The sequence below is a fragment of the Bos javanicus genome, chromosome 21 (genome assembly GCF_032452875.1).
Source record: "Bos javanicus breed banteng chromosome 21, ARS-OSU_banteng_1.0, whole genome shotgun sequence".
Taxonomy (NCBI): Eukaryota; Metazoa; Chordata; class Mammalia; order Artiodactyla; family Bovidae; genus Bos; species Bos javanicus.
In genome coordinates, this window is record NC_083888.1 from 52,534,799 (window position 1) to 52,823,156 (window position 288,358).

Below are 288,358 nucleotides of genomic sequence, written 5' to 3' on the forward strand. Positions count from 1 at the left end.
TTAGATCTGGAAATAAAATTATATCGTAGTACAAATAGCTGCCTCCAGATTTGGAGAAGCAAACAGAATCCAACTTACTGGAACAGAAACTTACTAGAGGAAACCACAGCAGGAACCACTGCTGGGTAGAAAAAAATCTAATCTTTAATGAATGAATTGCCAGAAGTTCAGTTGCAAAAGCCTAAAACTCAAAAATGCCTAGAGAACCCAGTCATAAGAAGACCCCACACCCTTTTGAGTTTAAACAGCAGGGATTTGGCCAAGTTATAAAATGAATATCAGATTTTTTTTTCTTTTACTTCTATGAGGAGGAGGGGGATATGAAACATTCTGATTATGTCAGGGCACTCTATTCTTCATAAGGTCTGGACTCAGGAGAAACAGTTTATTCAGGATCCAAACTGATGGGATTTAATCAGAGTCTAATCAACCTGGGAAAAGAGAAAGAAGCCTCTGGAGGTCTTTAGCCTTCCAGATAAAGGAAAGAAATGCCCAACTTCAGTCCATTCTGACCATCCTGTCCCACCTAAATAAGTATGGACTGAAAAGCACTTGTGAAGTTCACAATAGAGAGGCACATTCTTATTAAAAGACCTCATCATAGAACTCTCTAGAACATGTCATCTCTTCCAACAGCTTACCACTACATTGTTCAAGGTGTATTCATAGCACCTTTTCCTAGTATATCATGTCCATTTATCAAGAAAAAAATACATGCTAAAAGAAAATAATAGTTTTGAGAGACAAAGCAAGTATCAGAACCACTGTCAGTCTGACAGAAATATTGGTATTATCAGACTAGGAATTTGAAACATCTGTACTAAGAACTATAATGGATAAAGTACACAGCACAAAAGAACATATGGGAAATCTAAATAGAGAGATGTAACTTCTAAGAGAATCAAAAAGAAACACCAGTGATCAAAAGCATTATAAAAGTAATGAAGAATACTTTTAATGGACTTATAAAAAGTTAGTTGGATAGGCTGAGAAAAATGTACTGAACTCAGGCTAGCTAAGTATAAACTGTCAAAAGTGAAAAACAAAGAAAAAGAAATCAATAGCACATCAAAATAGTAAGACAATTGTGAAATGTGTAACACGTATAATGAGAATACCAAAGGAGAAGAAATAGAGAAAATAACAGAAGAAATATGAGAAGGAATAATGATAGGGAATACTAACATTAATGTCAGAAATAAAGCCATATATTCAGGAAGCTCAAGAGCACTATCAGGATAAATACCAAAATATTACTACTACTTATTATTTTCAAACTGCTGAATATCAAAGATTTGAAAAAATCATGAACAAAGGCAGAGAGAAAAAAATTCTGGCACATAAAGGAACAAAGATAAGAATTATATCTGACTAATCTATGCATACATGAAGATAGTGAAGTGAAATATTGAAAATATTGAGAGACAAAATCCAACAACCAATAATCCTATACCATGTGAAACTGTCCTTCAAAAGGGAAGAAAAATAATTTTTTGTGACAGATATAAATAAAAAATGTGTTGCCAAGAGATCTACCCTGCAAGAAATGTTAAAAGGAGTTCTTTAGAGAGAATGAAAATTACATAGGCCAGAAATTCAGATCTAAAGACGGAAGAGCATTAGAAAATAAATAAGAAAAGGTCAAATATTTTGTTCTTAATCTAATGAATAGCAGTTTGAGCAAAATAGTAATTGCAGTAATGTATTTGATTATGTATGTTTTATAAATATATCTGAAAATTTATATAATATATTCCATTGTTGGTATCATAAAGTACCAACAAACTCCTTCTGAAAACAGTGTAGAGTTATATGAAAGTCAATTTGGATTAGTTCTAACTAAATATATTTCAAACTCTAGGGCAACCATTACAAAATGTAAAAAACAAGATATACAACGGATATACCAAGGATGGATAAAAAAGTGAAGCATATAAAAATGTTGAATTAAAATCACTAAAGGAAGAAAAGAGCTGAAGGAAAAATAAGAGCAAGGAAAATCAGTGATGAATAAAAAACAATAATATGTATGGTAGATATTTGCCCAACTATATTCGTAATTACATTAAACATCAATGTTCTAAATCCACCAGTTAAGAGACAGAGTTTGTTAGTGTGGGTTGAAAACAAAATCTGAGTATATGTTGTCTACAGGAAACTCAAGTTAAATGTAAAGACACGTATAAATTTAAAGTTATGGAGAAAGATATATTAACAAGAAACAAAAGAAAATAAGATTAGGTTACTTCATATTAGACTTCAAATTAAGGAGAGATTTTAGAGATAAAGAAAGGCATTATATTAATGATAAAATTCTCCAAGAAGATATAACAATCTTTAACATGCATGCCATTTGCAATGAAGTGTCAAAATGTATGAGGTAATGAGAGAAATAGATGAATCCACTATTAGAGTTGGAGGCTTTAACACCTTTCTGTCAGAAATGAACAAATTCAACAGGCAGAAAATCAATAAGGAAGGACATAATTGAACTTAACAACCATGTTGATCAAATGAATGTACTGACATCTATAGATTCCTTTATTCAACAAAAGCAAGATACATGTTCTTCTTAAGCTCACATGGAACATTCACCAAGAAAGATCAACTTGTTGATCATAAACACGTCTTAACAAATTTGAAACAGTAGGAATTACACAATATCTGTTCTCAGATCACAGTGGTAATCAGTAATAGCTGGAAAATCACCAAATACCTGGAGATTAAACAGCACAGTTCTGAAAGATACATGGGGTAAGGAAGAAATCTCAGAAATATTAAAATATTTTGAATGAAGGAAAGTGAAAACACAGCCTATCAAAAGGTGTGAGATTCAATGAAAGTGGTACTCACAGGGAAATTTCTAGTATTGCAAATGTAAATTAGAAAAGAAGATATTAATAGATCTAAAATGTCCTCTAAGCTACCATCTAAGAGATGAAGAAGTGCTTTTAAATCACTTCAGAAAAAAGCAGAAAAAAGGAAATAGCAAAAGAAAATAGAACCGAGATAAATGAAAGAAAACAAGAAATCAATAGGAAAAAAAAGCAATGAAATAAAAAAGCTATTTGAAAATATCAACAAATTAGTAAGTCTCTAGCCAGGCTAACTAGAACAAAAGATGACAAAAATTACTCATATCAGAAATCAAACAGGGAACATTACTGCTGATCCTATGGAGCTAAAATGATAATAAAGGAATACTGAGAACTCTGGACCTATAATTTTGGCAACCAAGATGATACAAACCAGTTTCTCAATAGCACAATCAGATAAACTTGCTTAAGAAGTGAAAAATCTGAATATACTGTATCTATTAAAATAATACCCCAATTATAGCATTCCAAAACAGCAAACACCAGCCCAAGATGATTTCACTGAGTACAGAAGTAGTAAAGAAATGGTGCCAATTGTCTACAGTCTCCTTAGGGAATAGAATCAGAGGGAATGTTTCCTAACTCATTCTATTAGGCCAGCATTAACCCTAACACCAAAACCAGGCAAAGACATTACAAGGAAAGAAACCACAGATCAATATCTTTCATGAACAGATGTAAAAATCCTCAACAAAATATTCTCAAATCAAATTCAAAATATATATGAGAATTATTCAACATGATCAATTCAGATTTATCCCACATTTGCAAGGCATTTTCAAAATTCAAAAACCAGTTAATGTAATGCATCATATCAACATGATAAATTAAAAAAAAAAAAAAACATGATCATATCAGTAGATTCTGAAAAACCACTTGTCAAAATTCAACATCTACCCATAATAAAAACTTTAAGCAAACTAGAGATGAAGAGGAAGTCCCCCAACTTGATGAAGCACATAGACAGTAAACCCACAGCTAATGTAATACTTCATGGTGAGAAACTTGAAGTTTGCCCACCACAATTAAGAACAGGGCAAATATGTCTCGTCTCACTACATTTTTTCCATCATACTGAAGTCTTAGCTAAGACAGGAAAAAGAAATAAAAAGGTATACACATTGGGAAGGAATAAATAAAATTGTTACTGTTAACAGATGGTAGTCTATATAGAAAAATCCAAAGTAACACACATATACACACACGAACTGCTTGGAACTAATAAGTAATTATAGTAAGGTTGAAGTATACAAGGTTGATATGCAGAAGTCAATGGCCTTTCCATATATTAGCAATGATCAAGGGAGATTGAAATTAAAAACACAAAACCATATACATGAACAAGTAAAAATGAAATAATTGGGTGAAAACCTTGTGTAAAATATATACATAATCTATAAGAAGAAAAACAAAAAACTCTGATAAAGCAAATCAATTTCTAAATAAATGGAGAGATACTTCATGTTCTAGGGATAGGAAGATTCCGTATTATAATATGTCAGTTATTTGCACTCTGATCTATAGATTCAATGCTATATCAATCAAAAAAATCTGTAGATCAGATTAAAATTATAAAATTTATATTGAGAAAGAAAAGATCCAAAATAGCTAACACAGATTAGGAAAAGGATAAAGTGAGACGATTGGCATTATCCAACTTCATGACTTCTTATAAAGCTACAGTACTCAAGACAGGGTGTTTTGTCAAAAGAATAGACAGATGCATGGAACAATAGAAGATAATAGGAAGTGCAGCATTATATCCACACAAATATAATCAACTGATATTTGACAAAGTTTCAGAGGGAATACAATGAAGAAAACATATCATTTTAAAAAACCTTTTAAATCATTTGGGAACAACTGAACATCAGTATGGAAAAATGAATCTAGATACAGCGTTCACAGCCTCCAAAAAATTAACTAGAAATGGATCAAGGACCTAAATGTAAAATGCAAAAATGTAACAATCCGAGAAGACAACATAGAAGAAAATCTAAATATTTGTGGTTGGGAATGACTTTTAGATAAGATATCAAAGGCACAGTCTATGAAAGAATGAATTGAAAACCTGGGCTTCATTAAAATTCAAAACTTCTGCTCTGTGAAATGCACTATAAAGAGAAGGAAAATACAAGCCATAAGCTGGAAGAAAATATTTACAAAAGATATATCTGAGAAAAGACAGCTATCCCAAATATACAAATATTCCTAAAACTTAACAACGATATATTAATGGGCAAAATACCTTAACAAATAATGCCCCAAAGATTTATAGTTAACTAATAAGTATATGGAGCTTGCCAGGTGACTCAGCAGTTAAGAATTTACCTGCCAGTGCAGGTGGTGGGTTTGATCCCTGGGTCAGGAAGGTCCCCTGGAGGAAGAAATGAAAACCCACTCCAGTATTCTTGCCTGGAAAATCCCAAGGACAAAGCACCTTTGCGAGCTAAAGTCCAAAGGGTCTCAAAGAGTCAGACATGACTGAGCAAACATAGAAAATAAGTATATGAAAAGATGCTTCACATCATGTGTCGTTCAGTTCAGTTCAGTCGCTCAGTTGTGTCTGACTCTTTGCAACCCCATGAACTGGAGCACGCCAGGCCTCCCTGTCCATCACCAACTCCCGGAGTTTACCCAAACTCATGTCTATTGAGTTGCTGATGCCATCTAACCATCTCATCCTCTGTCATCCCCTTCTTCTCCTGCCTTCAATCTTTCCCAACATCAGAGTCTTTTCAAATGAGTCAGCTCTTCGCATCAGGTGGCCAAAATATTGGAGTTTCAGCTTCAACATCAGTCCTTCCAATGAACACCCGGCATGTGTCATTAGTGTAATATAAATTAAAACAATGAGCTACCACTGTGATTCTATTAAAATGGCCAAAATCTGATACAAATACAATGCACAATACTTGTGAGGATAGGGAGCAACAGAAACTCTACTTCAACACTGAAGTTATGTAAAATGGTACAGCCACTTTAGAAGACAGTTTGGCAGATTCTTACAAAACTAAATATACTCTTATCATATGATCCAGCTATGCGTTCCTTGGTATTTTCCAAAGGGGTTGAAGGCTTAGGTCTAAACAAGAACCTGTTCATGGATATTAATAGCAACTTTATTCATAGTTACATAAGCTTAGACACAACTAAAATGCCTTTCAGTAGGAAAATAGATAAGTAAACTGTGGTGCATCCTTGCAATAGAATATTATTCATTGCTAAAAAAATGCTATCATTTTAGGAAGTCATAAGTATGGAAAAAACATGGAGAAAACTAAAATGCATATTTCTAAGAGGAAAAAAAAAGTCAACCGGAAAACGCTACATACTGTATTATTCCAGTTATATGACATTCTAGAAAGGGTAAAACCATGGAGATGATAAATAAGATTAGTGATTTCCAGGAATTAGGGTGAGTGAGGGATGAATAATTAGAGTGAGAAAAATTTTAGGGCAGTGAAACTGTTCTGTATGATACATGTCATTATAAAGTTCTTTTCAAATCCATAGAATGTGCAGTAATAAAAGGTAAGCATAATGTTATCTGTGGACTTTGCGTGATAATGAGGTGTCAGTGTAGGTTCATCAATAATAACAAAACTACCACTCTGGTGGGGGTCACTGATAGTGGGAAATTCTATACATGTGTGGGTCATGAGGTTTATGGGAAATCCCTGTCTGTAACTTCTACTCAATTTTGTTGTGAATCTAAAAACCCTCTTAAAAATAAAGTCTGTTGTTTGATAAATAAATATCTTGATTCATATCCAGTATAGCTCATTATAAAGCAAATAGTAAAATAGCACTAGCCCAAACCCAGTCAGTTCTACATCATAATGACTATTTTCTGTGAGACAGAAGTGTTTCATGTTTAAAATAACATGTTCCCTAGAATCAGAAAGACTTGGGATATAAAATTTGACCTCGTGACCAATGGCCTGTTTCCTTCCATATGTAAGGAAAATATCTATCCTAGGGATTATAAGAATATAGAGTGTCTGCCAGTTAGCAAACTCTGAAAAGCATTACTTTGCACTTACTTTGAATCAGCAGATAATTTGTCTTCTCTACTGGAAATATTAGCCAACAGATTGCAAATATATGAGCCTCTTCTTACTTACTCTAGTTAATATAATTAGAAATGTTATACATCTACAGCTATTAATTCCATAGCATTTAGAAAAGAAAGTATTTTTTGTGGTTTCCATATCTAAAAATTTTAACATGAATTTTAAAATTTTATCAAGTATGGAATTTTGTGGCCCAGGGGTTATTACTCTTACAGAGTTAAAAAAAAAAAAAAAACAGATAGCCATGATAACATATGAAGTCTAGTCCTCTTTATGGAATTATGTCTGAGTGTTTGTTGTTTTGAATTAATGTCTATAGATCCTCCCCTCTCTTCGTTTTACTGAAGTTCACTGTCAATTTGGGTTGCTATTTGTAATGAAACACAGCCTTTAGAGCTGAACTAAATATATAATTTAGGCTAGTCACATGGTCCCTTTGGGACTCATCAATATTAAATATTAAAATAAAGTGAGACTAGACTCTGAGTTACATCATGTGCTTGGAATTAGTTGTTCTATGTGTATTTACTGTTTCTTTGTTTGTCAACTTTGTTCCTAATTTACACCTTTAAAAACTTGATATCTGAGTTTAATCAATTATGAACATATTCTCACAGAATGAAAGGAAATGGAAAGCATCTAAATCAAAGATACGGTAGCAGCTGGCTTACTTGGAAGGTAACCCAGGAAGCAGAACTGAGGAAGTGGTGAAAAGTAAGAGAGAAAGGACAAAGGTAAAAAAAAAAAAAAAAGTTTGTTGAGCTCGTCATAACTATGAAAAAGGTAGGCTTATTCTTCCTGTGGACCATTGGTTAACTGTGTGGAATTCACCTTAGAACTGTACTATCAGAGAACAAGAAGCCTGGAGAATTTATCTACCACCCTATATACTCCATAGGTTAATGGTTCCTTCTGGACTTATCAGATCTCCCACACTTTCGGAGTGTACCAGTGTTGTACAAACTAGCTTTCCACAGCTTTGGAGAAAGTGGCAGGAGAGCATGGTATATACTTGGTGTGGAACTCCGAGGAAGATACAGGGAGCTATTGTAGCAGTGCTGCGTGACAGACACTGAGTGCTTTAGAGGCAATGACCATTTTACTTACTCATTCCAAGAGAAACATAAGGATATCATCTCTTTTATACAGATGAAGAAACTAAGGCACACATCAGCCAACAAAAACCCAAATCACATAGCTAGTGAAGGACTGAATCAGAATTTAACCTCTAGCAATCTGACTCTTGCATTTTCAGTGACAATACCAGTCTTAAAGATTTTTTAAAAATATATTTAATACTGTTGCTTATAAGCAGTTTTCCCCCAAATTAACACCACTGAAAACTTGTTGAATATCAGATAATCTGGTGGGTATAGCTTGTGAGTTCTCACAGTACTTGCAACTTCTGCTCCATATGTGATTCACAAAATTCTGTAGGTCCAATGAAGAAGAGCATAATTTATTTTAGGGGTTTTCCAATAAGAAACAACTTTGCCTATTAAAATTCAGTAACATAAAACTACTACCCCAAACTGTTTATTGAAGTTGTTTTCTTACTTCTATTCCTTCTCTATTTCATCCTGCTTAGTTAATTGTCTCTGGTTAGTCCTCTAGATGACTCTGTCCTCTTATTTATTTTGATAACTACTATGTGTTTTAATTCTTTTGGTGTTTACCATCTTGTTCCTATCAAACAAAAAAAGTGTATTTAATTATTTCACATTTTATAAACTCTTTCCCCTGCTTTATTGATATATAATTGAAGCATAATATATTAATTTAAGGCATACCACATAATGATTTCGTACATGTATATATTTAAAAATGATTATTGAAATAAATTTAGTTATCACAGTTATATTTGTCTATTAATAAATTATGAATCACACAAAATTAAATAGATTCTAACACAAAATTTAGTATGTGTACAACATAATCAAGTGAAAAATAGAATATTCTTACTGTAAACTTCCATGAGGTTGAATTTTCATGACTTAGTTAACAGTATTAACATCATTAGCATTGTTGTATCTCTTTATTTCAATAATTCTTATACAGTAATTTCACACAATCTTCAAGGAACATTATATTTCATTTCAAGTTTATCAAACATGTCATAAGACCAATATTTTATGTTTTCTATTCTTTTAATTTTTTTTTTGCCTATTTTGAAATCCTGCTCTAATTAAATGGTCATTTGGTCACGTAAATTGCTACGAGTTTTGGTTTATTCTTTTTTTTTAATTTTTTTATTATTATTTTTTTTTTTACTTTACAACATTGTATTGGTTTTGCCATATATCAACATGCATCCACCACGGGTGTCAGATTTTTTTTATAGATAAAGTGACTTATAAGAGTAAATTTTTAAAAATTGCCCTAAAAATTATAGTACAACTTCTATGTTGTTGGGCAGAAGGTCCTTAAGGAACTTTTTTCTCAACAGAGTTTGTGGGTGCTGCTCCTCAGTGTGCTGAATTCTGGCTACATGTGAGAGGCCTGAATATGATATGGTTTTCTTTACCCTATAAGTAAACTGTACTTTTTCTCTAGAAGATTGTAATATTTTCTATTTATTCTTGAAATTCATCGATTTTCACCAAAATAAAAATTTTAAATTTCAGCATGGTAAAGATAGATGAAAAATTATGGATATTTAAAGTATACATTTTTATGAATTTGCACATATTCATACCCTTGTGATACCATCACCACAATCAAGGTGGCAGATAATCATATCTGTCACCTCCAAAAATGTTCCTATATTCTTTTGGCTGTATATGTGTGTTTATTCTTGTTTATTTTATTGTGTTAAGGACATAACATGTGATCTAGCTCCTTTATATATTTTAAAATACATAGCACCATATTAATAACTATAGTTTCTGTGTGGCACAGCAAATTTCTAGAATTCAATTTGTAAGTGAAACCTTATGCCTATTGAGCAACAGTTTCCTATTTCCTACTCCTCTGCTCCTGGGAATCACCATTCTATTCTCTGCTTCTATAATTTTGGCTATTTTTAAAATTCATGTAAATGGAATCATGCAGTAGTTGTGTTACTGTGACTGCTTATATCACTTGGCATAATGTTCCTTAGGTTCATCCATGTCTCAGTGTTAGATTTCCTTCATTTTAAATGCTTAATAGTATTTCACTGTATGTGTAATATTTCACTGTATGTGTAATATTTCACTGTATGTGTAATATTGGCGGCTTTCCAAGTGGCTTGGTGGTAAAGAATATGTCTGCCAATTCAGGAAATGATGAAGACATGAGTTTGATCCCTGGGTCAGAAAGATCCCTTGGAGAAGGAAATGGCAACCATTTCAGAATTCTTGCCTGGAAAATCCCATGGACAAGGAGTCTGGTGGGCTAAGTCCAGGGGGTCACAAAGAGTTGGACATGACTGAGTGACTGGGCACATATGTATATACCACATCTTTTAATCCATTTATTTATTAAGACCTAGTTTATTTTCATATCTTGGTTATTGTGAATAATACTGAATGAACATAGGAGTTCAGATATCTCAGCAAGATCCTAATTTCATTTTTTTTTGGATACATGCAACTTAGATAGCATATTAAAAAGCAGAGATATTACTTTGCCAACAAAGGTCCGTCTAGTCAAGGCTATGGTTTTTCCAGTGGTCATGTATGGATGTGAGAGTTGGACTGTGACGAAAGCTGAGCACCGAAGAATTGATGGTTTTGAACTGTGTTGTTGGAGAAGACTCTTGAGAGTCCCTTGGACAGCAAGGAGATCCAACCAGTCTATCCTAAAGGAGACTAGTCCTAGGTGTTCATTGGAAGGACTAATGCTAAAGCTGAAACTCCAGTACTTTGGCCACCTCATGTGAAGAATTGACTTATTGGAAAAGACCCTGATGCTGGAAGGGATTGGGGCAGGAGGAGAAGGGGACGACAGAGGATGAGATAGCTGGATGGCATCACTGACTCAATGGACATGAGTTTGGGTGAACTCCAGGAGTTGGTGATGGACAGGGAAGCCTGGAGTGCTGTGGTTCATGGGGTCGCAAAGAGTCGGACACGACTGAGCGACTGAACTGAACTGAACACAAAAATATAATTTCTAGATCACGTGATAGTTCTATGTTTAATTTTTTGAGGAATATCCTACTGTATTCTATAGTGACAACACCATTCTGCATGCCCACCAACAGTGTATAATGGTTTCAGTTTTTCTCCATCCTTGCTTACACTTAAATACCTTTTTTTTTTTTTTGTAATAACCATCCTGACATGCATGAAAACATATTCATTGTGGTTTTGATTTGTGTTTCTCTGATAATTAGTTATTTTGACAATTTTTTTATACCTGGTAGTAATTTGATGTATTTTTTAGAGAAATGTCTATTCAAGTACTTTGCCCATTTTTAAATTGAGCACCTGGCTTTATTTGATATTTGCTTCTAGGAGATTCTTATATATTTGGGCATTAACCACTTACCAGATAGATGGTTTGCAAGTATTTTCTCCAATTCCAATCTTACCAGTTAATATCCAAAATATATAAATAACTCATCCAACATTAACAAAAAATACAGTTAAACCTGTGCAAAGGAAATGAATAGATATTTTTTTCCCAAAGAAGACTTGCAGATGATAGCATGAAAAGAAGCTCAACATCACTATTCATTATGGAAGTACACATCAAAATCAGAGTGAGATAGCACCTCACATTTTTATAATTGCTATTACAAAAATACAACAGATAATTAGTGCTAGCAAGGATGAGAATGAAAAAGGAACCCTTGTGTATTGTTGGAGGTAAAGTAAATCAGTACAGCCAGTACGGAGGTTCCTCAAAAAACTAAAAATGTCTGCACTACCATGTATATTGCACCATTATCCACAATAGCCAATATATGGGAACAACCTAAGTGTCTGTCAAATGAATGAATAGAAGAATGTAATACACACAGAAACATACACCCAAAGAAATATTATTCAGCCTCAGGCATGAGAAAGATGGAAATCTTCAATTTGCAGCAACATGAATGGATACTGATGGCATTAAGCTAAGTGGAGTAAGTCAGAGAAAGACAAATACTGTATGGCATCACTTAAATACAAAGTTTTAAAAAGCTCAAGCTGTAGAAACAAAGAATTGAATAGTAGTTACCAGAGACTGGGGAATGGGAGAAATGGGGAGACATTGTTCAAAGAGTATAGACTTCCACTTAGAATAAGCTTGAGTTCTTGGAATCTAATGTACAGCATCATGATTACAGCTAATAATACTTATTATATACTTGAAAGTTGATAACATTGGCTATTTTTCACGATAAAAAAATAAATGGTAATTGTGTGATATGAGAGAGGTGTTAGCCTAGGCCTGGTGGTAATCATTTTGCAGTATGTAAACGTGTCAGATCAGCATATTGTACACCTTGAACTCATGCAATGTTATATGCAATTATATCTCAATAAACCTAGAAATAATAATTTTGGAAAAATAATCAATAATAGTCAAGAGAGTTGTTTCTGGGTATTATCATGGAAATCTAGTGTCAAAAGTGGTTAGTTTATTGTTTTTTAATCTATATACATGTATTATTTTAAGATAATAGTAGCAACAAAACATGCTCAACATAAAACCTTTCAATAACTCTTATAAAGTAAAATATCATTTTAATTAAAATTTACTAAAATTTTATAAATAAGATTTTTTTAAAAAACTTAAAAAAACTGATGATTTAATTAAAAATTTCACTATGAAAAAAATTTTTTTTTAGTTTTGTGATATTTAGTTCTATTATTTGTTTTCATTTACTAATTTTGATTTATTTTTCCAGTTTTTTCCCCTTCACTCAGAAATGGCACATTTTTTTCACATTATGGGTGACAATGACTCTTTGACCCAAACTTAAGTGAAGCTCCCCTGTGCTTCCTTCTGTGCTAGGTTTACAGCTTGCCTTACTTCCTTGCTGGATTTACATTCCCAGTTATAGCAAGATTGCTGCTAAATCAGGTTAGTGAGAATCTCCCCATCCTTGATATTTTATAAGCCTATCTGCGTTTAGTAAGAATCCTATTAAGTTGGCTTGGCAAGCATTTCCTTACACTTAATGGCTCTTCTTAGTAAGTTCCCTTCCCCTGACAATGTCATTCTATTTTGGCAATGAATCCCCACTTGTCCTTACTGTGTTTAGAATTGCATTTGATCTTTCTATCCTAATGTGACAGTTTTAATATCTACCTTGATAGTCCTGGTTAAATATTCCTTACCCTTTTAACAAGTGCAAAAATATTTTATTTAACATCAGTTCAGTTCAGTCGCTCAGTCTGTCTGACTCTTTGTGACCCCATGAATCACAGCACACCAGGCCTCCCTGTCCATCACCAACTGCCAGAGTTCACACAAATTCATTGCATCAAGCCGGTGATGTCATCCAACCATCTCATCCTTTGTCATCCCCTTCTCCTCCTGGCCCCAATCCTTCCCATCAGGGTCTTTTCCAATGAGTCAACTCTTTGCATGAGGTGGCCAAAGTATTGGAGTTTCAGCTTCAGCATCATTCCTTACGATGAACACCCAGGACTGGTCTCCTTTAGGATGGACTGGTTGGATCTCCTTGCAGTCCAAGGGACTCCCAAGAGTCTTCTCCAACACCACAGTTCAAAAGCATCAATTCTTCAGTGCTCAGCTTTCTTCAGAGTCCAACTCTCACATCCATACATGACCACTGGAAAACCATAGCCTTGACTAGACAGACCTTTGTTGGCAAAGTAATGACTCTGCTTTTTAATATGCTATCTAGGTTGGCCACTATGAAAAGGCAAAATGATAGGATACTGAAAGAGGAACTCCCCAGGTCAGTAGGTGCCCAATATGCTACTGGAGATCAGTGGAGAAATAACTCCAGAAAGAATGAAGGGACAGAGCCAAAGCAAAAACAATACCAAGTTGTGTATGTGACTGGTGATATAAGCAAGGTCCAATGCTGTAAAGAGCAATATTGCATAGGAACCTGGAATGTCAGGTCCATGAATCAAGGCAAATTGGAAGTGGTCAAACAGGAGATGGCAAGAATGAACATTGACATTCTAGTAATCAGCAAATTAAAGTGGACTGAAATAGGTGAATTTAACTCAGATGACCTTTACATCTAATATTGTGGGCAGGAATCCCTTAGAAGAAATGGAGTAGCCATCATAGTCAACAAAAGAGTCCAAAATGCAGTACTTGGATGCAATCTCAAAAACGACAGAATGATCTCTGTTCATTTCCAAGGCAAACCATTCAATATCACGGTAATCCAAGCCTATGCCCCAACCAGTAATGCTGAAGAAACTGAAGTTAAACGGTTCTATGAAGACCTACAAGACCTTTTAGAACTAACACCCAAAAAAGATGTCCTTTTCATTATAGGGGACTGGAATGCAAAAGTAGGAAGTCAGGAAACACCTGGAGTAACAGGCAAATTGGGCCTTGGAGTACAGAATGAAGCAGGGCAAAGGCTAATAGAGTTTTGCCAAGAGAATGCACTGATCATAACAAACACACTCTTCCAACAACACAAAAGAAGACTCTACACATGGACATCACCAGATGGTCAACACCAAAATCAGATTGATTATACTCTTTGCAGCCAAAGATGGAAAAGCTCTACACAGTCAGCAAAAACAAGACTGGGAGCTGACTGTGGCTCAGATAATGAACTCCTTATTGCCAAATTCAGACTTAAATTGAAGAAAGTGGGGAAAACCACTAGACCATTCAGATATGGCCTAAATCAAATCCCTTATGATTATACAGTGGAAGTGAAAAATAGATTTAAGCGACTAGATCTGATAGACAGAATGCCTGATGAACTATGGACGGAGGTTCATGACATTGTACAGGAGACAGGGATCAAGACCATCCCCACGGAAAAGAAATGCAAAAAAGCAAAATGCCTTACAAATAGCTGTGAAAAGAAGAGAAGCAAAAAGCAAAGGAGAAAAGGAAAGATATAAGCATCTGAATGAAGAGTTCCAAAGAATAGCAAGAAGAGATAAGAAAGCCTTCCTCAGCAATCAATGCAAAAAAATAGAGGAAAACAATAGAATGGAAAAGACTAGAGATCTCTTCAAGAAAATTAGGGATACAAAGGGAACATCTCATGCAAAGATGGGCTTGATAAAGGACAGAAATGGTATGGACCTAACAGAAGCAGAAGATATTAAGAAGAGGTGGCAAGAATACACAGAAGAACTGTACAAAAAAGAGCTTCACAACCCAGATAATCATGATGGTGCGATCACTGACCAAGAGCCAGACATCCTAGAATGTGAAGTCAAGTGGGCCTTAGAAAGCATCACTACGAACAAAGCTAGTGGAGGTGATGGAATTCCAGTTGAGCTATTTCAAATCCTGAAAGATGATGCTGTGAAAGTGCTGCACTCAATATGCCAGCAAATTTGGAAGACTCAGCAGTGGCCACAGGACTGGAAAAGGTCAGTTTTCATTCCAATCCCAAAGAAAGGTAATGCCAAAGGATGCTCAAACTACCACACAATTGCACTCATCTCACATGCTAGTAAAGTAATGCTCAAAATTCTCCAAGCCAGGCTTCAGCTATACGTGAACCGTGAACTTACAGGTATTCAAGCTGGTTTTAGAAAAGGCAGAGGAACCAGAGATCAAATTGCCAACATCTGCTGGATCATGGACAAAGCAAGAGAGTTCCAGAAAAACATTTATTTCTGCTTTATTGACTATGCCAAAGCCTTTGACTGTGTGCATCACAATAAACGCTTACTCCTTGGAAGAAAAGTTATGACCAACCTAGATAGCATACTGAAAAGCAGAGACATTACTTTGCCAACAAAGGTCCATCTAGTCAAAGCTATGGTTTTTCCAGTGGTCATGTATGGATGTGAGAGTTGGACTGTGAAGAAAGCTGAGCACCAAAGAATTGATGCCTTTGATCTGTGGTGTTGGAGAAGACTCTTGAGAGTCCCTTGGTCTGCAAGGAGATCAAACCAATCCATCCTAAAGATTAGTCCTGGGTGTTCATTGGAAGGACTGATGTTGAAGCTGAAACTCCATTTCTTTGGCCACCTGATGTGAAGAGCTGGCTCATTGGAAAAGACCCTGATGCTGGGAGGGATTGAGGGCAGGAGGAGATGGGGATGACAGAGGATGAGATGGTTGGATAGCATCACCAACTCTGTGGACATGGGTTTGGATGAACTCCAGGAGTTGGTGATGGACAGGGAGGCCTGGCGTGCTGCGGTTCATGGGGTCGCAAAGAGTTGGACGTGACTGAGCATCTGAACTGAACTGAAGTGAACTGCATACATGCAGAATGATGCCCACATCATAAGCTTATATGTTTTTGAATTCTTACAAAGTTTAGACAACTGCACTGTTACTATTGAAAAAAAAATAGAACATTATCATCACTACAAAAGTCTCCCTTAATCACCGTAGTTGTTACACCTCTCCAAGATTACCACTATTCTCACCTCTGTCTCCAAAGGTTGTATGGCTTTTTAGTAAATAATGGCTATATTATATATTGCTTCTAACTTTAACTGCATGGAATCAGTACATTTTTTGCCTCTTGATTTGTGTTTTGTTAACATTTTGTTGTGAATATTCTTATCACAACATTGTTTTTGTATCCATATATTATTTGTTTTTACTTCTGTAAAATATTACTTTTTTATGAATATGCCACAATATATGTGTTCATTTTCCTGTTGATTACTTTCAATGTAAAGGACTACAGATTATATTGTTGTGAATGCACTTTTCCTTCTCTTTGGTCCAAATATACACTTATTTCTGTTGGTTGTATCTCCAGAAGGGAGTCGTTTGGTAATAAGGCATGCATATATCTAACTCTAGTAGATGTCATCAGGGCTTCCCTAGTAGCCCAGTTGGTAAAAAATCTGCCTATAATTCAGGAGACCCAATTTGATTCCTGGTTCAGGAAGATCCCCTGGAGACAGAAATGGCAACCTACTCCAGTATTCTTGCTGTAAGAATCCTATGGAGAGAGGAGCCTAGCAGGCAATAGACCATGGGGTAGTGAAGAGTTGGACACAATTAACCCACTAACACAAACAATGACTACATATTTTCATACTTCCTGTCAAATCTCAGTCAGTTAATTTTACCTGTAGATTTTATGCCAGTGAAAGTTAGTTACCTTATATTGTTGTTTAAAGAGTTCAGAACATGTATCCCTACATATGCCACACTGGCATATTGACTATTTTGAGTTAAAGGCACTTGAAAAACAGCAGATGCAAGAAGAAAGCTCTGACTTTCCTTTTTTTTTTTTTTTAATTTTAAATCAGGAGATGAAATTCCTAACTGAAGGGCAATACACCCTATACCAGAAGGTATGTAACATTCTTATCACTAAGTGGGAACTTGAGTTGGAGAGAATTCTGTACAAACAGATCTTGATAAAATGATTTTTACTTGCCTTTAGCTCATCAAATATTTAATTACTTTCCTCTTTTTATTCAACTACCTCTTTTTATTCAGCCTTGTGTAAAAGCATTTTGGTTTTGCAGTTTTTTAGATCATCATTCCTTATGGAGGCTCCCGTGTCACATAAAGCTTGCATTAAATAAATGTCTATGCTTTTTCTCCTGTAGATCTGTATTTTGTTGATTTAATTATCAAGCCCGGGGTGGAGTGGGTAACTAAGATGGTAGAGGTGAAATTTGCCTCCCTATACTGCTTTAATATGTGTTTTCGAGATCATTATGGAAGGTGAACCACATTTTCAGTTTTTATCAACCAATTGCATACTTTTTTTTTTTTTTTTTTTACCATTTGGATTGACTTCTTTTGCATTTATTTTGGATTAAATTAAATTGTTAAAAAATAAGAAAAAAAAAAAGGTATTCCAGTAAGATTCTAAATTTAAGTGAAATTTATCTTTATCTGGCAAGGCAAAACTTGCACAGTCCTTCTCCACACAGAAGTTTGAGAGGGCTATAGTGAAAAATGGCATATATCCCAAATGAGGCAATATTCTAAATGCAAGTCTCAGCTGACAAGGTGGACTGTTAATTCTTTGTGATTGACTGGACATGTTCAGTTTTCACATCACAGATTCTGGCAAATCTGGTTTCAAACAAATCTGATAAGAGTTTCTTAAGAGCCAGCAGGCCTAAGATTCCTTAGGGAGGTATGTATTGCTGAAGCTTAGTAGTTTTCATTATCAATATATTCTGGATATAAGAACTTGCTACTATATTGTTACTTATGTTCATGTTCTGAATTTCCTTTTCATCTTGGTAAAGATGTCTTTTTGCTTTAATTAACAGAATTTTCTAGCTTTAATGTAGCCTAAATTCACAGACTTTTTCTTAATGATTAGGACACTTATTAGGTTCTCTTTCTTTGGGGTACTGATTTTAAAAATTATTCTTTAACCCAAAGTCAAGAAACATTTGTGTTTTATTTACTCACAGATTAGATTGGGAGCCCACCTAGAGTTTAATTTTATGTTAGAGATTGAGGTAGGTTAGTGGTATACTTTGTCCTTTTGGACACTTACTGGACCCAGCAACTTTTACCGAAAAGAATAAAATCCCTCAGTGTTCTGCAGTGAAAAATTTGTCAAAGATTAATACCGTTTTATTTGTGAGTCATTTTCTAAACTTTTTTATCCTGTTTTCTCTTTATCATTATTTCAAAATCAACCTCTTTTTCAAGCTGTATCTTTGCAGTTCCTTAAGATATGACCATATAAATCCTGTTGTATTAGCAGACTTTGTATATAACTGTAAATGTGTTTAAAAAGTGTTAAAATCCTGAAACTAGCATAATTCTGTCCAAATTATATTTAACTATCATTTTACTTTTATTTTAGCTCTTATAGTAGAATTCTGGTATAATTTAACCTGCATCCCTATCCATTCTTCACAACAGTTATTAAAAAATATATATATGACCACTAACGGTCAACCAGCAGGTTTTCCCCTGATCTTTGTCTAGTTCATTAACTGTAAAACAAGAGTATCATCTCCTAGAAGAAGGAAAGCATTCTCTGATACAGCAATACAACCAAATTTTTTTAATGTATAAAGAGATTTTAAGGCATTTCTGTTAGAGCATTACCTTAAATCTTACCTTATTACCTTCAATCTTCCCAGTAAATCAGAGGACTTATAAAATTTTGAATAATTTGTCTAATTGTATTTTTGCCTTTTAGTTTCATTTTATTCTGTTTTGCATAAATTCCTCCTTCCTTAGAGTTTCTCCTAAACCCCTAATGACTTTAAGCTTTTCTACTTGGCAATTATATAGAAAAATTAAAGCATAAAAGCACGTGGCTTTCTGAAATCGGATACACCTATATATGTCTCAGTCCAACAGTTGGTAAATATGTAACATCAAGCAAATTGAAACTGCATTTATAAAATGGGGACAGAATACTATGGTTATATCTGAATTCTCAGAAACAACGATGCATATTTCTTACAGTGGGAACTCAACAAATGTTTTTTAAAGATTGAGTTATCATAGAATTGTCACTGAAGAGCTGTGAGATAGTTTTGTTAAATCCCTCTAGGAGCATTTAAGGTGTGACGGTTTTTCAGAGGAGACATTTAAAGAATAAAATTAAATCTGAGAGATGTACTCTCAAGCACAGCCTAAAATGAACTTTAATCATGAACTTATTCTGAACTTATTAAACTGAGGCATGGAAATTCTTATATTCAAAATGATTTATTTGTGCTAACTTCATTAACTTTTACACACATTTTTGCAATCTTCCTGTGAATAAACAGGTTAAGCATCATTTAACCCAAGACATGTGGAAAAGAAGTAAGGGGTTTGTGATCCTGGAAAGATCCGGAGCAGCAATTTTTATTTCTGCCTTATGGAAAGAAAACTCTCAGCATGTACACCCTTGGAATGGAAAGTTTATGCTACATAGGTTTAACTTCACTCCTGAACCATGAGTGCACACGGCTTTGTCTCTCCAGTCCTAGTAGAGCTGTAGGAACAATATTCAAACTCAGAATGTCAGGTTAATAGAGAAGATTTAACAGACATTTGCAAAAACTGTCCATCTTGCTCAAATTACATTATCTCTGTATTTTTAAGTTTACACATTTTTCATAATGTTCACACTTCTTCCCTGAAAATATAGGTCAAAGGAATAGTTTCCCTCTTTGTCTTATTTGCTTTCAGGAATCAGAGGAAGTGTAACAATCTAAGTATGTGTAGTGCAACTGTTTTATATATCACTTGGAGAGATCAGTTTAATTAAAAAAAAAACAACTCTCTGGGTCATCTTGACCAGCATAACATTATTTTTGATTCATGACACATAATGAGCCAAAATATACTTGCTGTAAGAATGCTAAACATTAAAATGACCTTGGCTCTTCTCTTACCAAGGAAACCATCTGTAGAGGAGATCTGCCATATGCAAACTGGTATAAGAAGCTTCAACACCTTATCTTTTCCCAAATGAAAATTTAGATAATCATAAATAAACCTTAAAGAAAAATATTTTATACTCTCAAAATTCCTTAAAAACTACTTGTATACTTATAATGACAACCCACTCCAGTGTTCTTGCCTTGAGAATCTCACGGACGGGGGAGCCTGATGGGCTGCCGTCTATGGGGTCGCACAGAGTCGGACACGACTGAAGCGACTTAGCAGCATACATACATATATATATATAAATTAGTATAAAGAGCTGTAAATATACCCAAGAAACAGAATAAATACAATTTATTCATATACTAGTCCAATTAACCTTAGGAGTATTTTCCAGGTGTGGAAGACTATAATCCTTAACTGTAACATATTACTTTGAGTTTAACAGGACCATGAAAATGTTGCTATCAAACCCTGGAATGGCTGGCTTATTTCCCCATATATTTCTTTGACTTTTATTGTGAGATTATTCTTATGGAAAATTAAGGCAAATGACTCAAAGGCAGTCAAATAGTCAAGTTTTTAGTTTCTACCTGAGTACTGTTGAGAGAAATGGTACATTTCGCAATGTAAGATCATAACTATAGTTATGAAAAGTTAGCTGCATCTTTTTTTTTTTTGTATTTAAGCAAAAGGAAAAACATACTTCCTAGTTTTAAGTAACACTTAAAAAATCATTTACACACTAATGTATACCTCTTTAAAAATATGTAAGATGTAAAAGACTTTTTAAAAAATCAAATATGTTTATCTAAAAATATAAGTGATTTTTTTTTTCCTCAGGAGGCAAGGAATTTGAAGTGATTTAAAGAAAGCATCAGATATCATCTGATTTTATATGATGATTCTACGCTGTGCTCTGGTGCTCAGTCATGTCCAACTCTTTGCCACCCCATGAACTGTAGGCCGCCATATTCTTCTGTCCATAGAATTTTCCAGGCAAGAATACTAGAGTGTGTTGCCATTTCCTACTCCAGGGGATCTTCCCAACCTAGGGATCAAACCTAGGTCTCTTGTGCCTCCTGCATTGGCAAGCAGGTTCTGTACCAAGGTGCCACAGAAATTTTATGCTGTAATAATTAAATATTGTGATTATTTTTGAGAGTAAATTTTCACCATAACTTTTAATAGAAGCCATATCAGTGGCTTTTATCTTTTTTTATATATATATTTTTTTATCAGTGGCTTTTAATAGAAGTCAGCCAGTGAGCTTTTTTGAATTTGCCTTTTATCATATTGAGAAATATCACTGAGAAATACTTTGTCTATTATTCTTAGTTTGGTGAAACTTATAGGGACTGACTGTTGGAATTTGTACAATGCTTTTCCTGTATCAATAGAGATGATCATATATTTTAATTTTTTTAGTCTGTTAGTATGGTGAGTTGCATTCATTGGTTTCAAAATGTTAAATCAACATTAAATTCTTGTAATAAGCCACACTTGATTATAACATTTTATAAATTTGTATTATTACTGGATTTAAAATTTTTAAAGAATCTTTGCATCTATACCCGTGAGTTTGTAGTTTTCTTTTCTTGAAATCTCTTTTCATTGGATTCCTTAACCCATTTACATTTAATGTATATATTAATATATTTTTTAAAAATATAACATATCAATAATTACTTTCTGTCTCTGTCATCAGTTTTCTCTTTATTAGTTCCCTCTTCTGGATTGAGTACTTTTTATCATTTCATTTCAAATATTTATTGGCTTCTTATCTACAGCTCAGGTTTATATTAGTCATCTTTAATTTATTACAATATATTTTCATGAGATACTGTAGAGTCTTACATGTGGTACAAGCACATTTTCTGCTACTGCCCATTTTACTGATATTACACACTAGCTTTCCTGGGTTCTTATTTCAGAACAATGGTAGACTAGTATTCATGCTTCAACTTTAGAGATAAAGTATACATGCAATTGGTAGAATTCCCCTCCCCAATTTCTTTGTGGGAAGAGTTTTAACTACAAATTCAGTTATTTTAATAAATATAAGAACACACGTGTTATTTTGGGTGAATTTTGGTACCTGTATCTTTCAAAAGATGTATGCGTTTTATCCATGTTGTTGAACTTTTTGACATTAATTACTATAATATTAACATATCATTTTAATATCTGTAGATATTCTAAATCTAGTGAAACTTTTTACTATGGCTTACTATATAGTCTCTCTTGAAAAAAGTTCATATGCACTAGAGAAGAATATATATACTATCACTCTACCTAATATATATTAGGTAGGGTGTTCTGGAAATATAAAATATATTAATTTTGTTGATAACATTGTTCGAATCTTCTATATCTTTATAGATTTCTCTCCACCTGTTCTATCAGTTATTGAGAGGAATTTAATTCCATGACCAAAATTGTGGATTTGTCTATTGATGTTTTTTCCTTTACATTTCTATCTGTTTTTGCTTCATGTATTTTGAAGCTCTGCTATTAGATTCATTAACATGATTCTTACGTCTTTTTAACAAATTGAAGCCCTTATCAATTTATAACCCTTCTTTCCCTACTTTGTACTTAAATCTAGTTTGTTTGCTATCAATCAACTAATTCAGCTTTCTTTGGGTTATATATCCTTTTTCATTCTTCAAATTTTAATGCCTTTGTACTTTTATACTAAAATGAGACTTCTGATAGACATCATAGAGTTGGAATTTCTTTTTTTTTATCTCTCTTGATAACCTCTGCCTTTTAATTAGGTTTAGGACATTTACACTTAATGTGATTATTTATACATTTAGAGGTTACTGGCTGAAGCTGCATCCTTCATCCTAGGATGAAGATATGAAGCCATATCTTCAGTGTGGGAAGAGAAAGCTAGAAGTAATGTGGGTCAAAGATACAGCCTAGCGGTCATATCTGCCCTGTATTTCTATGTGAATGTGGAATGTCTTTTTAAATTTTTATTTTTCTATGTACCTGTTACAACTGAATATAAATTATATGCATATCCTAACAATATAGCATTGCTCCTTGACTGGAGTTATGACAAATTTATTTGATATCTTCTTAGTGTTTTAGTCAAAATTAGGTTGGTGTGAGTCTGAGCTATGATGAATTATCAAGAATATAACACTGTAAAAATGGAAAGTAATAATCTGTATCCCTTTATTAAGTCAACTACTCTGAGTGATTTGGTTAATATATGCAATGACACTATTTATGCTACCTGAAGAATTGTAATGACCCTTTTTTTTGGTTTGGTTTTGTTTGTAGTATAGACATTCAATAAATATTGCCTATAAGGAGTGTATTGACATCAAAGTTTTTGTACTAAAGTTTTAAAATTAGAAATAAAAATTTCAAGTGTGTTCCTCTAAATAGTAATTTGCATGCATTTTGATATATTTTTCTGAGCTGCATCTTAACATTTTATGTAACACTGTCATTAGAATCAACACAATGGCTTCCATTTTAATTATAGAACAATAAAACATTTTCACTTCAGAGTTTACAGCAATATCCATAGTATGGTCATACCAGAATCAGTTCAGTTCAGTTCAGTTGCTCAGTTATGTCTGACTCTTTACGATCCCATGGACTGCAGCACGTCAGGCCTCCTTGTCCATTACCAACTCCTGGAGTTTACTCAAATTCATGTTCATTGAGTCGGTGATGCCAGAATAAGACATTTCTAATTTTGAATAAAATAAATCATTTTAAGACTTACTTTCTTTTTCCTTTTCCATTTTTCTTTGTTATTTTCTAATAGCAGGGTAACTCAAAATACTATTTACACATTCAAATATAGCTTTGAAATATTTAAGGAAGCATTCAATCAGTACTAACTAAAAATACCAAAATACATAGCAAATAAGTCTCATTATCTTTTCAAGGTAGAATACCCCCAAACTATATATATCACTATTTATAAATTTTCTGTTTCAAAATAATATCTGACATACTGAACAAATTTTGTATGACTATACAAATCCTTGATTATGATCTGTATTATATATTGAATTATTAGTAGTAACATTGGAGATTAAAAATATGATAAAATTCTATTTTATTTACAACATATAAGTTACCTATCTACCTGACTGTAAATTAATATAGAATTAAGTTTAAAATCTTATTTAAGATATCTGTCATGTGCTTTATGAAGTTAGCTTTTTGAACACATGTATATAAAGGAAATATTACTTAGGCATTTAGCGAATTGATAAAGACATGAAAAACTAAAATTTAAGTTAATTTCCATAGAATAGATTTTAAAAATTCAATTAATTTCAATAATGCTATTTCCCACTTTGATTTGAGAATATATATTAGGTGCAATTTCTAAAACTTAAAGGAAAATGTTAAACTTCAAACATGAGCTTTGAAAAACAGAATTGTGCCATCTGCATTTCTTGACACTATCATATGACCTTGATATTCTAGCCATCTAGAATATATTTTTATGGGATTAAATGCTTATGATAAAAAGGAGTAAAATACAATTTGCTTAGTTCACTTACACTTATGTTGAGATAGTTTAGGAATTATTCTTATTTTTTAACTCAACATGTATCCTTGATATGAAATCAAATACTCCTTATGCCTTCCTTGAGATTATTAAAATAGTTTATTTATTCTCCATTGTTTTCTTTTTTATGCTATACAGTACTTCTTTTTTACTTTAGATTTCCAACATCATTTCTTATAGATATAAACCAAATATGTTAAATATATCCCTCAGAGGTCTAAAGATATTTTTGCTTCTATTTCTTTGGGATGACTTCTGCTCATAGGTAGATAAATAATTGCTGACTTTATTATCTGAGTTCTGACAGCTCAAGTATAACTCCTTCTGAGAATATTTGCTTTAAAAGGAAACAGCATCTTCTTTTCTTAGAATATTCCTTATTGGTAAGATTCATCTTGTTGCTCTCTTGGTGACCTTTTATAGTTGGTCACATCTTTCAAGTTACCTCTTTTTTGTAGGTTTGCTTTTCTTAAAATATTTTCTATATTCTAAGATATAATTCATTACCTAACACCTCAACTGAAACTGAAATTATGTAACTAATATATTGGAAAATTTCAGTTTTTCTGTTTCCTTCCACCAACATATGCATGGTTAGTTTTTCTGTGGCTATAATTAACATAAAATTTCCATAGAAACATTCAAAGTTGTGTCCTATTTTTCACTTTGTAAAAACATGTTGTATTTTCTGTTTTTTTCTTCTCCTTATTCTTCTTTGTAGAACACTGCCTTGTCTGATCTTGTAGTTCTACATTTTTATAAGACACTTGAAATTTTCCAAATTACTTTGAAAACTGTATGTTTTTATTATTATTATTTTAAATGCATACATGGATAATTCACTTCTTTATGATATTAAATTTTAATATCAGCAAATGTGTTAAGCTATTCCAATTATATAAATCTTCTATACTACATATATATATTTTCAAAATAATATTATAAAATATTTCTTAAATTTGTCCCTAAGTGCTTTAGAATGTTTGTTTTCACTGAGTATTTTATTTTCTAATGGTGGGAAGTAACAGTAAAGCAATATCTATCATCTATTTTCTCCTTTATCATTGGGGAAAGTATAAGTTATTACACAAAGTAAATATAGTAACATGACTTAGTAGGGAGAAATATGATCAAAGTTAATGTCCTACCTTTTACTTGGCATTCTGTAGGCTAGAAAAGTAATGGAGACATGAGGCTTTTCTGCAGCTTCAACTTATAATTAATTCTCAGTATTTATTGGTGTCAAGAGGCAATTGAGGTCAGATGGGTCATACTCTTTGTTCCAGTGTCCTTTTCTCGAGTTCCATATTTTACACCTGTTATGAAACTGTCAGGAAGTACCGAACTACCTGTTCAGGGGTATCAAAAAACAGTCACAGTAGCCACAGTAATGTTAGCAAAATATGCATTTTCTCATTGGTTCCAATAGAGGCTTCAGATGTGAGAGCATATGTGCTAATTTAGAGGGAAATGCTAGAGACTTGGCCTAAAAACCACTCCTTGAACCCATTGAAAATTTCTGTAAGCACTGATTTTCCAAGTTGAATAAACAGAATTTTGCTAAAATACCGAGAGTAGGGACTTCCCTGGTGGTCCAGTAATTAAGAATCTACCTTCCAATGCAGGGGACAGAGTCCATCCCTGGTTGGGGAGCTAAGCTCCCACATGCTGCAGCACACCTGGCCTCATGCTCTGCAGCTACTGAACTAGTGCACAAACAAGATTAAAACAAAGAAGGATGGGAACCTCAATAGACATTTTTCCAAAGACATATAGCTAACCAACAGACACATGCTAAGATGCTCAACATAAATAATCATCAGGAAAATGCAGCTCAAAACCACAAAGAGGAACTTCCCTGGTGCTGAAGCAGTTAAGACTCTACACTCCCAGTGAGGGGCCTGGATTTGATCCCTGGTCAGTTGAAACTAAGAGTTCACAGGCCAGGCAACAATTAGAGATACTGAGTGCTACGACTAAAGATCCTTCATGCTTCAACTAAAGAACCCTGCATGCTGTAATGAGGATGAAAGATCCTGAATGCCGTAACTAAGACCCAGCATAGCCAAATAAGTAAATAAATATATTAAAAACACAAAACACAATGAAGATGTTCTGGTGGTCCAGTGGTTAAGAATCTGTCTACCAATGCAGGGGACAAGGGTTCAATTACTAGTCCAGTAATATCCCACATGCTGAGCAACAATTAAGCCCATGTACCATAACTACTGAGACCATGATCCACAGACTGCATGCCACAACTACTGACACCTTTTGCCACAACTACTCAGGCTTTTTAAAATACTGCTTAGGTTTGTCATTGCTTTTCTGCCAATGAGCAAGTGTCTTTTACTTTCATGGCTGTAATCATGGTCCACAGTGATTTTGGAGCCCATGAAAATAAAGTATGTCACTCTTTCCATTTTTTCCTCATCTGTTTGCCATGAAGAGATGGGACTGAATGCCAGCATCTTATTTTTTTGAATATTGAGTTTCAAGCCAGCTTTTTTACTCTCTTCTTTCACTTTCATCAAGAAGCTCTTTAGTTCCCCTTCGCTTCTGCCATTACAGTGGTATCATCTATATGTCTGAGGTTGCTGGTATTTCTCCCAGCAATCTTGATTCCAGTTTGTGATACATCTATCCTGGCACTTTGCATGATGTACTCTGCACATGACTTAAATAAGAGGGTGACAATATACCACCTTGGCCTACTCCTTTCCCAATTTTGAACCAGTCTGCTGCTCCATGTCTGGATCTAACCATTGCCTCTTGACCTGCATACAGGCTTCTCAGGAGGCAGGTAAAGTGGTCTTGTATTCCCATCTCTTTAAAAAATTTCCACAGTTTGTTGTGATCCACACAGTCAAGGCTTTAGCATAGCGAATGAAGCAGAAGTAGATATTTTTCTGGAATTCTCTTGCTTTTTGTATGATTCAGCAGATGTTGGCAATTTGATCTCTGGGTGCTCTCTCTGCCTTTTCTAAACATGGCTTATACATCTGGAAGTTCTTGGTTTGCATACTGTTGAAGGCTAATGAAGAATTTTGAGCATTACCTTGCTAGCATGTGAAATGGGCACAGTTGTGCAGTACTCTGGACATTCTTTGGCATTCCTCTTCTTTGAGGTTGGAATGATAACTGACTCTTCCCATTCCTGTGGCCACTGGAGTGTTTTCCAAATTTGCTGGCATACTGAGTGCATCACTTTAACAGCATCATCCTTTAGGATTTGAAATAGCTCAGCTGGAATTCCACTACCTTCACTAGTTTTGATTGCAGCAATGTTTCCTAAAGCCCATTTGACTCCACACTCCAGGATCTGACTCTAGGTGAGTGATCATACCATCATAGTTATCCAGGTCATTAAGACTTTTTCTGTACAGTTTTTCTGTTTATTCTTGCCACCTCTTCTTAATCTTTCTGCTTCTATTAGGTTCTTACTATTTCTGTCCTTTAGTGTGCCCATCTTTTCATGAAATGTTCCCTTGGTAACTCTAATTTTCTTGAAGTGATCTCTAGTCTTTCCCATTATATTTTTTTCCTCTATTTCTTTGCCTTGTTCACTGAAGAAGGCTTTCTTCTCTCTCTTTGCTGTTCTTTGGAACTCTGCATTTACATGTATGTATCTTTCCCTTTCTCCTTTGCCTTTTGCTTCTCTTCTTTTCTCAACTATTTGTAAGCTTCCTCAGACAACCATTTTGCCTTGCTGCTTTTCTTTTTCTTGGGTATGGTTTTGGTCACCACCTCCTGTATGATGTCACCAACCTCTGTCCATAGTTCTTCAGGCACTGTGTCTATCAGATCTAGTCCCTTAAATCTATTTCTCAGTTCCACTGTATAATCATAAGAGATTTTGTTTAGGTCATACTGGAATGGTCTACTGGTTTTCTCCACTTTCTTCAAGTCTGAATTTTGCAATAAGGAGCTCATGATCTGAGCCATAGTCAGCTCCAAGTCTTGTTTTTGCTCACTGTATAGAGCTTCTCCATCTTTGGCTGCGAAGAATATAATCAATCTGATTTCAGTACTGACCATCTGGTGATGTCCACATAAAGAGTCATCTGTTGTCTTGTTGGAAAAGGGTGTTTGCTACGACCAGTGCATTCTCTTGGCAAAACTCTGTTAGCCTTTGCCCTGCTTCATTTTATTCTTCAAAGCAAAACTTGCCTCTTACTCCAGGTATCTCTTGACTTCCTACTTTTCATTCCAGTCTTGTATGATGAAAAGGACACCACTTTTTTTTTTTAGTTAGTTCTAGAAGGTCTTGTAGGTCTTCATAGAAATATTCAATCTTAGCTTCTTCTGCATTACTGGTTGGAGTAGAGAGGTTATTAGGCTAAGTGAAATAAGTTAGGCAAAGAAAACCAAATAGTGCTTGATTTCACTTATAGGTAGAATCTAAAAACAAAACAAATTAGCAAACATTTAACAGCAAGAAAACAAATAGGCAGTTGCCAGAGGATATTGAGTATTGGGAATGAGTAATATTGGTGATGGAAATTAAGAGGGATAAACTTCTAGTTTAGAAGGAGAAGAGAAGGAGAAAAGGGAACAGAATGAAAGAAGAGGTGGGGGAGGAGGAGAAGAAGATGATGTAGAGGAGACGAAGGAGGAAAAGGAAGAGAACTTGCCATAGCAACAGTTATGGGAAAGTATAGCAAACAAAACATTTCATATTTACTCAGAAGTAAGAGTAGATTATGATCAAAACAGAGACCCCTAAAACAGATAAATGGTGATAAGATTATTTATTGCATTCTAAAATAATATTAAAAATCAGTATGTAAAGCTCTGCTATCCAAAGCAAAACATAAAAGCAAAAACTTTAAAAAAGTAAAAATAACTAGACTTACATATTGAAAATAAACTAGACAGCAACCTCATATAATAGGTGAAATAAAATTCCATCTGAAACAAAAGTCTAAATTTGGGGAAAAAATGATGTGTTTTCATTTTATGTAGGAAAATCAATCATTAAGCAAGATATCAAAAAACTCAAAATATAAAAATTAATTACAACAATATTAAAACAAATGTCATTATATATATATATATATATGTTTAAAACAAAAGGCACTGGGATAGGGAAAAAATCTAGCTTGTGCTTGAACCTTAGGGTTTCTGTTCCAGCAACTTAGTATCAGACCCCATTCTCAATTTGGCAGTGACTGCAACTGAGTAGAGAACAGTAGAGGCTGTAGGTAGGTACAGCAGGTAGGCAGGTAACGGTAGAGGCTGTTACCTACCAGCTTCACACCCAGCACTAATTCTAGCTGTTCTTTCTCCAGCTCACCACCTACCAGTGTGAGAGCTGCCAGCACACTATAGAGAAAGATGTGACTTACCTACATGTGAACTTCAGCTCTCCCAACAAAGGCACTGAGCTCATGCAATCTGTATAAGAATGCTTCCACATAACATCACCCTATTAAAAGATCAACAGGTAACAGTGTCACCTAAGTTCATAGAAGCAAAGAAAGCTAACCAAAGTGAAAAGGCAGAGAAACTTCTCTCAATGGACAGAGCAAAAGAAACCTTGAAAAACAAATACTAAAACAAATAAATAACCTATATGATAAAGAATTCAAGGGATTGGTAATAAAAATATTAACTGAATTAGGGAAAAGAAATGATGTACACATTGAAAATTTTAACAGTGAACTAGAAAATATTAAAAAAGAAGCAATCAGAAATATTCAATAACTACAATTAATTAAAAATGGGAATTAATAGTAGACTAAGTGATACAGACAAACATGTATGTGATCTGGAAGACATAATAATGAAAATCACCCAGTAAAAAAAAGCAAAGTGAAATGAAAAAAAATGAAACAATTTAAGAGATCTCTGAGAAAACATCAAAAAATACCAACATTCACAGTGTAGGGATTCAGAAGGCTAAGAGTTCAAAAAGGAGATTTAAAAAATGTATTGGAGGAAATTATGGCTGAAAACCTCCCTAACCTGACAAAAGAGGTAGTCAAGTAGATGAAGCATGTGTCTGCATGCTAAGTCACTTCTTTGTGATCCTATGGACTGTTACCTACCAGACTGCACTGTCCATGGAGTTCTCCAGTTAAGAATACTGGAGTGGGTTGCCATGCTCTCTTCTAGGGCATCTTCCCAACCCAGGGATTGGGCCCACGTCTCTTACATCTCTTGCACTGGCAGGTGAGTTCTTTACTGCTAGCACTGCCTGGGAAGCCCACTGAAAGCATAGAGGATTCCAAATAAAATGTACCCAAATAGGTTGACATGAAGACATATCATAATTAAAGAGAAAGGTGTGTATGTAAGGGAGTCCTTTTAAGGCTGTCAGCTTATTTCTCTGCAGAAACTTTGCAGGCTAGGAAGAAGTGGCATGGTATATTCAAAGAGCTAATAGGGTAAAAACCTGCAACCTAGAAAAATCTACCCAGTAAAATTGCCATGTAAAACAGAGCGAGAGACAAAGGATTCAAACAAGTGAAAACTAACAGAATTCTTCAATATCAAACCTACTCTAAAAGAAATATTGAATGGTTTCTCTAAGAGAAAAAGAAGTAAGATTCTATAGGAAAGGAAAAATCCCAGTAGGAAAGGCAAATGTATATTAAGAATATCAACCACTTAAATAAAACAGTACAAATACTAAAAGATGAAAAACATTGCAAAAACAACTATAACTACAATATGTTAAGTGTTATGCATGAAGATATAAAATACAACATCAAAAACACAAAGTGTAGGGGAAGGGGGTTAAAAAAGAAGATTATTTAAAATTCTTTTAAACCTAAACAATTACTAGTTTCAGACAAGTAAATATAGTTATAGGTCAACATATTTGAACTTCATGGTATAATGAATAAAAATAATAAATGAATAAAAAACCTACAATACACAAAAACTAAAAAGAAAGTAACACAAGTGTACCATTAAGGGAAATCATCAAACCATAAGGGAAGAAACAAAAGGAAGAAATGAACTGAGAAGAACTACCAAAACTCTCAGAAAACAAGTAATAAAATGACAAGTACACACATCAAAAATTACTTATTTTAAATGAAAAAAAAAAAGCTTGAATTGAAAGATGCTGCTGCTAAGTCACTTCAGTCGTGTCCAACTCTGTGCAACCCCATAGACGGCAGCCCACCAGGCTTCCCTGTCCCTGGGATTCTCCAGGCAAGAACACTGGAGTGGGTTGCCATTTCCTTTTCCAATGCATGAAAGTGAAAAAGTGAAGTCGCTCAGTCGTGTCCAACTCCTAGCGATCCCATGGACTGCAGCCCACCAGGCCCTTCCGTCCATGGGATTTTCCAGGCAAGAGTACTGGAGTGGGGTGCCATTGCCTTCTCCTGAATTGAAAGATATGGGGTAGCTAATTGGATCAAAACCAAGACCCTTCCTTTTGCTGCCTACAGAAGCCTTGCTACAGAGCTAAAGATACACACAGTCTGAAAATGAGGGAGGAATGGAAAAATGTATTTCATGCAAGTGGAAACAACAATAAAGCACAGGTAGCAATCTTATAATTAGAAAAAATAAGAAAAGAACAGATTTGTGTAGACTAAACAACATGCTACAAAAAAAGAAGTAAATGAAGAAATCAAGAAGGAAACCAAAAAAATACCTCAAGACTAATGAGGAAATACAGCTTTTCAAAATCTATGGGACATAGCAAAAACAACTTAAGAGAGTAATTTATAGCAATGTAGGCCTTCTTCAAGAAATGGGAAAAATCTCAAACAACTTCACATATGACTTAAAGAAATTAGGAATAGAAAAACAAAGCCCAAAATCATCAGAAAGATCAGGAAGAATTAAATATAATAGAGATTTTTTTTAAAAGCCAATGGAAAAGAGCAATGAAACAAAGAGCTGTTTTTTTTAAAATAATTAAAAAATGATAAATCTATAGCCAAGCTCACCAAGAACAAAAAGAGATAAGACACTAATAAACAAAATAAGAAATGAAAGAGGAGAGTTAACAAACAATACCAATGAGATATTTAAAAAATCAGGAGAAAAACTATTATCAATTATATGCCAACAAGTTGGACAACAAAAAAATGAGCAAATTTCTGGAAAAAAAATAATTTCTGCCACGACTGAATCCAGAAGAAACAATCTGAACAGACCAATAACTAGTAGTGAAACTGAATTTGTATTAGATAAACTCTCTGCAAACGAAAGTCCATGACCAGTGGGCTTCACAGGGCAATTTTACCAAATAAAGAAGAATTTCTTTACCATATAAAGAAGAACTAACACCTCTTCTTCTCAAACTATTCCAAAAAATGGAAAAGGATGGAACACTCCTAAATGCAGTCTATGAAGATATCATTACACTGCCCAGTACCAAAACCAGACAAAGATAGTACCAAAAAAAAAAAAAAATAATATTATAGTCCAATACTTTTGATGAATATAGATGCCAAAATCCTTGACAAAATATAAGTAAGCGAAACCAACAGTGTATAAAAAGCATCATATATCTTGATCATATTTTATTTATTCTTGGTATGTAAGGAGGTTTTGATATATGCAAATCAATATGAGAAGCCACATTAACAAAAGAAAGGATAAAAGTCACATGATCATCTCAATAGATGCAAAAAAAAGCATCTGACAAAATAAAACATCCTTTTACAATAACAACTCTCTTCAAAATGGGTATGGAGGGTACATATCTCAGAATAACAAAGACCATTTATGATAAACCCACAATTGGCATCATATTCAACATTGGAAAGCTAAAAGTCATTCTTCTAAATTCAAGACCAAGACACAAATGTCCACTCTCACCACTTCTGCTTAACACAGTATTGAAAATCCTAGCCATAGAAATCAGACAAGAGGAAGAAATGGATGACATCAAATTGGAATGGAATAACTCAATATTTTAAGAGGAAATAGTCTTAAATATTGAAAAACCTAAAGTCTACACCCTAAAACTATTAAAATAATAAATGAATTCAAGAAAATTTGCAGGATATAAGGTTAATATACAGAATTATTTTGCATTTCTCCACCCTAATAATGAATTTTCAGAAAGTAAAAAAAAAATTCATTTAAAAATCACATAAGAAAGAATAAAATACCATTACACTTACCAACAAGGTGAAAGACCTATATTCTGGAAAAATATAAAACATATAAAACACTGATATAGGAAATTGAAGACAATTCTGAGAAATAGAAAGCTATCCTATCCTATTGTGTTGACATAGTTAATATTAATAAAATTTCATACTGCAAAAAGTAATTTACAAATTTAATGCAATCCCTATAAAAATAGCCATGGCATTTTAACAAAGCAAGAACAGGCAATCCTAAAGTTTACATGGTACCACAAAAGACCTGGAATTTCCAAAGCAAACTTAAGAAATAAGCACAATGATGAAGGCATCACCTTCTCAAACTTCTGACTATATCACAAAGCTACAGTAATCAAAGCATCATGATACTGGCAGAAAAACAGATACATAGGTCAATGGAACAGAAAAGTGAGCCCAGAAATTAACTCATACACCTATGGTCAAGTAATATACACCAAAGGAGGCAAAAATATGCAATGGATAAGAGAAAGTTTTTAATAATTGGTGCTGGAAAAATTTGGCAACCACATGTAGAACAGAAAGATTAGAACATTTCCTCACACCATATACAGAAAAAAATAAAAAATAAAAATGGATTGAAGAACTAAACTTAAGGCCTGAAACCGTAAAATATCTAGAAGAGAATACAGACAGAATATCCTTTGAGATAAATCCTAGCAAAATATATTTACATCTATCCTTCAAAGCAAAATAAAGAAAGCAAAAAAGAAGAATCAGTTCAATTGCTCAGTCATTTCCAACTCTTTGTAATCCCATGGACTGCAGCATGCCAGGCTTCCCTGTCCATCATCAAATCCCACAGCTTGCTCAAACTCATGTGCATCGAGTCAGTGATGCCATGCAAAAATCTCATCCTCTGTTGGCCCCTTCTCCTCCTGCTTTCAATCTTTCGAAGCATCAAAGTCTTCTCAAAGGAATCTTTTCTTCCCATCAGGTGGCCAAAGTATTGGAGCTTCAGTATTAGTCCTTTTAATGAATATTCAAGACTGATTTCCATTAGGATTGAATGGGTTGATCTCCTTGCAGTCCAAGGGACTCTCAGGAGTCTTCTCCAACACCACAGTTGAAAAGCATCAATTCTTCAGTGCTCAGTTTTCTTTATAGTCCAACTCTCACATCCATTCATGACTACTGGAAAAATCAGACTTTCTGCTAGACAGATCTTTGTCGGGAAAAATATGCTGTCTAGGTTGGTCATAGCTTTTATTCCAAGGAGCAAGCCTCTTTTAATTTCGTGGCTGCAGTCACCATCTGCAGTGATTTTGGAGCCCAAGAAAATAAAGTCTGTCACTGTTTCCACCCATCTATTTGCCATGAAGTGATGTGGCTGGATGCCAGGATCTTTATTTTTTGAATGCCGAGTTTAAGCCAGCTTTTTCACTCTCCTCTTCCACGTTCATCAAGAGGCTCTTTAGTTCTTCTTCACTTTTACCGTAAGGGTGGTGTCATCTGTGTATCTGAGGTTATCGATATTCTCCCAGCAATCTTGATTCCAGCTTGTGCTTCATCCAGCCTGGCATTTCTCATGATTTACTCTGCATGTAAGTTAAATAAGTAGAGTGACAACATACAGCCTTGATGTACTCCTTTCCAATTTGGAACCAGTCTGTTATTCCATGTCTGGTTCAAACTGTTGCTTCCTGACCTGCATACAGATTTCTCTGGAAGCAGGTCAGTTGGCCTGGTATTCCTATCACTTGAAGAATTTTCCACAGTTTGTTGTGGTCCACACAGTCAAAGGCTTTGGAGTAGTTAATGAGGCAAAAGTAGATGTTTTTTTTCTGAAATTCTCTTGCTTTTTCGATGATCCAACAGATATTGGCAATTTGATCTCTGGTCCTTCTGCCTTTCCTAAAGCCAGCTTGAACATCTGAAAGTTCACAGTTCACATACTGTTGAAGCCTGGCTTGGTGAATTTTGACCATTGCTTTGCCAGCGTGTGAGATGAGTGCAATTGTGTGGTAGTTTGAACATTCTTTGGTATTGCCTTTCTTTGGAACTGGAATAAAAACTGATCTTTTCCAGTCCTGTGGTCACTGCTGGGTTTTTGAGAAAAGAATAATGTGGGACCTAATTAAACTCAAAGGTTTTCCACAATGAAAGAAATCATCAACAAAATGGAAAGACAATTTATAGAATGGGAGATAATATTTAAAATGATATGACCAACAAGGGGTTAATATCTAAATTATATAAATAATTCATAAAACTCAGTAACCTACCACACCCCTAGGAAAAAAAATAATTTAACAATGGGCAGGAGACCTGAATATACATTTTCCCAAAAAGGACAAACAGATAGACAATAGGCACAGGAAAAGATGCTCAATATCACTCATCATATGCAAATCAAAACCACAATAAAAGGTCACATCTGTCATAATTCCTATCTATCATCAAAGACAACAAAAATAGCAAATGTTAGTGAGTATGTGAATATAAAGAGAAGCCTCAAACAGTATTGGTAGGAATATAATTTGGTCCAGCCACTGTGGGAAACAGTATAAAGCTTCCTCAAAAAACTAGAAATAAAACTACCATATAACCCAGAATTTTCACTTCTGAATATATATCTGGAAAAAGTGGAAACACTAATAAGTAAAGATTGCACCAACCCCAATGTACATGGCAGCACTATTTATAATAGCCAAGATATGGAAATAACTTAGGCATTCATAGGTAGATGAGTGAGTAAAGAAGAATACATATACATATATATATATATATGTATATACACACACACACCTATCTATGTATATGTATACAGAATGTTGAATATATATAATCATATATGTGAATATCACTTAGCTAAAAAAAAGAATGAAATACTGCCATTTTCAGCATCGTGGATATAACTAAAGAATATGATGTTAATGAAATAAATAAGACAAAAAAGTTTTATATATTTCACTTATATATGGAATCTAAAAATTAATAACAAATGAATGTGTACAGCAAAACAGAAGTAGACTCATGCATGTGAAAAAACAAACTAGTAGTTACCAGCAGAAAGAGGGAAGGAGAGAGGGGCAAATTAGGTATATGGGGTTAAAAAATACAAACTACTATGTATACAATAAACAATAAGGATATACTATATTGCACAAGTGATTATAGCCATTATCTTGTAATAACTTTTAATGGATTATAAAATGTAAAAATGTTGACTCACTATGGTATACACATGAAACTAATATAATATCATAATCAATAATACCTCAGTATAAATAAATCAATAACAAAAGGCATGTTTGTCAAAGATATGTCCAATATACATATAACCTTTTTTTTGAGAATGTGTCACATTTCTTCAGTAAAGTCTAAGTGATCACACATTCCAAACTGAGTCTATATTATCTATGCTCAGAAGAGGTCCAGAAATTTGTTACAGTCCATGGACCATCATTTAACCAATATTATATGAGAAAGTATGCTTTCTTTGAAGATATTTTCCTGCAAAACCCAGTCCATATAGAACAGGAGCAGATTGGTGCCCCATGACTTCTTACCTGGAAATAGATCAATAAAGTATATAATAATTTTCTTCTAAATTTTGAGAAACACAATGGACTGTAAATCTGGGTAACACCTAAAGAGCCAGGTAAGTGGGAGTGAATACCCAGCTAAATTAATCTATAATAACAGAACACCCTGGAGTGTTAAGAGACTGCATACAAATGGATGGAGGGTCAGAATATATGCCAAAGAGCAGATAATGAACCAAAAAGTGATTCAAGAGACAAGCGTCCACCAGCAATCTACTGAAAAGGTACTGAAATTTCACAAAGATTATGACAATAAGCTTTGGGAAATCATGAGCAAGGTTGGATTCATAAGTAGTCAGCAAGAGTCAGACAATTTAAAGAATCTCAGCTATAGGAGGACATTATGGAAGACATTAAGCATACCAAAAGAGAGTCATTTTTAGATATCTTCAAAATACAAAACCACCAAGTACACTATACTGGTGGGACCAGAGAAAGTAACTTCCTATTTTGTATGTTTCTCTTTTCTCACTTAAGCATTAAAGGATCTAGAAGCAGCCTGTGCTATGCTTAGTCACTCAGTCGTGTCTGATTCTTTGTGACCCCATGGGCTGCAGCCCGCCAATTGAATAGTAAAAGTGCTAGTTAAAAAATAAAATAAAAATACAACAACAAAAATATGCATAGCCTGGACCAAGTTCAAGCTAGAGGAGAGACAGTCTTTAAATAACTTAGCATTTGTAATATTTGATAAGACTATACTTATTAGTAAATGGCCTAAGACTATTCAGAGGAGTAAAGTGACCAGCAAATGCATTATTCATATATTTATTTTATCATCATAAAATGCAAAAAGATGAAATGTGACTCATTTTAGATTTGATTTAAGGAGCTAGAAAAACATGACCCATGTCAGTGATTTGAATGAATAAATGTGGGTAGCTGATGATAGAGATTAATATGAATTCCATTATTGAATCACAAGGCAATGGCACCCCACTCCAGTACTCTTGCCTGGAAAATCCCATGGATGGAGGAGCCTGGTAGGCTGCAGTCCATGGGGTCACTAAGAGTCGGACACGACTGAGTGACTTCACTTTCACTTTTCTCTTTCCTGCATTGGAGAAGGAAATGGCAACCGACTCCAGTATTCTTGCCTGGAGAATCCCAGGGACGGGGAGCCTGTTGGGCTGCCGTCTATGGGGTCACGCAGAGTCGGACACGACTGAAGCGACTTAGCAGCAGCAATATAAACTTTTTTTTTTACATGTCAAGTAGTGAAATTCTTTGAGATTCTCTTTGCCTGATTTTGCAGTCAGGACTGATAAATTAGGTTGGTGTAATTTAAGATTGTTATGTAAGAACTCAAGTCAGTGATGCTGGACATTTTACTAAATTGGTTACTTTATGTGAACTACTAAATAACTATGTGTGTGTGTGTATATATATATATATATATATATATATATATATATATATAAATTCTTGGTGACAAGGCTTGTATATTTTCATAGTGATCGGGTATGTCTGATTTGAAATTGGGTGATTTTTATTTTGTCATTTTTACATACATATAGTCTGTCCCTCTCTCCCTCTCTCTCTCTCATTCTTTCATGTTTCTAAAATTTCTAAAATGAATGTATGTTTCTGCTTTTGGTAAATTTAAAGGTAATCATTGATTCCCCTTCAGGTAATGGCTGCTTATGCTGCTTGTAGTTAATCTGCTGAGAACAACCACAAAACCTGGGAAAAAAATAAAAATACCTCTCTGAAGTCATTGAGAAACTAGCAAGACAGTCAGTTTTTTAAGAATGAAATAAGGTTGTGAACCAAAAGCATAAAATCCAATAGTTGGATCTGCTTCTCTGCTTGAGGCAGTTATGAATTCTAAGGAAGTTTCAGTGTAAAGACTGAGAGGCAAACTAACTTACAAGAACTAGAGCAGGGGGAAAAAATGGAGTCCACAGGGCACCAAAAAGGAGGGTCCTGATAAATAGCCAGGCTCTTCTACTGCTGTACCCAAGACGCAAGCAAGGACAAGAAAGAACCAGACCTCACAAGAAAAGAAGCCTTCCTTTCACTCAGTTTTGCCTTTGGCAAAATTTTTTCTGGAGGACATAATATCAACAAGAGCCTTCATTATTTTCAACAAAATATGATACTCTGTCACTTTATAAAACTAAAGCAAATATAAAAATAATTAGTCATTAAAAATTAAATAATTGTCCACAAACAGTAAAATATAGAATATATTGAAACCACAAAAATCAAAATGCAGAAATTTCCAGATAGAAAATTTAAAATATTTTTAAATATGTTCAAGAAATTAAGTGAAAATGGGAAAAATGAAGAAGTAATACTTGTAGACTAAATATTAGTATTGTATCTGTGCTTATACTTAAAGAATCTGATTAATGACATGAAGAAACTGCTGAAGAAATAATCAGTTACTAGAATACAGTTGAAAAAATGTGCAAAGATGGTGAAATAATATGATGAAAAGTACCAAAAGGAATTCAAGAATAATGTAAGAAATGCAGTAAAAAAAAAAAATACAATATATGTTTAATTGAAGTGCCAGAAATAGGACAAAAACAAATGAAACCATATGTAAGTACAAAATATGCAAATGATTGCAAACTAAACAGAAAGTAGAATCTTTAAATTAGTCAAAAGAAAAGGCCAGATTTCTCTTGAAAGAGCGTCAATGAATTGGATGTTGACTTCTCAAAAAAGATATTGACAGAAAAATTTCAAATGACATTTCTAAAAAAAGAAAATAACTAACATTTCTTTATATAGGAAAACATCCATTTTACAAATGAAGTTGAAATTTTAAAAAATTAGTGAAAAAATTAATTTTAGCAGGTCATTATAAAGAAAAGTATAAAGGGATTATTTTAGGCAAAAAAAATTATTTCAGATATACAAAGACAGCTACATTAAAAAATTTATAATACTTTTTGAAGGAAAAAAAAAAAACTAATAGGACTGTTATGCCATATCCATACATTGAAAGGTACACAGTTATGAAAATGTCAGTATTCTTCAAGCAAATACATAGATTGAATTTCAATCAAAAGCCCAATATATTTTGTGTGTGTATGTACATTTAAACTGGATCCAAATTTACATGTAAATACATGTGTCCAATACCATCCAAGGTGTTACTGAAGAAGTTGCAGAACTTTCACTGAGCACTATTAACACTAACTACACAACCATGGTAAAACAGTGTGATGGTATTACTAATATACTAATGGTATAAGGCAAGTATAATTAGATGTACTAATGGTACACAATAAAGAGTGAAGAATCTGACCTACACACATGCACATACACAGACACACACACACATATATGCACATATACACACATATGTATGTGTGTGTATATTTACACACAAACATGTCTATTACAAAATGATTTAGACAAAATGACCCCAGGCCAATTAAATAGCTATAGGTTTGTAAAACCAAAAGAATCTTCACCCATTATTCTCATAATATACAAAGATAATTCCAGATGTATGGTACATCTTAAATAGGAGAATATCTTCATAATTAATTATAGACAGTGAAGCAGGTTGTTAAATTAAAGGTTGTTAAATAACTTAAACAAACATTTCCTCAAAAATTCTGTCTAAACTGCCAATATGCATACAGTGGGCTCATCTACATTAACAAACATAAATGCCATAGGTAGGTAGCAGGCAAGGATATGGAATAACGGCAATTATATATTGCTAGTGAAAGTACAACTGTATAATTATTTTTGTATATGTTATATAGTAAAACTATTGAAAATACATATACCCTATGATCTAGAACTTTAACTTACATGTGTATCAACAATAAAATTAATATAGATGTATACCTAAAATATTTATAAAAATACTCAGAGTGTCATTGTTTATAATAACCACAAACTATAAACACCCATTGTTAGTCTACAGAAGGATGAAAAATAAAACACTTGTGTAGCCTCAAACTGTAAAATTTTAATGTAATTAAAAAAAACAATCAGTGGTACATAAAATTTATGGATACATTTCACAGTAATTAGTGAAAGATATAAAAAACAGCATACATGCTGCTTAATTTTATTCATAAAAATTTCAAGAATAGAGGAAACTAATCTTCTATATTACAAACTAAACAACAGTTACCTGAGGAACAGCGTGGGGGTGGTGATTGGGAAGGAGCTTTAGATTCTTGTGGTAATGTTCTATTTTATGACATTGTTAGTCATTTTTTGGTATATTTATTCTCATAATTGATAATTCTGTTTACTGATTTTTGTGTTTTGTGAACTGTTATATATATATTTTCCTTTGATTTAAAAGTTTATAAATATTTTATACAGAGAATATATTATATATAGTCATATATATATATATAGATCCCCTGGAAAAAGTAATGGCTACCCACTCCAGTATTCTTGCCTGGAGGATTCCATGGACAGAGGATCCTGGTAGGTTATAGTCCATGGGTCACAAAGACATGACTGAGTGACTAACACTTTCATTTTTTTTTTCTTTTCAAAACAAATAATATATATGTATGAAAATTTGAATGAGTTATAATAGTACATGAAAGTTTAAAACACAATATTAAATGTATAGGATCTGTACTGTTTCAAAGGATTGGCAAGAAAAAACAAAGAGGGCATCTTAGTACATATAGGTAGACTATCAATATGCAAAAAATTTTCATTGTTGTTCAGTCACTAACTCATTTCTGACTCTTTGCAATCCCGTGGATTACAGAACACTAGACATCCCTATCCTTCACAATCTCCCAGAGTTTGCTCAAATTCATGTCCATTGAGTCAGTGATGCTATCTAACCATCTTATCCTCTGATGCCCTCTTCTCTTGACATCAATCTTTCCCAGCATCAGGGTCTTTTCCCTTGATTTGGTTCTTGGCATCAAGTAGCCAGAGTACTGTATCTTCAGCTTCACTATCAGTCCTCCAATGAATATCATGGACTAGTTGTCTAGCACTGTGACACACTCACGGCTAACTTAATCTTAATACCAATTCAGTTCAGTTCAGTTCAGTTCAGTTGCTCAGTCGTGTCTGACTCTTTGCAACCCCAAAGACTGCAGCATGCCAGGCCTGCCTGTCAATCACCAACTCCCAGAATTCACCCAGACTCGTCCATTGAGTCGGTGATGCCATCCAACCATCACATTCTGTCGTCCCCTTCTCCAGCATTCAGTCTTTCCCAGCATCAGGGTCTTTTCAAATGTGTCAGCTCTTCGCATCAGGTGGGCAAAGTATTGGAGTTTCAGCTTCAACATCAGTCCTTCCAATAAACACTCAGGATTGATCTTCTTTAGGATGGACTGGTTGGATCTCCCTGCAGTCCAAGGGACTCTCAAGAGTCTTCTCCAACACCACAGTTCAAAAGCATCAATTCTTCAGTGCTCAGCTTTCTTTATAGTCCAACTCTCACATCCATGCATGATTACTGGAAAATACATAGCCTTGACTAAATGGAACTTTGCTGGCAAAGTAATGTCTCTGCTTTTTAATATACTGTCTAGGTTGGTCATAACTTTCCTTCCAAGGATCACGCTTCTTTTAACTTCAGGGCTGCAGTCACCATCTGCAGTGATTTTGGAGCCCAACAAAATAAAGTCTGCCACTGTTTCCACTGTTTCCCCATCTATTTGCCATGAAGTGATGGGACCAGATGCCATGATCTTCGTTTTCTGAATGTTGAGCTTTAAGCCAACTTTTTCACTCTCCTCTTTCACTTTCATCAAGAGGCTCTTTAGTTCACCAATTCACTTACCCTAACAGATATTTGTACTTCCTGCCAATATTACTATAAAACAAGCATGCACATAGCTATTACTCAGGTAACAAGAATCCACACTAAAATATTAAAAAATGCAATCTGATTTTTAAATTGTGTAGTAGATGGTATTTCGCTTAAATTGAAGGTAATATTAGTTATGATCAAAGAAAATTGGTTGGGCTTCAAATAGCTTTTAATATCATTTCCTAATGAAAATTCTTCACAATTTATTTAAACCTTGGTTTCTTTTCTTATAAAAACATTCATGTTTGACTGCAGTTCATGTCTAAAGTTTATATCATTAAAAAAATGTTCCTATCCTGAGCTTAAGATCTCCTTTAATGTATTCTTTTATATATATATATATATATATATATATATACAGTATTTCACATCTGTTCATGGACACTTAGGATGGATATATACTCAGGTGTAGTTAATGTCATTGTCCCATTTTCTATGTCAATACCTCATTAGGTTTGCTAGAGTTAGCTGAATTTCTAAACATAGTGCTCATTCAATCAGGGAAAGCCCAAAAGAAAACCTCAATCAACAACTATTTCTCATCAGCCATTTGCTAGTTGAGCTGGAGTTAATATATGTATAAGTAAAAATATTTACTTATACATAGTTGAACATTTGAAATCAGTCAAAGAAAAAATATTACATTTTAAATATATTTTCATAAAAAATGCATGTATATGATAAAAGTTCAAACACCATGGAAAGATGAAAGATAAAGCTATAAGAAAGAATTCTCCTCTTCCCCAAAGCATCTACTAATTATGCTACCTTATTTAACTTACTGCTAGCAAAACCTGTAGTAGACAAAATAATGGACCCCAAAGATACCATGCCTTAATTGCAAAAACTTACGAATATGTTATATTAACATGAAACAGAGCAATTACAAACAGTGCTGCGATGAACATTGGGGTACACGTGTCTCTTTCAATTCTGGTTTCCTCGGTGTGTATGCCCAGCAGTGGGATTGCTGGGTCATAAGGCAGTTCTATTTCCAGTTTTTTAAGGAATCTCCACACTGTTCTCCATAGTGGCTGTACTAGTTTGCATTCCCACCAACAGTGTAAGAGGGTTCCCTTTTCTCCACACCCTCTCCAGCATTTATTGCTTGGAGACTTTTGGAATGCAGCCATTCTGACTGGCGTGAAATGGTACCTCATAGTGGTTTTGATTTGCATTTCTCTGATAATGAATGATGTTGAGCATCTTTTCATGTGTTTGTTAGCCATCTGTATGTCTTCTTTGGAGAAATGTCTACTTAGTTCTTTGGCCCATTTTTTGATTGGGTCATTTATTTTTCTGGAATTGAGCTGTAGGAGTTGCTTGTATATTTTTGAGATTAGTTGTTTGTCAGTTGCTTTATTTGCTATTATTTTCTCCCATTCTGAAGGCTGTCTTTTCATCTTGCTTATAGTTTCCTTTGTTGTGCAGAAGCTTTTAAGTTTAATTAGGTCCCATTTGTTTATTTTTGCTTTTATTTCCAATATTCTGGGAGGTGGGTCATGGAGGATCCTGCCGTGATGTATGTCAGAGAGTGTTTTGCCTATGTTCTCCTCTAGGAGTTTTATAGTTTCTGGTCTTATGTTTAGATCTTTAATCCATTCTGAGTTTATTTTTGTGTATGGTGTTAGAAAGTGTTCTAGTTTCATTCTTTTACAAGTGGTTGACCAGTTTTCCCAGCACCACTTGTTAAAGAGATTGTCTTTACTCCATTGTATATTCTTGCCTCCTTTGTCAAAGATAAGGTGTCCATAGGTGCGTGGATTTATCTCTGGGCTTTCTATTTTGTTCCATTGATCAATATTTCTGTCTTTGTGCCAGTACCATACTGTCTTGATGACTGTGGCTTTGTAGTAGAGCCTAAAGTCAGGCAGGTTGATTCATCAAGTTCCATTCTTCTTTCTCAAGATAGCTTTGGCTATTCAAGGTTTTTGTATTTCCATACAAATTGTGAAATTATTTGTTCTAGCTCTGTGAAGAATACCGTTGGTAGCTTGATAGGGATTGCATTGAATCTATAAATTGCTTTGGGTAGTATACTCATTTTCACTATATTGATTCTTCCAATCCATGAAGATGGTATATTTCTCCATCTATTAGTGTCCTTTTTGATTTCTTTCGCCAGTGTTTTATAGTTTTCTATATATAGGTCTTTAGTTTCTTTAGGTAGATATATTCCTAAGTATTTTATTCTTTCCGTTGCAATGGTGAATGGAATTGTTTCCTTAATTTCTCTTTCCATTTTCTCATTATTAGTGTACAGGAATGCAAGGGATTTCTGTGTGTTGATTTTATATCCTGCAACTTTACTATAGTCATTGATTAGTTCTAGTAATTTTCTGGTGGAGTCTTTAGGGTTTTCTATGTAGAGGATCATGTCATCTGCAAACAGTGAGAGTTTATAATAGCCAGGACATGGAAGCAACCTAAATGTCTATCAGCAGATGAATGGATAAGGACATGGAAGCAACCTAGATGTCCATCAGCAGATGAATGGATAAGAAAGCTGCGGTACATATACACAATGGAGTATTACTCAGCCATTAAAAAGAATACATTTGAATCAGTTCTAATGAGGTGGATGAAACTGGAGTTTATTATACAGAGTGAAGTAAGCCAGAAAGAAAAACACCAATACAGTATACTAATGCATATATATGGAATTTAGAAGGATGGTAACAATAACCCTTTATCAGATCAGATCAGTTGCTCAGTCATGTCTGTCTCTTTGTGACCCCATGAATCGCAGCACGCCAGGCCTCCCTGTCCATCACCAACTTCCAGAGTTCACTCAGACTCACGTCCATCGAGTCAGTGATGCCATCCAGCCATCTCATCCTCTGTTGTCCCCCTCTCCTCCTGCCCCCAATCCCTCCAAGCATCAGAGTCTTTTCCAATGAGTCAACTCTTCATATGAGATGGCCAAAGTACTGGAGTTTCAGCTTTAGCATCATTCCTTCCAAAGAAATCCCAGGGCTGATCTCCTTCAGAATGGACTGGTTGGATCTCCTTGCAGTCCAAGGGACTCTCAAGAGTCTACTCCAGCACCACAGTTCAAAAGCATCAATTCTTCGGCGCTCAGCCTTCTTCACAGTCCAACTCTCACATCCATACATGACCACAGGAAAAACCATAGCCTTGACTAGACAGACCTTTGTTGGCAAAGTAATATCTCTGCTTTTCAATATGCTATCTAGGTTGGTCATAACTTTCCTTCCAAGGAATAAGCGTCTTTTAATTTCATGGCTGAAGTCACCATCTGTAGTGCTTTTGGAGCTCAGAAAGATAAAGTCTGACACTCTTTCCATTGTTTCCCCATCTATTTCCCATGAAGTGGTGGGACCGGATGCCATGATTTTCGTTTTCTGAATGTTGAGCTTTAAGCCAACTTTTTCACTCTCCACTTTCACTTTCCTCAAGAGGCTTTTGAGTTCCTCTTCACTTTCTGCCATAAGGGTGGTGTCATCTGCATATCTGAGGTCATTGATATTTCTCCTGGCAATCTTGATTCCAGCTTGTGCTTCCTCCAGTCCAGCGTTTCTCATGATGTACTCTGCATAGAAGTTAAATAAGCAGGGTGACAATATACAGCCTTGATGTACTCCTTTTCCTATTTGGAACCAGTCTGTTGTTCCATGTCCAGTTCTAACTGTTGCTTCCTGACCTGCATACAGATTTCTCAAGAGGCAGATCACGTGGTCTGGTATTCCCATCTCTTTCAGAATTGAGACAGCAAAAGAGACACTGATGTATAGAACAGTCTTTTGGACTCTGTGGGAGAGGGAGAGGGTGGGATGATTTGGGAGAATGACATTGAAACATGTATAATATCATATATGAAACGAGTCACCAGTCCAGGTTCAATGCGCGACACTGGATGCTTGGGGCTGGTGCGCTGGGAAGACCCAGAGGGATGGTATAGGGAGGGAGAAGGGATTAGGGTTCAGGATGGTGAACACGTGTATACCTGTGGTGGATTCATGTTGATATATGGCAAAACCAATACAATATTGTAAAGTTAAAAAATAAAATAAAAAAAGAAGGAAAAAGAGAAAAAGTGCAATTACGTTGCAAATCTAATTAAGGGTGTTAATTTGCTGACCTTGAGATGGTGAAGTTATATTTTTTCACTTTTATTTAGTTAAGATTGACAAAGAGCTCTGTAAAAGCTTAAGGTGTAGTGGATGATGATACATCATGAAATGATTACCATGATAAGTTTTATGAACATTCATCATCTGATATAGGCTTCCCAGTTGTCAGTGGTTAAGAATCCGCCTGTCAAGCAGGAGACATGGGTTTTATCCCTGGAGAAGGTAATGGCAACCCACTCCAGTACTCTTTCCTGGGAAATTCCATGGACAGAAGAGCCTGGTGTGCTACAACTCATGGAGTCACAAAAGAGTTGGACATAACTTAGTGACTAAACACAGACATATTCCCTCTCTATCCACTTTGTGGAGAGTTATTTTATCATAAGTGTATGTTAAATTTTTGTCAAAAGCTCTTCCTTCATTATTGGAATAGCTCTATTTTTACTCTTCAAATTTTAAATATTCTGTGTCACATTTACTGATTTGTGAATATTGAACCATTCTTGCATCATTGGGATAAATCCTACATGATCATGGTATATGTTCCTTTTAATGAATTGCTGAATTCAGTTTCGCATTGCCTTTCTTTTGGGTTGGAATGAAAACTGACCTTTTCCAGTCCTGTGGCCACTGCTGAGTTTTCCAAATTTGCTGGCATATTGAGTGCAGCACTTTCACAGCAGCATCTTTCAGGATTTGAAATAGCTCAACTGAAATTCCATCACCTCCACTAGCTTTGTTTCTACTGATGCTTTCTAAGGCCCACTTGACTTCACATTCCAGGATGTCTGGTCTAGGTCAGTGATCACACCATCATGATGATCTGGGTCGTGAAGATCTTTTTGTACAGTTCTTCTGTGTATTCTTGCCATCTCTTCTTAATATCTTCTGCTTCTCTTAGGTCCATACCATTTCTGTCCTTTATCAAGCCCATCTTTGCATGAAATGTTCCCTTGGTATCTCTAATTTTCTTGAAGAGATCTCTAGTCTTTCCCATTCTATTGTTTTCCTCTATTTCTTTGCATTGATCTCTGAGGAAGGCTTTCTTATCTCTTCTTGCTATTCTTTGGAACTCTGCATTCAGATGCTTGTATCTTTCCTTTGCTCCTTTGCTTTTCACTTCTCTTCTTTTCACAGCTATTTGTAAGGCCTCCCCAAACAGCCATTTTGCTTTTTTGCATTTCTTTGCCATGGGGATGGTCTTGATCCCTGTCTCCTGTACAATGTCACCAACCTCCATCCATAGTTCATCAGGCACTCTATCTATCAGATCTAGGCCCTTAAATCTATTTTTCACTTCCACTGTATAATCATAAGGGATTTGATTTAGGTCATACCTGAATGGTCTAGTGGTTTTCCCTACTTTCTTCAATTTAAGTCTGAATTTGGCAATAAGGAATTCATGATCTGAGCCACAGTCAGCTCCTGGTCTTGTTTTTGCTGACTGTATAGAGCTTCTCCATCTTTGGCTGCAAAGAATATAATCAATCCGATTTTGGTGTTGACTATCTGGTGATGTCCCTGTATAGAGTCTTCTCTTGTGTTGTTGGAAGAGGGTGCTTGTTATGATCAGTGCATTTTCTTGGCAAAACTCTATTAGTCTTTGCCTTGCTTCATTCTGTACTCCAAGGCCAAATTTGCCTGTTACTCCAGGTGTTTCTTGACTTCCTACTTTTGCATTCCTGTCCCCTATAATGAAAGGGACATCTTTTTTGGGTGTTAGTTTTAAAAGGTCTTGTAGGTCTTCATAGAACCGTTCAACTTCAGCTTCTTCAGCATTACTGGTTGGGGCATAGACTTGGATTACTGTGATATTGAATGGTTTGCCTTGGAAATGAACAGAGATCATTCTGTGGTTTTTGAGATTTAGAAAAGGCAAAGGAACCAGATCATGGAAAAAGCAAGAGAGTTCCAGAAAAACATCTATTTCTGCTTTATTGGCTATGCCAAAGCCTTTGACTGTGTGGATCACAATAAACTGTGGGATTCTGAAAGAGATGGGAATACCAGACCACCTGACCTGCCTCTTGAGAAACATATTTGCAGGTCAGGAAGCAACAGTTAGAACTGGACATGGAACAACAGACTGGTTCCAAATAGGAAAAGAAGTATGTCAAGGCTGTATATTGTCACCCTGCTTATTTAACTTCTATGCAGAGTACATCATGAGAAACGCTGGGCTGGAAGAAACACAAGCTGGAATCAAGATTGCTGGGGGAAATATCAATAACCTCAGATACGCAGATGACACCACCCTTATGGCAGAAAGCGAAGAGGAACTAAAAGCCTCTTGATGAAAGTGAAAGTGGAGAGTGAAAAAGTTGGCTTAAAGCTCAACATTCAGAAAACGAAAATCATGGCATCTGGTCCCACCACTTCATGGGAAATGATGGGGAAACAGTGGAAACAGTGTCAGACTTTATTTTTCTGGGCTCCAAAATCACTGAAGATGGTGAATGCAGCCATGAAATTAAAAGACATTTACTCCTTGGAAGGAAAGTTATGACCAACCTAGATAGCATATTCAAAAGCAGAGACTACTTTGCCAATAAAGGTTTGTCTAGTCAAGGCTATGGTTTTTCCTGTGGTCATGTATGGATGTGAGAGTGGACTGTGAAGAAAGCTGAGAGCCAAAGAATTGATGCTTTTGAACTGTGGTGTTGGAGAAGAGTCTTGAGAGTCCCTTGGACTGCAAGGAGATCCAACCAGTCCATTCTGAAGGAGATCAGCCCTGGGATTTCTTTGGAAGGAATGATGCTAAAGCTGAAACTCCAGTACTTTGGCCACCTCATGCGAAGAGTTGACTCATTGGAAAAGACTCTGATGCTGGGAGGGATTGGGGGCAGGAGGAGAAGGGGACAACAGAGGATGAGATTGCTGGATGGCATCACTGACTTGATGGACTTGAGTCTGAGTGAACTCCGGGAGTTGGTGATGGACAGGGAGGCCTGGCGTCCTGCGATTCATGGGGTCTTAAAGAGTCGGACACGAATGAGAGACTGAACTGAACTGAATTCAGTTTGCTAATATTTTGCTGAGGATTTTTGCATTTATTTTCATCAGTGATATTAGCCTGTAATTTTCCATCTCTCTCTCAGTATTTTTTTCTGGTTTTGGTAACAGGTTGGTACTGGCCTTGTGTAACGGATCCAGAAGCATTTACTTCTGTTTAATTTTTTTGACTATTTTGATAAGGATAGGGATTAATTCTTTAAGTGTTTGGTAGAATTCATCTATGAAACCATCTGGTCTTGGACCTTTTTATTTATGGAGGGAGTTTTTTTTTTGCTGATTTAATTTCATTACTCATACTTGGTTTGTTTATATTTTGTATTTCTTCCTGATTTAATCTTGCTATAAAAGATCAACTTCAAAAACTATCAATACAAAGAGTTGTTTCTTTGAAAACATAAACAAAATTGGTAAATCTTTATCCGTATGCATCTGGACTAAAAGAATATCCAAATAAATATAAATTTCAGTACTTACAACTGAAACCACAGAAATACAAAAGTAGGATACCACTAAGAACAATTATATGCCAGTAAAAGGGACAACCAAGAGAAATGGATGCATTCTAAGATAGTGAAAATTCTTATTTGGGCTGTTTCAATATAATCACAGAATCCTTATAAGTGGAAGAGCAAGGGAGAAGCAGAGTGATGGCTGCATAATATTTAATGTACTGTTGCTGCCTTTGAATATCCAGGAAGGGTATAGCAGTGCTGATACATTTATTTTAGCCCAGTCAAACCCATCTGAAATTCTAACCTGCAGAAATATAAGGAAATAAATTTCTGCTGTTTAACCACATTTTGGAATAATTTTTGGTAATTTTACTTTGGCCACCTGATGCAAACAGCCTACTCATTGGAAAAGATCAAATACAAGAAGACAGTTGCCATTTTCAGAAGGATACTGTAAGAGGAGCGCTGGGTGATCATGAATCTGTAATACTAATATTCCAGCTATTTGTTGAACTTTCATTTTCAAAACACAACAAAATATTAAACAGCACAAAAAATACTTGATCCTGGAAATGCTATGTTGTCTACATTAGCTAGTTCATTTGGAGAGACTTTCCATAAATCATTAATCTCCTGATAAGAAATAGATTTATTAAAGAAAATCATCATACATTGTATTATAATCATTCTCATTTTATTATCCAGTTATAAGTGCTTATTAGAAATATGTTGAGTGGGCATAATCTCATAAAATCATTTGATGAAGCTCATTTGAGTTTGTATATTTTACTATTGATATATTTAACATCTAAACAGGTCTGTTTTCTAAACTTAATGACAAAGTAATCAAATTTTATAAATCTAATAAAATAAATTTTAAGAGGAAATAAGATTTTGACAATAAATTGTTGCAGAATTATTAAACTTACTGCTGCTGCTGCTGCTGCTAAGTTGCTTCAGTTGTGTCCAACTCTGTGTGACCCCATAGATGGCAGCCCACCAGGATCCCTCATCCCTGGGATTCTCCAGGCAAGAACACTGGAGTGGTCTGCCATTTCCTTCTCCAATGAAAGTTATTAAGCAGACATAAATTAGTCTGAAAACACTGATGTTTAATTATAGAACATACAGGAATTTAAGTAATAAAATGCATTTAAAATAGGATTTTATTAATATTTTAAAACTTATTTTCTAATTGGAAGGAAATTGCTTTACAATGTTGAACTGGTTTCTGCCACGCAACAATGTCAATCATCATAATTATATATATATCCCCTCCTTGACCTTCCCTCCCCTCCCCTGATCCCACTCCTCTAGGTAATCACAGATTGACAGGTTTGGCTCTCTGTATTACATATCAACTTCTCACCAAGTATCTCTTCTACAAATGATAGTGTAAATGCTATTTTCTCCATTATCCCAATCTCTCCTGATGCCACTGTGTCCACAAGTCCATTCTCCACATCTGTATCTCCATTCCTTCCCTGCAAGTAGGTTCATTGATATCATTTTTATAAAATAAGAATGCTTAATAATTTTGTTTATAATTATTTCTTCACATCATTCCTTTTAATGAACACCCAGGACTGATCTCCTTTAGGATGGACTGGTTGGATCTCCTTGCAGTCCAAGGGACTCTCAAGACTCTTCTCCAACACCACAGTTCAAAGGCATCAATTCTTCCGTGCTCAGCTTTCTTTATAGTCCAATTCTCACATCCATACGTGACTACTGGAAAAACCATAGCCTTGACTAGATGGACCTTTGCTGACAAAGTGAAGACTGAACTATGCTTTTTAATATACTGTCTAGGTTGGTCATAACTTTCCTTCCAAGGAGTAAGTGTCTTTTAATTTCATGGCTGCAGTCACCATCTGCAGTGATTTTGGAGCCCAGAAAAATAAAGTCTGACACTGTTTCCACTGTTTCCCCATCTATTTCCTATGAAGTGATGGGACCAGATGCCATGATCTTACTTTTCTGAATGTTGAGTTTTAAGCCAATTTTTTAACTCTCCTCTTTCACTTTCATCGAGAGGCTTTGTAGTTCCTCTTCACTTTCTGCCATAAGGGTGGTGTCATCTGCATATCTGAGGTTATTGATATTTCTCTGGGCGAGATCAGTCCTGGGTGTTCATCAGAAGGACTGATGTTGAAGCTGAAACTCCAATATTTTGGCCACTGATGCGAAGAGCTGACTCACTGGAAAAGACCCTGATGCTGGGAAAGATTGAGGGCAGGAGGAGAAGGGGATGGCAGAAGATGAGATGGTTGGATGGCATCTCCGACTCAATGGCCATGGGTTTGGGTGGATTCTGGGAGTTGGTGATAGACAGGGAGGCCTGGCATGCTGCAGTTCATGGGATCACAAAGAGTTGGACACGACTGAGCAACTGAACTGAAATGAACTGAATTATTTCTTTGATCAGGTCCAAATGAATTTTTAAGTAAATATTCTTTTAAAAAATATGTTTAATGTATGCTTATTTTATCACTGTCATGCTCTAAATCATTATTTACCAACATCTGAGACACGGGTAAAATAGTAGATATATTTATAGTTTTAAATTTTTGAAAATGATTTAGGGTCACTTGGTTATCTAATAGATTCAGTAATGTTGTTGCATATTTTCAGTCTTATACTGAGTAAAAGGTCTGTGGATAAGGGGGAAGACAGAATTTCTTGCCTTTGTTACTCACTATCTAGATTTCTTTAGTATTGTCATATGAAAATATTGAAACATTAGATGTTTATCTTTCATTATTTTAGAAATGCTTGGCAGAAATTCCCATAGTGACATTGACTTATTTAAAAGACAAAAGTGTTATATTAAAAATATTGTATATTGAAGATTTTTAGCTTGCTCAGTTTCTTACAGCACCTTAGAGAATGAAAGATGTGATAAAATAAGCTATATCAGCTCAGGAAAATTGGAAAAAATATGGAAATGAAGATCTAAAATGTCTTTTAATGACAAGGGAGAATAGGAGAGGAAGATAGCTGTATTTATGAATGAAGCAAATGTGAATCAAGGGAAAAGATGTTAATTGTGTTGATTAGGAAAGAGAGAATAAAGAGGAAAAAATAGAAAAAAATCATGGTAAGTTTTCATGTTTTAAACTTTTATAACTACATATTAATTTTACTGACATATTTTCTATAGGCTTCCTTGTCTGAAAGCAAAGAGAGAATACTTAGAAAATTAATCTTTTTTAAGCACTGTGGTATTTCCCAGTATTTAAAATAGACTCTAATTTTTGTTTAAAATGTCATAAATATACTTAAAATCATCAGGACACTTATACAAAATATTATTAATAGTGACTGTTTATCTCTTAATATCCTTTGACAGTAGAAATTTGAGTAATTTCAATTTCTTTGAATGTATACACACACACACACATATATATATTCTGCCAGATTCTGAGCACATTTAATTTTTTATTCATGTTTCAAAGCATAAAATCAAAATTTTAAGCAGGAATTTTTTTTTTTTTTTTTTTTTTTTACTCCCTGAGAAAATGAAATTTTTTGAAAGTCAGAAGGGGCAAGTTTTACTTTGAAGCTCTTGAATGTCTCTTTAAACAAGAGAAAATAGACTCATCAAGATAGGTACTATTTTGAGGCAACTGATATAATTATTTGCCTCAACTTCATAATTACGGGAAAAGGATCAGAAAAATTGAATAAAAATAGCTTTGTTGCTTCCAGAACAGACTCTCACTGAATGATGACATAGATTTTCAGCAGAAAGATGGTGGTGCTCATTTGTTTTCTGTAACTGTCAAAATCTAGTATGACCTTGATATCCTTTAGTCTAGGAACTAAATTTTCATATTTGCTACCACTGGCCTAGCAAAATAAAAATAAGAAATGAAGATACTATATATATATATATACATATATATATATATGCCATATGTATATGTGTGTGTGTATATATATATATAGAGAGAGAGAGGATATGGATAGTCGTCTTGGACTGCCGTAACAAAATATCATAGATCAGTAACTTAAACAACAGCAATGTATTTTCTCAGAGTTCCAAAGGCTGAAAATTGAGATCAGGGATGCTAGAATGGTAGGATGAGATCTGCCTCCCTGGCTTAGATATACTGTCATCTTGATATGTACTCAAATGAAAGTGTAAGAGAGCAAGTAAACGCTAGTGTCTCTCTTTATAAGTGCACCAACTCCATCATGAGGGCCCCATCCTCATGACCTCAACTAAGTCAATTACTTCCCAAGGCCCATTTCCCAAATAGCATCACTTGGGGATTAGGGCATCAATATAATGAATTTGGGAAAGACACAAATCCATTTTACATTACCACCAACAGTGTTTAAGTGTTCCAATTTCTCTACGTCCTCAACAATACTTGTGATCTTTTGTTTTTTGATAACCATCATAACAGATATGAGATGATATCTTACTGTAGTTTTTATTTGTATTTTCATGATTATGAATTATGTTGTATATCTTTTCATATTCACATTGTGATGCAGCAATCCCACTCTGGGTGTGTATCCAAAATAATTAAAATCAGGATTTTGAAGAGATAACTGCACTCCCAGTTTCATTGCTGTATTATCCACAGTAGCCAAGATATGGAAACAACTCAAGTGTTTTCAAGAGATGAACAAAGAAAATGTGTTAAATACATACAATAGAATGCTATTCAGCCTTTTAGAAAAAGGAAATATTTCCATTTGACACAACAAGGATGGAGGGCATCGTGTGAAATAAAATAAGTGAACACAGAAGGACAGATACTGAATGAATGTATTTACATGAGGCACCTAAAATAGTCAAACTCATAGAAGAAGAGAATACAGTAGTGGTTCCCATGGATTGAGGAATGGGAGAAATGGGGAGTAGTTGTTCAACAGGTATAACATTTCAGTTATGCTAGATGAATAAATTCTAGAAATCTGCTGTGCAATATACTGCCTTTAGTTAACAATATGGTATTGAGCATTTCAAAATTTGTTAAGAGGGTAGATCTCATGTTAAGTGTCTTTATGCACACCCACAAAATAGACATAAGGAAACTTTGGACAGTGTTGGATATGATCATTACCTTGATTGTGGTCATCACCACAATCAAGGTAATGGGTATTTGGTCATGTTCAAACTCATTAAATTGTACAAAATAAATGTGTGCAGTTCTTTGTATATCAATTACACCACAATAAAGCTGTTGAAAAAAAGCCAAGAAAAATCTTAAACTGTTGATGTATAATGTCTTGTGGATAGGAATAAAAAATGGTTTATGAGTGGATTGCATGATGTATAAAAATGCCATGCCTAGATCCATTCTCTTGGTACTTGGATTCTGCATTCTTCAGAAGGTCATTCTAGCATTCTGAAAGGCCAGATGCTCATGGCTATCCCAGGTGGCTGGAATACAGAGGAAAACCAGTAAAATCCATGCTAATCAGTCCATTCTTTTGCCTCTTACTGTAAATTCAGTTATTCTCATGAACGAGATTTCAATACTGTAGTGTTCCACCTCAAGCTGGTGACAACTTATCATGCAGAACCAACTGCAAAGCAGACTAAAATGTCACCTTCCATAGTTAACACGTAGCAAACTCCCTAAGAGACCATGGCAGTAAGTTGAGAGTGAGGGGCAGTGTACCAGAAATAGGTGCTCTGGGAGCATGATCCACTGGCTTGAGCAACTTTTTTGTACTTTTGGGACAAACTTGAAGCCATTTTTCACTATGACATTTTCACCTGATGGTACAGGAATGCAGCTCATGCATTTGTGACTTGGTGAATTAGATAATGCCCATTTATTTGCATATGTTCAGTTGTAAGACAGTAGTCTTTAGATTTTCCTAGTGCTCAAAGAGGATCTTCTCCAAACCCTAAGGGTCCACTCTCTAATTCTCTTTGAGGACTCACAATAGACTGAAGGCACTTCTTCATTTGCTACAGAAATTTTGAGTATTATTAGTTCTGCCAAGTCATATGTGACAAAGATGCATTCACTAAAATTGGGCCAGCTCTTAGAGTCTTTCTAAGGACTGGACCCCAAATTCAAAAGCTTGTAGCCTTCAAAAACTAATTTGCAAAATACAGCACATTTAATTTGTCATATACTTCTCAAGTTAAAAGATGACAAATGAGCCATGTGCCACTTGCCTAGTCCTAGGGAGCATAACAGACACCATCCTTGTCTTTTACTTTAGAGTAACTCTAATTTGACTCCGGCCAGGAAACACCAATAATTGTAACTGAGTTATGAAATTGAAATTTGATAGGTTTTATCTCCTTTTAGGGCTTCCCTGGTGGCTCAGAGGTAAAGAGTCCTCCTGAAATGCAGAAGCTGCAGGAAATGCAGGTTCAAACTCTGGGTCAGGAAAATCCCCTGGAGGAAAGCATGTCAACCCACTCCAGTATTCTGGCCTGGAGAATCCCATGGAGAAAGGAGCCTGGGAGGCTATAGTCCATAGGTTGCAAAAAGTCAGACAGAACTGAAGCAACTTAGCACACATACATCCCTCTCTAACAAGCATTTTTTTTTTTCTTGTCAAATGTTAGAGGATATAAACTGTGCCTATCCTGTCAATGTGTAGACATTAATGTGGTGGGCCAGCATAATGTCTTTTGAGATGCTGGGTTAATCTAGATTTCGTAAACTAAATTATGAGAGAGAATTATAAAAAGAAAAGAGACAATAGAGTGTTAGTGCTGTCATTACAAGTTGAAAGCCAATTGCTGCTCATGTTTTCTACTTATTGATAGAAAGCAAAATCTTTTGGCAGTTTGATAGCTGCATGATAGGTGCCGGGGGCAAAGTTAATTGCTCCTATAAAGAGACTACATCTGGAACAATTGGAGTCATCATCAGATTTTATGTGGTTATCTCCCATTCCTGCCATGTTTCATCTGCAAGAGCCAAACAGACATGCTAAATGGAGTTGTGCTAAGACTCTCTGAAAGTCCCTAAGGAATACAGCACTGTTTTTATTGTTCTCTCGACAGGGAGGAGTGGGAAGAAGATGAAAGAGTTAGTGCTCAGTCGTGTCCAGCTGTTTGTAAAACCATGGACTAGCCTGCCAGGCTCTTCTGTCCTTGGAATTCTCCAGGCAAGAATACTGGAATGGGTAGCCATTCCCTTCTCCAGAGGAGTTTCTCTGACCCAGAGATCAAACTCAGATCTCCTGCATTGCAGTCAGATTCTTTACCCTCTGAGCCACCAGAGAAGCCCAGGGAGGGGAAGGTTTCAGGGCAAATCTTTAGCTTCTCTGTACAGAATCTACTCTGAATAAGACTCAGAGCTTATTACATGACTATAATCCCCACCTCTGATAGAGCACAGTGGTATTACAGATCTGCAGAGGTTAACATTGTTTTGGAGCCAGTGAACAGTTACACATGTAAGTTATGCCAATAAATGCCTGGTGTCTCATACACATTTAGTGGGAGCTACCTGTAAGACTAGGTTTAGTCAAACAATTGGACAAGGTGCTTGAAGTACTACTCCTGTCGCTCAGACTGGCACATTACAATTAGAATCGTATGTAAGTATAGCCATATTGATTAAGTTGCCCTAATCTGACATTTTATTTCTTTTCTGTCACATTTAGAATGCAGCTCCAACTAAATTTATCAGATCTTTGCCAATAATAAATGTTGAAAGAATGTAATATGTGGCATATAGTATATTTATCTTGATCTTACTTCTGGTTATCCCCTGGGCTTCCCTGGTGGCTGAGACAATAAAGAATCTGCCTGCAATATAGACCTGGGTTTGATCCCTGGGTTGGGAAGATCCCCTGGAGAAGGGAATGGCTACCCACTCCAGTATTCGTTCCTGGAGAATTCCATGGACAGAGGAGCCTGGCAGGCTACAGTCCAGTCCATGGGATTGCAAAGGGTCAGACATGACTGAGTGACTAACATTGTCACTTCACTTTCTGGGACATAATGCTGTCAGAATCAGTTTATCTGGCTAGAGGCTATGAGGCAGTAAGAGTGGTTAGTGAGAAGAACTGGTGTGTCATTGCAAAGCAAAAAGCTCAGGTGAATGACTAAAGCTCTCCACCACAGCATGCACACCCATTAGCCAGAAGAAGAACAAGGGCTAGGGAGTCACACAACTCGTATCCAGATAACTTCACATAAAGGATGCCATTCCAGTTCTCCAATGCCACTATGTCCCAGTCAGTGTTCCAGCCTTCACATAAGAGAACAACAATTTATTTATAAATTCCATAAATGGATAAAACCGTGTATCTGATCTGTGTTTTTATTACCCTAACAATACTAAGTACAGAAAAAAATATCTTAAATTATGAATAGACAGCTCAGAGCTTGCAGGTGTCTTTCTTAAAGCTTTGTAGTGTCAGAGGCAACTAGCCCATCTCCCAGTTCTTATCATCCTCATCTTCACCGTAACACTCTATTGAACAGGGACTCTTCACTGAAGTCATGTCTCCCTTACTACTTTTTCTGTCACTGCTTTCCATAGCCTGTACAGCTGTCATCCTCCAGTTATAACCACCAGATCAACTCATATCCAAGTAGGCCAAATAAAACAAATCAAAACAAACAACAACAACAACAAAAATATTCTCATCCTTGAATATCTGTTTTTGCAACAACTGCTGTTATCAGCCAAGTCAAGTACAGGAAACAGAAACCATTTTTAAACAGGTGGTTTTAAACAGTTTCTGTCACAAATCATAAACACTGAAGGACAGGCTCTTAGATAACAATAAGGAATAACTCCCATTCTCTTACTATCTACCACTGAGAACTGGAGCCATGACATCAAGCATACACACCTGAAAAATGAAGGTCAAGGGATGAAAAACCAGTATCAAGAAGCTACCACTTAGTGATGCCGCAGGTATCTCTTAACACAGTGGAAGCTGATGAAGAGACCTAAGTGGTGGCTACAGGAAACCTTCATATGTGTACAACCCTGTTTTGCCATCACAAAAGATAAACATATTCAGGATATTGGCCTCCACTTCATTTTTATCTTCCAAATTTAAGCACATTTTTGTATTTTTCTTAAATCCAGACTCAAAGATACAAGAGATCACAAGAAATAAAGTTGTAGCTTTCCAACTTTTCGAAGAAGGAAGTGAGAAATAGAAATTGAGAAAGACAATCCACAGTATCTAGAACATCAAGAATAAAAACATCATAATAATAAAATCTTTAAAACTAAACTGTATTTAAACAGTAATTTAATATTGTAGTTTTAAATAATTGAATAAGCTTTCTAATTCTAATTTCTAATAATGACTTAGAGATTTAGTTTTGCTGCTGCTGCTGCTGCTGCTGCTAAGTCACTTCAGTCATGTCCAATTCTGTGTGACCCCATAGACGGCAGCCCACCAGGCTCCCCCGGCCCTGGGATTCTCCAGGCAAGAACACTGGAGTGGGTTGCCATTTCCTTCTCCAATGCATGAAAGGGAAAAGTGAAAGTGAAGCCACTCAGTCGTGTCCAACTCTTAGCGACCCCATAGTCTGCAGCCTACCAGGCTCCTCGGTCCATGGGATTTTCCAGGCAAGAACACTGGAGTGGATTGCCATTTCCTTCTCCAATGCATGAAAGTGAAAAGTGAAAGTGAACTTGCTCAATCGTGTCGGACTCTTAGCTTCCCCATGGACTGCAGCCCACCATCCAGGGGATTTTCCAGACAAGAGCACTGGAGTGGGTTGCATTGCCTTCACTGAATTTAGTTTAACATGTATTTATTTTGCAGTGGAGGACACTGTAGTACAATTAATAAAGTCAGAAGATTTTAGAATTAAATTTCACAGATAGGCTTCTATCATACAATTCTGTGTCTTTTCCTCTGCATCATCTCTTTACATTTTATTCTTCATGATTGTCTTTCAGCTCACAGAATTATACCTAGGTAGGTAGGCTATTTTCTGTGAAATATCAAAATGAAAAAAATATTAATTGCAATTAATTGAGCAAAATATGCTTTGATAATGGTAATAGGTTTTGATTCTTCATCACAAATGACACTTGTGTTAACAAGTTCAACTGTTAATTCATTGGTATGCTTTTGTTGCATCATCCAGTATGTATTATACTTCACCTTAGGAATGTTATTCTCTTTTGCTCTATTATTCATGTTTTTAATCAGAACACAGAATACTTACTGAAGAGTGTACAGATGTTAAAGTGAGATGGAATTGGGTTATACACCCACATCCACACCTCCCCTATGGTAGCATCTCAGTCAAGTGTTTCAAGTATTTTCTATTAAGTCCTGCTTCTGCATCTGCTAAAAACGATAGCAGAGCTGTTGTGAGCAGTATATGAGAGGGATAAGGCTTGCAATTTCCTCAGTGCATTGTCTGTCTTGATATGAACGCTTAATCTTGAAGCTGTTTATAATTAGTGACTGCTAATTGAAATACTGCTTTTCAAATTCCATAGTTTCATTTTCACTAATTGGGTATCCACTTATCTCCTTACAAGTCATCTGAGCAGAAAATATTTTAAGTTATTTGTGACTTTTAATATTTAGCAAAGATGTCTGGCCTATTAATACATAATATATACTATGAATGATGTGAGATAATGAGCAAGTATTATCAGAGAGGATTTCTCTGATCATAATATCTAAAGTAGACCTCTCCCTTCAAATCATAAAACTGTTCACTTAACTTCTAAGTGGTTATAAACATCTCAAAATATACTTTTCTTCATTTGTATTTCTCTTTCTATAAAATATAAATTTCCTGAGATAAAAGTCCGGGTCTGGTGTTTTATTGTATTATAACATAATACAATGTAATATGGTAGTTCATACTAGATATACCTGGTCACAGTATAGGATCTTATACCAGTCTTGATTTCCTGGGATGAATCCCAATTGGTCATGGTATAAAATCATCATTGTTGTTACTGTTGTAGTTGCTAAGTCTTGTCCAACTCTTTTTGCGATCGCATGTACTCTAGGCTGCCAGGTTTCTCTGTCCATAGGATTTCCCGAGCAGGAATACTTGAGTGGGTTGTCATATCCTTCTCCAGGGGATCTTCCCCACCCAAGAATCAAATGTACATCTCCCGCATTGGCAGGTGGATTCTTTACCACTGAGCCACCAGGGAAGCCCACAATAATTTTTATATGTTGCTAAATTTGGCTTTTCAAGAATTTGCATCTTGTGTCCATGATAGGTATCAGTCCTTAATTTTCTTAACATGGCTTTATCTAGTTTTGTTGTCAGGGTAATATTGGCCTCATAAAATCAGTTATAATGTGTTCCTCTTTTATTTTCTGGAAGATTTTGTGAAAAATAGGTGGCCTTCTATTTCTCTTCAATTCAGTTTTGGTATTTTACTTTTATCTGGAAGCTTTTGCTTGTCATCTAAATTGACTAGTTTATTGGCATGAAGTTTTTAATGTAATATTTCCTTTTTTAAAATATTTTCACAAGTTTTAGTGAGTTTCCTCCCATTTTTATCCTCAATTTTGTAAATCTGTATTTTATCTTTCATTTTCTTGATCATTTTAGGTAATGTTTGTCAATTTTGTTCATATTTTCAAATAAACAACTTTTGCTTTCACTGATCTCACTATTATATTTCTGTTATGTATTTTATTGATCACAAGGAGCTTAAAATGCTGACAACCTAAAAATGTGAATGTACTAAAAACATAATTTAACCACTACAATGTGCAAATATACCAATTCTTAATTTAAGAGCACATAAACTTAAATACTTTAATATAGGGAAAGAATAAAATAGTAAATCACTCTGTGTGTACCTGTATGAATGTGTATATTTTTATTTTATAATTTAGTGATTATACACTATAATTTTTATTTCATATTATATCATGAGATAAAGAGAGGTAAAAAATATTATACTCCTTTTGTGAAGGTAGGTATGTCTCCTATTAAGTTAGATTTTTTTACATGAAAAGCATTGTAGTATAGTTATTACAACTGTGCTCCTAAAACTTGTTATCTATGGGACTTTGTTCAATGTGATAGAATATTTGCAAAAATGACCAAGATAATGCCCTCTCCTTAAATGCACACTTCTTTAGGAAGATCCTCTAGAGAAGGAAATGGCAACCCACTCCAGTACTCTTGCCTAGAAAATACCGTGGACGGAGGAGCGTGGTAGGCTATAGTCCATGGGGTCGCAAAGAAGTGGACACGACTGAGTGACTTCACTTTCACTTTTATAATGTAGGTTTACCACATCTATAATGAGGTATAATCTATTTTCCCATTCCTTATTTCTGGATTTGTGTTTTGATTTGCTTTGAACAACAGAATATAGAATATGCTTTATTGCTCAAATTGCAGAGCCTAAGTTTTAGGAAGAATTGTGGCTCATATTCCCATAGTGTTGAACCATTCCTATGAGAGAATCCATCTAAAACAAACAAGCAAACAAACAAAAAACTAGGTCTAGCCCCCTAGGGGTGGCTGTCTTGCAGAGGAAAACAAAGGACTGGAGCTGATAGCCAGATCCAACTGACAATTATATATACACAATCATTTGAGACCATGCTGCCCAGTACAGCCACCAGGGGTTCGAAGCTGCAAGAGTGATCCCAGGTGAAACTGATCAAAGAACTACCTAGTTGAGCCCAGACTAAAGTACTGACCTTTCAGAATCATAGGCAAATAAACAGCTGTCCTTTTAAGTTTTGGGTGGTCTATTATGCAGCAACAGATAACTGAAAAGGGCAGATTTCTTAAATTCTCTGAGGGTTCCTTATCTGTAATATTGGAGATATAATAGTATCTACCTCATAACTTTGTCTTGGGTCAATAATTGCTTTTGTTGGTACCTGGCCCATAGCAAATGTTCTTTATGTTATTGTCAAATACATACATGTAGCACAAAACATGGGGAAAATGTAGGCTACTCATAGCAAAGACCAAATGCATCTGGAACAAGAGATAACTGGACACAGAAAATTAAAAGTTTCCATGGCCCAGTTTCCCATCTCTGCTTCTTGGCATCGTATTCTCTCAACATTTGCTTCCATATAGGTACAAATACGGTTGCCAGCACGATTTGCATGAACAGAAATCTTAGCTATATAAAAGAAGTGTTTCTTCAGTATGCTCTTCACCTGACATTTTAAGGTACTACAAAAAAGCACTTTAGAAACCATGGATGATTAAAATATCAAATACCAGCTTTCAAGAATGACTAACAGTATGTGTGTAATGCATTAATCTTACTACTTAAAATGCAACATTAAATGTTATATAATTAATATAGTGATATCACTATTACAAAGCTTTGTATTGAGTACAATCAAAGATAGTTTAGTTCAATGTATAATCATGAAATTCATAGTATTGGAATCAGAGAATTTAGAAGTTAATTATATAGATGTAAAATCACTGTATAATATTATAGAAAGAAAATGATAATGAAATAGTATATCTGGAATGTTGATTTAATAGAAAATATGGTTAAATTATTGAAATCTAAAGAATATCTGTCATCCATTGATATATTGGGAAAACATACACATATAAAAGGGGAAATTGCAGAGAAGACTTTATTTTTTTTTGTAACTACAAAATTTAGGTAAGCCAAGAACACAGTTTTAGTTCAAAGGTGTAGAACAAAGATTTGTGCATGACTATACAGGCATAGAAATAATTTCCTATTTTTAACATTGTCACTCTTTCTGCTATAACATTATATTGACAAAACTATGTAAGAAAAATCTTAAACAGTTCATAAATGAATATGCTCAAATGGCCTAAAAGCATATAAAAATATTCAACATCATTTGTTAGCAAGAAAGAAAAATTAAAACCACAATAGTATAACACTACACATACACTAGAATAGTAATTCAAAAAAACTGACAGTGCAACTGAGACTCATAAATTGCCAATGGATGCATAATCTATTTACAAAAATTATAGCTTGACATTTTCTTAAAACTATGACTTATGAATTTCACTTCTAGTTATTTATCTAAGAGAAATAAAAACAAGAATGCTAAATACCTTAACTAAGAATTGTCATAGTAGCTTTATTTTTAAGAGGGAAAGTCTGGAGATAACCAACACTAGGTATCCATCAACAGAAGAATGGATAAACTGTAGGATATTAGTAAAACTGAATACTACTCAGCAACAAAAAGGAACAAACTGTTGATATATGCAACAATAAAAATGCATCAAAAAAATCACTGAAAACTATTTTGGTGAGAAATAGAAGTGGAACACAAAAGAGAACAGACTATCCAGCTCCACTCTTATGAAGCTCTGCTGCTGCTGCTGCTGCTGCTAAGTCCCTTCAGTCGTGTCCAACTCTGTGTGATCCCATAGACGGAAGCCCACCAGGCTCCCCCATCCCTGGGATTCTCCAGGCAAGAACATTGGAGTGGATTGCCATTTCCTTCTCCAATGCATGAAAGAAAAAAGTGAAAGGGAAGTCAGTCCGTCGTGTCCAACTCTTAGGGACCCCATGGACTACAACCTACCAGGCTCCTCCATCCATGGGATTTTCCAGGCAACAGTACTGGGGTGGGGTGCCATTGCCTTCTCCATATTAAGCTCTAGAGCAGGCAATAAATCTATGATGGTATAAATAATATCTGGAAGCAGAAAGTATAGCAGATCGACTGGAAGGGACAGAAGGGAACAATCTTGAAAAAGTATACGTTTTTCAAGATTGTTTCAAAAAGTATATACAAGGCTATATGCATTTTTCACAACTTACTGATCTGTAGACTTTTCTGTGCATTTTATCATATTTATATCACATTAAAATAAATTATTGGAAAAAAACAAGACAGCATAAAAACCTAGGAAAATAAACAAATAGTATTCGTTTGAGATTAGATCTTGTCTTTAAACTGAAATTAATCCTTCGAGACTTCATTGGACATTTTCAAAGTGACAAAGCTAGCATGATTGTAAACATGAATAGTGATGCATTGCTTCCTCATTGTATTAGGTGATGTGACTCTTGGGTGGGAAGATAAGAGAGTAGACATTTTCCATGTGTCCGTTTCTATTTCTACAAATAAATCAACTCAGATGCCATTTCATTAGAATTATGCTTTTCTAGTCTCAGAATGTTCAGGCAATTAACTCTTGAAAGTATCTATAAATAATGATTTATCTGAACCCTAACAATGACCAAATTATCTAAACAAAGTGTGAGGTGATTTTTCTGTTTAAAAGTTTGTTTGTAATGTTGTAAGATTATATACTCATCAGTTTTCTTACTTAATATGTCTCTCACTTGGTGTATTGGGTAAATCATTTATAGTACCTTTCTTGTAATTTGTCTTATCACTATGCTTCATTGATTTTCAACTTTATATTATAGTTATATTAACCCATTAAGTGTTAAACTTCTAAATATCTCCTAGCACTGATCAATTGGTATAGATAGTGAAAGTGTTAGTCACTCGGTCGTGTCCATCTCTTTAGTGACCACATGGATTGTAGCTTGCCAGGCACCTCTGTCCATAGGATTTTCCAGGCAAGAATGCTTGAGTGGGTGTCCATTCCCTTCTCCAGGGGATCTTTCCAACCCAGGGATTGAACCCAGGTCTCCTGCATCGCAGGTGGATTCTTTACTGTCTGAGTCACCAGGGGTAAAAATAGTGAGATATTCAGTAATTATTAAATTTATTAAACATAATTGGCTGGTTTGTAAACATATAAGTGTGTGACAATCTGATAACTGAGAGATGTGATTAGCATATTTTACATAGATTGTTTGAAACATTGAGATAAGTTAGTTGTGCTTTGCTTATGATGCTTGGGAGCCAATAACAGACTGCATTATATGGCAGATAAACTTACAGATGAGGTGAAAGTGTGCTGTATTTTAAGCAGTCCATTAAATCCACTACTAGACCACAAACTGAAATAGCATCAGTGAGCAATACCGTGAAGTAAAATGATCTGAAATCCATGATAGCAAATGTAACAGAGTCTTGTCATTAATAAAATCATAACCACGGTGTGGGGAGATAAACACAGAGCAGCCGAGGTAAACTCCAGAAAATTTGTTCTTGTAGGTGTCTGATCTACCATTTCACAAAGAACATGATTGAAAGTGATCATATTTAAAGTTCTAAGACAGTCTATAAGATATTATTTTTGTCTTTTAAAACATACAGTTATATAAGTTTTCTTTGTCATTGTTATTTTTACTTTACATAGAGTGCTTGTAGGGAGTGCCATCGATACACAGTAGGGGAAAAAAAACTCTTACTTTTGTCTGCTTGCTCAAGCTATGCTTATGGGCAGTTGCAGTTTATTTAATATATGTTTCCAGTATGTACCTAGAATTTTGATGAAGGATGAATTAAATACAAAACGAAAGCCAGAAAACCCAAATGCCAAATTATATTTATATACACTCAAGCACCGGAGAAGGCAATGGCACCCCACTCCAGTACTTTTGCCTGGAAAATCCCATGGATGGAGGAACCTGGTAGGCTGCGGTCCATGGGGTCGCTAAGCGTCGGACACGACTGAGCAACTTCACTTTCACTTTTCACTTTCATGCATTGGAGAAGGCAATGGCAACCCACTCCAGTGTTCTTGCCTGGAGAATCCCAGGGACGGGGAAGCCTGGTGGGCTGCCGTCTATGGGGTCGCACAGAGTTGGACATGACTGAAGTGACTTAGCAGCAGCAGCAGCAACACTCAAACACACATACACACACATGTCCTAACACAAGTGCACATCTATATGCATAACTGCAGACATGTAATCAGTTTGTCTGCTGAGGAGGAACTTAGTTTTCCTCTGCATGAAAAATATATTCACTTACTTAATGATTACTGAGGAGCAGTGGAGAAAATTAATTATAAAGTGCCAAGATGTCTTCCTAGAGGGCAATAACAAAGACTTTATAACCTTTTTCCTGAAATGTGTATTTCTTTAAACATGTGAGTATGAGCCATCCTGCTCAGTAATGAGTACCCTGATAGAAAAATCATGGACTGTAGCTCATCAGGCTCCTCTGTCCCTGATGATTCTTGTGGCAAGAATACTGGAGTGGGTTATCATACGCTCCTCCACGGGATCTTCCTGACCTAGGGATCGAACTTGGGTCTCCTTCATTAGTAGGCAGGTTACTTACCACTAGTGCCACCTGGGAAGCCCGATTTAAAAAAAAAATCACAAAATAAAAATTAACGAAATCCATGGACTTGATCCTGCAGAAACAGACTAGCAGTTGTGAATATGAATCAAGATGTACAATATGGTCAACATTGGCATCCAGCATGGTTCAAGCTGCCTGTGGGAGTTTAAACCTAATTAGAACTAGGTTGAAATATCAGGCCAAAGTTTATATGAAACATTCTCACCTATTCATACCACTCTATGACAGGTAAGGTGAAGTTTTTTTCCTCTCTGTTATACTTTGACAAAGAGGTGGTGATCATTTACAGTAGCTGCTTGTGACCAGGAGAATAGACTGCTTCAGCCCCATTGTCTGGATGAGAAAAAGTGTGAAAGGTGGGAGGTAGCAATGAACACCCATGGAGCATTTCTTGAGACCTCTGCTTAGCCGTCTCCAAGTCAGGTGACACAGCAGAACTGGTGGCTGTGAAATACTCCAGGCTCAAAACTTAGAACAATCTTGACTGATTTGTTGAATAGGAGTCAGAATTAAGTTATCTCCTTGAATTGTCACAGGAAGCAGAAAGCCAGGCAGGAGGGAGAAGAGGATAAGTGAGGCTGAAAACCATCTGCAAACATACTTTGGAGCTCAAACTGAAGGAGTAGAATACAGTCACTACTGATAAAGTTAATAATAAGTTCCAACAGTGTATATTCAATTCAAGAAATCTATCTTCTCCAAAAGATAGCTAGGAAGACTCTACTTTTTTTCCATAGTTCAAAAAATCTGTTTATTACAGAGCCTTGTAAACTTGGAAACACTTGTCAACAATAACCTAATAAAGGGAAGCTGCCTTCCTGGGACAAAGTAACCACTGGAGTAAAGACTGGTAATAATAGTTACCACTAAGTGCAGTTGAAATTCACAGGCATTTTTGTCCTCCATAACCAAGAATAATGAAGAAGGAGTTAAAAAATGATTTTAAAGTTAACCTCAAAGTCACTGGAAACGAATAAGCTGTTACACTTAATTAGGCAAAAATCCCTGCCATAAAATGCCTATCTTCTTTTAGGTACATGATATGTGTGCTAATTAATAATCAAAGTACAGCCTGAAGGAAGTTTGGTACAGTAATTTGTTCAAGTAAAAGTAGAATTTGAAATGTGCTGTCAGTTCTAATTGAGTTGTTGCAAAATACCCAGGATGAAGATTTTTTGAAAATAGCAGTTCAAATTTAAAAGAAATCTTTTAACAAGAAAGTAAAACTGACTTGAGAATTACTTGATAAAATATATACTAGAACTTTGTTTTTCTAGCATGTTGTAATCAATGGGAAATTATTATTTTTCAGGAAAATCATCATGAATGAATGACAGAAAATAGACTCGTATAGGCTGAAGAGCCACAGCAGCAGGAATCTGGAGTACTTTTGGCACGAAGCATTGTCTGAGATGCTGTCAATGGTTACATTTGTATAGATGGTTCAGCTGAATAAATGTTACTTTGTGCTCAGGATTGTCCTGAGTGATGTAATGAGGAATTTCAGAAAAGAATATATGTTATCCATTCAAGAAAATTATATTCTTCATAAGAAAAAGCATCTTCACATATAAACTATTTGCTAATAATGAAAAAACACAGTATGTGTCCATACTGATGGTTAGAATGCTTAGAGTAAGTTAGAGCTTTTGGTGGTCTCACAGTCAATTAGGGAATACATTAATGAGGCCTGAAAAGATGGAAATTATTCAAATACCAGAAGAATGGGGTATATATGAATCAGTGGATGAAAACATCGACTGTAAAGAATAAAATGATGATATGGCAGAAACCAACACAATATTGTAATTATCCTTCAATTAAAAATAAATTAAGAAGAAAAAAAGAAGAAAATGAGTAAAGTATATGATATAGCTCTCTTCACTTGATGAGCCCTTTTAATTCGGGAAAATGAGAAATAATTTTGAAAGGATAGTTTGAAATTCTTTAAAACCCAGCCTCATCAACTTCTAATGGGGGAGCTTCTGAAAAAGTGATGTGCATAAAAAGCAATAATTTTATTTCCAACCTTCCTTGACATTACTGTAATAAAGCTAAATATTAAATAAACATAGTCTCCAATATGGACATTAATGAACCTCATCTCCTAGCATTCATACTGCTCTATAATTCTCTCCCAAATCAAATAGGGCCAACTGTGTAATTGGAGAAGGAAATGGCAACCCACTCCAGTGTTTTTGCCTGGAGAATCCCAGAGATGGCGGAGCCTGGTGGGCTGCCATCTATGGGGTTGCACAGAGTCGGACAGGACTGAAGCGACTTAGCAGCAGCAGCAGGAGCAGCAACCTGTGTAATCAACAGAATATTGCAAGAGTCATCGTATGTGATTCTGAGACCAGGTAATCAAAGCCCTTATGCCACCTTGTGCTTTAAGGAATCATTCACTATAAGGATATTATGAAGACACTCAACAGCCCTTTGCAGAGGTTCATATGACGTGGAACTCTTACCATGTTCTACTAAGGAATTGAGAATTCTTTTTCATAGCTATATCTGAAAACTATCTTGAAAGTAGGTTCTCTAGCTTTGTGAAGCCCTCAGTTGACTGCAGTCCCAGCTGACATCTAGATTGTCATCACCTAAGGTGATAGAATCACCCAGCTAAGTTAACCCCCAAATACTTGACCCTCAGAAATGGTGAGATAATAAATGTTGTTTAAGATGCTTAATTTGGGGATAGTTTGTTATGCAGCAATAGGTAACAAATGAAAAAAAAGTCATCTGAAATTTCAGTGGCAAACGAATGCAAGAAGGAAACAAGGAAGTGCCAACCCTCTATATCTAGTCTACGAAATATTCTAAATACTTTCCAATAGTTGTTGAATTTTATTCTCATTACAATTTTTAGTCTAAGAGCTAATGAATTTAGGCAATTACACACATTTCCCTTGTGTAGATTCAGTAAAGAGATTAAACAAAGAGCTATTAAGAAAAGTTATCTAATGTCAAAATCAGAGACACCAGAGATCCAATACAAATATAGTCAGCACATTCCCAGAGCACCTGAGCCACTCCTTTATGCTATCTTGGCTATCTTGGCTAAGTTAAGCTGACTTGATGCTTTAAACAACTCTAATATTCCAATAGCTTAATTGTCACATTTGAAGAAATATGAAATGAATATTCCTTATTCTGAGACAGAATAATGTGCTTCTTGAGCAGGTGATAAAATTCTGAGGGGATGAAAATATGCTTAACTCAGAAACTATTTTACTTATTAAAATTTCTCTTCACTGACATTTATTGTAATTTCCTCAGAATAACTGCATTGCTGACAAGTTTTAAATAGCATGGAATCTGCTATTAGAGGTTTTGAAATTCTGAATAGAAAATTAAAACATTGCAAGTTTTACAGAGAGTTTTCATGTTTTACTTCAAAGTCTTATTCATTTAATCAACCTGATTCTTACTTGTGAAGGAGGAGAGCTGCTTTCAATTCTACATTAATTTTTATTATGTGCTTTCACACAGAAAGATGATAAAAGAAGTAAAATAAGCTCCTTCCAAATATGGAGAGAAAGGCCATTCTTCTTGGCTTTCTGAGAAAAACACAAATTTCCCCAGGAAAGATTATGAGTTCTATCAGCCACACTTTTCCTACTTCACAGCTTCTCACATTCCATATCAAAATAGGCTTAGTTATTATTTTTAAGTGGGTTCAGTTATATTCATTTATTTCATATCTTTCCTATAAGAGAAACTAGAGTCATCTAATATTTTAGAATCCACAGTATGCTTTCAAGTGTAAGAATTAAAATTAGTGGCTAGAAATTATTCCTATTCCATCCTTGCTCACCAGCATTTTTCCCCAAGAACTTCTAAGTTAAGTGCTTGGTTGCATAAAACTATATAAATTTAATGTTCAGTGCTCAAGTAGAAATTAACAGGTTTAGAGCTTATAAGCAGTTAGAGTCATGAGAAAGAAATGATCTCTATACATTTATTTATTTATTTACTTTTTGGTGTGTGTGTAGGATCTTTGTTCCCCAACCAAGAATCAAACCCATACCCCATATATTGAAAGCAGAGTCTTAACCATGGACAGCCAGGGAAGTCTCTGTGATGTTTAAATGAAATGTCCTTATGAGTCAATGAATTAGTATATACATATTCCATTTAGAATTTGGTATATACTTCAGTTTTTAACTTTTATCTTTGTATATGCGGGTAAATGCACATAAAATAAGGCAGACTTTGCAATACAAGTGTCTGAATAGCTTTAATGGAGAATTTAGGAATATAAACAAAATTAAAGTAAGTGTATTCAGATTTTCTCTGAATACGTTGAGTTATATATGTATCCATGGACTAGGCTAAGAGAAAAAAGGTAGATCTCATATTCATGTACTAAAGAATAATAGAAAAATTGTTATTGAATCAAGTAATTTCCCTGCTGACATATAATAAGCAGAGAAGACCTTTGAAAAGAACATGTAAAATATACTGGAAAACAACAAAAGTTAATCAGATGAAAACATTATGTAAATCAAATCACTATTATAAATCTTAAAGTACTACAAACTCTTTGCATTGTTGATCAGTATATCTTTATTTTTAGTAAAGCATTCATGTAATTATAGTATAATATAATTCTATCCTTACAGCAATTAGAAAATGTGTTTAAGTTTCTTTTTTTTTTTTTCGGTGTTTATTTTATTTTTTTTTAATTTTATTTTATTTTTAAACTTTACATAATTGTATTAGTTTTGCCAAATATCAAAATGAATCCACCACAGGTATACATGTGTTCCCCATCCTGAACCCTCCTCCCTCCCCATACCATCCCTCTGGGTCATCCCAGTGCACTAGCCCCAAGCATCCAGTATCGTGCATCGAACCTGGATTGGCATCTCGTTTCATACATGATATTTTACATGTTTCAAAGCCTTTCTCCCAAATCTTCCCACCCTCTCCCTCTCCCACAGAGTCCATATGCACAATGGAGTATTACTCAGCCATTAAAAAAAATACATTTGAACCAGTTCTGATGAGGTGGATGAAACTGGAGCCTATTATACAGAGGGAAGTAAGCCAGAAGGAAAAACACCACTACAGTATACTAACACATATATATGGAATTTAGAAAGATGGTAACAATAACCCTGTGTACGAGACAGCAAAAGAGACAGTGATATATAGAACAGTCTTACGGACTCTGTTTAAGTTTCTTATAGTTGGTTTTGTGTATTGTATATATGTGTTTGTATTCTTCAATAAGAAATCAAGAAACTGGCATCAATAGAAATGAAATATAGGCTTATCTGAGCTCTCTAAAATGAACACAAGTATCAACTCTCTGGCTACAGTTTCACAGAGAGATGAAATGCATGAGGGAGCAATTAAATCATATATTTCAAAGACAAAGGCTAGTGAATTGCTTTATTGTTACATGTATAAGAAAGATAGGATAAAATGCTGTATCTCTTATTTAAATTGATCAGTATACAGAATATGTAGAAAATAATATTTTTATATTTTAATGCTTTCATGTAGAGGAAGAGAGTACTAAAGTTTCTACAGTGGAAACAAAATCAGTCATTAGTGAAAGGAAGTCTGATTCCACATAGTTAATTTTTATCACAAGGGGAGACAGAGAGGATACAGAATGCTGTCATTAAAAAAATGACAATACTGTAGTAGGTTCCAGACTCAAAGATGTCTTCAATATTCTGAACCATCATTCAATTACATGATACACTAGCAATATTATAAAGTAACATAATTATTCTTGTGTTTATTTTGTCTCAGACCAAATTTTATTTGAGAAAAAGAAAATTGATAACTAGAATTTGGGCTGAGAGTTCAGGATAATTGCTATTTATTACAATGCAGTTGACATAAAGTGGCAAATTATTAGACATTTTGTATCTACTTTACTTTTAGAAATTAAAAAGGTTACCACCTACAATGCTGTTAAAATTTCTGTATTTGCCATCTACTCATTATAAAGTAAATACATGTTTTAAGGTTATTTCAGTTCTAAAGAGGTGAAAGACAAGCTGCTGATGAATTAGATAAGGTACAATTTCTTTTCATAAGCAATTTTTACTTAGAAATACTCTTTAATTTCTAGCTCATTTTTGCAGAAAGGAAATAAGGCAAAGAAAAACAATAAAAATTGTAACTCACAGATTCACAATATGTTTATATTTTGGTTAGAAGAATGAAGCACATTCTATGATGATACAAATGATCTTATTATTATAATTCAATAATGGCAAGTTTATTTGAAGTAAATTATTTTTAGGTTATGTTGTTTCATGAAAAACTCAAGAATACTCACTGCTTCATCAAACCTAATTTGAGAGTTACATCTGGAAAAGAATTATGTAAATGATATAAGGAAGGCACAGATTGTTCAGTGATAAAGAATCCACATACCAATGCAGGAGATGCAGGTTCGATCCCTGGGTTGGGAACATCACCTGGAGAAGGAAATGGCAACCCACTCCAGTATTCTTCCCTGGAGAATTCCATGGACAGAGGAGCCTAGAGGGCTCTGTCTGCATTGCAGACAGGCTCTTTATTGCTGAACCACCAAGGTAACCCCAATACAAGTCACAAAAGTGCTAGACACAACTTAGCAAATAAACAACAACAAAATATAGGGATACTCCCTATCTTGCAATTGGGAGAGAGCCCTCTATCTACTGCAGAAAATCTCTGGTAATTAGGAACAAATTTTGACACAACTCCAGTGTCCAGAATTTAGGCTCATTGTTTACATTGAACCAAAGTCCGCCTCTACCTAACTCCCAAATTTAGACTGAAGTATTATTTCTAAAAAAATATTGAATCAACTATCTCCTTTGTATACCATTTAATAGTTGAGTGTACTCATCTTCATTTAATACACCTGACTCATGAATTATTTTTCAATGACCTGATTTCTGAACTACCTAGCTTTGTTTCATGTTTAACTTTATTTTAATTTATAAATGTTTTTAAAATGAGACATTTAAAAATGTTTATTTCATCTAAAATTTGCAATGTATTACTACATGCTTTATAGGCAGACTTTATACCTAGTATTGTAATCCAAAATTGTCTTGAATTTGGTTTTTCACATGATCCTTTGGTAGTTATTAATATATTTATTAAGCCATTCAATAATTCAGACCAGCAAATTTGCTACCATTAACTGCTACCATAACAGCATTAAAGTGTTGCTATAATGTGATATACTACTTGAAGTTATTATTAAATTGTAACAACATTTTCTGTATGTAAGAATTTCTTTTATTGTCAGTTTGTAAGGATACATATTAAGAAATATAGATCTAAATCTAATGATGTCATCTAAGTAGCTGAATAAGATTCTTCGTCAACAACAACAAAAAAAAACTTGGCATAAATTCACAAAAGCTTCCTGGAGCTTCATGAATTCAGGAAGAGTTGTGAAACCTCAGTGCAGAGTCCAAAACTGCAGAGGGCCATTTTGAGAAGTCAGGTTCACAAACTTGTGTCTGGCTTGCCCACCTATATTCTTGGCTACAGAAACAGAAACACATCCATATCCTTTGGGACTGCTGCAGCCTCATTTGGCTTTGGGTCTGAACCAGTACTACATAACAAAGATCCTGAAGGAGTCATGCCAACCATGTGTTGGGTGACAGAATTGGCCCTGGGTATGGATACTGATGGAGAAGGCAGTGGCACCCCACCCCAGTACTCTTGCCTGGAAAATCCCATGGATGGAGGAGCCTGGTGGGCTGCAGTCTATGGCGTCGCGAAGAGTCAGACACAACTAAGCAACTTCACTTTCACTTTTCACTTTCATGCACTGGAGAAGGAAATGGCAACCCACTCCAATGTTCTTGCCTGGAGAATCCCAGGGACAGAGGAGCCTGGTAGGCTGCCGTCTATGAGGTCGCACGGAGTCGGACACGACTGAAGCAACTTAGCAGCAGCAGCAGCATGGATACTGATGTGGCACATCAGCTGCCTCTAGACCCCTCAGCTGCACTCCAGGAGGCACTGAATTTAGAAGACTTACCCATGCAATAGAATATATACTCACCTGGAGCCCGGAAATAAGCCTGACAACAGCTTACCCCACTGCAAACTCAGCGACAGTCTTGTAACTAGCATCAACTCACCAAGACTGCAATTCTACATGTAATCTCACCACTCTGGGGGAACTGAGAGGAGAAGGCTCTTATCTGCTAAATTCACTGGGTAAGGACTAGAAGAGATGTTTGCTACTTCAAAGGCACAGACACCATTAGGCTACACAGATCATGAAAAATCAGGTAAATATGATGCCATGAAGGGAAATTAATGAAGTTCGAGTAACTTACCGCTAAAGAAATTATAATTGGCCTGGAAAATTTCAAAATAATCATCTTAAAGAAACTGAATGAAATGCAAGAAAATGGAGATAGACAACTAAACAGGAAACAACGCATGGACAAAATGAGGAATTTCATTAAAAAATAAAATAAACCATTAAAGGTCAAACAAACATTCTGGAGCTAAGGAATTCAATGGCAGAACTGAAAAATTCAATAGATAACTTCAACAACAGACTTGATCATATAAAAAAAAAAAAAAAGACCAACTTGAAGCCAGATCATTTGAAGTTAGCCATTTGTGTGTTGCTCAGTCATGTCTGACTCTATACGACCCCATATAGCCTAGGCTATAGCCCGCCAAGCTCCTCTGTTCATAGAATTCTCCAGGCATGAATCCTGGAGTGGGATGCCATTCTCTTAGCTATTTAGGGGTACAACAAATCAAAAAAAGAAAGAAAGAAATGAAGAAAGCCTACATGAATCATGGAACACCATCAAGAGAATGGCTAAATGTAATTTGATACTTCTGTCGCATTCTGCATTCCATCCTGAAATCCCTAAACTTCTGAATGATTTTTTTTTAATTATGTATTTTAGGCTTGTATCTTTGTGCTATCTAGTTGTATGGGGTCTAGTCAAGGCTATGGTTTTTCTAGTAGTCATATATGGATGTGAAAGTTGGACTGTAAAGAAAGCTGAGCGCTGAAGAATTGATGCTTTTGAACTCTTGTGTTGGAGAAGACTCTTGAGAGCCCCTTGGACTGCAAAGAGATCCAACCAGTCCATTCTAAAGGAGATCAGTCCTGGGTGTTCTTTGGAAGGAATGATGCTGAAGCTGAAACTCCAGTACTTTGGCCACCTCATGCAAAGAGTTGACTCATTGGAAAAGACTCTGATGCTGGGAGGGATTGGGGGCAGGAGGAGAAGGGGACGACAGAGGATGAGATGGCTGAATGGCATCATTGACTCGATGGACGTGAGTCTCAGTGAACTCTGGAAGTTGGTGATGGACAGGGAGGCCTGGCATGCTGGGATTCATGGGGTCGCAAAGAGTCAGACACAATTGAGCAACTGAACTGAACTGAACTGAATGCTTTGTATTTACCACTACACGGCCATACAAAACAGTTCTGCTGTTCTAAAACCCCTCTGTGCTTCTTCTACTTAATTCCCCTTCAATACCACTCCCACTCAAACCCTTTGCAAATATTAATCTTTTTATCATTGCTATAGATTTTTTTTTTTTTACAGAATGCTATATAATTGAAGCATACAGTATATAGCTTTGTAAGACTGGCTTCATTACCCTACTAATATATATATTTAAGATTCATGGATTTCTTTTGTGACTTCCTAGATTTTTTTTTAATCATTGCTAAATTTTCTACTGAATGGATGTACCATAGTTCATATATACACTCACCTATTGAAGAGCTGATTCCAGCTTTGGTGACTGTGAATAAAGCTACTGAATGCCTTTTCATACATGTTTTATATGGTTAAAAGTTTTATAGTTAATTGTGTAGATATTTAGAAGTGTGATTGCAGATCCTATGGTAAGATGATTAAATATTCTGAGTATTGCTGTAGTAATTTGTACAAGCTTAGAATCTTAAAATGTCAACAACTTATTTATCTCACAGTACTGTAGGCTAGAAGTCTAAAGTCAAGATGTCAGCAGAACTGAGTTCCTTCTGGAGTCTCTGAGAATCTTTTCAGTTCCATTCTCATTTTTGGTGGCGGCTGGTGCATCTTGACATGCTTGTGAATACATCACTCCAATCTCTGCTTCTGCCTACATGTAACTTTTCCCTTTAGGTATCTCTGTGTCTTTTCATTTTGTGTCTCTCATAAGGGCACTAAAAACCAGATGTAATTGTTGTTATTTAGTTGCTAGGTTGAGTCCAACTCTTTGCGACCCCATGGACTGCAGCACTCCAGCCTCCCCTGTCATTCACTGTCTCCTGGAGTTTTCTCAAACTGGTGTCCATCTAGTCAGTGATGCTGTCCAACCATCTCATCCTCTGCTGCCTCCTTCTCCTTTCGCCTTCAGTCTTTCCCAGCATCAGGGTCTTTTCCAATGAGTCAACTCTTTGTATCAGATGGCCAAAATATTGGAGCTTCAACTTCAGGATCAGTACTTCCAATGGATATTCAGGGTTGATTTCCTTTAGGATTGACTGGTTTGATCTCTGTGCAGTGCAAGGGACTCTCAAGGGTCTTCCCCAACACTACAATTTGAAAGCACCAATTCTTTAGTGCTCAGCTTTCTTTATGGTCCAATTCTCATATCCTTACATGAACACTGGAAAAAAAATGTAGTTTTGACTATATGGACCTTTGTTGGCAAAATGAAATCTTTACTTTTAAATACACTGTCTAGGTTTATCATAGCTTTCCTTCTAAGGAGCAAGTGTGTTTTTTAATTTCATGGCTGCAAGTCACCATCCACAGTGATTTTGGAGCCTAAGAAGATTAAATCTGTCACTGTTTCCACTTTTTCCCCTTCTGTTTGCCATGAAGTGATGGGACCAAATGCCATGATGTCAGTGTTTTGAATGTTGTTTTAATTCATTTGTTTTACTCTCCTCTTTCACCCTCATCAAGAGACTGCTTAGTTAGTACGGACATGTATGCTAAGTCACTTCAGTTGTGTCTGACTCTTTGCAACCCTATGGACCATAGCCTGCCAGGCTTCTCTGTTCATGGGGATCGTCCAGACAAGAATACTGGAGTGTGTTACCATGCCCTCCTCCAGGGGATCTTCTGGACCCAGGAATAGAACCCACATCTCTTATATCTCCTGCACTGGCAGGCAGGCTCTTTAGCACTAGCCTTACCTAGGAAGCCCTCTTTGGTTAGGGCCCACACTAGATCGAGAATGATGTCATCTTGAGATCCATAATTTAATACCTATGCAAAGAACTAATTTCCAAACAAGGTCATATTATCAGGTACAAGGGGATAGTACTTAGAGATATTTTTCTCATATCAATGCACCATATGTTATAGAAGGTATTCTAAAATATTTTAATTATCCACCCCATATGCAAAATACATTCACCCCAACCAAACATCCCCAAAATTCTCAAAATATTATGACATCAACTCTAAGTCCAAAATCTTATATTAATCCTAAATCTCATGTGTTAAATTGTCTTATATACAAGTGAGAATTTGAGTATAATGCATCCTGGGGCAAAAATCCTTTTCATCTGTGGAGCTGAGAAGCTAATAAAATGGTTACCTGTGACTTGGTAATTCTTCATACTCCAAAAGGAAGAAAGTGGATATATTATTCCTCTGGGGGAGACATAAAACAAAGATAAAAGCAAAATAGTTGAGGGAAAGGACAAGGAGTAAAGAGGGAGTTTAAAAATGTAATAACAAAAACAGGACAGTCAACCAGATGAAACTGGGACAAGACTGAGTTTATTTAGCAAATAATTCATCTTACTATAAAATAAAACTAAAAACAATCTAGTCATAAGCCAGAGTCAATCAAATTAAATATACCCGACTGTGTTCCCTACAATAATAAGATATTTAGAATTATGTGACTCAGATGCTGAAAGAATCTGCCTGCAATGCAGGAGACCAGGGTTCGATCCCTGAGTCAGAAAGATCCACTGGAGAAGGAAATGGCAATCCACTCCAGTATTATTGCCCGGAGAATTCCACAGACAGAGGAGCCTGGTGGGCTACAGTCCACAGGGTTGGGTTGCAAAGAGTGAGACACTATTGAACAACTAACTTTCACATATAGATGAAAATTTAACTTCACCGTATGTAGGAGCACAGGCAGATTGGAGGCGTGCAACTTTTAATTGAAGCTTGTATATTACCTTCAACGTCTACGGACTTAAAGATTTCAGTTTTAATTAACAAATGCCATGGAATATTTTTATGCCAAATCCACCCACAAAGAAATGTTGAACAGGTGTCTGAATGCTCACACCATGTTGTGTCTTTTCAGGTGAACATCTTTTTCTTCATGATTAGAGAATTAAACAGTCTCATTAATGAGGATTAAAGAGTAGGATTGAAGTAGAGGTTGGCTGGTTAAAATGGAGGAAAATTTCAGAAAAAAATTAGGGCTGTCATTTGGTTTTTGTACGTTGGAAGAGTGGGGGAAAAAACACAGGTGTCCATTTAATAACATTCTACCCATCAATTAAGAAGAGTTGTCTTCCATAATTAGTAGACTACAAGCATGCATATGCAATATTCAAACAAATTATCCTAAAACTGTGAGCTAAATTGTGTGATCTTAAGAATATTATAAAAAAGAAGCACTTGTTTTCTGTATTCCTTTTTATCTTGGAATCCTTTTTTCCATTTATCATTGCTTTCCCCCTTAACAATCTGTATCAGAATAGTTAGAAAATAAGCATCCTTTTCTTTAACAAAAGATGAAGAATCACTGACAATACAGTTAATCAATATTTTGTTTTTTTAAAATAACTTTACCAAGGAAATGTACTTTAATTTGACATAATATAACATATATATGATATCTTGGCATTGCTAATATTTCTAATACATAGGTACCTGAAAATATACATTTAAGAATGTAAAATCAGGAACAGATACATGGAAATATATAGTTTTTGCATGTTATTGTTTAAAACTTTCTCAAAGTACATAAAATTAAAGTCTGAAGTTGATGTGGTCTTCCAAGACTCCTTGCTCCCACTGCAAGGGGCCCAAGTTCAATTCCTGATCAGGGAACTAGATCCCACATGCTACAACTAAAACCCAGCATAGACAAATAAGTATTTTTGGGCTTCCCAGGCAGCTCAGCTGGTAAAGAATCCACGTGCAATGCAGGAAACACTGGTTCAATTCCTGGTTTAGGAAGTTCCCCTGGAGAAAGGATAGGCTACCCACTCCAGTATTCTTGGGCTTCCCTTGTGGCTCAGACAGTAAAGAATTGCCTGCAATACGGAAGACCTGGGTTCAATCCCTGGGTTGGGAAGATCCCCTGGAGGAGGGCATGGCAACCCACTCCAGTATTCTTGCCTGGAGAATCCCCATGGACAGAGAAGCCTGGAGGGCTATAGTCCTTGGGTTTGCAGAGTTAGACACAACTGAGAAAACATTCCTCCCCATGATTTTCTCTTAAGAGTAAACAAAATATCCTGGTTTTAAAAACTCGAAACAAATCAGTAACAAAACAAAGAAACTGGTACTAATATTTCCGCATATGTTTTTTACAAATAAAACATTGACATAGCCAGATTAAAACTTCCTTGATTTATTGAGTAAAAAGAAAAGCAAATCATTGTGCTATATTTAGATAGTCTGATGATTTATTTTCCCTAATAAGTTCCTTTGACTCTATTATTTCTCCTCTTCCTGCTCGTCGTACACGGAGAAAAGAGTGGTTTTCCATAACTTTGTGACAGCAGAGGGGAGAGGCATCCACATACTGATGTTTTGTCCACTGGTTCCTTATAGTAGCCACTGTGGAGAGGCTACTTTGAGCTGTTCCCTGGATAGGAAAAGATAAGACTGGTCCTTTCCTGGATGAGAGACTAATTGCTGCTGAAGCCCTTAACTGTTTCAACTTGTGATCTGGTCATTCTTTTGTCTTGTTTAAGGCCTAGTTGGCCTCCATATACACCTCTGAATCATTTTAGGTCTCCTTTACCTCAAGCCCCTAAACCTATTTCACATTCTTCCCACAGGTCCTGGCCCAGGATTTCTATGCCACATCCTCTGCTGTGCTATCAACTCAGAAACTGCTGGACTTGGTGGTGGCAATTTAAGGACGTTTAGATCTGACCGAGAAGGAAATGGCAACCCACTCCAGTGTTCTTGTCTGGAGAATCCCAGGGATGGGGGAGCCTGGTGGGCTACCGTCTATGGGGTCGCACAGAGTCAGACACATCTGAAGTGACTTAGCAGCAGCAGCAGCAGCAGATCTGACCGACAGGCTTTCAATTAGGCCGACCTCTGTAAACACCAAGGAAATGTAAGAAATCCTGTGTGATGATGCACTTCATGCAAGATTAGTGGAGTTTGGGACTATTAAGTAATCCCTGCCTCTGCTTATTCATTCTAGACCACCCTGTGTCAGTGCCAGGCCTCTTCACTTGAAAGGTTTCCTCCCAGAGTCCCAAAAGGAAAGCAGGGTGGCACTTCTCTCCACCAAACATCAAATATAGTAAACTATCAACATAACTAACATTTCCTCAAATTCATCAGCATAGGGAGTGTTCAATATTAATCGGTGCCTTCCTCTCCTACCTCACACTCTTATTTTCTTGTTTGTATTCCTTCTACCACTCACTGGTCAGCAAAATTCTTAATATATCATGAATTTCTGAATTTCTTCCTACACTATGAAATTGTTTGTAATCTGGTTGTCCAAGTCTCACTCTTGGTTTGTTAAAAATGCAAAAGGATAAATTTACTTTTCTCTTTTAAAAAAATTACCTGGCTTTCCAGACTATTATATTGCTATAAAATTAAGAATCCAGATTTTATTTCTTTCTTTATCTATTCCTGCAAAAAGAGTTCTAATTTCTAACCATCTCTCCCCTGCCCCTTGTAAGATCACATTCCATTATCTAGATAGATAGTAACTTTTGGCCAAGTAGAATATTACGAACAAAAAAGCAGCAAAAAGACAAAAATACATTCAGATATTTCATATGTCTTATCTCTTTTAGACATATGTCCACACAGATAGAATGTACTTGCCAAGGGGATTACTAATGTTAAGAAAGATGATACAGATCCCAGCCAGCCTTCCAGGAAATAAGAATGGAATGGAAGGAGATTCCTATCACACATGCCAAACAGCTAGCTTGCCATCCAGTGAGTTTCAGGGGGAAAAAAAAAAAAGTAGTTTCTCCTTTATTTCTGTCATTTATTTTTTAGATCCAATACATAAAACAGAAATAAAACAAAAGAAATTAAGGATCTAAACCCCACTCTGTTGCTAATATTCTAAGGCCATTTGTTTTTCATATGATGAGAGTTATCATTACCTTTTCTGAGCCTCCTCAACCATTATATTTTCAATGTCTTTCCAAGTATTTATTCATACTGTATACATTACTCTGTGCACACTGAAATTTTCCAAATGTTTTACAAAATCTTTAACCACAAACAAAATAAATAATTCAACCCAGCTTTGTATAGGTATGTGACAAATAATTCAACCCAGACTTGTATAAGTATGTGACACAAAACAACTATATTTTTACTTATTATTTCATAGTGAGTTTATATGGCATAAATTGAATTATTTTTCTAACACTAGTTAACTATTTGACTTTGAATCACGAAAGGTAAACTCTTAGGTCCTCAGTTTATTTATATTATTATAACAATAATTATACTGCTATTTCTTTTATGTGGTTAAAAATTCTATGAACAATGCATGCAGAGAACATTTTACTGTAACTGAAGAAGTCTGTTGAATGTAACTGAATTTGATTTTTTTTTTTTTCACTGTTAGTAACTGTCCCTCACAGAGAATATAATATAGGACACTCGATTCAAATTTAATTTTGTTATCTTAGACTTATCATTCCTTCCTATCTTTATGTTTTGGGATACAGATTTAACACAGATAAGCTAGGATAATCTTTCATATACTTTCACTGGCAAATATTATCATCACTTATACATGCAAATAATGACTTGGCCAAGTATGAACTGAGGAAAGAATTCTATGTCTAGAAACCTCTCTACAATTTGACAATAAATAATTATTTCTGGTGACACTACTGATTGGCTTTCTTGACCATATTTAATCTATTTTTTTTGTTTAGATATTATCACTTTAAAGGAATAAAAAAGTGAGCAATATAAAAAAGAAGATACAAAGAAAACATTTTTAATCTTGTGACTATGCAAAAGCTTAAGGAGGAAATGTTATTAATCTCTAATAATTCCACATAAACTATTTTCAGTTCAGTTCAGTTCAGTCACTCAGTTGTGTCTGACTCTTTGCGACCCCATGAATCGCAGCATGCCACGCCTCCCTGTCCATCACCAATTCCCGGAGTTCACTCAAACTCATGTCCATCGAGTCAGTGATGCCATCCAGCCATCTCATCCTCTATCATCCCCTTCTCCTCCTGCCCCCAATCCCTCCCAGCATCAGAGTCTTTTTCCAATGAGTCTACTCTTCGCATGAGGTGGCCAAAATATTGGAGTTTCAGCTTAAGCATCAGTCCTTCCAATGAACATGCAGGACTGATCTCCTTTAGAATGGACTGGTTGGATCTCCTTGCAGTCCAAGGGTCTCTCAAGAGTCTTCTCCAACACCACAGTTCAAAAGCATCAATTCTTCGATGTTTAGATTTCTTCACAGTCCAACTCTCACATCCATACATGGCCACTGGAAAAACCATAGCCTTGAATAGATGGGCCTTTGTTGGCAAAGTAACATCTTTGCTTTTTAATATGCTATCTAGGTTGATCTTAATTTTCCTTCCAAGGACTAAGCGTCTTTTAATTTCATGGCTGCAATCACCATCTGCAGTGATTTTGGAGCCCCCAAAAATAAAGTCTGACACTATTTCCACTGTTTCCCCATCTATTTCCCATGAAGTGATGGGACCAGATGCCATGATCTTGGTTTTTTGAATGTTGAGCTTTAAGCCAACTTTTTCACTCTCTACTTTCACATTCATCAAGAGGCTTTTTAGTTCCTCTTCACTTTCTGCCATAAGGGTGGTGTCATCTGCATATCTGAGGTTATTGATATGTCTCCTGGCAATCTTGATTTCAGCTTGTGCTTCTTCCAGCCCAGTGTTTCTCATGATGTACTCTGCATATAAGTTAAATAAGTAGGGTGACAATATACAGCCTTGAAGTACTCCTTTTCGTATTTGGAACCAGTCTGTTGTTCCATGTCCAGTTCTAACTGTTGCTTCCTGACCTGCATATAGGTTTCTCAAGAGGCAGGTCAGGTGGTCTGGTATTCCCATCTCTTTCAGAATTTTCCACAGTTTATTGTGATCTGGGGACTGCAATTGCTCAATAATTTGTGAGGAATAAGATACTAAAATTTTTAAACTATAGAGGGTATACACAGAGGCTACTGGTTTTGACTCCAACATGTAAAGACCTAGATGTCATCACGTTCATCCTAACAATTAGAAAAAGTTGGAAACACTTAAAATCAATGACTTAGATCCATTCAAGAACTGAGATTATAAATCACTACCCAAACTCTAGAGATATAGGTGAATGCAGAGAATCAGAGCTGAAATATGTTTAGCAAAATTAATACAAAAGTGTAATATACTACAAACAAGTAAGATATATCCCATTAATGCAATTTATTCAACATTTAAAGTGTAATATATGTGGCCCAGGATATTAACAAGCTAAAGAATGAAACTCATATGAACATATTATTAGAGGTAGGAAAAATATTTGACTAAATGCAATCCTTATTCTGATAAACATTCTCTGCAAAATAGGAATTGCAATTAGTTTCCTTAATTTGATAAAGGGCACCTATCAAAATTTATTTTTACAGTTTGACAAAATTGAGAATTTTTCCTAAATTCAGAAAAAAGTGCAGGGATGTTTTCTCTCATCACTACTAATCAACATCACCATGGAAGTCCTAGGATCTATACAAATTAGAAAAAGAGAAGTAATTGTTCTGGTCTATTTTGTTTTGCAAATGACATGAGTACCTATGTATAAAACCCCCAATGAATCTACCCTCACAAATACTTTCTAGTATTCTAATAAGTCAGTATAGCAAGTCACAGCATACAAAACCAATATACAAAAATAATCACTAAACAATTGGATTTTAAAAAATACTATATAAAATTTCCTATTACATTCTGAGGTATAAATATTTTAAAAGTACATATACAACATATATTCAGAAATCTATAAAATGTATATTAAAATAATAATGAGTTCTAAACAAATTGAGAACTATCTCATGTTCATGCATTGGAGGACTCTCTATTATAAGAAGTTGACCTTCTAGAATTTGATTATAGATCTAATCCTATATCAACTGAAATCCTAGTGACCTACTGTATAGACCTCTATAAAGTGTTCTAAAACATGGGGATTCTCCAGGTAAGAATACTGGAGTAGATTGCTATGCCCTTCTCCAGGAGATTTTCCCAACCCAGGTCTCCTGCATTGCAGGCAGATTCTTTACCAACTGAGCCATCAGGGAAGTCTGTTTAAAATATACAAAAGGACAAAAGACCTAGAATAACTTAATATAATATTGAAAAATAACAAAGTTGAAGGACTCACAATATCAGATTTTAGATTTACTGTAAAGTTACAGTACACAGGTTGCATTAGCAAAATAATAGACACCTAGATCAATGGAGGGCTCATCAGGTGGCATTAGTAATAAAGAACCCACCTGCCAATGCAGGAGACATGAGATGCAGGTTAGATCCCTGGGTCGGGAAGATCCCCTGGAGAAGGAAATGGCAACCCACTCCAGTATTCTTGCCTGAAGAATCCCATGGACAGAGGAGCTTGGTGGGCTACAGTGGCTGTGAAGAGTCAGACACAGCTGAAGTGACAGCAGGCACACATGCCCAGATCGGTGGAACAGAATAGAAAGCAAAGAAATAAGACTGTAATGATACAGAAATTACTCTCTGTATTTGTCAAAATTAGTCCATACTTACGGAGAAGGCAGTGGCACCCCACTCCAGTACTCTTGCCTAGAAAATCCCATGGATGGAGGAGCCTGGTAGGCTGCAGTCCATGGGGTCGCTAGAGTAGGACATGACTGAGGGACTTCACTTTCACTTTTCACTTTCATACATTGGAGAAGGAAATGGCAACCCACTCCAGTGTTCTTGCCTGGAGAATCCCAGGAATGGCAGAGCCTGGTGGTCTGCCGTCTATGGGGTCACACGGAGTCGGACGTGACTGAAGCGACTTAGCAGCAGCAGTCCATACTTATATAAATGATTGATGGAATATTTTGTGCAAAGTAATTCGAAATTCATGTAGTTATTTCACCTTCATGATGGTGATTATTAACTTCCCAGTCTTGTGAAGTTGTGCAGAATGACTTCCTTCCAAAGAGTAGAGTGTGGAAAAAGGGAAAAAGTAACTTTACTGTGTTGAAACTTAACCAGTATTAATCAGTCGGGTGACCAAGGCTAACATCAACAATGATTGCATGTTGATAATAGGTACTCTTGATATATAGTGATGAAGTTGATGCTTTCTTTACCTCTGTGATATCCATCTCAAGAACTCCAGTATAACCATGAAAAAACAGGAAAAATGTGAGAGAGACACTCTACAAAATACCTGGTCAGTATTTCTCAGGATTTCTAGGATCACCAAAAACAAAGAAAATATGAGAAACTGTTACAGCCAATAGGAGCCCATGGAGCCAAAACAACGAAAGGTAACATGGTATCCCGGATGGGATCCTAGAACAGACAAAAAGAACATCAGGCAGAAAACAAAGGAAATCTACTTAAAATACTGGACTTCAGTTAACAATAATATATTTGTATTGGTTCACCTACTGTGTCAAATATATGTACTACAATAAAATAAAATGCTAATAGGAGAAACTGGGTTATGGGTACATGGGAACTTTCTGTCTTTTATAAAAGTTTATAAAACTGAATTATTCTAAAATAAAATACTTACTTACCAATTAAATAACAAAACAAAACCAAAAAATACAAGCAAATACTCCACACTTTAGCTTCTCCTTTCAGGCAGAGATACCAGACACATATGGCTCTCTCTCCTGAAACATTATTGAGACTAAAATGTAAAAACAGGTTAGAATCGACCTATAACAACAAATGTCTTCAAATCGTAAGTTAGATGGAGCACATTTAGTGGCTGAAACACATAAAAAGTTACTGTTTAATATAAGCTCTGAGGATATGCAAGAGAAATTGTAGTGCAGTCCTCACACTGATACCCTAATGTGGTCTTGGCTCTGATTCATCAAGTACAAAATTCTTCAAGCGTGAAAGTTAGGGATGAAAACAGAACTCAACTCCAATCCCTTTCTTCCATTTATTCATTATGCAGAATTGAGGCAAAAGCCTGGCAACTCATTTTTCTTTAATGCAGCTGATTAACGAATCTGGAGAAAACTAGGGATCTAGTGTAGATTTTGTTTCCTAGAGAAAAGCCTTCTTCATTCTGGCACATAGAAAGTTCATTTCCTCACAGAAGTCTCTCACCTAAAGCACCATAAATTGAAGTCTAGGAATCAATATACCACATTCTATCATACATTGAGCTCTTGATCAAATTCTGACCTATGGTAGTGATTAATGACTGTTATAAATCCCCGTCTTAATCGTCCGGCTTTCAAGGGGAAAATGAAAGCAGTGCAATCTGTGGCCTCTTGTGGTTGGATGTGGCCCCTGTCACTAGTTCTAGACAATCAGCACCACTTCCAGATTGGAGCATTTAACTGTTGACAGAGGAGTCATTAGAGTTGATTTTCTGCCATAATGATCAATAAAAATCCAAATAGTAAGTGCTGTGGCAGCTCAAGTTCCAAAGTGAGGACAATTTAAAACACAGTATAGACACAAACCCCTGATGGAAATTCAACACGAGCAAGGAATAACCCTTTGTATCAAGCCACTAACTGCTTGTCACTACAGCATAATTTAACTTACTTCTCTTGATGCACCACCTATGGAAAAATACATCAAGAAACGATCCTACTATCAGACTGCCAGGAAACCCAGCCAATTATCTATTTCTTCTCTCTTAAATATAAATATCAGTGGTAATAATTATTCATACACATTAAAAAATATCATAAGGAAGATAATTTCAGAAATAAAGAACATAGATGAATTAATAAGCATTGTAATAAATGAACAAAAAAACAATATAAATAAAAGCCCTAACAAATATGCTAAAAATAATCTGAGAGGAATGGCATTCTAAAAAAATATATATGCTATATGGAGTATAAAGGATATAAAGCCTTTTGAGATTAAAACCACAATCAAAAAATATTAGAAAATAACCACTAACAAAATATATTTGAAACCTGTTCAAATAATTGTACAGCTTTTATAGCAAACACAGCAAAGAAATTATAAATATGGAAAGGTTAAGAGACATAGAGGCTCAGTCTACATTTGATCATTATAATGATATAGAGACATCCCAAGAGTCTACTTTTTACATTAAAATTGCATTTCGAATCTGAGTGTTTCACTCTCTTCAACTTTAATAATTCACATGGTGCCCAATCCTGCTTTTTGTCATAGGAAGTTTTTTTTTTCTAGTTTTCTTTTCTTACTTGTCTTTCCCTTCCTCCCTTCCTCCTTTCCTCCCATGCTTCCCTCCCCTCCTCTCCCACTTTTCCTTGCCCATTATGATAATATGGAGAAATCTCAGACAGTGTCTACTTTTATATTAAAATTGCATTTCATATCTGTTTCACTCTCTTCAACTTTAATAATTAATGTGTTGCCCAGCATTATTTTTTGTCAAGGGAGTTTCTCCTATTCTTTTCCTTCCTTCCTTTCATCTTTTCTTCCCTCCTTTCCTTCTTTCCTCCTTCCTCTCTCCTCCCCTTTTCCTTTCCTCTTTCTGTGTCTTTCTTCTTTCATAGTACCTAATCCACTGGGTTTTGAAAACATGTTCTTTATGTTACAAAGCATGGGCAAACACGACCTCCATGGAATCAAACACAAAAACCTCTAAATATTTTTTTCTTTCTTTAACTAGTTTGGAAATAATGCCAAATTAAAACAAAATAGTAACAGGTAAATGTAAAGGAAGAAAATTCAAGACAAATATCTTATTCCCTTTAAATTATCAAATTGCAATGAAATAAAACTTGACTAGTCGTATATATCAAATATAGTTGAGGTGGAAAATTCAAAACAAAGGCTATTTTATAGGCAGGAATATATGTACCTAGGCAGTGAGCCCCAAACAATAACATCTTTATTACCTTTATCTAAATTTAATCCTTGATGTTTAAATTTGTAGTTAAAATTTTAAAATGTATTTTCCACATGTGAATTATCTCAGAATAGTATGCTTTATATAAATTCCATTTCTAGAGATCAGGAAAAGGGTGACATAGTTGTAACAACAGTAGCTATAATATAGATGCTGTAATGTATGCATTATAATATTGAAAGACATATTTACCTGCCATTTGTAGCCATGCTATCTTTCCATCCTCCTGTCTCTTTAATACTAGTCTTGGCAGGTACTAGATGGCTCATTGAGATTTCCTGTGCTTTATGACCCAAGTTGACAACTGTGACTTCTTCTTTGTGGCGTTCTGATGGTTATGTCATACAAGAATCACCTTATATCATTTGAGAAGCTGCTGACACAGAGCTCTGGTTTGATGGATGACCTGAGCTGCTGCTATTCCCGTCAGAGGTAAGCAGCAAGTTTTACAGGAAATTATTGGAAGAAGATACAGTGAGGGGGAGAAAGAGAAAGTAATGCACATTGCACAAAAACTGACAAAATGATTTGCTTACAGTTCCAAGCTGGTATAGCTGAGAACGGCAGGGAGGGTAAAAATGTCTCATCAATATTTAAAGAGTTGATCATATAACTGACTTGACAGGCCATTTGTAAGGGCAAATTATAGAGCAGAACTGTAAGCTGTGGAGGCCACTGTGCCCTCACTTGCACTTTTCATATTTCAGGTTTACATAAAACATAAAAGAAATACTATCATGCAATTGTTTTATGTTTTTACACCAGAGATTCTCAAACTGTGTTCCCCAGAAGCAGCATCAGTGTGAGAACTTGTTAGCAAGTGCCACGACTAAGACCCCACTCCAGTCTTACTGAATCAGAAACTCTAGGGTGGGTTTAGCAATACATGTTTTAGCAATCCCCCAGGTGCTTCCAATGCAAGTTCAAATTTAAGACCACTGCCTTCTCAAATCAATATTTGCTGTCTTGATTCCCAAACGTAATATCCTATGCACGTATCTTTGATTTTCTCGAAAGATTTATATAAATAATTTATAACAAGAGAAAATAACACTGGCAAGATTAATTAAACTCTATTGCATACAAACACAAAAAAATATACACGTGATATGCAATGCTGCTAATAACTTTTAGCAATATAGTAATTACTTTAAAAACATGGTTACACATCCAAGCTACAGATTGGAAAATACACACCACGTTTAGAGTAGAGTAACTAACTCTCCATTATCAACATGATAATCCCATTCCTCCCTGTAAAATGGCTTACATGTTTATCCAAGCTTGCAGTTTAGCATTCATGGTAATAGAAAGTTCACTACATTGGAAGGCAGCTCGGGGGTTAGCCAATGTACCTGTGTGTGTGTGTGGGCGGGGGGATGTAGCTACATTAAAAAATGTAAACAGAGTTTTAAAAAACATCTGAGAGCCATGGAAGGAATGCAAAGCAAATTAAAACAAACAAACAAACAAACAAAACCTAGAGAAGCAGAACCATTCTTAGGTGAGCAAAAAGTCACCAGAAAGATTTTCCCCTTAGTATATCTGCTGATTCTGGGTGGAGAATTCTGGGCCTTTGATAGAAAAAGAAAGATCAATTGAGTTTTCAGTGGTTCTTTTGAAAAACCTGGAAAATTCAAGTGCCTGAAATGTATTGTCAGTTGTTTTTTTTTTTTTTTTCCTTCACAGAATAATGCTAAATCCTGAGCAAGAAACATTATGGGGAACAAGGCTAAAAGCTTCTACAAAGCCACGGAAATGTTTCCGCAGTCCTTCAGGGTCCAGTGAAGTCGTGGAGAGGAGCAAAACAGGAAGGTAGCTTTCCTCAAAAATATTGGCTCTCCAGTATTACAGAGTTTTCTTCAGGAAAACAGAAAGCAAGCTAGGCACATCAGGCAGAAAGAGTTCGTACCATAAATGATAGGCCTAAAAAAAACTGTTGAAAGAGCTGGAGGAATAAAAGAGGCACACCTGCTAGTATTCAGGCATTCAGAAGGCACGAATTGCTAAAGTCTGCAAGGAAGCGAGGCGCTGCGAGTCCGGGCGGTGGATTTGGCCACCCCGCCCCCGCCGCCCCCTCCAGGAGTGCCCGGGGCCCTCCAGGCGCGCGCACGAGGGGCGCCCAGGCGGCGTGGGAACGCATCCAGGGATCCATCTGTTCTTGTGTTGGAAAGGCCTGAGGACTTCGCTTATGCAGCTTTTGAAGAATTTTTTTTTCCCCCCCGCCCGTTCGGTGATACCAGAAGGGCCATAACCTGGTTCAAACTTCTAAAGGGAAGCAGTGGTATCCAGAAGATTACGACAGTGAAGCACCACATCCGGAAGGGCGTCCCACTAGGCCCGCGCCTGGGTGGGGGTGAACGAAGCCTTGGCCCAGATGGACCGGAACCCTGGCCACTACCACTGTGTTCTCAGAGGAGAGGGGAATGACAGCCTGGAGGAGACCCTCAGAACACACATGAACGGTGCCTTCCCGGACAGCGTGAGGTTCCAGAAGGGCGCGGGCCCCTTCTTGCAGAGGACCCTGTATCACGCGCTGCTAACCGGCCTGCACCACAGCCACGGGGTTGGTTGTTGCAAAGGAGTGAACTTCATAGCAGGATATCTGATTCTGTGGCTATTGGATGTCCCAGTGGACAGAATACTTCCAGAGTACTGCGGCCCCTCGATACTGAGCCCAGGCCAGGCCAGGAGGTCCTTCTGGAGCTGGCGAAGACCAAGCTGCTGGCGGTGGTGGCCAGGAAGGGACAGGCACAGTGTGCTGTGTACTCCGGTTGTGTTGCACAGGTTTGTCTGCCTATTTGTAAACCTCCAGCCCACGTTGCTTCACATCTGGGATAGTCTGTTCAAGCAGGGCTCCAAGGTCACCTTCCAGGAGGCCCTAACCCTCAACAAGCAACATCAGGCATTGATCTTGAAAGTTAACAGTGTCCCCGACATCTCAAGGAGATCACCAGAGGGAGCTTCGTGACGCAGTGCCACACCTTCATGCAGACAGTATTCTCGGAGTCTGGGAGCCTGTCCAGGGCCACCATGACGGGGCACTGCTAACCCGGCTGCTGACACAGGGCTGACTCAGCTGTCTGGGCAAGGGAACTTCCACACGCCTTCTGCTGCCAAGGCCAACACAGCTACACTCCAGCCAGGAGCAAAGCAACTTAATTATCATTCTGTAAAGTTATGACCAACCTAGATAGCACATTAAAAAGCAGAGACATTACTTTGCCAACAAAGGTCCGTCTAGTCAAGGCTATGGTTTTTCCAGTGGTGAGAGTTGGACTATGAAGAAAGCTGAGTGCTAAAGAATTGATGCTTTTGAACTGTGGTGTTGGAGAAGACTCTTGAGAGTCCCTTGGACTGCAAGGAGATCCAACCAGTCTATCCTAAAGATCAGTCCTGGGTGTTCATTGGAAGGACTGATGCTGAGGCTGAAACTCCAATACTTTGGCCACCTCATGCGAAGATTTGACTCATTGGAAAAGACTCTGATGCTGGGAGGGATTGGGGGCAGGAGGAGAAGGGGATGACAGAGGATGAGATGGCTGGATGGCATCACCGACTCGATGGACATGAGTTTGACTGAACTCTGGGAGTTGGTGATGGACAGGGAGGCCTGGCATGCTGCTATTCATGGGGTCGCAAGGAGTGGGACACAACTGAGTGACTGAACTGAACTGAACATACCTCTTTTCTTCATTGTGAGCTGCAAGTCACCTTTCTAGATTTTTTTTTAATCTGAAACATTAATAATATATAAAATTTGAGATGTAAGGAAAAAAACGTGTAATTCACGGGAAGTTGAAACCCTCCATAGTCGAAAGCCCATTTGCCTGGCTACCACTGCTGGAGCTATACTGACCTCTTCTTTACCCCCTACATTCTACATGTGCTTCTTGCTGGTAAGTCCTAAAATGCATATATACCTTTTACACAAAATGGTGGAGATAGAGGACAGGGAAAGATGGGTTAATGAACACAAATATGTATATAATGAATATTTCCTACTGTCCTCATTTCTGTAATTGTTCATAAGGTATTTATACCTCCTGCTATTTATAACTTATTGTATCCATTCCATATCTGCTTTCTCCTCAACCATATGTCTGGATGTGTTTCTAACTTGGTATATATGTAATATTTAAACCTTTTTTGTAGTATTTAAATATAATTTCTTTAATTCAGGACAGTTATGGTCTACAACTCTTTTTTCTATGGTGAATTTCAAAATAAATGTTTATAAAATATATAAATATAAATATGAATTTATGTTTCACCCTATCTCAATAAAAGATAGGATAAAAGATCGTTCTACAGTAAGTAGTATTCTTAAAACTCACAAAATTTCAATGTTAGTGTCGATGAAACTTCACACCTAAGTATTAACTTCACAATTAAATATATTGGTCACAGTTCAGTGGCTTTGTTGTGTCCGACTCTTTGCAACCCTATGAGTCGCAGCACACCAGGCCTCCTTGTCCATCACCAACTCCCGGAGTTCACTCAGACTCAAGTCCATAGAGTCAGTGATGCCATCCAGCCATCTCATCCTCTGTTGTCCCCTTCTCCTCCTGCCCCCAATCCCTCCCAGCATCAGGGTCTTTTCCAATGAGTCAACTTTTCACATGAGGTGGCCAAAGTACTGGAGTTTCAGCTTTAGTATCATTCCTTCCAAAGAAATCCCAGGGCTGATCTCCAGAATGGACTGGTTGGATCTCCTTACAGTCCAAGGGACTCTCAAGAGTCTTCTCCAACACCACAGTTCAAAAGCATCAATTCTTTGGCGCTCAGCCTTCTTCACAGTCCAACTCTCACATCCATACATGACCACAGGAAAAACCATAGCCTTTTCTAGACGAACCTTTGTTGGCAAAGTAATGTCTCTGCTTTTGAATATGCTGTCTAGGTTGGTCACAACTTTCCTTTCAAGGAGTAAGTGTCTTTTAATTTCATGGTTGCAGTCACCATCTTCAGTGATTTTGGAGCCCCCCAAAATAAAGTCTGACACTGTTTTCCACTGTTTCCCCATCCATTTCCCATAAAGTGATGGTACAGGATGCCATGATCTTCGTTTTCTGAATGTTGAGCTTTAAGCCAACTTTTTCACTCTCCTCTTTCACTTTCATCAAGAGGCTTTTGAGTTCCTCTTTACTTTCTGCCATAAGGGTGGTGTCATCTGCATATCTGAGGTTATTGATATTTCTCCCAGCAGTCTTGATTCCATCTTGTGCTTCTTCCAGCCCAGTGTTTCTCATGATGTACTCTGCATATAAGTTAAATAATCAGGGTGACAATATACAGCCTTGACATAGTCCTTTTCCTATTTGGAACCAGTCTGTTGTTCCACGTCCGGTTCTAACTGTTGCTTCCTGACCTGCATACAGATTTCTCAAGAGGCAGGTCAGTTGAATAAAATAATGGTAGGAAACTAAGAAAAGTTAAACTTCAAGTCAAGTATGATAGCATGAGTGCTGTATTTCTATTTAACTGTTAATTGACATTGTTACACACTTAAAAATGCTTAGTATTAAAAATGCACTCTGACTATGGGATAGTTTTTACAATTAAACATCTTAGTGCAGTGGATGCAAAGTTATGTTCTTAATGACTATGAAGAGAATATCTCTGTAAAATAAAGTGTGTCTTTATTGAAACTCTTTTCTTTCTATTTTTTTTTCTTTCAAAATACTGTTGTTTGAGGGAAAAAAAAAAGATTTCTGTCGTGGATCAAAGCTCTGTTCTCAGTGGAATCTCATCAACTCTGCTTGCTAAAGAAGAGGTAAGGAGGCTATGGTGGGCAGTAGGTAGAAATAAAAAGGAGACTAATGCTCAACAGTTTAACAGTTTCGACTATGTTGCATGTAAGATGATTGATTGCTGATGAATCTCCACAGTCTTCTAAATTTCATCCTAATCATAGTATGCCTTTCCGTATTGTATTTCTTTGGAAAGACAATGTTGAGACTAAATTTTCCGTCAAGTTTGCATCAGGTTTTAACAAAGGCTGTGCACTGTTTATCTGAGTCACAACTCTCTTTAGATAAGTTAAAAATTAAAACTTTTCAAAATAGTAAGTAAAAATATACATAAAGAAATAACTTTTTGATGTCTAAGAGGTAGAAAGAGAAGATACAGCGTTAGCACAGGTATAAAATGATCAATCTAATGGTAAGACATCAGTGTTTTCATCAGATTCAAAGCATGTTACGTATCTTTGATGTTAGAAAATCACCTGAGTGTTGTGGAAATTTACTTGCTCTGGAAATCAAAAGTTTTGGGTTCAAACCCTAAACATATACTAGCTCTGTGACCTTGAACAAGCTGAACATACTTCTGAATTTCTTCACAAAATTGTAATAATTGTACAAGTCATGTATTCCTCTCATGCTTGTTTGGCAAACAAATGGTAAAACCATATCAGACATTATTTGGCAAAACTACAAAGCACCTTTTGATGTGGGATTCTTCGAGAAAGTGATGTTGTGCAGCATATGTGAGATACAGGAGATTGTACACAAACAGTACACATCAGAATCAAATGTCTTGGATTTTACCCCCATTAGCTCGTGCTTTTCTATACAATGAAAAGTGACTGTCACTGAAAAGTAGTGAAAAAAATCATTGAATTTGATAAAGATGGTTCCGGAATTGACATCTTTTTCTTTTGTTTAACAGTAATTTTCTAGCTTAGTCCCTGTTTTCTTATTTGTGAAGTGTGGAGGGGGCAGCATTAAAATTTGTGTTGAATAGCGTTAACATGTATAGAATACTAGTAGAGCTTCTAATCCATTGGATGAACTCAATAGATTTTGTTATTTTTACTTTTCTAGTTAATAAACTTTGTAAAGGTCATAGTAAGGAAATTGATAATGAAAATAAGATGGTAAAATGATATTTAGTGTTAAAATTAAGCACACTGTAAATGCTGATATACTGAAACAGGTGGTGTAGTGGTAAGGAATCCACCTGCCAATGCAGAAGGAGCGAGAGATGCAGGTATGATTCCTGGGTTGGGAAGGTTCCCTGAATAAGGAATGGCAACCCACTCTGGTATTCTTGTCTGGAAAATTTCATGGGCAGAGGAGCCTGGCGGCTACAGACCATGAGGTCATAAAGAGTTGGATACCACTGAGTGACTGAACAGACAAATGCAATTTATTTGACAAAGATCTGTTTTGCTATGTACGTATTTTGATCTATTTCTTAAAGACGCATTAGCAGAAACCTTAGTGGCCATAACCATTGCATGTTGCATCCATACTAATAGTAATAAAATTATTTCTCGTTCAACAGAACTTATCATTATTATTCAACAGAACTTATATTTTTAACAAAAACAACCGTATTTCTCTTTCTAATTCAGGTTGGTATTTCCCTAAGGTAGTCTGGTTTGGAGAACTGTACTTTCTGAAAGATCAATCAGCATCTTCTCTGTGAAACTGTAGAACATACACTCTCCAACTGTCTAGGTTTAAAAAGCCTTAACCAGTTCTCAGTTGATTCCTTGGCTGTACTAATAACCTCAGGATCCAGCAACATCCTGGGCACTCTGCCACACCGTCTGTTCTCTATCAACAAATGTTGCCAATCAGTTTGATCAAGGTGTCACAAAGGTCAATGTCTTGCAGTTTTTGCTAAAAAAGAAATGCCAAAAAGAATATTCTCACTTTCCTCTTATTATCTTTTATGACTTGCTTTTTAAAATGTGTTCCTATTAAATACTGAACAGAAACAAAATATATATATATATATATAAACTATACAATAGATGCAGAGTGTTTAACATAGAACTAGCTAAATAGTAAATGCTGAAAAAGTTAACTATTATTAGAAATAATATGCACCTAAAAATGTATTTTCAGACTTAAAAGAATTTTTAGAAATTTAAGAATTTTATAAATATAAAGAGATACAGATATATTTGAACTTCCTCTATCCCATTTAATCTCGTTTATTCTCCAAGGAAACTTGGAAAATTCAGGCAATCCTGAAGTCAGTATGATTTATGCATATGCAGACTTTTATATTGATACTAGTTTATATGCTAGTTTATTCTTTATATCTGTACATACTTTATTAAACCTAAACCAAAACAATCATAGTTCATAAAAAAAGAATAATCTGAAGCATAGATTCAGAATTTGATCATAGTACCCATTACAAATGGTGGCATGAATTTATGATCTTTTGAGAAGAGTCTGCATTATTTTTGCCAAGATTTGGCATTGCCAGCCTTTTTACTTTTTATCAGGCTATTGGAAATAAAATGGTGAATTTTAATGTGTTTTAAGAATTATTTACAATGTCAAGCATCCTTTTTGAGGTTTATGGTCCACATGTGATTTCTTTCCTGAAAAATAATTCTTCATGACTTTTGATAATTATTTTTTTGGCTTGTTTGTGCTTTCACCAGTTGAAATGGTGGAGATGCTTATATGTTTTGCATATAAATATAATTTATTTTCTTACCAATATCCACTAATGGCTTGCCAATTATTCTTATTTTGGTGCTATGAAAGTAATATGATACTTTTCATATTAATACTCTCAAAATTGTCAACTCTTTAATTCCTTTTGATACAGATTTGTTAACAATATTTTCCAACTTAAAGATAAATAAGTAAAATTTTCTACAAGTTTTTCTAACTAAAATGTGATTTTCCATGGTTTAGCATTTAAAATATATTTTTTTTTCATAGAATGAAGAGTAAATGCATTTTCCATAGATATAAAATTTGCCTCAGCACCGTTTACCAATAGTTTATGTTGTTGTTCAGTTGCTAAGTCATGTCTGACTCTTTGTGACCCCATGGATTGCAGCACACCAGGCTTCCCTGTTCTTCACTATCTCTCAGAGTTTGCTCAAACTCATGTACATTGAGACAGTGACGCTATCTAACCATCTCATCCTCTGTTGCCCCCTTCTTCTCCTGCCATCTATCTTTCCCAGAATCAGGGTCCTTTTCAATGAGTCGGCTCTTCACAACAGGTGGCCAAAGTATTGGAGCTTCAGCTTCACTATAAGTCCTTCCAGTGAATATTAGGGTTGATTTTCTTTAGGATTGACTGAAATGATCTGCTTGCAGTCCAAAGGACTCTCAAGAGTTCTCTCCAGCATCACAATTCAAAAGCATCAATTCTTTGGTGCTCAGCCTTCTTTATGGTCCAGCTACCACATCCATACATGACTACTGGAAAAACCAGAGCTTTGACTATAAGGACTTTTGGTGGCAAAATGGTCTCCACTTTTTAATATGCTGTCTAGGTTTGTCATAGCTTTCCTTCCAAGCAGCAAGCATTTTTCAATTTCACGGCTGCAGCTACCATTTGCAGCGATTTTGGAACCCAAGAAAATAAAGTCTGTAGCTGTTTCAACTTTTTCCTCTTCTATTTGCATCGAAGTGATGTGACCAGATGCCATGATCTTACTTTTTTGAATACTGAGTTTTAAGCCCACTTTTCATCTGTTTCCTTAAGAAGCTCTGTAGTTCCTCTTCACTTTCTGCCATTAGAGTGGTATCATCTGCATATCCAAGGTTGTTGATATTTCTCCTGACTATCTTGATTCCAGCTTGTTATTTATCTAGCCCAGTATTTCATATCCAGCCTTGTATATAAGTTAAATAAGCAGAATAACAATATACAGCCTTGTTGTACTCCTTTCCCAATTTTGAACCAATCCATTGTTCCATGTCCGGTTCTAATTCTTGCTTCTTGATCTTCATATAGGTTACTCAAGCGACAGGCAAGGTGGTCTGGTATTCCCATCTCTTTAAGAAATTTCTGCAGTTTGTTGTGATTCACATAGTCAAAGGCTTCAGAGTAGTCAATGAAGCAGAAGTTGATGTTTTTCTGAAATTCCCTTGCTTTTTCTATGATGAAGCAGGTGTTTCAGTTGGTCTCTGGTTCCTCTGCCTTTTCTAAGTCCAGCTTGTACATCTGGAAGTTCTTGGTTCAACTACTGCTGAAGCCTAGCTTGAAGGATTTTGAGTATTACCTTGCTAGCATGTGAAATTAACTCAGTTGTATGGTAGTTTGAACATTCTTTGGCATTGCCCTTTTGGGGGATTAATATGAAAACTGACCTTTTCCAGTCCTGTTAAGTTCAGTTCAGTCTTTCAGTCGTGTCCAACTCTTTGCGACCCCATGAATCGCAGCACGCCAGGCCTCCTTGTCCATCACCAATTCCCGGAGTTCACTGAGACTCACGTCCATCGAGTCAGTGATGCCATCCAGCCATCTCATCCTCTGTTGTCCCCTTCTCCTCCTGCCCTTAATCCCTCCCAGCATCAGAGTCTTTTCCAATGAGTCAACTCTTCGCATGAGGTGGCCAAAGTACTGGAGTTTCAGCTTTAGCATCATTCCTTCCAAAGAAATACCAGGGCTAATCTCCTTCAGAATGGACTGGTTGGATCTCCTTGCAGTCCAAGGGACTCTCAAGAGTCTTCTCCAACACCACAGTTCCAAAGAATCAATTCTTCGGTGCTCAGCTTTCTTCACAGTGCAACTCTCACATCCATACATGACCACTGGAAAAACCATAACCTTGACTAGCCAGACCTTTGTTGGCAAAGTATGTCTCTGCTTTTGAATATGCTATCTAGGTTGGTCATAGCTTTTCTTCCAAGGAGTAAGCGTCTTTTAATTTCATGGCTGCAGTCACCATCTGCAGTGATTTTGGAGCCCAGAAAAATAAAGTCTGACACTGTTTCCACTGTTTCCCCATCTATTTCCCATGAAGTGATGGGACCAGATGCCATGATCTTCGTTTTCTGAATGTTGAGTTTTAAGCCAACTTTTTCACTCTCCTCTTTCACCTTCATCAAGAGGCTTTTTAGTTCTTCTCTTTCTGCCATAAGGGTGGTGTCATCTGCGTATCTGAGGTTATTGATACTTTTCCAGTCCTGTGGCCACTGCTAAATTTTCCAAATTTTCTGACATGTTAAGTGCCATGCTTTAACAGCACCCCAAAGTCTGATGAAGAGTTTTAAGTAGTTAATAGACTTTGCTAGGATGGATACTAAAGACAGAAAAAAATAGATATTCAATTGCATATATTTTCAAATTAACTTTAAAATGTTTGAGTAAATATTAAATTGTCTCAGTTTCAGCCCCTCTGATTTATAAATTTAGCAAACAGAAATAGAAGAGGCTCAGATAAATTTGAAATTCATGTAGGCAATGAATACTTTTCTACTCTAAGCATGTCTTAAATATTGCATGGAACATACACTTAAAAAAATCTTTTTATCTTAAATTGAATTTACAACAAGTTCTGTATTTTACCTAGCAACACTATTCTTACTGAAACAAAAATATAAAATTAGTATTTTGATGATCCTAATTGAAAAAAGAAAGTTAACATGCAAATTAATTGTGGGAAATTCTCAGATGAACATTTTAAAGTAAATTTGAATAGTTAAATTTTCAAATGTATTTTTTGGGAATTTGCATCATTTACTACTTGATTTTGCACTGGTCTTTTGAGATACTCCATATGTGAAGTTTAGCAAAATTTCATTATTTTTAATGGCTGAGTAGTTTCCATTACAAATGGAGAAAATTTCCTCTTCTGGGGCTCTAAAATCACTGTAGATGGTGACTGCAGCCATGAAATCAGAAGGTGTTTGCTTCTTGGCAGGAAAGCTATGACAAACTTAAGACAGTGTGCTGAAAAGCAGAGACATTACTCTGCTGACAGTGGTCCATATTGTCAAGGCTGTGGCCTTCCCAGTGGTCATATGTGGTTCTGAGAGCTGGACCATAAAGAAGGCAGAGCACCAAAGAATTGATGCCTTCGAACTCTTGTGCTGGATAAGACTCCTGAGAGTCCCTTGGACAGCAAGGAGATCAAACCGTTTAATTTAAGGGAAATCAACCCTGAATACTTGTTGGAAGGACTGATGCTGAAGTTGAAACTCCTGCATTTTGGTCATCTGACGCGAACAGCTGATTCATTGGAAAAGTCTCTGATGCTGGGAAAGATTGAGGGCAGAAGGAAAAGAGGGCAACAGAGGATGAGATGTCTAGATGGCATCACTGATGCAATGGACATGAACTTGGGCAAACTTCAGGAGGTGGTGAAGGAGAGAGAGGCCTGGTGTACTGCAGTCCATGCGGTTGCAAAGAGTCAGACATGACTGGGCGATTGATGGGTGATTGAACAACTATGGAGTATGTATACCACATCTTTATCTATCCATATGTAGATGGACACCTAGGTTGCTTCTATGTCTTGGCTATAGTAAATAGTGCCACTTCAGTGTTCAACATTGAAGTCCATGTGTCTTTTTGATTAGCGTTTTCATCTATTCTGGATATTTAACCAGGGGTGGGATTGATGGATCATATGATAACCCTGTTTTTAATTTCCAAGGAACCTCCAATATGTTCTCCAGAATTGCTGCACCACTCTATAATCCCACTAACAATGTAGGAGGTTCCCTTTTTTTCTATATCCTCTCTAACATTTATTATTTGTAGACCTTTTGATGATGATCATTCTAACTGGTGTGAAGTGCTACTTCATTGTAGGTTTGATTTACATTTCTTAATAATTAGCAATGTTGAACATCTTTTCATGTGCCTGTTGACAATCCACATGTCTTCTTTAAAGAAATGACTATTTATGTCTTCTGCCCATTTTTTGTTTTTAATTAGGTTTTTTTTTTTTTTTTTTTGTAATTGAGTTATATGAGCTGTTTGCAGTATTTTGGAAATTAAGCCACACTCAGTCACATCATTTGCAAGTATTTTCTCCCAGTACATAAGTTGTCTTTATTGTTGTTTATGGTTTCCCTTGCTGTGTGACAGCCTTATTTTTGTGTTTATTTATTTTGCCTTGGGAGTCTGACATAAGACAACATTGTTACAATTTATATCGGAAATATTTAAGTCTTTAAACCATTTTGAGTTTATTTTTCTGTTGGGTTTTGTAAGGGTGTATGAGGGCATGTTTGAATTTCACTGAGTTACTAATACATGCAGCTGTCCAACTTTTCTACCACCACTGCTGAAGAGACTGTGTTTTCTCCATTGTATATTCTTGTCTGCTCTGTTGAAGATTAGTTGGCCACAGGTGTGTGGATTTGTTTCTGGGCTTGCTATTCCGTCCCATTGATCCATGTCTGTCTTTGTGCCAATAGCATACTGTTTTGATTACTGTAGCTCTGTATTGTCTGAATTCTGGGAGAGCCATACCTCTAGCTTTGTTCTTTTCCCTCAAGATTGTTTTGGCAATTCTGCTTTTTTGTGGTTCCATATAAACTTTATGATTATTTGTTCTAGTTCTTAGTTTTATTTTTTGGTAATGGCTTTGTTTGGTTTTGGTATCAGAGTGATGGTGGCTTTATAGAATGACTTTGAGAGTGTTTTCTTTCATGTTTTGGAAAAGTTTGAGAAGGTTCCATATAATTTCTCCTTTGTATGTTTGGTAGGATTCCCCAGTGAAGCCTGAATTTTGTCTTCAGGGAGTTTTGAATAGATCCTTTTATCATTACAAATGATAATAAATCAAATCATTTTGTCATTATAATAAATGACATAATATATACATATAGTAGATAATATATAATATATATTAAATGAATAAAAATAAATAAATGAAATAAAAATTCTTTTATCACTATAAATGATTATAAATGGCTCAGATGGTGGTAAAGAATCTGCCTGCAATGCAGGAGACCCAAGCTTGATCCCTGGGGTCAGGAAGGTCACTGGAGAAGGAAATGGCAACCCACTCCAGAATTCTTGCCTGGAGAATTCCACGGACAGAGGAGCCTGGCGGGCTAGAGTCCATGGGGTCTCAAAGAGTTGGACACGACTGAGCAACTAACACTTTTATAATTATACAGTGTCCATGTTTGTTTTTTTTATGTCTTTGTTTTATAGTCTATTTTGTCTGATATGAATGGTGCCTCCCCCCTTTTCTTGGCATTTCCATTTGCATGAAATATCCTTTTCCATCCCTTTACTTTCAATCTATGTGTGTCCGTCACCCTAAAGTGGGTCTTTGTAGGTATCATGTTGAAGGGTGTTGTTTTATTATCCAGTCGGCAACTTTGTATCTTTTGATGAGCACATTTAGTCTATTGATATTTAAGGTAATGATTGATACCTGTGTATTTATTGCTATTTTAAACCTAATTTCCCAGTTCATTTTGTATTTCTTCTTTATTCCTCTTGTTTTCTTTTTCCTTTTTTGGCTTGATGGTTTTCTATTATACTTGAGTTCTCTTCTTTTGGGTTTTTGTGAATCTATTTGTATGTTTTTTGATTTGTGATTACCCCGGTGTTCAATTATGTTAGCACATTACTTTATCTTCTTACTTTAGACTGGTATTCAAAAAATCATTTTCTTACCCCCCCATTTTATGATCTGATGTCCTATTTTATATTTTCATTTCATTTATAATTACTTTCACAATTTTTTAATTTTTTATTTTAATTCTTTGTACTAGCTTATTTTTTGCTTCATGGATCACAACTTTGTCATGATGCAGGGGCTTATGTAACTCAATGAAGCTATGATCTATACTGTGCAGGGCCACCCAAGATGGATGGGTCATACTGAAGAGTTCTGGCAAAACATGGTCCACTGGAGTAGGAAATGGCAACATACTCCAGTATGCTTTCCTAGAGAGCACCATGGACAGTGTGAGAGGGCAAAAAGATATGACACATGAAGATGAGCCCCCCAGAATGGAAGGTGCCCTATATACTACTGGGAAAAGCAGAGGGCAATTACAAATAGCACTAGAAAGAATAAAGTGGCTGGGCCAAAGTGAAAATGATGCTCAACTGTGAATGTGTCTGGTGGTGAAAGTAAAGTCTGATGCTATAAAGAACAGTACGGCAATGGAACATGGAATATGAGGTCCATGAATTAAGTTAAATTGGACATGGTTGAGCAGGAAATGGCAAGAGTGAACATTGACATCTCAGGAATCATTGAACTAAAATGGATGTAAATGGGAGAATTTAATTCAGATGACCATTATACCTACTACTGTGGGGAAGAATCCCTTAGAAGAAATGGAGTAGCCCTTATAGTCAATAAAAGAGCCCAAATGTAGTATTTGGGTGCGATCTCAAAAACAACAGAATGATTTGGGTTCATTTCCAAGGCAAATCATTCAGTGTCACAGTAATCCAAGACTATGCCCCAAATACTGATGCTGAAGAAGCTGAAATTTGATGGGTTTTATGAAGATATACAACACCTTCTAGAATTAATACTGAGAAAAGGTCCTTTTCATTACAGGACATTGGAAAACAAAAATAGGAAGTTAAGAGATACCTACAATAAAGGGAATTTTGGCCTTGAAGTTCAAATTGAAGCAGAGCAAAGGCTAACAGAATTTTTCATGAGAACATGCTGATCATAGCATATACCCTTTTGTGATAATCCAAAAATAACAGCTCTAAAAATGGACATCAACAGATGGTCCAACACCAAAATCAGATTGATGGTGTTCTTTTCAGACAAAAACAGAGAAGCTTTATACAGTCAGAAAAAAAAAAAGACCTGGAACTGACTGTGGCTCAGATCATGAGCTCCTTATCGGAACATTCAAGCTTAAATTGAAGAGAGTAGGGAAAACCATTAGGCCATATGGGTATGATCTAAATCAAATCCCTTATGATTATTCAGTGGAGGTAATGGATAGATTCAAGAGATTAAATCTGGTAGAGAGCCTGAAGAACTATGGATATAGGTTCTTAACATTGTACAGGAGGCAGTGACCAAAACCACCACAATGGTGTCACTCACTTAGAGCCAGACATACTGAGGTGTGAAGTCAAGTGGGTCTTAGGAAGCATTACTGTGAACAAAACTAGTGGAGCTGATGGAATTCCAGCTGAGCTATTTTAAATCCTAAAAGATGGTGCTATTTAAGTGCTGCACTCAATATGTCAGCAAATTTGGAAAACTTAGCTGTGGCCACAGGACTGAAAAGGTCAATTTCACTCCAATCCCCAAAAGGGCAATGCCAAATAATATTCCAACCACTGTAGAATTGTACTCATTTCACATGCTAACAAGATTATGCTCAAAAGTCTTCAAACTTGGCTTTGGCAGTATGTGAACTGAGAACATGCAGACACACAAGCTGGGGTTAGAAAAGGCAGTGGAACCAGAGATTAAATTGTCAAAATTGGTTGGATCATGGAGAAAGCAAGGAAGTCCCAGAAAAGCATCTGCTTCATTGACTACTCTAAAGCCTTTGACTGTATAGATCACAACAAAAAAAAAAAAAAAGAGAAGAAAAGGCTGTGGAAAATTATTAAAGAGACAGGAAGACACGAATATCAGACTACCTTAATTGCCTCCTGAGAAACCTGTATATGGGTCAAGAAATGACAGTTAGACTGGACATGGAAGAGTGGACTTATCAAAATCAGGAAAGGAGTACTACAAGGACATGTTTAGTCACCCTGTTTATTTAACTTATATGCAGAGTGCTTCATGAGAAATACCAGGATAGATGAATCACAAGCGGGAATCAAAATTGTTGGGAGAAATATCAGCAACCTCAGATATGGAGATGATATTACTTTTATGGCAGAAAGCAAAGAGGAACTAAAGAGCCTTTTGATAAGGTGAAAGAGAAAAGTGAAAAAGTTGACATGAAACTCAGCATTGAAAAAACTAATATCATGGCATCCAATCCAATCACTTCATGACAAATAGAAGGGGAAAAAGTGGAAACAACAACAGACTTTATTTTCTTTGGCTACAAAATCCCTATGGATGGTCACTGCAACCATGAAATTAAAAGCTACTTTCTCCTTGAAAGAAAAGTGATGGCAAACCTAGACAGCACTTTAAAAAGCAGAGACATCTTATTGTCAACAAAGGTCCTTGGAGTCAGGGCTGTGATTTTCCCATAGCCTTGGGAAGGGCTCCCATAGTCAAGGCTATGATTTTCCATTTTTTCCATATGAGAGTTGGACCATAAAGAAGACTAAGCACCAACGAATTTCCGCTTTCAAATTGTGCTGGTGGAGAAGACTCGTGAGAGTCCATTGGACAGCAAGGAATCAAACCAGTCCATCCTAAAGGAGATCAACTCTGAATATTCGTTGGAAGGACTGATGCTGAAGCTGAAGCTCCAAGACTTGGCTACAAATTTTAAACGCAAAGAGCCAACTCACCAGAAAAGACCCGAATGCTGGGAAGGATTGAAGCAAAAGGAGAAGAGGGCAGCAAAGAATTAGATCATTAGATAGCATTACCAACTCAATGGACATGAATTTGAACAAACTTCAGGTGATAGCAGAGGACAGAAGAATCTGGCATGCTAAGTCCACAGTCTCAGAGCTCTGCATGACTTAGAACTGAACAGCAATACTGGCTTATTTAAGTGATCTACAATATTTTTATATGTTTGTTTCTTCCATTGTGATTTTTCCTTTCTTCTAGGTCCTTGTGTTATTGGGAAAGAATGTTTGCTTTGACCAGAGCAGTGTGTTCTCTTGGAAAAACTCTTTTAGCTTTTGCCCTGCTTCATTTTGTTCTCCAAGGCCAAACCTGCCTGTTACTACAGGTATCTCTTGCCTTCCTACTTTTGTACTCCAGTCCCCTGTGATAAAAAAAAAAAAAAAGACATCTTTTTTTTTGGTGAAGAGGAACTAAAGAGCCTCTTGATAAAGGTGAAAGGGGAGAGAAGAAAAAAAAAAAAAAAAACTGGCTTAAAACTCAACATTCAAAAAACTAAGATCGAAGTATCCAATCCCATAACTTGATGGCAAATAGATGGGGAAAAAATGGAAACAGTGATAGACTTAATTTTCTTGGGCTCCAAAATCACTGTGGACTGTGATTGCAGTCATGAAATTAAAAGATGTTTCGATACTTATGACTGATTCATGTTAATCAACATGAATCAACACAGTACTGTTATGCAATTATCCTTCAATTAAAAATGAATAAATTAAAAAAAAATTTCTCCTTGGAAAAAAGCTATGACAAACCTAGATAGTATCTTAAAAAGCAGAGACATCACTTTGCTGACAAAGTTTCATCTACTCAGTGTTATGGTTTTTTCAGTAATTTTATATGGGTATAAGAGTTGGATAATGAAGAAGGCTGAGCACCTAAGAATTAATACTTTTTAACTGTGGTGCTGGAGAAGGCTCTTGAGAGTCTCTTAGACAGCAAGGAGATCAAACCAGTTAATCCTCAAGGAATCAACCCTGAATATTCATTGGGAGGACAGCTACTGCTAAAGCTCCAATACTTTGACCATCTGATGAGGAGAGCTGACTCACTGGAAAAGACCCTGATGCTCGAAAAAGATTGATGGCAAGAAGAGAAAGAAGGGAGTGACAGAGGATGAGATGGTTGGATGGCATCACCAATTCAATGGACATGAGTTTGAGCAAACTCCTGGAGATAGTGAAGGACAGGGAAGCCTAGTGTGCTGTAGTCCATAGGGTTGTAAAGCATCAGACCAGATCAGATCAGTTGCTCAGTCGTGTCCGATTCTTTGTGACCCCATGAATCGCAGCACGCCAGGCCTCCCTGTCTATCACCAACTCCCGGAGTTCACTGAGACTCACGTCCATCGAGTCAGTGATGCCATCCAGCCATCTCATCCTCTGTCGTCCCCTTCTCCTCCTGCCCCCAATCCCTCCCAGCATCAGAGTCTTTTCCAATGAGTCAACTCTTCGCATGAGGTGGCCAAAGTACTGGAGTTTCAGCTTTAGCATCATTCCTTCCAAAGAAATCCCAGGGCTGGTCTCCTTTAGAATGGACTGGTTGGATCTCCTTGCAGTCCAAGGGCCTCTCAAGAGTCTTCTCCAACACCACAGTTCAAAAGCATCAATTCTTCGGCGCTCAGCCTTCTTCACAGTCCAACTCTCACATCCATACATGACTACTGGAAAAACAATAGCCTTGACTAGACGGACCTTTGTTGGCAAAGTAATGTCTCTGCTTTTCAATATGCTATCTAGGTTGGTCATAACTTTCCTTCCGAGGAGTAAGTGTCTTTTAATTTCATGGCTGCAGTCACCATCTGTAGTGATTTTGGAGCCCAGAAAATAAAGTCTGACACTGTTTCCACTGTTTCCCCATCTATTTTCCATGAAGTGGTGGGACCGGATGCAATGATCTTCATTTTCTGAATGTTGAGCTGTAAGCCAACTTTTTCACTCTCCATTTTCACTTTCATCAAGAGGCTTTTGAGTTCCTCTTCACTTTCTGCCATAAGGGTGATGTCATCTGCATATCTGAGGTTATTGATATTTCTCCCTGCCATCTTGATTCCAGCTTGTGTTTCTTCCAGTCCAGCGTTTCTCATGATGTACTCTGCATATAAGTTAAATAAACAGGGTGACAATATATAGCCTTGATGAGTCTGTTGTTCCATGTCCAGTTCTAACCGTTGCTTCCTGACCTTGAGAGAGTCATTTCCTAGGCAGGTTGATAGGAAATCTAGGGGTCCCCAAGGAGAGAGGGGTCTGGAATTCTCAAGGAGGAAGAAAGGACAAACTTTTCACAGTCTTTGTAGACCAGGACCTGGGGACTGGAGTGGATGAAAATGAGAGGGTAACAGGCAGGAAGGCCAGGGGTCTCCAAATGGAGGAAATAGCCTGCAAGTGTCAGACATTTTTATCTCTCTTAAGCGGCAGGAGGAAACAAACTAGCAATATTTTTTCCTTCTCTATACAAATTTAAAGGGAGGTTTCTCTTAAAATATTGTGTTGCCATAATGACACCTGGTTTCGCCTGAAGTTAGCTATTCTTGAGCCTAGAGATAACCAATGCCTTTTTCTTATGGAAATGTCCGTCTTAAGCTATGCTAATGTACTATGCTTTTACCCCAAACTCTGTCTCCAAGTCGGTTCTGCCTCTTGGCCCAGAACCTACTTGACAAACCAGTATGTTATACTCAGATATTGTTCCCCTAATCTATGTAAATGAAACTATTTGTATGGTGGTCTGCCCTTCTTCAAGATTCAAGTTAATCATTTTATGGCCCAGGATAAGCCATTTGGTGCCAAGATTATCCCAAAATGCATCTTATGGGTGAGGGGCCTGGTGCCATTCTGAATTTTAAGACATTCCTTTCTTTCATTAACAGACTGCTAGTGACTATATAACATCCAGCTGAAGACTAGCAGGGGGGTACTCTTTCTGCCCCCTTCTGATGCCTATGTCAGAAGCTTTCTCTATCTCCTTTATACTTTAATAAAACTTTATTACACAAAAGCTCTGAGCGATCAAGCCTCGTCTCCGGCCCCGGATTGAATTCTTCTCCTCCGGGGCCAAGAATCCCGGTGTATTCGCGTGATTCAACAACAACCTTTCAGCCTGTATGCAAATTTCTCAAGAGGCATCAGACATAACTTAGTGACTGTACAACAACTTTGATCCTTGCTTCTTTTCTGTTTAAAAATACTTTTTAATATACTTCTTTAGAATAGTTTAATATTGCTATATTATTTTAGTTTTTGCTTGTCTAATAAATTTTTTCTCTCTCCTTATCATATGATAATCTTACTAGCTAGACTATCCTACTTGCAGGTTTTTCCCTTTTAGGATTTTGAATATATCTTTTGAATTCTTCCTGAATTGCAGTGTTCTGCACAGAAATCAGCCGATAGCCTTTTGATGTTTCTTTGTAATTAACTGTTGTTTTCTCTGCTGTGTTTTAGAATTTTTTCTTTCACTTTTGCCGTTTTAATTATAATATATGTTGGTGTAGGTCTGTTTGGGTTCATTTGTTTGGCACCCTCATTTTTTCCTGTGCCTGGATATCTGTTTCTCTCTTTAGGTTTCAGAAGTTTTCAGCCATGATTTCTTTAAATACCTTTTTGATCCCCCTTACTCTTTCTTCTGAGATCTTTATGCATAGATCAGCATGCTTATTATCTCATAGGTCTCACATGTTGTTTTCACATGTCTGCTAAACTCCATAGTATCAATTCCATAAATAGTTTTCGAATGAAAGTTACTGGCGTATCAGATCATATTTGGATTTAAATACTAGCTAGGTATTGACTTTGAGCAAGATAGACACACAGACACACTTTTACACACTTAATGGATTGATGTCTACATTACAAGGATGTTATGACTAAATGGAGATAAAATGTCTAGCATCGTGTGAGTACAATTAATATTTTTCATGTGTTTAAGTAAAATTTAAAATAAAAACTGAAGAATAATCTTAGCTGTTTTCTCAAATGCCTTTTGACTTGTGCATGATGTAAAAAGTTCTGGTTAGCCTGATTCAAGACTACATGTCTTTATATTTTGTAGAGTGCTTTGACTTAGTAAACATTTTTCAAATAGCAAATATAAAACATATTTTATACATTAACTTGTACTTAGCTTTATGCATTATAATGACTGATTTATTAATTTGAATTTTCTTCAAGTACTATGTTACCTCTTGTGTAATTTGGAAATATGTTGATATAGAATTCGTCTCATAAAGTAAGGCAAATACAATTATAATGCCAATATAGTGATAAAATAAAGGATATACCATCATTTCCAATAGATTTTTAAAGGAAAGTAGATTTGCTTACATAATATAGGTTGATGGCTATCTTCAGAGTATGAAACTCTCCATGGTATTGAACTATCCCATTTCCTTTCTGGCACTTGCTATAAATGTGCATGACAACTGCTTTCATGAAGGTGAACAATGGAATAACATTTTAATCCTCACTCTGAAAGAAGGATTGGTCACAGAGAAAAGTGACTTCAATTATTTTCTAAAAAATAAAAGGTGAAGGAAACTGTACTGCTTATAGAATGGTCATTTCTTCACAGTGACATTTCATTCAACATACATCATTCTAACAAAATAAAATAAAATTAATTGATAAGGTCTTATGTTCCATTTATCCTTAGAGTCCTCTCAATTCCAAAAGGGAGAATTTTACTATTGATTTTTTTTTTTGGTAGAAGCATTATCCCGTATGCTCCAGCACTTAGTCATTATAGATGGCAACAGGATATTAAGAATGACAACAAGATGCCATATTTTCAGTGTATTTTTCTACTTTGAATGATTTCATGAATTTTACCAGTATAGGAGAAGGAAATGGCAACCCACTCCAGGTGTTCTTGCCTGGAGAATCCCAAGGACGGGGGAGCCTGGTGGGCTGCCGTCTATGGGGTCGCACAGAGTCGGACACAACTGAAGTGACTTAGCAGCAGCAGTAGCAGTACAGTACAGGGGGAAAGAAAAATGATAAATTCAAAAATAGCAAAAGTGTTTCTAAACCTAAAATGTATTATCTCTTTTGATTCTCTCAAACCACGTGAAGTAGGAAACACAAACAGCAATAAATGAGAACATCACATTACAGAGAAAGTGACATTCACATAACATCATTACCTTTATTTAGAACTGTTTTATTCTTTTTCCTGTTGTACCACATGATTATTTTTTCTTCCTCTTCCCTTCTATCTGAGGTTAAGCTAATATTAAAATGGAGTATTTATAGATGATCACATCTCTAAAAGGCTTTCACTTTTTTCATAATGGTTTTTACTTTCAGGTAAAATTGATGTTAGATGTTGTAAAGTAATAGAAAATGTATTCGTTGGTCTCTGCACCTGATTCCTGTAACGGAGCTCTTTAAACTTGTAATTTCCTAAGTGAAGCACTAGGAGCATGTTTTGTTCTAATATTTGATTTTTGATCCCAAGTTACTTACACTGAGCTTCTATATCTTTTGGAATTTCCTGGATGATAGCTGTGTCTTTTGTTTTCATGAGGGCGGGTTCCTGGATGCGGGCTGGTCACCAGAAAGGGCAAATCCTGTTTGCGTGCGTTCTCAGTCATGTTCGACTCTTTGCAGCCCCATGGGCTGTAGCTCGCCAGGCTCCTCTGTCCATTGGATTCTCTAAGAATGCTGGAGTGGGTTGCCATGCCCTCCTCCAGGGCATCTTACAGACCCAGGGATCGAACCTGTGTCTCCTGCATCTCCTGCATTGCAGGCAGATTCTTTACCGTTGAGCCACCAGCGAAGCCTAAACTGTGATTAGAGTCAGAATTTTCAGCTCCACCCCCAGTTCTCTAGAGAGGGGAGAGAAACTAGCAAAAGGTTAATGATAAATCATGCCTATGTGATGAAGCCTCTATAAAAATCCCCAAATTATAGGATTTGGAGAGCTTCCAGATTGGTGAGAAGGCAATGGCACCCCACTCCAGTACACTTGCCTGGAAAATCCCATGGATGGAGGAGCCTGGTGGGCTGCAGTCCATGGGGTCGCTAGGAGTCGGACATGACTGAGCGACTTCACTTTCACTTTTCACTTTCATGCATTGGAGAAGAAATGGCAACCCACTCCAGTATTCTTGCCTGGAGAATCCCAGGGACGGGGGAGCCTGATGTGCTGCCGTCTATGGGGTCTCACAGAGTCGGACACGACTGAAGTGACAGCATAGCATAGCAGATTGGTGAACACATTCACCGACCAGGAGGGTGATGCACTTCAAATCCATGGGAATAGAAACTCCTATACTCTTACCCTCCCGGGCCTCCCCCTGTGTATCTCTTCATCTGTTCTTCTGTATCATTTATCATATCCATTTTTACTATACAAAGCTATATAATAAATTTAAACATAAGTCTTTCCGTGAATCTGTGAGCTGTTCTAGCAAATAATCAAATTCAAGTGGGAGAAAATCATGGGAACTTCAGGTTTGTACCCAAACTGGATAGAAGTTGTGGGTAATCTAGGGACCTACTACTTGTGGCTGGCATCTGAAATGGGGAGCCGTCTCATAGGACTGAACCCTCAGCTTGTGGGATCTGATGTTATCTCCAGGTAGATAATGTCAGAATTCAGTTAAATTGTAGGACACCAGCCAGTGTCACAGATAATTGCTTGTTGGTGTGGGGAAAACAATCTCACACAATTGGTGTCAGAGGTGTTGTGAGTGTGGTAGTAGTGTGAGAGTAAAAGAGATACACACAGGATAAGCTGGGTTTTCTTATAGACGTAGTTGATTAAAGAACACAATAGTTGTATGCAATGAGCAATATTGACTGAAAAATCAAAATCTATATTAAAGTTGAAAAAAAGGTGTCTACCCCCTGTGTGTCTCTAAACTTAAATGTCTTAAAAAAATCTTTCCTAGCGCTACTCAAAGTATGCTCTTCAATTTTTAGGGACCCATATTCATTTATTTTCATTTATTTTATGTCAGTTTAGATGATATTCACAAAATTGTAGAAATAAACTGCTCCTTGCTTTTAGCGTATTTCTAAAGAATAAATTACACACTTTATATCTCTCAACCAAAACTGTAATCTCTTTGATATCGTAATTGGTTGCAATTACGATTTGTATTCACTAGAGCACATGCCTCAAATCAATACATAATTGTTGATAAGAGGAAAATGCAAATAATAAAAAAATGGATGATATATAGATATAAAGATAGAATGAAAGGAAAATAATTGTTAATACCAGTTTTTAAGTCAGAAATTTCATGAGAAGAAAGCATATAGGATTCTCCTTGAAGTGAGGTATTAATAATTTCAGTGAAAAACGAGCTGGTCAAAAATCTCTGTGGTTCCTATAATAGAAGTCACTGTTAAGAGATAAGACTCAGGGCATGGAGCAGAGTTTATTCATTGTTTTATCTCTGGTATTTATCATAATATAGTCATATAAAATGTGTTCCTTTTCTGATTATTTAATAGAAAAATACCACTATTACAATTATAAATTTTCTTAATCCCACAATATTAAAGAAAATTTCATCTAGCTTTAACATTACCATAAAATTAAATAGTGTATGTGTAAATATCTTGAGATATATAGAAAATTAAAAAAAAAAATTGAGATATGCCAAATGGGCTTCCCTTGTGGCTCATCTGGTAAAGGTTCTGCGTGCAATGTGGGAGACCTGGGTTCAATCTCTGGGTTGGGAAGATCCCATGGAGAAGGGAAAGGCTACCCACTCCACTATTCTGGCTCGGAGAATTCGATGGACTCTCTGGCCATGGGGTCGCAAAGAGTTGGACACAACTGAGCAACTTTCACAAGTGTTATTTAAGTTGGTGCAAAGGTAATTGCGGTTTTGCATTCTACTCTTGAATTTTGCTATTTGATGTTGGTGTATGCATTCATGTATAAGGTATATACATTGTTAAATAAATGTGGTTATGTTATACATCATTTTAGTATGCATTTCTTGCTTTATGTTTTTTGCTAATGACTTATTACTTGCTGTTTATTTATATTTATTTTAGACTAAATATATTTATTTGTTAGACATTTATTTTAGATGTTAGACAAAAAGCAAACTGAAGCACTTTTCTTATTCGAGTTTAAAATGGGTTTTAAAGCAGCAGACACAACTTGCAACATCAATAACTCATTTGGTCCTGGAATAGCTAATGAATATATAGTGCAGTGGTGGTTCAAGAAGTTTTGCAAAGGAGACCACAGCCTTGAAGATGAGGAGCTCAGTGACCATTCATTGGAAGTTGACAACAACCAACTGAGATGATAGTCAAAGCTGATTCTCTTACAACTACACAAGAAGTTGCCAAAGAAGTCAATGTCCAGCATTCTGGTCTTTTGGCATTTGAAGCAAATTGTAAAGGTGAAAAAGCTCATAAGTGGGTGCCTCGTGAGCTGACTGCAAATCAGAAAACTTATTGCTTTGAAGTATCATCTTCCTCTTATTCTGCACAACAATGAACCATTTCTCAATCAGATTGTGATGAATGATGAAAAATAGATTTTATACAACAACTGGCAGTGACTGTCTCAGTGGCTGGGCGAAGAAGAAGCTTCAAAGTCCTTCCCAAAGCCAAACTTGCACCAAGAAAAGGTTATGGTCACTGTTTGGTGGTCTGCTGCCCATCTGATCCACTACAGCTGTCTGAATCCCGTAAAAACCATTATATTTGAGAAGTATACTCAGCAAGTCCGTGAGATGCACTGAAAACTGCAACGCCTGCAGGTTGGCATTGGTCAACAGAATGGGCCCAATTCTTTTCCATGGACAATGCCCGACCACACATCCCACAACCAGTGCTTCAGAAGTTAACCGAATTTGGCTATGAAGATTTGCCTTATCTGCCATATTCACCTGACCTCTTGGCCAACTGACTACCACATTTTCAAGCATCTCTAGAATTTTTTGCTGGGAAAAATGGTTCTAAAACCAGCAGGAGGCAGAAAATGCTTTTCAAGAGTTCATGGAGTCCTGAAGCATGGATGTTTACGCTATAGGAATAAACCAAATTTATATGAATTTAGATTTAATTTTCAAGTGGGTAAGAATAGAGACTGTGTACTGAAACATTTCATTATATTATTTTTCTTTCCTCAAACAATGATAGAACTCTAATGGGATACGATGTTCTGTTAATCTAAAATTAATATGATCTAAAATTAATATAAGCTGAAACATTTATTTTATAGGAAATGCACTCATTAAAATAGTGCATTACTTTCCAGCTGTCAGAGACCCTGGTTTGAGTCCTATATGTTTGCAATGATATGGAAGTTATAGAATACTATGGAAATTAGCAGGGCAGAATCCCATGGGTATAATAGATTATGTAGAGAAAATAATTTAAAAGGTTGGTTTTTAAGAATGATGACATTTAGAATCCTTGAGAATCCATACCCTGAATTTTATGTATCAACATTTATTAAAATGTAAAGTAATTTGAAAAGCTTACATTCATAAGTGAAATTGTACTGACAAATAAGTCATGACTTTCATTAGTAAAGAGATCACTTTATCTCTGATGGAAAGTTATGATGAAAGAACATTGAATAAATTCTTCACATTAATGGTCATGTTATTTTCATTGGAATCTTACCACTATCTTATATCATTCTTCAAACCATGTCCAGTCCTCATTGTTACACTTTCCAATTAACTTTATTCTCAATTTGACTGTTGTAGACACCATTTTTAAAACTGCAGAAAGCAAGCACCTGTTTCAAAGAAAGAACTCAAATGACTTATTAAATCTAGCAGATGACCAGACTCAGTATTTTCACATGCCAGTAACACCTTTAGAGGTATTCCAGGTTGAATAAAGTAGAAGAGAACAAGTTGAATAAAGCAGAATATTGTTTACACTGCTGGAAAACTGTGTCTTTGTATTCTGAATATAATCAGGAATATCAGTTCTGATGCTTGAGAATTCAACCCTATTTCAAAAGCACCACAATTAATTAAAAATTAAAGTAATAATATCATGTATATGGAAAAAGCAAACCTCGATGACTCCTAAGCAGTTATCTACCTTGCATATTCGAAATTACTCTTTACAAAGCTGCCTTTTACAGTGCTTTTTCCATTTGAATTATTTGACAAGATAATCCATATTCATGCTGAAAACTGTGTGAAAAGTACAGAAAAAAATGAACAAGTAATTAATTTAGAGGAACTAACTTTCATCAAATAATTGATATATAAATTTGTGATTATTGCTTGATAATTTTTTGTCCATTCCTAGTGTGTTTAGATATGTACTATACAGAATAAATTACAACTTTTGTAACTTTTATAACTTGTAAAATACTCTCTTTATATTAAAATGTGATTGTAGGACTTCCAATTTTAGCTCCAACCTGTATAATACTTGGAAGTTATCATGCCATCATTATAGAAAAATAACTGAGCAATGTGAAAAGCTGTGACTTTTGTTAGACTCATCAGAGATTGGAAGTCAGTGGAAAAATTATAATCAATACTTTGGGGAGGCAGGCAAATATAGTTATTAGCAGTCTTTATCAATTTACCTGGAACAGAAGCCTCTGAAGTCAAACTGGGAGGAGCACATACAGTCATTTCAACAAACCTACTGAGACTGAGCGTGAACTAGCTTGAGAAAGAGAAACTCCTGGGGCCATATAGTCCAAGTTTTTGTAGATGTTAACCTCCAGGAATCCTACCAGTTTCTCATGTAGATGATCCAATAAAAATGTCCTCATGTTTTGGGCAGAGGGAAAGGAAAATAAAATATTCTTGGTGTATTCTCCACAACAAAGATGACCACTACAGGGGAAACTATATTACTAGAGAGTTTTAACAGGGGAAGAAGCAATTATTTATGTAGCTTCAGCCACATCCCCCCATACCTCTCAGCCTTCCTTTCCTATTTTATGTAAGAATAATGGGAAAAAAGCTGAAAGATACTTGTGAAAGTCACAGTCTGGGGACCCAGGCCCACCAAAAGACAGAAGTGATCAGAAGATTGGAGAACAGTTTCCCTCTGCACACCCTACCATCATTCATTTCAACAGGGCTGGAGTATAACAGAGAATCACAACTGAAAGATCTGCAAGACACAATCTTTATTTAAGAAGGAATTCTTAGAAAAATTCAAACATAACAACAGATGATAGGACAGGAACACTAGACAAAACCGAAGTCTCTGACATCTATAGCTTCAGCAAATATTGAGCAGAGTAACTACCAAAAATATCTGTCATTTGGCATATCTATTCAAACTGTAGATCAAAGAAAATATCAAAAGAATCCTGAGTTGAAAAGACATCTCATCTAGGAGGAACAAGAATGAGATTTATATCTGATTCTTTATCACAAAACATACAAACAGAAAGGTGAATAAAATATGTAAAGCATTGAAAGAAAAAAAAATAATAAAAGGAAACCTAGAATTCCCTATCCAGTGAAATTATATTTTAGAAGTTAAGGGGAAATAAAAATGTTTTCAGGCAGAAAAACCTAAGGAGATTGTTGCCAGCAGGCCTGGCTTGCAAGAAATATTAAAAGTTTTTCAGGATAAATTAAAATTATGTGGATCAAAAATTTAGATCTACATAAAGAGTGTCAGAGATGAAAGTAAGAGATAATATTTAATTTTTCTTATTCTTAATCAATCTAATAGATACCTGTTTATCTAAAATAATAATATCAATATTTGAGTGTTTTTAACATGAATAAAACTAGATTAAATGACAGCAATGTTTTAATGGGAGGGAGGATGGAATTATAAGTTCTCTTTGAAAAACTACTTACCCTGTCACTAAAGCTGTATATTGTTATTTTAAAGTGGACTTAGGTTATTTATTAGTGTATATTACAAACTCCAGGATAACCAGTAATTTAAAATAGGTAAAATAATTAATATACTAATGGGCTAGAGAAAATTGACTAATATAAAATGCTCATTTGAAACCTCAAAAGTTAGAAAAAAAATGGGGAATATTAAGAAACAAAAATCAAACAACAAGTATAACAAATAGAAAAGAGTTACAAAGTTCATGGATTGGAAGAATCAATATAGTGAAAATGAGTATACTACCCAAAGCAATTTATAGATTCAATGCAATCCCTATCAAGCTACCAACAGTATTCTTCACAGAGCTAGAACAAATAATTTCACAATTTGTATGGAAATACAAAAAACCTCGAATAGCCAAAGCGATCTTGAGAAAGAAGAATGGAACTGGAGGAATCAACCTACCTGACTTCAGGCTCTACTACAAAGCCACAGTTATCAACACAGTATGGTACTGACACAAAGACAGAAATATAGATCAATGAAACAAAATAGAAAGCCCAGAGATAAATCCACGCACATATGGACACCTTATCTTTGACAAAGGAGGCAAGAATATACAATGGATTAAAGACAACCTCTTTAACAAGTGATGCTGGGAAATCTGGTCAACCACTTGTAAAAGAATGAAACTAGAACACTTTCTAACACCATACACAAAAATAAACTCAAAATGGATTAAAGATCTCAATGTAAGACCAGAAACTATAAAACTCCTAGAGGAGAACATAGGCAAAACACTCTCTGACATACATCACAGCAGGATCCTCTATGACCCACCTCCTAGAATATTGGAAATAAAAGCAAAAATAAACAAATGGGACCTAATTAACCTTAAAAGCTTCTGGACATCAAAGGAAACTATTAGCAAGGTGAAAAGACAGCCTTCAGAATGGGAGAAAATAATAGCAAATGAAACAACGGCCAAACAACTAATCTCAAAAATATACAAGCAACTCCTACAGCTCAACTCCAGAAAAATAAACGACCCAATCAAAAAATGGGCCAAAGAACTAAATAGACATTTCTCCAAGGAAGACATACAGATGGCTAACAAACACATGAAAAGATGCTCAACATCACTCATTATCAGAGAAATGCAAATCAAAACCACTATGAGGTACCATTTCACGCCAGTCAGAATGGCTGCGATCCAAAAGTCCGCAAATAATAAATGCTGGAGAGGGTGTGGAGAAAAGGGAACCCTCTTACACTGTTGGTGGGAATGCAAACTAGTACAGCCACTATGGAGAACAGTGTGGAGATTCCTTAAAAAACTGGAAATAGAACTGCCTTACGATCCAGCAATCCCACTGCTGGGCATACACACTGAGGAAACCAGAAGGGAAAGAGACACGTGTACCCCAATGTTCATCGCAGCACTGTTTATAATAGCCAGGACATGGAAGCAACCTAGATGTCCATCAGTAGATGAATGGATAAGAAAGCAGTGGTACATATACACAATGGAGTATTACTCAGCCATTAAAAAGAATACATTTGAATCAGTTCTAATGAGGTGGATGAAACTGGAGCCTATTATACAGAGTGAAGTAAGCCAGAAGGAAAAACACCAATACAGTATACTAACGCATATATATGGAATTTAGAAAGATGGTAACAATAACCCTGTGTACGAGACAGCAAAAGAGACACTGATGTATAGAACAGTCTTATGGACTCTGTGGGAGAGGGAGAGGGTGGGATGATTTGGGAGAATGGCATTGAAACATGTAAAATATCATGTATGAAACGAGATGCCAGTCCAGGTTCGATGCACGATACTGGATGCTTGGGGCTAGTGCACTGGGACGACCCAGAGGGAGGGTATGGGGAGGGAGGAGGGAGGAGGGTTCAGGATGGGGAACACATGTATACCTGTGGCGGATTCATTTTGATATTTGGCAAAACTAATACAATTATGTAAAGTTTAAAAGTAAAATAAAAAAAAATAAAATAGAAACCTAAAAAAAAAATAAAACAGAAAGAGTTACAAACATGGTAAATATTGGTTAGACTATATAATTAATTGCTTTAAATGTAAATGGTGCAAATATAACAAACAAAAACCAGAGACTGTTAGAGTAGTTAACAACCCAACTATATACTTTCTGCAAGAAACCCTCTTTAAATATAAGGGCACAGATAGTAAAGACATGAAGAAAAATATAATATGCTGCTGCTGCTGCTAAGTCACTTCAGTCGTGTCCGACTCTGTGCAACCCCAGAGACGGCAGCCCACCAGGCTCCCCCATCCCTGGGATTCTCCAGGCAAGAACACTGGAGTGGGTTGCCATTTCCTTATCCAATGCATGAAAGTGAAAAGTGAAAGGGAAGTCGCTCAGTCATGTCCAACTCTTAGCGACCCCATGGACTGCAGCCTACCAGGCTCCTCCGTCCATGGGAGTTTCGAGACAAGAGTACTGGAGTGGGGTGCCATTGCCTTCTCCATATAATATGCTAATACTGACCAAAAGAAAGTTTAAGTGGCTATATTAATTATAGAGAAAGCAGACTTCAAGGAAAATCATCTAGGATAAAGTGTTGCACTCCATAATGATAAAGGAATCAATTCTCCTGGAAGACATAACAATTTACGGCATGTGTGCACCTAAAAACAGAGCATCTAAATATGTAAGACAAACAGTGATAGTACTACATAAAGAAATAGATAAATACATCATAGTAGCTGGAACTTTAATACCATCTTTAACCAATCAATAGAGCCATCAAATTCAAAATTATCAAGGCTATAACTTAACTGAAGAGAACTGGATCTAATTGATATGTATAGACTACTTCATCCCACAGCACTAGGATACACATTATTCTCAAGCTCACATGGAATATTCACTAAGATGGATCACATTATGGACCAATAAAATACACCTAAGCAAATTTTAGTGAATAGAAATTACATAAATTATGTTCTCAGACTACAGTGGAATAGCAAATAAAATTGAATTCAATTATAGAATGTTGTTTTCAATAACATAAAATATCAAAATATTTGGAGAGTGAAAAACACACTTCCAAATAACATCAGGATCAAAGAAGGAATCTCAAAAGAGTTTAAAAAATATTTTAAAGAAAATGAAAATATAGAATTTCTGAAATTCTGTGAAGTCATTTCCTAGAGGGAATTTATAACATTGAATGTGTGTATTATAAAAGAAGACAGATCTAAAATCAATAATCTACTCTCCTATCTTAGCCAGTTAGAAGAAGAAAAATAAGGGAAATGTAAGCCTAAAACAAACAGAATAAAAGAATCAGAAATAAAGAGCAGAAATATATAATCAGAAATTAGAGCAGAAATAAATGAAACTGGAAATGAAAAACTAGAAATCAATGAAGCACAAAGCTAGTTCTTTTGATAAGATCAGTAACATTTATTTTAAAAATCAAGTCAGGATAACCAAGAGAAAATGTGAAAAGATAAAAAAATACTAATCTCAATATGGGAGTGACCATCACTAATAACCCCATAACATTTAAAAGTAACAGTAAAGGAATATTATGAACAACTATGCTCACAAATTTACCAAAGTAGTTTGAGAGGTAAAATTGTAACACCTTTAAAAGAATTGTGACTTTGAGCTAGGCACATTTTCTTAGGACAGCAAGAATACTGTATATATTTAGAGAGTAATGTTAGGAATATCAAAAGTCTTTGAATGCTCTACCAGATACACCATTAAGAAAGTGAAACAAAAACAAAAAACAAAAACCCATAAGCTGAAAGAAAATATTTGCAAACCATGCATCTGAAAAGGGACTTAATATTTACTAAGAACTCTTATAATCCATTAAAACTAGCAAAAAGAGAATTGCATTTAGTCACATAAGATGCATACTAGACCTTATAAAATGAATAAATTGTCCTTATTATAAGAAAAGATGTTCAACATCAGTTATTAGGTATACAACATAAAAGACCGACAATTCATCATTCTGGCAAAGATGTGGAGGAACTGAAATGTTCAGACATTGATGATGGGAATGTAAAATCATACATCTACTTTAGAAGAGTTTGACAGTTCCTTAGAAATTATGCATATACACATCAACAACAACTGGAATCACCAATGATTGTTCAGTAGCTTCTGAGTTTTAGAAATAAGAATATTCTTCATTTTCTCTCACTAGAATGTGTTGAATATCTAATGATTTGCTGAGCTAAATACCTCTGAAAACTATTCTTAGGGAGCAGTCATTAAACAGTTAATTAAACGTTATTCTTAATACCTAGCCAAACTAAACTCTATGTATAAATGTACAATTGTACTAAGTATTTGACAACATACTAGTGAAATCACCAGTCATTTTCAAACATTATGCAAATATTCCAATGTGTAATTCTTACAGTAAAGTAATAGAATGTGGCAATATCAGGACCAGAAGATTCCAAATCATCTGATTTATTTACATAAGTAAAGGACAAATAGTTGAACAACTCCATATTTCTGAAGGGAAAATCATTTTACACGATGTCAAACTTTGATCACATTACACAATGTCACATTACACATCACACAATATTTACACAATGTCAAACTAAGAACACATGAGTGTTGAGCAAAATACTCAAACACTACAGTGTTGGAGCGAAAAAGTGAATCAGGTAAATTCCTGCATGTCTCTGGAGAGAGGATAAGCAACACAGATGTCTCCTTTCAAGAGGTGTATTGGGGTGAGAAGGTCACAGTGATCAAGCCCCATCAGGTGATTGACCATTAAATTCAATAGCCTCTGCAGTTTTCTTATCGACTTCTCAAATCTCCATTAAGGAAATGTCTCAAGGGAGAGAGACATAGAAACCATAGAGAAAGTGGCTGTAAATAAAACCAGCTCCAGAATAAGCATCTGGTTACCAAAGAATTTGAAAATAAAAACAGCTACAAAATATAACCAGATTAGTATTGTTTAAAACATTACAAATGCAATTTTAAATGGATCAGTTCTGTTAGGAAAACAAATAATCACTTCATGTTGGAAATCATAATTAACATATAAAGTTTGGAACAGTCAAATTGTATCTTAAAATCCAGTCCTTTGTTTAGGGTGTAAAGTGCATGGTGTTCTTAGAAATATGGACCCCTCTAATGAAGTGTTATAAAGGTAAAAGAAACATTCCTGATCAATTTTGCTTATTCATATGATCCTTCCCTGTGGAAAATGAGACTGAAATAATCAGAATTTCTGGATAAATCCATCTCTGTCTCTGTGTTTCTCTGTCTCTAATATTTATATTAGAAAGACATAAATTTAATACCAATGAAAAGGTATGTATGTATGAATGAGGAAATATTTTCAGTCAAAATTTGACTCCAAATTCATAATTTTCAGTAGCATAAAAATAACCTAGTGATGAGAAAATAAATGTAGATTGCCGGCTTTTTCTTTTTGCAACATCTTCTATGTCTAAATTTTATTTGGAAACGCATAAGCACACCATTCATGGTGTGGATGTTACCTTGTTCACATTTTCAGTGTCATGGAACACTTGTAAGTTTAGCAGCATTTTAAAGTTCCACAAAGCCAAATAACTACTGACTCTAAGGCATGTACATTGTTAAGATTGTAGAACACTAAAAAAGAGCTCTCAAATGAGACAAAAAAATGTTTATTGGTTTTGATCATTTCATAATGTGAGTTGTATAATCTAAAAACTAAACATCGTCACATTTAATATGGCATTATTATAATTAAACCGTATAAATTAGATATTTATGAGTTATTTATCTGTGGCTTCTAAAGGAAGCAGTTACTTAATAAATCCGATAGACTTCTTTAAGCTTCTTTTAAAGCTGTACTAAAATCTGACAAGTAGTTGTGCAGCTGTCTCAAATTTCTGTAGCTTCATTGTGTTTTGAGAGATGTATGGTGCATAGTTTTAACTTTTCCACTGATTATTCTACAGATTTGCTTATATGATGAGTTTTCACCCATAATTATACTCCACATATATATAGTAATTTAATTATAAATATTTTGTTATCATATTTTGGGATCCTGATTTCCTCCTTGAGGAAATAGTTGTAAATAAATATTCCTATAATGAAATAAATTTCTTGATAATCACTTTAAATAATAAAACGGATACAATTTAATATATTAGTGTGAATAAAACAATTGTAATTATTTTTAAAAAGTCAGTGACTCTTATATACATGCTGCTGTTGCTGCTAAGTCACTTCAGTTCTGTCCGATTCTGTGCGACCGCATAGATGGCAGCCCACCAGGCTCCCCCATCCCTGGGATTCTCCAGGCAAGAACACTGGAGTGGGTTGCCACTTCCTTCTCCAATGCAGGAAAGTGAAAAGTGAAAGGGAAGTCGCTCAGTCGTGTCCGACTCTTAGCGACCCCATGCACTGCAGCCCACCAGGCTTCTCCATCCACGGAATTTTCCAGGCAAGAGTACTGGAGTGGGGTGCCATTGCCTTCTCCTTATATCCATAATTTTGAGCAAAACCTGCCAGATTAAATATGTGCTATGTAGCTTCAGTCATGTCTGACTCTTTGTGACCCTATGAACTATAACCCACTAAGCTCCTCTGTCCATGTGATTTCCCAGATAAGAATACTGGAGTGGGTTGCCATTTCCTACTCCAAGGATCTTCCTAAACCAAAGATCTAACTTGAGTCTCTTACATCTCCTGCATTGGCAGGTAGGTTTTTACCACTAGTGCCACCTGGGAAGCCAGATTAAATAATACATCACATATAATTTCATCTCTAGAGTAAAATATCTGTACTATTAGATGTTATAGTTGTATTTGTCTTGTGGTTTTGTGAAGTTTGCTGAGGACAGACTTCTGAGTCCCGATGTCTTGCAAGCCCCAGGAACCTCCTGTGTTTACTGCAGTTGTGGCAGCATCGCCCATCCCAGCAGAGTGAGGGTCCAGGTGGGCAGCACTTTGGCTCTTCTCAGCCCCAAGTTTTAACTTCAAGTGTTTTTTGAAGCTGTCTTCTCCCATGGAGCTAACCATACCTGTCCTGGGCAGAGGTCAACATTACCCCCTTAGTTCCTCTAAGACCTCTCTATCTGCTGCTAACACATTTACTATTGGCTTTCTTACCAGTTGCTTACTACCATTCTCATCTTTTTTTTTTTTTTTCCATGAAGTTTAGTTACAAAGTTTCAAAGGGTTTGCCTGAAGTGTCAGAATTCAGAAAGTGTTATATTTATGATGAACACATTTATCGACACTTATATTGAAGAATTGATGCTTTTGAACTGTGGTGTTGGAGAAGACTCTTGAGTGTCTCTTGGACTGCAAGGAGATCCAACCAGTCCATTCTGAAGATCAGCCCTGGGATTTCTTTGGAAGGAATGATGCTAAAGCTGAAACTCCAGTACTTTGGCCACCTCATGCAAATAGTTGGCTCATTGGAAAAGACTCTGATTCTGGGAGGGATTGGGGGCAGGAGGAGAAGGGGACGACAGAGGATGAGATGGCTGGATGGCATCACTGACTCAATGGACATGAGTCTGAGTGAACTCCGGGAGTTGGCGATGGACAGGGAGGCCTGGCGTGCTGTGATTCATGGGGTCGCAAAGAGTCGGACACGACTGAGCGACTGATCTGATCTGATCTTGATTAAATTTTAAAAAATTCAAGTAACCAGGAATAAGTTTACTAAATTACTTAAAGGCCTCAACACCCAAGGTAGACATACTGAAAACAGCTAATTTGTCTGCTACATGCCTACAATAGTAGTAATTGACCAGAAATAGTACCCTCTTATATCTTACTAAGCACAGATGCCTACCACATCCTAGTAGAAGAGTAATATGTGAAATGGCATAGAGTTTGGGAAGGAAGTATGATATTTAGGGTTACAAGTTTGATACCATATATGGAAAAGCAAAGGAGAGGAAGAGAGGGTATCAAGAAGAGAGGGAAGGAGGCAAGATTTTCTAAGTACACACCATTAAAGAACTTCACGATATGCCATTCTAAGAGGTAGAAATCATCTATAGGCAGTAGAGACCTATATAAGATTTCTGCTAGAGAAACAAATTGAGCTTATTTTTAATTTTGAAAGAGGATTTATGGAGTAAAGAATGGAAGGCAGTTCTTCCCAAAAGAACACTGTGTGCTAGAAGACAGCTGATCACTATCTGTGCTTATTTCACTTAATTTCTTTCTTCAGGACATGATTATATAATATAATTTTCTAGGTAGATTCCCTATAATGTCCTTAAACCTATGTGAGCTTACTAGAGTCTGTAAATAATTACTTAACCATCCCTATATACCTAAATATAAATTAAAATGCTGATGCATCCTAGGAAATTTATTTCATCTGTGAAGTATATCCAAAGGACTCTGCCATCATTTGAAAACTGTCTCCTTATGCATCTGTATTATACCATCTTTATACGTGATCCCAAGGTTAACTCTTCTTTTATAAAATCCTACATTTTGCTGAACCAATCCCCTTTATTCCTTAGATAAACTGAGATAAAAGGTCCACATAATTTTCTACGAAAACATAGTAGTTGGCTCTGCCGTGCCTCAGCAAAGATATACTAGAACTGTCCAACCCTGAAAACATTTGTAAATCAGCAGCTATAGAAACACACAGCTGCAAAAAGTTTTGAAAGAAAAGTTGTGACATTTTACCTGGCCCTGTATACTTCAATATGTCTAAAAGTTCTCTTATTAGATGTGGTAAGAAGCGGTGGCAAGAATACACAGAGGAACTGTACAAAAAAGATCTTCACGACCCAGATTATCATGATGGTGTGATCACTGACCTAGAGCCAGACATCCTGGAATGTGAAGTCAGGTGGGCCTTAGAAAGCATCACTATGAACAAAGCTAGTGGAGGTGATAGAATTCCAGTTGAGCTCTTTCAAATGCTGAAAGATGATGCTGTGAAAGTGCTGCACTCAATATGCCAGCAAATTTGGAAAACTCAGCAGTGGCCACAGGACTGGAAAAGGTCAGTTTTCATTCCAGTCCCAAAGAAAGGCAATGCCAAAGATTTCTCAAACTACCGCACAATTGCACTCATCTCACATGCTAGTAAAGTAATGCTCAAAGTTCTCCAAGCCAGGCTTGAGCAAAACGTGAACCATGAACTTCCAGGTGTTCAAGCTGGTTTTAGAAAAGGCAGAGGAAACAGAAATCAAATTGCCAACATCCGCTTGATCATGGAAAAAGCAAGAGAGTTCCAGAAAAACATCTATTTCTACTTTATTGACTATGCCAAAGCCTTTGACTGTGTGGATCACAATAAACTGTGGAAAATTCTGAAAGATATGGGCATACCAGACCACCTGACCTGCTTTTTGAGAAATCTGTATGCAGGTCAGGAAGCAACAGTTAGAACTGGACATGGAACAACAAACTGGTTCCAAATAGGAAAAAGAGAGCGTCTAGGCTGTATATTGTCACCCTGTTTATTTAACTTATATGCAGAGTACATCATGAGAAACGCTGGGCTGGAAGAAACACAAGCTGGGATCAAGATTGCTGGGAGAAATATCAATAACCTCAGATATGCAGATGACACCACCCTTATGGCAGAAAGTGAAGAGGAACTCAAAAGCCTCTTGAGGAAAGTGAAAGTGGAGAGTGAAAAAGTTGGCTTACAGCTCAACATTCAGAAAACAAAGATCATGGCATCCGGTCCCACCACTTCATGGGAAATAGATGGAGAAACAGTGGAAACAGTGTCAGACTTTATTTTTTTGGGCTCCAAAATCACTGCAGATGGTGACAGCAGCCATGAAATTAAAAGACGCTTACTCCTTGGAAGGAAAGTTATGACCAACCTAGACAGCATATTCAAAAGCAGAGACATTACTTTGCCAACAAAGGTCCGTCTAGTCAAGGCTATGGTTTTTCCTGTGGTCATGTATGGATGTGAGAGTTGGACTGTGAAGAAAGCTGAGTGCCGAAGAATTGATGCTTTTGAACTGTGGTGTTGGAGAAGACTCTTGAGAGTCCCTTGGACTGCAAGGAGATCCAACCAGTCCATTCTGAAGGAGATCAGCCCTGGTATTTCTTTGGAAGGAATGATGCTAAAGCTGAAACTCCAATACTTTGGCCACCTCATGCGAAGAGTTGATTGATTGGAAAAGACTCTGATGCTGGGAGGGATTGGGGGCAGGAAGAGAAGGGGACATCGGAGGATGAGATGGCTGGATGGCATCACTGACTCGATGCACGTGAGTCTGAGTGAACTCCGGGAGTTGGTGATGGACAGGGAGGCCTGGTGTGCTGCGATTCATGGGGTCTCGAAGAGTTGGACACGACTGACCAACTGAACTGAATTGAACTGAACCTTAAAAAATGGAAATAGCTTAATATAACCTTGCATATCATTATTAGCAATGTTATTTTAGAAGAAAAGTATGTATGTGTGTCACGTGTGTGTGCATACATATACGTGTATATATATATATGTGTGTGTGTGTGTGTGTGTGTGTGTGTGTGTGTGTATATATATATATATACTCTGTCCCTCAGTTGTGTCCAGCTGTAGCCCACCAGGCTTCTCTGTCCATGGGGATTCTCCAGTCAAGAATACTGGAGTTGGTTGACATTTCCTACTCCAATGATCTTCCCAACTCAGGATTTGAACCCATGTCTCTTGCGTCTCCTGCATTGGCATACAGATTTTTAACACTGTTCCATTTGGGAAGTACACTCTCTCTCTCTCTCTTTCTCTCTCTCTCTCTTTAAATATATAAATATATATATATATATATATTTAAATTCTGCCCAGTTGGCAAAACTATTTTGATGATGGAAGCATAGTTATAGGAATCTTGGTAAAGGCCAGTAAATGATTTATTTTTTATTTGGTGTGAAATGTAATTTATTATGTTAATTTTCCTTAGCTATTCAGTAAAACAGATCTAATTTCAATGCATGCATTGCTCAGCTAAAGGTCCATGTGCTGTCCTTAAACAGTTGCTGTTAATAAGCTTTTGAAATTTATACTTTAAAGGTAATATTATATAATACCTGGAGTTTCTGCGTGATAATAGCTAATCATAACAACTGTGACAGAATGTGGATAGCCCTGTTAAGTTCTTTTTCTTAATGTGGTAAAATATACATAATGTAAAATTTACCATGTAACTACTTTTAAGTGTGCATTTCAGTGGTATTAAGTACCTTCATATTGTTGTGCAATCATCACCACTGTCTCTAAAAATTATTTTATTATCCCAAACTGAAAATCTGTACCCATTAAATAATAATCCCCCATTCCTCCCTTCCTCTAACCCCTGGTAACCATCACTCTACATTCTAACTCTATGAATTTGATTATTTTGGCATTCCCTGATAACTCAGTTGGTAAAGAATCTTTCCTCCAGTGCAGGAGATCTGGGTTCGATTCCTGGGTCAGGAAGATCCCCTGGAGAAGGAAATTTGATTATTTAAGGTACCATGAAAAGTGAAAGTAAAAGTCACTGTCGTGTCTGACTCTTTGCGACCCCAGTGGACTATACAGTCCATGAAATTCTCCAGGCCAGAACACTGGAGTAGCTTTTCCCTTTTCCGAGGGATCTTCTCAACCTAGGGATGGAACCCAGGTCTCCCACATTGCAGGCAGATTCTTTACCAGCTGAGCCACAAGGGAAGCCCTTAGGTTCCATATATAGGTGTAATCGTACAATATTTGTCCTTTTATGACTAACTTTTATTTCATTTAGCATAATTTCTTCAATATCATTCATATTGTAGAATGGAGCAGAATTTTATTCATTTTTAAATGTTATTGCATTGTATGTATGCACCACATTTTGTTCATCCATCTGTCTATTGATAGACACATGGATTGGTCCCATCTTTTGGCTTTGGTGAACAGTGCTGCTGTGAAAACTGGTTAAGCCTCTGCTTTCAGTTCTTTGGAGCACATAACAAGAAGTGGAATGGCTGAATTCGACAGTAATTCTTATTATTTTCAGACGCAACGTACTGTTTTCTACAGTGGCTATGCTACTGTTCATTCTCAGCAGCGGTGCACATGGATTCTGGTTTCTCCACATTCTTGCCAACACTTGTTATTTTTGTTATTGTTTTATAATGGCCATCTAATGAGTATGTAGTGGTATCTAATTTTGGCTGATTAAGTTTTTAATAGATTTACTTTTCCAAAACAAAAGCAATAGTAAAGGATTAAATGTTTCCACAAAAGGCCCTTTTACAACCACAATTGTTCAAAAGAGTAGTTTCCATGAGATACTACTCTGACCTGTCATGGCCCTGTCACCACTTCCTATAATCTCAATATAATACTGTTTTTTGGGAGTCTAAGGATAACTATGAAAGGAAACTTTCCTTTCATATTTAAATAAAATTTGTTAATTTTGACTTTGTTAATATTTATTTGAGAGAGTGTTTTATCATCAGTATTTCCCTGTGCTGTGCTGTGCTTAGCTGCTCAGTCATGTTGGATGCTTTGTGATCCCATGGACTGTAGTTCACCAGGTTCCCCTGTCCATGGGGATTCTCTAGGCAAGAATACTGGAGTGGGTTGCCATTCCCTTCTCCAGGAGATCTTTCAAACCCAGGGATCAAATCCAGGTGTCCCACATTGCAGGCGGATTCTTTACTGTCTAACCCACCAGGGAAGCCCATGAATACTGAAGTGGGTAGCCTATCCCTTCTCCTCAAGGATATTCGTGACCCAGGAATCAAACGGAGGTCTCCTGCATTGCAGGCAAGTTCTTTACCAGCTGAGCTACCAGGGAAGCCCCAGTATTTCCCTGCATAAAGATATTTATGACAGATGCCATAGTTACCATCTTAAGTTATTATCTCTTTTTAATATAGTTTTTCCTGATGTGTAAGCACATGTAATTGGAATAGGAAAGTCAGAGATTGCAGTGAATGATGTACAGTGAGATGTCTAAGTAGTGAAAACAACCATCTATGGCCCAGAGAGAGCAAAAATGTTTTTTGGATGGCCTCTAGGAGTATCTTTCATACTGAATATGATATACTATGTAGCATAAGACATCTGTTTTATAATAATAATATGTGATAGTGAGTCACATATGACATCTACTACATATCAAAATATACAGAGAATAAAATATTCTGTCACAGTGAGTAGATGTATCATTTATCTATACTTGTTTTGATAAAGAATGCTAAAAAATACATTTGAGAGATTGGTTTAAGATGGCAGAGTAGAAGAACATGTGCTCGTCTCCTCCTGTGAGAACACCACAATTGAAACTAGCTGTTGAATAGCCATCAACAGGAGAACACTGGAACCCACCATAAAAAGATATCCCATGTGCAAAGACAAAGGAGAAGCAGCAATGAGACAGTTAGAGGGAGCAATGACAATAAAATCAAACCCCATACCCGCTGGGTGGGAGACCCACAAACCGGAGAACAATAATACCAAAATAGTTCTCCCACTGCTGTGAAGGTTCAGTGTCCCAGCTCAGGCTTTCCAGCCTGGGGATCCAGCAAAGAGACCAGGAATCCCCAGGGAATCTGATTTCGAAGGCCAGCAGGATTTGATTATAGGACCTCCAGAGGACTGGGGGAAATAGAGACTCCACTCCTGGAGGGCACAAACAAAATGCTACATGCACCAGGACCCAGGGGAAAGGAACAGTGACACCACAGGAGACTGAACCAGACCTACCTGCTAGTACTGGAGGGTCTCCTGTGGAGGTGTGGGTCAGCAGTGGCTCCCTGCGGAGATGGGAATCACTGGCAGCAGAATTCCTGGGACATGCCTCTTGGCGTAAGCCCTCTTGAAGGTCACCATTAGCTCTACCATAGGAAGAGGAGTATGTCAAGGCTGTATATTGTCACCCTGCTTATTTAACCTATATGCAGAGTACATCGGAGAAGGCGATGGCATCCCACTCTAGTACTCTTGCCTGGAAAACCCCTTGGATAGAGGAGCCTGGTAGGCTGCAGTCCATGGGGTTGCTAAGAGTCGGACATGACTGAGTGACTTCAATTTCACTTTTCACTTTCATGAATTGGAGAAGGAAATGGCAACCCATTCCAGTGTTCTTGCCTGGAGAATCCCAGGGACGGGGGAGCCTGGTGGGCTGCCGTCTGTGGGGTCACACAGAGTCGGACACGACTGAAGCGACTTAGCAGCAGCAGCAGCAGAGTACATCATGAGAAACGCTGGGCTGGAAGAAGCACAAGCTGGAATAAAGATTGCTGGGAGAAATATCAATCACCTCAGATATGCAGATGACACAACCCTTATGGCAGAAAGTGAAGAGGAACTAAAAAGCCTCTTGATGAAAGTGAAAGAGGAGAGTGAAAAAGTTGGCTTAAAGCTCAACATTCAGAAAATTAAGATCAGGGCATCTGGTCCCATCACTTCATGGGAAATAGACGGGGAAACAGTGGAAACAGAGTCAGACTTTATTTTTGGGGGCTCCAAAATCACTGCAGATGGTGAGTGCAGCCATGAAATTAAAAGACGCTTACTCCTTGGAAGGAAAGTTATGACCAACCTAGATAGCATATTGAAAGGCAGAGGTATTACTTTGCCAACAAAAGTCCGTCTAGTCAAGGCTATGGTTTTTCCTGTGGTCATGTATGGATGTGAGAGTTGGACTGTGAAGAAAGTTGAGGGCTGAAGAATTGATGCTTTTGAACTGTGGTGTTGGAGAAGACTCTTGAGAGTCCCTTGGACTGCAAGGAGATCCAACCAGTCCATCCTAAAGGAGATCAGTCCTGGGTGTTCACTGGAAGGACTGATGCTAAAGCTGAAACTCCAGTACTTTGGCCACCTCATGGGAAAGTTGACCCATTGGAAAAAACTCTGATGCTGGGAGGGATTGGGCACAGGAGGAGACTGGGACAACAGAGGATGAGATGGCTGGATGGCATCACCGACTTGATGGAGATGAGTCTGGGTGAACTCTGGGAATTGGTGATGGGCACGGAGGCCTGGCGTGCTGCAATTCATGGGGTCGCAAAGAGTCGGACACAACTGGGCAACTGAACTGAACTGAACTGAACTGAGAGCCTGTAGAGTCAAGGGGTGGGTTGCTTCAGGCCAAACAGAGATGAATGATACACTGGAGGAATAAATAACAAAATACTGAGGCAGAAGAACAGATAAGTGACATGGAAGACAGAATGGTGGGATCACTGCCTCAAAAGAGAATATAGAGAAGAAAAAAAAAATGAAGACGGCAGAAGAGGCATCTGGTACAACGTAAAATACACCAACATTCTCATTGTAGGGGTCCTAGAAGGAGCAGAGAGAGAGAAGGACCTGAAAAAATATTTGAAGAGATAATAGCTGGGAACTTACAGCAATGCAGGAGACTCAAGAGACGTGGGTTCGATCCCTGGGTCAGGAAGATCCCCTGGTATAGTAAATGGTACTACATTCTGGTATTCTTGCCTAGAAAATTCTGTGGACAGAGGATCCTGGTGGGCAATAGTCCATGGGTTGCAAAGAGTCAGACACGACTGAGCACAGCACAGCAATGCAACACTCTGTAACTTGGGAAAGGAAGTAGTCAACCAAGTCCAGGAAGCACAGAGTTTCAAGCAGGATAGAAACAAGGAAGAACACACTGAGACACATAGTAATCAAACTGCAAAAATTAAACACACAGGTACAGTATTAAAAGCAACAAGGGGAAAATAACAAAGAACATACAAGGGAACTCCCATAAAGTTATCAACTGATTTCTCAGCAGAAACTCTGTAAGCCAAAAGGGAATAGCTCCTTCCCTTTAAAGTGATGAAAGGGAAGAACCTACAACCAAGAATACTCTATCCAGCAAGACTTTGCTTCAGATTTGATGGAGAAATCAAAAGCTTTCCAGACAAGCAAAGGTTAAGAGAATTCAGCACCATCAAACCAGCTTTATGACAAATGCTAAAGGAACTTCTCTAGGAAGGAAATACAAGAAAAGGAAAAGATGGACAGAAAATAATCCCCAAACAAGAAAATGGTAAGAGGATCATACATAATGGTGTGTGTGTGTGTGTGTGTGTGTGTGTGTGTAGTCACTCAGTGATGTCTGACTCTTTGTGACCCCATGGACTGTAGCCCACTAGGCTCCTCTGTCCATGGGATTTTCCAGACAAGAATACTGGAGTGGGTTGCCATTTCCTATTCCAAGGGATCTTCCTGACCCAGAAATTAAACCCGCATCTCCTGCATTGGCAGGAAAATATTTTACCACCGTGCTACCTGAAAAGCCCCAGTAGACAGTATGTATAATATATATATATTATATATATAATATATATATAATATAATATATTATATATATATATTAGAAAAGTTATGAATTTTTGCCTAGCTAAAAATTTATGACATTTTGGTTCTACTTGTTTGACTAAGTATGAATAGAATGCTAGATTTCTAAATTATTTCACAAAAACTTTGATACAGTTCCATTTACTCTGGCATTGAGGATCACTGCTAAAAGTCTAGAAAGTTTATTTTCTTAGTGATTAAAAAAATTGAATGACACTTGAAATATTTAATCTGAATGAGAATATAAAGAAATACTATGTTGTAAAAAAAATTACAAAAACAAAGTAATGACTGTCTTCTCTGTTTGTCAGTATTCCCCTTATTTGAAATAGATTACATCAGTCCTAAGCTGGAAAATAAGTAAATTTTAGTGACTTCTACAAAATATCAGTACCTTTCTTAGGAGAGTGCATCCTGATTAAAAGGTTGTGCTTTTCTGCTTCACAAAACAAACAAAAGATTTGCTTAATGGAAAGTATATTTGATAATATTGTTTAGGTAAAGAAAATACAATTGGGTAAAATTTGCAGCACAAAAATATAGTGCTATTTTAAGTGTATGTTTTAGATGTGGCAGTGCCTTAAGTGCATGTCTACATACATGTGAGATAATAAATTGTTTTTCTACAAAAATTAAATTTGATATCATTAGCAAGCTATTAATAGTATCCTTTGAAAACATAAGCACATAAAGAATACAGTGTTAAAGTATATATAAAAGTAAGCATAATTTTTATAACAGATATTACACTTTTCAGTAAAAGAGTTTAGGCCTGAACATCAAAAACAGTACCACAGGAACATCAGTAGACACAGGTACTCATGTGTACAGGTACAGATTCAAAAATAATAAATATGGAATACATATTTTTATTGATTTTTACTTATTTTAGTAACCTTTAATATTCACCTTTCAATTTTTAGATTTTATTTTTTTAATTTATTTACTTTTTTAATTGAAGGATTATTGCTTTGCATAATTTTGTTGTTTTCTGTCAAACCTCACATGGTGATTTTTATTTTAATAGTAAATTTGATTTATCATTAAATTAAAAAATAAAACCAGAGGGAAAATTCTTTTTGCAGAAATTGTTTAATTTTTTCTGAAGCTTGTACAACAATCTGAAGAGTAATAAATAGCTCAGTACTCTTCTCTTCAAAATTGATTAAAATTTAATCAGCCCATTTTGACTACTGCTGCTGCTGCAGCCCATTTTGACTACTGCTGCTGCTGCTAAGTCGCCTCAGTAGTATCCGACTCTGTGAAACCCCCTAGATGGCAGCCCACCAGGCTCCCCCGTCCCTGGGATTCTCCAGGCGAGAAAACTGCAGTGCACTGCCATTTCCTACAGGAGAACATAAATGTATACAATGAATTATAATTATAATGAAGTGTTTATATAATGATATCTATACAAAGATATAGATATATACTCTCACAGCCAAGTATTCTAACTAGACATGTCAAAACATTGAGTTTTTTCCTCAATAAACAAATATTTTGAATTTCAGTTTAATATTTTACAGGATAAGCTATCAAGCTTAGTGTATAACTTGTTTCTTATTGATGATATTTACATGCTATTCTTCTAACCACAAATATAATCGTATATTATATATATATAATTTATAGAAGTATTGGGCTACAGATATTTTTGACTCTATACAGATTTTCTCAGTAGGACAAATAACATATGATCTTAATGGAAATTATTCAGACAATACCACCTCATAAATCAAGGTAGGAAGAACCAGCAAATACCATTGTTATATGTTATCCAGGACTTCAGTTGTCAGCCACTTGGAAATAATATGGGGCAAATTTAACTTCTTGCCTGAAATAATGAAATATCTTGACAAAATGTTTGAAACAACAATTTTTAAGATATTGAACACAGGCAATGAAGAACAGTGATTTCTAAGAGACAAGACACAAGCAAGGTGAATCTTATAATTGCCTAAGCTTACTGCTTTGATTTTCCAGCTGGCAGTAGTGGAGGATGGCAGAGAAAATCAATATCCTGAGTTAAAGAAGTGGCTTGAGATTCCAGGATATGAGGGTAGCTGAAATTGTGGGATAATATATCAGAGAGGAAAGACCTTTACAGAGAGAGAACTCTGAAGATCTGCAGAGGGTCCCCCTCAAATATTCAGTAGGGTATTGATTGGCACAAGGAATCAAGACAACTTGTTAATGTTGGGGAAAACAATCTGAAAGGATTAAAAGTATCTGGCACTCATACTGCTGCTAAGTCACTTCAGTCATGTCCGACTGTGTGTGAGCCCACCAGGCTCCCCCATCCCTGGGATTCTCCAGGCAAGAACACTGGAGTGGGTTGCCATTTCCTTCTCAAATGCATGAAAGTGAGAAGTGAAAGTGAAGTCACTCAGTCGTGCCTAACTCTCAGCGACCCCATGGACTGCATCATACCAGGCTCCTCTGTTCATGGGATTTTCCAGGCAAGAGTTCTGGACTAGGTTGCCTTTTCTGGGTACTCACACAGAGCTGAGAATAACACCTGTTCCCAAAGGATTGAACTGAAAAATTTAGTAAATTACTGAGCACTTGGTAGAGTACTTAGAAGAGTCTTGCCTTAGTTGTAAAGAATAGTAAGCTCTAAACTAAACACTGATTTTGTCCTGTATAGCAAATCTTAAAAGCAAGGCTTGAAAGGATCTACCTCTAAGTACGTTAAATGTGTCCCAAAACAAACTCAGAATATTTATAGAATTATAAAAATATCCAGCATGTAACTAGGGTAATGTTTAAAAACAAACAAACAAAAAAAACTTTGTTTGCAATGCAATATAAAATTACCAGACTACCAAAGAAATACGAAAGTATAACCCATAATAATTAGAAAAAGCAATAAAAACAGTCCAAGAATTAACACAGATGTAATAATTAGCAAAGTATTTAAAATATTTTGTGTATTATATTTCATATCCTCAAAAAGGTAAGTAGAGACATAGAACATAAAATATGAACCAAAGTGAGCTTGTGCAGATAAAAACTGTGATGCATGTGATGAGAAGTACACCAGGTGATATTAGTGGCATTCAGTTCAGTTCAGTTCAGTCTCTCAGTTGTGTCCAACTCTTTGTGACCCCATGAACCACAGCACGCCAGGCCTCCCTGTCGATCACCAACTCCCGGAGTCCACCCAACCCATGTCCATTGAGTCAATGATGCAATCCAAGCATCTGATCCTCTATCATCCCCTTCTCCTCCTGCCCTCAATCTGTCCTAGCATCCAGGTCTTTTCCAGTGAGTCAGCTCTTCATATCAGGTGGCCAAAGTATTGAAGTTTCAGCTTCAACATAAGTCCTTCCAAAGAACACCCAGGACTGATCTCCTTTAGAATGGACTGGTTGGATCTCCTTGCAGTCCAAGGGACTCTCAAGAGTCTTCTCCAACACCACAGTTCAAAAGCATCAATTCGTCAGAGCTCAGTTTTCTTCACAGTCCAGCTCTCACATCCATACATGACCACAGGAAAAACCATAGCCTTGACTAGACGGACCTTTGTTGGCAAAGTAATGTCTCTGCTTTTCAATATGCTGTCTAGGTTGGTCATAACTTTCCTTCCAAGGAGTAAGCGTCTTTTAATTTCATGGCTGCAGTCACCATCTGCAGTGATTTTGGAGCCCCCAAAAATAAAGTCTGACACTGTTTCCCCATCTATTTGCCATGAAGTGATGGGACTGGATGCCGTGATCTTTGTTTTCTGAATGTTGAGCTTTAAGCTGACTTTTTCACTCTCCATTTTCACTTTCATCAAGAGGCTCTTCAGTTTTTCTTCACTTTCTACCATAAGGGTGGTGTCATTTGCATATCTGAGGTTATTGATAATTCTCCTGGCAATCTTAATTCCAGATTGTGCTTCCTCCAGCCCAGCGTTTCTCATGATATACCCTGCATAGAAGTTAAATAAGTAGGGTGAAAATATACAGCCTTGAAGTACTCCTTTTCCTATTTGGAACCAGTCTGTTGTTCCATGTCCAGTTCTAACTGTTGTTTCCTGACCTGCGTATAGGTTTCTCAAGAGGCAGGTCAGGTGGTCTGGTATTCCCATCTTTTTCAGAATTTTCCACAGTTTATTGTGATCCACACAGTCAAAGGCTTTGGCGTAGTCAATAAAGCAGAAATAGATGTTTTTCTGGAACTCTCTTGCTGAATCGATGATCCAGTGGATGTTGGCCATTTGATCTCTGGTTCCTCTGCCTTTTCTAAAACCAGCTTGAACATCTGGAAGTTCATGGTTCGCGTATCACTGAAGCCTGGCTTGGATAATTTTAAGCATTATTTTACTAGCGTGTGAGATGAGTGCAATTGTGTGATAGTTTGAGCATTCTTTGGCATTGCCTTTCTTTGGGATTGGAATGAAAACTGACCTTTTCCAGTGCTGTGGCCACTACTGAGTTTTCCAAATTAGTGGCATTAAGGAACAGCAATAAGAACTATCCAAAATGAAACTAAAAGGAAAAAAAATACTAAAAAGATTAATAGAACTTCAGTTGACTGCTGGAAAACTTGAAGCAGCCTAATATATGTGTAATAGCAAACCCCAAAGAAGACAGAGTGGAGAAACTGAAAATATTATTTGAATTATTATGACTAAAGGCTTTCTAAACTTGGTATAAATTGTATACCAACAGATCCAATAGTTCCAAATAGTAAGATACAAAAAAAAAAAAAAAGACAACTTCTAATAATACACATCTGAGATTTTTCTTCTCCGTTGTTTAGACATAGTTTAGACTGGCAGTTGTTTGCCTCCCCACCCCAGGGCCATTAGAATATGTTATACCACTGACTTCTTGCACGTATGTAGCTGATCTGAAATACACTGTCAGTGTAAACCTTTTTTTTTTTTGGAAGTACTTTGCAATTTATTTTTTATCTTCTAATATTTTAAGATTTATTTCTGAGGGAGGAGCCAAGATGGCGGAGGAGTAGGACAGGGAGAACACTTTCTCCCCCACAAATTCATCAAAAGAGCATTTAAACGTCGAGTAAATTCCACAAAACAACTTCTGAATGCTGGCAGAGGACATCAGGCACCCAGAAAAGCAATCCAACTCTTCGAAAGGAGGTAGGAAAAAATATAAAAGACAAAAAAAGAGACAAAAGAGGGAGGGACGCAGTTCCGTCCCGGGAAGGGAGTCTTAAAAAGAGAGAAGTTTCCAAACACCAGGAAACCTTCTCACTGCCGAATCTGTGCCGAGCTTTGGAAGCACAGAGGGCAACATAACAGGAAGAAAAAATAAATAAACAATTAAAACTCGAAGATTGCAAGTCCTACGGTAACTCCCCCAGCGGAGAAGCAGCGTAGACGCCTGCACACGCCATTAGCAAGCGGGGGCTGGGCAGGGAGGCGCAGCGCGGGCTGCATCGCTTAGAGTAAGAATCTGGCCTGAATACCCTGAGCACTATCTGAGCGAAATAATCTGGGCTAGCAAACCAGACTGTGGGATATCTACCACGCGAAAAGCCAGCCCCAACTTAAGACACCGCCAGGCCCGTGCACGGAACAAAGAATTGAACAGAGATAGCCGGCTGCAGACCTTCCCCCTCCGGTGACAGGCAGCCAGAGCCGGAAGGGGGCAATCGCAGCCCCAGAGAGACATTATCTATAAAACTGTAAGCAGGCTTCTTTGCTAACTAAAACTTCTTGGGGGTCTGGACGGTTAACATCTGCCTGAGAAGGTGCGCCGGTTTTACGCCCAGATAACCGAGTGGCGGGGAGGCGATAAGTCGCAGCATTGGCGCTCGCCAAACACCTCATCACTTGAGCTGCTCGGACCTGGGAAGAGCACAAAACTCAGGCCCAACTGAGTCTGCGCCTCTGAGGACTCCCGAGTGCCTGAACCTGAGCGGCTTGGACCTGGGAGGTACATGCAACCCAGGGCCAGCCTCGGATTGTTCCCGGCGGAACAACCTAGAGCCCGAGCAGTGTGGGCAGGGAAGCTACACGCGCTGTAAGCGGGGGCAGACCCAGTGTGGCTGAGGCACTGCGAGCGCACGACAGTGTTATTTGTTTGCAGCATCCCTCCCTCCCTCCCCACAGCGCGACTGAACAAAGAGAAGAAACACAGCTCCACCCATCAGAACACCGACTCGCTAACCAGGAAACCTTGACAAGCCACCTGTACAAACCCACACACAGCGAGGAAAAGCCACAATAAAGAGAACTCCACAAACTGCCAGAATACAGAAAGGACACCCCAAACTCAGCAATTTAAACAAGATGAAGAGACAGAGGAATAGCCAGCAGATAAAGGAACAGGATAAATGCCCACCAAACCAAACAAAAGAGGAAGAGATAGGGAATCTACCTGATAAAGAATTCCGAATAATGATAGTGAAATTGATCCAAAATCTTGAAATTAAAGTGGAATCACAGATAAATAGCTTGGAGACAAGGATTGAGAAGATGCAAGAAAGGTTTAACAAGGACCTAGAAGAAATAAAAAAGAGTCAATATATAATGAATAATGCAATAAATGAAATTAAAAACACTCTGGAGTCAACAAATAGTAGAATAACAGAGGCAGAAGATAGGATTAGTGAATTAGAAGATAGAATGGTAGAAATAAATGAATCAGAGAGAATAAAAGAAAAACGAATTAAAAGAAATGAGGACAATCTCAGAGACCTCCAGGACAATATTAAACGCTACAACATTCGAATCATAGGGGTTCCAGAAGAAGAAGACAAAAAGAAAGACCATGAGAAAATACTTGAGGAGATAATAGTTGAAAACTTCCCTAAAATGGGGAAGGAAATAATCACCCAAGTCCAAGAAACCCAGAGAATCCCAAACAGGATAAACCCAAGGCGAAACACCCCAAGACACATATTAATCAAATTAACAAAGATCAAACACAAAGAACAAATATTAAAAGCAGCAAGGGAAAAACAACAAATAACACACAAGGGAAATCCCATAAGGATAACAGCTGATCTTTCAATGAAACTCTTCAAGCCAGGAGGGAATGGCAAGACATACTTAAAGTGATGAAAGAAAATAACCTACAGCCCAGATTATTGTACCCAGCAAGGATTTCATTCAAGTATGAAGGAGAAATCAAAAGCTTCTCAGACAAGCAAAAGCTGAGAGAATTCTGCACCACCAAACCAGCTCTCCAACAAATACTAAAGGATATTCTCTAGACAGGAAACACAAAAATGGTGTATAAATTCGAACCCCAAACAATAAAGTAAATGGCAACAGGATCATACTTATCAGTAATTACCTTAAACGTAAATGGGTTGAATGCCCCAACCAAAAGACAAAGACTGGCTGAATGGATACAAAAACAAGACCCCTACATATGTTGTCTACAGGAGACCCACCTCAAAACAGGGGACACATACAGACTGAAAGTGAAGGGCTGGAAAAAGATTTTCCATGCAAATAGGGACCAAAAGAAAGCAGGAGTAGCAATACTCATATCAGATAAAATAGACTTTAAAACAAAGGCTGTGAAAAGAGACAAAGAAGGTCACTACATAATGATCAAAGGATCAATCCAAGAAGAAGATATAACAATTATAAATATATATGCACCCAACACGGGAGCACCGCAGTATGTAAGACAAATGCTAACAAGTATGAAAGGAGAAATTAACAATAACACAATAATAGTGGGAGACTTTAATACCCCACTCACACCTATGGATAGATCAACTAAACAGAAAATTAACAAGGAAACACAAACTTTAAACGATACAATAGACCAGTTAGACCTAATTGATATCTATAGGATATTTCATCCCAAAACAATGAATTTCACCTTTTTCTCAAGCGCACATGGAACCTTCTCCAGGATAGATCACATCCTGGGCCATAAAGCTAGCCTTGGTAAATTCAGAAAAATAGAAATCCTTCCAAGCATCTTTTCTGACCACAATGCAGTAAGATTAGATCTCAATTACAGGAGAAAAACTATTAAAAATTCCAACATATGGAGGCTGAACAACACGCTGCTGAATAACCAACAAATCACAGAAGAAATCAAAAAAGAAATCAAAATTTGCATAGAAACGAATGAAAATGAAAACACAACAACCCAAAACCTGTGGGACACAGTAAAAGCAGTCCTAAGGGGAAAGTTCATAGCAATACAGGCACACCTCAAGAAACAAGAAAAAAGTCAAATAAATAACCTAACTCTACACCTAAAGCAACTAGAAAAGGAAGAAATGAAGAACCCCAGGGTTAGTAGAAGGAAAGAAATCTTAAAAATTAGAGCAGAAATAAATGCAAAAGAAACAAAAGAGACCATAGCAAAAATCAACAAAGCCAAAAGCTGGTTCTTTGAAAGGATAAATAAAATTGACAAACCATTAGCCAGACTCATCAAGAAACAAAGGAAGAAAAATCAAATCAATAAAATTAGAAACGAAAATGGAGAGATCACAACAGACAACACAGAAATACAAAGGATCATAAGAGACTATTATCAACAATTATATGCCAATAAAATGGACAACGAGGAAGAAATGGACAAATTCTTAGAAAAGTACAACTTTCCAAAACTCGACCAGGAAGAAATAGAAAACCTTAACAGACCCATCACAAGCACGGAAATTGAAACTGTAATCAAAAACCTTCCAGCAAACAAAAGCCCAGGTCCAGACGGCTTCACAGCTGAATTCTACCAAAAATTTAGAGAAGAGCTAACACCTATCCTGCTCAAACTCTTCCAGAAAATTGCAGAGGAAGGTAAACTTCCAAACTCATTCTATGAGGCCACCATCACCCTAATACCAAAACCTGACAAAGATGCCACAAAAAAAGAAAACTACAGGCCAATATCACTGATGAACATAGATGCAAAAATCCTAAACAAAATTCTAGCAATCAGAATCCAACAACACATTAAAAAGATCATACACCATGACCAAGTGGGCTTTATCCCAGGGATGCAAGGATTCTTCAATATCCACAAATCAATCAATGTAATACACCACATTAACAAATTGAAAAATAAAAACCATATGATTATCTCAATAGATGCAGAGAAAGCCTTTGACAAAATTCAACACCCATTTATGATAAAAACTCTCCAGAAAGCAGGAATAGAAGGAACATACCTCAACATAATAAAAGCTATATATGACAAACCCACAGCAAACATTATCCTCAATGGTGAAAAATTGAAAGCATTTCCTCTAAAGTCAGGAACAAGACAAGGGTGCCCACTTTCACCATTACTATTCAACATAGTTTTGGAAGTTTTGGTCTCAGCAATCAGAGCAGAAAAAGAAATAAAAGGAATCCAAATTGGAAAAGAAGAAGTAAAACTCTCACTATTTGCAGATGACATGATGCTCTACATAGAAAACCCTAAAGACTCCACCAGAAAATTACTAGAACTAATCAACGATTATAGTAAAGTTGCAGGATATAAAATCAACACACAGAAATCCCTTGCATTCCTATACACTAATAATGAGAAAACAGAAAGAGAAATTAAGGAAACAATTCCATTCACCATTGCAACGAAAAGAATAAAATACTTAGGAATATATCTACCTAAAGAAACTAAAGACCTATATATAGAAAACTATAAAACACTGGTGAAAGAAATCAAAGAGGACACTAATAGATGGAGAAATATACCGTGTTCATGGATTGGAAGAATCAATATAGTGAAAATGAGTATACTACCCAAAGCAATTTATAGATTCAATGCAATCCCTATCAAGCTACCAACAGTATTCTTCACAGAGCTAGAACAAATAATTTCACAATTTGTATGGAAATACAAAAAACCTCGAATAGCCAAAGCGATCTTGAGAAAGAAAAATGGAACTGGAGGAATCAACCTACCTGACTTCAGGCTCTACTACAAAGCCACAGTTATCAAGACAGTATGGTACTGGCACAAAGACAGAAATATAGATCAATGGAACAAAATAGAAAGCCCAGAGATAAATCCATGCACATATGGACAGCTTATCTTTGACAAAGGAGGCAAGAATATACAGTGGATTAAAGACAATCTCTTTAACAAGTGGTGCTGGGAAATCTGGTCAACCACTTGTAAAAGAATGAAACTAGAACACTTTCTAACACCATATACAAAAATAAACTCAAAATGGATTAAAGATCTCAATGTAAGACCAGAAACTATAAAACTCCTAGAGGAGAACATAGGCAAAACACTCTCTGACATACATCACAGCAGGATCCTCTATGACCCACCTCCTAGAATATTGGAAATAAAAGCAAAAATAAACAAATGGGACCTAATTAACCTTAAAAGCTTCTGCACATCAAAGGAAACTATTAGCAAGGTGAAAAGACAGCCTTCAGAATGGGAGAAAATAATAGCAAATGAAGCAACCGACAAACAACTAATCTCAAAAATATACAAGCAACTCCTACAGCTCAACTCCAGAAAAATAAATGACCCAATCAAAAAATGGGCCAAAGATCTAAATAGACATTTCTCCAAAGAAGACATACAGATGGCTAACAAACACATGAAAAGATGCTCAACATCACTCCTTATCAGAGAAATGCAAATCAAAACCACTATGAGGTACCATTTCACGCCAGTCAGAATGGCTGCGATCCAAAAGTCTACAAATAATAAATGCTGGAGAGGGTGTGGAGAAAAGGGAACCCTCTTACACTGTTGGTGGGAATGCAAACTAGTACAGCCACTATGGAGAACAGTGTGGAGATTCCTTAAAAAACTGGAAATAGAACTGCCTTATGATCCAGCAATCCCACTGCTTGGCATACACAGTGAGGAAACCAGAAGGGAAAGAGACACGTGTACCCCAATGTTCATCGCAGCACTGTTTATAATAGCCAGGACATGGAAGCAACCTAGATGTCCATCAGCAGATGAATGGATAAGAAAGCGGTGGTACATATACACAATGGAGTATTACTCAGCCATTAAAAAGAATACATTTGAATCAGTTCTAATGAGGTGGATGAAACTGGAGCCTATTATACAGAGTGAAGTAAGCCAGAAGGAAAAACATAAATACAGTATACTAACGCATATATATGGAATTTAGAAAGATGGTAACGATAACCCTGTATACGAGACAGCAAAAGAGACACTGATGTATAGAACAGTCTTATGGACTCTGTGGGAGAGGGAGAGGGTGGGAAGATTTGAGAGAATGGCATTGAAACATGTGAAATGTCATGTATGAAACGAGATGCCAGTCCAGGTTCAGTGCACGATGCTGGATGCTTGGGGCTGGTGCGCTGGGACGGCCCAGGGGGATGGTATGGGGAGGGGGAGGGAGGAGGGTTCAGGATGGGGAGCACGTGTATACCTGAAATTTTTTTAATTTTAAAAATTAAAAAAGAAAATAAATATTAAAAAAAAGAAAAAAAATTTATTTCTCTAACATATTTTTTCAAAATACTATATTGACATGTGAGTATTATATATGAAGACTATTTTCATTTCTAGAAAATTTTATGCCATTATATCTTTTGAAAATAATTTCCATAAATTCTCTCTGTAGTTTAAATTCCCCTTAAAGGTTAAACTTCTTTATTATGCTTTAACTTGGCAAGTATTGATTGCTGTGAAATTTGGTGTAAAAATTTAATAAGTAAAAATCTCAACATCAAATAAGTGGCTTTCCTGATGGGTCAGATGGTAAAGAATCTGCCTGTAATATGGGAGACCCAGGTTCGATCCCTGGGTTGGGAAAATCCACTGGAGAAGAGAATGGCTAACCACTCCAATATTCTTGCCTGGAGAATCCCCATGGACAGAAGAGCCTGGTGGGCTACAGTCCATGGGGTCACAAAGAGTCAGACATGACTGAGAGACTGACACTTTCAGTTAAGAAGAGTCAGGAGGCCAGAAGAAGGGGCTCTCATGTTCTGCAAAGAATGGCCAACAGGAATAAGAAAGACTCCTCTTCTTTTCTGGAAAAGACTCAATGCAGTGAAGTTATTGAGTCCTGATTATAGCCCTCCCAAATTCTTTTTCTCCTCTATAAGAATGTTCTTCTTCCCTTGAAGTATGGGGACTTGCACATAACTAACCATTGTTACAGACCCTGATTGCAGTTATCTGCTGATCCCAAATAAATCTGCCAATGAAAAAAATTAATTAAAAGTGTACCTAAAAAAGAAGTGGAACATTTTTTTTTTTCATGCCAACTTGAGGATTATAGCATAGTCTTTTAGAAAGCTCTGAGGATTGTTCCTTCTGTTTGAGGTCAAAGCACAGTTATATAAGTTTTCAAGACAAAGAGTTATATGTTCAATGATGTATTATTGACAATTTACACAATCTATACCTATACATACAAAGCAAGTAGTGGATTACGGGTCATCCTGGTCCCTTACAAGATTAAGAAAGAAGACTATCTCCTAAGGGCTGTGACCCTTTATGAGATTAAGGAGGAATGTTGTCTCCTAAGTAGTTCTGATTACTGCAGATGCACAATGCATACTAAAGGGGAGGGTAGGAAAGAAAATTTTGTGTTTAAATTTTATGTTTAAATTTTTTTGTCTTACCATAAAATATGATTTTTATTTATTTTTAAATATTCTTTTTCATATCACTTTCTATTGTTATTTACTACGGGATATTGAATATAGTCCCCTTGCTGTACAATAGGACCTTCTGGTTTGTCCATTCTATATATAATAGCTTGCATCTGGTAACCCCAGACTCACAGTCCAAACTGAATTTTATTTTGTGGAACCCATCCATGTTGAAATAATATCTGACAGTCTATTTGTTTAAGGTAACAATAGTGTCCAAATAGTCTTTTGAAGTTAGATGAATAGATGATTCAAAAATAATATAGAGAATGAGAATTAAGCCAAGCACAGAATGGGTCAAGAGCAACAACATTAATTACTGGGAAGAAGAAGGGTATGATATTGTGTTTTATAATAAGAAATGTGTATTTGGCCTTCATCCCTGTTTCTGGTAAAAACACCACAACCCTTTGGTTCTCCTAGGTGATGAGAGCTTAAAGATCTCCTTTGTTGTTTAGAAGGCAACTTTGGAAAGTGCCTGGTAACCTAATGATGTGGGCTATTTGCCACAGGAGACAACATCTTGTGATCAAATGGTTGAAACTTCAGTCCCACCTTCCAACCTTTGGCGAGGAAAGGAGGAGAAGAGTTTGAGTTCAATCACCAGTACTCAGTGATTTAATCAGTAAATCATGCCTGTGAAATGCTTTCACAAATATCCAAAAGATAGGGTTTGGAGAGCTTTCAGGTTAGTAAACATATAGGGAGAGGTATAAGGAGAGGGACATGCCTGAAGAGATCATGACAGTTTTATGCCTTTTCCCTGTACTTTTCCCAATGCATCTCTTCCATCTGATTGTTCCTTTTCTTATAACTGCCAATCTAGGAAGTAAAATGTTCCTTTGTGTCGTGTGATCTGCTATAGCAAATGTATGGAACCTTAGGAGGAGATCATGGGAACTTCTGGTCTGTATCCAGTCAGGTAGCACATTGACAGTGACAATATGGGCTTGTGATTGGCATCTGAACTGCAGGGAGTGGGCAGTCTTTTAGGATTGGGACCTTAGTCTGTCAGATGTGATGATCATCTGACATTCAGATCAGATCAGATCAGATCAGTCGCTCAGTCATGTCCGACTCTTTGTGACCCCATGAATCGAAGCACGCTAGGCCTCCCTGTCCATCACCAACTCCTGGAGTTCACTCAGACTCATGTCCATTGAGTCAGTGATGCCATCCAGCCATCTCATCCTCTGTCATCCCCTTCTCCTCCTGCCCTCAATCCCTCCCAGCATCAGAGTCTTTTCCAATGAATCAACTCTTCGCATGAGGTGGCCAAAGTACTGGAGTTTCAGCTTTAGCATCATTCCTTCCAAAGAAATCCCAGGGCTGATCTCCCTCAGAATGGACTGGTTGGATCTCCTTGCAGTCCAAGGGACTCTCAAGAGTCTTCTCCAACACCACAGTCCAAAAGCATCAATTCTTCGGCGCTCAGCCTTCTTCACAGTCCAACTCTCACATCCATCATGAGAAACACTGGACTGGAAGAAACACAAACTGGAATCAAGATTGCTGGGAGAAATATCAATAACCTCAGATATGCAGATGACACCACCCTTATGGCAGAAAGTGAAGAGGAACTAAAAAGCCTCTTGATGAAAGTGAAAGTGGAGAGTGAAAAAGTTGGCTTAAAGCTCAACATTCAGAAAATGAAGATCATGGCATCCAGTCCCACCACTTCATGGGAAATAGATGGAGAAACGGTGGAAACAGTGTCAGACTTTATTTTTCTGGGCTCCAAAATCACTGCAGATGGTGACTGCAGCCATGAAATTAAAAGACGCTTACTCCTTGGAAGGAAAGTTATGACCAACCTAGATAGAATATTCAAAAGCAGAGACATTACTTTGCCAACAAAGGTTCGTCTAGTCAAGGCTATGGTTTTTCTGTGGTCATATATCTTTAGATAGATAATGTCAAAATTGATTTGAATTATGGGATAAGCAGCTTGTGTCCAAGAACTGCTTGGTGGTGTAGAGCCACTACGTTGTAATTAGTGATCAGAATCATTAAAGAAGAACCATAAAAAGGACAGAAAAGGAATGAAAGGTACTCCTGATGCTAAAAATTAACATGGTTTGAGAGAAGAAAATTGTGCTTAAAAGTCAAATTCAAATACAGTAAGTAGGAAGTGAATACAGGATTCAGAATAATTGTTAATCTTGACAAGAGCAGATTTTGTGAAATGACATTTTTGCAAACATATAGCAATGCATTAAGGAGGCAGTGAGATTAAAATAAATAATGCAGATAAATAATGTGGACAACAACTCAAGCATTATACTATGTCTGATCAAAATTAAGAGAGAGATTACTATGGTATAAAGTTGAGAGAGATTTTTATCATTATCATTGGAATATAAAATTGACTTGAATATATGCAAATACTACTAGAAGAAACCCCATAAAGATGAAGAGCTCGAAGTCCCAGGAGAGACATACAATAATGAATTAATTATGTGGTTGTTCAGTCATTAAGTCATGTCCAACTCTTTATGACCCCATTGACTGCAGCACACCAGGCTTCCCTGTGCTTCATCATCACCCAGAGTTTGCTCAATCACATGTCCATTGACTCAGTGATGCAATCCAACTGTCTCATCTTCTGTCTCCTCTTTCTCTTCCTGCCTTCAATCTTTCCCAGCATCACGGTCTTTTCCAATGGGCATAGCCTGCCAGACTCCTCTGTCCATGGAATTCTCCAGGCAAGAATACTGGAGTGAGTAGCCATTCCCTTCTCCAGGGATCTTCCCAACGAAGAGGTTAAAGCGTCTGCCTGCAATGTGGAAGACCTGGGTTTGATCCCTGGGTCGGGAAGATCCCCTGGAGAAGGAAATGGCAACCCACTCCAGTATTCTTGCCTGGAGAATCCCATGGATGGAGGAGCTTGGTGGGATACAGTCCATGGGTTGCAAAGAGTTGGACACTACTGAGCGACTTCACATCACTTTCTCCAGGGATCTTCCCAACTTAGGGATCCAGACCAAGTCTCTTCCATTGCAGGTGGTTTCTTTAATGGGCTTCACTGGTGGCTCAGATGATAAAGTGTCTTCCTGCAATTCTGGAGACCAGGGTTCGATCCTTGGGACAGGAAAAGCCTGTGGAGAAGGAAATGGCAACCCACTCCAGTACTCTTGCCTGGAAAATTCCATGGACGGAGGAGCCTGGTAGGCTACAGTCCATGGGGTCGCAAAGAGTCAGACACGACTGAGCAACTTAATTTCTTTAATGTCAGGTCACTAGGGAGCTCCAGTTATGTTGTATTGAAATTGATATGATGAGCTCCTGCACAAGAGAAGACTCTACACATGGACATCACCAGATGGTCAACACCGAAATCAGATTGATTATATTCTTTGCAGCCAAAGATGGAGAAGCTCTATACAGTCAGCAAAAACAAGACCAGGAGCTGACTGTGGCTCAGATCATAAACTCCTTATTGCCAAATTCAGACTTAAATTGAAGGAAGTAGGGAAAACCACTAAACCATACAGGTATGACCTAAATCAAATCCCTTATGATTATACAGTGGAAGTGAGAAATAGATTTAAGGGCCTAGATCTGATAGATAGAGTGCCTGATGAACTATGGAATGAGGTTCGTGACATTGTACAGGAGACAGGGATCAAGACCATCCCCGTGGAAAAAAAATGCAAAAAAGCTAAATGGCTGTCTGGGGAGGCCTTACAAATAGCTGTGAAAAGAAGAGAGGCAAAAAGCAAAGGAGCAAAGGAAAGATATAAGCATCTGAATGCAGAGTTCCAAAGAACAGCAAGAAGAGATAAGAAAGCCTTCTTCAGCGATCAATGCTAAGAAACAGAGGAAAACAACAGAATGGGAAAGACTAGAGATCTCTTCAAGAAAACTAGAGATAAGAAGGGAATATTTCATGCAAAGATGGGCTCAATAAAGGACAGAAATTGTATGGACCTAACAGAAGCGAAGATATTAAGAAGAGGTGGCAAGAATACACAGAAAAACTGTACAGAAAAGATCTTCACAACCCAGATAATCACGATGGTGTGATCACTGGCCTAGAGCCAGACATCCTGGAATGTGAAGTCAAATGGGCCTTAGAAAGCATCACTACGAACAAAGCTAGTGGAGGTGCTGGATTTCCAGTTGAGCTATTCCAAATCCTGAAAGATGATGCTGTGAAAGTACTGCACTCAATATGCCAGCAAATTTGGAAAACTCAGCAGTGGCCAGAGGACTGGAAAAGGTCAGTTTTCATTCCAATCCCAAAGAAAGGCAGTGCCAAAAAATGCTCAAACTACCACACAATTGCACTCATCTCACACGCTAGTAAAGTAATGCTCAAAATTCTCCAAACCAGGCTTCAGCAATATGTGAACCGTGAACTTCCTGATGTTCAAGCTGGTTTTAGAAAAGGCAGAGGAACCATAGATCAAATTGCCAACATCTGTTGGATCATGGAAAAAGCAAGAGAGTTCCAGAAAAGCATCTATTTCTGCTTTATTGAATATGCCAAAGCCTTTGACTGTGTGAATCACAATAAACTGAAAAATTCTTCAAGAGATGGGAATACCAGACCACCTGATCTGCCTCTTGAGAAATCTGTATGCAGGTCAGGAAGCAACAGTTAGAACTCGACGTGGAACAACAGACTGGTTCCAAATAAGAAAAGGAGTACGTCAAGGCTGTATATTGTCACCCTGCTTATTTAACTTATATGCAGAGTACATCATGAGAAACGCTGGACTGGAAGAAACACAAGCTGGAATCAAGATTGCTGGGAGAAATATCAGTCTCCTCAGATATGCAGATTACACTACCCTTATGAGAAAGTGAAGAAGAACTCAAAAGCCTCTTGATGAAAGTGAAAGTGGAGAGTGAAAAAGTTGGCTTAAAGCTCAGTTTCAGTTACTGAACTGAACTGAAGATGAAAGAAGATAGGATGTTTATTAAAGATTAACCACAGGATAGACTCTGTGGAAAGAAGATGAATTTTCCAGAAGGAGACATCAGCTGTGATACAGAACCAATAATAGTTTCAAGGAACTTTACTAGAAATCCTATAGGTATAATAGCCTTTAACAATTTTCATAAATTAGGCTAAGGTGGCCAGGTCATCTTCAGTTCAGTTCAGTCACTCAGTTGTGTCCAACTCTTTGCGACCCCATGAATCGCAGCACGCCAGGCCTCTCTGTCCATCACCAACTCCTGGAGTTCACCCAGACTCACGTCCATCGAGTCAGTGATGCCATCCAGCCATCTCATCCTCTGTCATCCCCTTCTCCTCTTGCCCCCAACCCCTCCCAGCATCAGAGTCTTTTCCAATGAGTCAACTATTTGCATGAGGTGGCCAAATTACTGGAGTTTCAGCCTCAGCATCATTCCTTCCAAAGAAGTCCCAGGGCTGATCTCCTTCAGAATGGACTGGTTGGATCTCCTTGCAGTCCAAGGGACTCTCAAGAGTCTTCTCCAACACCACAGTTCAAAAGCATCAATTCTTCGGCGCTCAGCCTTCTTCACAGTCCTACTCTCACATCCATACATGATCACAGGAAAAACCATAGCCTTGACTAGATGAACTTTTGTTGGCAAAGTAATGTCTCTGCTTTTCAATATGCTATCTAGGTTGGTCATAACTTTCCTTCCAAGGAGTAAGCGTCTTTTAATTTCATGGCTGAAATCACCATCTGCAGTGGTTTTTGAGCCCCCCAAAATAAAGTCTGACACGGTTTCCACTGTTTCCCCATCTATTTCCCATGAAGTGGTGGGACCGGATGTCATGATCTTCGTTTTCTGAATGTTGAGCTTTAAGCCAACTTTTTCACTCTCCACTTTCACTTTCATCAAGAGGCTTTTTAGTTCCATAAATCAGTTATTAGGTGTGAGTTGGCCTAGAAATTGGTATAATTTGGGGTTAGGAGGATGTGACTACCTGAGGCAGTCACCATAGATAGGAACAGCTGAAGGCTTCCTGCCAGCAATAATTCCAGTAGCTGGGTCTTAGGAAAGTAAGAATGGATGGGATCCTAAGTACAGAAAAAATAACTACTTTGTACAGCTTAAAAGAAGACTTTTCCAGCACCAGTGAAACCAGCTGAATGGGTGACTTAAAAAGAAACAACTAGTTTTGGTTTACATGGAAAGCAAACTGGAGTCACATCTCCAATGGCTAGCCAAATAATTAGGAAATAATAATTTAGGAAGAGATGATAATCCAAGTCCAAAGCGGTAGTGAGGGGTCTGGCATCTAATGAAGACTGGAAGTAAAAAAACAGAAAAAGAGTAAGGTAATCAAGCAATGAGAGGGTTCAGTATAGATTAGCAACCCTAGAAAGACTATGGAAAGCATCAAAGAAACTTGTCTAGTAAACATAAAATGGTGAAAGAGTAACTACATTCATCTCAGTTCAGTTCAGGCATTCAGTCGTGTCTGACTCTTTGCAACCCCATGGACTGCAGCACTCCAGGCTTCCCTGTCCATCACCAACTCCTGGAGCTTGCTCAGACTCATGTCCATGGAGTCATTGATGCCATCCAACCATTCATCCTCTCCTGTTCCCTTTTCCTCCAGCCTTCAATCTTTCCCAACATCAGGGTCTTTTCAGATGAGTCATTTCTTCACATCAGGTGGCCAAAGTATTGAAGTTTCAGCTTCAGCATCAGTCCTTCCAATCAGTGTTCAGGACTGATATCCTTTAGGATTGGCTGGTTTGATCTCCTTGCAATCCAAGGGACTCTCAAGGGTCTTCTTCAACACCACAGTTCAAAAGCATCAATCCTTTGGCACTCAGCTTTCTTTCTTTTTTTTTTTTTTCATAAAAATATATACTTACAGGCTTTATTGGTTTTCATTAAAAATTATTTATTTTAATTGGAAGCTAATTACTTTACAATATTGTGGTATTGTTTTGCCATACATTGACATGAATCAGCCATGGGTGTACATGTGTTCCCCATCCTAAACCCTCCTCCTGCTTCTCTCCACATCCCATCCCTCAGGGTCATCCCAGTGCTTTATTTATAGTCCAGCTCTCACATGCATACGTGACTACTGGAAAAACCATAGCTTTGACTAGATGGACCTTTGTTAGCAAAGTAATGTCTCTGCTTTTTAATATGCTGTCTACGTTGGTCATAGCTTTTCTTCCAAGGAGCAAGCGTCTGTTAATTTCATGGCTGCAGTCACCTATCTGCAGTGATTTTCAAGCCCCCCAAAATAAAGTCTCTCACTGTTTGCCTTGTTTCCCCATCTATTTGCCTTGAAGTAATGGGACCAGATGTCATGATCTTCATTGTTTTGAGTGTTGAGTTTTAAGCCAACTTTTTCACTCTCCTCTTTCACGTTCATCAAGAGGCTCTCTAGTTCTTCACTTTCAGCCATAAGGGTGCTGCCATCTGCATATCTGAGATTATTGATATTTCTTCCTACAATCTTGATTCCAGCTTGTGCTTTACCCAGCCCAGCATTTCACATGATGTGCTCTCCATATAAGTTAAATAAGCAGAGTGACAATATACAGCCTTGACGTACTCCTTTCCCAATTTGGAAGCAGTCTGCTGTTTCATATCTGTTTCTAACTGTTACTTCTCGACCTGCATACAGGTTTTTTAGGAGGCAAGTCAGGTGGTCTGGTATTCCATCTGTTGAGTACTTTTCCATAGTTTAGTGTGATCCACACAGTCAAAGGCTTTGGCGTATTCAATAAAGCAGAGGTAGATGTTTTTCTGGAACTCTCTTGCTTTTTCAGTGATCCACTGGATGTTGGTATTTTGATCTCTGGTTCCTCTGCCTTTTCTAAATCCAGCTTGAACATCTGGAGTGTTACATTCATCTAGAGTGCCTTAAATAATAGGGAATATGCTAAGTATTTTATGAGAAATCACATAGCATAGTGGTTAAAAGTAAATGCACTAGGGCTAGAGAGCTAAGGTTCAGTTCAGTTCAGTTCAGTCACTCAGTCATGTCCGACTCAGCGAACCCATGAATCGCAGCATGCCAGGCCTCTTTGTCCATCACCAACACCCAGAGTTCACCCAAACTCACGTCCATCAAGTTGGTAATGCCATCCAGGCATCTCATCCTCTGTCGTCCCCTTCTCCTCCTGCCCCAAATCCCTCCCAGCATCAGAGTCTTTTCCAATGAGTCAACTCTTCACATGAGGTGGCCAAAGTACTGGAGTTTTAGCTTTAGCATCATTCCTTCCAAAGAACACCCAGGACTGAGCTCCTTTTGAATGGACTGGTTGGATCTCCTTGCAGTCCAAGGGACTCTCAAGAGTCTTCTCCAACACCACAGTTCAAAAGCATCAATTCTTTGGCGCTCAGCCTTCTTCACAGTCCAACTCTCACATCCATACATGACTACTGGAAAAACCATAGCCTTGACTAGATGAACCTTTGTTGGCAAAGTAATGTCTCTGCTTTTGAATATGCTATCTAGGTTGGTCATAACTTCCCTTCCAAGGAATAAGCGTCTTTTAATTTCATGGCTGCAGTCACCATCTGCAGTGATTCTGGAGCCCAGAAAAATAAAGTCTGACACTGTTTCCAGTGTTTCCCCATCTATTTCCCATGAAGTGATGGGACCAGATGCCATGATCTTCGTTTTCTGAATGTTGAGCTTTAAGTCAACTTTTTCACTCTCCTCTTTCACTTTCATCAAGAGGCTTTTTACTTCCTCTTCACTTTCTGCCATAAGGGTGGTATCATCTGCATATCTGAGGTTATTGATATTTCTCCTGGCAATCTTGATTCCAGCTTGTGCTTCTTCCAGCCCAGCATTTTTCATAATGTACTCTGCATATAAGTTAAATAAGCAGGGTGACAGTATGAACTTGACGAACTCCTTTTCCTATTTGGAACCATTCTGTTGTTCCATGTCCAGTTCTAACTGTTGCTTCCTGACCTGAATACAGATTTCTCAAGAGGCAGGTCAGGTGGTCTGGTATTCCCATCTCTTTCAGAATTTTCTACAGTTCATTGGGATCCACACAGTCAAAGGCTTTGTCATAGTCAATAAAGCAGAAATAGATATTTTTCTGGAACTCTCTTGCCTTTTCGATGATCCAGTGAAAGTTGGCAATTTGATCTATGGTTCCTCTGTCTTTTCTAAAACCAGCTTGAACATCTGGAATTTCACAGTTCATGTATTGCTGAAGTTAACAATCCCATATTGCCACATATAGCCTTGGGACCTCCAATGAGTTTCTTAGCTTTTCTGTGTATCAGTTCTCTCTTCTGTGAAATGGAGTTGAAAATAATATTAAATGTATTTGGATCACTGCAGGATTTTGTGCAAGTTCATTTGTGGACATCGTCAGTGAATGATTAATACCAGTCATCACAGTAATCAAAAATACTTGAGGCAAAGCAGAAACCTCAAAACTCAGTTGTGGAATGAGGCACAGGAACCAATGAAAACAAATGGTCACTTACCGACAGTAAGATGGTAGACAGAATTGGGATTTGAATGAGAGAAAGTTTAATCATGAATCATTGAGTTTAACATAAAGTTTCTTATATTTAACCTCTAACTGGCAAGATGAGCTCCTGAAAATGAAGTAGGTTCTAAATGCATATGTGGATTTTGGTTGACTCTAATTGCAGCAAGCCAGAAATCTAGTTCACAGCAGATTGTAAAGCACATAAGGGGTAAGACTGATATTCATCAAGCAGTTGATATATGCCATTCATATTAAAAGCGCTCTGTGCTGTGTGTGCTCAGTTGCTCGTCGTGTCCAACTCTTTGCAAACCAATGGACTGTAGCCCACCAGGCTACGGTGTCCATGGGACTCTCCAGGCAAGAGTATTGGAGCAGATTACCATTTCCTCCTCCAGGAGATCCTCCCAACCCTGGGATGGAAGCCATGTTTCTTGTGTCTCCTGCATTGGCAGGTGGAGTGTTATCACTGTGCCACCTAAAAGCACTCTATGTACAGTATTTTGCTTAATTCTCAGAAACAGTGTGTGAATTAGTTATACACACACACACACACACACATATATATATATAAAGTGTGTGTGTAGATAATATAATTAAGACAAGGAAATTATGAATGATGAGAACTGGTGATAATTACTCTTGTTGAAATTAGTCATGGTGTGAACTGGCCAATAAAAGCCTGCATATGGTGATAGTTTAGTTGCTCAGTCTTGTCCGACTCTTTGCAACCCAATGAACCGCAGCATGCCAGGCCTCCCTACCCATCACCAACTCCCGGGGTCCACCCAAACCCATGTCCATTTAGTTGGTGATGCCATCCAACCATCTCATCCTCTATCACCCCCTTCTCCTTCTACCCTCAATCTTTTCCAGCATCAGAGTCTTTTCAAATGAGTCAGCTTAATATATTGATAATAGTTCAGTTTATTAAATTTGCATTCAGATAGAGGTTTATCTCATTTCAAAGCTTATACTGTCACACACTGTATTGATTGCATATGTGCTAATATCACTTCAGGTAGTGATAACTGGATAACTGGATAGCTCTGATAACTGACCCAGAGGGATGGTATGGGGAGGGAGGAGGGAGGAGGGTTCAGGATGGGGAACACATGTATACCTGTGGCGGATTCATTTTGATATTTGGCAAAACTAATACAATTTTGTAAAGTTTAAAAATAAAATAAAATTGTAGTTGGAAAAAATAAATAAATAAAAAGAAGAAATAAAAGAGAAGATAAACAGGGATAAACAGAAACATGATTTTATTGAGTCTTCAAAAATATTAATAATTAAGTTACATATATGTTGGGGGAATGTGTAATGTCCTCAGTTCTCTCTGACCACAGCAAAGATTTGAAACGGTGAGCCAGTGTTACAGCTCAGGGTTTGTTTGACAAGCAAAGGAAAGTATATCCTCGAGGTGTGAGGGTGGACCCACCCAAAAGAAGAGACCCCAGTCCATCTTGGCTTCCTCTTTTTTGTACATTTTGTCTCCTCCCCCGATTGAGCCTGCCCTGTGCAAATTGGGCTAGCCAGGAGGGCTGTTTGTCTCACCTGAGGTTCTCACTTGGGTCCTTGGATTTCCTTTTGTTCCATTTTCAGGGACTTTTTCCCTTCTTTGTCTTTTAGCCATCGCCATTTTGGACTCATTTTTCCTATTCTAACTACCTAACACATATATAAAGTCATATATAGACATATTAGTCCTAGTTAAAGAAACAGAAATAAGGTTTGAGTATTTTCTGGTTTATTTTTCTCCATGTCTATTAATTATTTTTTTTTTCCTTTTTAAAAGGTACTTTATTGAGCTATGACTGACATACAAAACTGCTTGATAAGTATGCATTTGTGAAACCATTACAGCACTATGTCATAAATCTATTCATCTCTTCAAAAAGTTTTCTTCCATTCTCTTTATTATTCTTATTAAAAATAATTAACAAACTATATAGTGTTTATATGCATTACCAGTTTCTTTGATCTTACCTCACATGGAAAGAATTGGTCAGAAATTTCCATCCTACATCTACACACTGAGGACCTTGGCTCCTTCAGAATTCCTCTTAAATCATGTCTAGGATTTAGACATGTAGAGGGTGTTTTACAGGTGTTTGAATATGTTTCCCCTGAGTGTGTCTTGGCAATTGCTATTGTGGCAACTTTTCCTACTGTGTGTGTTTGTAATTCTATGTCAGCAAGGCCAGTGTCACTTTTTCACTGAGTACCTCAGTGTAGCCAGACTCTGCTCTGCTTAACAAGTCCACTTGCTCTCCTCCACTCTTTCCTCTGTTCTGCATGATCACTCTCCCACTCTGCTGTGTAGCTGACTGTCCCTTAAAGAGCAGTGTGAGGGGTTGAGATTAATAGCACTTTACCTTTTCCTTTGGTTTTATTACAGGATTCCCAAAGTAGGGCAATTTATGCCCCAGTCTTCATGAATACTTATAGCACTCTCTCATAATAGGACCCTCCTGGACACCCAGGGTCCTGACCCTTTGAAACAACTGGTGTGACAAACAATAGGATCTATGACAAATTCTTACTTCCAGTAATAAGTAAAGTTTCACATTGGGTTAAGCCTATTGTGCCTGGATTCTTCCCTCAGAATGATGTATATACTCAGTTTTTATACAAAAGGATCAAAGTCTCAGTCTCCCAGATACAGCAAGAAACGTGTCTGAATCTCAAAGTTTGATGTGTGTGTGTGTGTGTGTGTGTGTGTATAGTATAGTCAGTTGTCTTGTGATATGCTCAGTGTGAATAAAGAGATGTCTTTATGTAGTAAAATTATAGAGATTTTACACTACTATAAGAATTTATCAGTCAAAAACCATTTAAATTCCCCCTGGATTCAGAATAAAGATTACAATTAGCAGCACATTTTGGGTAATGACATCTATAATGCAACAGCCACAGACAGCCTGCCAGAATGTGAGTAGCTTGATTGGAGCCATTCATTGCCTGGCTCCTTCTATACCCTGCAGAGCAATTTGCCTCCTTAAATAACCATCCCCTACTGCTAAAAGCAACAATGTGCTATGCAAAGTAAATCAATATATAAATCATTTGCTTATATCAACAAATCTTTAATTTCCCTCATCAAAAGAAATTTCTAATAAATTTTAATTGAGATCTTCTTACTAAAAGCAAACCTGATCTACCTTAATATCAGAATATTTCTCAAAAAGGATTTCATAAATTATATATATATATATACACTAGCATCATAAAGCAAGAGTGCTAATTGAATTTTTATAAAAGCAGTGTTTTAAACCATTTTAGTAGAAGACAGAACTTCAATCAGGATCTAATTCATAAGGATTTTCTGTGAAAGTCAGTGAATAATTTATTTCCCCAGCCTACTCATGGAAACTTCAAATTGTTATTGTAGATTGTAAAGTATTGGGACTTGCCTGCCTTTTTTTGCATTCATGCCTGAATTCAAATGCTTAAATTGAGAACTTGGCTGTGAATTTATCATGCATTCAAGCATGAAGGCTTCAGATGAAATTTAAAATTTTGTAGTTCTTTTGCCACTTAATTTTTCATATCATAAAATCAACTGACATAATCATTCTTAAGTGCAAAGTAACATGATAGAAATGCACATTGGTCTGCACTGAGATGGTCTTAATAATTTATTAGCATTAAATGCAAATACAGTATTATAAATAAATTAATAGTTATTTGGCAAGTGGATTTCAAAGAATTTAATTGTGTAAAATTAATGTGTACCTTAGGTTATTCAATGATATCTAATGAATAACATCTCTTTTACACAAGAGTCTGTAAAATTTCTTAAAAATACAAAGGAGTGGTAGAAGGAGATAACATAGTCAACATTTTTCATACTAAATCTTAGGTGAAGTAGTAATTCTAAATCAAACTAGTAAGAAGCTGATTTACCCACCCAGTTACAGGCAGCTCTAATTAAGGCAGGCCTCCCAGTACTGAATGAGAAATTGCAAAGATGAAGAAACAGCTCTATTGATTAAGTTCAGTGATTTATTTTCCAGACTTAACAAGTGGAATGTCACTTTACTGTGGAATGGACAAAAAGCTAAAATATGTCATAATTTGTTCTTAGAGAAAGTACTTCATCTTGGTACAAGGATATAAAAAGCACAATCCCTGTTTTCTTTAATTGAAGTATAGTTGATTTACAGTGTTTCAGGTGTACAGAAACGTGACTCAGACTTTTTTTGACTCTGAAAGTATATTCTTTTCCATTATAGGTATTGCAAGATATTGACTATAGTTCCCTGTGCTATACAGTTGGACCTTGTTATGTATTTTATATGCAGGAGTGTGTAGCTGTTAATACTAATTTTTTCCCCTACTTTTCCCTTTTGGTAACCATAAGGTTGTTTTCTATGCCTTTAAGTCTATTTCTGTTTTATAAATAAGTTATTTTTTTCCTCTTTCTTAAAGATTCCACGTATAAGTGATATCATATGATATTTGTCTTTTGCTTGTTGTTTCACTTAATATGATAATCTCTGGGTCTATCTATGTTGCTGCAAATGACATTACTTCATTCTTTTTCATGTCTGAGTAATATTCCTATACATAATATATATACTTATATATACTGTATATATATATGAATACATATGTATCATATATATCTATATCTATATATATATATATATATATAGAGAGAGAGAGAGAGCACTTTCCTGGTGACTCAGTAGAAAATCTGCCTGTGATGCAAGAGACTTGGGTTCAGATCTCTGGGTCAGGAAGAACCCCTGGAGAAGGAAATGGCTACCGCTCTAATATTCTTGCCTGGAGAATTCCACGTACAGAGGAGCCTGGCAGGCTATAGTCCATGGGGGTCACAAAGAGTCAGACACGACTGAGCAACTAACACTTTCACTCATACATACAACCTTCTTTATCCATCCTTAAGTTGATAGATATTTAGGTTGCTTCCATGTCTTGACTATTATAAATTGTGCTGCTGTGAACATAAGGGTGCAAGCAATTCCACTAAAGATTTGGTCCCTAAGTCATATTTTTCTCTTTAACAAGAATTTCAAGTTCCACCATAGTGAAGTTTCTCTCTTTGCTACTTCACAATTTCACTATAGATAGTATTACTGAAATTCCTAGAAAAATAGGTCAAATAAACGTTTTTCAAAATCTCTTTATAACCTGCCTAAAATCATGAATTTATTTAAAATGCACAAGTTTAAACATGGCTACTCATTAGAAACATATCTGGAGCTTTGGAGGAAAAAATAGCAATATATCTGGGCATTTGTATTTTTCAAAAATTTCAAGATAACATTTAAAAACTATTGGTATATGATGATTTTTTACTTTTATCTAGTTTGTTTCACTTTTTCTATTTCATATTCAGTGCTCCCATTTCATTTAGTTTATGTTTTCCAATTTCTCTGTCTCTCATGTTCTTTCTCAAGTCTTTACCAAACATAGTGGAAAAGCTTTTGTATAAATACACACACACACATGTAGTATGTATAATACATATATTTTAGAAAACTTATGAAATTTTGCCTAGCCAAATAATTTATGACATTTTGGTTCTACTTGTTTGATTTGGTATGAGTAGAATGTTAGATTTTTAACTTATATTCACTCAAAAATTTTATAGAGTTACATGTATTTAGCATCTCTTATAACTGCTAAAAGTCTAGGAAGCTTATCATCTGAGTGATTAAAAAAAAAATTGAATGAGGCTTTCAACTTCTAATCCAATACAGTATTATTAACTACAGTACAGATTTTGTTCAAATCTCATGAAATGTTATGCTAGTGTCCTTTATTTATTTCCATACCTTATTCAAGACTCCACTGCAATTGTACTAAATTGCATTGAGCAGCTTCAGCTGCATGAAATAACCTGGTAAATTCTTTTTTCAGTTTTATTCTACTACAGATATTTTCTAATTTTCCTTGTTATGGCTTCTTAGATATACCCCTCATTTAAAAGTGGACATTTAATTTCCAAATACATGGGATTTTTTAAAGTATCTTTGATATTAATTTCTCATTTACACACTTTCTTCTCTGCCATCATCCTTTCCAGTCTTCTAACTTTATTGAGACTTTCAATGGCTAAATCAAAGATATCTCTTGGTACATGTCACATAGCACTTGAAAATATGTGGGTTATTTTCAAATATCTTTTGATATCAATCTCTAACATAATTCCATAGTCATAAGAGAACAGACTATGATTTCTATACCTTTAGACATGAAATTTCTATACCTGGTCTCATGTCTCTGGATATGTCCTGCTGTTTTCTAGTTTATAGTCTATGGAAACTTGAATAGAATTTGTATCCTCCTATTGTGTGAAAATTATATAAAGCTTATGCTGAATTGGTTCATAATGCTCTTCAGGTCTACTATATTCTACTTCTCTGTACATTTGTTCTATTAATTTCTGAGGGTTTGATTTTGAAACTCCAACTAAAAATCTTGATTTATCTGCTTAAAACAATTATAATATATAGTGGAACTATATGTAACTTTGTTTTGTTTTTTTCCAAGTCTCCTGTAAATGTGTTATCATATTTTCATAATTTAACAAATAAAATAAAGATAAAAAATAAAATTCACAACTTTAATACTTATCATCTCATTAAGAGTCAACATTTTTTTCAGGCTTGAATACTCTGGCAGTTTATAGATAGACACTAAACTTGCTACAATAATGACAGTATTAGCACCTGACTCACAGAATGATTTTTGAGGTATAAAGTACCTAAACAATGTCAGGTACATAATAAGTGCTCTTTAAATATTTTCTATAATTGTTGCAACAATTATAATAATAATAGTTAATGATATTTAATTTGATAACTAGTGTTTTATTTAAAGTCATTTTCTCTCAGAGTCTTTTTAAAAAATTAATTTATTTACTTTTGGCTGTGCTGAGTTTTAGTTGCTGCGTGGACTTTTCTCTAGTTGCAATGAGCGGAGGCTGTTATCTAATTCAGTGCGTAGGCTTCTTATTGCAGCAGCGTCTCATTGTGGCTCATGGGCTGTAGAATTTGAGGGCTTCAGTGGATCTTCCTGGATCAGGGATTGAACACATGTCTCCTGTGTTGGCAGGTGGATTCTTGGCCACTGAGCCACCAGGGAAGCCCTCATAGCTATTATTTTTGAAATAGGGAATACAGACAATTACAGTATGGTGGTTTAGTCGCTAAGTCATGTCCGACTCTTGTAACCACATGGACTATAGCCTGCCAGGCTCCTCTGTCCATGGGATTCTCCAGGTGAGAACACTGGAGTGGGTTGCCATGTCCTTCTCCAGAGGATCCTCCTGACCCAGGAATCGAACCTAGGTCTCCTGCATTGCAGGCAGATTCCTCACTGACTGGGCTATGAGGGAAGCCCCCATTTATAGTATGACATAGCATTAAAAAGCTTAAATGAAAAAAAAATGTATTCTATGATTTCTCAATTATTCATCCAAAAATAGTGAGTTATTCAGGATGCATTTATATTTTGCTTAAGAAAATATTCTTGCAAGTGAATTCACTTGCTCTTTCCATTATGAAACTCGGCATGTTTGATAAACCCTTTTAATGATTTTCTTCTTCAAGCGTTCATAAACATTATATAGTGCAGGGCAATAAAATGTATCTAATAATTACCTGTTGATTAAGTGAAGGTTTTACTGAAAGTAATACTAAAATGTTTTCTTTGAGTGAATAAAGCCCAGTACATCATCTGAAACAGGACACAATCATGTTCATGATCCTATGGGCTTCCCTGGTGGCTCAAACGATAAAGAATCTGCAGAAATAGTAAAGAAATGCAGGAGACCTGGGTTCGATCCCTGGGTGGGAAGATCCCCTGGAGAACGAAATGGCAACCCACTCCAGTATTCTTGCCTGAAGAATTCCATGGACAGAGGAGCCTGGCCATCTACAATCCATTGGTTGCGACAAGTTGGACACAGCTGAGCAACTAACAACATTCACTTATACAGTCTTTGAAATAAGTACCAAGGTTAGAAATGCAGATATTATTAAGAGTATGGCCAGGCAGAGAAGGCCTGCATCTTTGATTGAAACTCCATTCAAAGACTGCAGTGTGCTGGCTGTGTGCCAGTTCTGGGGTGGAGAGGGCATCTTTAGTCCAAGAGGCCTGCCAGGTAGAGCCTTTCTAGTTTCCCATGGTCAGGACTGAAAAATCATACATAGGTTTTTGGTCAGGAACTCAAGTCTTCACCAACAGTGCTATATTTGAATTTCTACACCCTTCATAACTAATGATGCTGATTGCTTCTTTATTAAATTCTTGATAAATGTGTAACTTTCTTTTTGAAGTTTTTATTGTTTTGCTGATTTACTTGCTCATTATTGATTTATGGACAGTCTTCATGTATTCCTTCATGGGACTTCCCTGACAGCTCAGCTGGTAAAGAATCCTCCTGTAATGCAGGGGACCCTGGTTCGATTCCTGGTTTGGGAAGATCCGCTGGAGAAGTGAAAAAGCTACCCACTCCGGTATGGCAGAAAGTGAAGAGGAACTAAAAAACCTCTTGATGAAAGTGAAAGTGGAGAGTGAAAACGTTGGCTTAAAGTTCAACATTCAGAAAACGAAGATCATGGCATCTGGTCCCATTACTTCACAGGAAATAGAGGGAGAAGCAGTGGAAACAGTGTCAGACTTTATTTTTTGGGGCTCCAAAATCACTACAGATGGTGACTGCAGCCATGAAATTAAAAGACACTTACTCATTGGAAGAAAAGTTATGACCAACCTAGATAGCATATTCAAAAGCAGAGACATTACTTTGCCAACAAAGGTCCATCTAGTCAAGGCTGTGGTTTTTCCTGTGGTCATGTATGGATGTGAGAGTTGGACTGTGAAGGAAGCTGAGCGATGAAGAATTGATGCTTTTGAAGTGTGGTGTTGGAGAAGACTCTTGAGAGTCCCTTGAACTGCAAGGAGATCCAGCCAGTCCATTCTGAAGGAGATCAGCCCTGGGATTTCTTTGGAAGGAATGATGCTAAAGCTGAAACTCCAGTACTTTGGCCACCTCATGTGGAGAGTTGACTCATTGGAAAAGACTCTGATGCTGGGAGGGATTGGGGGGCAGGAGGAGAAGGGGATGACATAGGATGAGATGGCTGGATGGCATCACTGACTCAATGGACGTGAGTCTGAGTGAATTCCGGGAGTTGGTGATGGGCAGGGAGGCCTGGTGTGCTACAATTCATGGGGTTGCAAAGAGTCGGACAAGACTGAACTGAACTGAACTGAACCATTATTCTGGCCTGGAGAACTCCATGGACTACAGTCAATGGGGTTGCAAAGAGTCGGACAGGACTGAGCAACTTTTTAGTTTCCCCTGTGGTTCTGATAGTAAAGAATCTGCCTGCAGTGCAGTGGGCCCGGGTTCTATCCCTAGGTCGGAAAGATTCCCTGGAGAAGGAAATGGCAACCTATTCCAGTATTCTTGCCTGGAAAATTCCATGGACAGAGAAGCCTGGCAGGTAATTCATGGGGTGGCAGAGCATCAGACACAACTGAGTGACTCTCATTCATTCATGTTTTCTGAAAACAAGTGTTTTGCCAAACATTTATGTATAACCCTTATTTTCCTCCACTCTGTGACTTCCTATTAATTTTCATACCTATGTCTGTTGATTAATTTTTTTTTAATTAAAGATCTTTATTTTCAATGCTTACTGGGTCCTCTCTAGGAAATCTTTACTATGCCAAGATTGTAAAGATATTATACCATATAGTCTTATAGAAGATGTGTAGTTTTAGCTTTCAGACTGGGGTCACATATCAATCTCAGTGTTTGTGTGGTATGAAATAGCGGTTCATTTTCTTCACATATCAATAGCTCAGTGCCCTGGAACAATTTGCCAAAGACTACATTTTGCCGTTAATTGGCTTTGGTACATTTTAAAAATTCATTAGCCATATAAATGTATGTCTGTTTCTGGACACTTAATTTGGTTCAGTTGATCTAGTTACCTGTCTCTGTGTCAATACCACAATATGTCTTGATTATGGAAAAAGTAGTATGATTTTTCAAAATGTTTAAATTATGTCTTCACAATTATTTTGGCTATTTTAGACCTGAGTTTCTACATTAATTTTAGATCATTTTATCAATTTTAAAAAACATTTTCTTTCAGAAATTTGTTAGAATGTGTTAATTATAATAGTAATTTCTGGGATAATTGATATAACAATATTGCATCTTTGAATCCATAAACATTGTGTGTGTTAGTAGCTGAGTCATGTCTGACTGAGAGCCCATAGACTGTAAACCACCAGTCTCCTCTATCCATGGCATTCTCCAGGCAAGAATATGCCGTGGATTGTCATTCCCTTCTCCAGGGATCTTCCCAAGGCAGGAATATAACCCAGGTCTCCTGCATTGCAGGCAGATTCTATACCAGTTGAGCCACCAGGGAAGCATTGTATAAACATTATATAAATCTCAATTTAAGTCTTCTCTGACTTCTATCACCAGTCCTTTAGGTATTATTTTAGAGATCTTATATATATTTTGTTACATTAATCCATGTATGTTTTATATTCTTTAGTGCTTTTGTAAAATATATATTTATTTTAGTTTTATTTTCTGTTTGTTGATAGTATACAGAACACAATTAAACTTTAAATAGTGATATTATAACAAGTGAACTTATCAAATTAATTCTAATAGTTTTGTATACTTTTAAGCTTTTAGATGTATAACATTATCTTTGCAATGAATAAAGCTGATTTATCCCTTCGTTAGTAAAATGTATACATTTTATTTCATTTTTGTCATTGTTGAACTTACTAGGATCTCAAGTATAATGTAGAATAAATAAGGTTGAAAGTACAAATCCTTGCCTTATTTTTAGCCTTATGGGTAAAGCATTCATGTTTTCATCAAAAAGAGCATAAAGCATGTTGTTAAATATAGAGTTTATATAAATCATGGAAAAAGCAAGAGAGTTCCAGAAAAACATCTATTTCTGCTTTATTGACTATGCCAAAGCCTTTGACTCTGTGGATCACAATAAACTGTGGAAAATTCTGAAAGAGATGGGCATACCAGACCACCTGACCTGCCTCTTGAGAAACCTATATGCAGGTCAGGAAGCAACAGTTAGAACTGGACATGGAACAACAGAGTGGTTCCAAATAGGAAAAGGAGTACATCAAGGCTGTATATTGTCACTAATAAAAGAAAAACCACTGAATCTAATAGAAGGAATAAATAGCTACCTAAAAGTAAAATACGTGGCCCTGGTAGAAAAGTAGCACCACGACATAATCTACCTTCCATTCAAAATGTCTCAAGGTAAAAATAACTGGCATTTTAAAACATCAACATAAGACTTTTGAGTCTATAATGAAAACTGCTTGAGCAGTTCCTGTGACTTTTCCCTCTATAGAGATTATGTAAACTACCACCTCAATCAATCTTGTGTTTTTGATCGTATCATTTTCATTTATTCCTTGCCTCATTCTAAATACATGATTTATTACACAATAGTCCTAACACAAATGATTTCGACCAAGAGAGCAAGAAAGCGACGGTAAACTGAGTAAGGCCTGTACGTGTTGTGTGTGCTCTGAGGTTCTGCACTTTTGACAGAAGAACTCCACAGCCATATAGCAGCTAAGAGTCATGCAATTCAGTGAATTCACAAGATAAAACGTAAACCAAATTTTTTTTTAGAAAAGCATTGTGAAACCTAGTAACGTAGAGAAAATAATAATGTAAGATGGGCAGATATTGTAAATGTTCTTACATTACAAAAATCATAGCAGTATGTTATGGAATTTCTGTCAAATGCTCTCATCACACCAAAACAGAGCCAAGTTGAAACATTCTCTCTATACTGCCCAGTGTGACAACATTCAGCTATATGATTCTGATTTTATAAAAATTAAGCATGCTTGGACATCTTCTTATGCCTTTAAAGTGTTCCTCGTACAGTCTCTCTTGGTTTGTGGTTTAGTCGCTAAGTCATGTCCGACTCTTGTGACCCCATAGACTGTAGTCTGCCAGGCTCCTCAGTCCGTGGGATTCTCCAGGCAAGAATACTGGAGCCGGTTGCCATTTCCTTCTCCAGAGGATCTTCCCGACCCAGGGATCAGACCCAGGTCTCCCACATTGCAGGCAGATTCTTTTCCAGCTGAGCTATGAGGGAAGCCCTAACATTCTCTATTAACAATTCAATAAAATTTAAAAATGTGCATGTGCACATTGTTCTCAAACAATGTTGTTTTTGAGTTGCCAAGTCATCTTCTCTTTGTGACCCCATGAACTGCAGCATGCCAGGCTTCCTTGTCCCTTACCATCTCCCAGAGTTTGCCCAAGTTCATGTCCATTGAATCGGTGATGCCATCCAACCATCTCATCCTCTGTCTCTTTCTTCTCCTTCTGCGTTCAATCTTTCCCAGCATCAGTGTCTTTTCCAATGAGTCAGTTGTCTGCATCAGGTGGGTAAATATTGGAGTTTCGGCATCAGTCATTTCAATGAGTATTCAGGTTTGATTTACTTTACGATTGACTGATTTGATATCTTTACTGTTCAAGGGACTCTCAAGTCTTCTCTAGCACCACAGTTCAAAAGCATCAATTCTTCTGTGCTCTGCCTTCTTCATGGTCCAGCTCACACATTGATACAGGACTACCAGAAAGGCCATAGCCTTGACTATACGGACCTTTGTTGGCAAAGTGATGTCTTTGCTTTTTAACAAAAAAAAGATTTGTTTGCTTGTCTAGATTTGTCAGCTTTCCTGCCAAGAGGCAGTCGTCTTCTAATTTTATGGCTGCAAGCTCCATCCTCAGTGATTTTAGAGCCCAGAAGAGGAAAGCTGTCACTGCTTCCACCTTTTCCCCATTTATTTGCCATGAAGTGATAGGACCAGATGCCATGATCTTAGTTTTTTTTTTTTTCAATGTTGAGTTTTAAGCCGGCTTTCTCAAACTCTGGCTTCTTTTTATTAAAGGTGTTTTCCCTTCTCTCCATAAAATTCAGAATGATTTATGCTTCTTGATAAACACAAATCATTATTTACACAACTGCAATACTTTTTCCCCCTCTGAGGAATTAACATAGGGACAATAGTTATTTATCCTGTCTGTGACAAAATCCAACACAGTTGCATGTGATTTGAAAAAAAAAAAAAATGGCATTGAACTTTGAACTGGTTTGATTGTAGGAAAATTGATGCCAAAATTTGTTCTAGAAAAATATGTAATTGAAAAAAAATACTCAATGGAAATATGTCAGATGTGTAGGTAAGCAGGGATGAATAATGGAACTACTGAATCTATATTATTAGTATGTAGTCTGTAAATTGATAATTAGTGTGATTGATGAGAAAACCACTAAAAAAATTCTTCCTAGAAAATATTTTCCAGGATATCTTTTTTCTTTGGTGTGTGAATTAATAATGTATTCTTTTTTTATGCAGACTTTGACAATTCAACTGTCCGTTTCTCTGTCTTGAAGGACTCTGACTGACAACTATCTATTATAGTAACCTTGATCACTTGATTCAGCAATGCTGAACTTGCAAAATATAAACAAACTCTAAATCTCCTTTCAAATTTGCATCCATATCATTGCCTTCTAAATTCAGTTTGTCTAATATGTATTTATACTACACTGCATACTGACATTTCAAACTCTTTATCGGGTAAAGGCTGAAACTAAAACTCAGAAGTTCTTTTGTTTTATGCATAAAGTAACAACATTAGTGGAAACAATAGAGTGATTACTAGAGACAGTATTAACTAAAAACTGTTTGGTTTGAAATATTGGATAGAGTGCATAGCAGGCACAAAACCCCCTAACTTCTATTTTAATATTGATGTTTATACTGCATATGGAGAGTGTGTATGGAATATTTTCAGAAGTACCTTTAAAAGATGACAGAGCAAATTTGTATTTTGGTAGCACATATTTCACCATTTCCTTTGTTAAAAGACAAGTCATTTTCAAGGTCACACTTCAGCAACAACCAAGTTAAAATTAATTTTTTTTTCCAGCTTAATTGCCATTAAGCAGCTGTATAATTATTTCTTACAAGAGAGAACAATACATCCTGAAATGAATTTCTCCTACAAAGATTCAAACTGTATGATTATTAATGTTTATAAATTCATATATGTTTATATAATTTTATAATACTTATATGCATTTTTATAATAATGTTTACATTTGCATCATGCAACCAATTTTAAACTAAAGCATCATCATGCATATGCCATATGTTTCTATGCTTCCACATTTCACCTGATAGAAGGACCAGGCTTCCATGAATTTGCACACCTCCATGTGCAAGTGACGTGATGATTTAGCCAAATTCTACTTAGAGTTCCTATCAGAGAGCAGCGAGGTGAGACAGCAGAAACAGAAACATAAAAAAGGAATTAGGGCTGAGTCACTGTGAATGACATATGACGTGGTCAGTGGAGGGCCTGGAGAATCACTGGCACTGCCTCCCTGCCCTGTCAGGCTTCAGTCCCTAAAGCCTAGCCACCGCTAACTGTGGGCAGAGGTGAGAAAGCAAAAGTCTTTTGTGGGAATTCAAGCTGTGCATGAACATGGTGTAGTGTACTACTGTCCTCACAAGAACCTGATGGTGTGCTTCCAGGGCCAGCATGGCACTGATATCAGAGGAAGTACAGGGAACCCCTATAAGAACTCAAAATATTCAAGAAGCATCAGCTCAGCGAGAAGACTTTCTCTTGGTGAAAATACTGGACACATGGGGATGCTGAGAATCAGCTAACTCTAATCTCTCTTCATCATGATGGAGAGTTTTTCCTTGTTGAAGAAAAGATGGTATACTTTCTGTATGGCATAACAGAAGTGGAGATCCCTAAATATCCAGAAACAGAGGAAACTGCTTGATAAACTGGGATTTGGTTAGAGGCAGGTGGAACTAAGCTCACAAATCTTCAGAAATCAACTTTCAGGGACTTCCATTAAAAAAAAAAAAAAAGCCTTGAGAAATGGTTGAAGCTACAAATCAAGTCAGTCATTTCAGTTTCTCAGTTGTGTCTGACTCTGTGACCCCATGGACCACAGCACTCCAGACTTCCCTGTCCATTACCAACTCGCAGAGCTTGCTCAAGCTCACATCCATTGAATCAGTGATGGCATCCAACAATCTCATCCTCTGTCCTCCCCTTCTCCTCCTGCCCTCAATCTTTCCCAGCATCAGGGTTTATTCCAATGAGTCAGTTCTTCTCATTAGGTGCCAAAGTATTGGAGCTTCAACTTTAGCATCAGCCTTCCAATGGATATTCAGGACTGATTTCCTTTAGGATGGACTGGTTTGATGTCCTTGCAGTCCAAGGGACTCTCAAGAGTCTTCTCCAACACCACAGTTCAAACGCATCAATTCTTCAGCACTCAGCTTTCTTTATAGTCCAACTCTCACATCTATATACAACTACTGGAAAAACCAAAGCTTTGACTTGATGGACCTTTGCTGGCACAGTAATGCCTTTGCTTTTTAATATGCTGTCTAGGTTGGTCATAGCTTTTCTTACAAGGAGTAAGCATCTTTTAATTTTATGGCTGAAGTCACTATCTGCAGTGATTCTAGAGCCAAAGAAAATAAAGTAGAACAAGAAAATCAAGTAGAGCATGTAAGGATCAATTTGCAGCAGACAGGTGCAACTGTGTGGCCATTGATAGGAAGTATAGCAAATTATTTGTTTCATTGTAATGTTTCTGTATAATCCCATCAAAAAGCACTGGCAGTCTTAGGAAGGGCTCTCCCTGAAATGTGAGCCAGTCAAGATAGGTGGGGGGAAAGATCAGCTTTGAAGACTCCTTTGAGAATATAAAGGGGGTTGTAGTTGAAGCCTGTACTATTGCTTCTCCTAAGGAAGCAGATAGAGAAGGGCATTTTTAAGTTGATGCTGGGGCCTCCAAGCTAAAGAAACAGAGCTGTTTTAGACTGCCCTGCTTCTCACCTGGGTAACCCCCATGCTGTAAGCTGTTGATTTAAAACCCTAATTATGGAAATTGCCTTAAATTTTGATGACTTTTAATCTGTATGGATAATGGATAGAAGCAAGTGTGCAAGGCTAAGACAAAAAAACTTCGAGATTTATGGAGAACAGGTCAAAAGTTGCCACCACAAAATTTTGTTAACTTTAAATGTTTAATTAAGTTCCTTGCAAAGCTTGCTTATACCAACAGCAGTAACAAAATGCACTGTAATCATTTCTGTAGTTAGCTTGTTATGGACCAAAATGAAGGAATGCTCTCAGAAATGGCTGTGGCTGCAGCCACTCACGTGGTTACGGTGATTGAACCAATCATGCAGGATGCCAGCTGGCTCTTCCCTATGAGGGTGAGATGCAGTGTATCAGAGCATTGTGCTCTTCTGCACATGAATTCCATCACTCATCCCACACTGGACATGACTAACTCAGGGGCCCTGGACAAGTGGCCTGCCAGTACGGTGATGATGGAGGGAGACTTGGCTAAGAAGGGGAACTTAAATGTAAAGTTTATGGTTTGCTAGGATAGCAGTCTAAAGAAAGCATATAACTACTGCTTTCCAGCTGCCTCTCCCATCAGCAGACCACATCACCTTGGTTTCAGTGGGCCAAGCACCCTCCCACGACTCTACTTCTGAAAGCAGTGAAGTGAATAGGACTACCTCTACTCTATGGACACATTGGAGCAGGAGCTGAGCCCAGATACAGCAGTCCTCTGAAACCTGAGGACTTATTCCCATAGCCATTTCCTCACCAGGGAGGAACTGGAGTCAGATAACTGTTAGGCAAAACCAAGCTGAGGCCAAGTCCCATCAGCTTTGGCGCAGCTCACAACCCCTCTGATCTTAGCACTCATACTTTGCTCTGAGCTGTTAAAAATCTTAAATCTTACTTCAGTATCCCTAAATCCAGGAAGGCTACCTTCTGGGTGTCATGGTGACCAGAGTTGTCCAAGAATATCTCAGCATCCACTTAGTCTCTCACCAGATGCTCCTTGCACTCAGAGTATAGGTCAGGATCCAGGCTGGCCCTCCACTGCCTTCCGGCGCTCTGGGCTCTGGAGGTATTCCCATGGCCTTCCCTGTACAACCTCACACACACCCACTGACACAGCTCCAACCTAGGTCAGTCAAGTTGGATGACCAGAACCCTTCCAACCCCATGGCATTGCCCAGTGAATACGGACTTGAACAGTCATCTCACGTCTCTCCAGAGACTAGCATCCTTGGTAATCCACCCAAAGAGGGCAATCTGGACTGTTAGCTTCTTAGATTCAAGCTGTGAGTTCATCTTGAGTCTGTGCAATTACACAGCAGAATTTTACTGAGGCCAACACAGCTACTAAAGCTATGATACTGACCCAGTGTTCCCTCAACCCCTTATTCTCCTGATGCCATCCTTCTGAGGAAGGTAACCTCACTAACAAAGCACTAACAGTTCCTAAAATAGTAATGGATATACAATCTGCCTTTAGTAATAACTGAACTTAATAATGTTTTATGACAATAATTCTAGGTTTTCAAAACCACTTGGCAGCATATTTCCTGAAATGCACTCATATTCAGGAAGCAAAAATTGCTCAGCTGCATTTTGTTACATATGGATGATACAGAAAGTATAGCCTTATGAAAAAAGCTACCTTCTGGCCCTTGACCTCTGCTTTCCTGGTGAGTGAATAGGGCAGGAAAACATTTATCTTCACAAACAAGTGAAAAGATTTCAGTAGAGGCAAGAAGGAGATCTTACTATGCAAGACTTCACCTTTTGCCCAGCTGAAGAAAAAAGAGTGGAGGCTGACACTTAATGCTGAATGGCTTGTGTCTTGAAAGTTGAATTTCTTTAAATGGGAAAGAAATGATGACAAAAGCAAAACAAAACAAAAATACCTAGCCTGGACAGAGTATTGTTATTTAGTCACAGCTGTTAATGCAAGTAGCATCAAGGCAATTTGAAATGAGGAAGAAGCAATGTATTAATGATTTATTTAATAACATGCATTTATTGCAAATTATCTACTTCCTGCTACTTGGACTTTTATTCTTATATATTAGGAATGAGTGCTTCTCCTTCATTCTTGCTGCAAGTATTAAATATGGTCCACTTCTCCCCTAACCTTCTCAATCCAAAACCTTTCATGTTAACTTGGGTGGTCCTTAGTTGGAAGTGAGGAAAACAACCAGGAAGCCAAAAGTCTTTGACTGTTATGGGTCGGTGTCTGTAGAAGTAGTGGTTTGTCTTCCTGGGCTAGTTTTTTTGGAGGTTGTGGGTGAGAGTTCTAATTGTCACGTAGGCCCTGGCTATTGTTCATATGTACATTGTCTCTCGGTCCTTCTTCTGATCATATGGTCCTTGCAAGAAGTTGACCAATTGAGGAAAAGGCTAGACCCACATCCTCACTGCTGTAGGATTGTTTCCATGCAATTGTATGAAAAACTATTCTTGGCATTTTGTTGTACCGCCCTGGTAATCATCTGACAAAAGAGCAGCTGTATAGAAGCATTTAAGATCCTGGATATATTGTAGTGAAACAGCATGTTTTTTACTAAAATGAGCATGAAGTAACAATAATTAATAATTCCCTTAAGATGCTTGGAACCAGGAACGCAGCCATCCCAAACAAGGCCAACAGATAAGCCTCATAGACCACAAGGAGGAAATTTAAGACATTCAAGTAGCTTCTTCCTTAAGGCAATAATACCTACCCTATTTTACTTTGCTTGTTCCACTCATCCAAATACAGCAAGAAGTGTCAGCAGTGGTACAGACATCATTATAATTTGCCAACACAGAATTGAGAGCCATGCAGCTTGTACACGTCACCAGTCATGCTAATGAGTTCAGACTAGCCAATATTCCATCTAGGGCAGAGGTGATGTCTTTCATAACTTCTGTCAGAGTTACTAATTTGTTTCCTTTACTCTTTTCTATGTGTGTTATTAGTACCAATGGGAACATTGCCCTGATTGTTCATGTTAAAAAATGAATCACTAATTTCTATGAATAAACAAAAGTGGAGTTGTGGTGGATATTGTGCCTGGGTAAGAATTTCCAACTTAGCTGTTATAGAATTAAGGTCTCTATGCATATTTGGCAAAACTAATACAATTATGTAAAGTTTAAAAATAAAATAAAATTAGAGAGAAAAAAAAAATATCTAAAAAAAAAAAACAAACGTCTTCCTATACTATTATTCCTTTCTATATTATTCCTAAATTTCATGAGTTATGTGTCTAAGGCAAACAAGACCTGGAACCCTGGCTACAGATAATTTAGTACCTGCTGGAAGCACTCAGAGATGCTGAGAAACAAAGGCATTGTCCACAATACAGAGTCAGACTCGAAGCCTTTCATTAGCTTGGTTACATGTTTGGATCTCTGTTAATCTCTTCCAAGTGACAAGTACCTAGCCTATTGCCCCAAGAAGATTGTTAAATTCAAATGTTAAATTACCTAACATCTGATTAATAGATTTGTAATGTTTTTTTCTTTTTTGGGGAGGGAGTGGTGCTGGCAAAGTCACAGGTTGATTTGTGTATGGTCATTTGTTTTTATACTTGCAAGTAAAGACACTATCTACCTGTAACTCCCTAAAGTATCATTTTATGAGAGCAGAGTTGGCCAGAAATATTTATCAAAGGGGTCTGGTGATACATGGTATATTCAATAATAAGTAAAATTAGAAGCAGTAACTACATTTGGGATAATCTAAAAATTATCTTAGAATGTGTATTTTTAATGCATTAAAAAAAATGTGTACTATAGCACACTCTAAAAAATGTGCCATAGTATACATTTTTATCCCTATGACCCAATTAGAATTTTGTTATATATGTTTTGATCTAAAAAAATATAAAGAGCAAATAAAGGAGAAAAAGGGTTGTTATAGGTTTACAGCAATGAGGAATCTATAGAAAATAAGAATGATTCTAAGTGAGAAAGTAAGAAACAAAACAGGATTTAGGTGTCAAACTAACCTAGGTTTGACACCTTGAGTGGAAGCAGTCCACTATCTGACATCATCTGCTTGTTCTGAAGGTCTTGGTCAGCTTTGTACTTAGGAAGATGAGCTGTGTCTTTAGGGTATCCGTGAACCCTCATTTTGAGGTCCCCTATTGGAATACCTATCCAATTGCATGCAATTCTACATTGCTTCTTTACTTGTGAAATATAAACCTAAGCATTGACTTCTTGAAACTTGCTTTTTTAATTGTTAATAGAACCTGATAAAATCGTTTACAAGGTTAAAAGTAGTTGTTGTTGTTTTTTTCCCCTCCAGTCCCCCGCCCCCTACCCCCTGGTATATGAAACTCCTTGTTCAAAATTATGAAGAAGGAAGGCAATCTTAACTTGCTTGTGATAGAACAGGGTATAGTACATAAGTTCCTTGCAAAATTTTGCCATGGCTGCATATAACAAATCATATACTAGTATAAAAGAGAAAAATCTCTAAATACATAGACATTTCAGTTGCCAATTCATAAAGAGTAAATCAACATGTCTGTGAATGAAAGGACTGTATGGCCATTAGGGCTAACTGAAGTACTTTTAGACCAAAGAAATTAAAAGGTTTTCAAAATTATATTAACTGTAATTTAAGGGTGCTACTGGGTTTTTCAACCTTTCCAGAGGATTGTGACTGGCGAGCACAGTGTGGTTTTCAAGCAGTGGATAACATCTTACAGAGTTCTTTTGTAAAGGTTTCCAAGTATGTGCCTTGGGCACATTATATAAATGTTGAAATGCCCCAGGTCGGAGCATAAAATCAAGCAGCACTTTAGTGACTGTTAGAGTAGTGACTTTTTATCAAAATAATTCTTCAGTCTATTCTGAAAATAGTCATATAGCAACTAAAACATACTCAAATCCCATCATGAAGGAACATTGGATCAAAGCCATGCAGGTTGCTCAAATACTCTTTAAGGATTTGCTTCCTGACCTGGTCCCACCTTAACAGGTTTTCCAGGTTTAAGTGGTTGACCAGTGATTAATGACACAAAAATAACCTCAGGTGTATTTTTAAAGCTTCCCATCAATGTTGATCTGAGTTTGTAGCCAGTTTGTCTCTACAGTGATAAAAATCATCATAGAGAAATATTGATTAATATCTATTACCACTCATCTGTTGCCATCAATGGGCTGACTAGGGAGCACCAGAGATTGTTCAGTGAAGGGTTCAATAGGAGAATGAGAAACTCTAAGAGGCATCAGTCTTATGGGAGGGAGTGGGAGGAGGTGCTCTTAGTGGGAGCCCAAACTTGTGTGAATTTTCTTTCTGAGAATTTCAGCTGATTATCATAGTGAGATTTGAGAAAGATCCCCTCACAGCACTGGAGGAGGAAGGCAAAATGAAATTATTGTGAAAGGTGTCATTGTTGGTGTTTAATCACTAAGTCATATCCAACTCTTCTGCGACCCCATGGACTATATCCTACCAGGCTCCTCTGTTCATGGAATTTTCCAGGCAAGAATACTGGAGTGAGTTCCCATTTCTTTTTCTCAGGGATCTTCCCAACCGAGGAATTGAACCAGCACTTCCTGCTTGGCAGGTGGTTTCTTTACTATTGAGCCACCTGGGAATGAGCAGCATTTCAACAATGAGAGTGGCCTATACTTCAAGGGAAAGAACCTCAACAGAGTGCAAATCTGGAAGTGTATTCTACATAGAGGAAGAGCATTTGTCCTTGCTCTGTCATATCCTGCCTTCCTGGAGGGGAAAAAAAACAGAACAACAAGATTCTCACTGAGGACAGTACTTTGAAGAAATAGATTGGGGATTCTGCAGTTAGACAAGGGAGTAGAGAGTGAGGAGAAGGAACAGAAACACTTGTGAAAGCCACACTCCTGCAATGCCATTGAAAGATGAATAGTAAATCCGAAGTTTGTAGAATACTCCTAATACCTTACTACCTCCTCCAACAGGGATCCAGTTTAATTACAGTGGGTTACAGGTTGGAAGAGTTACATGACATAGACACTTTTCAAGAGTAGTCTGTAGAAAGACTCAAAGCCAAAAAAAGAAAACAAAGCCAAACACACAGAGGAATAAGTTGAAACTTCTTGTACCTAAAGCTAAAATAAGCATTAGACATATTAACCATTGAAATAACATCTCCCAAGTACTAGCCAAATTAGCATAAATTCTTATGAAAGATGTATGTTCTTCATTTTATTACCTGATACAACTTGTCTAGCTGTCAACAAAAATTTTAAAAGCATGCCAAAAGTCAGGAAAGCCATAGTCTGAGAAGGTAAAACAAATATCTAAACAATATTCATATATGAAATAGATATTGGGATTGTGAGAAAAGAAATTAAGACTAGTTATGACTAAGATGGCAAGGGATCTAATGGAGAGAGAAAACAGCATGTAAGCAAAGGTGGGTAATGTAGACAGATAAAAAGCTATGAAAGATTCAAAAGGCAATTCACAATGACATTTTTAAAAAGGTCAATGCTAGAAATCAAATAAACATTAATAGAAATGAAGAATGACTTTAATGGATTCATTGATAGATTCAACATGGCCAGAAAGAATTAGTGAAGAATAAGAGAGACCAGTAGAAATTCTATAGACTGAAATACAAAGATAAAAAAAAAAAGATTCTAAAAACAGTAACAAAAGAAAAAGAAACATCCAAGGACTGCTTAACAATATCATAATATGTAACACACACATAAGTGGATTACAAAAACTATAGAGAATGGAACAGAAGAAATATTTAAAGAAATAATGGGCAAGAGCCTTCCAAACTTGACAACAGACAACAAACCATCTATAAAAGAAAATCAGAGACTATCAAAAGGATAAATATCTCCCCTAACCCAAAACCCATACCTTGGCACATTATTTTTAAACACAGAAAACCAAATGCAAAAAGATAATCTTACAGGAAGCCAGAGGAGGATGTGTGACACCTTGCTTAGAGAGGAACAAGGATGAGAATTATAGTGAAATTTCTGCTGAACTATGCAAGCAATGAGGGGAGTTAAATATTTAATGTGATAAAAGTAAAAGCCAAAACAAACTAGAATTTCATTTCCAGGAAATTATCCTTCAGAAGTGAAAGAGAAACAGGCTCCCTCATATGAATAAAAACAGTCATGTCCTGCATACTGGCCTTGCAAAATATTAATATGTTAAAAGAAGTTTTTTCGGGGAGAGGAAACTTCCATTGATCTGACATAGGATCTAAATAAAGGAAGAGCATGAGAGAAGGAATATTAATACTTTATCTAAGTAATGGTAGTGCACATGTACTGGGTGAATATGGGGTACCGATAAGGGAAATGAATGAAGCAGTGCCTAAAGGTCATTGCACTGCATGCATAGCAGTACAATAGTAGCATGGATAGCCATATAGTATTATTCAATGGTGAGCTTAGATTGTTTTAAAATATACATTTTAAACCCTAGAGAAACCACTAAACATTTTTTAAAATATATAAATAATATATATGTTAAGGGAGAAGAGAAAGGGAATTATATAAAATACTCAGTTAAAACTAGAAAAGGCAGAAAAAGGGGAAGAGGGAGAAACAACAAAAAATACAATGAATAGAAAACAGATATAAATATGGTAGAAATTAATCCAACTGTACTAATAGTCTCTTCAAATAGAAATGTTCTAAACACACCAACCAAATAACGGTGCCAAAATGAATAAATAAGATAAGACACAGCTATATGTCATAAACTAAAAAAAACACAACAAAACACTTTAAAGACATAGATGAGTTAAAAACAAAAGGGCAAAGAATGATGTACTATAATAATGCTAATAAAAATACTAAATTACCTTCCTATTTATATGCATTTAATGTTTACCTTAAGGTTTATCATTTATATTTTTCTCTTATTGCACATTTGGAAATTATAATTACTTCTTAGCAAATTTATGTAACTTTCATTATTATTGAACATTTGTCTTGAGATATTTTACATTTTATTAAAAACTTGGAAACTTTGAGTAAAAATAATCAATATTACTTTTAGTATTTGAGCTAGACTTTCAGAAAAGTTCCTACCCTAATTATTTCCATTTTCACTGAATATTGCCTCAGATGATGTTTTAAAGAACATTCAATTATTTTAATGCACAAGGTCATTATTCAAGGAGATTCTTTTTTAACAGTGGGTGAAATTTGGAAAACTCAGCAATGGCCATAGGACTGGAAAAGGTCAATTTTTATTCCAATCCCAAAATAGGGCAATGCCAAAGGATGTTCAAACTACCACACTGTTTTGCTCATTTCACGTACTAGCAAGGTTATGCTCAAAATTCTTCAAGCTAGGTTTCAGCAGTATGTGAACTGAAAACTTCCATATGTACAAGTTGGATTTAGAAAAAGCACAGGAACCAGAGATCAAATTGCCAACATTTGTTGCATCATAGAGAAAGCAAGGGGATTCCAGAAAAACATCTGCTTCTGCTTCATTGACTACGCTAAAGCCTTTGACTCTGTGGATCACAACAAACTGTGGAAAATTCTCAAAGTGACGGCAGTACCAGACTAACTAACCAGTCTCCTAAGAAACCTGTATGAGGTTCAAAAAACAACAGTTAGAACCTCACTCAGAACAACTGACTGGTTCCAAGCTGGGAAAGAAGTATGACAAAGCTATACATTGTCACCCTGTTTATTTAATTTCTATGCAGAGTACATCATGCAAAAGGCTGAGCTAGATGAATCACAAGCGGAAATCAAGATTGCGAAGAGAAATATCAACAACCTCAGATATGCAGATGATACCAGTCTAATGGCAGAAAGTGAAAATGAACTAAATAGCCTCTTGATGAGGGTGAAAGAGGAGAATGAAAAAAACCTGGCTTGAAACAGCATTCAAAAAACTAAGATAGCAACATCTGGTCCCATCACTCCATGGCAAATAGAAGGAGAAAAAGTGGAAGCAGTGACACATTTTGTTTTCTTGGGCTCCAAAATCACTGCAGATGGTGGCTGTAGCCATGAAATTAAAAGACAGTTGCTGCTTGGAAGAAAACCTGTGACAAACCTAGGCAATGTATAAAAACAGACATTGTATTAAAAAGAGACATCACTTTGCAGACAAAGATCCCTATAGTCAAAGCTATGATTTTTCCAGTAATCATGTATACTTGTGAGAGTTGAACCTAAAGAAGGCTGATCACCAAAGAATTGATACTTTCAATTTATTGCACTAGAGAAGACTCTTGAGAATCCCTTGAACTGAAGGGAGATCAAACCAGTCAATCATAAAGGAAATCAACCCTGAATATTCATTGGAAGGACTGATGCTGAAGCTGAAACTCCAGCACTTTGGCCCCCTGATGCAAAGAGCTGACTTAATGGAAAAGACTCTGATGTTGGGAATGATTGGAGGCAAAAGGAAAAGGGGGCAGCAGAGGATCAGATGGCTAAAAAATATCACCAACTCAATGGGCATGAGTTTGAGAAAACTCAGATGGTGGAGCCAAAGGAGCCTGGTGTGCTGCAGTCCATGAGGTTTCAGAGTCAGACAGGACAGGACTTAGCAACTCAAAAACAAAAACAACAAATGATATTACAAGAATAATGATAAGGCAAAGAAACCTGTTTTTTTATAAATGTAACTCAAAAAATTGTCTGTACAATTTATTGAACACTTGCATTTATATTCAATGTTGATATATATTTTAATTAATTTATACAAATGAAAAATTATATGCCTGGGAAAGTATGATGTTCTTTTATTCAAAGAGTGAATTAAAATACACATCAGAGAAATAGTGTCTTTCAATTTTTGAAATTTGGTCCACCAAGGAGATTTTTAAGAAAATGTGAAGTACAGCAAAGTAAATTTATCAAAATGATAAGATTTCTCTATTATTCAGTTTTTACATCTTTATTTTATATATTTGTGTGCAATCGATAACAATTATATTATTAGGTTATATTGTGTGAGAACTAACCAGGCTTTGTATGAAATGCTGACTATAGATTTTTTTTCATTTAAAAATTGAAGCCATAATTAATATACAGTAAAATTCACACAAGTGCTCAGTTCTGTGAATCTTTATAAATGTATACAGACTTATTGCTATCACTAAATTCAGGACATTAGAAGCATATCATTTAAAAAAATTCTCATGTCTTTTTGTAGCCAATCTCTGCACTTTACTCCTGACTCTGGCAACCATTGACCTGTTAGCTATTCCTAAAGTTTTCCTTTGAAGTAATGTCATCTAAATGAAATCATAGAATTTTATGTAATTTTTTGTCTATAATTTTTTCACTTGGACTTTTTCACTACATCCATATTGTCACATGTAGCCGTAGTTTATTCCTTATGGTGGAAGAATAGTTAGGAGTCCATTGTTGAGATCTGAATGTCTCATAGTTTGTTTGCTCACTTCACATTTGAGGGACATGAGCGTTGATTTCAGTTTTTAGTAATTATTAATAAAGCCTCTATACACATTCACATACAGCTTTGTGTCAATGTTGGTTTTCATATTACTTTGTCAGACTTCTCGACGTGTGATTACTAGATCATGTGACAAGTATATATTTAATATTGTCAGTAACTGTCCAACTATTACTGATGGGATTTACAAATTTTTATTACTCCAAGGAAATGAGAGTTCCTTGGGGTGCTCTGATTGCTCTCCATCATCTGCCAATGCTTAGTATCTTGGTTCCAAATAGGAAAAGGAGTACGTCAAGGCTGTATATTGTCACCCTGCTTATTTAACTTATATGCAGAGTACATCATGAGAAATGCTGGACTGGAAGAAACACAAGCTGGAGTCAAGATTGCCGGGAGAAATATCAATAACCTCAGATATGCAGATGACACCACCCTTATGGTAGAAAGTGAAGAGGAACTACAAAGCCTCTTGATGATAGTGAAAGAGGAGAGTGAAAAAGTTGGCTTAAAGCTCAACATTCAGAAAACAAAGATCATGGCATCTGGTCCCATCACTTCATAGGAAATAGATGGGGAAACAGTGGAAACAGTGTCAGACTTTATTTTTTGGGCTCCAAAATCACTGCAGATGTTGATTGCAGCCATGAAATTAAAAGACGCTTACTCCTTGGAAGGAAAGTTATGACCAACCTAGATAGCATATTGAAAAGCAGAGACATTGCTTTGCCAACAAAGGTCCGTCTAGTCATGCTATGGTTTTTCCAGTAGTCATGTATGGATGTGAGAGTTGGACTGTGAAAAAAGCTGAGCACTAAAGAATTTATGCTTTTGAACTGTGGTGTTGGAGAAGACTCTTGAGAGTCCCTTGGACTCCAAGGAGATCCAACCAGTCCATTCTGAAGGAGATCAGCCCTGGGATTTCTTTGGAAGGAATGATGCTAAAGCTGAAACTCCAGTACTCTGGCCACCTCATGTGAAGAGTTGACTCATTGGAAAAGACTCTGATGCGGGGAGGGATTGGGGGCAGGAGGAGAAGGGGACGACAGGGGATTAGATGGTTGGATGGCATCACTGACTTGATGGATGTGAGTCTGAGTGAACTCTGGGAGTTGGTGATGGACAGGGAGGCCTGGCATGCTGCGATTCATAGGGTTGCAAAGAGTCAGACACAACTGAGCGACTGAACTGAATTGAAGTGAATGAATAATGATGCCAAGCATCTTTTAATATGATTATTTACCATATATATTTATTCTCTAGAAAAATATAAGATCAACTTTTAATTGGGTTAGTTGTTTATTGTTTTTTTTCTGACTTTTTTTAAAATTTTATTTTATTTTTAAATTTTACATAATTGTATTAGTTTTGCCAAATATCAAAATGAATCCACCACAGGTATACATGTGTTCCCCATCCTGAACCCTCCTCCCTCCTCCCTCCCCATACCATCCCTCTGGGTCATCCCAGTGCACTAGCCCCAAGCATCCAGTATCGTGCATCGAACCTGGACTGGCAACTCGTTTCTTACATGATATTTTACATGTTTCAATGTCATTCTCCCAAATCTTCCCACCCTCTCCCTCTCCCACAGAGTCCATAAGACTGTTCTATACATCAGTGTCTCTTTGCTGTCTCGTACACAGGGTTATTGTTACCATCTTTCTAAATACCATATATATGCGTTAGTATACTGTATTTATGTTTTTCCTTCTGGCTTACTTCACTCTGTTGAGTTTCGAGTATTCCTTATCTAATTTGTGTACAAGTTCTTTGGGCTTCACTGACATCTCAGTCGTAAAGAATCTGCCTGGCAATGCAGGAAATGTGGCCTTGATCCCTGGGTCGGAAAGATCTCCTGCAGGAGGAAATGGCAATCCACTCCAGTATTCTTGCCTGGAGAATCTCATGGACAGAGGATTCCGGTGGGCTACAGTCCACAGGGTTGCAAACTCAGACACGACTGAGTGGCTTTTAGCAAGGCAAGGCATGTTCATGTGGATGTTTCTCAGGAATGTATCATGGCCAATTTGTTGTACAAAGAGTGAACAAATATTTTCACAAATATTTTTATGGCTTTATAAGTAAATATCACTGATGTTTTAATGAAATGTAATCTTGCATTTTTTGAAAGTATATTTAAATGAAAATAATAAATGTCATTATCAACATAAGTATTATATAAATAGTTAAATTCAGGAAGAATATTCTAACTGAAAACACATCCTCTATCAATTATATCAAATTTTAAACATGAGAAATGTAGTGATGTCCATAATATAAATAACTAGACATGGATATCCAATTTTTAAAAACGTTAAAATAGACATAAATAATAGACCAGATTGCATATCTGAAAGTTAATTTCTGTTTGACTGTAATCTTGAAAAATTCACCAGGATGGTTAAACCTATACACAGCACATGTATTTAACGCTTTAAATGTTCTATACAGTTGGATATTATTGCTAAAAGCATTCATTATATATTTAAACAATATTCACTTTTTTCTCATCTGAATTTATTAAAATATAGGAACATATTAGAAATAATTTATCTTGACAAAGTCCCCCAAAATCATTTAAGTAAATTTTTGTTTGTTTTTATTTTTTAGCTACATATGAAGTATCTCCCATTTACCTTCTATGAGAAAAGTTATTGCCAAGTAAATATTATATCAGTGATATTATATAGGGAAAGTGAAAAAAATTAATATCTGTTGTGGATTATTAAAAGTTGTTTAACATTTTTCTTTGACAATTTTTGTATTACATTTTTCTTGCTGGTTTGCTCAAATTGTTACTCTGAGTAAAATGAATATTAATTTGTATATGAATAGCAAATACCTTTATGAAATTATATTTACTCAAGTCAACTAATTATAAATGTCTCTTCTCTTTCAAAATATTTCAGTGTAACTCTCTAACACACTTGCATATCCATTATCATGATAACGATAGACTCATATAACACCTCAGCTATCAAAGTTTCTCCAGAGTGCACCAGCAGTTTTATAAATGTCAGCTCCTGAGTATTATATGTGAAACTGCAGCAACGCAGTAAAGCATCAAACTGGCCTTTTTGCAATTACTGGAGTATTACATTTTAAAGGTCAGATGTACATGACTATTTTACCTGAGCCACCTTGTTGGAAGGAGAGGAGCTGAGTCACTCACGACCTGCTCCAATTTTCCTTTATGGTTCAAAACTTGAACTTGGAAACTTGGAAAGAAGCTTGCAGTTATGACATGGAAAATCCAGACATCAAAAATATAAATTGTTTATCGCAAGACTGTAGCTTGTACACGTGAATGCTTGATACTAAAAATTGGCAAGGATATAAGCAGATTATGTCCAAAGTACGTTTAAAGTGTAAATGGGACATCACTTTTAGACTTCGGTACATTTGTCCTAAGTAATTTGTGAAAAACATTGGCATATGTAATTGTTTTACATCTTAGTCTATGTTTGTATATATACTACATACAATTTGACTTATACTTTTTATTCTTGCTTAGTATAGAATTCTGTTTGATCAATTAAAACTTCATTAGGTCTATATACTTGTCCCACATCTCCTTCAAAAAATTATTGAAGGGGCATTTTGAGATTTACTTAACTCTGAAAACATTGATTCTTTCAGGTCTTCATAAATAAGTGGCACATAAATCCATTTGACATCATTTGTATGAACAGTATCCTGGCTCAGCATTATAGTTAAATGCAGTTCCATATGATTTTTTCAAAATCCTGGAAAAACAACAATAGTATTTTGTGTAAATATTTTGCACTTTACATCATCTACAGTAGACTACATTACTGTAACCCCCAGCAACAGACCCAGAATAGGGAAACAAATAGGGCCATACCCACACATATTTATATAGAACATAGATAGGCCAATTTTTCTGGAATTTATTAGGAAATCCACATCATATGATGCATTTATATATTTTTCTTCAAATACTCTATTCATTAAAGCAAAAGAAATCTAAATTCAAACTAAAAATACTATCTTTTGAGAGATCTTAACAAAATGAGGTAGCTAATGAAGACCAAGGCACCCACTCAAATGCATTAAAATACAATATTTGTGGATTAAATACTCTATCCCTTTCAATGAGATATTGATGTGTTCAATTTGCATTTTAGCATTATCTCTAAATTACCATTATCTCTAAAGTGATGGGACAGGATGCCATGCTCTTAGTTTTTCGAATGTTGAATTTTAATTCAGCTTTTTCACTCTCCTCTCTTACCTTCATCAAGAGGCTCTTTAGTTCCTCTTCACTTTCTGCCATAAGGATGGTGTCATCTAAATATTTGAGGTTATTGATATTTCTCCTGACAATTTGGATTCCAGTTTGTGCTTCATTCAGCCTGGCATTTTGTATGATGTGCTCTGCATATAAGTTAAATAAGCAGGGTGACAATATACAGCCATGATGTATTCCTATCCCAATTTGGAACCAGTCTGTTGTTCCACATCTGGTTCTAACTGTTGCTTCTTGACCTGCGTACTGGTTTCTCAGGAGCAAGGTAAGGTGGTCTGATATTCCTATATTTTTACAAATTTTCTACAGTTTGTTGTGATCCATACAGTCCAATGTTTTAGCATAGTCAATGAAGCAGTAGTAGATGATTTTCTAGAATTCTCTTGTTTTCTCTATGATCCAGTGGATTTTGGCAATTTGATCTCTGGTTCTTATGCCTTTTCTAAATCCAGCTTGAACATATGGAAGTTCTCAGTTCTTGTACTGTTGAAGTCTAGCTTGGAGAATTTTGAGCGTTTGTTTGGTAGCATGTGAAATGAATGCAATTGTGCAGAAGTTTGAACATTCTTTGACACTGCCGTTCTTTGGGATTAGAATGAAAACTGACCTTTTCCAGTCCTGTGGCCACTGCTGCATTTTCCAAATGATAAAACAGTTTTTGAAAAACAAGAAATATGGGAAAATCCTCTTAAATTTGGAACTATATCAAAGCACTCCCTTATGTTAAAAAAAAAGGAAAGAAAATGAACAAAAGTTTCAGACTAACTTTAAAAAAAGCAATACAGAGGAAGCAATGTGAATAGTTCTACAATACAACTATCATGGACTCTTTAAAATGTCCGTGTCAAATATCTAATATCAAAATTCTAGTGGAACTTTTTTAAGATTAAAAGGAGAATGTAAATAATACAATAACAGCTCAATCAAAAATTTAGTTTAGAAAAGAATCATTAACCAAGTACCAAACAAGAAATCTGTATGCAGGTCAGGAAGCAACAGTTAGAACTGGACATGGAACAACAGACTGGTTCCAAATAGGAAAAGGAGTACGTCAAAGCTGTATATTATTAACCTGCTTATTTAACTTATATGCAGAGTACATCATGAGAAACGCTGGACTGGAAGAAACACAAGCTGGAATCAAGATTGCTGGGAGAAATATCAATCACCTCAGATATGCAGATGACACCACCCTTATGGCAGAAAGTGAAGAGGAACTCAAAAGTTTCTTGATGAAAGTGAAAGTGGAGAGTGAGAAAGTTGGCTTAAAGCTCAACGTTCAGAAAACAAAGATCATGGCATCCAGTCCCATCACTTCATGGGAAATAGATGGGGAAACAGTGGAAACAGTGTCAGACTTATTTTTGGGGGGCTCCAAAATCACTGCAGATGGTGACTGCAGCCATGAAATTAAAAGACGCTTACTCCTTGGAAGGAAAGTTATGACCAACCTAGATAGCATATTGAAAAGCAGAGACATTACTTTGCCAACAAAGGTCCGTCTAGTCAAGGCTATGGTTTTTCCTGTGGTCATGTATGGATGTGAGAGTTGGACTGTGAAGAAGGCTGAGTGCCGAAGAATTGATGCTTTTGAACTGTGGTGTTGGAGAAAAGTCTTGAGAGTCCCTTGGACTGCAAGGAGATCCAACCAGTCCATTCTGAAGGAGATCAGCCCTGGGATTTCTTTGGAGGGAATGATGCTGAAGCTTAAACTCCAGTACTCTGGCCACCTCATGCGAAGGGTTGACTCATTGGAAAAGACTCTGATGCTGGGAGGGATTGGGGGTAGGAGGAAAAGGGGACGACAGAGGATGAGATGGCTGGATGGCATCACTGACTCGATGGATGTGAGTCTGAGTGAACTCCGGGAGTTGGTGATGGACAGGGAGGCCTGGTGTGCTGTGATTCATGGGGTCGCGAAGAGTTGGACACGACTAAGCGACTAAACTGAACTGAACTGAACTGAAACAAGAAAAGTCTCATCCAAATGATCTGGGCTAATTAGCCTGTCAGCTTTTCTCATGTTTCAAAACCTAAAATAGAAAGTGAAAATATGAAGTGAGCTGTCATGTCTTAGCAAAAAAAATGGATAGCAAATAATTCATACAATGATTGTATATAGTACAAACATATGTCATTCTATATAAAACAATGCCATTTATACCTGAGGTAAACGTAAGTGTTTTTATGTGATTTATTAAAAGGGTTATGCTTTCAGGATGTGTGTTTGTTTAGTCACTAAGTCGTGTCTGATTCTTTGCAACCCCACAGACTCTAGCCTGCTAGGCTTTTCTGTCCATGAGATTTCCCAGGCAAGAATACTAGAGTGGGTTGCCATTTCCGTCTTCAGGGGATCTTCCAGACTCAGGGATAGAACCCAGGTCTCCTGCATTGCAGGCAGATTCTTTATCACTGAGTCACCAGAGAAACCCGTGCTTTCAGGATAAAATCACTCAAAACTTTTATAACCAGAGGCAAAAATTAACAATCAATATAATATTAAATACTTGGAAAGACCTGTTAAATGCATATGGGAATTGCTATAGGACTTAAGGAAGCACAGACAGTAGCAAAATAATGTCTTATTCTGAACTTGGTTTATTTATTTAAGGAATATTTGGGCTGAAAATATCAGAAAACTCAATTAACAATGGCTTTTAACTCAGTATTATTCATTTGCCTTATAAAACAAGATTAAGATAGATACTTCCAATTAACTTTGTTTCAACTAATTAAAGACTTAGACCCCTTGAATAGTTCTGTCTACTATATAGTCAATTATTAATCTTTCACACATGTTTTTATAAAATATGAATATGGATTTAGGTTTCTGTAAATATGACTATAATGATTTTTTCAGTTCCTTAATATTTTACTATTTATCTGCCCTTGCATTAATTTCTAGAAATAAAATTTATACCCAATTCTGTTTTTAATTATATATTATTTTATCAAAAATTCTCTAATTTGAGATTTTGGTTTGGCAGCTTGCCTATAGTTTTTCTTGTAAGAAGTATAGCAGCTGAATTTTATACTTTAGTTATTATATGTTTTACTACACTGAGATTCTCTGTCTTAATGATAAATTTTGGGGTTTGTCTCTACTGCTTTCTTTTTCACTCATTTCCCTAAAAAATCATAAATAATAGCCTATATTGTATTTTTTATTCTATCAATATTTTTCTGCGTTTTTTTCTTCATTTTCTTTACTCCTTTAAATTGATTTCCTTTGTTCCATTTCATTTACCTTTTCCATGGTTATCTTTGAGAATTTTTAATTTGCATTTTTAATATGACAAAGTCTCGGGTCAATAAAAGTTGATATTTTCCTGGTAAATAATACAATTACACTTAGCTCAATCAAAAGTTTAGTTGCTATTACAGAGATTTGAAAATAAGAATTTTTAAACCATAGCAACCTAGACATATGTGATCCTGTCTGAATGGTTAAATGATGTTCTACCATGCACATTCATCAATATATTGGGTTTTCAGAACATGCATTAGTGCCAGCAGTAGCAAGAGTTTTACTAGTGTACATCCTTCTCTCTGAAACACAACTATTCTGACAACTGGGATTGTTACTTATAACACCAACAAGTACACACACATAAACACACATAAATAAGATGAATAGATGTGGCACTAAAGTAATGATAACTGACGTTTAAATGGGGGCCTCCCCTTTTGGAAATACTCATATAAACTTACCTCAAACCACTACTTCTCTTTCTTTGTTCATTTTCCACTTACCTCTTTCTGTACATACTCTCTTGATTTCACTTCACACACCTGAACTCAAAGCTTCATTACTTCATATTAATTGTCTCTCTCTCTCTTTCTCTCTCACACACACACACACACACACACACTCTCTCTCTCTCTACTCACACCTAAATATTTAATGAATAACCACCCTGGAGACTTGGAAGTGTCAGGCGAGTGTATTCTCCTCAGTTCTGTCTCCTCACAACAAAAATTTGAAGCGACTGGACGTTAGATCCTCAGCGTGTCATAGCTCTCGGACAGACCGTGTTACAGCTCTCAGGTCTCAAACACACCATGTTTTAGCTCTTAGAGAGATCAGTGGTACAGATCGTATTACAGCTCAATTTTATTTAGAAAATGGCAGGAAAATACATTCTTGAGGCATGAGGGCATGCCAACCCAAAGACATGAAGAGAAGAAAGGGAGAACACACGAGAGTGTGGGGGTGGGTGAGAGAGACCCCTGGCCCTTTGGCTTCTCTTTTTATAAGTTTTTTCCTCCCCCTGGGCCTGCCCTATGTAAATTGGGCTAGCCAGGAGTGTTGTTTGTTCTACCTGAGGTCCTCACTCCAGTCTTCGGACCTTACTTTGTTCTATTTTCATGGGCTTTTCCCTTTCTTGTCTTTTAGCCACCGCCAGTCTAGACTCCTTTTCCCTGTTCTAACTACCTAACAGAAGTATACTTAGTCCTAAAATGTTTCCATTGGATTATATTTGGAAAAGTAAAAACCAGATCATTGAACTAATTTCATATTATCATAATCATTTAATAATTTCTTTCTGCTTCAATTTGTTGGTCAATCTCAGTACAAGGAATTAAAATGTCTTATTTTGTATAACATGAAAGTTTAATTCTTGAATGTCTTCTAAACATGCTTGACTAATTTTATCACTCTGTACAGATGTAGACATGTTTTGAGATAGAAGAATTGTTTTAAGAAGAATAATAAAATATTTTAGTTTTCATATGGAGTTCTCATTATCTCAAACTCCATTTTTAAAACCTATTTCCAAGGAAAATAAACATCTTGTGATCAAGTGGTATTATAAATTTGTAAAGCTTAAATTCTATCTGAAACTAGAAATTAACCCCCAAGAATCTCCATAATAACTTATTATTATACAGAGATTGTTAAGATTGTCATAACATCTATATATGTATTTATAATAATCTAGAAAATTAGGTGGCTTGGGTAGTTCTTGACTTATACAAAATAAAAATACACTTCTTAATTTTTGTTCAATATATATTTAATCTGAGTTCAATTTGCTTATGTGAGTGGAGAAGTCTGCTCCAAGATATTCAATGTGGGAATTATTGAAGAAAAAAGTATCCTTTAGTCTTGATTATAGCGTTCTGCTTCAAGATAAAGGGAAAAAATAATCTTGGTTTTCCTCCAAATTTCTACTCCAAATTTATAACCTGTCATTCATAAAATAACATAGCATAGCATGATACTTCAATATTTCATTCAAAAGTTAATATATTCCTAATTATTATGAATGACTGATAATCTATTAGAAGTGTCAGTGTTATATTGAATTTTATATTTAAGAGTTATGAGGTAATTCATAGAAGTCAATATATCTTTTATTTTTCAACTGTATGTAACTGTTTTTAAAGCTCATGAATTAGTCTGGCTAATCAGTTATTCCTAAGAAAACAATTATTATATACATTAAAATATCTAGTTTTTCACACTAAAACACTACAGTCTTTATACATTAATGAAAACCTACTTGAATATGTATTATTTTTGGATGATCGTATTAGTAATGTGAGTATCATAAAACTTAACTACAAATTAAGGTCACTAAATGAAGTGATTTGTTTCTAAACTTTCACAATTTAATTGTAAGACTTTTTCAGAGTCACACAACAGAGAATGGTTGTGGTAATAATGACAAAGTAACTGGTAAACTTTGGAACAAATTGTATGTATCAAAGAACGGATTAGATCATTGGATGTTTTTTGTAAAATGTCTGCAGAACATTCAGTGCCTATTTATTGAGCAAACTAATAAACAGATGTTTACTTTGGCATTATAGTTTTGAGAGGTGATTAACTATTAGTTCTAATAACTCAGGATTACTTTAAAGTAAATCCAGCTAGTAAAAGCATTAGTCTATAATGAGGCCTATTAAATGCTTCCAAGCAATAACATTTAAAAATTTGCTCCAACATTAGTGAAGAACACAAGATATATATGGTGTCCACAGACTTCATCATTTAAACTGTGCTAATCTATTTTTCATTAAATGAAAATCTGATTAATCTAAAATGTTTTCATGCCCCGCCATCAACCAACAGGATAAAATCTGAATGCATTAAAATGACTTATGAAGCTCTTCATGTTCTAATTCTATCTCGTGCCCAAGCTCAACTCCTGTCATTTTCATAACAGCGTCTCCATGCCAGTCACAGTGAACAATTCTCCACATGCATAATGCCCATGAGATTGGCATATTCTCTCCCTTCTACTTAGATTGTTCTTCCAACACTTATTTTCATAGGTTAAAGAATATTTGCTGCAAAATGTTTATATTTCAGCTCAATCCCTACTCTTTCTATGCATCTTCCCGATACCATAAGAATTACTTGAGTTACCCTCCTGCAGCGTGAACATTTTATGGTAATAATGCTGGTAAAATACATTGCTGAGATCTAAAAATAAGAATTTATTGTGGTAAGAATTTTATATACATTGCTGCAATTAATTACAAAAATTCCACTTACATGATGATATTTGAATTTAGGAAGAATAAAGAGATCAAATTTATAACACTAGAATGTGATATAATCAATATTTGAATCACATATTTCTGAAGCAAATCTCTGTGAAAAACCACCACCTCCTGTACTGTATATGTCACACTGTGTACTCTTAATGTAAATATTTACATATTTATATATTTCTCACATTGTTTCTTACATTTAAGATAGAACTTGTTCATAGTTGTTTTCACAGATTCTAGCAAATAGGGTATACTTATAGATAAGACATGTGTGATACATCTTTGTGTCATTATTTCAATCTAAGAAAAGCATATATTAAGTATTCATGTATTATTATGCTATATTTTTGCATAAAATATATCACTAAAATTATTACTTCAAAAGACAATATATGAACCACTATAAAAATATAACGGGCCTCCAGGATGATGGCAGTTTAACTGCATTTTTCACGTTGCTTGCTGGAAGTTGTCTAAAAAGCAATTCAGTTCAGTTCAATCACTCAGTAGTGTCCGACTCTTTACGACTTGCATGGACTGCAGCACACCAGGCCTCCCTGTGCATCACCAACTCCCAGAGTTTACTTAAACTCATGCCCATTGATTTGGTGATGACAGCCAACCATCTCATCCTCTGTGGTCCCCTTCTACTCCTGCCTTCAATCTTTCCCAACATCAGAGTCTGTTCAAATGAGTCAGTTCTTCATATCAGGTGGCCAAAGTATTTGAGCTTCAGCTTCAGCATCAGTCCGTCCAATGAATATTCACAACTGATTTCTTTAGGATGAATTGGTTGGATGTCCTTGCAGTCCAAGGAACTCTCAAAAGTCTTCTCCAACACCACAGTTCAAAAGCATCAATTTTTCGTTGCTCAGCTTTCCTTATGGTCCATCTCTCACATTGATACATGACTACTGGAAAACCATAGCTTTGACTAGATGGATGTTTGTTGACAAAGTAATGTCTCTGCTTTTTAATATGCTGTCTAGATTGGTCATAATTTTCTTCCAAGGAGCAAGTGTATTTTAATTTCATGGCTGCAGTCACCAACTGCAGTGATTTTGAAGCCCCCCAAAATAAAGTCTGTCACTGCTTCCACTGTTTCCCAATCTATTTGCCATGAAGTGATGGGATTGGATGCCATGATCTTAGTTTCCAGAATGTTGAGTTTTAAGCCAACTTTTTCACTCTCTTCTTTCACTTTCATCAGTGGCTCTTCAGTTCTGCTTCACTTTCTGTCATAAGGGTGGTGGCATCTGCATATCTGAGGTTATTGATATTTATTCTGGCAATCTTGATTCCAGCTTGTGCTTCCTCCAGCCCAGCATTTCTCATGATGTACTCTGCATATAAGTTAAATAAGCAAGGTGACAGCCTTGACGTACTCCTTTCCCAATTTGGAACCAGTCTGTTTTTCCATGTCCAGTTCTAACGGTTGCTTCTTGACCTCTATACAGATTTCTCAGGATGCAGGTCATGTGGTCTGGTATTCCCATCTCTTTCAGAATTTTCCACAGTTTGTTGTGATCCACACAGTTGAAGGCTTTGGCATAGTCAATAAATCAGAAGCAGATGTCTTTCTTGAACTCTCTTGCTTTTTCGATGATCCAACAGATGTTGGCAATTTGATCTCTGGTTCCACTACTTTTTGTAAAACCAGCTTGAACATCTGGAAGTTCAAGGTTCATGTACTGTTGAAGCCTGGCTTGGAGAATTTTGAGCATTACTTTGCTAGCATGTGAGATGAGTACAATTGTGTGGTAGTTTGAACATTCTTTGGCATTGCCTTTCTTTGGAATTGGAGGGAAAACTGACCTTTTCCAGTCCTGTGGCCACTACTGAGTTTTCCAAATGTGCTGACATATTGAGTGCAGCACTTTCACAGTATCATCTTTCAGGATTTGAAATAGCTCCACTGGAATTCCATCACCTTCACTAGCTTTGTTCGTAGTGATCTGTCCTAAGGCCCACTTGACTTAACATTCAGGATGTCTAGCTCTAAGTGAGAGGTCACACCATCATGGATATCTGGGTCGTGAAAATCTTTTTTGGATAGTTCCTCTGTGTATTCTTGCCACCTCTTCTTCTTAATATCTTCTGATTCTATAATTTCTGTATGATTTCTCTCCTGTATTGTGCACATCTTGGTATGAAGTGTTCCCTTGGTATCTCTAATTTTCTTGAAGAGATCTCTAGTCTTTCCTATTCTACTGTTTTCCTCTATTTGCTTGCATTGATCACTGAGGAAGGCTATCTTATCTCTCCTTGCTATTCTTTGGAACTCTGCATTCAAATGGGTATATCTTTCCTTTTCTCCTTTGCTTTTCGCTTCTCTTCTTTTCATAGCTATTTATAAGGCCTCCTCAGACAGCTGTTTTGCTTTTTTTGCATTTCTTTTTTCTTGGAGATGGTCTTGATCCCTGTCTTCTGTACAGTGTCACAAACCTCTGTCCATAGTTCTTCAGGCACTCTGTCTGTCAGCTCTAATCTCTTGAATTTATTTCTCACTTCCACTATATAATCATAAGGGATTTGATTTAGGTCATACCTGAATGGTCTAGTGGTTTTCCCTACTTTCTTCAATTTAAGTCTGAATTTGCCAATAAGGAGTTCATGATCTGAGCCACAGTCAGCTCCTGGTCTTGTTTTTGCTGACTGTATAGAGCTCCATCTTTGGCTGCAAAGAATGTAATCAATCTGATTTTGGTATTGACCATCTGGTGATGTCCATGTGTAGAGTCTTCTCTTGTGCTATCTGAAGAGGGTGTTTGCTGAGACCAGTTCATTCTCTTAGCAAAACTCTATTAGCCTTTGCCCTGCTTCATTCTGTACTCCAAGGTCAAATTTACCTGTTACTCCAGGTGTTTCTTGACTTCCTACTTTTTCATTCCAGTCCCCTATAATGAAAAGGACATCTTTTTTGGGTGTTAGTACTAGAACATCTTGTAGGTCTTCATGGAACCATTCAACTTCAGCTTCTTCATCATTACTGGTTGTGGCATAGAGTTGGATTACTGTGACATTGAACGGTTTGCCTTGGAAGCGCACAGAGAGCATTCTGTCTTAAGTGTGATCTTAAGACACCAAAATATATTAATGCTTGCAAATACAGCTCAAATTAAAGCAGTGATAGAGGAAGAAGTTGAGAAAATCACACATAAGAGAGCTCATTGATGAAAAAAGCTGAACAGTAGTAGAATTAAGCATTTTCCAACAGTAATGCAAAGTTTTGTCTGACTATTGTTTACAAACCTATATTAGACAAACTGTCCACCAAGAACAAAGCTGGATAAAATATAGAAAATTTGATTTTTTTGGAATCATTTGAGAATTACCAAGGAAATTAAAACTTGCTTGACCAAAGGAACTCAAGAGAAATAAAATACATTGCTGAACCTCACACTGTGCTAAGCTTTTCTCCTGCAGGTGTTTTCTGATTCAAAAGTTGCTGCCTAGAGCTGAGAAGGTGAACACAAAGTAGTGTACTAAATGGCTGGATGCTTTTGAACTGTGGTTTTGGAGAAGACTCTTGAGAGTCCATTGGACTGCAAGGAGATCCAACCAGTCCATCCTAAAAGAAATCAGTCCTGAATAGTCATTGGAAGGACTGATGCTGAAGCTGAAACTCCAATACTCTGGCCACCTGATGTGAAGAACTGACTTATTTGAAAAGACCCTGATGCTGGGAAAGATTGAAGACAGGAGGAGAAGGGGATACAGAGGACACGATTGTTAGATGGCATCACTAACTCAGTGGATGTGAGTTTGAGCAATCTTAGGGAGATGGTGAAGGATAGAGAAGCCCTGTGTGTTGCAGTCCATGGGGTCACATAGAATCAGACATGACTGAGAAACTGAACTAAACTGAAATGGCTTGAAGCTGAATAAAGATTTTGGTATTCTCTTGGAGCTAGAGAGACAAAAATTAGAAATGAGAGATCTCAAGACAAGTAGGACTTGTGAGGCCACTGCATTGGGAAGAAAGACGCATAGAGAGGTGATCTTGAAGTGTCATTTTTCGCCTTGAGATATCTGATTGTTTGTAAGCAGCTGATAAAATGTTGAGAAACCAAACAGAACTTTTGACTATCTCCTAATAGTGGAGTGGCAGACTTTGGATTTTGTTGTTCAGTCATTGGGTCATGTCCAACTATTTGTGACCCCATGAACTGCAACACATCAGGCTTCCCTGACCTTCACCATCTCCCAGGGTTTGCTCAATCTCATATCCATTGAATCAGTGATGCCATCCAATGATCTCGTCCTGTGTTGTCCCCTTCTCCTCCTGACTTCAGTTCTTCCCAGCATCAGAGTCTTTTCCAGTGAGTTGGTTCTTCACATCAGGTGGCCAAAGTATCAGACCTTCAGCTTCAGCATCAGCTCCTCCAATGAATATCAGGATTGATTTCCTTTGGGATTGATTGGTTTGATCTCCTTGCAGTCCAAGGGACTCTCAAGAGTTTTCTCCAACACCACAGTTCAAAAGCATCAATTCTTCAGCTCTCATCTTTATTTATGGTCTAACTCTCACATCTGTATATGCTTTGGATTTTAAGTTATGCCAAAGTGTGTGTTAGTGACTGGTAAAACCCAAATTTTTGGTTGGGAATGTTCAAGTACTATATCACAGGACTACTAGTTAATTGTTACTGGAATAGATTTCATAAAGAGTGAAATTTAGCTCCAGGATAATTCCATGGACATAGGAGGTTTGAGGGCTACAGTCCATGAAGTCGCAAAGAGTCAGACACGACTGAAGCAACTGAGCATGCATACATGCATCTTCAAAGGAACAACAGTAAAAATGAAGAAAACAAACAAACAAACAAAAATGATTGAATCCAAATGGGAAAGGCATGTAGTATTTATGGGACTGAAAGAAATTAGTGAGGCAAATAAATGAAATAGTTTTATTAATCCAAAGGAACACAAGAAAGAAGTTTTTATTAAGGAATACAAATCAGATAGTTCAAATAGAAAAATAAAAAGAAGGTAGACACAAAATGAACTGTGAGTAATTACACTAAATGTAAATAGGATGAATATACACATAAAATAATAAGATTGATAAACTGGATTAGGAAAAAAATGCATGCTTGCAAAACACATGACAATTATTTTTACACCCAAGAGCGTAGTTTCCAAAGATATAGAGCAAGTTGCAAAAAGAAGAGTAAAAAGGGAAAATTATAAAACAGTGATGGTAATTTTTAGCAAATTTCCCTCCCAGGTGATAAAAAAAAATAGAAAGTGAATCAGTAAGAATAAAAATCTTGTTAGCCTAATTGTGTAAATGTTTACCCTTATTGAACCAACCTTGCATATACTACTACACTGGGATATAACCTGGAAACTTCTTTGAATATTTCTAGATTGAGTTACTTTTGTTTAACATGTTTTTGAGAGTTGATTGGTGAATCCATCTACACTGAAGATTTCTTAAAAACAGATACCCAAATATCTAGATTTTAATTTTTTTGCCTTTCTGATATCTTTAGTATTTGTAGTGACATATTCCTTTTTAAATTATAAATACTATCAATTATGTTTTCTATTTTTCCTGATAATTATTATAGGTATTTACAATTAATCTTTTGTCTTTATAGATTTTTACCTTCTTGCATCTAAATTCTATTTCAGTTTTTCTGCCTTTTTCTTTTTAAATTATTTTACTTTCTTTAGTAAAATAAAGTACTTTCTTTACTTATTTTTTCTGTTCTTTTACTAGCATAATTAGAAGAAAGAATAAATTATTGATTTTAGTTTTTCAGCTTTTCTGCTCTTCTAACCTAGAATGTGTTTACATGTTTTCATCTAGATATTGTTTCAGTGTTCCCATAGGTTTTTATATGTAATTTATATACTTTTTTTCAGTTAATAACATTTTTTGATTTATGCTCTAATGCCCTCTTTGATTGGAGAAGGAAATGGCAACCCATTTCAGTATTCTTGCCTGGAGAATCCCAGGGAGAGCGGAGCCTGGTGGGCTGCCGTCTATGGGGTTGCACAGAGTCAGATATGCCTAAAGCGACTTAGCAGCAGCAGCAGCAGCAGCCCTCTTTGAACAATGGATTTTTTAGACTGCATTGTTTCTGTATAGTTAGAAATTTTCTCTTTTTTTTTTTTAAGCTGTGTTTCTAGAATAATTTAATTTTGGTCAGAGAATATTCTCTGAATAATTTTAAAGCTATTAACTCTATACAGATTTATATATGTGTGCATGTATATTATATATACATATATAATATACATGTAATTTATATACTTTATATATGTATATATATCTTAATTGTAAGAAAAATTGCTGACTTACCCATTTACCAGACTTGGCCTTTTGCCTTCTCCATTAATCTGTCATAAGGAGGAACCTTTGTAACTATATGCATGACCTGAGGGAGATGCTCTAAGCAATAGTTGTGGATGAAATCGGGATCTGGGCCTCTGAATCATATAGCTTAATTGTGACCATGGTGATGGGCATAAAGCTGCACATGGCTCAACAATGTGAACTTCCCTTTACCAAGGCTGACCTTGATAATGTTACTGTTAAGTGTGTATTCTGTCAAAGCAGAGATAAACACTGAACCTGGCACCATTAATCTGGAAGTCCAGCTCCTCCACTCGGCCCTCATCAAGCCTATTTCATCATAGAGGGGTTAAAATTCCTTTTCGTGTGGAATGACCCATGTTTTTTATATGAATTTGTCTTCTCTGCCTGATTGCTTTTGCCAACACTCAATCATTATGGTATCTGCCATACCAATACTGATAAAGTGCTCATTTCACAACAAAAGGATAGAACAATTAACCTCTGGTCTAAGTAAATATGGCTTCCTAAAGATTCTGATGTGTTGTCAGCTGAGAGAAAACCCCCTTAAAGACAGGGATTTGTCTTACAGGATAGAATTGATGCTTTAAATCAGAGACCACTATATAACCATATCTCACCCATAACCAGAATGCATAGGTCCAGGAATCAAGGAGTAGAAATGGCTCCTCTTACTATTAAACTCAATTAGTCACAGAATTTTTGCTTCCTATTCTGGCAAAGTTGAACTCTGATGACTCGGATTTCCTTTTTTTTTTTTTTTAATTAAATTTGATTTTATTTATAATTGAAGGATAATTGCTTTATAGTATTGTGTTAGTAGCTAGAAGCTGGTAGCTCAGTCGTGTCTGACTCTTTGCGAACCCATGGACTGTAGCCTATCAGGGTACTCCATCCATGGGATTTTCCAGGCAAGAGGGTTGGAGTGGATTGCCATTTCCTTCTCCAGGGGATCTACCCTGCCCAGGAATCGAACCCGGGTCTCCCACATTGCAGGCAGATGTTTTACCGTCTGAGCCACCAGGGAAGCCCTAGTATTGTGTTGGTTTCTGCCAAATATCAACATGAATCAGCCATAGGTATGACTATGTCCCCTCCCTCTTGAACAGCCCTCACATGTCCATCCACCCCACCCCTCTAGGTTGTTACAGAACCCAAGTTTGAGTTCCCTGAGTCATAAGCAAATTCCTATTGGCTATCTATTTCACATGTGGTCCTGTATGTTTCCGTATTACTCTGTACATGCCAGGCTCTCCTTCCACCCCACCTGCCAGTGCCCATAAGTCTGTTCTCTGTATCTGTGCTTCCATTGCTATCCTGCAAGTAGGTTTACCAGTACCACCTTTCATATATATGCGTTAGTATACAATATTTGTTTTTCTCTTTCTGACTTACTTCACTCTGTATAATAGGCTCTAGGTTCATCCACCTCATTAGAACTGACTCAAATGTGTTCCTTTTTATGACTAATGTTCCTTGTATATATGTATCACACTTCTATATCTATTTACCTGTTGGTAGACATCTACGTTGCTTCCATATCCTAGCTATTGTAAATAATGCTGTAGTGAACATTGGGGTACCTGTGTCTTTTTCAATTTTGGTGTTCTCAGGGTATATATATGCCTAGGAGTGGGATTTCTGGGTTATATGAAGGTTTTATTTCTAGTTTTTTAAGGAATCTGCATTCTGACTTCCATAGTAGCTGTATCAATTACATTCCTACCAACAGTGCAAGAGGGTTCCCTTTTCTCCACACCTTCTCCAGCATTTATTGTTTGTAGACTTTTTGATGATCACCATTCTGACTGGTGTGAGGTGATATCTCATTGTAATTTGGATTTGCTTTCTCAAATAATGAGCAATGTTGAACATCTTTTCATATGTTTATTAGCCATCTATATGTCTTCTTTGGAGAAATGTTTGTTTAGGTATTTTGCCTACTTTTTGATTCAGTTGTTTGTTTTCCTAGTATTGATTTATATGAACTGCTTGTATATTTTGGAAATTAATCCTTTGTCATTTGTTTCATTTGCTATTATTGTCTCCCATTCTGAGGGTTGTTTTTTCACCCTGTTTATAGTTTTTTTATTTTTGGTGTGCAAAAGCTTTTAAGTTTAATCAGGTCCCACTTGTTTATTTTTGTTTTTATTTCCATTACTTTAGGAGGTGGGTCACAGAGGATCTTACTGTGATTTGTCATACAGTGTTCTTTCTATGTTTTCCTCTAAGAGTTTTATATTTTCTGGCCTTACATTTACATCTTTCATCCATTTTGAGTTTTTCTTTGTGTATGGTGTAAGGAAGTGTTCTAATTTCATTCTTTTACACATTGGCTTGGTCTTTTTAATCTCCAAAGTAGTGATATTACTTTAACAAGGGTCCATAGCATTAGTTCCATTGAATTGGAATTTGAGGCTGTCACCTCTTGTTTTTTCCTGTCTCATGCCAACTAAACCAACAAGCAGAAATAGGGGTTGTTCTATAGGCTCAAGTGATTGATCCTAGCTATCTAGGGAAATTGGGTTACTTCTATACAGTGAAAGCATTGAGGACTATTTCTGGAACTCAAAGAATTCTATGAGGCAACTTTTAGTACTTTCATAGCCTAGAATTAATGGAAAACCACAGGTTGTTTGTTTTTTTTCTTTTTAAGGAACAACTGAGGACTCAGTGATTTTGGATCACTCTATCATGTGAAAGAACTGACCATCCGAGGTTCTGACTGAGAGTTGAGAAATATCAAAGGAAGAGGAAGCCATAGATATCAATCACAGCCTATGACTACAAAAATAAAAACCATAGTAGTTTAGCATACTTTCTCTTTGCTTATGTTTATGGTTATTATGCTAACCATTTTATTCTTCTCTTTTCTTCTTCCCTTTTTAAATATAGAAGTTATTGGAGATTCAGTCTTTCCGTTAACACAGTATTCAGTGGGATTGCAATGAATTTGATGCATGATTTGTACCAATAGAACAGTGAGTGTTTGGATTATGAATTTTCTTATTTCATAATTTGATTTGGGAGAAATAGTGAGAACTCCTTCACTTATTAAAAGGATAAGTGTTTCTTATTTTGGAAATATAAACTATTTTATTCTTGTTTAGAAGTTCAAAATTAGAAAGGTACACACAGAAGCTGAGTTACCTAAATAGGTATACAATGTCATTTATCAATTTATTGATTCTCAATTCCAGATATACCTTTCATTGCTTTCTCTGAATATGTACACTCTGTGTGTATGTGTTAGTTGGTCAGTTGTGTCGAATATATGTGCTACCATGTATAAAATAGCTAGTGGGAATCTGGTATATAGCAAGGGAGCGCAGCTTGGTGCTCTGTGGTGATCTAGATGGGTGGGATGGGAGAATAAGGGAGGTCCAAGAGGGAAGGGATATATGTGTACATATAAATGATTCACTTTGTTGTACAACAGAAACTAACAAAATATTGTACAGCAAACTATATCTCATTTAAAAAACACTTCTACTTTATTGGCTGGCATGATGTTAAATTTTATTTTAATAGGCACTTGATATGGCAGGATCCATTTGGTGTTAGTAGGTTTTGGACTGGTGAGTTAAATGGGGTTATGATGGTACTACCATACCTGCATTCCTTAAAGTGGTCACTGTTTTCTGTCATATACCTGGTATATGACATTTTATTTGACTTACTGTCTTGATAAGAATGAAGCTCAAAATCAGGAACTTCTATCTGACTTTCTCCACTGCAATAGTTTTTCTCTCACATGCCGAGGACAAATTTTTACCAACTAACGAAACATGCATTCTAATTTCACAGTTTCAAAAGAGGAAAATGACCACTGTGTGAATCTATGAACTGTGCTAAGACTCCAGTTATCTCAGGCTAATATCATATACCCTCACTCTGTTGGGGGGAGGAACATGATGATACTTCAGATCCCTCGAAATTAATGTCAACTTGAATCCTGTCTCCAATAATTCTCAGAATGACAGGACATTTCCATTTTTCTGGATATAATTACCAAATAAATGGCCTTAAAGAATTGACAGTATCATAACCATATAGAAAGACTTCAGTCAAAGGTTTATAGGTCCATAAACGGGGGAAACTACAGAAACTAATTATGAGGTGATAACTTTAATAGTGTGATTGTCTTCAATTGACTGAGCATCCATTCTTGATTTCTTTATATTTTGTAAATTAAGTAATAACTCTGTAGACTTCCAATCTATTATTTTCCTAAATTCACCATTTCTATTAACCATGTCCTTAATTTTCTGATAATCAGTCTCCTCTGGCTGCCACTTTGAACTTGAAACCCATTATAATAATTGCTCCTTTATACCTCCTGATGATTGAGTCTCATGTTTTGACCTCCATTATTTCAGGATCCTATTAACTCTATTGCTAAAAGAGAGCCCAGTTGTGTAGTAATCATATTAATAGCACATCTGATCATCACTCCTGTCCTACACAGGGCAGTTGCCCCTGAGATTCTCCTGGTGACCCTTCACTAGCATAGTCTTTATCTCTTTGATAAATAAAGTCTCTTGTGTCCTTCTTTGGAAATTTTCCAGTGGTTTCCAGCTTTAATTATGTATTTATACCAATACAACCGATCAAAAATCTTTCATCTCTTTCTCCAATTCTCTGCTTTTATAGTTCTGGGATTTCTCTATCTTTTAATGTGGGCTGCCTTTCTTGCTCCAGTTCTTCATTGCCCACTTCCTTCTTTCTCTTCTTCATTTAGTGTGGACCATTACAGGCCTCTCCAGAGAAACAGAACCAATAGCTGTTTATTTATTTTAAGGAATCGTCTCACACTAGTATGGAGGTTGAGGAGTTTCAAAATCTCTGTAGTCAATAAGCTGGAGACCCAGGAGAGCTGATTTTATGCTTCTGGTTTTGAGTCCAAAGGCAAAAGAGCTGACCGTGTAAGTTCCAGCTTGAATCCAAAGGGAGGAGATTGTCCCAGCTTGAAGACAGTAAGACAGTGAGAGAGAATGACTTCTTCCTTCCTCAGCCTTTTTGTTCTATTCAGGCCTTCAGTGAATGAGGCTCACATACATTGGTCAGGAACAATTTACTTTGCTCAGTCCACTGATTTAAATGTTAATCTCATCCAGGAACATCCTCACAGAGATATCCAGAATAATGTATTACCAAATAAAGGACACCTTTTAGCCCAGCCACGGTGACACATAAAATGAACCATCTGGGAATGCTGTTAAGGTATTAAACTATATTCACAGCAGAGTATATCTATATTGGTAAATATCTCTGATCCAAAGTTTATATTTCATCACCTTTGAGTTAATACCTTAGCACTATTCATATACCCTTGGATCCTGCCTTAAAATGTTGACTTGTCCTGCAGATATTTCAAAAGTTATAACTCATTTCTTCCGTTAGCAAGCAGAAATCTTCCATAATTGTGTTAAGTTATGACTTGAAAGTTTGAGAGGAATGTAGATTTGATTCTTAGAATAGTGCATATTGGTTCACAAGGATGAAGTTCTGACTTACCTTAAAGCATGGAGGATTTGGCTGTAAAAAGAAGGGAGAGATATTTGTGCTGACTAAAGGAGAGCTGGAGTTTCAAAGTTACTATCGCCTTTGACCCATATGTCTGTATTTGGTGTCTCAGGATCCCAGTTTTTTCAATCCAGGCCAACCTTTGCTCTAGGGAATTTATCCGATTGAGATTATAAATTATATGGTTCTCAAATGCCATAATAATTAGGTCTTGGGCCAGGTTCCTAGCTTCTTCTATCCTCTAACTTTTGGAGAGAAGAGGGCTTTTAAAATGTGCTTCTCAGGAAAACCATTAACTTTTACACTTCTTAAATTTGTGAGTAGTCACCCACAGCCTTTCATTGGCTTTCTCCAATGCATTGTTACAATCAGCATCAGTTGCCTAATTCAGAAGTACTTATATTTAGTTTCCAACTATCACAGAAATGCTGATAGTTTTCTGATGCATTTCATTCATCAGTGTATAACCTTAGTCCACCTCCAGTGAAAGTTTTAACAGCTGTACCACTATAATTTTCCTCTCACTATAATACCAGTTATGTAGTCCTTACTGAAAACTGACCAACAAATGATCCTTTTCCGAAATCTAAAATAGGTTGGTAATTGGTTAGAATTCCTGGGAAAGAGGCTTTGAGATAAATTAACCATACAGTACATTGGGAAACACTCTTAAAGACAACACAAGGCACTGAAAGAAACAGGATTCATTAGAGGTAGAAAATTAAGCCTGAAGAACTATGGACAGAGGTTTGTGACATTGTATGGGAGGCAGTGATCAAGTCCATACTAAAGAAGAAGAATTGCAAAAAGGCAAAATGGTTGTCTGAGGAGGCTATACAAATATCTGAGAAAAGAAGAAAAGCTAAAGGCAAAGGAGAAAAGGCAAGATATACCCATTTGAGTGCAGAATTCCAAAGAATAGCAAGGAGAGATAAGAAAGCCTTCTTCAGTAATCAATGCAAACAAATAGAGGAAAACAATAGAATGGAAAAGCCTAGATATCTCTTCAAGAAAATTAGAGATACCAAGAGAACATTTCATTCAAAGACAGGCACAATGAGTAGTCATTCATTGTGGTAGGTCCACAACGGTATGGACCTAACAGAAGCAGAAGATATTAAGAAGAGGTGGCAAGAATACACAGAAGAACTATACAAAAAAGATCTTCTTGGCCCAGATAACCATGATGGTGTGATCACTCACCTAGAGCCAGACATCCTGGAATGTGAAGTCAAGTGAGCCTTAGGAAGCATTGCTACAAACAAAGCTAATGGAGGTGGTGGAATTCCAGTTGAGCTATTTCAAATCCTAAAAGATGATGCTGTGAAAGAGCTGCACTCAATATGTCAGCAAAACTGGAAAGCTCAGCAGTGGTCACAGGACTAGAAAATGTCAGTTTTCATTCCAATCTCAAGAAAGGCAATGCCAAAGAATGTTCAAACACACAATTGCACTCATCTCACATGCTACTAATGTAATGCTCAAAATTCTCCAAGCCAGGCTTCAACAGTATGTGAACCCTGAACTTCCAGATGTTCAAGCTGGTTTTAGAAAAGGGAGAGGAACCAGAGATCAAATTGCCAACATCCGTTGGATCATAGAAAAAGCAAGAGAATTCCAGAAAAACACATCAGTTCAGTTCAACCGCTCAGTCGTGTCCGACTCTTTGCGACCCCATGAATCGAACACGCCAGGCCTCCCTGTCCATCACCAACTCCTGGAGTTCACTGAGACTCACGTCCATCTAGTAAGTGATGCCATCCAGCCATCTCATCCTCTGTCGTCCCCTTCTCCTCCTGCCCCCAATCCCTCCCAGCATCAGAGTCTTTTCCAATGAGTCAACTCTTCGCATGAGGTGGCCAAAGTACTGGAGTTTCAGCTTTAGCATGATTCCTTCCAAAGAAATCCCAGGGCTGATCTCCTTCAGAATGGACTGGTTGGATCTCCTTGCAGTCCAAGGGACTCTCAAGAGTCTTCTCCAACACCACAGTTCAAAAGCATCAATTCTTCGGCATATATAGTCTGCTTTATTGGTTATGCCAAAGGCTTTGACTGCGTGCTTGTGCTTATGTGTTAGTCACTCAGTTGTGTCTGACTCTTTGCAACCCCACAGACTATAGGTTGCCAGGCTCCTCTGTCCATGGGATTCTCCAGGGAAGAATACTTTAGTGGGTTGCCATTTCCTTCTACAGGGGATCTTCCCGACCAAGGGATTGAACCTGGGTCTGCTGCATTGTAGGCAGATGCTTTACCATCTGAGCTACTAGGGAAGCCCCTTTGATTGTGTAGACCACGACAAACTGGAAAATTCTTCAAGAGATAGGAATACCAGGCCACCTTATCTGCCTTCTGAGAAATCTGTATGTTGATCAAGAAGCAGCAGTTAGAACTGGATGGAACAAGAGATGGGTTCCAAATTGGGAAAGGAGTATGTTAGGGCTATGTATTGTCACGCTGCTTATGTAATTTATATGCAGAATACATCATGTGAAAAGCCAGTCTGGATGAAGAACAAGCTGGAATCAAGATGTTGCTGGGAGAAATATCAATAACCTCAGATATGCAGATGACATCACCCTTATGGCAGAAAATGAAGAGGAACTAAAGAGCCTCTTGATGAAAGTGAAAAAGCTGGCTTAAAACTCAACATTCAAAAAACAAAGATCATGGCATCTGGTCCCATCACTTCCTCACAAATAGATGGGGAAACAATGAAAACAGTAACAGACTATTTTCTTAGGCTCCAAAATCACTACAGATGGTGACTGCAGGCATGAAATTAAAAGATGCTTGCTCCTTGGAAGAAAAACTATAAACAATTTATACAGCATATTAAAAAGCAGAGACATTACTTTGCCAACATAGGTCCATCTAGTCAAAGCTATGGTTTTTCCAGTTGTCATGTATGGATGTGAGAGTTGGAATATAAAGAAAGCTGAATGAGCGCCAAAGAATTAATGCTTTTGAACTGTGGTGTTGGAGAAGACTTTTGAGAGTCCCTTGTACTGCAAGATCAAACCAGTCAATACTAAAGGAAATCAGTCCTGAGTATTCTTTGGAAGGACTGATGCTGAAACTCCAATACTTTGGCCACCTGATGTGAAGAATTGACTCATTGGAAAAGACCCTGACGCTGGGAAAGACTGAAGGCAGGAGGAGAAGGGGCTGACAGAGGATGAGATAGTTGGATGGCATCACCGACTTAATGGACATGAGATTGAGCATGTGCCAGGAGTTGGTGAAGGACAGGGAAGCCTGGTGTGCTGCAGTCCCTGGAGTCGCAAACAGTCAGACATGACTGAGCGACTGAATTTAACTGAGAAACTGAACTTGGGAGTTATTGCAGCATAGGCCTTATTCAGTTTCATGGAGAGCTCTGGAGCTGAAATATTCCCAGAGTTGTACCTGACTTGAGATAATGCTGTTAGTGTTTGTATACTCCATAATATCCATTTGATATAGGCTTCCCCTGGAGAAAGTATACTTCATTAAAAAGAATATTAAAATTGAACATGAGAGGTGGTCAACTTTATTAGTCATAGGGTAAATGCAATTAAACTTACAACATACCAGTACACCCCAGAATAATGTCTGAAATTAAAAAGGCTGACACACCAAGTGTTGTCAAGGATGTGAAGCAATTAAGAAATCTTCACACTGCGGTCGTGAAAGTAAATTTGTATAAATTCTTTGAAATATTATTTGGCAATATCTACCCAGTTGAATGAATGTGTACTGAATGACTTAGTGGTTCTAGTCTAAGATATATACCTAATAGTACTTTTCTCAACTATTTCAGTTCAGTTCAGTCACTCAGTTGTGTCCAACTCTTTGCGACCCCATGAATCGCAGCACGCCAGGCCTCCCTGTCCATCACCAACTCCCAGAGTTCACTCAAACTCACGTCCATCGAGTCGGTGATGCCATCCAGCCATCTCATTCTCTGTCATCCCCTTCTCCTGCCCCCAATCCCTCCCAGCATCAGAGTCTTTTCCATTGAGTCAACTCTTTGCATGAGGTGGCCAAAGTACTGGATTTTCAGCTTTAGCATCATTCCTTCCAACTATTTAATGAAAGACAAATAATAGAATGTTCCCAGCTATACTACTTATAATGTATAAGTAGTACTTCAAAGTACCCTAAAACAATTTATCATTTGAATAGATAAGTAGCTGCTTTTATATTGATAGAAATTAATAAGCCACTTAAATGAGAATCAATAATCTACAAATGTGCACAACAATATAGATGATTCTCACAAACATTATGTTGAGAAAAATAAGTCAAACATAAATATGTGCATAATGTATAATTCCATTTACATGAAGTGGTAATAAATCTTTGTTGTTAGAATGCAGAAAAAAAAATATGAGTACCTTTTAATGATGTGAAAAGATATATAACCTCAATAGTAAGAGTACAGATGAGTCAAAATGACACCATATTTCATATACAAACTTACTTAAAATCCCAAAGTTTAATAATGCCTTGCCTTACATAGGAAACCTATTGCTGAAGAGACACAAATCAGTACCAACCTTCGCGAGGGAGATATACCCATAGTGTACAAAAGTGTTTTGAGTGTTAGCACGTGTGTCACCAATAGAGCTCCTTAAATGCAGATTCCTGTTTCTCACCTCTGGTGATGTGGATTCAATAGACCTGGGAGGGAGAGTAATAATTATCTTTTCTGACAACATTCCAGATACTGTTAATGTTGTCTCTTTGCAAGTTACACTTTAAATAATACTGTCTCAGACTCAATTCCACTTATAAAATTTATCCTATAGATATGCCCTTGTGAATGATGTTTGCATCAGGGAAAAATTACTGATGTTGGAAAAAAATCATACTGTGTCTAATGTTCATTGTTTAAATTGGAAATAAATTCATAAGCACAAAGTTTGAAAAATTAAAAATTTGAAAGTCTGTTGAAAAATACCCTCATACTGATCTCTACAAATACTCAGCCCCTAACCCCGCCAGCTCCGCACACAAACCTCAGCAAAGCAAGTAGTTACTGTTAGCTCTTCCATCATGTTTACACATGCACACACCTACACTCACACACACACATATGTGTGAGTGTTAAGTTGCCTCAGTTGTGTCCGACTCTTTGCAAGCCCATGGACCATAGCCCACCAGGCTCCTCTGTTCATGGATTTCTCTAGGCATGACTATTGGAGTAGGTTGTCATGCCCTTCTCTAGGGTATCTTCCCACATATCTTATGTCTCCTGCATTAGCAGGCAGGTTCTTTACCACTAGTGCCATCTGAAAAGCCCATGTATAATATATGTATGTGTGTGTGTGTGTGTGTGTATGTATGAAAGCAAATATAAGTATGTCTTACTCTAACCCCTTTTATTAAATAAATTTATGGATACCATAGAGAGTAGTTACTTGGCTTATTTTAAACCTCATACCTTTGTATTTTCTATTCAAAAATTAAACCTATAGATAGGAGTGATTATTACCACTTTTCTAATTTCCTGTCACTTCAAAATGTACCCCCATTTGTTAGAGTCAGCTTACATGCTATTTTACTCAGATGTCAGATATTATTTGTTGCTATTTAATGTGGTGAGGGACAGGGAAGCCACGGGGTTGCAAAGAGTCAAACACAACTTGGTGACTGAACAGCAACAACTACTGGAAAATAAATTTTTGAAGCTTATAGTGTAGATTTGGTTTCTAGTAAGATTCTTCTTTGGGCTTACCAGGTGGAGCTAGTAGTAAAGGACCTACCTGCCAATGAAGCATTCATGAGAGATGCAGGTTCGATCCCTGGGTCAGGAAGATCGCCTGGAGGAAGGCACTCCAGTACTCTTACCTGGAGAATCCCATTGACAGAGGAGCCTGGTGGACTACAGTCTCTAGGAAAAGAGTTGGACACAACTGAAGTGACTTAGCACACACAGGATTCTTTTTCATTCTAATCAATGAGATCTATTCACAAAAGATTTAGAAAATGGAAAAAAGTCATTATTCTCCCAGGCAACTAAGGCAAGGACGTGTGTTTCAGCAAATGGCCTTTGAGAGATTGTATCCAGAATACTAAGGGTTCTACCAAGACCACTGTGGAATTACATGCAACTGAAGCAAGTGGAAACCTTCTTGCAAACATTGTTCTGCCATTCCCTGAAAAATTCCTGACTTAAGCTTCTCCCGTGTTTTAAAAGTTATTAAGTTCTCATGTCCCTATTTTAACCCACTAATTCTAAGTAGTAAGTAATCTGCTTACTCTTAAGTGACCTCTGTTTCTTGACTGAGCCCTGAACAATATCTGTAGATACCCAGATCCCTTCTGCATTTCTTTTATAATAATAGAAAGAAGTTTAAATTTCCACTTCAGTGTTCTCCATCATTTGTCTCCCTGTGTTATATCATTCCTCTAATACAGCATAGTGTGTGTGTGTGTGGAAAGGGAGTTAAATGTAGAATGAAATTTTGCATTGTCAAAAGTCATGCAAGAGTAACTTACAAAAGGTAAAAGAGGGTTTTTGTAATTCCCTGTGATTTCATTACTCTTGCAGGATAAAAGGGAGAGCATTTTTACATTAGGTATTGTCAAGCTTTGGATTTGTCACTTATTCAAATCAGACAATAAGAATAATTAATGGATTTCATGAAAGAATAGAACTTTTTAAGAAAGATAATTTTTTTAACCAGACACTGTCTCCATTCTAATAAAATAGACAATAACTTCATCACATGTGATAGCAGTAAGCTTTTCTAGGAAATTGAGATAAACATAGTAAGCTTCCCTGGTGGCTCAGATGGTAAAGCGTCTTTCTGCAATGTGGGAGAACCAGGTTCAATCCCTGGGTCGGGAAGATTCCCTGGAAAAGTAAATGGCAACCCACTGCAGTACTCTTGCCTGGAAAATTCCATGGATTGAGGAGCCTGGTAGGCTACAGTCCATGGGGTCGCAAAGAGTTGGACATGACTGAGTGACTTCACTTTCACTTTAATAGTGCCTGGAAAATGATAAATTATTAACCTGAAGTAAAAAGGCTATTAATTATATCATTTATGATTTATGGTACACCTGAGCTTATCTAGATAAGTAAGATAAGCTTGGATTAAATTGGCATTGGATGCTTATTTCTAAAAATATTATAAACATTTTTATGTCCTGTAGTCTTGTACAGGCCACTGGGAACATGATTCATGCTAATGAAGTAATATTCCTAGTCAGACAAAGTTTCAACCAACACAAATCAGATAAGTATATATAGCCATTAAAATAAATAGTAATAAATGGGAATTTTTCAAATTTATATTCACCTAATAGGTTTAAATCCTAAGCTTTCATCGGAGTTCAAATTATATGAGTCCTTTATAATGTCAGAGCCAAGAGGCCCTTTAGTTCCTCTACGTTTTCTAGTATAAAGGTGGTGTTATCTGCACATCTGAGGTTATTAATATTTCTCGCAGCAGTCTTGATTCCAGCTTGTGCTTCATCCAGCCCAGCATTTTGCACAATGTACTCTGCATATAAGTTAAATAAGCAGGGTGACAATATATAGCCCTGATGGACTCGTTTCCCAATTTGGAACCAGTCTGTTGTTCCATGTCCAGTTCTAACTGTCGCTTTTTGACCTGCATACAGATTTCTCAGGAGGCAGATAAGGTGGTCTGGTATTTCCATCTCTTGAAGAATTTTTCATAGTTTGTTGTGATCCACAGAGTCAAAGGATTTGGTGTAACCAGTAAAGCAGAAGTAATGTTCTTCTGGAACTCTCTTGTTTTTTCTATGATCCAATGGCTGTTGGCAATTCAATCTCTGGTTCCTCTGCCTTTTCTAAATCCAGCTTAAACATCTGGAAGTTTACAGTTCATGTACTGTTGAGATCTAGCTTGGAGAATTTTGAGCATTATTTTGCTAGCATGTGAGATGACTGCAATTATGTGGTAGTTTGAACTTTCTTTGGCATTGCCTTTCTTTGGGATTGGAATGAAAACTGACTTTTCCAAGCCTGTGGCCACTGATGAGTTTTCAAGATTTGATGGCATATTGAGTGTACCAATTTCATAACATCCATCATCTTTTAGGATTTGAAATAACTCACCTGGAATTCCATCACCTCCACCAGCTTTGTTTGTGGTAATGCTTCCTAAGGCCCACTTGACTTCACATTCCAGGATGTCTGGCTCTAGGTCAGTGATCACACCATCATGGTTATTTGGTTGATGAAGTTCTTTTTTATATAGTTCTTCTGTGTATTCTTGCCACCTCTTCCTAATATCTTCTGCTTCTGTTAGGTCCACATCATTTCTGTCCTTTATTGAGCCCATCTTTGCATGAAATGTTCCCTTGGTATCTCTAATTTTCTTGAAGAGATCTCTAGTCTTTCCCATTCTGTTGTTTTCCTCTATTAGTTTGCATTGATCACTGAGGAAAGCTTTCTTATTTCTCCTTGCTATTCTTTAGAACTCTGCATTCAGATGGGTATACCTTTCGTTTTCTACTTTGCCTTTAGCTTCTCTTCTTTTCTCAGCTATTTGTAAGGCCTCCTCAGACAACCATTTTGCCTTTTTGCATTTCTTCTTCTTAGGGATGGTCTTGATCACTGGCTTCTATACAATGTCACAAACCTTTGTCCATAGTTCTTCAGGCACTGTGTCCATCAGATCCAATCCCTTGAATCTACTGTCACTTCCACTGTATAATCATAAGGGATTTGATTTATATCATACCTGAATGGTCTAGTAGTTTTCTCTACTTTCTTCAATAAAGTCTGAATTTAAGTCGTGAATAAGAAGTTCACGATCTGAGAATGCTTAAATGTAAGTAAAAATGTCAGTGTCCTGCCTCAGGGGCAGGGGTTCTGGGTGCATCACACTTGGGTGTGGCGTAGGCCGTCTTGGAGGAGGTTACCATTAACCCCACCACAGAGCCACCAGAACTTACCCAGGACTGGGGAAACAGACTCTTGGAGAACACAAACAAAACCTTGTGTGCACCAGGACCCAGAACAAAGGAGCAGTGACCCAACAAGAGACTGACCCAGACTTGCCTGTGAGTGTAAAGGAGTCTCTGGCAGAGGCATGGCTTGGCAGTGTCCTGCTTCAGGGTTGGAGGCGCTGAATGTGGCAGTGCATGCACGAGACGTTTTGAAGGAGGTCACCATTATCTTCATTGCCTCTACCATAGTTTGGTCTCATGTCAAACAACAGGGAGAGAACACACACCTGTCCATCAGTTGAAAATTGGATTAAAGATTTACTGTGCATGAACCCACCCATCAGAAGAAGACCCAGTTTCGCCCCCAGTCAGTCTCTCCCATCAGGAAACTTCCGAAGGCCTCTTATCCTTATCCATCAGAGGGCCTAGAGAATGAAAACCACAATCACACAAAACTAATCAAACTGATCACATGGACCACAGCCTTGTCTAACTCAATGAAACTGTGAGCCATGCCATATAGGGCCACCCAAGACAGATGAGTCATGGTGGAGAGTTCTGACAAAACATGGTCCATTGGAGAAGGAAATGGCAAACCACTTCAGTATTCTTGCCTTGAGAACACCATGAAAAGTATGAAAAGGCAAAAAGATATGACACTGAAAGATGAACTCGCAAGGTCCATAGGTGCCCAATATGCTACTAGAAATTAGGGTTAGGGTTAGGGTTAGGCTTAGGGTTAGGGTCAGGGTTAGGGTTAGAAAAGAGTGGAGAAAACTCCAGAAACAATGAAAAGACAGGGCCAAAGCAAAATCAGTGCCCAGATGTGCATGTGGCTAGTGATGGAAGTAAACTCTGATGTTGTAAAGAATAATATTGCATAGGAACCTGGAATGTTAGGTCCCTGAATTAAGGTAAATTGGAAGTGGTCTAACAGGAGATGGCAAGAGTAAACATCGACATTTTAGGAATCAGTGAGTTAAAATTGACTGGAATGGGCAAATTTAACTCAGCTGACCATTATATCAACTACTGTGGGCAAGAATTCCATAGAAGAAATGGAGTAGCCCTCATAGTCAACAAGAGTCCAAAATGAAGTTCTTCAGTGCTATCTCAAAAACGACAGAATGATCTCTGTTCGTTACCAAGGCAAACCTTTCAATATCACAGTAACCCAAGTCTGTGCCTCAAACAGTAATGCTGAAGAAGCTGACTGAACGGTTCTATGAAGACTTATGAGACGTTCTAGAACCAACACCAAAAAAAGATGTCCTTTTCATTATAGGGGACTGGAATGTAAAAGTAGGAAGTCAACAGATAACTGGAGTAACAGGCAAATCTAGCCTTGGAGTACAAAATGAAGCAGGGCAAAGGTAAACAGTGTTTTCTGAAGAAAATGCACTGGTCACAGCAAACACCCTTTTCCAACAACACAAGAGAAGACTCTACAGATGGACATCACCAGATGGTCAATACCAAAATCAGATTGATTATATTCTTTGCAGCCAAAGATGGAGAAGCTCTATACAGTCAGCAAAAACAAGACTGGGAGCTTGATCATGATCAGATCATGAACTCCTAATTGCCAAATTCAGACTTAAATTGAAGAAAGTAGGGAAAACAACTAGACCATTTAGGAATGACCTAAATCAAATCCCTTATGATTATACACTGGAGTAAGAAATAGATTCAAGTGATTAGATCTGATAGACACAGTGCCTGATGAACTATGGGCAGAGGTTTGTGACATTGTACAGAAGGCAGTGATCAAGACCACCCCCAAGAAAAAGAAATGCAAAAGGCAAAATGGTTGTCTGAAGAAGCCTTACAAAGAGTTGGAAAAACAACAGAAGCTAAAGGCAAAAGAGAAAAGGAAGGTTATAGACATCTGAATGCAGAGTTCCAAAGAATAGCAAGGAGAAATAAGAAACTCTTCCTCAGTCATCAGTGCAAAGAAATAGAGGAAAACAATACAATGGGAAAGACTAGAGATCTCTTCAAGAAAATTAGAGATACCAAGCGAATATTTTACACAAAGACAGGCACTATAAAGAACAGAAATGGTAAGGACCTAACAGAAGCAGAAGATATTAAGAAGAGGTGGCAAGAATACACAGAAGAACTATACAAAAAAGATCTTCATGACCCAGATAATCACGATGGTGTGATCACTCACCTAGAGCCAGACATCCTGGAATGTGAAGTCAAGTGGGCCTTAGGAAGCTAGTGCAGGTGATGGAATTGCAAGTGAGCTATTTCAAAACCTAGAATATGATGCTGTGAAATTGTTGCACTCAATATGCAGGGAAATTTGGAAAACTCATTAGTGGCCACAGGCTTGGAAAAGGTCAGTTTTCATTCCAATCCCAAAGAAAAGCAATGCCAAAAAATGTTCAAACTACCACATAATTGCACTCATCTCACATGCTAGCAACGTATTGTTCAAATTTCTCCAAGCCAGGGTTCAACAGTACATGAATCCTGAATTTCCAGATGTTCAAGCTGGATTTAGAAAAGGCAGAGGAGCAGAGTTCAAACTGCCAGCATCTGTTGGATCATTGAAAAGGCAAGAGAGTTCCAGAAAAACATCTGCTTTATTGATTTCACCAAAGCCTTTGACTGTGTGGATCACAACAAACATGGAAAAATCTTAAAGCAATGGGAATAATAGACCACCTTACCTCCCTCTTGAGAAATCTGTATGGAGGTCAAGAAGCAACAGTTAGAACTGGACATGGAACAACAGAGTGGTTCCAAATTGGGAAAGGAGTACGTCAAGGCTGTATATTGTCACCCTGCTTATTTAACTTATATACAGAGTACATTGTGCAAAATGCCTGGGTGAAGCACAAGTTCAAATCAAGATTGCTAAGAGAAATATAAATAACCTCAAATACGCAGATGACACCACCTATATGGCAGAAAGGAAAGAAGAACTAAAGAGCCTCTTGATCAAAGTGAAAGAGGAAAATTAAAAAGTTGGCTTAAAAGTTAACATTCAGAAAACTAAGATCATGGCATCTGCTCCCATCACTTCATGGCAAATTGGTGGGGAAAGAACGGAAACAGTATGATATTTTATTTGGGGGGGGGCAAAATCACTGCAGATCATGTCTGCAGCCATGAAATTAAAAGCCACTTGCTCTTTGGAAGAAAAGGTGTTACCAACCTAGACAGCCTATTAAAACGCAGAGAATTTACTTTGCTGACAAGGTCCGTCTAGTCAAAGCTATGGTTTTTCCGGTAGTCATGTATGGATGTGAGAATTGGACTATAAAGAAAGCTGAGTGCCAAAGAATTGATGCTTTTGAAAACATTTGAGAGTCCCTTAGACTGCAAGGAGGTCAAACCAGTCCAACCTAGAGGAAATCAGTCCTGATTATTCATTGGAAGGACTGATGCTGAAGCTGAAACTTCAGTACTTTGGCCACCTGATGTGAAGAACTGACTCATTGAAAAAGACCCTGATGTTGGGAAAGATTGAAGGCAGGAAGAGAAGAGGATGACAGAGGATGAGATGGTTGGATGGCACCACTAACTCGATGGTCATGAGTTTGAGTAGGCTCTGGGAATTGGTGATGGAATGGGAAGTCTGGTGTGCTTCAGTCCATGGGGTTGCAAAGAGTTGGACATGACTGATTGAACTGAACTGAAATGTAACTAATAGTCCTGAGTAGCCTCCTTTAAGCAATTTTAGTAAATTTTAATAGATCAGTTTTAATTGCAATTTGCCTCATTAGTACCAGACTAGTCAAATGTTTAAATATAACCATTTGTCTTTGTTGATCATTATTATTGTCACCATCTCCTAGATTTTTACTCTGTTTTATTTAGTTATTATTTTTGTGGTTCTATTTTTCACTTTCTTCTCCCTTCCTGTCTTTATTTTCTGATAATCTATTTTGCCTTATTCTTATAAAAATTTTATTTAGGTCTATAAAAATTATTCAGCCTTTGTTTCTTTTGAGTTACTTTTAGGTTTATTGCATTCCACTTTAGATCACTTTCTTTTCTTCCATTAAAAAAATAATTACCAAGGTTTTCTGTTTCTTCCCAGTAGAATATATTTTCCTTTTGAACATATTTTTGACCAACTTTTGTAATATGATTTCAGAACTTGTACTAAAATTTATTTACTTAAGCCTCATGGTAAAATTACAAACTATACCTGGAACAACAAAATGAATAAATAAATTTTTTGTGTTGTTTGTAACATATATATGTATAAAATATCTAAACTGAGTCCTAGTCTGCCAAGTTTAACAAATTACCCACTTTATCATTATTTTTTTAACCAATATGTAGGCCTCAATTTACATCACTTCATGGCAAATAGAAGGGGAAAGGTGGAAGCAATGAAAGGTTTTATTTTCTTGGACTCCTGAATCACTGCAGATGGTGACTGCAGCAATGATATTAAAAGGCTTGCTCCTTGGAAGGAAAGCTATGACAAATCTAGACAGTGTATTAAAAAACAGAGATAGCATCACTTTGCTGATAAAGGTCTGGTCTGTATAGTCAAAGCTGTGGTTTTTCCAGTAGTCATGTACAGATGTGAAACATGGGCCATAAAGAAAGCTGAGTGCTGATAAATTGATGCTTTCAAATTGTGATGCTGGAGAACTCTTGAGATTCCCTTCGACAGCAAGGAGATCAAACCAGTCAATCCTAACGGAAATCAACCCTGAATATTCATTGGAAGGACTGATGCTGAAGCTGAAGTTCCAGTACTTTGGTCACCTGATGTAAAGAGCTCATTCATTGGCAAAGATCCTGACGCTGAGAAGGATTGAAGGCAAAAGCAGAAGGGGACAGCAGAAGACAAGATGGTTAGAAAGTATCACCGACTCAATGGACATGAACTTGAGCAAACTTCGGGAGATAGTGAAGGACAGGGAAGCATGGAGTGCCCCAGTCCCTGGAGTCACAAAGAATGGGACATGACTTAGCAACAGAGCAACAACAAAGGCCTGGGTTCAATCCGATTTTATAGAATTCCGACCTTGTTAGGATTTCTTCCCAGCAGCTTACAAAAGGCAATTCATTGAGACCAACTTAAAGGATATAATTTGAAGAGATAGTAACAAATTGTTACTCGAGAGTAAAGGATTATTTTAAATTTGCTTTAGAAAGATCCTCTTTATCATGCGCATTAGTGACTGTTAGAGGCATTCCTCCTGAATTTACTCATCATTCACCCAGTGGTGCGCCCACCACTTGCCAACAATTTTGTCCTGTCTTTAAATGATTCTGTGTTCCTTCTTTCCATGTTTCAGGTACTTTCCCATTACATTGTTTTGTACTTCATCTAATATAGTGCATGCCACTGGGTTTCAGTGTTTTGTTTTTTTTTTTTTCCTTCCTGTTAAGCTTAATGTCTTATGAGTTCAAGGTACAAATTCCTTACAGTTCTTTGAAAGTATAATTTTCAGGATAGGTAAAATAAAATAGTGAATAAGCATCAAAAATTGTTTTTCAGATTCGTTAATGTGAGAACCTATGAGGAGGTATAAGTAGTTCAGTGAGCATTTGAGAAACTGAGTGTTTATTTGTACTGTTAAAAATGTTGGGATTAGCTTAGATATAAAGCAGGCTAATATGAATTAAACCATAAGCATTGTGCTTATCTTTTCAGATGGACAAAAATCTTCAAGTTGGTACCTGACTTCTTGGGGTGTGGGCCTTAATAAATACAAATATTAGGTAAAAGATATATCACCTAAAGGACCGAAAATCTCTCTGGGTAGGCTTATTAGGGAGTGCTGCTGTATGACATTCAAAAGTCACACAACCCCCTTTGTCCATATGTCTAGGTATTTGATAATTTTTTTGTAATCTCTTTCCTCACCAGATTCTAAAGCAATTGAAAAAAATTCCATAATATGGAACAAACTAGTTTTATTAAATGAAGCCAGTAATAATCATAGTCCCATCTGACCTCTGCCTCAAAAGACTTAAAGTCAGTCACAGCATCCAAAGCAGGAGAGCTACATATACTCTTTGCCCCAGATGGTGAGGCCTGCTGTGATGATGTTAACACAGGGAGGGGACAAGTATGTGGAGCGCGAGATGCAGAGGATCCACAGAGGCCTCGTTGACAAGTGAGCAGTGCTCATTCCTAACTCAGACCAGTGGAAATCAAGACTTTCTGTTTCTAGTTTGCTGATCTGTTAATGAGAAGCACTAGGTCAAGAGATGGGAGAGATGGAGAAGAGATGTTCAAATATTATAGGTCAAAGCACAATAAAATATAATCATTGGGGTTATCTATTTTACTGGACAAAAATCTGCAGATCATATCTAACTTTATGGAGAATGAATCCAACTTAGTAGTAAACAGTCAGCGAAACAGAGATACCTCTCCCAGAGGTATTAAAATGTCTTTGATCCTTCTGACAAGCCACTTGTTCTTTGCTTTTAGGTTTCTCACCTCCACACTGAAAAGGATCTGTGGTAACCTCACAAAGCAGATCCCAACCCTTCTGCTACATTAGGACCCCAACCCATGTCCTTGACACTTGTGCCAAAAACCAGACCTAATTCCTCAATCTACCCTACCTTTTTTTCAATTATTCCTGTTATAACTTTGTTGTGCTGTAGTATTATGGAGAAATGCCATTAGGAAATATGATGAGGAAAAAATTTTTTTGTCTCTATGAGAGTTTCATTTTCTTTAAACTTTTTAAAAAACCAAGAAGCTTGAGTGGCTTGAAGGTTAAATAGTATATACAATGATATTGAAATTTAAAAAACAGAAGCATTTAATCAAGTGGCTTGTAGTGATAGAATTTTGAATTCAAGAATATCTATTAGAGGTTTATTGGTATAAACTGTCAATAACGGAAATATTTTATCAGACCTTCAAACAAACAAGTTGACCTGTCATAGTTTCATGGCTACTGACAGAAGACACAAGACTCCTTGGTCAAAGAAGAATAGTTTACGACCCATAGCAATAGTACTACCCAGGGTAGTATAATGTTGATTCTTCTAGCTCCTCTTCTCACAAAGGATTTGAAAGATCAGGTAACTCCTGAACATGTAATAGGCTTTATTATAGGAGAGGAAATCTTAATTTGGAAAAAAAAAATATGTATTATAATAATGATTTTTATATCATAATTATGTTACAATATATATACAAGAATCAGTTCAGTTCAGTCACTCAGTAGTGTCCAAAACTTTGTGACCCCATGGACTGCAGCATGCCAGGCTTCCCTGTCTATCACCAACTCCTGGAGCTTGCTCAAACTCATGCCCATAGAGTCGGTGGTACCATCCAACCATCTCATCCTCTGTCATCCCCTTTTCCTCCACCTTCAATTTTTCCCAGCATAAGGGTCTTATCTAGTGAGTCAGTACATCGAATTAGGTGGCCAAAGTATTGGAACTTCAGCTTCAGCATCAGTCCTTTCAATGAATATTCAAAACTGATTTCCTTTAGGATTGACTGGATTGATCTCCTTGCAGTCCAAGGGACTCTCAAGAGTCTTCTCCAACACCACAGTTCTAAAGCATCAATATTTCACTGCTCAGCTTTCTTTATGGTTTAACTCTTACATCCATACATGACTATTGGAAAAACCATAGCTTTGACTAGGCGGACCTTTGTTGGCAAAGTAATGTCTCTGCTTTTTAATATGCTGTCAAGGTTGGTCATAACTTTTCTTCCAAGGAGCAAGAGTCTTTTAGTTTCATGGCTGCAGTCATGATCTGCAGTGATTTTGGAGCCCATGCAAAGAAAGTTTCTCACTGTTTCCCCATCTATTTGCAATGAAGTGATGGGACCAGATGCCATGATCTTAGTTTTCTGAATGTTGAGTTTTAGCTAACTTTTTCACTCTCCTTTTTCACTTTTAGCAAGAGGCTCTTTAGTTCTTCTTCACTTTCCGCCATATAGGTGGGATCATCTACATCTCTGAGGTTATTGATATTCTTTCTGGCAGTCTTGATTCCAGCTTGTGCTTCATCCAGCCCAGCATTTTGCATGATGTACTCTGCATAGAAGTTAAATAAGCAGGGTGACAATATATAGCCTTGACATACTCCTTTTCCTATTTGGAACCAGTCTGTTGTTCCATGTCCAGTTCTAACTGTTGCTTCCTGACCTGCATACAGATTTCTGAAGAGGCAGGTCAAGTGGTCTGGTATTCCATCTCGAAGAATTTTCCATAGTTTGTTGTGATCCACACAGTCAAAGGCTTTGGTGTAATGAATAAAGCAGAAGTAGATTTTTTCTGGAACTCTATTGCTTTTTCATTGATCCGTCAGATGTTGGCAATTTGAACTCTGGTTCCTCTACCTTTTCAAAATCTACCTTGAACAACTGGAAGTTCAGGATTCATGTACTGTTGAAACCTGGCTTGGAGAATTTTGAACAATTCTTTGCTAGCCTGTGAGATGACTGCAATTGTGTGGTAGTTTGAACATTCTTTGGCATTGCCTTTCTTTGAGATTGGAATGAAAACTGATCTCTCCAGGCCTATGGCCATTGCTGAATTTTCCAAATTTGTTGGCATACGGAGTGCAGTAGTTTCACAGTATCATCTTCTAGGATTTGAAGTAGCTCACCTGGAATTCCATCACCTCCACTAGCTTTGTTTGTACTGGTGCTTCCTAAGGCCCACTTGACTTTGCACTCTAGGTTATCCGGCTCTAGGTGAGTGATCACACCATCACGGTTATCTGTGTCATGAAGTTCTTTTTTGTATAATTCTTCTGTGTATTCTTGCCACCTCTTCTTAATATCTTCTGCTTCTGTTAGGTTCATACTATTTCTGTCCTTCATTGTGCCAATCTTTGCGTGAAATGTTCCCTTGGTATCTCTAGTTTTCTTGAAGACAGTTCTTGGTATCTCTAGTTTTCTTGAAGACAGTCCCATTCTATTGTTTTCCTCTATTTCTTTGCATTGATCACTGAGGAAAGCTTTCTTATCTTTCTTTGCTATTATTTGGAACTCTGCATTCATATGGATATATCTTGCCTTTCATTTCTTTTTTCAGCTATTTATAAGGCCTCCTCACACAACTATTTTGACTTTTTATATTTTTCCCCCTTGGGAATTTTTTTGATCATTGCCTCCTTTATTATAAATTCCTTCGATAGTTCTTAAGGCACTCTGTCTATCAGATCCAATCCCTTGATTCAGCTAGAGCTGGCTTTCCCAGTGACTAAGCGGGCACTGCCTTATCCACAAAGAGGAAGCTGGGGACAGTCCTTTAATTTAAAATAATCTTTGCCAGTTTGTTGAGGCTTACTAGTATGCCTTGCAGGGCAGAAGTGTTATCAGTGTCACTTTAGCTGTCAGGAGGCAATTTTATATCACAGTTTCTAATTAGATGACTCCATTCATATGAAAAACTGCCCACAGGTTTTATATAAATAAAGATTTGTCCTTCCAGGAAGCTTTTGTAAATAAGTAAAGGTAGCTTATTCTCTCAATTTGAAGAAATCACCAGAGTCTTCAGAGGTTTTCATGATCTACCAGTAGTGCTTCCATAAACACTTACATTTCTCTAAATATTGCTGCTAAAGTGCAAGACCAACATTATGGAGTGTATGTTAGTTGCTCAGTCATGTCCAACCGTTTGTGATGCCATGGAATGTAGCCCACCAGGCTCCTCTGTTCATGGGATTCTCCAGACAAGTATACTGGAGTGAGCTGCCATTTCATCTTCCATGGGATCTTCCTGACCCAGGGATCAAACCCAGGTCTCCTTGTTGCAGCCAAACACTTTACCATCTGAGCCACCAAAGAAGCCCTATATTTGAGAGGGAGTCAGGTTAATGCCTAGCTTCAGAACCATAATTACAGTCTGGGGTGAAAATGGCATCTCAGGAAAGAAAATATTGCTTTTAAGTGTTCAGTTCAGTTCAGTTCAGTAGCTCATTCATGTCTGACTCTTTGAAACCCCATGAATTGCAGCACGCCAGGCTTCCCTGTCCATCACCAACTCCCAGAGTTCACTCAAACTCTCATCCATCGAGTCAGTGATGCCATCCAGCCATCTCATCCTCTGTCGTCACCTTCTCCTCCTACCCAAATCCCTCCCAGAATCAGAGTATTTTCCAATGAGTCAACTCTTCGCATGAGGTGGCCAAAGTACTGGAGTTTCAGCTTTAGTATCATTCCTTCCAAAGAAATCCCAGGGCTGATCTCCTTCAGAATGGACTGGTTGGATCTCCTTGCAGTCCAAGGGACTCTCAAGAGTCTTCTCCAACACCACAGTTCAAAAGCATCAATTCTTCAGCACTCAGCCTTCTTCACAGTGCAACTCTCACATCCATACATGACCACCGGAAAAACCATAGCCTTGACTAGACGAACCTTTGTTGGCAAAGTAATGTCTCTGCTTTTGAATATGCTACCTAGGTTGGTCATAACTTTCCTTCCAAGAAGTAAGCGTCTTTTAATTTCATGGCTGCAATCACCATCTGCAGTGATTTTGAAGCCCCCAAAAATAAAGTCTGACACTGTTTCCACTGTTTCCCCATCTATTTCATGAAGTGATGGGACCAGATGCCATGATCTTCGTTTTCTGAATGCTGAGCTGTAAGCCAACATTTTCACTCTCCTTTTTCACTTTCATCAAGAGACTTTTTAGTTCCTCTTCACTTTCTGCCATAAGAGTGGTGTCATCTGCATATCTGAGGTTATTGATATTTCTCCCGGCAATCTTGATTCCAGCTTGTGCTTCTTCCAGCCCAGAGTTTCTCATGATGTACTCTGCATATAAGTTAAGTAAACAGGGTGACAATATACAGCCTTGACATACTCCTTTTCCTATTTGGAACCAGTCTGTTGTTCCATGTCCATTTCTAACTGTTGCTTCCTGACCTGCATATAGATTTCTCAAGAGGCAGGTCAGGTGGTCTGGTATTCCCATCTCTTTCAGAATTTTCCACAGTTTATTGTGATCCACACAGTCAAAGGCTTTGGCATAGTCAATAAAGCAGAAAAAGATGTTTTTCTGGAACTCTCTTGCTTTTTTGATGGTCAAGTGGATGTTGGCAATTTGATCTCTGGTTCCTCTGCCTTTTCTAAAACCAACTTGAACATCAGGAAGTTCACGGTTCACGAATTGCTGAAGCCTGGCTTGGAGAATTTTGAGCATTACTTTACTAGCATGTGAGATGAGTGCAATTGTGCGGTAGTTTGAGCATTCTTTGGCATTACCTTTCTTTGGGATTGGAATGAAAACTGACCTTTTCCAGTCCTGTGGCCACTAATGAGTTTTCCAAATTTGCTGGCATATTGAGTGCAGCACTTTCACAGCATCGTCTTTCAGGATTTGAAAGAGCTCAACTGGAATTCCATCACCTCCACTAGCTTTGTTTGTAGTGATGCTTTCTAAGGCCCACTTGACTTTACATTCCAGGATGTCTGGCTCTAGGTGAATGATCATACCATCATGATTATCTTGGTCGTGAAGATCTTTTTGTACAGTTTTTCTCTGTGTTCTTGCCACCTCTTCTTAATATCTTCTGCTTCTGTTAGGTCCATACCATTTCTGTCCTTTATCAAGCCCATCTTTGCTTGAAATGTTCCCTTGGTATCTCTAATTTACTTGAAGAGATCTCTCATCTTTCCCATTCTGTTGTTTTCCTCTGTTTCTTTGCATTGATCACTGAGGAAGGCTTACTTATCTCTCCTTGCTATTCTTTGGAACTCTGCATTCAGATGCTTATATCTTTCCTTTTCTCCTTTGCTTTTCATTTCTCTTCTTTTCACAGCTATTTGTAAGGCCTCCCCAGACAGCCATTTTGCTTTTTTGCATTTCTTTTCCATGGGGATGGTCTTGATCCCTGTCTCCTGTACAATGTCCTGAACATTGTACATTTTAAGTGTTGCAGCCTCCCAATAGGAGTTGCCTCAGTCTGTGGTAAGGTTGACAGTATCCCCAGTGAACCAGCCCACTTTCCTACATGTAAAGTGATAGTGAAAGTTGTGCCTGACTCTTTGCTCTCCCATGGACTGTATAGCCCACCAGGCTCCTCTGTTCATGGAAATCTCCAGGCAAGAATACTGGAATGGGTTGCCATTCCCTTTTCCAGAGGATCTTCCCAACCCAGGGATTGAACTCTGATCTCCCACATTGCAGGCAGATCCTTTACCATCTGAGCCACCAATGAAGCCCTCCTACATGTAAAACCTCCAAATACTCTTCTAAAAATGCAAATGACACTAATATACTAGCTTCCCAATCTCTCCCTGATGTTTGGATTATTGCTATCCTTTCAGTGCTGCAAATCAGAGTTTCCCCTTTCTGGTAACTAAAACTTGACTGCTTTTTCAATCATACCCTATTTACACAGATTTTTCTTCCCCCCATCCAGAAGCCTTGTATGTTCATGAGGTAATGGCACTTTTTAAATAAAATTTATAATAAAATATGTCTCCCACCTCAGTCTGTAGAGTCTTTGAGTCACTGTGTGGTGCCTCAACAAGCAGTGTATTCTCCCTAGGTGTCCATTATCCTCTTTACATTGGATAGAATGGGCTATGTCATTCTAACAAGGGATGAAGAGAGCTACAAACCAGAATTAAGTTTGAGTCTGGGATCCTTTTTGATGAGACTGTCACCCAGAAAATATATCATTCAGATGGCATTGAGTTGCAAATAGGAGAATAAGGGAAGCATAACACCAAGAAACTTTCAAAGTGGGATCTCAGATTTTCAAAATAGGTCTTTGTAATGACACACTCCTATCTTGATAATTACCCAGGAATTGGCCAAGAAGTGATCTTTTTCTTGGTACAGCTGCATTTAGTGACCAAATTGTCTTACTAATGTGTTTGAATCAGGAGGCAGTGAAGAAAGTATACTCAAGGAATTTTGAGCCAGTTTTTCAGGAGATTATTCCAATACTCAACAGTATCAGAAGCCTGCAGATGGAAGGCAGCATAGAAAGTCTATAAAGCACTTTGACTTTCAGCCCAGTGCTAGGTGGTATTTGTATAAAAGTCAAACAATTAACAGAGTGAAAATTGTCTGGAAAGGTGGAAACATGACATGCTTTAATTTAAAGAATCACAAGTATGTGACCAGAATTAACTGATTGGACTATAATAGCAACACTATAATTTGAGCAAATATCTATGGTAGTATGACACTATTGATAAGCCTGTGACTGCTTTAAAGGTTCAGTGTAACCAGTCTGGGTCCATGCCCAGTATGATGTGACCTCCTTCACCACACATCAAAAAGTCAAGTTTGGTATAAGCCATAAGATTTTCATGCAGTCATAGCCCCTGCATCAGAAACACAGAGTCCTTTATTTTGTGCCCAAGCTATAATGTAGGTAGATTGCCAAATGTGGTGTGATGATGAAATGCTTGCCATCTGCTATGTAGAGGCTCAGTCAGCAGTTGGATTCCAGATGGCCTGACCAGATAATGGGTCTGTACATCTACATGAGTGACCCAGATGGTTAGGTCAGCAGCTATGATTTCCCTTCCCACAGTGTGGCCCCAAAAAAGACTTCTTTAATGTGCTAACCTGTACTTTCCAAGTGGCCACAGTTAACAATCCAAGAACTGGTAAAAATTAAACAAGGTTCATCAAGAAATATTGGACAGAACTATGGTAATCCATGGAGTTCTGCCTAACGAGGAGAGTGTTTACACCCATTTTTAGTTCTGCAAAGCTGGCACTGAGTTTGAATAATATAATGGATGCCATCTGGTTGCAGCTTAGCTGACCCATCACTAGATCAGGACCAGGCCCTTACGGGAATATCTGTGACTTGGGTATCTCAATGAACATCCAGCTTTGCTTTGGATTGGAAAGTAGGGAATAAAGATTCCCCAAAAGAGAGCTGTCACTTTGTTTAGTTTGTCATGAATAGTCAAGATACCACTGGGATCAATGGCATTTAGACCCACCCAGATCTTCAATCTTGATTTATTAGTCCAGATTTGAATTCTGTCATGAAGCCTAATCTGCCATCCTCAGTCATCTCATCAAGGAAATCAGGCCAGTCCATCCCAAGGATTGGTTAGAAGAAGGAGAAAAGTCCAGGCCAATGAAAGGACAGAACAAAGAAGGGAAAAGTCCATGAAAATAGAACAAAGGAAGGTCTGAGGACTGGAGTGAGGCCCTCAGGTAGAACAAACAGCACTCCTGGCTAGCCCAATTTACATAGGGCAGGCCCAGGGGGAGGAAAAAACATATAAAAAGAGGAGCCAAAGGGCCAGGGCTCTCTCTCGCTCTCTCTCACTGTCTCTTCTCTTACACTCTGTCATGTACGCGCGCTCTCTCTCTCTCACATGCTCGCTCGCTCTCTCTCTCCTGTTCAAGTCTTTTGGGTTTGCAGACCCTCATGCCTCAATGATGCATTTTCCTTTATTTTCTAAATAAAACTGAGCTGTCACACAGAGCTGTAACACTGATCTGTCTGAGAGCTGTGACACAGTGTGTCTGAGGGCTTTAACATCCGTTGCTTCAAATTTTCATTGGGGTGAGACAGAACTGAGGAAATTGCACACTGCCACGACAGAAGGACTGAGGCTGAGATTGAAACTCCAATACTTTGGCCACATGATGTGAAGAGCTGACTCATTAGAAAAGACCCTGGTGCTGGGAAAGATTGAAGGCAGGAGAAAAAGGGGACAACGTGGACGAGATGGTTGGATGGCATTGCTGACTCAATGAACATGAGTTTGAGCAAGCTCCGGGAGATGGTTAAGGACAGGGAAGCCTGGCGTGCTCCAGTCCCTGGGGTCAAAAAGAGTCAGACACGACAGAGCGACAGAACAACAACAACCACCTTGTTTGAGAAGGTATTTATCCCATCTGTTATCCGGACATTTGCTGTCTTTGTTATATAAGACAACATTTATTAGATTACCTTTCAGTTTCAAAATAAAGATTAACGGAGTTTCCCCAGGTATAGGAATAGCTTCAAACTTTTTTTTTTTTTTTGTCCTTCTGAATTTCTTTGAGTCAGTTCCTTATTTTCCAATGGTTCACTTTCTTCATCATGGAAAACTATCTCCAGGGCATTAAAAGAGTCTGAATAGGAGTCATTGCCTCATCTTTGATTTCCCTAAGGACTTTACTATCTCAAGGATATCATTCTTATAAAGACATAACCCATTGCAAAACATTGAGACTTTTTACTGTCAACTCTGAATTTATCTAAAGTTGACATGCTAGACTTCAGGAGGGGCTGGGCTTATGAAGCTCAGGGTTGCTTTTTTTCTTAACAAGCATTAAATATCTTATTGGCTCACCTCCCAAGTGAGCCAGCCAAAATTGTAATGATTCACCAGGTTTTCTCCACAGCAGGCACAAAATTTCCTCTTTTATGCTCAGTGTTGCAATCTAGGTATGCGTCTCTGTAACTGTTGGATAGTGGAGAGGATCTTCTGTCCATTCAGGATAAATCCTAGTGATAGTTGTTACAGTAGTGGGCCTGAGGCTGATCACCAGATTGACAAGAAAATTTCCTTTGTGAAGGGGAGAGTTTGCAAAAAATTAGACACTTCTGGAGCAACTGTCTTTGAACCTATTTCATACTACTCAGCAAGCAACCCCCTACCTTACTTAGCCATGTTAATAGGTAGTAGAGTGTGGAATCATTTATTGCCCAGTCAACCACAAAATTCAGTCAATATGTTCACTACCAGTTCACATAAACTTCACTCACATCTTGTTAATTGGCTGGATTAACATTCTTTCTCTTCTTCTTCCTTCCAGACAGCCTTCGCCTAGAGAGCTAACAAGTTAGTCTGCTATAGTTTCACAGAAGGTAGTAGAAGAAGCAACAATAATAGGTCAGAGAAGCAAGAATTTAGTACTCACAGTACGAGCAATAGCTAGACTATCAGCATTTCCTTGTGCGGCTTCCCCAAGCCGCAGTCCCCAGAAGGTTACATAAAGAGGTCCAGGTAATATCTGCAGGGCAAAGTTATTTGTGTTACAAGAGAAAAACTCAGAGGTTTAAGAAATCATGATACTTTAATATGATAACTAAGCATTCCTGTCCATTTCTTCTAGAGGAAGATATTATATCTATCTTCTAAGGATGTTTACTCTACAAATAGCCTTGGAAAGATAGTCCAGAACAAAGGTAGCCAGTGCCTCTCTTTACAAGATGGACAGAAAAGTGATATACCAATGGAGATTATCTGCCAAGATATTTTCTGTGAGTGAAAGGCAAGAAAGTGTTTTTGGCAATTAGGAGCACAAGAAAATGATGGATACATTGGATTTATGGGGCTTTTATGTAGTTTTAAATTCACCATGGATAGCAACATGTTCTTGAGTGAAATAAAACAATGGTTTGTCTTTTGACATCATGAATAAAGAAGAATAGCTGTGAGGACTGTGGGAACTCATTTCTGCTCCTTCCCTGTTGGCTCAGTCTGTAAAGATTCTACCAGCAATGCAGGAAACCTGGATTCAATCCCTGAGTCGGGAAGATGCCCTAGAAGAGAGTGTGGCAACCCATTCCAATTTTCTTGCCTGGAAAATTTTGTGGACAGAGCAGCCTGGTGAACTATGGTTCATGGAGTTACAGAGTCAGACACAACTGAAATGACTGAGTACACTCACATATATACATAGTGAAGTGAAGTTGCTCAGTTGTGTCTGACTCTTTGCAATCCCCTGGGCTATAGTCCACGGAATTCTCCAGGCCAGAATACTGGAGTGGGTAGCCTTTCCCTTCTCCAGGGGATCCTTCCAACCCAGAGATTGAGCCCAGGTCTCCTGCATTGCAGGTGGATGCTTTAACAGCTGCATAAGTATAACTCGTATATATATTATATGTCATCCACTACATTATATATATGTATATAGTATGTATATATATGATAATGAATGTTATATATAATATAGACAAATGAAATTTAAAATAATAGCATGATGTACTTTGTAAAATATGTTACAATATAACATATTATGTAAATAAGCATTTTTAGAGAAATGTATTAACAGTGTTTATAAATCTAGAGTGATATTTAATATGCCCGTTTTTTCCTTTCTACAATAAATCAGAATTATATTTAATAAGATCTTATAAATGTTTAAGAACATGTTTCTTAGACCAATTAGTAAGAAGATTTTTCCTACCTTTCTTGATGAGTCTTCCGAGAGTTGGACTCTCAAAGAGGTTATAATTTAAGAGTGTAACAAAACATTTAGGAGTCAATGCTAAGTATCAAGAGTATAGAGGGCAAACTGTCATTGGCAGCCTTACTCAACCAAATTCTGCTGCTGTATCTTTCAATTCGGTGGGAAAAAAAAAGAAGACTCCTCTCAATTAAATTATCCTCTTCTCAAAATTTATAGTGAATATCCATCAATCTCTATATTCTGTAAAGCAGATTTTAAATAATAATTTTTCAGCCAATACAGATTTACCACTTGAAAAAATACAGTTGTTCATTCTGAAAGACAGTAATTTTGAGTGATTACTACATCTCAGGGGAGGAGATACATAAACATTTTACTAAGAATAACTTCCTTAAATCCTCATAGCAAGCCAAAAAGTAGTCACTAGCTTCATTCTTGCTTGAGATGAAAAACTCAAGGCACAGAGTTTTGAGGCAGGTTGTCCTGGCACATAGAGATAGTAAGTGACAGATATGTGAATAAAACCCTGGTAGCCATGCACTTAGCCTGATCTACTAGTGACTCCCAAGTGTTAAGGCAGCATCCTCACAGTGACTCAGCATGTCAAAATTCCCAGTGTGGCCTGCGAATCAGTAGGAACCTTGGCAAACCTTTGAGGAATTTTGCAAGGTGAAAACTATTTTCATAAAAAATAAAACTATCTTTTATCTTGTTAACACTCATTCACTCACAGATATATAGCCAAGAATTTTCAGAAACTTCTGGCATAATAAGGGTGAATGCAGTAGATATGAAAATAGAGGTGTTTTCTATCAAGCCAGACATAACATGCAAAACTGAACTACTCTTCTCAGTATTTTCTTATTTGTTTTGGAAAATCTGATTTTTACATGGTGTATTTGGTAAAAGGTTTCTTACTAACATTTTTGAACATATTAAAAATAAATATATAACAAACGTTTTATATACGTAAAGGCGGATTAGAGAGATCTGATACATTTTAAGTTCTAAGACAATGAATGAAAGTGAAAAAAAGTGAAAGTGTTAGTTGTGTCCAACTCTGCAACCCCATGGACTGCAGCCCACCAGGCTCCTCTGTCCATGGAATTCTTCAGGCAAGAGTACTAGAGTAGGTAGACATTCCCTTCTCCTGGGGATCTTCCCAACCCAGTAATGGAACATTACGTGTATTGCAGTGGATTCTTTACTGCTGTGCTACCAGGGAAGACAGTAAATACAATACACATTGAAAAATCCAAGTAGGCAGAAATTGTTTTGGTTTCTCAGTTGGGTTTAATGGTGAAAAAGAGCCTGAGAATAAAACATATCAGAACCACTGATTTAATGTATGAAAGTAGATTCCTTGAACAGACAGAACATACTTTCTTCACACTCCCCTTGTTACTGTCTCTGAGGAGATAGCCATGTCACTTCTACAATCCCCAGCATTGCAGCCTGTCTTGGGGCAAAACAGAAGGAAAATGGTGACTTGACTCTGGCACCACAATTTCCTAAACACAATTTCCTAGACAATGGAAAGTGCTCTGGGAAGTGTCTTCTGAATTTCTTGCCAAGAAAGAACTACACAAAGTTTTAGATTATCAGTTAATAAATAGCACTACAGATAATTAAATGCCAGAAATAGGACAGCTTCTCAGATTGCATTTTCAGTTAAAGAATTAATAAAACCAGAAACTGAAGTAAAAGCAGTGGGTAGCTCTGATGGTGCAAGCTCACTCACTGAGAAGAGATTCTCACAGAAACAAGTGACCATTCTATATATGAGCAAACTATATAGATATATATATATATATGTTATATATCCCTCATTTAAAAATTAGGAGAGTGGGGAGGATAATTTAGTGTTTCTAGAAATTTTCTACCATATTTATTCTGTAGCATTCAAAAATAAAAATGAAAGCTTTCCTCCTTTGAAAATGGTAGAATGTAAAAGAACATCATTTTTGTTTTCTCAATAAAATCCAGAAATACACACTAATGAATCATAAAAAGTTAGCTTTCATGACAAGAATGGTAATTTTTAAAAAATCTGGCTTAGAGAACAAGCTAATGTAGATACTAGATATAAGAAGGAGAGAGTATAAAAATAACATCCACAAATTCAGATTAATATTAAATATTATAATGTATAGGCATATATCAAGAAAAAGAACTAAAGTTATATGGAAGAAAAGAACACTTATCACCAAGAGAAAGAAAAAGTCAGGCATGGGAATGAAAGCTGATAAAATCAACAGAATAAAATGAAAACGCAGTAGTAGAAGTCAGCGTGTTCAACAGGTAGGCAGTTTTTAAACAAATGGGGAACACATGTATACCTGTGGCGGATTCATTTTGATATTTGGCAAAACTAATACAATTATGTAAAGTTTAAAAATAAAATAAATTAGAGGAAAAAAAAAAAAAACAAATGAACTAGCCTCTATATTTCCTGGAAGAAATGTCTGGATTATAAGAAAAGAATCCTATCAGAAAGGGAAAAATACCAAGATTCCTACAAAGAACCAAAATCCATGCTAATTATACATTTCCTCTCTATTGTCCATGTCAGAAAATAGTATCTTTAAAGTACTGAGTCAAAGAAGTTACAAAACATTGTGAGTACACTAATTCAGAAGATAGAACCAATTTACCTTTCATGAAAAAATACTTTAGCTTATTAAAAGTAAATCAAATATAGAACTGAAGCACAGTTGTGAGGAAAAGATTTGAGAATACATTAAATAAAAAGAGAAGTTTGCAGTTTATTGTTGTTTGATAAATCTGGTAGTTGAAATATATACAGACAAAAACTACTTCAAAAAGATTATCAATGAAATATCTTACTTACATGATAGCTTGTAAAAACTAATTTTAGGATAAATTGACACCGTAAGTTCTATTTTCTAAAGCTAATTTGAGTTTTAAGAGTTGAGTGTTAGCAGTAGGGCAGGCTAAATTGTGTAACTGATTTCAAGGGGTAAATATATATTTCTTTGGGGCTTCCTTGGTAACTCAGTTGGTAAAGAATCCACCTGCAATGCAGGAGACCCCAGTTGATTCCTGGGTCAGGAAGATGTAAAGGCTATCCACTCCAGTATTCTTGGGCTTCCCTGGTGGCTCAGCTGGTAAAGAATTCACCTGCAATGTGGGAGACCTGGGTTTGATCCCTGGATTGGGAAGATCCCCTGGAGATGGAATCCCCTGTAGACGGGAATGGCTACCACTCTAGTATTCTGGCCTGGAGAATTTCATGGACTGTATAGTCCATGGGATCACAGAGTCGGACACAACTGAGCCACTTTCACTTTCACTTCTATCTTCTATCTATTATGTTATTTCTTAATAATTTCTCTCATTCAAGACCAAAAGAGGGCTTAGTTCTCTATTTATATATTCATGTATGTTTATTTAAAACAATGTTTTTGTCTTTGCTTCGTTGTTTGTTTTTTTTTTTTAATTGGAGGCTAATTACTTTCCAGTATTGTGGTGGTTTTTGCCATGCATTCACATCAATTAGCTATGGGTGTACATGTGTTCCCCATCCTGACCCTCCATCCCACCTCCCTCTCCATCCCATCTCTCAGGGTCATCCCAGTGCACCAGCCCTGATCACCCTGCTTCATGCATCAAACCTGGACTGGTGATCTATTTCACGTATGTTAATATACATGTTTCAATGCTTTTCTCTCAAATCATCCCACCCTCACCCTCTCCCACAGAGTCCAAAAGACTGTTCTTCACATCTGTATCTCTTTTGCTGTCTTGTATATAGGGTCATCATTACCATCTTTCTAAATTCCATATATATGTGCTAATATACTGTATTGGTGTTTTTCCTTCTGGCTTACTTCACTCTGTATAATAGGCTCCAGTTTCATCTGCCTCATTAGAACTGATTCAAATGCATTCTTTTTAATAGTTGAGTAATACTCCATTGTGTATATGTACCACAGCTTTCTTATCCATTCGTCTGCCGATGGACATCTAGGTTGCTTCCACATCCTGGCTATTGTAAACAATGCTGGGACGAACATTAGGGTACATGTGTCTCTTTCAATTCTGGTTTCCTCGGTGTGTATGCCCAGCAGTGGGATTTCTGGGTCATATGGCAGTTCTGTTTCCAGCTTTTTAAAGAATCTCCACACTGTTCTCCATAGTGGCTGTGCTAGTTTGCATTCCCACCAACAGTGTTAGAGGGTTCCTTTTTCTCCACACCTCTCCAGAATTTATTGCTTGTAGACTTTTTGATAGCAGCCATTCTGACCGGCATGAGATGGTACCTCATTGTGGTTTTGATTTGCATTTCTCTGATAATAAGTGATGTTGAGCATCTTTTCATGTGTTTGTTAACAATTTGTATGTCTTCTTTGGAGAAATGTCTGTTTAGTTCTTTGGCCCATTTTTTGATTGTGTTGCTTATTTTTCTGGAATTGAGATGCAGGAGCTGCTTGTATATTTTTGAGATTAATTCTTTGTTAGTTTCTTCGTTTGCTATTATTTTCTCCCATTCTGAAGGCTGTCTTTTCACCCAGCTTATAGTTTCCTTCATTGTGCAAAATATTTTAAGTTTAATTAGGTCCATTTGTTTATTTTTACTTTTATTTCCATTACTCTGGGACATGGGTCATAGAGGATCTTGCTGTGATTTATGTCAGAGAGTGTTTTGCCTATGTTTTCCTCTAGGAGTTTTATGCTTTCTGGTCTTACATTTATTTAGATCTTTAATCCATTTTGAGTTTATTTTTGTGTATGGTGTAAAAGTGTTCTAGTTTCATTCTTTTACAAGTGATTGACCAGTTTTCCCAGCACCACTTGTTAAAGAGATTGTCTTTTCCCCATTGTATATCCTTGCCTCCTTTGTCAAAGATAAGGTGTCCACAGGTGCGTGGATTTATCTTTGGGCTTTCTATCCTGTTCCATTGATCTATGCTTCTGTCTTTGTGCCAGTACCATACTGTCTTGATGACTGTTGCTATGTAGTATAGCCTGAAGTTATGTTTAGATGTAAATGTTAAATTAGTATTCTTATATGTGACTATAATTTTTCATATGGAAACAGTATCAAAATTATTTTCTATGCCAAAAAACTGGTAATAACTGTAGGAACTACTCAATCTATCTCAGAATTTAGCAGTTTATAAGTTGAGTAACCATTGTTGTCAAGTAATATAGAAATGAATTACAATTATTTATATTTTAGTAATTAAATCTTAGCAAAATATTTAATTGTATATTATAGTAGAAAAGATAATAAACTGGTAGTGTGTGGGTCCGTATTGATTCCAGCCTTTCACAATACTTGGCTGCACTGTCCTGAATAAGTAGGTCAGCCTTTTTGGCCTTGGTTACTGTTTCTTAAAATGAGACAATTTAATTGATTTCTAATGACAATTATATTGCATTAAAACTTTGGATACTAGTAACACTTCCTTAGCCTCAAATATACATTGAATTCGTATGTTCTATATTATTATTTAACAATCACAGCTTGTGATCACTATTGCCTTTGTTCGGTGGGGTAACATCTTTGGTAAGAAAGCAAAAATTTTCAGTTTCAATTTATAATGTAGACAAACTGTCAAATGTGCCAAATATCATTCTCTTTTACTAACTTATAAACAAATGAAAAGGAAACTGTAAAAATTACATCTAATTACTTATTATGATAATGTACCCTTGGAACTAGAATTCTGGGACAAACAACATCTTGGACCATGTTGTCTATTTTGAGGATAGTAAAATGGATGAGAAAATAAATACCAGAATGTATAAAGTCACTGCTATAAAAAATGAACACTAGAATATCCTATGTTTGATCTTGTTACACTTCCATGACTTATAAATTATTCAATAAAATAATTGTATTGAAATTCATTGGCATAAGTATTTTTTAAAAGCAACAAATATTTTGTAAATTTGAAGAAATACTATATTTAGTCTGCCTAGTGAGAATTTAAACAAGATATTTTTAAATGTTCACAATGTTATTTTTTTCCTTTATAAATTTCTAGGAGTCTCAATTTCCTTTCCTTAGTAAAAACTTCCTTTGAGATTCTTACTATTTTCTTCAGTAACTTCCTTTTTAGATGGAAATATAATTTGCATAAAGTAAGAAAAGTTTTGTTGTATGGTTTTATGGGTTTTGACAAACTCATGTAGTCTTGTGACCATATCAAAACAAAGATCAGTTCTATCATCACAAATAATAGAACGATGTGTCCCTTTGTAGCAATTTCTTCTCCTTTACAGACCTTAGAAACTACTTATCTGTTTTCTGTCACAAGACTTTGCTTTTTCCAAATGTCATATAAATGAAATAATTCACTTTTCTGATTTAAGAGTCTGGCAAGTTTCACATAGCAAAATGTACTTGAGACTCAAATATATATACATATATATGTGTGTGTGTGTGTGTATGTGTGTATATATACATTTTTTTTGCTAAGCATAGAGCTTTTTTATTTTAATTGAGGTATGGGTGACTTACACTGTTGTGTTAGTGTCAGGTTTACAGCAAAGTGATTCAATTGTATATGTGTGTGTGTGTGTGTGGGTGTATAATACTCTTTTTCATATTCTTCTCCCTTATAGGTTACTACAAAATATTGACTATAGTTACCTGTGCTATACAGTAGGATCATATTGTTTATCTATTTTATTTATAAAAGTGTGTATAAGTTAACCGTGAATTCCTAATTTACCCCTCCCCACTGCCCTTTGGTATCCATAAATATGCTTTCTGTGTCTGTGGGTATATTTGTGTTTTGTAAGTAAATTCATTTATATAATTTCTTTTTTGGTTTCCACATATGATGTTTGTCTTTTTCTGGCTTATTTCACTTAGCATGATCATCTTTAGATTCATCCATGTTGCTGCAAATGGCATTATCCACTTTTTTATGACTGAGTACTATTCCTCTGTATATATGTACCACACCTTATTTATCCATTCCTCTGTTGACAGACATTTAGGTTGCTTCCAGGTCTTGGCTGTTGTACATACTGTTGCAGTGAACACTGAGGTGCATGCATCTTTTCAGATAATAGTTTTCTCTGAATATATGCCCATCAAATGTGAAATATATTGTTGTGTATAGTTTGTTCATTTTTACTGCTGAGTAATATTCCATTACATGGATATTGCAAAGCTGAAAAGAACAGCAGTTTATGCATGTTTTTTTAATATTTTTGTTGATTACAAATAAGTATTCAGGTGTATGTTTTTATATGAACATAATTTTGCATTTCTCTTAAGTAATACTTAGGAGTGGAATTGCTGAGACATATAATAAGGATATGTTTAACTTTTTAAGTGCCACATTATTTTCCCATCAATGATGTTTTATAATTGAAGTAGTTCCATATCCTCACCATACTTAGCATTCCTGATATATTCTCATATTTTTGTGTCATATACTATTGTGATTTTATTTGTATGTCCTCAGAGACTATATTGAGCATTCTTCAAGAACTAGGTTGCCATCTGCATCTCTTTCTTGATACAGTAGTTGTTCATATCCTTTGCCCTCTTTTTAGTTGTTTTTTCTTTATTATTTTTATAGAGGTATAGTTGATTTACAATGTTGGATTAGTTTCTGGTGTGCAGTGATTTGGTTTTATATATATAAATAATTTTCAGTTATATGTGTGTATATATATATATATATATATATATATGTATGTACTTTTCATTGTGGTTTATTCAGTTCAGTTTAGTTCAGTCGCTCAGTCGTGTCTGACTCTTCGCGACCCCATGGACTGTAGCCTACCAGGCTCCTCTGTCCATGGGATTTTCCAGGCAATAGTACTGGAGTGGATTGCCATTTCCTTCTCCAGCAGATCTTCCCACCCCAGGGATCGAACCCAGGTCTCCTGCATTGTAGAGAGACGCTTTACCATCTGAGCCACCAGGGAAGTGCTATACAGTAGGACCTTGTTATTTATCTATTTTATATATAATGATATGTATCTGCTAATCTCAAATTCCTAATTACTAGATAAATCTGATAAGATTATAGAGAGTATACCAACAACTCTGGCATTAGGAGGTGGTGGACGTATAAGAGAAAATACTTCTAAGAGAACTTTAGATCCATTCCATTTGGGAGTGGCTAACTTAAAACTTTTATGAACTCAGTTGGCTATATCTATGGCATAAGGAATTAATGGACAGATATTTTAGATATTATTTCCAATCTTGTTATGCTCTAAAAGGATGGGTTCTATACTTTTCCATCTCTCCCTTTAGATCTCTCCAGTAACTTTCATCTTGCATTATTGCTAAGATCCAAGTTGACAAATACTTTTCATTTACTGGATCTAAAGAAAAAAAATCTAACCGTGTGTATGCTCAGTCATGTCTGACTCTTTGCAACCTCATTCACTTTAGACTGTTAGGCTCCTCTGTCCATGGGATTTTCTAGGCAAGAATACTGATAGGGTGCCATTTCCTCCTCCAGGGGATCTTCCTGACCCAGGGTTTGTGTCTACTGTGTCTCCTCGACTGGCAGGCAGATTCTTTACCACTACACCACTTGGAAGGCCTCATCAAAGCTTTACCAAACATTGTAAATATGTGTGTGTGTGTGTGTGTGTGTGTGTTCCTTTGCAGCAACTCAGGAATCAGAAAAACACCATTTTTATTTCCAACTTAAACATGGAGGAGATGAAAGCCTAGAAATATAAAACAACAGGCCTAAAGGTCACATATATAATAATAAGAATTAAAGATAGAATTCAAGCCCAGGTTATCTGCCAAAAACATAGTCTTCAATTTTAGAATATAGCAGAATAAATTTAAGTGAAAGTCGTTCAGTTGTGTCTGACTCTTTGCAACCCCATGGAATATACAGTCCATGAATTTTTCCAGGCCAGAATACTGGAGTGGGTAGCTGTTCCCTTCTCCAGGGGATCTTCCCAGCCCAGGGATTGAACCCAGGTCTCCTGCATTGCAGGCAGATTCTTTACCAGCTGAACCACCAGGGAAGCCCGTGACAAAATAATCCTATTCTACTTTTTAGATTTAGGCTAATACAAATAAATTCTTATTTTGTAAATTTTCTCATATAAAAATCCACAAATAGCATGTACATATCAACTCTATATGAAAAGTTTTGATCATTGCATTATATGGATAAAAGAATTTTTGGAACTAATAACTATTGTTGAAAAAATCAATAAAAGTGAAACTATTTAGAAAGTTTTCATGCTACTTAAATTTTCTTCTGAAATTATTTATAATTTACTGTTTGTAAGATATGTAATTGTATGGATAAAAGATATTGCTAAACAGTGATTTCTAGGGTTGCTTTTGTTGTTGTTCAGTCACTAAGTCATGAACGACTCTTTGTGACCACATGAATGCAGCAAGCCAGGCTTACCTGTTCTTCACTATCTCCCAGAGCTTGCTCAAACTCATGTCCATTGAGTCAGTGATGCTATCATTCCATTGCATCCTTTGTCGCCCAGTTCTCCTGCCCTCTATATTTCCCAGCATCCAGGTCTTTTCCAGTGAATTGGTTCTTCACATCTGGTGGCCAAAGCATTGGAGCTTCAGCTTCACCTTCAGTGAAGCTTCATTAGTCCTTCCAGTGAATATTCAGGGTCGAATTCCTTTAGGATTGACTGGTTTGATCTCTGTGCTGTCCAACAGACTCTCAAAAGTCTTCTCCAAGACCACAATTTGAAAGCATCAATTCTTTAATGCCCAGCTTTTTTTATGCTCCAACTCTCACATCTGTAAAATGACTAATAGAAGAACCGTAGCTTTGACTAGATGGACCTTTGTCGACAAAGTGATCTCTCTGCTTCTTAATACTTTGTCTAGGTTTGCCATACCTTTGCTTCCAAGGAGCAAACATTTTTTAATTTCATGGCTTTAGTCATCATCCACAGTGATTTTGGAGAAGAATAAAATGAATTCTGTCACTGTTGCCACTTTTACCCTTTGCCATGAAGTGGTGGGACTTGATTTCATGATCTTAATTTTTTGAATGTTGAGTTTTAACCCAGCTTTTTCACTCTCCTTTTTCACCCTTATTAAAGGTTTTTCGTTCCTCTTCATTTTCTGCCATTAGAGTGGTATCATATGCATGTCTGACGTTCTTGATATTTCTCTCAGCAATCTTGATTCCAGCTTGTGAGTCATCCAGCCCAGTATTTTGCATGATGTACTCTGCATATACATTAAATAATCAGGGTGACATTATACAGCCTTGACAGACTCCTTTCCCAATTTTGACCTAGTCTGTTTTTCCATGTCCAGTTCTAACTGTTGCTTCTTGTCCCACATAAAGGTTTCTCAGAAGGCAGGTAAGGTGGTCTGGTATTCTCATCTCTTTAAGAGTTTTCCACAGTTTATTGTAATTCACAGAGTCAAAGACTTTAGTGCAGTCAATGAATCAGAAGTAGATTTTTAAAAATTCCCTTGCTTTTTCTATGATCCAACAGATACTGGCAATTTGTTCTATAGTTTCTGCTTTTTCTATACCCAGCTTGTACATCTGGAAGTTCTCAGTTCACATATTGCTGAAACATAGCTTGAAGGATTTAGAGCATTACCTAATTAGCATGTGAAAGTGAGAGTAATTGTATGGTATGGTAGCTTGAACATTCTTTGGCATTGCCTTTCTTTGGGATTGGAATGAAAACTGACCTTTCCAATACTTTGGCCACCTCTGAGTTTTCCAAATTTGTTGACATATTGAGTGCAGCATTTTTACAGCATCATCTTTTAGGATTTTAAATAGCTCACCCGGAATTCCAAAACTTCCACTAGCTTTGCTTGTAGTAATGCTTCCTAAGATCCACTTGACTTCACACTGCACGTTGTCTGGCTCTAGATGAGTGACCATGCCATCATGGTTATCCAGGTCATTAAGACCCTTTTTGAAAAGTTCTTCCATGTATTCTTGCCACCTCTTCTTAATCTCTTCTTCTTCTGTTAGGTCCTTGCCATTTCTATCCTGAATTGTGCCCCTGTTTGTGTTAAATGTTCCCTTGATATCTCCAATTTTCTTGATGAGATCTCTAGTGTTTCCCATTATTTTTTTTAGCTTCAATCAATAATTCAATATTGTCAACAAAAGTCTTAAAATGTAGGATTGTCAACTGCTTTTCACTGACAATAGGGTTAAAGGATGCCAACATATTTAATACAATATGAAAAGTTCACATTGTGCAACATGAAAAATATAGTCAATAATAATGTAACATCTTTATATGATGACACAAAGGTGAGTAGACATTTTGAGGATATCTTATAAGGTATAGAAATATCTAATCACTATGTTGTGCACCAGAAATTGACATAGTGTAGTAAGTCAGTTATACTTCAAAAACAAACTTATTGAAAAGGAAATCAGATTTTTGTTACAAGAGGTGTGGAAAGTGTAATTGGAAAAAGATGACAAAAGGTATAAATTTCCAATTAAAAGATAAATAAGCACTAGGGATATAATATGCAACATGATTAATATAATTCACACTTCTATATATTATGTACAAAAGTTGTTAAGATAATAAATCCTAAGCTTTCTCATCATAAGGAATGATTTTTTTCCTTTTTAAAAATTTTATATCTATATGAGGTGATTGATGTTCACTAAGCGGGGCTTCTGGTCCCATCACTTTATGGCAAAAATGGGAAAAAAATGGGAACAATAACTTTATTTTCTTGGGCTCCAAAATCACTGTAGATGGTGACTGCAGCCTTGAGATTAAAAGATGCTTGTTCTTTGGAAGAAAAGCTATGACAAATCTAGATAGCATATTAAAAAGCAGAGACATCACTTTGCTGATAAAGGTCTGTATAATCAAAGCTATGGTTTTTCCAATAGTCATGTACTGATGTGAGAGCTGGACCATAAAGAAGATTAAGCACCAAAGAACTGATGCTTTCAAGCTGTAGTGCTAGAGAGGACTCTTGAGAGTCTGTTGGACTGCAAGGAGATCAAACCAGTCAATCCTAAGAGATATCAACCCTGAATATTCATTGGAAGGACTGATGGTGAGACTGAAGCTTCAATACTTCGCCCACCTGATGCAAAGAGCCAATTCATTGGAAAAGACCCTGATGCTGGGAAAGATAGCAGGCTGGAAGAAAATGGAGTGACAGAGAATGAGACGGTTGGATGGCATCATCGACTCAATGGACTTGAGTTTGAGCAAGCTCTGGGTGATAGTGAAGGACAGGGAAGCCTGGCATGCTACAGTCCAGGGGGTTGCAAAGAGTCAGACAGTTACAACTGAGCAACTGAACAGCAACAGCAAAAACTTATTGTGGTAATCATTTCATGATGTATGTAAGTCAAATCATTATGCTGTATATGGTAAATATATACAGTGCTATATGTCAAATATATCTCAATAAAATAGGAATAAAAATAATAAAGACATACTTTAATCAAACTTTATAAATATGGGAAATAACCAGCTAGGATTTGAAAAGCAGAATTCTGAGTAGCTGTATAATTAAATTTTATCAATAAATTTTGGATTTTGAAAATTCAATCAGAGAATTTACTAAAAACACTCCTATGTGAACATTTAAATTTATAAAACCAGCAATTTTTAAAATAACTTCATTATTTCCATCTACTTCCTTGTATCACTTCTTATTTTCTTTCAATTTCCTGCAATATAAACCCCATGTCACAGTTGTGTATGTAATAATATCTCTTGTAAGTCTTACCTTGAGTTATGTATATGTCTGCAGTTATAAAGTAGAATATTTGGAATCTAAATTTTCATAGAACATGATGGGCAGCGCTTCTGGTAACAGTATTTTTGAAGAAGGAGAAACAAGGCTGTTTGCAGGTCAGTGCCAGGACCGGGTGTGTGGATTGGTTAAGTGCAGAAGGGATACCATCCACCTGACCATCTGCTGCAGGAAAAGGAAGAAGGCAGATTGTGTTTTGGGTCACAGTTCTAACAGTAATCTGGTAATCTGCCTTAGTTTTATAAAGGAAAAAAGAGGAAAAATGGTAAGGCACCTTGTCAACGTATGAATGAAGAATTTGATGTTTTGAGAAAAAATGAGAAATAGTACAATATAGGGTAGCAGAGACATCAAGTGTGAGTAAAGAAAAATTCTTCATCCTGAAGGAATGAGAGAGGGAAAGAAATCACATTCCTATAGATTATAAGCTGAAGTAGGCTAGATATAGTGCAATGTGACTACAACTGGAAAACCCTTCTTCAGAAAGCAAAAATAATATTTTTGATGAGCTCAGACATTGGCTAGAAAAACTAATCATGAAGTGGATTAGAGGGTTTTTTTTTTCCAAAGTAGTCATAAGTGATAAGTATTATTTACCACTACAAAGGAAGACATAAAAATTCAAGCCTTGAGAAGTTCATAGAAAACTTGAGGTGCTTTGGAATATGCCAGGTCACAAAATTAGGAATTTGAGACTATCTTTTCTAGGCCTCTTGGAATATGGAGGTCATAAAAGCTATTAGAGGTGTATAGAAGTAGTCTTCATTATTTTCTAAATATTATTGGTATGAAAATGAATGCTATCTTTCCCCTCCCATGTTATCTTGTATGTAAAAGAGCATAAATGTAGTTTAATTGACCCTTCTTTAATCCATAGTATCCCATCTTATTTTACATTTGCAAATGTGGTGTATTTATAAAATACATGATTCACTGGCCAGCTTGGAGCAGTTTATTTTACTGATCCCTCATGTCACTGTACTATATTTACAACACTATAAAGTCGAGGTCTTGTTCAACACAATTTTTTTTCTCTTCAGCCTTCTGTCTGCTTAAATAATACATTATGAGTGAACTAAAGAGAAACTTGATACACTGTTCTACAGTAAAAATATTCAGACTTTATTCCATATCTCACAGGGACATTTTTACTAACAGGAAAACATATTTTTCCATTCCTTTTGGTTTAGTGCACAGTTCAGTTGTTCAGTGTGCATATCATGGAGCAAAGAAGAGAGTCAGGTTGGAGACATGTGGTAGACTAAAACCTGACATTTCTAAAAGACATGCAGTCCTTTTCACAAGCAGTTTTCAGAAGCGACGTTCATTCTATATAAAAGAATCTGATGCTTGACCTAGAATAGTAAAGGAAACCCCACAGGACTTGGAAACCTACTTTCTAAAACTTGAAAAGAGAAAGTATGCTTTGAGCTCTACTGCTTAGAAAATTAATGAGTCATTCATCCTAGCCAAGAGGTAGAGTTACCACACCCCACTTTTCAAACCCTGGTGGGTGTGTTATATATAAATAGGAGGTGAAAAGAGCTTTATGTTAATTATAGCATTTACCCTCTTAGGCTGAATTAAAATAAATAAATAATGTGTCATTGTAGGTCACGGAGTGAATCCGTATTTTACCTAAGCAAGTAAATATAGTTTTGATAAATACAAACTTTCCTGAAGGACTTTTCTGTCGGTCATGTGCACAGACACCCTATCAAGACACAGTATTTGACTTTGATAAAAAATCAGATTGCTAAGTTATCTTAATACACACCACTTTTTCAATTTCTTCATTATTAACCAGTGAACCAGGGCAGAGATGGAAGTCATTAACTACATGCTAAAATGATTAAAGTTGTTCATTAGAGTTTTAATCAACCAATCTGTGCATTTAAGTCAAGCGTGCCAACTTACATTTTATGTGTCAAGATGCGCAGAGCACATGAATTTGGAAAGTAAAACCAATTCAGTTTTAAGGAATGGTTTGAAATCATTATGAATATTTGAGTAACACAATTGATTTCTTTTTTTATTGAACTTTAGTTGCCGTGTTATGCAAGTTACTAGTATACAATATTGGAGAAGGAAATGGCAACCCACTCCAGTATTCTTGCCTGGAGAATCCTGTGTACAGAGGAGCCTGGTGGGCTGCTGTCCATAGGGTCGCATAGAGTCAGACATGACAGAAGCAACTTAGCATGCATGCATGCATTGGAGAAGGAAATGGCAACCCACTCCAGTATTCTTGGCTGGAGAATCCCAGGGACAGGGGAGCCTGGCGGGCTGCCGTCTGTGGGGTCGCACAGAGTCGGACACGACTGAAGCGACTTAGCAGCAGGAGTATCAGTATACAACATAGTGCTTCACAATTCTTAAAGGTTATACTCCATTTATAGTTATTATAAAATATTGACTATATTCCACATGTTGAACAGCATTTCCTTGTAACTTATTTTATACATAATACTTTTTACCTCCTAATTCCCTTTCCTTATACTGCCCCTTCCCTCGTCTCTCTCCCCATTGGTAACCATTAATTTTTTCTCTATACCTGTGAGTCTGCTTTTGTTGTTGCTGTTGTTGTTATAGTCACTAGTCTGTTGTACTTTTTAGGTTACATATATAAGTGATATCATACAGTATTTGCCTGACATTTCACATAGCGTAATATGCTCCAAGTCCATTCATGTTGTCACAAATGGTGAAATTCCATTCTTTCATATAGCTGAGTATCTATGTGTGTGTATAGAAAGATAGATACATGCATAATATAGATGTTTATACATGTATATATATATGACAAATATTCTCTATTCATCTGTCAATGGACACTTAGGTTGTGCTATTATCTTAGAAGTTGCAAATAATGCTGTTATTAATATTTAGGGTGTGTGTGTCTTTTTGAATTAGTATTTTTATTTTAGATATGTATATATACAAATTTGAATTGCAGGGTCATTTGGTGGTTCTATTTTTAGTTTTTTGTAAAACACACATACTGTTGTCTACAGTAGCTGCACAAATTTACATTCCCACCAACAGTGTAGAAGGATTCTTATTTCTCCATATCCTTGCTGACATGGTATTTTTGTTCTTTATGGTAATAGTCATTCTGACAGGTGTGAGAAGATACCTCATTGTAGTTTCAATTTTCATTTCCCTGATGCTTAGCAATGTTGGGTATCTTTGCAAGTGTATGGTATCCACCTGCATGTCTTTTTCTTTTTCTTTTTTAATCTGTCTATTGAGTTCATCTGCCCATTTTTCTGTCAGGTTTTTTTGTTCCTTTGATGTTGAGCTGTATGAACAATTTATACACAGATTCAATGCAATCCCTATCATTACCAATACCAATAGATTACCAATAGCATTTTTCACAGAATCAGTACAAAAAATTTTACAATTTGTATGGAACCACAAAGGACCTTGGATGCCAAAACAATTTGGAAAAAGAAAAATAGAGCTGGAGGACTCATGCTTGCTGATTTCAGACTATACTACAAGCCACAGTAATCAAAATAGTATAGTACTGGCACAGAAACAGAAAATGCAGGACTCCCCGGTGGCTCAGTGGTAAAGAATCTGCCTGCCAATGCAGGAGACACAGGTTTGATTCCTGATCCGGGAAGATCCCACATCCCATGGAGCGATTAAACCCATGAGCCACAACTGCTGATACCACGAGCTGCAGCTACTGAAGACCACGTGCCCTAGAGCCTGTTCTCTGCCAAGAGAAGCCACCATAATGAAAAGCCCACAGGCTACAACTAGACTAGCTCCTGCTCTCTGCAACTACAGAAAAGCCCATGCAGCAGCAAAAACCCAGGAAAACCCAAAATAAATAAAGTTATATTAAAAAAAAAACAGAAATATAGATCAATGGAACAAGATAGAAAGCCCAGAAATAACCCCACACACCAATGATCAACTAATCTATGACAAAGGAGGCAAGAATATACAAAGAAGAGACAGTCTCTTTGATAAGTGGTGCTAGGAAAACTGGACATCTATATGTAAAAGAATGAAATTAGAAGATTCTCTAACACCATACACAATAATAAACTAAAAATGAATCAAAGACACAAAAATAAGACCAGATCCTATAAAATTCCCAGGAGAAAGCATAGGTAGAACACTCTGTCATAAATTTTAGCAATAAGTTTTTGGTGGGGTCTGTGTCCTAAAGCAAAGGAAATACAAGCAAAAATAAACTGATGAGACCTAATTAAAAGTTTCTGCACAGAAAAGGAAACTACTGAAAATAACGAAAAGACCACATACAGAATGAGAGAAAATATTTGCGAAGGATATGACTGATAATGAGTTAAGATCCAAAACACATAAACAGCTCATACAACCCAATCAATTTCTAAAAGTTACATTAGATATTATTGTAGCATGATTGATAGTACAAGTTAAATGCTCTCCTTCCTGATTATTTACAGTATATTCTCATTTCTCATGGCTTCTGATGCTTATATATTATTGTTTTTGTTTTGGAAGAAACCACAACACTCCCATGGATGTGAGCTAACAGATGAATTAATATGCAACGTAATAATTGTTTTAAAATTTATTACTGACAAATTACAAATGTAAAAATGAGCTTCAGTTATGTTAGGGGTTGCAGTTCTTCTCTGCGTACCTGGATGATATGTAAAAATTCTTAGACTATCCTTATCATTGGATATAAATTTGGCTATTAAGTATGCAGTGGCATAATTTCTAAATAACATGACCTTTCTCTAATCCCATTTTACTCTTTGACAGAGTTCTTGTTCTTTGAAAGAAGATTGCAGAGAAAAGGATTCTTAGATACATAATAGGGGAATAAAAGTCTTTGGGATTCAGATTTGAAAGTTTCTTCTTTCAGACCAGTGATTTTTAAACACTTATTAAAACATATATCGTGTCATCCGTCCCCAAAGTCTGATATATATTACCTCCAAATTCTAGTAGCATAAAACCTACCTTCCCCATCCCTGAGCTGCAAATTATTGAGCTACAATAGTGGCCTACAGAGTCCCCAAAGGGGGAGAACAACTTACACCATTGGATATGGAAAGAAATATTTAGAATTCCTCTATGTATTTATTTTTAGAACATTCTTTGAAGATACTCAATAATTTATACTCTATATATTATATTACATTAAAGTTGTGATTATATATGTATCTCTTCAAAATTGGGATATTCATGTTAAATCCAGTAAAAGTTAGACTGTAGACAGTAAGGAATTTGCCTGTAATGCAGGAGACCTGGGTTCGATCCCTGCGTCAGAAAGAGCCCCTGGAAAAAGGAATGTCTACCCACTCCAGTATTCTTGCCTGGAGAATTTCATGGATAAAGGAGCCTGGCGGGCTACAGTTCATGGCTCACAAAGAGTCAGACACTATTAAGCAACTAAGCATGCATGTATTTCTTCAAAATTGGGATATTCATGTTAAATCCAATAAAAGTTCCCATTAAAACTATAGAGGCCAATGGGGATATATTTGATATGCAATGCATTTGTGTGGTATATTTTTGTAAGTGGGCTTCCCAGGTGACTCAGTGGTAAAGAATCTGCCTATCACTGCGGGAGTCACAGGAGCTGTGGGTTAAATCCCTGGGTCAGGAAAGATCCTTTGAAGAAGGGAATAGCAACCCACTCCAATATTTTGGTCTGGAAAGTTCTATGGATAGAGGAGCCTGACGGGCTACAGTCCAGGCGGTCACAAAAAGTTGGACATGACTGAGTGACTGAGCATGAAAGCATTTTTGTAACTTTAACTAAAAAATTCAGGCGTCACCTTTCAAAGTTTCTTATAAGTGCTCTACCAATGTCATGGAGGCATCAATAGAAATAGGTGTGAAAGTTGTTCAAAGTTATGTATATATCCTGTTGCTCACTGTCATTGTGTCACTTGATGCAATTTGTGAATGTTAAGGTAAGTTTGTATTTAAATTACACACCTAGTTTAGAAAAATACGTATTTATAGATATGTCCATAAGCAGAACATACAATGACCAAAAGCAATTCTTATTGATACCTGAAAACAACATGGTGTATATAACATGTATAAAATGTATAAATAAAAGTGATTTAGGGCAAGGATATTAATGTGAAAGAAATTGGTATCAAAATATAAGGAGAAAGGGAAATGAAAATACATTTTAAATATTATCTTGATACTTTATAACACTGACTTATTAACTATATAATTCTTCGTACTGTTTAAAATTATATTTTGTTAATCTAAAATGTAATGGCTTTCAGTCCCATGGATTTAAGTCATATGTTTCTTCAATCTTTATATTTATAAAATTTAGCTGAAGAAATTGTAATTATTATTATAATTATTAATGTTAATATTATTGTACTCTATTGTTGTCCTGCTTTAATAAATACTTTATTAAGATTTAGGTTAGCTTACATGACATAGCTTCACCAATACCCCAGGGATTTTAACATAAATGATTCTACAAGGAAAAGCTTACTTTGCATTATAACGATGTTTTCTGTGATTTCTTTTTCTATCTGTTGAACTGTCCTATTGTGTTAATTTTCTAACTTTTGACTACATTCTTCCCATTTTGTTATAGTCTCTGTTTGTCTCTTCTTTTGCGTAAAAAAAAGGACAAAAAAGTTTCTGTCTAGTACACTGTTTGAAACATAATAGGCACATAATAGGTGTGATTATTGCAGTGATTTAAACAATGTGGACATATAATTAACAGGAGTTGTGGTAATCAAAGCAGGTTCTATTACTTTTATACACTATTATTTCTACAGTACTCTAATTCTTATTTGGGATATTAATGTATGTTAAACATTTTCTTCAGTTCAGTTCAGTCACTCAGTCATGTCTGACTCTTTGCGACCCCTATGAATCTCAGCACACCAGGGCTCCCTGTCCATCACCAACTCCCAGAGTTCACACAAACTCATGTCTATCTAGTCGGTGATGCCATCCAGCCATCTCATCCTCTGTCGTCCCCTACTCCTCTGCCCTCAATCCCTCCCAGCATCAGAGTCTTTTCCAATGAGTCAACTCTTCACATGAGGTGGCCAAAGTACTGGAGTTTCAGCTTTAGCATCATTCCTTCCAAAGAACACCCAGGGCTAATCTCCTTCAGAGTGGACGGGTTGGATCTCCTTGCAGTCCAAGGGACTCTCAAGAGTCTTCTCCAACACCACAGTTCAAAACCATCAATTCTTCAGTGCTCAGCTTTCTTCTCAGTGCAACTCTCACATCCATACATGGCTACTGGAAAAACCATAGCCTTGACTAGACAGACCTTTGTTGGCAAAGTAATGTCTCTGTTTTTCAATATGCTATCTAGGTTGGTCATAACTTTCCTTCCAAGGAGTAAGCATCTTTTAATTTCATGGCTGCAGTCACCATCTGCAGTGATTTTGGAGCCCCCAAAATAAAGTCTGACACTGTTTTCACTGTTTCCCCATCTATTTCCCATGAAGTGATGGGACCGGATGCCATGATCTTAGTTTTCTTAGTCTATGTAAAAAAATTTTTTTTCTTAAGTTTTCCTTTCCTGGATATAGGTGGCAAACATAAAAACTGAATAAAGAAAAGGCCAAAGAAAGCTTTTTCATTCACTTTATATTTCCACAAAGAATAAGGTCAGTAAATTTGTGGGGCTTATTAGGCCCCTTTTATTTAACTGAACATTTTTTAATTGAATAGATACAGAGAAAGGAGAAAGATAATCTGGAAGAAAAAGTACTTCTAAATAACAAGGTTTCCATATAAACTTTTATTTTAAATAAAATATTCAGATTATTTAAGTCCCCCACTTTCTGTCCTAAACATATAACAGAACTCTTACAAGCTATTCAAATTTTAAATTTCAGATGGGCTAGTTATCTCTCTCTAAGAAGCAATGCAATGAAAGGAGATAATTAGAAATAGTCTCTTGCCAACTATCACAATACAAGATGTTTCTATGGTAGTGTCACCAGTCTCATTAACAGTGATGTAATTGAAATATTTTTCATTAATACATATCATTTATGCATTAAAAAGTATACTTATCTTCAAATTTTATTTCTTCTCTGGAGTATGCGTAAGTGAAAATAGTTTCAGGTGGCAGAATGGGCCATACATTTTCGTGTTTCACTTGTGTTTGAAAGATTTGTTTGTTTATAATTTTCATATTAATTTCTAAGTGATCTAGATTCTCCCCTTTGACATAATTTTGCTTATGAAATTTTTATAGAACTAGAATCTAATTTAGATAAGTCATTTAGTCTTGAATGCCTTTTTCCTCCTGACTTTGGATTCTTCATTCAGAATCCTATAATAAAATAGCAATTGCCCACATTTCATACAACTTCATTTTGATTATATTGTCCCTCCTCAACATTGCTCAGTTTTATAAGTGCTTCTAGGGCTATAATTGTTGGTGCGAATCCTCTGAAAATAAATGTATTATGTCAATCTAAATGCAAATCCATTGCACACAAAAATGTATAAAACATAGAAGATGATGACATGTGTTTGAGATTGAGAATGTAATTCTCACTTGACATAAATTTCTCTACAAGTGTGAAAAAACAATGTAGAGAAAATATTTTCCTAAATAATTTTCATTTGTATTAAATAGTTTTATACGAAGACTAACCTTAGAAATTATTTATCTCAAGTGCCTGGGCTATGAGATGTCCAAATAATCCAAGTAACTTGCCTATCTAGGGTTACATAAGGTTAAAGCTAGAAAAACTATTTCTCAGTATGCTTAAGGGTCCCTTGTCTTTCTGGTTAAGGCCCGATACATTTGAAACATTTTAAACTAAGAACTTCAAATTGTAAGTAGAACAAGTGTGAAAAGATTCAACTAACTAATGTGTAATCACATATTAATACAACTTGGATGTAAAGATAAAAAAAAAACAAAAACCAACCATGTTTCCTTTAAATGTCATAGACTATCTAACACCAGGACCAAATCTGGCCCACCCCGTTTTTATATGACCACAGGCAATGCTTGTTTTTCAATTGAAAAACATTCATTTTTAATTGAAAAAAATCAAAAGAAGAATATTTTAAAACATCAGTTCAGTTGCTCAGTCATGTCTGACTCTTTGCGACCACACACCATAGCACGCCAGGCCTCCTTGGCCATCACCAACTCCCAGAGTCCACCCAAACCCATGTCCATTGAGTCAGTGATGCCATCCAACAATCTCATCCTCTGTCATCCCCTTCTCCTCCTGCCCTCAATCTTTCCCAGAATCAGGGTCTTTTCCAATAAGTCAGCTCTTCACATCAGGTGGCCAAAGTATCAGAGTTTCAGCCTCAACATCAGTCCTTCCAATGAACACCCAGGACTGATCTCCTTCAGAATGGACTGGTTGGATCTCCTTACAGTCCAAGGGACTCACAAGAGTCTTCTCCAACACCACAGTTTAAAAGCATGAATTGTTCTGCGCTCAGCTTTCTTAATAGTCCAACTCTCACATCCATACATGACCACTGGAAAAACCATAGCCTTGACTAGATGGACCTTTGTTGGCAAAGTAATGTCTCTGCTTTTGAATATGCTATCTAGGTTGGTCATAACTTTCCTTCTAAGGAGTAAGCATCTTTTAATTTCATGGCTGCAATCACCATCTGCAGTGATTTTGGAGCCCAGAAAAGTAACTACAGCCACTGTTTATCCATCTATTTGCCATTAAGTGATGGGACCAGATGCCATGATCTTAGTTTTCTGAGTGTTGAGCTTTAAGCCAACTTTTTCACTCTCCTCTTTCACTTTCATCAAGAGGCTCTTTAGTTCTTCTTCACTTTCTGCCATAAGGGTGGTGTCATCTGCATATCTGAGGTTATTGATATTTTTCCCGGCAATCTTGATTCCAGCTTGTGCTTCATCCAGTCCAGCGTTTCTCATGATGTACTCTGCATATAAGTTAATAAGAAGGGTGACAATATACAGCCTTGACGTACCCCTTTTCCTATTTGGAACCAGTCTGTTGTTCCCTGTCCAGTTCTAATTGTTGCTTCCTGACCTGCATACATATCTCGCAAGAGGTAGGTCAGGTGGTCTGTTATTCCCATCTCTTTCAGAATTTTCCACAGTTTATTGTGATCCACACAGTCAAAGGCTTTGGCATAGTCAATCAAGCAGAAATAGATGTTTTTCTGGAACTCTCTTGCTTTTTCAATGATCCAGCAGATGTTAGCAATTTGATCTCTGGTTCCTCTGTCTTTTCTAAAACCAGCTTGAACATCTGGAAGTTCACAGTTCATGTATTGCTGAAGCCTGGCTTGGAGAATTTTGAGCATTACTTTTCTAGCGTGTGAGATGAGTGCAATTGTGCGGTAGTTTGAGCATTCTTTGGCATTGCCTTTCTTTGGAATTGGAATGAAAACTGACCTCTTACAGTCCTGTGGCCACTGCTGAGTTTTCCAAATTTGCTGGCATATTGAGTGCAGCACTTACCCAGTATCATCTTTCAGAATTTGGAATAGCTCAACTGGAATTCCACCACCTCCACTGGCTTTGTTTATAGTGATGCTTTCTAAGGCCCACTTGACTTCACATTCCATGTCTGGCTCTAGGTGAGTAATCACACCATCGTGATTATCTGGATTGTGAAGATCTTTTTTCTACAGTTCTTCTGTGTATTATTTCCACCTCTTCTTAATATCTTCTGCTTCTGTGAGGTCCCTACCATTTCTCTCCTTTATTGAGCCCCCTTTTGCATAAAATGTTCCCTTGGTATCTCTAATTTTCCTGAAGAGATCTCTAGTCTTTCCCATTCTATTATTTTCCTCTATTTCTTTACATTGATTGCTGAGGAAGGCTTTCTTATCTCTCCTTGCTATTCTTTGGAACTCTGCATTCAAATGGGTATATCTTTCCTTTTATCCTTTACTTTTCACCTCCCTTCTTTTCCCAGCTATTTGTAAGGCCTCCTCAGACAACCATTTTGCTTTTTTGCATGTCTTTTTCTTGGGGATGGTCTTGATTCCTATCTCCTGTACAGTGTCATGAACTTCTGTCCATAGTTCATCAGGCACTCTGTCTTTCAGATCTAGTCCCTTAAATCTATTTCTCACTTCCACTGTATAGTCATAAGGGATTTGATTTAGGTCATACCTGAATGGCCTAGTGGTTTTCTCCACTTTCTTCAATTTCAGTCTGAATTTGGCAATAAGGAGTTCATGATCTGAGCCACAGTCAGCTCCCAGTCTTATTTTTGCTGACTGTATAGAGCTTCTCCATCTTTGGCTGCAAAGAATATAGTCAATCTAATTTCAGTGTCGACCATCTGGTGATGCCCATGTGTAGAGTTTTCTCTTGTGTTGTTGGAAGAGGTTGTTTGCTATTACCAGTGTCTTGTCTTGGCAGAACTATATTAGCCTTTGCCCTGCTTCATTCTGTACTTTAAGGCCAAATTTGCCTGTTACTCTGGGTGTTTCTTGACTTCCTACTTTTGCATTCCAGTCCCCTATAATAAAAAGGACATCTTTTTGGGGTGTTAGTTCTAGAAGGTCTTGTAGGTCTTCATAGAACTTTTCAACTTCAGTTGAACGTAGAACTTCAGTTGAACAGGTCTTCATAGAACTGTTCAATTTTTTATAACAAAGAAGTTGTATAAAACTCACATTTTGGTGTACATGAATAAAATTATTTTGAATCATAGCTATGCTACTTTTTTTGTATTATCTCTGTCTTTTTTTTCACTCTACAAAGATAAAGTTGACTAGTTGCATCAGAAACTATGTATACCACAGAGCCTAAAATATTATCTGGATTTTCATACACACACAAATCTTGATGACCCCTGGTCTCATAGGTCTACTCACATATCACTTAATTTTCTTTGGAATGTGTGTTTGTTTGATTTACTGTTGACTATTTATTAGAAGTTTGTCTCTTGAAATTACAGGCTAAAATGTAGATTTTGTTTGAAGAAATGCAAATCGTGTCTCTTGAATAGAGAAGGTGACCAAAACATTTAGATTTTATTGCTCTATGGGACATAAACCAATCTATTTTCAAACTTAGCAAACTTTCCTCAAATGACCATGGAAATTTTCTCAAATGATGTGATAAAGATCTTCACATCTTTCAAGTTCTCTCTTTAAACAGTTAATCAAACTTTGATTACTGTCTAGTCAGTATTTTTATGAGGCATGTTTAAACCTTTTGAAAATAATGCTTTGATACATGAAATTATTTTGCTTTCCTAGTAAAGGTAATATACTCTGTTCAAAAAAACTTCCCTTCTGGGTACTGAATTCCCTGGGTAAAACAAGTTATTATTTCAGTCAACATTTAGCATTAAGACTTAAATGTATCTGTTTCAACATTTCAATTTTATTTAAATCGAAGTGCCACCTTCGCTCACTAAGTAATGTGCATCTGCTCAGTCTTAGTAAGAACTTTTGTAATATGCTTTCCCATGCTCTCACATTCCCTTTTTGTCCTATGTGTCTGGCACTGGGGGATGGAAAATGGAAAAGTCAAGAGTTAAAATGCAGCAACCTGTGCCCCACATGAGTTGGCAGTGCTTGTTTTTTATTGGTTGGAATATTTACATCATCTGGTATAAGTAGTGGGCTTCCCTGGGAGCTCAGCAGTAAAAACCTGTCTGAAATGTCAGAGACATGTGTTTAATCTCTGGGTCAGGAAGATCCCCTGAAGAAAGAAATGGACCCACTCCAGTTTCTTGCCTGGGAAATCCCATGGACAGGGAAGTCTGGTGGGCTACAGTCCATGGAGTTGCAAAAGAGTCAAACGCAACTTAGTGACTAAACAACAGTATAAGTAGAAACAAGTTTGCTGGCCCCATTCTACTGGTCAACAACAGAGTGTGTGGCTGACATGAACTTAATTTTACACACGCCTTCAACAGTTATCCCTGGTGGCTCAGAGGATAAAGCATCTGCCTGCAATGCAGGAGACCCGGGTTCAATCCCTGGGTTGGGAAGATCCCCTGGAGAAGGAAATGGCAACCCACTCCAGTGCTCTTGCCTGGAGAAACCCATGGACAGAGGAGCCTGGCAGGCTACAGTCCACAGGGTCACAAAGAGTCAGACACGACTGAGCGACCTCATTTCACTTCAACAGTTACCAGCTAACTTCATCCCTGTCTGCATCCAATTTGCTTATCTTGTTTCTCCCCCTAAACTTTACCATTGTCCCTTCCAGGTCTGTAATAATTTTGTCCAATAGTACCAAAAAAGTATAATTTTGTACTATTAGTACAAAGTTTCTTATATATTTGAGTCCCTTCAGCAGGGATACATCTCATAAAGTTATGAACAGTGAGGTACTTTTTTAAATCCTCAATTTAAAACAAAAACATAACATACTATCAAGCATGTTGAGATGATTTATAAATTTGTCATTTGAAATAATTTCTCTTCAAGCACTTAGTCATTTATCTCACATATCTCTTTAGAATCAAGAACATGAGCAGGTATGAATTATCTGTTTAATATCTGTACCCCTTCCCCTAGAACACTTTCTACGCCAGCTAGATATTAAGTCTGATGGATAAATAATCAGTAGTCTAAGGCATAGAGTGACAGTCTTCTCTTCTTGCACATACTCATACCAAAATTCTTTTGTCTTTCTCCCTTCAACTTCAGAGAGAAGAACCAGTCTAATGCCTCCATCCATCCTCCAAAACAGGAAACAGTGAAAGAATTACATCCTGTGGTAAATACTGAAATGTGGTTGCCAAGAGAAAATCTTTTTATATTTGTCCTCTGTATTCCCATCCATACCACCCCTCCCCATCAATATTGTGTATACACCAATCTCTCTTAACCAAGGTTTTCAAACCAGTCCAAGGTCTTTAGTCCCTGGGTTTGTGGGAATGGACACATCAATAATCAGGTTCTCTTTGAATTTAGCCTTAGAATTTGTTTTGATGTTTTCAATAATGGGCTCTATCCATTCTTAGAATCTCAACTGGTATTTTGCTTCATCCTTTTATGTAATATAGTACTTTGTGGGTGTATGGACATTTCTGTTAGATCAGAAGGGGACTTGGGCAGAATTTATTGGAAGGCTTACTGAAGTGGCAGAGATCAACATTTCTCAACTATAGAAAAATATATTATGACTTTGCAAGAATATATGATGAAGAATACATATTTTTCTGAGCTTTGTTTCATGTTTTAAGCATGAAGGACTGGCAAGAAAAGCCTTTATGTTTTTGTAGATAAGAAAATTGGGCAATTTTAACCATATGTGAAGAATTTAAAATCACAGATAGTTTTATGACTTAAATATATTAATTTGTCAAAACAAAAGTTGTATAGTTAGAGGAAGCCCAGTGGGCTTAGGAAGTAATCAGTCTCTTCCCTCTAAATAGACATGCAGCTGGCCCTGTTCTTAAGCCTTGTGGGGCCTGAATGACTTGAATGTGTTTATTGTCAAACCCACGTGTTTACTGTCAAACCCATGTGAAGAGGAAATAATTACAAATTGCAAATTTATAAATCATCTCAACATGCTTTATGCTGTGTTATGTTTTTGTTTTAAACTGAAGAATTAAAAATGTACCTTACTAAATCCACGCACATATGGACACCTTATCTTTGACAAAGGAGGCAAGAATATACAATGGATTAAAGACAATCTCTTTAACAAGTGGTGCTGGGAAAACTGGTCAACCACTTGTAAAAGAATGAAACTAGAACACTTTCTAACACCATACACAAAAATAAACTCAAAATGGATTAAAGATCTAAACATAAGACCAGAAACTATAAAACTCCTAGAGGAGAACATAGGCAAAACACTCTCCGACATACATCACAGCAGGATCCTCTATGACCCACCTCCCAGAATATTGGAAATAAAAGCAAAAATAAACAAATGGGACCTAATTAAACTTAAAAGCTTCTGCACAACAAAGGAAACTATTAGCAAGGTGAAAAGGCAGCCTTCAGAATGGGAGAAAATAATAGCAAATGAAGCAACGGACAACCAACTAATTTCAAAAATATACAAGCAACTCCTACAGCTCAACTCCAGAAAAATAAATGACCCAATCAAAAAATGGACCAAAGAACTAAATAGACATTTCTCCAAAGAAGACATACAGATGGCTAACAAACACATGAAAAGATGCTCAACATCACTCATTATCAGAGAAATGCAAATCAAAACCACTATGAGGTACCATTTCATGCCAGTCAGAATGGCTGTGATCCAAAAGTCTACAAGCAATAAATGCTGGAGAGGGTGTGGAGAAAAGGGAACTCTCTTACACTGTTGTTGGGAATGCAAACTAGTACAGCCACTATGGAGAACAGTGTGGAGATTCCTTAAAAAAATGGAAATAGAACTGCCTTATGATCCAGCAATCCCACTGCTGGGCATACACACTGAGGAAACCAGAAGGGAAAGAGACACGTGTACCCCAATGTTCATTGCAGCGCTGTTTATAATAGCCAGGACATGGAAGCAACCTAGATGCCCATCAGCAGATGAATGGATAAAGAAAGCTGTGGTACATATACACAATGGAGTATTACTCAGCCATTAAAAAGAATACATTTGAATCAGTTCTAATGAGGTGGATGAAACTGGAACCTATTATACAGAGTGAAGTAAGCCAGAAAGAAAAACACCAATACAGTATACTAACGCATATATATGGAATTTAGAAAGATGGTAACAATAACCCTGTGTACGAGACAGCAAAAGAGACACCGATGTATAGATCAGTCTTATGGACTCTGTGGGAGAGGGAGAAGGTGGGGAGATTTGGGAGAATGGCATTGAAACATGTATAATATCATGTATGAAATGAGTCGCCAGTCCAGGTTCGATGCACGGTACTGGATGCTTGGGGCTGGTGCACTGGGACGACCCAGAGGGAGGGTAGGGGAGGGAGGAGGGAGGAGGGTTCAGGATGGGGAGCGCGGGTATACCTGTGGCGGATTCATTTCGATGTTTGGCAAAACTAATACAGTATTGTAAAGTTTAAAAATAAAATAAAAAAAAAGTGAGCAAAAACCATACATTTAATAAGTAAAAAAAAAAAAAATTTATAGTTTGAAAAAAAAAATGTACCTTACTGTCCATAACTTTATTGAGTAATATTTTGATTATAAAGATACATTTTCACAGCTAAAGCATAAACAGCACTAAAACATATATGCTTAAAAAGTTAGTGATCTGCCTATTTAATCTATCATCAAATACCACCTTTATCACCACACCAGACTCTTGAATTATATTAGTGTTTAAAAAAGGCAAGCAGGTCATATTTAAAATCATGTATTTATAAAATTCAGTTCTTTTGAGTGATCACAAAAGTCACATGAAGGTATCAGTTAAATTTAAAAACTAAATTTACGTGCTTTCAACCTCTAACATGTTTAGAGTTAAATGCAAATAACTCTATGAACAGAATTTAAATATTCCAAATCTGTTAACAAGCACTTAGCATATATTATATATATATACATATACATATGTGCTAAAAACAGTTAAATATTTTAATATTTTAAGCACACATTACATGAGGCACAATCCTAAAAGATTCTTTTTAAACAAAACAGCAATACTTCATTTGGAAATTCTGGTCACTATAACATTTTTAGAAAAATTTTTGTTAATCTTATTATTTTCTGAAAATAATTATATATGTCTTTAGCAGGATATATTGTGCTTAATGATTTTCTGTACTAATAATGAAATATGTTTTTTTATTTTAAAAAGGATCATTTAAATCTTTTTGGTTCATATTGCCTCCTAAAACATTCTTCAATTATAATAATCAGGTTAGACTAGAAGGGAATGGCAATCCACTCCAGTATTCTTATCTGGAGAATTCCATGAACAGAGAAGCCTGGCGGGCTATAGTCCATGGGGTCTCAAAGAGTCAGATACAACTGAGCAACTAGCATTTTCTTCTTTCTTTCTTTCCTGAGGTAGTTGAGTTAAAATAAGTTTTATTAAAATGTATGATTAAATTAAATCATATACCAAGTGAAACTCATTCATTAGCATTCAAGCAGCATCTACTTATTTGTGGTTTTCTCTCTCAAATCTGTTATATAGAATTAAATTACAGACAGATATAACACATATGCAATCTTCTAATATACAATGGCTTATGCTTTTCCAGTAACTTCACAATTTTTGATGGCTACAGTAAAGTATCTCTTACCTTTAATTGATCTCATACACATGAATTTCCATTTAGAAAGCTTTTACCCTTAGCACATGAAGCATTTTAAAATTTCCTTGATGAAATGCAATGGAACAATACAATTCAAGTGGGGCAGACTCCTTACGTACACCCAGCGGAAATGGTTTAAAAAAAAAAAAAAAAAGATTTTACTCTGAACCAGCATATTGATTTCTAGGAATTAATTGCACTGAGAGTTAATACTTCTAAAGATAGGAAAAAAGCAGTTCTTCACAGCCTAATTTTATGTACTACACAAAGTTATTTTTACTGATAGGGCTAAGAGCTTATCTGCTGAGGATATTTAAATGTTTTTTGTGTAATTAATACATTGTTGAAAACACCATCTTCTTATAATGATATATTTTAATGAGTATTAGTCTCTAGTGTTTTAATATGTTTTACCTGAAACTTAAGCCAAAATCTCTCTCAGAGGCGTCAATTAAACATATTCCAGTTCTTCTGGCAGAGTATTATAAAAAATATTCAAGTCTTTTTGCTATCTCCCTAATGTCAGCCACATTGATTTTCAAAGTTTATTTTGAATTTAAGTATATTTTGTCCTTCATGTCCTTTTTTTAACCCTTGCTTCTATTAAAATCTTTATATTGTCCCACCTAACCTTAGTTCAGAGTAGTTGAGAAGTGTCAGTATGAATCCAAAATAAACATTTAAAATCAGATCAGGTTGCTATCATGTGAGTCACAGTTCCTTGGTAATTTGTATAAAGGGAACCCTCCTCCATGACTTGCGGTCATGTTGGCCTTGTGGTGGTATACGAAGAGTGAGCTGAGCCTGTGTCATGTTGCAGCTCTTGAATCCTGTCTGAGAATCAAATCCCTACCTAGAATGGGTAGTAGCAATGTTATAAACATATTAGAGATGAGTCTGTGGGTCAGCATCAAAATGAGAAGGTTATGTGGTTCATATAAAGATGCCAACAGATACCTTTAAAGAACATATAATACCTTTAAAAAACATATATTTATTAATGACAAATGATGTAAGTGTTCTAGATGTTCTGAAAGCAAAACAAATCATAACATGTAACTCGTCTGAGCAAGCCAGATTTAAAGAACTCTGTTAATCCTTTAGAATGCACATCAACTGATGAGGTAGCACACGAGGAGTATAATTAAGCCACACACACACACACACACACACACACACAGAGATTCTAGTCTTGTTCTCTGGATTCTCTTGTTTGTGCCATTTAGACTCTTCCCACCTCTTTAATGTGGCCTGCTTTCCATATGTAATTCAGTACAGATTGCAAGTATTTAATAACAGACAGAGTGAATTTTTGAACAATTTCCAAGTCGTTCTTACACTTACTATTCCTTAGCAGAACCTTGCCTTAGTCCTGCTGGAAGCTATATAAAATTTTAAAAAACACTGACATACTTTGATTTACTGGCTAGGCTCCTTTGATGTGAACCATAAAAATGTTGTCTTTATTGTAATAATATTTTTAAACCAAATTTGGTGAAAGCAAGAAAAATATGGGTATACTTTTAATTGAAATTTAACTTATACCAAAGCCATCTCCAGTAAAAATGTGCACATGTGGCATTGTTTTCTATATCACTACAAACTCTTAGCATAGTATAATTTGTTCATAAACACTTTTAATCCTGAAGAAGAAATTAAAGGTAGGAGTATCATTGCCAATTTGTCACTATGTGCTTTGTATTGAACTTTTATAGTATTTTGCCCTTTCTTTCTCTGCCTAATTGAAATATGGGTACACTAAGCTTCTGAGCATGATTAATGGGATTTGAGGTGGGAGTAGGGATTTTGTGTTTATGTTCAAAGCCTGACTGAGTAAGTGACATAAAGAGCAACATTATGAAGATCATGTCTTCAAAATCTGATCCATGCTCCTAGAACCTTGAGCTTTTTTTTCCCCTAATATTGTGTCAATTAGAGCTTTTAGATTATTTATTTATTTATTTATTTTTTGCACACAGGCAAGCATGGGGAGGAAGGATAAAAACAGATTTTAAATTGTACTCAGTGGCATTTAAGAAGAGGAAGGCATCTAACCCAGAATGTGAGAGCATCTTAGGACGTATCAATCAGTTCAGTCTCTCAGTCGTGTCTGAATCTTTATGACCCCATGGACTACAGCACAGCAGGCATTCTTTTTATCACCAGCTCCCGGGGCTTGCTCAAACTCATTTCCACTGAGTCGCTGATGCCATCCAACCATCTCATCCTCTGTCATCCCTTTTTCCTCCTGCCTTCAATCTTTTCTAGCACGAGATTTTTTCCAGTGGGTCAGTTCTTCCCATCAGGTGGCCAAAGTATTGGAGTTTCATCTTCAGCATCAGTCCTTCCAATGAATATTCAGGACTGATTTCTTTTAGGATGGACTGGTTGGATCTTCTTGCAGTCCAAGGGACTCTCAAGAGTCTTCTCTAACACCGCAGTTCAAAAGCATCAATTCTTCGGTGCTCAGCCAAAGACATGTTTTTTGTGCAGTTATATTAGATGGAGAAAGCCCATGGAGCCCAGGTCCTAGAGAGGTGTCAATCAAAGCCTTACTCTGTTTCAAATTTTTGTTTTTCTTTAGTGTCACACATTCATGCTAAATTACAGTGTTGGAACCTCTGTCATAGTTAAGAAGGCAAGATATATGAGTCAAAATATTGACTCCTAATATTAAAATTTATTTTGATGGGAAGCCAAGTACAAAAAGTCAGTTCCTACAGAAAAACAAAACCACCATCATGTATCTCATAAAAATGTAGTAGAAGGAGATGCTGACAGTTTTCTGCAGATTAAGTCAGAATGCCCAGAAATTATCTATAGAGTATTATTATTTATTTATCACGACTAAAATTTCATTTAATGTTAAGTGGCATTTGTGTTATTTTATTGATTGCCAGAAACATTCTAAGATCAGTTGCAATTTCTTTTCCACCTTGGTTTTGCAAACCCTGTGTTATAAGTAAGTCTAGTATGTCTACTTTTGTATTTTTCCTAACACATTGTGTACTGTTGAAGCTTGACCTAGCACTGAGAATACAACTCTCCTAGTGAAAGGACTAGAGCTTGGATCATCTTAGAGGGCAACAAGGGAGGGTGTCAGATGGTTGTCTTTGTGGGAAAGAACTAGGCTCAAAACGGGAAAGGGAGTTTGAGAAGAAAGAAAAAGAGGATATTAAGGCTGAGAGGATTCAAAAGAAATATCAGGACATTTCCTCTCATTTTACTAATGCTAACTTTGACCTTCAGAAGTGTTTATAACCCACAAAAGAAGAAACTCTTGTCATTGTTTTATAGTAACAAAAGTTTCACTTTTATACTTTCTTCTGGGATTATCTTTATGGAAAAGCCTGTAGGAAATGCTATTAATGCAAAGGCAAGCATATTTCTATTTAGTTTAGTTCTGCTTCTGCAGCAGTGCCTTTATGTGTCAGCAGAAACCCACAGTCTGAGCAAGGCTAAGTTTTAGAAACGTGCTAATGCAGAAATATGAGTGAAAGAACATAGAATGTGATGCAAATTTTTTCCAATGTGGAAAATGCCCTGAAATTGAGAAACTTAAGCCTCTTACAATGAAAACATGCCATGGGAAACATTAAATAGATTAATAGAGAAAGGAAATAAAAGTGAGAAAAATACTGAAAATTTATTTGGAAAAGTTTTGCTTTCAAGTATAAGTAAGGTAAAGTTACATAAAAGTCACTTTGACAAAACATAAATGGGGCAATGCCTACTAGTTTCCATGTATATTCCTTAAAAAAACTCACATTATCAAAACAATTGTTATAATAGGCAAATTCATTTATTGATTAGAAATATTTAGTTCAATAATAAAATTTCTTGAAGACGTACTGAAATGAATCATTTTGCTAGAAAATTTTAACTATAATATCTAAACTCTATGATAAAAATTCAGGTTATGCTTACTTTCAATTTTGAATGATATATAGAGATTTTCCTATTCTCAACTTTACAATCAGCCCAGCAATTCTTGAAGAATCTTCGTATCTTGTGTAGTATTGTGATATACCGAGTCCAAGATGATTCAAAGTAACATACTGAATTGCTAGAGTAATTTTTTAAGTTTTTTCTATGTGTTTTGTTATTTGCAAATCATCAATATTTCTCTGTCAAATATAAATTATATTTTTTAATTAAGGCATTGGCCACAATATATCCATTTGCATAATGAAAACATGTGCTGCTTCACACATCAAAATGGTGAAATAATAAAACAGACTCTTGCTGTCTTCCATAAGAACTGCAGTAGTCCAAGTTCCTGATGTCCTAGCGTCTCTCTGGCCCCTCTGTGACCAGAAGAATATCATTGCAAGGGCTGCACCATCAGCTCATTACAGGAGAGGTTGTTCTGAGAGGTTAGGAATAATACAAGTAGAATGAAGGCATAAAGACAGAAAGAAAGACAGATAAGCAGAGCTAACAGAGGAACACTTGAAGGAATGAAAGGAAGGAGAGAGAGAGAAGGAAGGAAGAGAAAAAAAGGAAGGAAAAAGAGAAGAGAAAAGAAAGAAGATAGAGGGAGAATATAAACACAAAATAAAATCAGGATAAGAAAGTTAGGAAACCGCACCACAGTTCTTTTCCTCCTTTTCTCTTTCCAATGCCCAGTATATGAGCAAACAATATGAAAATGTATTCAGTCCAATTTTAGGACATAGCCTGACCCAGAATATAAATAGGGAAAAGTGACCACTGAATTACTCTTTAAAATTGAAATAAAAATGATGTATATTTTAAAATAATAGCATAATTCCATTGATTTCAGAGAACAGGAAGTAGATGCTATACCCCCTAAATACTAATCCTTTGTGAAGATGAATTCACTTTACCAAAATGCTATTACATCATTTAAACTTTCATTAATGTGTTGCAATTAAAGTCATGATACTTTGCTTTTTAAAATGTATAATAGCACTTATGTTAATTAAAATGTTTTATATGCATTTGACACAGAAGTTCTATTAAGCATGAAAATCAATTTAAGAACCAGGATACATTTATATATATAATCAATGTTCAGAAAATTTAGGGATATTAAAAATAAAATTCAGGCCTTAGGTTTACTTAGGATATATTGGGTCTTAGAGATTTTTGAAGCTGTAGTAAGTAAGTATCCTCGTAAGCAATATTAATGTTCTTAGAGACAATGTAGCATACAAATGTTTATATATTTTCCTTATCTTTTTGTTTCTCCAAAAGCATCTTCTCAGAGTAGTGTGAGAGAACTGTAGTTATGGTATTATTCACACAGTGAAGGGTACCTTTTATAATATTCATAGAATGGGTGGGAGATATAATGAGAAAGTGAGAGGAAAGATGTGAGAAATTAGATTTACTTTGCATGCCACTTGATTTAAAGGAGGTTCCTGGAGCCCTCTGCCTCGCAGGATTTAATGACTGCATTTGAATTTGATGATAAAGGCATAACGGCAAATTAGCAATGCCTGTCATGGGGAAGGGAAGTAAGATGAACATTTTGTATGGATAGGCAATTTACATCCCAATATGAGTGGTAGGTAGACAGGCATAAAGGAGAACTGCATAATTGACTCCCAAGTTAATAGAAATTTTCAAGACTCTGCTGTCTTCATCTCACATTTAAATACGTGGCCTCTTCAGTAGCAAATTCTATTGTTTTTATACATCATGATTCTTCTTCCCTAGTCATGTATGTTTGACGTAGGCATGAGAAAATAAAATTTCTCTCCTTGGGAAGAGAAAGAAAACATGAGAGAGGACATCTCTTCAGATGAAAGAATATGTAATATGCAAAAATAAGAAACTGTTGATGTCCATCATCTCCAAGATGTAGAGAGAAGAAGGGAAATATATATATTTGAAGCTTCAAGTTGCATATAAAGAGAAGAATAAAATAGAGAGAAGCAGAAGTCAGAGGGAGAAACCTTATAGATATCACTGTTTGTTTTTGCTTAGTTTTGTTTTTAACACAACTTGTATTTTCATTAGAATTACTACTGTTTTCTTAAGCTTGCTCCAGCAGTTATTCACTTTCTTTTTGCAATGAAAATTACTGTACAATAAAATAAATGAATATGAAGTAGAATGTGGAGAAGGTTTTTCTTCTAATCTTTGAAGAAAGAAACAATGTGTTTGTTAGGGAATTTATGAATATTAACATAAATATAAGACATGTGACAAAATCAGTCTTTGGCTATCAAGAATCAGGAAGGTTAGAGCTGACTCATAATATTTTTGTCTTAAAAGTATGCTTTTTCACATCAACTAGAGGAAACTCAAAACTTGGTTATTTCCCCCTTTGTCTCTTGTTTACTTATCCTCTTGTCACTACAGATGTGAGTATTTTGTTTCTATCTTCCACATCTTGGAAAATATAATGATTAACATATATCAAGTTAGCATGTTACTTGTCCATTTATGTGGAGAAAGGATGCTCTAGCACTTCCTTTCCAGTCTCCCAGGAAAGGAAGTCATAGTGACCTTATCTCAATCCACCAACATCCTTGGTCTACAGCCAGTTCTTTGCCTTCCTTTGGAGATCTCCATGTAACTAATGTAAGTCACACCGGTGTTTGGAGAAGGGGTGAGAACTGCCGAATTGTTCGTGTCAATGTAGTGGAACCCTCCTATTCCCAATAGATCTAACACTTTGGGAACTGTTTCTGCATGTACAAAATTTCTCAAATCTAAATTTAACACACTGTGAAAGAAACATGCATATTTTGGTTTCTTATTTCAAGATTTTAGAGGGAAAATAATCAAATTTTTAACACTTTAACCACCAACACTGGTACTTCCCTGGCAGTTCAGTGGTTAAGGCATTGTGCTTCCAAGGTAGGGGTGCACACTGGATCCCTAGGCAGGGGGCTAAGATCTCACATGTGGCATGGCCAAAAAAATATTACAAAAAAAAAAAACCCTAATAAAAACATACACTAAATTGCATGATGAAGAGCAGCTACTAAAAATTCATTTAAAGGCCCCAAATTCATTTAATACTGGGTAGCTCCTGAGCAATTCTGTATTATCTAATAATAAATGCATTTAATTACCATTTCTCTTTTATTTTCCCACAACCTTTGGGTTATTATATTTCAGTATAAATTTAAAAATATAGAATATTGGAAAGAAATATAAATATTTAGAAAATATGTGCACTATGTATTTTTATAAGTCTCCTCATGGTACCTTTAAAAAGTATTAAATTAAGTAAGTGCTTTAACAAGTAAATGTAAATGGGAGGCAATATTACTGGAGTCTACTTTGTAAAAATGAATTTTTTCCATATGAAACTTCTCCCAATATTGGCACTAATGTATTCATAAGCAATATTAATAAAAACAAAAAATAGTATTTAATAAATCATTATTTATCTAGAGATATATTCAAAATAAAACTATTTACTTTTATTTTAATCATCAAAACCTAAAACTCACTTTATTTATTACTGAGTTCCTCCTTAAAGCTTAGAAGCCTGGTGTGCTGCCGTCCATGTGATTGCAAAGAGTAGGACATGACTGAGCTACTGAACGGAACTGAACTGAAAGTCTTTTGCTAAAAGGGTTTTTTTGGTTTATTTTTTGCTAAAAGAAAGAAGAAACCATTTAAGAAATCTAATGCAAGGGAAATAAATCCATGAACAGAAAAGAGATTGTGTAAACACAATGGTTAAGATTGACAAGCTATAGGAAAAATTATCAGTTGAGAACAAAGAAGTAATCCATGATTTCTCTCAAGATCATCAATGGCATCACCTAAATACTTGTAAACTCAATTGTTTATCTCAAGTCGAATGTTTGCTTTGAATTCTAGAATGATATGTTGTTGTGCAGTCTCTAGGTCATGTCCGACTCTTTGTGACCACATGCAGTGCAGCATGCGAGGCTTCCCTATCCTTCACTATATCCAGGAATTGCTCAGATTCATGTCCATTGAGTCAGCGATGCTATCTAATTATCTCATCCTCTGCCGCCGCTTTCTACTTTCACCTTCAGTCTTACCCAGAATCAGGGTCCTTTCCAGTGAGTCAGCTCTTCACATCACGTGGCAGAGTATTGGTGCTGCAGCTTCAGCATCAGTCCTTCCGATAAATATTCAAGGTTGATTTCCTTTAGGTTTGAATGGTTTAATCTCCTTGCTGTGCAAAGGACCCTCAAGAGTCTTCTCCAGAACTACAATTCAAAAGCGTTAGTTCTTTGGTGCTCAGCCCTTTTTATGGTCCAACTTTCACATCTGTACATGACGACTAGAAAAACCATAGCTTTGATTATATGGACATTTGTCCGAAAGTGATGTCTCTGATTTTTAATACGTTGTCCAGGTTTGTCATAGCTTTCCTCCCAAGGAGCGAGCATCTTTCAATTCCTTGGCTGTAGTCACCGTCTGCGGTGATTTTGGAGCCTAAGAAAATAAAGTGTGTCACTACTTCCAATTTTTCCCCTTCTATTCACTATGAAGTGATGAGATTGGATGCCACAAGCTTAGATTTTTAATGTTGAGTTCCAAGCCAGTTTTTCCACTCTCCACCTTCACCATCATCAAGAAGTTCTTTAGACCCTCTTCATTTTCTTTCATTAGAGTGGTATCATACTACTCTAATACCAGGTTGCTGGTATTTCTCTTGGTAATCTTCATTCCAGCTTGAGCTTCATCCAGTCCAGCATTTCACATGATGTATTCTGCATAGAAGTTAAATAAGCAGGGTGACCATATGCAGCCTTGACATTCTCCTTTCCCAATTTTGAACCAGTCAGTTGCTCCATGTCTGATTCTAACTGTTGCTTCTTGACCCTTATACAGGTTTTGCAGGAGACAGGTAAGATGGTCTGGTACTCCCATCTCTTTAGGAGTTTTCTGCAATTTCTTATGCTCCACACAGTCAAAGGCTTCAGCTTAGTCAGTGAAGCAGAAGTATATGTATTTCTGGAATTGCCTTGCTTTTTGCATGATCCAGTGAATGTTTGCAACTTGATCTCTGACTCCTCTGCCTTTTCTAAACCCAGCTTGCACATCTGAAAGTTCTTGGTTCATATACTGCTGAATCCTATCTTGAAGGATTTTGTGCATAGCCTTACTAGCATATGAAATGAGCACAAAACTGTGTGGTAGTTTGGACATTCTTTGGCATTGCCCTTCTTTGGGATTGGAATGAAAATTGACCTTTTCCAGTTCTGTGGCCACTGCTGAGTTTTTCAAATTTGGTGACATATCCAGTGTTGCACATTAACAGCATCATATTTTTGGACTTGAAATAACTCAGCTGGAATTTTGTCACCTCCACTAGCTTTGTAGTAATACTTCCTAAGGCCCACTTGATTTCACACTCCAGGATATCCAGCTCTAAGTGACTGACCATGCCATGGTGGTTTTCCTGGTCATTAAGACCATTTTTGTATAGTTCTATGTACTCTTGCCACCTCTTAATCTCTTCTGCTTCTGTTAGGTTCTTTTCATTTCTGTCCATCTTCACATGAAATGTTCCCTTGGTATCTCTAATTTTCCTGAAGAGGTCTCATTTGTGGTTCAGTTGCCAAGTCGTATCTGACTCTTTGTGACCCCATGGACTGCAGCATGCCAGGCTTCCCTGTTCCTCATCATCTCCCAGAGTTTTCCTAACTTCACATCCATTGAATAGATGATGCCATCTAGCCACCTCATAATCTGTCGCATCTTCTCCTTCTACCTTCAATCTATCTCAGCATCATGGTCTTTTTCAGTGAGTTTGTGCTTCCCATTAGATGGCCAAAGTATTGGAACTTCAGCTTCAGCATCAGCCCTTCCAATGAGTATTCAGGGTTGATTTCCTTTAAGATTGACTGGTTTGATCTTGCTGTCCAGAGGACTCTCGAGTCTTCTCTAGCACCACAGTCTGAAAGCATCAGTTCATCAATGCTCTGCTTTCTTTTTGGTCCAACTCTCACATCCGTACATGACTACTAGGGAGACCATAGCCTTGACTCTACGGGCTTTTATTGGAAAAGTGGTGTCTTAGGTTGTTAACACGGTGTCTAGGTGTGTTCCTGCCAAGAAGCAATCATCTTCTAATTTCATGGCTTCAGTCACCATCCACAGTGATTTTTAGAGCCCAAGAAGAGAAAATCTCTCACTGCTTCCTCCCTTTCCCCTTCTATTTGTCATGAAGTGATGGAGCCAGATGCCATGATCTTTTTTTTTTTTCCTAATAATTGAGTTTAAACTGTCTTTTTCACTCTCCTCCTTCACCCTCATCAAGAAACTCTTTAGTTCCTTTTCACTTTGCCATTAAGAGTGGAATCATCTGCATATCTGAGGTTGCGGATTTATCTGTTGTTTTCCTCTGTTGCTTTGCCTTGTTCACTGAAAAAGAACTTCTTATTTCTCCTTGCTATTCTCTGGCACTCTGCATTTAGTTGAGTGTACCTTTCCCTTTCTCCCTTGCTTTTCACTTCTCTTCTATCTTTAGCTATTTGTAAAGCCTCCTCAGACAACCACTTTGCCTCTTGCATTTTTTTCTTTGGGATGGTTTTGTTCACTGCCTCCTGTACAATATTGTGCACCTCTCTGTGCATAGTTCTTCAGGCACTCTGTTTACTAGATCCAGTCCCTGGAATCTATTTACTTTCTTCACTGTATATTCAAAGAGGATTTGATTTAAGTCATACCTGACTGGCCCAGTGGAGTAACAGGCAAGTTTGGCCTTGAAGTACAAAATGAAACAGGGCAAAGGCTAACAGTATTCTGCCAAAAGAGCATACTGGTCATAGCAAGCATCCCTTTTCAACGACACAAGAGGTGACTTTACACAGGGACATTACCAAATGGTCAATACTGAAATCAGAATGATTACATTCTTTGTAGCAAAAGATGGAGAAGCTGTATACAGTCAGCAAAAACAAGACCTGGAGCTGACTGTGGCTCAGGTCATCAGCTCCTCATAGCAAATTCAGGCTTAAACTAAAGAGGACTCTAGACTTTCCCATTCTATTGTGTTTTTCTATCTCTTTGCTCTGTTCACTTAAGAAGGCTTTCTTATTTATCCTTGCTCTTCTCTGGAACTCTGCATTCATTTGGTTATATCTTTCACTTTCTCCTTTGCCTTTTGCTTCTCTTCTTTTCTCAGCAATTTGTAAGGCCTCCACAAACAACCATCTTGCCTTCTTCCGTTTTGTTTTCTTGGGGATGGCTTCAGTCACCACCTCCTATACAGTGTTAAAAACCTCCATTCATAGTTCTTCAGGCACTCTATCATATCTAATCCCTTGAATCTATTTGTCATCTTTGCTGTATAATCATAAGGGATCTGGTATAGGTCATACCTGAATGACTTAGTGGTTTTCCCTACTTTCTTCAGTTTAAGCCTGAATTTTGCAATAAGGAACTCATGATCTGAGCCATAGTCAACTCCAGGTTTTGTTTTTGCTGACTGCATATAGTTTCTCCATCTTTGGCTTCAGAGAACATAATCAATCTGATTATGGTATTGACTATTTGGTGAGATCCATGTGTAGAGTCATCTCATGGATTGTTGCAAAAGTGTTTGCTATGACCAGCATGTTCTCTTGACAAAACTCTGTTCACCTTTGCCCTGCTTCATTTTGTACTCCAATGTCAAAGTTATCTGTTACTCCAGGTATCTCTTGACTTCCTACTTTTTCATTCCAATCCCTTATGATGAAAAGGACATCTTTTTCTGGTGTTAGTTCTAGAAGGTCTTGCAGGTATTCATAAAACAGGTCAACTTCACCTTCTTTGGCATCAGTGGTTGGGGCACACACTTGGATTTCTGTGATGTTGAATGGTGTGCCTTGGAAAGGAACTGAGATCCTTTGTCTTTGTGGTTGCACCAAGTACTGCAGTTCAGACTCTTCTGGTGACTGTGAGGGCTACTCCATTTCTTCTAAGGGATTTTTGCCCACAGCAGTAGATATAATGATCATGTGAATTAAACTCACCCGTTCCCATTCATTTTAGTTCACTGATTCCCAAGATATCTATGTTCAAATCTTTCCATCTCCTGTTTAGCCATGTCCAGTTTTCTTTGATTCATGGACCTAACATTCCAGGTTCCAATGCAATATTGTTCTTTACAATATAGGACTTTACTTTCACCACCAGACACATCCACAGCTGAGTGTCATTTCCACTTGGCCCAGCCACTTTATGCTTTCTGGAGCTATTAGTAATTGCCCTCTGCTCTTCCCCAGTAGCATATTGGACACCTTCCATCCTGGGTGTCTTATCTTCCAATGTCATATCTTTTTGCATTTTCATACTCATCATGGGTTATTCTTGGCAAGAATACTGGAGTGGGTTGCCATTTCCTCCTTCAGCAGACCATGTTTTGTCTGAACTCTCAACTATGACTCATCCATCTTGGGTGGCCCTACACAGCATGGCTCATAGCTTCATTAAGGCCTTTTGCCACAATAAGGTTATGATCCATGAAGGGGAGACTGATTAACTATAACTAAATAAACATCTTCAGAAGACTGGCTCTTCTATAGCAAATTTTTAAAAACAATCTAATTTTCCACTCTTCAAAAGTTGAACTTTTCCTTCTTATTCTATGCCTCTGAAAATCGTGCTACCATGAATCCAATGACTGGTGCTGGTAACCAAAGGAGATCCTAAATTCCTTCTTTGTTGTGTGTATTGCATGTCAAACATTCATAAAATGCTGTTATTCAACCTTTGAACCATTGCCTAGTTCAGGTTCCTTCTCTCCTCAGCATCGTTGAGTTGATCTCAGGTTTATGTTTCATTTTAAGCTTTAAAATAACCAGTACTCTGTCTCCAACTTTTACTCTTTTCAGTCATTTCTCCACAGTGCTGTCAGTATATTCTTTTCAAATAAAAACATAATCTTAGAATGACCTATTTATTTTATTTTCCCTTGATAAAAATACCACATTCTAACCATACCTTAGTTTTAATAGTGCCGTATTCATCTATCCATCCAGACTCATTGACTGATGTGTGTCTTTGCATTTTTTATAGGGTTCTCCAAAAAGTTCAGAAAAACCAAATGAACTTTTTGGATAAACCTAAATTATATCAGTACCGAACTACTTGTGGGTTCCTGAATTTTAGGGCACCCCTAGCTAACCTTTCAATGATCGGATTCAAAAATCTTTTCTTCTTTCTCATAAATAGTAATGGTTTATTCAATAAGTATTTTGTACATATTTCAATTATGGAAATAAATTATCTTAGTACTATAATTAAAATATAAATAAATATATATACATGGATACACAAATGTATCCACTTATATATGTCTATATAATACAAATCTAACTGAATTTACAATAAGATATTACAGAACATAGACCACTGCCTAGTACCTCAAAGTCATTCAGAAAATTACATGAATGAATAGATGACTGGTGATATTTAAGTTTTATGCAAGTTCTGATAAATACTTAAGCTGTCACAAGGAGCAAAGATGAAGATGTAGAAACAGCACGCCTGAACCAATAATTCTAATCATTTGCCTCAGAATATCAGCAGAAAGAAATGTGATTGTCAGTTGAAATAGAAATGGTAATACGAAAAAGAAAGATGTATTCTCTAGACAGTGGGATTAAGTGTGAATATCAATAATGTTTACAAGATTGTACGCGTGCAGGCTAAGGTGCTTCAGTCATGTCCAACTCTTTGCAGCCCTGTGGAGTGTAGCCTGCCAGGCTCCCCTGTCCATGGGATTCCCCAGGCAAGAACACTTGTGTGGATTGTAATGCCCTCCTCCAGGGGATCTTCCTGACCCAGGATTGAACCTGTGTCTCTTCCGTCTCCTGCATTGGCAGGCAGGTTCTTTACCACTAGCACCATCTGGGAAGCCCACAAGAATGTATAGGAATTATTAAATACCAGATGTTAAAATGATTTATACAGATTCACATAAATATAGTCAACTAATCTTTGATAAAGGAGCAAAAGATGTGCTATTGAGAGAAGACAGTCTTTTCAACAGATGGTGGTAGAATACCTAGACATTCTTCTACAAAATAATGACTCTAGATACAATCCTTACACACTTCATAAGTGTTAACTCAAAATGGATCAGGTATGAATGTAAAACACAACACTATAAGATTCTTGAAAGATAAGAAAAAAGTCTAGATAAACTTGATCATGACAATGACTTTATAAATAAAACACCAAAGTCATGACCCCTTGATAATAATAATTGATAAGCTAGACTTCATTAATTTTTTTTTCCCTGTGAAACACGCTGACAAGAGAATGAGAAGACAAGCCACAGACTGAGAGGAAATACTTGTAAAAAAAAAAAATTAGTAAAGGACTTCCAAAATATATAAACAACTCTTAAAATTCATAAATGAGGAAACAACCTGATAAAAACCTATTAAAAATGGTTAAAAGCCCTGAAAAGTCACCTCATCAAAGAAAATGTATAGATGGTAAATGACCATATGAAAAGATGCTTTATATCATAGTCATTAGGAAAATACAAATTAAAGCAAAAATGAGATACCACTCACGCCTATCAGAATGGCCAAAATCCAGAACTCTGACAGTACCAAATGCTGTCATAAGGATATGGAGTATTAGGAATTCTCATTCAATGCTGGTAGAAATGCAAAATTATACAGCAACATTGGGAACCAGTCTGGCAGTTTCTTATAAAAACAAACATTCTTTTTTCATATCATCCGGAAGTTGCATTTACTGGTTTTTATTTACTCAAATGAGTTTAAAGCATGTCCACACGAAAATTTGCACATGCATGTTGTATGTTATAGCAACTTCGTTTATAATAGCTAAACCTTATAAGCAACCAAGATGTTCTTCAGTAGGTGGATGGATAAATACATGATGGTGCATCCACACAGTGCAACATTATTCCATGTTAAAAATAAACATGCTATCCAGCCACGAAAATACATGAAGAGAACTAAGTTGCATAATACTAAGTGGAAAAAGCCAGTTTGAAAAGGCTGCACTATGTATGATTCCAATTATATGACACCCTGGAAAAGGCAATTGGAATCATACATGATACAGCCTTTTCAAACTGGCTTATTTCACTTAGTATGATGGACAGGGAGGCCTGGCGTGCTGCGATTCATGGGGTTGCAAAGAGTCGGACATGACTGAGCGACTGAACTGAACTGATAGACACAGTTAAAAGGTAAGGGGCTGCTAGGGGCTTAGTGGGAGCGTGTGATGAATAGGCAAAACACAGAGGATTTATAAGGCAGATTACTATTTATAGTAAGAAGAAGTCATTCCATATCCTACTCAGTGATGGATGTCACTAGGCATTTGTCCACACCCACAGAACATGCAACAACCAGGAGCAAAGTGTGGACTATGGCTGCTGATAAGGATGTGTCAGTATATGTTCAGCACTTAGAACAAACGCATGTGGTACAAGTGTTGGTAGTGGGGGAAGCTATGCATGCATGGGAGCAGGGCGAATACACACTTGCTCTTCAATTTTGCTGTAAACCTAATCTGTTTTAAAAAAAAAAAAAGTCTGTTTAAAAGGAGAAAATATGATTTACAATTTTGTAAATGTAGCTTATTAAATTTAAAACAAGGGACTTTTGAGTGTCAGCACACAATTATCAATATTAATATTTTAATTATTATTCTTCTGTCTTAATAAGGCATTCAGATATATGAAATGTGATGCATTAAGTGATATATATTTCTCTATGACTACATACACTCTTAAATTTCATAATATCCTGATGTCAGCATTTGAGTGTTAAATTTCATAAGGTTACATTTAGTAAAATCAAATTTCAAAAAATTCCAAGATTATTAATTATTTTAAGAATAGTGTTTCTTCTTTAAGACTCAGCAGGTCTGTATACAAATTTATAAAAATAAATATTTCATGCTAAAATGATATTGAATGCTTAGATAATGTCAACATAAGGCTGAACATTTGTACAAATATTGAAATTTATGTATATTTGATTGTTAAAAATGGAGTGGTGTCTGCATTTACCATTCCATGTTTCATTATGTAAGCTTAGTTTTTGTAGGAAAATCTATTCAATGTTGTTCTTCATGTTAGAATAATAAAATATATAGAAACACCTTCACACAGATCATGTAATAACCTACCACTAACTGGAAGTAAAACCATGAACAAAAAGGAAAACTTTTAGTATTTTCAGTTTAAATAATATTTTTCTGGATGTTTCTAAACTAAACTGTAGAATATACTATGTATTTGCAAATTATATATGTATGAGATCCCAAACATCAGATAGTCAGATATGCAGATAGTATCACTAGCTTGTTAGCTAAATATTTTTGTTTTTCTTGTTTATCTGTTTTATACATTATTGTGTATCCCACAATTAGAATCAAGTTTGGTACATCGTAGGCACTTGATATTTACCCAGTTAATGTGTAAATGAATGTTTGAATATGTGAATGAATGTTTATAGTAAAAATAATTGACTCAAATACCTAGTCTGACTTTTAGAATACAAACTCCCAAGAATTTAAAATCAGATTTATTTTTCTGGAATTGAGCTGTAGGAGTTGCTTGTATATTTTTGAGATTAGTTGTTTGTCAGTTGCTTCATTTCCTATTATTTTCTCCCATTCTGAAGGCTGTCTTTTCACCTTGTTTATAGTTTCCTTTGTTGTGCAGATGCTTTTAACTAGGTCCCATTTGTTTATTTTTGCTTTTTTTCCCATTATTCTGGGAGGTGGGTCTACAAGCAATAAATGCTGGAGAGGGTGTGGAGAAAAGAGAACCCTCTTACACTGTTGGTGGGAATGCAAACTAGTACAGCCACCTTGGAGAACAGTGTGGAGATTCCTTAAAAAACTGGAGATAGAACTGCCTTATGATCCAGCAATCCCACTGCTGGGCATACACACTGAGGAAACCAGAAGGGAAAAAGACACGTGTACCCCAGTGTTCATCGCAGCACTGTTTATAATAGCCAGGACATGGAAGTGACCTAGATGTCCATCAGCAGATGAATGGATAAGAAAGCGGTGGTACATATACACAATGGAGTATTACTCAGCCATTAAAAAGAATACATTTGAATCAGTTCTAGTGAGGTGGATGAAACTGGAGCCTATTACACAGAGTGAAGTAAGCCAGAAAGAAAAACACCAATACAGTATACTAACGCATATATATGGAATTTAGAAAGATGGTAACAATAACCCTGTGTACGAGACAGCAAAAGAGACACTGATATATAGAACAGTCTTTTGGATTCTGTAGGACAGGGAGAGGGTGGGATGATTTGAGAGAATGGCATTGAAACATGTATAATATCATATATAAAATGAGTCGCCAGTCCAGGTTCAATGCAGAATACTGGATGCTTGGGGCTGGTGCACTGGGACGACCCAGAGGGATGGTACGGGGAGGGAGGAGGGTTCAGGATGGGAAACACATGTATACCTGTGGCAGATTCATGTTGATATATGGCAAAACCAATACAATATTGTAAAGTTAAAAAATAAAATAATATAAAAAATTTTTTTAATTAAAAAATAAAAAAAATAAAATCAGATTTAAACCTGAAATTTCTAGGGAGACCATTTAATTTAAACGTTAGCAATATGGCATCATATACATCAAAGAAAAACTCTTTGTTACCAAATTCCTAGACATGTTGGACATAATAAAATCTCCTTTTAAGTGCATAGACAAGGTCATAATAAAGTAAAGTTTATTTTAAGGGCCAAAATGTAAAGCAGAGAGGATAGCTAAAGAAGTCAGTGCTGTTCTCAGCACCTTAGCCCATCCTCTAACACCGTAAGGAAACCTAACTGATGCTTTAAATTATATGCATATATAACCTTGATAAAATAAATAAAATTCAATGTGTTTAAAGTTAAACATTTTTGTAAGGAAAAAATAACAGAAAAAAGAAGAATGGAAGGAAGGAGAAAAGAAGAAAAAGAGAGGAGGGAAGGAAGGAATAAAAAGGGTACAAAGGATTAAAGAAATGAAAGCCTGACAGGAAAAAGGAGAATAGTGCACATGCGTCCCTTGTTTGTAGTTTTCAGCTGAGGAAGGCGGCTTTGTTTTCATCATGCCATCTGTAGGTGGCAGTGGGAACGTAATATGCAACCTTCACCATTACTGATTAGACATTATGTACCAAAAAGTGTGGAAGTGAGGAACTCTTTTAATTAAATGCTTTTGCAGGTTATAATTTTTCTTAGCGCCACAAATGGGCATGGATGACCTGAGGGAACTCCCCGATTTTTATCTCATTATTTCACTCTGAAATAATAATAATGCCCTCTTTATTCTATTCAGCCAGTTACACTGTGTGCCTATCTAGTCAAAAGCCTTCAGTGGTGAAGAATCTGCCTGCCAATGCAGGAGATGTGGGTTCGATTCCTGAGTCAGGAAGATCTCCTGGAGTAGGAAATGGCAGCCTATTCCAGTATCCTTGCCTGGAAAATTTCAGGGACAGAGGAACCTGGTAGGCTACTGTCCATGGGATTGCAAAGAGTCAGACATGACTGAACATGAATGCACAGGATCTGCAAGGCATACAATGGTAAAGTACCTTTTCTACTATCAAACTGTTCCAGTCTAGAGAAAGAGGAGGTGAATATTCAAGTGTACATGATAAAATGCTAACAATAATATTTGACTGGGTTAGGAGAAAATGGACTATTTCAGCTTCAAAACTAAAGGACATTATATAAAATAAGAATACAGAAAATTCTTCATGAAACTAGCATTTGAGCTGAGTATTGAACTGAGAGAAAAGGTAGAGAAGGTGATTCAAGGTTTTTTTTTTTCTTTCTTTTCTTTTCTTTTTTTTTTTTTAAAGCCTATTACCTCCTTTAAGTTTGGAATGAGCTGTCTGTAGAGCTTACAAATCAGGAATGCCTCTGCTCTGGTCAAACAGCTTGTTATAGGCTAATCAGATCAACAGAGCCATTGAGCTCGAAATCATGGAGGAGACCTTTTAAGTGCAGAGCGAATTTCTAGATAGAATGAGCATCAGTAAATGGTAATAATCAGAGGGACAGGATAACTACCAGTATAGTGAAGTGATGCAGAAACCCCAAGTCTCATAGTAGGCTGAGCAGGTAAAGAGCAAAAAGGCTTCAGAAAGTGAGGGAGAAAGGACTGACTAGTGTATGATCATTGAATTTGATCATCAATAGCTAACTGTTTAGGAGGTTTTGACAGCAGTGTCAGAGATCAGAGGTAATATTGCAAGGAAATATTTAGTAAGTCATAACATCATTAACATTTGTGTGTGTGTGTGTGTGTGTGTGTTTGCAAGGCGATAGGCAGTATTATACAGTTGTTCTACATATTAGCTCATTTATTCTCCCAAGGACACTGTGATATAATTTATACTAGTTTTACCATTTTCTCAGTTGAAAAGATTAAGGTTTTGATGGATGCTGGTCATGTATGGATGTGAGAGTTGGACTGTGAAGAAGGCTGAGCGCCGAAGAATTGATGCTTTTGAACTGTGGTGTTGGAGAAGACTCTTGAGAGTCCCTTGGACTGCAAGGAGGTCCAACCAGTCCATCTTAAAGGAGATCAGTCCTGGGCATTCTTTGGAAGGAATGATGCTAAAGCTGAAACTCCAGTACTTTGGCCACCTCATGCGAAGAGTTGACTCATTGGAAAAGACTCTGATGCTGGGAGGGATTGGGGGCAGGAGGAGAAGGGGATGAAAGAGGATGAGATGGCTGGATGGCATCACCGACTCGATGGATGTGAGTCTCAGTGAACTCTGGGAGTTGGTGATGGACAGGGAAGCCTGGCGTGTTGCAATTCATGGGGTCACAAAGAGTTGGACATGACTGAGCGACTGATCTGATCTGATAAAATTTAGAAGCTGCATGGTGAATGAACAAAAGAAGATAATAACTAACAGCTTGTCATCATTACCTATATCACTCATTCATTCTTTTAGCAATACTATATATCTAAAATTTATCCTAAATACTGCCCTTTACTATAGACTCAGAAATTCCGACATAGTGTCCCTGCCTCATATGGAGAGTAGGGTAACAGAGTTGAACATTTTATGAAACATTTTATAAATAAACATTTTATAATGACAAAGCTGTCTCTGGAGCTGATAATTGTCTTTTTTAATTTGTCAGTGTTTCTTTGATACCAATGTTTTGAAAAAACCTGAGCTTGTCTTATAGATCATAGGGCTTCTATTTTAGAAGAGAGTGTTATCCTTGTTACCTTTGGCCAAGTTGCTTCAGTCATGTCTGACTCTTCGTAAATGTATGGACTGTAGCCTGCCAGGCTCCTCTGTCCATTGGATTCTCCAGGCAAGAATACTGGAGTGGGTTGCCATGCCTTCCTCCAGGGGACCTTTTGGTGTTATATGTTTTAGAAATAAATATATCCTCATGAAAACTATATGAGTTTAGAAACATCTAAGATCATCTCTAACAATTAAAGTAGAATAAAGTTTCTAAGAGGCTAGAGTTGAAGGATCTAGAGGCAGTGGGATTGTGTTAACAAGTACAAAGCGAGATACATCTTCAGAGTTTGGAGAAAATCAAGAGTTAGGGTGAAAGTGAAGGGTCAGATACACACACATCTGACATGCTGTTAGGCTCTTCTTTAGGTGGTCAGATGCTGCTCAGCCGACTGGAGGAAATTTGTATACTTTCAGTAAAATAACAAAAGTGGAAGTGAGAGGACTACCATTACTGAGGGTGACTGGTCAGGATATGGGTCCTTAGCATCAGGTGATAAATAAAATTTGCCAAAATATAATGAGTGATTAGATGATATATCACATTTCTCCAATTTTAGAAAAAAAAAGCAGTATGATTTTGCATAATAAAAAAGAGATAATGGAGGTAACAGAGAGTGTACTCACCAAAGTCCAACAACTGGAAGATACCCCAGCTACAGGAGAAACAGATGAAAAATATCTGGGTCTGTGTGATCCTTGGTGAGAAAGAGTTTAGAGATTAGGATGGGAAAAGTATGGGTGGAAGACGCAGGATATTGAGGACTACTGACATGTGTGGCAGATAAGTTAATAAGGGTTGTGATAAATAAAATTAATAGAAATGAAACGGGTAGAAAGGCTAGAAACATTATTTCAGAATTAAGAATATGGTAAACAGGACATTTCTGATAAAGACACAGTTTAATGTTAGTTATTTGTTGGTTGCCTAAAATATAGTGAAGATTATTATAATTTTTTTAAAAAATTGAAAAACAGTGAGTTCAGAATTTGCGAAGAGTCTTTACTGTGCATTTTTTTAAGATTAAAAAGATGATAGAGGACAAGTTGAAAAGGAAAATTGTGACTCTGTGACCTAAAATCACTGAAGAAAGTGGATGAGTGTCCTGGAGTTTGTTAAATGGCCTGAGTGACAAAGATGGTAAAAGTGGTATCAGGATGAAAATCATTTGGCAGGGGTTTGTTAGGAGACAGGAGTTCTAGTGGAAGAGAGAGCCACAGAACCATAGTCTGTTCTTTGGCCAAAGTTGTGAGTATTGAAAAAAGATTAGAAGGAAAAGCAGCTCACTTTGAAGAGCAACTCAAAAGATGTAATAAGACTAGAAAAACTTACAGTTAATGAGAGGTTGTATATGAAGAGAAAAATAAAAATGATAAGGGAGTTTGTTCATGATAAAGGAGTTAGATTGTGATTCCAAAACTTAAGTGCAAGAGCATCATATTCTAATGCAATCGATATGTTGATTTAGTACACCAGGGCTTCCCTGGGGCCTCAGACGGTAAAGAATCCACATGCAGTACAGAAGACCCGAGTTTGATCCCCGGGTTGGGAAGATCCTCTGGAGAAGGGGATGGCTACCCACTCCAGTATTCTTGCCTGGAGAATCCCATGGACAAAGGAGCCTGGCGGGCTACTGTCCATAGGGTCGCAAAGAGTCTGACATGACTGGAGCAACTTAGCATGCATGCGTGCATTAGTACATCAAGACAAAAGAAAAGCCATTAACATTTAGTAACTTGCTGTGCATCACAACTTATATTTGTCTTTTCATTCAAAGATAATAAGGATGTAGTACTCTAACATTCTTTTTATAATGTCTATCAATTATTTGAACTTTGCTACTGGCACAGTAAAAATTCAAACACACACAAATTAATTCAAAGGTCCACAGAAAATAATACACGATTGTTAATGAAGTTTGTGAATTAAACCTGCCTAGAAGCACAATACGGAAAAGGCAATAGCACCCCACTCCAGTGTTCTTGCTTGGAGAATCCCGGGGACGGGGGAACCTGGTGGGCTGCCATCTATGGGGTCGCACAAAGTCGGACACGACTGAAGCAAATTAGTGTGAGAAAATTTAGAAGTATGGCATTATTTGCACTCGAAGGCGAAGGACCAAGTAATTCTTAACCTCTGATGATCCTTGTGCTTCTAAATTTCTTTCTGGAAAGCTGCAGTGTGAGTCCTGCTGCTGCTGCTGCTAAGTCGCTTCAGTCGTGTCCGACTCTGTGCGACCCCATAGACGGCAGCCCACCAGGCTCCCCTGTCCCTGGGATTCTCCAGGTAAGAACACTGGAGTGGGTTGCCATTTCGTCCTCCAATGCATGAAAGTGAAAAGTGAAAGTGAAGTTGCTCAGTCGTGTCCGGCTCTTCGAGACCCCATGGACTGCAGCCCACCAGGCTCCTCCGTCCATGTGGTTTTCCAGGCAAAAGTACTGGAGTGGGATGCCATCACCTTCTCCCATATACTGTCATAGAAACTTCAAATACCATTCACCTGGAACTTGTGGTTCACTAGCTGTCAAAATTACAAAAATAAAATACTACTGTGATAGTTAATGAATGAAGCTTAAAACAATAGTATGCTTGAAAATAGGTTTAATTACATATGGTATTTACTTAGCTTGTTTTGGAAGTAGCAGGTTATATATTACAAAGCTAATAAGGTAAAACCTGGGAAACTTAAGTAGTCATTACATATTATGAGAGCTAAAAAGAGTGATCATAAGCAGTATAAACAAATTTTACTGAGATCACAGATACATTAAGTATCTTTCAGTTATAAAATATTACATGTTTCTGGAAATCAAAGGCAAATTCATCAGTTGAAGTCAATCTGTATTTCACACAATAACTCTGCACATATTTAAATGTTAACCCTGTCCCAATCCTATTCTAGTTGCCAAAGATATAAGAATAAACAAAAATAGTAAAGATGGCTTATTGTAAATTATAAAAATATCTAACCCTTTTTTGTAATGAATATGTTTGTCAAAATCAATGCACCTAGAATAGTTTAAATAAATGTCTGTTATCTTAGTGAAATTGTTTGATATTTATTTAAAGTAGTGTATGCTGCTGCTAAGTCACTTCAGTTGTGTCTGACTCTGTGCGTCCCCAGAGACAGCAGCCCACCTGGCTCCGCCGTCCCTGGGACTCTCCAGGCAAGAACACTGGAGTGGGTGCCATTTCCCTCTCCAATGCATGAAAGCAAAAAGTTAAAGTGAAGTCATTCAGTCGTGTCTGACTCCTAGCGACCCCATGGACCGCAGCCCACCAGGCTCCTCAGTCCCTGGGATTTTCCAGGCAAGAGTACTGGAGTGGGGTGCCATTGCCTTCTCCAAAGTAGTGTATATTAGCTTCCAAATATGCTATCCCAGGTATATGTGCATGTATTATATCTGTTACACATATGTACCTGTAAAAAATATGGGAGTTAAGAGAGCAGTGCAATATCCACACATAACCTTATATTCCAACCTCACATCTGAAGTTCTGCATCCATGGTTAAACCAGTTGCACATGGTGTAGTATTGTACGATACTGGATGCTTGAGGCTGGTGCACTGGGACTACCCAGAGGGATGGTGGGGAGGGAGGAGGGAGGAGGGTTCAGGATGGGGAACACATGTATACCTGTGGTAGATTCATGTTGATATATGGCAAAACCAATACAATATTGTAAAGTTAAAAAATAAAAAAATAAAATGAGAAAAAAAAGAAAAGAAAAAAAAGAAGAAGAAAAAATTCTACATATAAATGGATCCACACAGCTAAATTACATGTTGTTCAAGGGGCAGCTTTTTTGCTTCTACCTAAGTGCATTTTCTAAAGCGGTTCAGTTTAGAGAGAAAGCACAGACCTAATACTGAATGATCATAAAGAAAGATACCATAGATACACTTTAGATATTTGTAAAATATTATTTGCAAGCTATTTGAAAATTTGGTGTAGTCCTAAATTCTATACAGGATAACAATATTTTTGACAGTAATAATTTCCAAATTACATTGAGTGTCAGGATCACGGGAATCTATGCTATATGAAATTTTGGTGAACAGACCTTTCCCTTGGAGATTTAAAAAAAAAAAAAAAGATGTTAGAGGACTCAGATATGTGCATTTTAACAGAGTCCTCAGGTGATTCTGATGCTTAATAATATTTCAAAACTATGTCTATGGTATACTTTACTGATGTTGTCATGAAATTGCATTAGATTCAACCATTTTTCAAGTATTCACAAGGAGAGTTCCCACAAAATCTTTAAAAAATATATAATTTGTCAAAAATATGTCTTCATTTTTTTACAGGACGTAACATCTAATTTACTTCAAAAAATTTTGAAAATATGTAAAATCTACTTAGGGTCAATTTAGAACCTTTAACGTGTTCCAAATATATTAAAACTCTAATATGTTTTGTTTTAAATAAAGCATACACTGTATATTATATTATTTTCATAGACATGGTTATTAAAATGTTAACCTTGACTATATTTTCCACTAAAAAGGGTATTTAATCTATGTAAATGCTTCATAGAGATTAATATCCTTGATATTCCAAAAGAAACATATAAATTTCTATATTCCAGATAAAAAAGCAGTCTGGGTAAATTATCTGCATAATTTAAGATCAAGAAAAGTAATTTCGACATAATTACCTACTGAACTTTTGTTGCTTTAAGAAGTCAAGGTTTTTTTCACATAATTATTGTAATCCTCTGCTTAACTGTCGTTCTTTGGCCAGTTTTATAGACACATTCATAGGTATGGCTTTAAGATATGCACAAAGGTAGGAAGTTATAAGGAAAAGCAGGAAAGGAAATTAAATATGATATAAATATTGGTGAATTCAGGAATATAGTACCACATACCTGGTACTTGGCGAGATTTTATAATAACATTATTGTAGAGGAGAGACATTTTTCTACCCTTCTCCCTTTCTGGTAAAAGAGTGTCATGCTGGGGATACATATATAAGGGGCAGGATCTCAAGTGCAAAGTATCCTGGATCACTCTGCAACAGTTGTGTATCTAATCCTATAGGGTTAATTCTTCCAGGTTCCTGGCACCTGGAAGTTGTTGACAGTATTAAGCTGTGCTATCTGATTCTTCCTATTGAATATGGGTTTTTCATCTTTTCCCTTAGGACAATGAAAAACCTATCTTAGTATTTTAAAACAATTAGGTAATTTTAATAGTGGAGACATCTGTGTTTAAATGATGCAGACATAATCAATGCAAACTGTCAAACAGTTCTTATTCCATGGAGAGTAAAGAAAATCAAATAGCTTATTTAGTATTGGGAATGCCAAAGGTTTTTTCACTCTTCAGGGATTTATCCATGGACTTTATCATAGATAATCTGAGTAACTGAAGCAGCTGCATCTGGCTCTACTCAGATGCAGTCTTGGGAAAGCTTAGATCTTACAGAAACTACAAAATGAAATGGCTTTTCCTCTAGGATAGAAATGGCATTTTCTTAACTCACATCCAATCTCTATTTTTCACTGAAATACCTTATCCTTTATCCTAATACTCCAAATCAATTTATTGTTCATTTTAACATTATTGCTTTTAAAATTAATTATATAAGAACTACTGTTTGTAAAACACTCAACATATAGGTAGGTAGTTTCTCAGGTCCTCAGAAAAATTCTGTTATTCACAGATGAGAAAAGGGAGGGTCAGAGAAGTTAAACTGTCTAGGATCAGGACTCAAAGTCATATCTGTTTGCCACTGAAACCATGCTCTTCAATGTGCCATGTTTTGGTAACAGTAAAACAGATCGTCTCTC

The 288,358-nt window shown here is 36.7% G+C and overlaps 2 pseudogenes; both read left to right on the forward strand.

Annotated features, from left to right (window-relative positions):
* The first annotated feature begins 90,566 nt into the window (after positions 1-90,566).
* On the forward strand, positions 90,567-93,478 carry LOC133234022 (growth hormone-regulated TBC protein 1-like; annotated as a pseudogene).
* Positions 93,479-173,204: 79,726 nt separating this feature from the next.
* Positions 173,205-174,299, forward strand: LOC133234023 (rho GTPase-activating protein 17-like; annotated as a pseudogene).
* The last annotated feature ends 114,059 nt before the right edge of the window (positions 174,300-288,358 follow it).